Source organism: Dendropsophus ebraccatus, chromosome 7, assembly GCF_027789765.1.
Source record: "Dendropsophus ebraccatus isolate aDenEbr1 chromosome 7, aDenEbr1.pat, whole genome shotgun sequence".
Taxonomy (NCBI): Eukaryota; Metazoa; Chordata; class Amphibia; order Anura; family Hylidae; genus Dendropsophus; species Dendropsophus ebraccatus.
Window position 1 is genome coordinate 32234119 of NC_091460.1, and position 288358 is coordinate 32522476.

The 288358-nt window shown below is 42.9% G+C and overlaps 3 protein-coding genes and 1 gene segment (V, D, J or C); 2 read left to right on the forward strand and 2 right to left on the reverse strand.

The window, feature by feature from the left end:
• Nucleotides 1-16942: 16942 nt before the first annotated feature.
• LOC138797282 (Ig kappa chain V region Mem5-like) lies at nucleotides 16943-30075 on the forward strand. The segment is given in 4 exon segments: nucleotides 16943-17009; nucleotides 17106-17400; nucleotides 23011-23048; nucleotides 29495-30075. Coding segments are annotated over 4 exon segments (708 nt in total).
• A 24324-nt stretch (nucleotides 30076-54399) lies between these two features.
• RPIA (ribose 5-phosphate isomerase A) lies at nucleotides 54400-117717 on the reverse strand. 2 transcript variants are annotated; one of them, XM_069976357.1, is made up of 11 exons: nucleotides 117615-117717; nucleotides 95947-96063; nucleotides 77484-77618; nucleotides 75130-75190; nucleotides 71941-71996; nucleotides 69513-69572; nucleotides 68955-69019; nucleotides 68691-68759; nucleotides 66562-66703; nucleotides 65406-65505; nucleotides 54400-56217 (listed from the first exon to the last, which is right to left on the reverse strand). In XM_069976357.1, exons 3-11 carry the CDS (start codon nucleotides 77574-77576, stop codon nucleotides 56120-56122), a joined length of 744 nt encoding a protein of 247 aa, XP_069832458.1. In that variant the 5' UTR covers nucleotides 77577-77618; nucleotides 95947-96063; nucleotides 117615-117717; the 3' UTR covers nucleotides 54400-56119. The 2 variants fall into 2 exon arrangements, with proteins under 2 accessions (XP_069832458.1, XP_069832457.1); XM_069976356.1 differs by lacking the exons at nucleotides 95947-96063; nucleotides 117615-117717 and adding an exon at nucleotides 83711-83789.
• Nucleotides 117718-118227: 510 nt separating this feature from the next.
• Nucleotides 118228-146871, forward strand: EIF2AK3 (eukaryotic translation initiation factor 2 alpha kinase 3). The gene is made up of 17 exons (XM_069977222.1): nucleotides 118228-118585; nucleotides 124174-124303; nucleotides 130279-130473; nucleotides 130584-130714; nucleotides 130938-131172; nucleotides 131429-131591; nucleotides 132424-132564; nucleotides 132749-132871; nucleotides 133860-134080; nucleotides 136151-136260; nucleotides 136524-136646; nucleotides 137937-138086; nucleotides 139252-140020; nucleotides 142741-142908; nucleotides 142998-143099; nucleotides 143693-143755; nucleotides 144397-146871. Exons 1-17 carry the CDS (start codon nucleotides 118308-118310, stop codon nucleotides 144571-144573), a joined length of 3279 nt encoding a protein of 1092 aa, XP_069833323.1. The 5' UTR covers nucleotides 118228-118307; the 3' UTR covers nucleotides 144574-146871.
• Nucleotides 146872-164577: 17706 nt separating this feature from the next.
• LOC138796715 (histamine H2 receptor-like) lies at nucleotides 164578-203728 on the reverse strand. 2 transcript variants are annotated; one of them, XM_069976358.1, is made up of 4 exons: nucleotides 203643-203728; nucleotides 186731-187018; nucleotides 171271-171447; nucleotides 164578-165544 (listed from the first exon to the last, which is right to left on the reverse strand). In XM_069976358.1, exons 2-4 carry the CDS (start codon nucleotides 187000-187002, stop codon nucleotides 164839-164841), a joined length of 1155 nt encoding a protein of 384 aa, XP_069832459.1. In that variant the 5' UTR covers nucleotides 187003-187018; nucleotides 203643-203728; the 3' UTR covers nucleotides 164578-164838. The 2 variants fall into 2 exon arrangements, with proteins under 2 accessions (XP_069832459.1, XP_069832460.1); XM_069976359.1 differs by lacking the exon at nucleotides 203643-203728 and adding an exon at nucleotides 190199-190252.
• Between the last annotated feature and the right edge of the window lie 84630 nt (nucleotides 203729-288358).

Sequence of the window (288358 nt, forward strand, 5' to 3'; positions counted from 1 at the left end):
GGGATGCAGCAGGTTATTACTGTCAGCAGGGTTATAGCTATCCTCTCACACAGTGATACAGAGCCGTACAAAAACCTCCTTCCTCATTTCCTTGCAGAGAAGAATCATATATGATATTATAGAGAAGAAGCTGAGATGAGACGTCTTCTGTGCTGCAGCCTCTTCTTATGTACCAACCTCTTTCTTCTTATGCATTTCCATCCTCTTTCTTTGGGTCCTATTAGACGGACCAACAATGGTCCGAAAAATTATGTAAATGAGCGCCAATCTGCTAGATTAGCGCTCGTTTACTGAGCCTATTACACAGCTCAATGACTATTTAGCAAGGACATTTAGTCTGTGCAGCCCTTGGCCTAAACTGCTATACATTACATCTCCACGCTCCCGGTCTTCTCCTGCCCTATGTGATACATGACCTCTCCATGCTCCCAGTCTTCTCCTGCCCTCTGCTTTTACTTACAGCACCGCGGCTGCAGCTACAGAGCGGCCTGTCTGAGCTGACAGGCTGCTCAGCCAATCACAGTGCCGTGAGTAAAAGCAGAGGGCAGGAGAAGACTGGGAGCATGGGGAGGTCACGTATCACAGTTTAGTCGGCTGTGCATCACTATTACACGTATTGATACACGGTCGGCAGCCGATGATTTTAGGTCTGGACCCAAAGACACGATCAGCTGATGATTACATGGAGCAGTAATGGGCCGGATTGGCCTGATTACTTTCTTGATAATTACAGATCTGTCAGTAACGGGTTTGTGTGCGTCTTAGTGGGCAAAGCTACTGTGAATGTCATACCTCACACATTCTGCCAAATAGCTCTTGGAAGCAACAGTAACTGGTAGTAATTGCTGCCGTCCTTTCATTCAGTGTCCCTACAACAAGCAGGAGCTGGCACTTGGTGACACTTGTTATTTAACGCAATAAGAGTGACATCTTGTGGATGAATAAGAGATTGCGAGCTAAGTTTTTTGTATTATACTTGTACATGGCAGGTTATTAGAAATGTTATATGATTCATAGTAATTAATACTAATTAGAGATAAGTGACTTTATGGTAATAAGTGCCAGAAGTGTGCCAGGATAATGGTTGGCACCGAGCTGTCAGCTTGTCACATGGTAGATTATTAGAAATGTTATATGATTCATAGTCATTAATACTAGTCTATCTATCTATCTATCTCCTATCTATATCTCCTATCTATCTATCTATCTATCTCCTATCTATCTATTTATCTATCTATCTATCTGTCTGTCTGTCTATCTATCTATCTATCTATCTATCTATCTATCTATCTCCTATCTGTCTGTCTGTCTATCTATCTCCTATCTATCTATCTATCTATCTATCTATCTATCTATCTATCTCCTATCTATCTATCTATCTATCTATCTAAGTCTTTTTAATCTCTGAGCAGCACTACTTAAACATGAAATCCAGGGTGGCCGCAGGTAGTCTTGACCAGGACTCTCAAAATATTCCAAAGGATCGCTCACAGCACTCCAATTCGTGTCTCAAATAACGTGATTTATTGTGATTTTTTGTAACAGCATAACAAGTCAAGTGCGCAACATTTCAACGACCTCCGTCGCCTTTTTCAAGCGTGACTTCCACACAAAGAGAGATTATTTAAATACAGGTGCATAAATTAGTACTCAAACGTGATTGGTGTATACATTTGCATATTTAGGGTTTGCATAATTTAGATCTGTTTAGTAAACAAAGTGTATCTTTCTTATAAATCATACAAGTATTACAATTGCAGTGTTTTAAAATCCAAGCTCGAGTCGGACGGCAGAGAAAATTATAAGTCCATAGTCCACATAATGTGAAACAAATGAATGATTATCTATCTATCAATAATGACAAAAAAATCAACAAGCAATCTCCTATTTGTCCACAAGAGGTCACTCTTGTAGAGTAAAATTGCAAATGTATAGAGCCTCCTGGTTTTATATGAGATCTGCAGATATGAAGAAAATAAAAGCAATACAATATTCACTCAACTTAGAGGGAATAAGGATAGGCCATCAATTTTAGATGCGTAAGGTGTCAATATCCAGTACCCCCACTGATCAACCGTATGTCAGATCTGTGGCCTATGTATACAGAGAGAGAGTGAGACAGAGCAGGAAGCAGACAGCTCTGTACACTGTGTAGTGGCCAAGCTGGGTTACTGCAGCTCAGCCCTCATTCACTTGAGTGTCTGGCTTCTGCTGTGTTTCACTGTGTATGGGTGGGCTCACATTGAGAAATCCGCACAGAGAAGATCTGGCAGATTCTGTCACTTGTCCCCGCTTGCGAGAACACGCATCTCCGCCCGTCCCATAGACTAATTTCTATAGGCGGGCGAATTCTGCCGTCCACAGAAAGAATTGACATGTCATGTCATAAAATTGAGTCTATGAGATGGACGGAGATGCACGTGGCAGCAAGCAGGGAGGAGCAACGGCATCCGCTGAACTTCTCCGCACAGATTCCTCAATGTAAACCCACCCTATGGCAGCATCACAGCTCATCGGGTGTTGACACCCCAATGATCTGAAGCTGATAATGGGATATCAACAAAGTTTCCCTGAAAAAACCTTTAACTATCTGAATGTGTACAGTCTGGAGGATAGAAGGAAAAAAGGGGGACATGATTAAAACCTTTAAATATGTTAAAGGACTAAGTATGGTTCAGAAGGGAAGAAACTGAACCTAAGAACAATAGGACACAGTGAGAGGTTACTGGGGGGGGGGGGGGGGGGGAAGATCAGAAGCAACATGAGAAAATATTATTTTACTGAATAAGAAGTAGTAGATGATTGGAACATCTTTTACTCTTACAATCAGAGGAGTGACAGAGGAGGATGCAGCAGGTTATTACTGTCAGCAGGGTTATAGCACTCCTCTCACACAGTGATACAGAGCCGTACAAAAACCTCCTTCCTCAAGGCCTCTGGCTTTACCAATTATGGTAATGGAATATCTTATCCCTGATTCTGATTTCAAATCATGGGCTGATAAAGGGATAACATCTCTTTCTCTCCTGTATGAAAATGGAAATTTAGTTCCCTTCTCTCACCTTGTCTCCACATACAATATACCCCATAGGGACTTCTATAAATTTTTAGAAGTGCGACACTGTTTGAGGGTATAAACCCACACACCGTATATGCAGCGTATTTACTGCTGCGATACGCAGCAAACTCGCAGCAAAATCGCAGCAGATTAGATCTAAATAACTGAACACAGCATCAAATCTGTACCAACAAATCTGCTGCGTATTTGTTGCATATCTGCTGCATATACGGTGTGTGGGTTTATACCCTGAAAGATATTGATGTGCAGGCCTCACCCCCTATGACTACATATGAAAAATATTTTAATAATCCTAGAAAACCAATTAAGGGCCTCTCTACTGCTTACAAAGCCATGCAAACCCGACTGACCTCTCTACCATTTGTAGTGAAATGGGAACAGGAACTGGGGAGGTCTTTCACTGAGGAGCATTGGTACCATATGTTCACTTTAGCTAATAAGGTATCTCATTGCATAGGCCATTTAGAGGCTTCCAGAAAGCTATTGTATAGATGGTACCTGACACCCTACCGGTTATCCTAAATATACCCAGGTTCTGACCCTATATTTTGGCGTTGTAAAGCAAATGTAGGCACGCTCCTACATATATTGTGGGAGTGCCCAGTGTTAATCCCCTTTTGGCACAAGATTCGTAAGCTTATTGAAAATATACCGATGTTCCCACTTAATTGGGGGCCTAGCATGGCTTTATTAGCATTGGACACGGATGATCTCCACTTCTCGGATGTGACAGTCTTACTTCATATTTTAATGACAACTAGAACTGCCATAGCAAGGAAGTGGAAATCAGTGGAGGTTCCTGCTCTAAAAGAAATTCTAGCTGTGGTAAACTTTAATTACCAAATGGAACTCTCTATTGCTATTAGATCGGACAAGGCCAGTTCAGTTGAAAAACTCTGGCACAAGTGGAGGAGCTATCAGGAGTCTTTGTGAATTAGGATTCTGTATGTGACCAACCGTTACCTACTCAAGAAGAGTGTGCAGGCCCGCTTCTGCCATGAGGCAGACTGAGGCGTCCGCCTCAGGCGGCAGCTCTTGGGGCCCTGCAGGGGGCGGCAGAATCTTCTCTGCCACTGTCATTTTAGTGAAGTGTAACTTCACTGAAATGACAGCAGCCCCGGCCCCCTGCTCCTGAGATTGCGGCACGTGTAGTGTATGCCCCCTCACACAGGACCCGACGCTTCACTTCCCTGCTCTCTTGCCCTGTACTGTAAGCCAGCACTCACAGGATTGAGGCCCCTCCCCCAGCCAGGATCAAACCCCCGCTCTGATCTTTACCTGTCTGCTGTATGGCGCTGTTGTCACTTGGCCTGGGAGAGGGGTCTTAACCCTGCGAGTGCTGGCTTACAGTTCAGGGGAAGAGAGCAGTGGACAGAGGAGTCACGTTGTGTGAGTAGGGGGAGGGGGGGGGGGTGCTTTCTCCTACTGTCACTGTCAGGCCTATGTCTCAGTGTAGCTATGGTGGAGGAGGAGATGAGGTTACCCTGCTGCTGCCACACAGCCTACTAAACTTTGTGCTGGGAAGTCTGTATGTGTGAGGCAGCTGTAGGGTTATCTGCACAGGCCGTGTTTCCCTGTGGTGGAGGACCTGTGACCTCTGCACGGCCTGTGTGCCTCCTCCCTCCTCCTCTTCACCCTCCCTGGGCAGCAGGATCCTCTGTCTCCCTCCATGTCTACCCCTGGCTTTTCAGTAAGAATACTTGTGCTCACTGTCTGTATTAACCCCTTAAGATGCGGAAAAGAAACGAATCCAGCTCCCGGCAAGGTGGAATCAAGTGCGTTGTTTATTGTATCTCCGTCACCGTACACACGTGCGGCATGCCCCCAACTGAAGCCTACGCGTTTCGGCTGCTACACCGCAGCCTTAATCATGGCTATCCTCCACTAAGTTAGATCACAATAAATAGTTGCCAGCCGGCGGGGGGGGGCAGGGCAGTGGACCGCCCACCTCTCTGACTGCATCTGCATCACCGCACAGCTGCGAACTAAATAAGTGTGATCAGCTTGTGGAGACAAAAGACTAGTGATTCATAATAACAAAATGCATCATAAAACACAGATCACACTAGTGTATGTGTAATATATACACCTTTGCCCCAAATGCCATATATGCTCAACATATGAGCACAAGACCATACTTATGCTAGGGGTGAGACAGGAATTCACACTGGTATAGCAGTGCTGAAAGCTAAACTGCTGAGCAGGTAAACAGGAATTCACACTGGTATAGCAGTGCTGAAAGCTAAACTGCTGAGCAGGTAAACAGGAATTCACACTGGTATAGCAGTGCTGAAAGCTAAACAGCTGAGCAGATAGACATGAATTCACATGGGAGTCATCAGGAATCAGTATAGCTACATAGAGGAATATAACCAAGCTACTGGCCGAGAAAAAAAGGGGCAATCACGTATATGTGGTCTCAACTTGTGGAGTATGTATGATGATTCCCAACATATAGAACACAGAAGTAATCAATAGTAAATGAGAAGTTCTCTCTTTAAATTCATGCCCTGGGGGAAACAGGTGTCCAGGCAGAACATCCAAAAAGCTTCCCTATCCTTGAGCAGCTTCTGGGTGTCGCCTCCCCTGATGGTGGTATGTATTTTTTCAATAGCAAATATGCGAAAGGATTTAGTGGATCCGTTATGTATATCTATAAAATGTTTTGAAGCCCCGGATGGTGTTCTATTGCCTGGGTTTTCAATATCGTATAGATGTTCGCAAGCACGGGTTTTCAGCTTACGAGTTGTACAGCCTACATACAAAATATTACAGCTTGTGCATCCATCCACTGCATACGATTAAATCCATTCCAGTAGGTGAACTTCTCCGCATGAAGAGAAATTGCAGCCAGGAGACACTATACATACGTGAAAAACAGATATGCACACAACGTTTATTGGACAGAGGGTACAAAAGGTGGATGATCGACAGAGCATGCAAAAAAGCGGACACTAGGAGTAGAGAAGAGTTATTACAAGACAGAACCACATCTAACTCACAATGCAAACAGAAACCTACACTAGTCACTACATTTAGCCCCCAATTCACACACATAAAGAATATTGTTAACACCTATTTACCCATCTTGAAGGTAGACCCTACAATGAAGACAGTATTGTCAGACGGCATCAATGTTGTATCTAGACGAGCGCGCACATTAGGTGACACACTATCACCATCTATGCCGGGTAACAACAAACATCGCAGGAATAATGCCACTTGGCTCAACACAGTTGGGTTTTACAAATGCGGCCATCACCCCTGCAAAACATGTTCATACAGCATAACACGCAAAGAATTCACCGATACAGGAGGTAACAAAATATACCAAATAAAATCTTTTCTAAACTGTAACAGCTTTAATGTAGTGTATATCATCGAATGCACAAGCTGTAATATTTTGTATGTAGGCTGTACAACTCGTAAGCTGAAAACCCGTGCTTGCGAACATCTATACGATATTGAAAACCCAGGCAATAGAACACCATCCGGGGCTTCAAAACATTTTCTAGATATACATAACGGATCCACTAAATCCTTTCGCATATTTGCTATTGAAAAAATACATACCACCATCAGGGGAGGCGACACCCAGAAGCTGCTCAAGGATAGGGAAGCTTTTTGGATGTTCTGCCTGGACACCTGTTTCCCCCAGGGCATGAATTTAAAGAGAGAACTTCTCATTTATTATTGATTACTTCTGTGTTCTATATGTTGGGAATCATCATACATACTCCACAAGTTGAGACCACATATACGTGATTGCCCCTTTTTTTCTCGGCCAGTAGCTTGGTTATATTCCTCTATGTAGCTATACTGATTCCTGATGACTCCCATGTGAATTCATGTCTATCTGCTCAGCTGTTTAGCTTTCAGCACTGCTATACCAGTGTGAATTCCTGTTTACCTGCTCAGCAGTTTAGCTTTCAGCACTGCTATACCAGTGTGAATTCCTGTCTCACCCCTAGCATAAGTATGGTCTTGTGCTCATATGTTGAGCATATATGGCATTTGGGGCAAAGGTGTATATATTACACATACACTAGTGTGATCTGTGTTTTATGATGCATTTTGTTATTATGAATCACTAGTCTTTTGTCTCTACAAGCTGATCACACTTATTTAGTTCGCAGCTGTGCGGTGATGCAGATGCAGTCAGAGAGGTGGGCGGTCCACTGCCCTGCCCCCCCCCCCCGCCGGCTGGCAACTATTTATTGTGATCTAAATTAGTGGAGGATAGCCATGATTAAGGCTGCGGTGTAGCAGCCGAAACGCATAGGCTTCAGTTGGGGGCATGCCGCACGTGTGTACGGTGACGGAGATACAATAAACAACGCACTTGATTCCACCTTGCCGGGAGCTGGACTCGTTTCTTTTCCGCATCTACTCAGGACACCTGTTGGAGTGTGAGCCCGTGCTGTGAAGCTCGGTGGATGGGGTAAGCTGGCTTTTTTCCGTTCATGACATTAACCCCTTAAAGGAGAAGTCCGGCCAAAATTAATTTTTGATATGTTGTTACTTATGAAAAGTTATACAAATTTCTAATGTACATTAATTATGGGAAATGCACATATAGAGCTATTTCCCTTAATTTAGTAGATCAGGAAGTGTTAGAAATATCTCTGAAGAAGTGACGTCACGACCCAGGGTGTAATTCCTATGGAGTGTCCAGCAGGGGGCGCTCTCTATATAGAAGTCTATGGGACTTTATTGTTTCTATGGGTTTCTATGTAATGTAATGTAATGTAATGTAGTGTACAGTGCTTTATTGAATGAATACATCTATGGAATACTTTGGGGAGCAAGTGTCCTTGCTCCCCAAAGTATTGCATAAATGTATTCATTCAATACATTCAATACACAGTAAGCCCGCCGATCCGCCGCATTTCCGCCGAATTTCCGCCGCATTCCCGCCAATCCGCCACACGCTGATCCGCCGCATTCCCGCCGATCCGGACCATATACATTGAACTACAGCTCCCATCATCTGCTTCTAGTATGAACAGGTGATGGGAGCTGGATATGACATGCCGGGCGCAGGGGGGAGCCGCTCAGTACACAGGAGCGCTCCCCCCTCCTTCTCCTCCTTCCGTGATAACTTCCGCCTATACCAATGCTGAGTCCCTGCCTGGCCGCCGCTCTCCGCTCTCCCCCCCACACATACCGGCTCCCGATGCATCCTGGTGTCCGCGCTGATGCCGGGAGCCGGTATATGTGAGAGCGGCGGCCAGGCAGGGACTCAGCATTGGTATAGGCGGAAGTTATCCCGGAAGGAGGAGGAGGAGGGGGGAGCGCTCCTGTGTACTGAGCGGCTCCCCCCTGCGCCCGGCGGCATGTGATATCCCTTACCCAACTACAGCTCCCATCACCTGTTCATACTAGAAGCAGATGATGGGAGCTGTAGTTCAATGTATATGGTCCGGATCGGCGGGAATGCGGCGGATCAGCGTGTGGCGGATCGGCGGGAATGCGGCGGAAATTCGGCGGATCGGCGGGCTTACTGTGTATTGAATGTATTGAATGAATACATTTATGCAATACTTTGGGGAGCAAGGACACTTGCTCCCCAAAGTATTCCATAGATGTATTCATTCAATAAAGCACACTGTACACTACATTACATTACATTACATAGAAACCCATAGAAACAATAAAGTCCCATAGACTTCTATATAGAGAGCGCCCCCTGCTGCACACTCCATAGGAATGACACCCTGGGTCGTGACGTCACTTCTTCAGAGATATTTCTAACACTTCCTGATCTACTAAATTAAGGGAAATAGCAGTATATGTGCATTTCCCATAATTAATGTACATTAGAAATTTGTATAACTTTTCATAAGTAACAACATATCAAAAATTAATTTTGGCCGGACTTCTCCTTTAAGGACAGAGCCTGAAATGGCCTTAATGACAGAGACAAATTTTATGAATATGACCAGTGTCACTTTATTCATTAATAACTTCGGGATGCTTTTACCTATCCGGCTGATTCTGAGATTGTTTTCTCGTGACATATTGTACTTTACATTTCTGGTAAAGTGGAGTCGATACTCATAACAAATCTTTATGAAAAAAAAACAAATAATGTGAAAAAATGTGAAAAAATGCATTTTTCCAACTTTGAAACTTTTTTGCGTATACAGAAAGTGGTTATACCACATAAATTATATATTAAATAGCATTAGCAACATGTCTACTTTATGTTGGCAGCATTTATTAAACTATCTTTCTTTTTTTTAGACGATAGGAAGCGTAAAACATTAGCAGCAAATTTCCAAATTTTCAGTAAAATTTCAAAATCAGATATTTTTAGGGACCTGTTCAGGTTTAAAGTGTATTTGAGGGGACTGTGTGTTAGAAAGCCCCACGAAGCACCCCATTTCAGAAACTGCACCCCCCAAACTCTGCAAAAGCATATCCAGAAAGTGTTTTAACCCTATAGGGGAGTCACAGAAATAAAAGCTAAGTGTGTAAGGAATTTGAAAATTTTAATTTTCTGTGCAGAGATTTTATTGTAATCCAATATTTTTTATAATTATAAACCTATTACCAGAGAAATGCACCCCAATAATTATTGTCCCGTTTCTGCAGTTTATAGAAATACCCCATATGTGGCCCTATTGCGCTATTTGACGCAACCACAAGCCTCAGATACAAAGGAGCGCCTAGTGAATTTCAACGCCTCCGTTATATTTGGTCATTTCTGACTGTACCACTTCAGGTTGGCAGAGGCTCTGGGGTGCCAAAACCTAAAAAACACCCCTAAAGGGACACCATTTAGAAAACTACACCTCTCAAGGAATGTAACAAGGGGTGCGTTGAGCATCTGGACCCCACAGGTGCTTCACAGATTTTCAGAAACAATATGGCGTGAAAAAAGAAAAATTTATTTTTTACACTAAAACGTTGTTCTAGCCTTCAATTCTTCATTTTCTTAAAGGGATAAGAGGCAAAAAAAGACACAAAATGTGTAGCGCAGTTTCTCCCGAGTACTGAAATACCCCACATGTGGCGATAAAGTGCCAAGCGGGCGCAGGACGAGCCTCCAAAGGGAAGGAGCGCCAATTGGCTTTTGGAAGCTGAATTTCACTGAAAAGGATTTCAAGGGCCATGTCGCATTTACAGAGCCCTCGTGCTGCCAAAACACTGGAAACCCCCCACAAGTGACCCCATTCTGAAAACTACACCCCTTAAGGAATCTAACAAGGGGTGCAGTGAGCATATGGACCCCACTGGTGACGGGCACAAATGTGGAACAATGTGACGTAAAAGTAAAAAATTTCATTTTTTCACTTTCATGGCACAAATGTGCCCATCATCAAGGGGTCCATATCCTCACTGCACCCCTTGTTAGATTCCCTGAGGGGTGCAATTTCCAGAATGGGGTCACTTGTGGGGGGTTTCCAGTGTTTTGGCAGCACGAGGGCTCTGTAAATGCGACATGGCGTTCATCGTCCATTCTAGCCAAATCCAACTTCCAAAATCCAAATGGCGCTCCGTCCCTTCGGAGGCTTGCCCTGCGCCCACATGGCGCTTTATGTCCACATGTGGGGTATTTACGGACTCGGGGGAAATTGCTCTACACATTTTGTTTTTTTTTCCTCTTTTAACCCCTTGTGAAAATGATAAATTCAAGGCTAAACCAACATTATAGTGTAAAAAATCTAATATTTCATTTTCACGCCACATTGTTCCACATTTGTGCCCGTCACCAGTGGGGTCCATATGCTCACTACACCCCTTGTTACATTCCTTGAGGGGTGTAGTTTCCATAATTGGGTTACTTGTGGGGGGTTTCAACTGTCTTGGCAACACAGGGGCCTTTTGAATGCAACATGGCCCCTCGAAATCCATTCCATCCAAATCCAGCCTTCAAAAACCAAATGGCGCTCCTTCCCTTTGGAGGCTTACCCTGCACCCGAATGGCGCTTTATGTACACATGTGGGGTATTTCCATACTCAGGGGAAATTGCTCTACACATTTAGTGTTTTTTTTTATCTTTTAGCCCCTTGTTAAAATGAAAAAATCATGACAAGATTAATGATTTAGAGTAAAAATTTTACAAAAATTACACTAAATGTTGGTCTAGCCTTGATTTTTTTCCATTTCCACAAGGGGTTAAAAAAGAAAATGAACACAAAACGTGTAGGGTAGTTTGCCCTGAGTACGAAAATACCCCACATGTGGGCATAATGTGCCATATGGGCACAGGGCAAGTCACCAAAGGGACAGAGCGCCATTTAGAGGCTGGAATGGAGGATGGAGGCCATGTTGCAATTACAAAGCTCCTGTGCTGCCAGGAGAGTAGAAACCCCCGACAAGTGACCCCATTCTGGAAACTACACCCCATAAGGAATCTAACAAGGGGTGCAGTGAGCATATGGACCCCACTGGTGACGGGCACTTACGTAGAACATGTGCCGAGAAAATAAAAAATACAATTTTTTTCATTTTCACGTCCCAAATGTGGCCGTCACCAGGGGGCCATATCCCCGCTGCCCCCCTTGTTAGATTCCGTATCGGGTGTAGTTTCCAGAATGGGGTCACTTGTGGGGGGTTTCTACTGTCCTGGCCGCACAGAGGCTTTGTAATTGCATCATGGCATCCTCTAATGGGAATGGCGGCCATACCTACTTAGCTGGGGAAAAGGGACAATTCTAATTTATTTGGGGGTATTAGGCCAATTATTAGTTTATAAGGTTGAAAATGACAGGTGTCCATCAAATTCAACCTGTGTTGATCCAGAGGAAGGCAAAAAACCCTTGTGAGGCAGACGACAGTAGCCTCATCACAGGGGAAAAATTCCTTCCCGACTCCATAATGGCGATCAGAATAATCCCTGGATCAACGTGACCCCTGAAATAGGAATAAGGGACAGAATTTAGATAATGTAGAACCCCAATGACGTGTGGTGCGCCTTGGAGCGATCCAGTATGCAGAGGCCGGGGGGATCAGGACAGGTGTCACACGGGAAAATGGTGTCCTTCCTGATCCCCCTGTTACGCCACACTCTGCACTTCTTCTGGGGTCTCCTGTTCTCCAGTGTGGGGGACGTCACCTGGAAAATGTTGTCCTGGTGCGATACGGGGTCCCTCACATCCAGAAGCGCTGGGTCCGCTCCATGGCTGCTAAATATTAGGGCGCTATTACTGCTTCTGATATGTTCGGATCGTGCCGCAAGCTACAGTAGCTCGGGCAGCGGGGACCAGAAGAGGGGGTGCTGGTATAAAAGTTATCCCCGTACAGGTGGTGACCTTTATCCAGCAGTGGGAAGATCAGTTCCCGGACGATCTTCCCACTTGTTCCGAGGATGGGGGGGGAGGGGGCATCTGGGGGCTGGATTCGGGTGTCCCTTCCTACATACACTCTAAGGGTACGTGCACACTGCGGAATCGAGACAGATAACCCTTCGTGCATTCCGCAGTTGGCACCTGCCGGCGGACTGATGCAGGCGCACGTCTCCACACGTGTCATAGACTCCATTCTATGCACGGGCGGATTCCGCTCTCCGTCCAACGTGTTCATTCTTTGGATGGACGACGGATTCCGCCCGTGCATAGAATGGAGTCTATGACATGGGTAGAGACATGCGCCCGCATCAGTCCGCCGGCGGGTGCCAGCTGCGGAATGCACGAAGGGTTATCCTTCGCCATTCCGCAGTGTGTACGTACCCTAAATCTGTAAGTGTACCCTGAGGTACGCTCACAGAGTTTGTAGAATTTCACACCATACCGTCATCTCTTATTGGGACGGTACTGGCGGAAAAGACGTGTCTGGGGGGCAGCGTACGCTATGCTACCCCCCAGACACGTCACTGGATGATGAGGATGAATGGAGGAAAGAAGGATCCCTCCCATTCATCCTTACTGGCTGTTTCGGTGTCGGAGGCAATAACGTATTCCTCTGACGCCGAAAACACCCTGGGGGTCATCTTTATACGGGGGTTGGTATATGGGGTATGTAGTGGTGTAGTGTCAAACTTTATTCAATGTAGTGTGGTGTAATGTAGTGTTTTTTACGTGTTTTTTTACAGTAAGTATAAAAAAAAAACCTACGCCAACAAAGGAGTTGATGATAAATGCCGCACTTACGTGCGGCACTTATCACCAGACCGTGGCAGTAGAATATAGAAAAAAACACCCTACGCCAAAAAGGAGGAGTTGCTGATTAGCAGCGCACTTTCGTGTGCGGAAAATAGAAAAAAAAATTTTTTGAAAAAAAAAAAAAAACTTTTTCTACATTCTGAACATCCCTGTAGCTGCTGATTAGTGTATTACACATATCAGCCACTAGAGGGCAGCAGAGCGCAAAATACGGAAAAAGCCGACGCTGGAGCCGAAAATAGCCGAGAAGCCGAACGTGACGTCACGGAGGAAGCCGAAGACCTAAACGAGAACACGAGGACGCCGCGAACCCGGAAGACGCTGATCAGGAGCCCGGGACAGGTGAGTAATGTACAAATACCTGCTCTGGACCTCTCAGCTACCTAGCTGAGGGGTCCAGGGCAGGTATTTACTATTTTACTGTACTCTGATTGCCGTGCCACCGGCCCGATCGCCGTGAACGGCCAGCCGTTCACGGCGATCGGGCCGGTGGCACGGTGACCACCATTACTTTTTACAGTAATGGCGGTCGGTGCCGTTCTCGGATAGCACCGACCGCCATTTTTTTCCGGGTCATCGGGTCACCGATGACCCGGAAAGGTTCCGATCGCCGCTATTGGCTGATCTGAATTGATCAGCCTATAGCGGCGATCGTAAGCATGGGGGGTGTTAACCACCCCCCGTGCCGTGAAGCTAAGATGGCCTGCTATGATTTATAGCAGGCCATCTTCCCCGATCGCTGTGTGTGAACACGTAGCGATCGGGGAAACATCAGGCGTAAATTTACGCCCTGATGCGCCAAGTACCAGGGCGCGAGGACGTAAGTTTACGCCCAATGTCGTTAAGGGGTTAATATATCTATCACCTCTTTTGTTCTCTGTATCTATCTATCTATCTATCTCCTATCTATCTATCTATCTCCTATCTATCTATCTCCTATCTCTCTCTCTCGCCCCCACTGTACATATATATCCACATGTACTACTATTTACCTCCCCCTCCACTAATATACTACAGTGTATATATGCATCCACATGTGCTGTGATATATACCCTATACAACACTATACTGCCATAAACCACACTATACTGGTAAATAGTGTGGAGTGGCACAGTAGTGAAGTGCACAGCTTGTCTGGATCACATGGGAATAGTTGATAAACAATTGATTCTAGGATTTGGGGTGGGGGGGGGGCGCCATTTTAATTTTCGCCTCAGGCAGCACAAAAGCTAGAAACGGCCCTGAGAGTGTGAGTAATCTATTTCGCACTAAGTGACCTTATTATTACACTATACATAGAGGAACTATTGGATGTTTATTTATGTTGTATTATGTTTTCTTTTATTTCATCACTGTTTGGTTAGTTGTTTGCTGACCCTGTTACATTTTCTTGTAAAATTTAAAAATTTTCAATAAACTATTTGTCTTAAAAAACTCCTTCCTCATTTCCTTGCAGAGAAGAATCATATAATATAAAGAAGAAGCTGAGATGAGACGTCTCCTGTGCTGCAGCCTCTTCCTATGCACCATCCTCTTTCTTCTTATGCATCTCCATCCTCTTTCTTAGGGTCCTATTAGACGGACCAACAATGGTCCGAACAATGATGAAAATGAGCGCCAATCTGCTTCATTGGCGCTCGTTTACTGAGCCTATTACACAGCTCGTTGATCATTTAGCAAGAGCATTTAGTCTGTGCAGCCCTGTAATCACAGTGATTGGCTGAGCAGCCTGTAAGCTCAGACAGGCGGCTCAGAAGCTGCAGCCGCAGAGCACAGAGTGAATGTAGAGGGCAGGAGAAGACCGGGAGCATGGAGAGGTAATGTATAATAGTTTAATCAATCATTAGCTGCCGGTTGATTTTAGATCTGGACCTAAAGACACGATCAGCTGATGATTACATGGAGCAGTAATGGGCCGGATTGGCCTGATTACTTTCTTGATAATTACAGATCTGTCAGTAACGGGTTTGTGTGCGTCTTAGTGGGCAAAGCTCCTGTGAATGTCATAACTCACACATTCTGCCAAATAGCTCTTGGAAGCAACAGTAACTGGTAGTAATTGCTGCTGTTCTTTCATTCAGTATCCCAACAACAAGCAGGAGCTGGCACTTGGTGACACTTGCTATTTAACGCAATAAGAGTGACATCTTGTGGATGAATAAAAGATTGCAAGCTAAGTTTTTTGTATTATACTTGTACATGGCAGGTTATTAGAAATGTTATATGATTCATAGTAATTATTACTAATGAGAGATGAGTGACTTTATGGTAATAAGTGCCAGAAGTGTGCCAGGATGATGGTTGGCACCGAGCTGTCAGCATGTCACATGGCAGATTATTAGAAATGTTATATGATTCATAGTCATTATTACTAGTGTATCCATCTATTTATGTCTATCTATCTAAATATCTATCTATCTATCTATCTATTATCTATCTGTCTGTCTGTCTGTCTATCTGTCTGTCTGTCTGTCTGTCTATCTATCTATCTATCTATCTATCAATAATAAGAAAAAACATCAGCAAGCAATCTCCTATTTGTCCACAGGAGGTCACTCTTGTAGAGTAAAATTGCAAATGTATAGAACCTCCTGGTTCTATATAAAATATACAGATATGAAGAAAATAAAAGCAATACAGGAATCACTCAACCCAGAAAGAGTAAGGATATGCCATCAATTTTAGATGGGTATGGTGTCCCCATAGAGAGATGGTGTGTATAGTACCCCCTCTGATAAACCATATGTCAGATCTGTGGCCTATGTATACAGAGAGAGAGTGAGACAGAGCAGGAAGCAGACAGCTCTGTACACTGTGTAGTGGTCAAGCTGGGTTACTGCAGCTCAGCCCTCATTCACTTGAGAGTCTGGCTTCTGCTGTGTTACACTGTGTATGGGTGGGTTCATTGAGGAAAACGTGCAGAGAAGTTCCAGCGGATTCCGTGTGTCGTCCCCACTCATAGCAGCGCTAATCTCCGCCTGTCTCATAGACTCAATTCTATGGGCAGGCAAATTCCAACATGCACCAAAAGAATTGACATGTCATGGCATAGAATTGAGTCTATGGGACGGACGGAGATGCGCGTGGTCGCAAGCAGGGAGGAGCGACGGAACTAACCATAACCAACCATGCGGATTTCTTAATGTGAACACAACCTATGGCAGCATCACAGCTCAGGGAAAAAACTCATCGGGTGTTGACACCCCAATAATCTGAAACTGAAGATAGAAACTGAAGATAGGTTATCAGTAAGGTTTGCCCGAAAACCCCCTTTAAGGATCTGAATGTGTAAAGTCTGGAGGATAGAAGGAAAAAGGGAGGACATCATTAAAATATGTTAAAGGATTAAATAAGGTTCAGAAGGGAAAACACTGAACACAAGAACATGAGGACACAGTGAGAGGTTACTGGGGGGAAAGATCAGAAGCAACACGAGAAAATATTACTGAAGGAGTAGTAGATGATTGGAACAATCTTCTAGCAGATGTGGTTGGTAAAACTAAATGTAAACCTGCCTGGGATAAACATATATCCGTGCTAAGACAATAGGAAAGGAAATAATATAAGGGTGACTGGATTTTTATGACAACAATCTTCTAGCTTGTCATATAGAGACAATAACTGTGTTAGTGAGAACTAGAATCTGATTTGCATATGATATTTGTGTATCTGCTCTCAGGGGCCTCTCCCCAGGGATTACTGCTGTTATATAGGAAACATTGTACAGGTGACATCTCTATAGTCTGTGCCTGTCACTCCAGAGACATAAAGATGGCTTCTCAGGGGCTTCTGCTGGGGGTCTTACTGATCTCTATTCATGGTGAGAGTTACTGACACAGTGTAATGTCCAGCAGCACAGATGGCATATTACAGCTATGATAGAAATACATTCATGTCTCTTCTTATTTATCCTCAGGATCCTGTGGAGAGATCATCCTGACCCAATCTCCAGAGTATATGGCTGTGTCCCCGGGAGATACACTCACCATGTCCTGTACAGCCAGTACTGGTATAGGTGACTGGTTACACTGGTATCAACAGAAATCAGGAGAACGGCCAAAGCTTCTTATCTATAAAGCAACCAGCAGATATACAGGAGTCCCGGACCGCTTCTCTGGATCTGGATTTGGAACATCTTTCACTCTTACAATCAGAGGAGTGACAGAGGAGGATGCAGCAGGTTATTACTGTCAGCAGAGTAGCAGCTACCCTCTCACACAGTGATACAGAGCCGTACAAAAACATCCTTCCTCATTTCCTTGCAAAGGAGAATCATAAATTATACTATAATGTAGAAGCTGTAATGAGACATCTCTTGTGCTGCAGCCTCATCTCATGCACATCTGCATCCTCTTTCTTAGTGTCCTATTACATAGGCGGATAACGGTCCAAACAATAATATAAATGAGGGCCAATCTGCTAGATTGGCACTCGTTTGCTGAGCCTATTACACAGCTCGATGATCATTTAGCAAGGGCTGCACAGACATAGTTAGTGATGTCTGTGCATCCCTTTGCCTAAACTATTATACATTACCTCTCCATGCTTCAGGTCTTCTCCTGCCCTCTGCTTTTACTCACGGCACGGCGGCTGCAGCTTCAGAACCGCCTGTCTAAGCAGCTTAGACAGGCCACTCTGAAGCTGCAGTCGTGGTGCAGGAAGTGAAAGCAGAGGGCAGGAGAAGACTGGGAGTATGGAGAGGTAATGTATAATAGTTTAGTCAATCATTAGCTGCCGGCTGTGCATCACTATTACATGTATCAATGCGCAGTCGGCGGCCGATGATTTTAGGTCTGGACCCAAAGACACAATCAGCTGATGATTACATGGAGCAGTAATCGGCTGAATTGGCCTGATTCAGCTGATTATCGGTCTGTATAATAGGGTCCTTATACTATAAGTACATATTCACTTTAAAGAACATGTATGTATCTCACTGTCACGTCTTTTTTGATAATTACAGATCTGTCAGTAACAAGTTTGTGTGCGTCTTAGCGGGCAAAGTTCCTGTGAATGTTATAACTCACACATTCTGCCAAATAGCTGTAGAAAACAACAGTAATTGGTAGTAATTGCTGCCGTCCTTTCATTCAGTGTCCCTACAACAAGCAGGAGCTGGCACTTGGTGACACTTCCTATTTAACGCAATAACAGTGACATCTTGTGGATGAATAAGAGATTGCGAGCGAAGTTTTCTGTATTATACTTGTAACATGGCAGGTTATTAGAAATGTTATATGATTCATAGTAATTATTACTAATTAGAGATGAGTGAATTCACAGTAATAATGAAGCAAATTGCCTTGATTTCTGTACCATCCACTCATCAGCCAGTTGCCTTTTAACTCTGTGCCACTCTGCTCCGGGTATGCTGGAAAAGCAGGATCCAATTCTGGGTAAGTGGGAGAAGTTTCCCAGGACTAGATCCAGCTTTTCCAGGCACTTGGAGAAGCACTGAGTTAATAGGCAGTCGGCTTATGAGTGGCTTGCAGAGATAACAAAGCAATTTGCTTTGTTATTACTGTAAATGCGCTCATCTCTAATACTTATGTGTACGTCTGTTTGTGTCTATTCATCTATCTCATATATATGCATCCTTCTTTAATAAGAAAATAAAGCCTCAGCGAGAAATCTCCTATATATTCACAAGAGGTCACTCTTGTAATGTAAAATTGCAAAGATATTTTTTTTTTTAATATGAAGCAGGCTAAAAGGAAGAGAGAGGCGCCATAGGGTAATAACATCAATACTCGGGTGGGAAGGGGGAGCACATATGGTTATGCTCACCTTTTTGTGTTGTACAAAGAGTACAACACCTTGTAGCGCTATCAACGAAGATAGACGGAGTAGCCGCAGCAGCCAGTCCAAGAGTTTGCTGTTGAGGATCCTGAGCCACGAGATCCCGATGCCGGAGAATAGAGATGTGTCACAGCCTCAGAGTTATGCCGGGCTAGAGTAAAAGGACCTTGTTCGGCACTGAACGGTACTTTAGTTCAAACAGGTATATTGAAGAGATGATTTATTGTCTCAGACAATAAATCATCTCTTCAATATACCTGTTTGAACTAAAGTACCGTTCAGCGCCGAACAAGGTCCTTTTACTCTAGCCCGGCATAACTCTGAGGCTGTGACACATCTCTATTTTTTTTTTAATGTCAGCCTCGTGGTTCTATATGAGATATACAGATTTGAAGACAATAAACTCTGGCACCCCCAATAGGGAGCGCCAAAACACCAGGCAGTGCTGCCTACTAGTTACAGAACCTCTCATACCATGTACAATGAGCCATAGTCACTGGCTGACAGCTGGGAGTAAAGGATCATCTAACCTCCATATAACTGGCAACTGCTGACTTTAAAAAAAAATTAGCACTACAAGAGCGCCATCTTGTGTATAAATGAGAAATTGCTACTCAAATTTTTAGGATTATACATATAACATATAGCTGATTTTTAGAAATATGAGAATGATAGTAATTGCTACTTCTATCTATCTATCTATCTATCTACTATCAATCTATCGATCTATCAATCTCCTATCTATCTATCTATCTATCTATCAATCACATTTCTATCTAATACTCTAGACTGATGTCAAAATTTACATTTACAATTTTTATTCTACAAGAGTGACATCTAGTGAATGAATTAGAGATTGCGTAACTCATTTTGTCATTTTGAGTCTTAGTTGGAGACAGTGACTTTAAGGGAAAGCTACCTTGAAGTACACTCAATTCTATGGTCGGGCGGATTCCACTGTCCACCCAAAGAATTGGCATGTAATTTTTTGGGGCAGACAATGAAATCCGCCCAAACATAGAATGGAGTCTATGGAGCCGGCAGAGAGGGAAGCTATCTCCTATCTAGCATCTATCTATTTATCTTATCTAATATCTATTAATATTATATTCTCAAACTCCCATATCCATTTATTGTATATTTGATCGCCGTTCCAGCTAATAAGGCATTTAGATGCAGCTGTCAAAGTTGACAGCTGCATTTAAATGCCTTTTGTCTCCTATCCATGGTAGTCTAGTGGCAGGATTGCCAGCATCCCCAATCCCCCTCCCCCCCCCCAAATGACGTGATCGTGAAGGAGCGGTCCCTGCTTGCTATCTAGCCAGGGGTCTGTGCTGTAATGGCGTTGATCCTGGCTTAGCAATCTATTGTTCTCGGCTTCAGCAGCCCAATCACTGATATACTGCACAGATCTCAATGAGAGATCAATGTAGTTATACTAAAAAAATAATAATATAATAAAAAATCCCCTCCCCAAATAATAGTCTAAATCACTTTTTCTCATTTTATAAATAAAAATAAATAAATAAAAAATTAAACATGTTTGGTATCAACCCAGAAAAATAGTGATAAAAAGTAAACAAAAGTTGCATATATGCAAACAAATTATTGATAGACAGTACAGATTATGGCGCAAAAGATGACACCTCACACAGCCCCATAGACCAACAAATAAAAGCATTATAAGCCTGGGAATAGAGCGATTTTAAGGTTTAAAAGGTTTCAATTTTTTAAAAGCTGTCAAATAAAATAAAAGTTATACAAGTTACATATCGTTGTAATTGTACTGACTTGAGAAACATATATAACATGTCAGTTTTACCCCAGGGCGAACGGCGTAAACACGTTCTCCTGTCTATCTATCTATCTCCTATCTATCTATCTATCTATCTATCTATCTATCTCCTATCTATCTAATCTATCTCCTATCTATCTATCTTCTATCTATCTATCTATCTATCTATCTATCTCCTATCTATCTATCTATCTATCTATCTATCTATCTATCATCTATCTTCTATCTATCTATCTATCTATCTATCTCCTATCTATCTATCTATCTATCTATCTATCTATCTATCTATCTATCTATCTATCGCCTATCTATCTATCTATCTCCTATCTATCTATTATCTATCTATCTCCTATCTATCTATCTATCTATCTACAATACAGGAGAGAAAAGAGCGCTGCACCTCACACCTATGGCTGATACTAGTGCCTCTCGGCTGCATAAAAAACATCAGAATTTTGTGTATGAATTGATCAAGCCACACTGCCCCATGTACCTCGTGCCGGTATCTGATACACATGGGTCCCTACACTAAGTCCATACCGTGCCAGTCAGTGACCACCCTCCCCCGCAGGCGTGCACAGTCAGGGAACGGGGGCCATGGAACGACCCTGCGACCCCCATATCACAGGACCAGACCCAAAAATGCCACACCAGAACCCGGCCAGCACCGCCGGCGGAGAAGGTCGCCCCCAAACAGCACGAGTCTGGATAAGGTATTGCGCTCACCATAGCTACTGCAGATGGAATGGGACAAACAGGAGGGATTAAAAGCATGTGCACTCAGGTGTCTCCTGCTGATTGCGGTCATGTGGGTCTTACCATCTATCTATCTTCTATCTATCTCCTATCTATCTATCTATCTATCTATCTATCTTTTATCTATCTATCTCCTATCTATCAATCTAGCGATCAATCTATTACATTTCTGTCTAATCATCTAGATTGATGTCAAAATTTACATTTACAACTTTTGTACTACAAGAGTGACATCTAGTGGATGAATTAGAGATTGCATTATTAATTTTGTCATTCTGAGTTTCAGTTGGAGACAGTGACTTTAAGGGAGTTTTTTGGTTGCATCAAATCCAGAAAAATAGTGATAAAAAGTGATCAAAAAGTCACATATATGCAAACAAGGTATCGATAGACAGTAAAGATCATGGCGCAAAAGATGACACCTCACACAGCCCCATAGACCAAAAAATAAAAACGTTATAAGCCTGGGAATAGAGCAATTTTAAGGTTTACAAGTTTTTAATTTTTTTTAATGCCGTCAAATAAAATGAAAGTAATAAAAGTTACATATCGTTGTAATCGTACTGATTTGAGAAACATATATAACATGTCAGTTTTACCCTAAGGCGAATGGCGTAAACACGTTTTCCTATCTATCAATCTATCTATAACATGTCAGTTTTAACCTAGGGCGAACAGCGTAAACACAACCCCCCCCCCCCCCCCCCCCAAATAAAAAAAAATCCATTTTATTTTTATTTATTTTTTCTCTAGTTTGGCAGCATATTTTATGCAAAAATTACATCTGCCATTGCAAAGTTCAATTAGTGGCGCAAAAGATAAGGGCTCATATGAGTGGAAAAATACAAGCGCTATGGCCTTTTAAGCACGAGGAGGAAAAAACGAAAGCGCAAAGATGAAAATTGGTCTGGTCTTCTAAGGGTTAACTCAAGGTGCTGGAAGGTGCCGAAGCCTCTCTCATTCTCCCGAAGCTCTCCCAGCAACTGAGCACCTCCGATGAGACGCTCAGCTGCTAGAGAGAGGTTCGGCGATCTCCGTCTCCATTGCAAGTAGTGTACGTCATACTGCCTGTGCCGGGAACGGTAACGGCGGGCGGGAACGGGCCCTAGGTTAGTTAAATGTTGTTTTTTTTTATAGTGGTTGCCCCATACGGTGGGGATGGGGCCATTTTTGAGCCCCCCACCGTATGGGGCGACCATACCTGACGTATAAGACGACCCCCGACTTTAACCCCGATTTTCGGTGTTAAAGAGTCATCTTATACACCGGAAAATACGGTATATCTGTTTCTGTTCCTCGAAAAACGCTTCTCATTAGTAATTCAATGTATTTGGTTTTCGTATCCTCAGGTGACTGATCTTGAAGTATTTTAAGCTCAGCTAAAAATGGAACTAAGACTGCAAAACAAAACACGCTGACTCAACCCCAGAAATGTTTTTGTACAGCCAGGTAATGCGGATTCGTCACTGTGGTGGACTTTCGGGGCTAGAACTAGAGTTGATATAAAACGTAAGTACACCTTTAAATGTAAGCTTTACGTGTTTGATATCTGCTTTGTATGATTGTTTTTTTATCTCTTTATTAAGTTTGTTCTTATTCATAGTTGTTGAGTATTATTCCCCTATTGTAATATTATAGACAGATGACACAGCCGCCCCATTGTTTTTAGGGTTTGTTCTATTTCAACATGTCAAATAATATTGTAACTAGAAATTTTTTTAAAAAAAGCACAATTTTTTTATTTTTTTAAGGTAAGAAGTAGTTACTATTATTTTTTGTACTTTTTAAAAGTAGATTCATATTGGAGCAGATCCTGTAGATAATAGGGTATAATTTTAACATAAAAATAATAAAAGCAGAGGAAAAAGCTACAGAATAGAAGCTGCTTACAAGAGAACATTCACTTGATGCCCTGCAGTATAGGTTTTTGTACGATGAGTATAGGGGAAGTAACTACTGTGGTTCACTTTTGGCAAAAAAACCACCGTAGAGATAAAACGTAAGTGTATCTTATAATGTAAGTTTTATATGTTCTGAATCTGCTTTTTATCATGTATGTTTTTGTCTGTTTATGCTTTGTTTTTTTGGTTGTTTTTTTTTTGGGGGGGGGGGGGGTTGTCATCTTTGTTTAGCAGTATTGACTTCATTGTAATGACATAGACAAATGGAAACATTCAAATTTTAGATCTCTTTCAAAATTCTCTATTCAAACTAACAAAATGTAAGAAAGAAAAAAATGAACACAAACAAAAAATAAAAAAAAAATTGGGGGTAAAACAGTAGATATTTTGATGACTTTATTACGTGGCATTTAAGTAGATGCTGTGGAGGCTAGCGTTTAAACATAAAAAAATAAAAATATCTTATAGAAGGCAAAAAACAGTATGAGAGGAAAGTAACTTGAAGCACTGCAGTGTACGTTTTTGTACGATGAGTATAGGGGATGTATCTACTGTGGTTCACTTTTGGCAAGAAAACCACTGTAGAGATAAAACGTAAGTATATCTTATAGAATATCTTTAAATGTAAGCTTTATATGTTTTGTATCTGATTTATTTGATTGCTTTTTGTCTTTTTATACAGTTTGTTTTGGTCACCTTTGTTACGTATGTTTGCCTTCACTATAATAATAACAATTGATGCAGCCACCGTATTAGTCCCCTTTTAAAATGTCCCATATTGCTCTAACCAAATTTATCTTTTTTTATACGTAGTTTTTGGTCTTTTTATAGAATTTGGTCATCTTTGTTAAGAATGACTTACTTGATTGTAAAGACATAAACAATTTACACAATTACTGTATTAGCAAAGTGTTAATTCTTTTTCCAAGAAGTCCCATAATGTTCCAAAATTAAAAACAAGCATAACCATATATTGAGAATTTTTGTAGTTATTCCTATGACTTTAAGGTTTTATTTTAACTTTTTTGCAAAGTAAATTTGTATTTTAGTTTATCCTGTAGACATTAGAGTAATAAAAATAAAAAAAATAAAAATCTATAAACAATAGAAATAATTGAAAAAAATAGTTACATATTGTAATCTGTTTACAAGAGGAAGTTCACTTAGTCTACTGCAGTATAGATTTTTGTACGACGAGTATAGGGGAAGTATCTACTGTGGTACACTTTTGGCAAAAAAACCACCGTAGAGATAAAACGTAAGTACATCTTTAAATGTAAGCTTTATATGTTTTTTTTTACCTGAGTTTTATTAGTGCTTTTTGTTCCTTTATGTAGTTTGTTCTTAGTTATTTTATTGACCACTGTTAACTACTAGCAAAGTTTTAGTTTCTTTTCAAAATGTTGTAATCACAATTAAAAATTGAGAACCACATGTTGAGGTTTTTTTTATAAATTAGTTATTTTGATTAATTTTTATTTATTTTTTAGAAAAGTATCACTTTTTTACGCAGTAAATTCATATTTTAGTATATCCTATAGATTTTATAAAATCTATATTTATTTTTAATTTAAAAAATTTATATTAAAACAATAGAATTCGAAAAAGTTACATGTAGAGAGAACTTTATGGACACCGGTATAGGTTTTTGTACGATGAGTATAGGGGAAGTATCTACTGTGGTTCACTTTTGGCAAAAAAACCACCATAGAGATAAAACGTAAGTATATCTTTAAATGTAAGCTGTATATGTTTTATGTCTTCTTACCATGATTGCTTTTTGTCTCTTTTGTGTAGTTTGTTTTTGGTCATCTTTATTGTTTATGATCACCTTCATTGTTACATAGACAACTGTTACAACCGCCAAGTTAGTAAAGTGCTTTCAAAATGTCCCATGATTTTGGGGCTAAATAACAGTTATTCTGATGATTTTTTTAAGGAAAGTAAATTTATATTTTTGTTTCACCTGCAGACATTACCATATAAAAGTAATAAAAATAATAATAATAATAATAGTAATAATAATAATAAATACATTTTATATAAAATATATATAATAAAAAATATAAAAAAAATGTTAAGTAAACAGTTTACTGCAGTGTAGGTTTTTGTACGGTGAATATAGGGGAAGTATCTACTGTGGTACACTTTTGGCAAAAAAACCACCGTAGAGATAAAACGTAAGTATACCTTTTAATGTAAGCTTTATCTACTTTTTTATTATATCTTTTTATGTAGTTTGTTTTTTGACATCTTTGTTGAGTATAATAACATAGACCATTGACACGATCAGCCTGTTAGAATAGTTTTAGTTCTAGGCTAAATAAATACTATTTATTAACACTTTAATAATAATAATTTAAACGTATAAGTAATACAAATGTAATAAAGGGGGGAAAACCAGTTACATAAGGATATAGGTTTTTGCACGATGAGTATAGGGAAGTATTTACTGTGGTACACTTTTGGCAAAAAAACCACCGTAGAGATAAAACGTAAGTATGCCTGTAAATATAAGCTGTATATGTTCTTCCTCTGATTTTTATTATTCCTTTTTATCTTTTTACGTTGTTTGTTCTTGGCCATGACAATTGATGTTGAGAATAGTTTAGTTGTCTTTCAATATGTTCCATATTGTAGGGACCAAAATTGAAAAATGGCACAACTATAAATTCAGATTTTGGATCAATTTTTTTTTTTCTTTTTAACATTAGACATTTTTAAAGAAAAATATAATTATAACTTTTTACTAAACCTTAAATAATCAGGGCATCATTTTAACATAAAAAAAAATACTAAAGAAAGCAATGACAGTGGATTAATGGGGAAAACTAATTGAAAAGAGCAGTATAGACTTTTGTAGAGTGGGTATAGGTAACGTGTCTGCTGTGGGACACTTTTGGTGATGGAAACAGAATTGATATAAAACGTAAGTATGCATATGTAAGCTGTATATGTTCTCTATCTGCTTTTTATGATTACTTTATGTATTTGTATGCAGTCTCTTCTTGTCCTTGTTAAGTATTATTTACTTCATTGTAAGAATGTAGACAAACAACACAATCCTCCTGTTGGTAGAATTTAAGCTTTCTATTAAAATGTCCCATAAAATGATATTAACACAACCCATAGGGTTTTATTATGATGTATAAGAGTAGTATTTACTGAGTAGTAGTATAGTATAGTATAAGAGAAGTATCTACTGCGGGTCACTTTTGGGGAAAAAAGTACAGTGGATATGAAGCGTAAGTATATCTTTAAATCTAAGGTTTAATTTTCCAATATTTTTCGTAATTAATATTGATTTTTGTTTTTATATGTGTTTAGTTTTTGCTCAACCTTTTTTTTTTTTTTGCCTTTTATTACATATGTAATAAATGTATATGTTATGTAAAACATAATATAAATAGGTTAAGGGGAGTATATCTACAGGAATCAAGGAATTCACCAATTTTTTGGTCATTGAGTACTAGTAGAAATAAACCAGATGTACATAGCATTGTCATGGTCAAACTCACTTTCTCTTACATTAGATTTTAAGTAGTTTTAGGTAAGTATCTTAAAAGTCATCCAGTAGTCTTAATATTAATCCAGAAGCCAACCGATCAATAATGATGTATAAGGTGTGTTTGTGTGTATACAGTATATATATATATATATATATATATATATATATATATATATATATATATATATATAAATTATGGCTTAAAAAAATACTTAATATAAGATTTAACATTTGATATTGTATTAAAATTTTCTAAAATATTACTGGTATAGAAAATCACCAAAACTTATTTCGTGGTTAAGTATTTGTACAGTGAGGTAACTAGAATGAGTTATAGTGGTTAGTTTGGGATATGACATAAGATGGAGTTAAAAAAAAGTAAGTCATGGCCCATATTTAATTCTAACCTAAGATTTAATCCACAGCACAGTTATCAGATCTCTATATTACTTATAAAAATAATTCAATAATTAGAATTAATAATGGAAATACTACCAACAATTCAATATTTGGTTTGATTTTAGGTAATGTCTTTAAGAATAAGCATAAAAAAATAAATAGATCCATCCATAAAATATCACACATGACTTAAAAATAAAAATCTAGCTCAATAAAATGGTATACATATTTTATTTTTCTTCTTTTAATTTCAACATTTTTGGGTGGACAACATTTTAATTATCATTTTTGTACCCAAAAATATAGAATTTCACTAATTGGTTAATAATACATAAATTATTTTAACATATTTAATGGAGAAAACAGTTAAAAGAGCAAAACAGAAGAGCAGTATGTCAGTAGGATAGATGGCTCATTGATAAATGTAGAGAATGAACATCTGTTCCTGATTCTATCATTGTATGCCCCAAAGATTTCTCACACCTGTGGGTCTTATCACGCTCAGTTAACTGTAAATGTAGACTTACTGAAGTTTATCGGGTTACCAGTCCTGTCCTGAGTATTATGTATTAGTTTTTTTAAACAGTGACAATAGGCAATGTCTAAACTAAAATATACAGTACATAAAGGGATAGATAGAGTGATAGCTTGCTTTGTGACATCTATCTATCTATCTATCCATCTTCTATCTATCTATCTATCTATCTATCTATTTATCTGTCTATCTATCCATCCATCCATCTTCTATCTATCTATCTTTTATCTATCTATCTATCTATCTATCTCCTATCTATCTATTATCTATCTATCTATCTATCTATCTATCTATCTATCTATCTATCTATCTCCTATCTATCTATCTATCTATCTATCTATCTATCTCATATCTATCTACTACCTACCTATCTATCTATCTATCTTCTATCTATCTATCACCTATCTATCCGTCTAGCTTTCTATCTCCTATCTACCTAGCTAGCTATCATGTATATCTATCTATCTATCTATCTATCTCATATCTATCTACTACCTACCTATCTATCTATCTATCTTCTATCTATCTATCACCTATCTATCCGTCTAGCTTTCTATCTCCTATCTACCTAGCTAGCTATCATGTATATCTATCTATCTATCTATCTATCTCCTATCTATCTATCTATCTATCTCCTATCTATCTATCTCCTATCTATCTCCTATCTATCTATCTATCTCCTATCTATCTATCTATCTATCTATCTATCTATCTATCTATCTCCTATATATCTTCTATGATCTTTCTATTATTTATCTATCTATCTCCTATTTACTGTCTATCTATCTCCTATATATCTTCTATGATCTATCTATTATCTATCTATCTATTTCATATCTATCTATCTATCTATCTATTTCATATCTATCATCTATCTATCTATCTATCTCCTCTCTATTTACTATCTATCTATCTCCTATATATCTTCTATGATCTTTCTATTATTTATCTATCTATTTCATATCTATCTACTATCTATCTATTTCATATCTTTCTATCTATCGCCTATCTATCTATCTATCTATCTATCTATCTATCTATCTATCTATCTTCTATGATCTATCCATTATTTATCTATCTACTATCTATCTATCTATCTATCTCATTATCCTATTTATCTATCTGTCTGTCTGTCTGTCTATCTATCTATCTATCATCTATCTATCTATCTATTATCTATCATCTATCTATCTATCTATCATCTATCTATCTATCTATCTATCTATCTATCGCCTATCTATCTATCTATCTATCTATCTATCTTCTATCTATCTATTTATCTATCTATCCTGTATGTATCTATCATCTATCTCCTATCTATCTAGCTATCTCCTAGCAATAGATAGATAGATAGATAGACAGACAGATGATAGATAGATAGATGTACTGTAATATGTAATGTAATATAATGACTGTTGTTAACAGTAACATTTTCATAAAAGTAATAATATAGTTTTAATTTGTATTATTTTATTATTATAATTCACTGTATTTGTTGTTTTAGTTTGATGTTTTTTTACCCCCCGCCTCTATATCCTGTGACCATCCATATCATCTGCATGAAGTACTTATTACTTAATGAAAACTAAACTTTATCCATCCTCTGTTGCAGGAGCTGATGCCATCCCTACATTAAACGTCTTCCCTCCATCAGTTGAGGAGTTAAAAGACAGCAAAGCGACACTTGTCTGTACAGCCGATAAATTCTTCCCACGGGATTACACGTTTTCATGGAAGTGCGACAAAACGGCCACAGACAAAGGCGTTTCAGAGAGTGAAGCAACCAGAAATGCTGACAACACCTATAGTAAGAGCAGTATGCTTCTCTTAAGTAAGGCTGACTATGAAAAGTGCGAGGAGTACACATGTGAAGTGACGCAGAAATCTCTGTCCAAACCATTGGTGGCAAGCTTCAAGAGGTCGGAGTGTTCAGGTTGAAGAAGTCTTTGCAAGTCCCCACCTAAGAGATCCCCCTCCCACTTTTTTTCTATTTAATGCATTCTGTGTCGTACGTCGATTTACAACAATAATACATGTCATATGTGTCATGTGATCAAATTCGGGCAAAACCCAACTTTTTGTATGATTGTAAATCTTCCTATCACGTCATAGAAGGAAATAAGAATAATTGTTTTCCGCTTCTTTTCTTGATATGTCTGAAAAATAAATAAAAAAATATTCTGCTTCATACAAGTGTTTGATGTGTTCATTTGCTGAAGGGGGGGGGGGGCTGGTTTACAGCAAAACTTACTAATAGGGGACTCTGAGGTAACACAGACCCTCATCAATGTCTCTCTGTATGGAGGTAAAGGACATGGGCAGGTCCTTGAATTCAAAGATGACCTGAAACAGGTTGTCTACCATTTTACAGATCAGGAGATAATGGGGTCAGATTGCTCCCATAGAAAATGAATAGAACAGTAGTGAAAAAGTTCCAAAAATGTAGTGAAAAGGTATCGCTCTATTTTTTTAGCAAAACAAGGGCACAGGGCACAATGAGCGAGTGAGTGAATCAGCCCTTTCATTTTAGCTAAGTCAGAGTGACTTAACTAAACTGACAGGGAAGAAGTTGCCATCCCATTAGGAACCTGAGAATCTGCCGCCTGAGGCAAAATGCTCATCTTGCCTCATGGTAGAAAGGGGAAATGCCTTAATGTACTCAGAACTAAACCATAAATCAATGACTTACAATAGGTTTGCAGTGCCTTGGTTAGGCAATAGATGCTGAACTCAGCAATATTTCTAGCATAAACCATGGTGGTCAATCACTAAGAGTTTTACAGCTAGGGGTTTGCTCTGGGATATGTTGCAGGTGAAAAACTCTTGGGGGTTACCCATGTGCAGGGTTGTTTCCCTGTCTATGTTCCAATACTCGCAACCGAGTGGGACTTAAGGGGTTATTTTTCAGGGTGGTGTGGTGCTCTCCCCATCATGGAGGCACCCCGTTGGCAACAGGCTAGAGATATCTGGCTATCCCGTGTTTTGAGACTCGTAACTGAGGCTCCACGGACTCTTGTTTTGCATATTTAAATTTTTGGGGGCATCAGTGGAGACTCTTGATTGAGTACTTCATTGGAATTTTTTTCGCTGTTCTCCTTGAGTTCAGTGATTACTGTGTTTTGTTGGTAGATTTTTCATTGCCCCAACTAGCCAGAATCCTACCCCACACTGACGAGGGGCAAAAACCCCGAAACGGCTGTCTGTGGGTGGAAGCCTGCCTTTGCAAGCCCTTGTCATGATCGCAATACTCGCACCTTGAGTTAGACATTGACAAAAGGGGCCACCCTGTTGTTTCCCTGTCTATGTTCCAATACTCGCAACCGAGTGGGACTTAAGGGGTTATTTTTCAGGGTGGTGTGGTGCTCTCCCCATCATGGAGGCACCCCGTTGGCAACAGGCTAGAGATATCTGGCTATCCCGTGTTTTGAGACTCGTAACTGAGGCTCCACGGACTCTTGTTTTGCATTTTACAGATCAGGAGATAATGGGTTCAGATTGCTCCCATAGAAAATGAATAGAACAGTAGTGAAAAAGTTCCAAAAATGTAGTGAAAAGGTATCGCTCTATTTTTTTAGCAAAACAAGGGCACAGGGCACAATGAGCGAGTGAGTGAATCAGCCCTTTCATTTTAGCTAAGTCAGAGTGACTTAACTAAACTGACAGGGAAGAAGTTGCCATCCCATTAGGAACCTGAGAATCTGCCGCCTGAGGCAAAATGCTCATCTTGCCTCATGGTAGAAAGGGGAAATGCTTTAATGTACTCAGAACTAAACCATAAATCAATGACTTACAATAAATTTGCAGTGCCTTGGTTAGGCAATAGATGCTGAACTCAGCAATATTTCTAGCATAAACCATGGTGGTCAATCACTAAGAGTTTTACAGCTAGGGGTTTGCTCTGGGATATGTTGCAGGTGAAAAACTCTTGGGGGTTACCCATGTGCAGGTAAGAGGCTATATGTGATGTTATGCAGTTCTTAGAACTAGCTCTATTATCTGGTTGATATTACACAACTTCTTTAAGGTCTCTATTGGGTTTAGCTGAACTCAAAGGCTCTGTCTCTCTTTAGTGTGATTGGCTTTCTCCCACTAAGCCCCATTACACGGGCCGATAATGATGAGCAAACTCGCTTGCTCCTCGTTCCCCGCTTGCTGCGGACACAATTACATGCACTGACAGTGATCGAGTAAGAGCGGGTGTGCTTGGGTTCTGCGGGAGGGGCTGCCTTAGCGATCTTTAAATTGTTGGGGGAGGGGGGGCCATAGGAGATAATGGCGGTCTGCTGCCGCCACTCCTATTACATGGAGACCATTGCCAGTGGGATCGTTGTCTTTCAAAATATTGTTCATGTCGGCTGATCGTTGCCTTTTAACATTACCTATTAGACCAAGCGATTATTGGCTGTAACGGCTGCTAATCGGCCGAATATGGCCGATAATCTCCTGGTGTTAAATCTCTGTTGGAAGATGAGTACTGCTTCATCATAAGCAGTTTCAGTGCCATCTTACATGTACCCTTTGGGCTGGCAGAGAGCAACTGGACCTCTAATGCCCTCAAGCTTACCATACAACTACTCCAGCAGTATACTGACTTACAGACCTTTATGGGCCAACGTAGTCCATTATTCAAAAGTAGTGTGGTCTGCTATAAAGTAAACTGCAAGCATAAGATGAAAACCTGATGGGAACATAGCTATATGTCAGCATTGCACCTACCAGCTCTCTACTCCAAACATTAGGCCTAGGTCAAAAACCTGCAAAACCATCAGCATAATACATCCCTAAAACATGTTGTATTAAAGGGGTTATCCAGCGCTACAAAAACATAGCCACTTTTCCCCCTACTGTTGTCTCCAGGTCAGGTGTGGTTTGCAATTAAGCTCCATTTACTTCAATGGAACTGAGTTTCAAAACCCCACCCAATCTGGAGACAACAGTAGGGGGGAAAGTGGCCATGTTTTTGTAGTGCTGAATAACCCCTTTAACACAACTGACCAAATACACTCTGGGGAAGGCCCCTTCTACTCCCTGCAGTAACAGTGATTCGATTAGTAAGCATTACATAAGTTGCCGCCTTGTACTCTCCAAAAATGTTGGTTCCTAAAATAAACCCTGTTATGATTAGATATTAATAATTTGAGGGTAGAATAGTGAGTCATTACATTAAAGTTATAGGATATTTATTATAATAAGGTCATGAAAAATTTGGCCTTAGATAAGCCCATGATTTGTGACGGTCCATACAGTAATTCCTTTACTTATATAGCACTAAGTTATTCCTCAGCGCTTTACATCACACAAATTGGTCCCTGTTCCCTTTAGGGTTCACAATCGAAACGTATTACAGCTGGGTTTTTCTAGGAAATATTCTAAGTCTTTCTTAAAGCCATTACCTGCAACCACTGTGACCAGTTCCTGAGATGGACTGTGCCACTAATTCACAGATCTTATGGTAAAAAAGTGTAACCTCTAGAGCACCAAGCTATGCATTACACTCATCTATTATAAGCAGTTGAATGACTGCTTATAATTAGAGATGAGTGAAGCAAATCTGGCAAATCATGCTGTTAATTTGCTTCATTCTGCAAAACGAATTCCTGACGAATTGTTAAGGAAACTAGAAAAACAAAAACAAAATGGCGGCCACACCTGTGTCACTGGGCAGGAGAAAGGGATTAACCATAATCCCTAGCGCCCGTCCAATCAGCTGAAGGCCCCTCTGTGATGTCAGCACCCCTCCCCCCTCTATATAAGGTGGTTAGGTAACAAGTGGCCAATCGGCTTTATGTGGAGGAGAGAGCAGGATGGCAGCAGGCAATTACAGCAGAGCAGGGAGAGACTAACAGAGAGATATAGGAACTGTCTGAAATTGGATGATTGACTGGCTGATTGATTTTTTTTTTTATTGTATTTTCCAATTTTTGACACTTTTCCAACAACATGCTTTAACCTCTTAAGGATGGAGCCAATTTTCGTTTTTGTGTTTTCGTGTTTTCCTCCTTGTGTTTAAAAGGCCATAGCACTTTAGCATTTAGCATTTTTTCACCTAGAAACCCACATGAGCCCTTATTTCTTGTGTCACTAATTGTACTTTGCAATGGCAGACTTAATTTTTGCATATAATATGCTGTAAAACCAGAAAAAATTATATGCGCGTTGAAATTGAAAAAAAAAACGTAATTCTTTATCTTTAGGGGGTTTTCGTTTTTCCTATGGAAACATACATGTTCCTCAAGTCGGTACAATTAAAACGATATGCAACTTTTATATTATTTGATGGCTTTTAAAAGAAAATAAAACCTTCTACAGAAAAAAAGTTCCTTAAAATTGCTCTATGACCATGCTTATAACGCTTATATCCTTTGGTCTATGGGGCTAATTGAGGTGTAATTTTTTGCGCCATGATGTGTTCTTTCTATCTGTACCTTGATTGCGTATATGCGACTTTTTGATCGCTTTTCATTACAATGGTTTTTTATTTGATGCGACTAAAAGTGCGCATTTTTTGCACTTTGGCGGGTCTTTGCGCTTACGCCGTTTACCAGGCGAGATCAGGAATGTGATAAATTAATAGTTCGCACGATTACGCACGCGGCGATACCAAACATGTTTATTTATTTATTTTTATTTATAAAATGGGAAAAGGGGGGTGATTCAGACTTTTATTAGGGGAGGGTTTTTTTATTAATGAAGACATTTTTTTTTTCACTTATACATTAATTAGAAGCCCCCCTGGGGGACATCTAATACAATTACACTGATCTCTCATAGAGATCAGTGTAGCTGTATAACACAGCACCGATCCATCAGATCGGTGCTCTATTGCTATGGTCTGCTGCAGACCATTGCAATAGAATACCGAGCCAGGATCAGCGTCATTACGTAACGGTAACACCAAGGGATCCCCCCTCCATGATCCCGCCACTAGACACCAGGGATGGGCTGCAAATAACACTGTTAGATGCAGCTGTCATGTTTGACAGCTGCATCTAACGGTGTTAATTAGTGAGAGCTGCAATCAGCCCGCTCCTACTAATAGCCGCTGTCCCGTGCTGCAGATAGAAGTCGGGATCGCGGCAGTTCAGAGCAGGGTCACAGCGTGGCCCCGCTCTGAACTCCTCTTGCGGTACGGCATATGTCCTTAAGAGGACAACTCTGGCCAAAACGTATTTTTTTATGTTATTTTATGTTATTTCATGAGGAAAGTTAGACAAATTCCTAATGTACATTAATTATGGGAAATTAATTTAGTAGATCAGGCAGGCTTCACATTCTCAAAAAAAACCTTGATGTCACGAATCAGGTGTAATTCATATGGAGTGTCCAGCAAGGTGCGCACTGGTCAGGAGCGCTCATATTATAAGCAGTTGATGGTGGAGTGGTACAGTGCTTACAGTGTCCCACACATCGAGCAGGGAGGGAGGGGGGAGGTAGTTAGATGCACAGGCACCTCTCTTCCTCCCTGCTCGGTGCCAGGGAGGGAGTGTCCCTGTGATAGTTTACTGTAACAAATCACTAACACTACATTACATACAGTTCAATATACAATACACTACATAGACTTCTACATATAGTGCGCACCCTGCTGGATACTCCATATGAATTACACCTGATTTGTGACATCACAGTTTTTTAGAGAATCTGAAGCCTGCCTGATCTACTAAATTAAGGGAAATAGCACTATATGTGTGAAGCTCGCGAAAGAATTTCCGGCTCCTTCGCTCATCTCTACTGATAATAGGTCCCATAGGGACTAAATGTTAAAAAATAAAGTTTTAAAGAAATATTTTATAATCCCTCCTGTATTTGGTATGTGTATGCAGAGTTGTCTGGACTATTATATAACATTCCTGATCCCACACAGTCAATGGCCTAAATGCAAATAATAATTAAAAAAAAGGCTAAAATTGATCACTTCACATTGTTTAAAAAATGGATAAAAAAAACAAGAGATTATAGTGTAAAAGATAATCCCTCACACAGCTCCAAAGAGAGATCTAGGGTCAAATCATTGAGATGCACACGTTTTTCTGGGGGGAAAAAATGTTTTTTTGTTTTTTTTTAACTGACCGTATGTTGTAAGTACATTAAAGGACAACTCCGGCCAAAACGTATTTTTTAATATGTTATTACTTATGGAAAGTTAGACAAAATCCTAATGTACATTAATTATGGGAAATGCACATATACTGCTATTTCCATTAATTTAGTAGAACAGGAAGGCTTCAAATTCTCTAAAAAACCGTGACGTCACTAATCAGCTGCCGGGGGTGACATTAGGGAACGAGTCAGCAGGAGCGGCGGTGAGCTCTGCATTCCCCGGCAGGGGATGTTAACTGCAGTGCAGAGGCATCAGTGGTGGCGGCGGTGGCAGCGACATGAGGTGGTGATGATGGGAATAGCCCTGGTACTACTCCCCCATCATCTGCTCATATTATGAGAAGATGATGGGAGGAGTAGTGCAGAGCATATGTGGCGGTGGCGGGGGAAGGGGGGGGTTGGTGATGGGGATGGCCCTGGTACTACTAGCCCATTATCTGCTCATACTATGAGCAGATGATAATGAGGAGTATTACAGTGTATATGTGTCCCACAGCACCGAGCAGGGAGGGAGGGGGTAGGTAGTTAGATGCACAGGCATCTCTCTCCCTCCCTGCACGGTGCCCTCCAAATGTATTAAAGGACATCTGCTCCCCAAAGTATTTCATAAATGTATTCAATCAATAAAGCAAAGTGTACATGCATTACATACACTTCTATAGGCTCAATATAGTGCCATAGACTTCTATATATAGTGCGCCCCCTGCTGGACACTCCATTGGAATTACAACTGATTTGTGACCTCATGGTTTTTTTTAGAGAATTTGAAGCCTTCCTCATGTACTAAATTAAGAGGAATAGCAGTATATGTGCATTTCCCATAATTAATGTACATTAGGAATTTGTCTAACTTTCCATAAGTAATAACATATTAAAAAATACTTTTGGCCGAACTTCTCCTTTCAGGCTTACGGCTTATTGCCCGGTGACTTGTTTGCCCGATGTCTTATTTGGGATTTTTTTGGGGGTAGGTCTTATTTTTTTCAAAGACTAACATTCCCTTACTTGTACTCCAGGGAGTAGCTTTTTCTGAACTTATGTTGTCTGGGGTAAAAATGCCATTACCTATACAGTACAGTATACTAGTTTGAGATTAGGTCCAAGTCTGCAGACTCGGGAGGTGGGAGGCAGGAGGCAAAACTGTGGACTCAAAAGCAGGTGAGCAGATTTTTCCCTGCTGTGGCTGGAGGTAGTGGGGCACTTGTCCAGGACGGTTGGGAGAGTTGTAAGCACTGACTATAACTAGGGCTCATTTTTGAACTAGGGCTTATATTTCAAGCCCACTCCAAAAACCCTAAAAAATCAAGCTAGGGCTTATTTTTGGAGAAACACAGTATGATATATTATATATGCCTGAAAACAAGAATTTGTAGCTAAGCCCTTCACTTGTGTTGGGCTCATCTTGGTCTACAAGGTGTCAAAGCAAAGAAGTAACACAGCATCCATTATAAAGAAGAAACCTTCCACAAAGCCACTTTCTCTTCTACATTCGGTATTTTTCAACCTTTATTTTGTTGTTGCATCTGTGAATAAACATTCCTTTTTTCATTTTCTATACTCTCTTGTACATGTTCTTTTTATTGCATTTCTTGTATTATTTCCTGTGCTAATACACCCCGTCCTACAGATGGCTATGCAAAGTGTTCTTAATATAACATGTTTTCTTTTTGAACATCTATAATTTATGTGTATATTTTATTTTTGACCTTCTTTTTATTAATTTTATACTTTTAATTTTAGCCGATATTTATGTTTATCAGAAGTGATGATCCAATACTGACCAAACATCTGCTCCGGTATACTATAGCTGTGCTAATGATGTGTATAATATCTACATAATAAAAATGCTTGTAAGTTAAATAAAAAAACAAAAAAAAAAAACACCATGTTCTATGGTAGCTACAGGGATATTTGTGACAATGTGATTATATTTTTACCATTTAATGAACCCGGCCATGAGGTTCCATAGAGAACCTGTCACCATGAAAATACTACCTATGTTACAGATCAAGAGAAGCTCAGTGGATTGATATATATCTTTGTGCGAAAAGAATCACTATAACTTGTCAGTTATTAATCGAAATCTCAAATCTTTCCATTCCATGCAACTCTGAGACAACTCTGCGCAGAAACATGATCACCTTCCCTTCTTGCAGCTTTCAAAATGGCGGCCATGTTCTGGACACAGCCTCATAGATAGGCTCTTTCACCCATTACTTAAAGAAGAAGTCTGGTGAAAATTTTTATTAAAGTATTGTATTGCCCCCCAAAAGTTATACAAATCCCCAATATACACTTATTACTGGAAATGCTTATAAAGTGCTTTTTTCCCTGCACTTACTACTGCATCAAGGCTTCACTTCCTGGATAACATGATGATGTCACTTCCTGGATAACGTGGTGATGTCACACCCTGACTCCCAGAGCTGTGCGGGCTGTGGCTGCTGGAGAGGATGATGGCAGAGGGATGATCAGTGTCCCTCCAGTGCCCTGTGTCCCTCAGTGTCCCTCTGCCATCATCCTCTCCAGTAGCCACACCCCACACAGCTCGGGGAGTCGGGTCGTGGCATCACCATGTTATCCAGGAAGTGACATCACCACGTTATCCAGGAGGTGACATCACCATGTTATCCAGGAAGTGACATCACCATGTTATCCAGGAAGTGACATCAACACGTTATCCAGGAGGTGACATCACCATGTTATCCAGGAAGTGACATCACCATGTTATCCAGGAAGTGACATCACCACGTTATCCAGGAAGTGACATCACCATGTTATCCAGGAAGTGAAGCCTTGATGCAGTAGTAAGTGCAGTGAAAAAGCACTTTATAAGCATTTCCCGTAATAAGTGTATATTATGGATTTGTATAACTTTTGGGGGGCATTACAATACTTTAATAAAAATTTTCGGCAGATATCTTCTTTAATGGGATAATTAGATATGTTATTTACCCTTCGGTTTTTTAAATAAAAGGGAGTCCCGAGACTTATGACCAACAAGAATTCATTAGTCGTTTGATAGAATTTGGACCTATTTTTATCGCTTATCCTTTGCAAATCGTTCTCATTTAATAAGACATCGTTTGGTCATTCACAGAAGCGAAGAACGCAATAGCAACAAGAAGACAACCACAAGAACTTTCCGTGTAATTGGGTGAACGATCAGGAAGTTCGCCATAGCGGTCGTTTGAGATCGTTTATCGTTAATCGTCGAAACATCGCTTTGTGTAATAGGACCCTAAGACTCAAATCAAACGTTGTTTCAAATGCATTCATTTATCAAACTTGCCTCTTCCTCCTGATATGCTGCTTCTTCCCTCCCATTGTTGTCTAGGTTACCAACCACCATTCTGCTCTAAATCCAGTGGTCTGAGAGTATATAAAAATATAGTACACACATTTATATAGATTATACAGTATATATACACTGTCATGTAACTTATTGTTTACTAGCTGCTATATACATACTTTGCACTTTCACCCCTTTTACCTCTTGGTCTATTTATTCCGTGGTTAATTGTTAGTGTTACTAGCACGCTTTGCCTCCGCCATTTTTTATTATTGCATGATGCACATGGCACTTTGAAAAATACAAAATTCACCTGGCCAAAGCATGCACTTTACTTTATACATGACACATGTATGATCCATGTGGTCTCTCTTCCCCTATGTTGTGTTGTTTGTTCTGAGCTGTTCTTCTTGTATAATCTTTCTGGCATATGTAGTTAAATCATGTTTCTAAATAAATTGTTCCAAATAAACTTAATTTTTTTTTCCTAAAAATTGAGTTGTGGCTCGGATGTTTTGTTTTTAAAAAACTTTGGAGGTGGTGTGCTTTTGCAAAAAATTCAGGTTGAACTGTCTTGTTATATGTCTACATTATAGCTATATATGCCGTAGCCAGATCACTGCTTTTAGAGCAGAGTGGTGATTGGTAACCTAGACAACAAGCTGTGAACAATGGAAGGGAAAGAGCGAAATATCAGGAGAAAGCGACAAGTTTACAAAACTAATCTTTTTGCAAAAATATTTATTTATAAATATTTTTTGGTGAATCCTACAAGTATGATTATGTTAGTTGAGATGGGAATATCCCTGCACGCACCACTACTTCCTTCTCCCTCTCCATGAATATTTCCAGCTGGTCTGGCTGCTGCTCGCTCTCACCATTATCACTGTGTGCACATGGACCACTGCTGGCAAGGGCCACGCACCTTCTTTACAGTTTGCGCATGAACTGGTGATCTCCCACTGATTGAACTGGTGATCTCCCCGCGATTGGCTGAGCACAGTTATGCTCAGCCAATCGCGGCTGAGCATCGGATGACGCTGCAGAGGGCGGCCGGCATTCGGAACAGTCGGAGCTGTTCGCCGTCCGTCCGAAGAAGACGTCACTGACTGAAGATCGGAGACGGGGGTCGGCACGTGACAGGTATGTATAGCGCACCACACTTCCGGGTACACGGGTGGGGGTGGTGGGACACGGGGAAGGGGGTCATTCACAGACATAACATACATTACAAAGTTGTATAACTTTGTAATGTGTGTTATTCTGTGAATAATTCTTTACCCCCGCACTACCCCTTTAAGGAGACTAAATAAAATCTATTTAGAGACAAATATAATATCATATAAATAGAATAGAATGCTGTCCTATTTATCTATCTATCATCCTATCTATCTCCTATCTATCTATCTATCTATCTATCTATCTATCTATCTATCATCCTATCTATCTCCTATCTATCTATCTATCTATCTATCTATCTATCTATCTCCTATCTATCTATCTATCTATCTATCTATCTATCTATCTATCTCCTATCTATCTATCTATCTATCTATCTATCTATCTATCTATCTCCTATCTATCTATCTATCTATCTATCTATCTCCTATCTATCTATCTATCTATCTATCTATCTATCTATCTATCTCCTATCTATCTATCTATCTATCTATCTATCTCCTATCTATCTATCTATCTATCTATCTATCTATCTATCTATCTATCTATCTATCTCCTATCTATCTATCTATCTATCTATCTATCTATCTATCTATCTATCTCCTATCTATCTATCTATCTGTTATTTTCTTCATATGAATTTCAAATTATTCTTTATCAGACATATATGAGGCGTGCACTGGACACCTTTGTGCTACATTTCCCATTTAGTGTTCAGTAAAACGTTCCATAGTACATACAATAGTACACGTCTCCTTTAGATACAGAGATCTCTATAGCATCTTCAGTTCTCTATTTCAGAGGAACTGAAAACTGACGAGGCGCCGCAGGTGGGTGAAATGGAGCATGAATATAGTTACTCTATGTCATAAACCCATGTTTCATAGGTAGCACACCCTACTGAGATGACTAGATGGCACAAAGGGCAAATAATTCAATCAGTAAGAATTAACTTTCTGGTTATCCATCTGTAGGGTAACCAGCTGACCCTCCAAAAAGTTCAAATAAAGATCTATCTAGATATCTCCTATCTATCTATCTATCTATCTATCTATCTATCTATCTATCTATCTATCTCCTATCTATCTATCTATCTATCTATCTCCTATCTATCTATCTATCTATCTATCTATCTATCTATCTCCTATCTATCTATCTCCTATCTATCTATCTATCTATCTATCTATCTATCTATCTATCTCCTATCTATCTATCTATCTATCTATCTATCTCCTATCTATCTATCTATCTATCTATCTATCTATCTATCTCCTATCTATCTATCTATCTATCTATCTTCTATCTATCTATCTATCTCCTATCTATCTATCTATCTATCTATCTCCTATCTATCTATCTATCTATCTCCTATCTATCTATCTATCTATCTATCTATCTATCTCCTATCTATCTATCTATCTATCTATCTATCTATCTTCTATCTATCTATCTATCTATCTATCTATCTATCTATCTATCTCCTATCTATCTATCTATCTCCTATCTATCTATCTATCTATCTATCTATCTCCTATCTATCTATCTATCTATCTATCTATCTATCTCCTATCTATCTATCTATCTATCTATCTATCTATCTCCTACCTATCTATCTCCTATCTATCTATATCCTATCTATCATCTATCTATCTCCTATCTATCTATCTATCTATCTATCTCCTATCTATCTATCTATCTATCCATCCATCTCCTCTCTATCTATCTATCTATCTCCTATCTATCTATCTATCTATCTATCTATCTATCTCCTATCTATCTATCTATCTATCTATCTATCTATCATCTATCTATCTATCTATCTATCTATCTAGATATCTATCTATCTATCTCCTATCTATCTATCTATCTATCTATCTCCTATCTATCTATCTATCTATCTCCTATCTATCTATCTATCTATCCATCTATCTATCTATCTATCTATCTATCTATCTATCTATCTATCTAGATATCTATCTATCTCCTATCTATCTATCTATCTATCTATCTATCTATCTCCTATCTATCTATCTATGTATCTCTTATTATCTACTATATATCGATCTATCTATTTCTCTATCTAATCATGTTTCCCAGGGTAAAAGTGATATCAGGATTACAAAAAAGTACAGCTCCTTTCTTGTAAAAACAACACCACCCTTGTCCTCAGGTTGTGTGTGGTATTGCAACTAAGCTTCATTTGCTTCAATAGAATTGAGCTGCAAATCCCACACCCTCAAACTGAGGACAGGAGAGGGGCTGTTTCTAAAAAAAAAAGCGGCCATGTTTTTGCAACCTCTTTTACATCCTAAGTAACACCAATCATGGACAATGATAATCATATGGAATAACGGCTGTTACTGATTACAACTGTCCAAAGAATAAACATGCTCAATATATTCACCAATGGATTTTACCAAAAACAGCAGTTTTTTTTACGTTCACTCAAAATTACGACCGTATTTCGATATTGTTTTACTGTGAGTAAACATAAAATAAAAAAAACTGTAAGCATAATCCAAAGCTTATCCACAATTTAATCTGACTTCTACCACATAATTTCTGTGCAGATTCCACATGGATTTTCCTGTCAGTGACAGGAACTGTCCAGAGCAGAAGAGATTTTCTATGGGGATTTCCTACTGCTCTGGACAGTTCCTGACTTGGACAGAGGTGGCAGCAGAGAGCACTGTGTCACACTGGAAAGAAAACACCATTTCCTGCAGGACATACATCAGCTGATAAGTACTGGAAGACTTGAGATTTGTAAGTAGACTTAATTACAAATCTGCATAACTTTCTGACACCAGTTGATTTGAAAAGAAAACATTTTTACTGGAGAACCCCTTTAAATATCTATGGAGCTGCCAAAAGGAAAAAGGTTTTTCTTAAATGTAATAAATGGTTTTATTAAATTAAATTATATACAATTGTTATGTCCCAAAGAAATAATGTTATATAAAGAAATATACCCTGCAAAAACCTCATAAAAAAGGAACACGCGAAAAACAAAAAACACAGCATCAGCTCCATTTTGTAGGCTATGTTTCTCCTCCCCCAAATGGTGGCAAAAAACAAAGCACATTATACTATGGGGATTTTGCAAGTGATGACCACAAGGGGCCATATATATCTTAAGAAATCCGCCTTTCCCTGCTATGTTCCTGAAATGGGAACACAGCCTTAGCATTACTAGATAGGTTGTCAAAATAATGGAAACTACAGTTCAATGTTTCCACATGTAAAGTAATGCACTTGGGGAGGAGGAATCCTCTATCTGAGTATCATATCAGAAGTCCTGTGTTAGTGAAGACTTCAGAGAAGAAGGGTTTAGGGGCAGTTATTTCTGACAGACCTAAAATGAGTCACCAGTGCAGCCAGGCAGTAGGGAAAGCTAATGGCATGCTGGGGTGGTATAACCAGTAGGAAGAGGGAGATTGTGATCCCGCTGTATAGAGTTCTAGTGAGACCACATCTGGAATACTGTGTACAGTTCTGGAGAAATCACCTACAAAAAGATATTGATAAAAGAGAACGGGACCAAAGACGGGCTACAAAAATGGTGGAGGGTGTGAGGCATAAAGCATATCAGGAAAGATCTAAAGAGAATTAAGCACATGGATGTGCATGTATCTGTGCTGCCGCCTGCCTCCTCCGGAATGATTGACAACCGGAGGAAGCGAGTGGAGGCCAGAGGATACAGAACCATGTGATTGCCTTTATAAACCTGAAGAAAATTTATAATTTAGCAAATTGAAGGGGGGAGGGGTATTTTATTTTTTTTACGATGTTCAACATGTGGTCAGACTTGCATGTTATCTTGATTTTTTCAGGTAGGAACATTTGCAACAATACCCGATATGTGTAGTTTTTTTATGATTTCTAGTTTTAAAAAATTATACTGTATATTTTTTAAAGAAATATGCGTAAAATTATTTTTTCAACTAGGTAGCTGTATAGGGGCTCATTTTTTGGGGACAGATATGAAATCAATAATGTAGTGCAGACAATTCCACACATGGCGATACCAAACATGTTTATGTTTTTTATCATTTACTTTTTTTTTTATTTGAAAAATAGGAAAAGGGTGATTTGAATTTTTATTAGGGATTTTTTTTAAACATTTTTAAAATTTTTATTTCTACTGTTTTTTACTCTTCTTTAAGTGACCTTTATAAACAACCGCTTGATTGTTCATAGGGATCGATGTAATACTACAGTGTTACATTGATCCATCAGATCGATACTCTGTAGCAACAGAGCGATCTTGAAAGCCATGGAGCTTTAACACAGACCCCAAGCTGCCGTAACAGCTGATAGGCTCCCCGCAGTCTTGTCACAGAGGCCTCATCTGTCCCACTGTCCTGTGGCTAATTTATCAGTCTACTTTGGCTATAAGATACCTTTAAATTTTAAAATCTGTTTTTAGCAAAAAATAGCAAAACTGTTGTGTATGATGGATAATATATTAGGACTGATTTACTAAAAGTCCAACAATTTTAGGCCCTTATGCTGTTGGTTGTGTCTAATTGTTCATATCAAACTCATTAATGTGGCTCACGCCCTTAGTAAATCTAGAAGGTTTTTCACAGGACAAAACTAAAGCCCAACCATCCCGCCATATTAGAAGTGTCAGGTTTTAGAATAGAAAAAAGAATAGAAAAAAAAATGATGGTTTGCTTAGTAAATCTGTCAGCTGTGACAAGTTTAAAGGACAAACCACAACATGCCCACTTGGAGGGTTGTTGCACACCTTTAGCAAATACGTCGGAACACAAAACAGAGAAAATGGACAAAAACCCGTCAATTCGCTGATGGAAACACGTTAGTATATCAGCCTCATTGTGTTGACCACTACCGCTATAACTCTTTAGTTTATTACCAACACCCCCCCCACCCCCCCACCCCCGAAGCCTCAAGGGTTTAGTTACATTGACGCAGATCCCTTACAGCAGGGGTCCTAAACTGGAGGCCAGCTTTCTGGACCCCTGCTGCAGCTCAGTATACCTGTATATTGAGCTGCGCTGCTTCCCTCTGCACAGTAATTATGAGTGCTTGTAACGAGCGCTCATAGTTACCATGCAGGAGCAGCACTGTCAGAGAGGGAGCCATCGTCTCACTCCCTGTGAATCATTCTTGTGGCAGCAGCGGTCACAAGAGGCCGCTCTGTCCTGTCTCTGGTTTCAGCGTTTGAGTGACGTCACTGGAGTGCCAACGCCAGGACAAGGGGAGAGCAGCCTCTTGTGACCGCTGCAGTTTGGCCACAAGAGGGGAAGAGAAGAGGAGATGCTCGGACCCAGGTGACTATAAGTGTTTTTTTTTTAATGTTATACGCTATATGGAAGGGTGAGCACACATCAGGGGTGCTATATACTACTGGGGGAGCACAGGGGAGCTATATACTACTGGGGAGCACAAAGTGGGGGTCTATATAATACTGGGGGAGCACACAGGGGGGCTATATACTACTGGGGAGCACAAAGAAGGGGTCTATATACTACTGGGGGAGCACAGGGGAGCTATATACAACTGGGGAGCACAAAGTGGGGGTCTATATAATACTGGGGGAGCACACAGGGGGGCTATATACTACTGGGGAGCACAAAGAAGGGGTCTATATACTACTGGGGGAGCAAAAAGCGGGGGGTCTATATACTACTGGAGGTGCAACAGGGTGGCTATATACTACTGGTGGAGCGCAACACGTTTACTAATGATGTTCAGCTTGAACCTTCACCTGACAATAGACCCTGGTAAGTGGCCCCTCACTAAAAGTTGTTGAGTACCCCTGCCCTATAGGGTATAGTAGCTGATTGGAAGGGGGCTGACTGCTTTGATCCCATCAATCCTAAGAACAGGAACATAACTATGTCTGGAAATAATACTGGGGTGTTTGGTGTTTCACGACCTGCACCCCCATAGAGAATGAAAAGAGCATCTGCTACTGTTCAGCTTTTTAATTATTTTGCATTTATTTAATTTTTTAAATCAGAATCCGATAATGTTCGATAATCCATCATTGTGGTAACAATATGGTAATAAAGTTATGTGGTAAATTTATTAAACATTGTACAGATAAGAATGATATAGATACAAAGATACAGTAAAAACCAGTTGATGATTCTGAGATGTCAGAGCACCTGTTCTATTTTTTTTTTCCTTTGCTTCTTCATCCAGTAACATGTGTGACCGAGATTCTGTCACTAGTCAGAAGAATTTGTGGGTTTTTCCCCGGGACATTGATGAAGCAACTTACATACAGTTCTGTACAATGCATTGATATATAAATATATATTTTTTTTATTTATTATATACTATTTTTTAATAATGCATCCAGCCCTGATGATAGTGTTATACTGTTTATGTGATTATGGTTGTTTTGGAAAGAAACATTAAGAAAAAGAAAAATAAAGCTTGTGCCGACTTTATACGGTTATATTTATGTAAAATGTTACTCTTTTTCATCTTTTTTTACTGGCAATCCTTATTTTATTGAAGGGTATGCATGTTTTAGTAATACAGGCTTTTCTTAGCATTATAAAAAGTTATCTAAATTTGTAATACTTAAAATAATTCTTTGAAATTCCCAAGTACACTTTTTGGATATTGAGATATGAGATTGGGGATAGAGAGATAGATAGATAGATAGATAGATAGATAGATAGATAGATAGATAGATAGATAGATAGATAGATAATAGATAGATAGATAGATAGATAATAGATAGATAGATTCCCCCATTCCTACTGACACCCATCCCAGGACACTAGTCATCTCCTGGCTCTGGGAATGGGATCCAACCTCTATGTAATACCAAGGAGGCCACTTCAGGGCCTGGTCCCAGCTGCAGATGCTTTGACCCTATAGTTATGACATTGACTATAGGTGATTTACTGAATTATCTCAGTCATCATCTACCAGGGACAAATCCAGCTCTGTTATATCTGTGGGTATAACAGAGGGTTAACACAAAAGTGTCACCACATTATCCTATTTGGACACAGACAGGTGTAAGACATGCGCAGGTAAAGTGAGATGTAAAAAACATGGTGACTATATTTCTATTAAATTGTGCCCCCATATTGCATGCAGCAAGGCTGTCCCCGCAGGCTGTGCCTCGTCCCAGCTCTGGTACAGAAGTAAGTACTGATATACAAGATGTTCTTGAGTGGCAAGATACATATATGTGTGTGTGTGTATATATATATATATATATATATATATATATATATATATAAAAAATTATTATTTTTTTTATTGTTACTTTAAAACTCTCCACATTTTGCTCTATACAATTTAAAACCAAGCAGAGTGTGGCCCATGTGCGCCCCCTCGGCAGCGTATCTCCTACAGGTCACTGTTCAGTGGAGGGAGAAGGGGTCCTCATGCAGCGATGGTGGGAAGACTGTGCCAGCTGTGCAGTACCGTTTTATCTCCACACCTGGATTATGAGTCATTACTTACATACAGATGTCTCACTGTGTGAGGAGCAATGTATGGGAATGTTATAGGGGGCTCCCTACCTAATGAGGGGGGCTACTGCTTCATACAATCCTGGGGTCAGCAAGCCATTGCTCTATATCTGGACATCATGTCTATCATACCATCTAGTTATCATTGTTCTACTATATTTCTACCTTCCATCTCTATCTATCTCCTATCTATCTATCTATCTCCTATCTATCTATCTATCTATCTATCTATCTATCTATCTCCTATCTATCTATCTATCTATCTATCTATCTCCTATCTATCTATCTACCTTCCATCTCTATCTATCTATCTATCTATCTATCTCCTATCTATCTATCTATCTATCTATCTATTTATGTTCAATGAATTGCCCACAGCACATCCAATGGTGGTTCAAAAACTGAAACACAAATTTATTGCATAAATAGTGCAGCACAGCAAGCTCAAGTACAGGTTCAACATTTCAATGACCTCTCGCCATCATTATCAAGCATCTCCTATCTATTATCTAATCTATCTACCTCTCTCTCTCTCCTAATCACATAAAAAGCTTTATTGGCTGGTCCAAGTTACACATTAGCATTGTCAAAGCATCTCCTATCTGTCTGTCTATCTATCTATCTCCTATCTATCTGGTATCTATCTATCTATCTATCTATCTATCTATTTCCTATCTATCTATCTATCTATCTATTTCCTATCTATCTATTTCCTATCTATCACCTACAGTATCTATGTATTTCCTACCTATCTATATCCTATCCATCTATTTCCTATCTATCTATCTATCTATCTATCTATCTATCTACCATCCATCTATCTATCTATCTCCTATCTATCTATCTATCTATCTATCTATCTCCTATCTGTCTGTCTATCTATCTCCTATCTATCTGGTATCTATCTATCTATCTATTTCCTATCTATCTATCTATCTGCTATCTATCTATCTATCTATCTATCTATCTATCTATCTATCTATCTATCTATCTATCTACCATCCATCTATCTATCTCCTATCTATCTATCTATCTATCTCCTATCTGTCTGTCTATCTATCTATCTATCTATCTCCTATCTATCTGGTATCTATCTATCTATCTATCTATTTCCTATCTATCTATTATTTATCTATCTATTTCCTATCTATCACCTACAGTATCTATGTATTTCCTACCTATCTATATCCTATCCATCTATTTCCTATCTATCTATCTATCTATCTATCTATCTATCTATCTATCTACCATCCATCTATCTCCTATCTATCTATCTATCCATCTATTTCCTATCTATCTATCTATCTATCTATCTATCTATCTATCTATCTCCTATCTATCTATCTATCTATCTATCTCCTATCTATCTCCTATCTATCTACCTATCTATCTCCTATCCATCTATATTCTCTCTCTCTCTCATTATTTATTTATACTATATCATATCTATTCCTATCCATCTATCTTCTCTAACATGGTATATCTACACTTCTGGATATTAATATAAAATCTTTTATCCATAACTATTTATTTGTTATCATTAGTTTTTATCTTTAGCGCGATCATATTTATCTATGTACCAATGACAATGTATGAGGAAGGCAGCACTGTGACCTTTCAACTTATGTCACATGCCATACATCCCCATCTCCCTGTTCCTGATTAGCAGCACTACAGTATATGGTGGCTCTCCTCATAGTTACATAGATACCATGGAGCATTTTATCCATCCATCCATGTGCAATGTTCCAGCCCTGCGAGTCCTCTGTTCTTCTATAGCTGTCTGCAGCTTATTAAATTAATGGTCCTTGACATGTTTCATGTTCTTTATATGTACACAGGTCTTAAAGAGACCCAATTTTCATTGCTTTCATTAGTAAAAGAGTCTTTCACCCAAATATATTTTTTTACATTTAAGTTTAACCTAAAGAAACCCTACTGTGTTGATCCAAAGTAAGGCAAAACCCCCTATGAGGCAGATAACAATTGCCCAATCATATAGATAAAATACCTTCCCGCCTTCAAAATGGCGATCAGAATAACGTAAAGAAAATGTTTTTCTGCCAGAATCCATTAAAGTCATTGTTCCTTCAGATCTGATGTCGGTTTTACAGCTGAGGTCTTTATACCATTCCAAAGGGGGGAGATCCAGAAATTCCTGTAGAGAGCTAATAAAATAAATAAATAAATTGATTGGACGGATTGAAAATTTTGGTCATTGTTCGGAGCAGTCATTGGCATACACTAAACCCAGACCAGGTCACAGATCTATTGACTCTTTAACTCTTGGCATTGAAGTCCAAGCTTCACAGACCACGAATGACCAGCACCAAGTATAGACCTGTTCCATATCGGTAGACCTACAGATTCTATATTCAACAGAACATCATTCCATATTTATCTGGTCTGCAGAGAAGAGTCCAGTAAGAGGTTTTTCTTAATTCTTAAAAAAACTTAATAAAATTAATAATTTCTATAAATTATAGATCTGCACATTTTGTAGGAGATCACACTTGGTTTTTCTGAGAGCAATGGATTTGCATGAGAGAAGTGAAACAGGCAGGTGTGTGTGTCAGCCGCTCCGATGAGCAGGCAACGCTCTCTTGCATCACACAAAAAGAAACTACTGGAATTTTTTTCTTTTTGAGCTTAAAATTATTACAAAAACATTAATTAAAAATAGTTATTAAAGGAAAACAGGTTCTATCTAATGATAAAAGGACGAGGTTGATGCCTGTCCATCAATTATGTCAATATACTAAAAAATAAATAAATAAATAAATAATATAATTATGAGAGTATGTCAGCATTAAAGGGGTCACTGTCTTTGCCATATTCCTAGGAATCAGTGGCGGTCCTAGAGGTCACTACCACCGATCCTAAAACTATCCCCAGAATGAATGGTGTGCACCATGCACCACGCATGCGCAGTCAATACTCCATCTATTAGCTAAACGTGTCCGAGCACTAAAATCTGACCTATCCGTCAGCCCCATAGACAATGGCTGCACATGCACGGCGCAGACCATTAATTCCAGAGACAACTGTGTTCCTGTTCTTGGTAGCACTCCTACCGATCAGTTAACCCTTAATTCTATGGATAGGGGATAGCAAGTTTAGATAGAAGTACCCCTTTAATTGGAAAAAAAAATTGCAATTATGAAGCAAGAAGTTTGCCAGTGATCGTAGAAACTAAAACAAACGAACAAAAAAACACACACAAAACAACAAACTTAAATTTAACCCCACTCAGCTGCCCCCACTAACAGGGACACAGCAGCCAGTGAATCGTTGGCATTATCGGTCACATACTGGTCGGTGATTGGTTGTCATGTGAATAATGTATGTGACATTATACACTTCTGCTATGGGTCATCTGAGTAGTTTTCCAATCCTGGTTCCAGCGTGTAAGTACTGTAATTTCCTGGGGTTCTGGAGGGCCCTCCAGTTGCACCATTTTCTCCTTTCCTTACCTGCTCCGTCCTCTTTCTCCCGCACGCTCACTCAGTTAGAGACGTTATGCCTTGGCATGGGCCCTCTCCGACATTCTCTCTCCCTCCTATACGCCTTGCTGGGATCCCCCCCGGAACAGCCACCTCCCCCATTCCTCACTGCATGGGAGCAAGACTTGGAGGTTTCATTTACAGGCCCACAATTAGACCGAATTTATACTTGTACTCATACCTCTTCCATCTCCTCCCGCATACAGGAGGCGGGCTACAAGATTCTCTCTAGATGGTACCGGGTTCCGGTCCGCCTTCACAGAATCTTTCCTGAAGTATCCCCCCTGTGCTGGAGAAACTGCGACGAGGAGGGGACCCTCCTCCATACCTTTTGGAGCTGCCCCAAACTGGTCCCCTTTTGGAGAGAGGTTTGGCGTATTGCCTCGACCTTTACGGAATCTCCTCTACCTTTTTCTCCGTCACTGTTTCTCCTGCACCTGTCGGACATCCCACTGAGAGGCTACCGCCGCTCACTCCTCCGCCATCTGGTCAACGCTGCCAGGGCCTGTATCCCTGCCCTATGGAGGCAGCAGGCTATTCCTACTGTCTCCATGTGGTTACGGAAGGTGGAAGACCTCAAATATATGGAGGACCTTACCGCACAATTGCATGACCGGAACTCTAAGTTCTTTCAGACCTGGTACTATTGGGAACAGTTTGCTGAATCTGACGAGTACAAGACCCTCATCTCTCAGTGAGGCACTTCGCCCCCCCCCCCCCCCTCTCCCTTGTCCTGTTTTTTTTTTTTTTTTTTTTCCTACGTTCGCGTGTATGTAAGTGTTCTTTGCCCCCTCCCCCCCGTGTGCTCCCCGGTGCTGTAGCTTCCCTCCCTTGCCTTCCCCCCCCCCCCCCTCTCCAGAGGTCATTGCTTCTCACCCCTCACTTTTCCTGAGCGGTTGCTCTCTCCCTTCTCTACATGATGAAAAGTCCCTCAATTTTACAGTTGGCCTCCCCGTTGTGGGAGATACTTCATATAGCCTCTGTTGGTAATGTTGAGCCATGTTGGCTCCTTGTCCATGTTCTATTTTATAGTTTGCGCACCCAACGGTGCTTTGTTCTTACTCCGACATCTACAGCTGATGATTTACATGTATTTCTTTGTAAAAATTTTGAAAATAAATAAAATTTAGAATTAAAAAAAAAAAGTACTGTAATTTCTTAAAACTTTAGGAAAACCTGTTAAAACCTTCTGATGATAATGTGAGGGTCTACCAAACATAACAGAATTATTATGGAATTTTTCTTAGGCCCCCTTAGCCAGGAAACTGGAAGCCTGAGGCTTCCGGTTTCCATGGCTACCATCGGGACTCTGCGATCACTTTGCAGAGCCCTGATGGACAGCGGACAGAGAATTCTCCCTCTGTAGAGGGAGCGTTGCGGTGGGTCTCCGGCTATCACTAATAGCTGGGACCCACCGCGGATGACACAGGTGCAGCTCCTGTGCCTGTGTCATCCTGGATTATAAATTAACGTTGCTGCAGCAACATTAATTTACAGTGCAGTGGTGGGAGGGGGTTATTGTTAAAATAAAAAAGGATTCAATGTATTTTTATTATTTTAGTTATATTACTTTTGATATTTTATTATATGCTATATATTAAATTATTTGAAGATTTCCACCATAATTTAGGTAGGTAGCTAAAATAATGGGCGGATAGCATGGGTGTGCTAAATTAACATATATAGAGACAATATTTGCCTCAGATAGGTGTCATGGGGAATAATGGTCACAAGGTGCTACAATATAGGAGCTAACCCGCCAAGAAAGATATAAACAAAACAGAACTGGCACACCAAAAAGTAAGAGGGATAGATATTTATCAAGATGGGCGAGTACGCCAGTCTTAAAAAAAAAAAAAAAAAAAAGAAAGTCCTGGCCCCTTTTCCCCATCTGAATTTATTAAGGGGCGTACATCTCTTAGTAAAGCCAGCTATCCCTATATAATACAAGGAGAATATATAAATACAAGGAGAATAGTTATTGTGCACCCACTTACCAGGGATAGTGCATATTGCATAGCTATTTGGAGTTACAATATAGAAACCATTCTGTAGTAGCACAAAGATTCAGGATGTATGCTGAGGAGTTTTCCTTGAGCCTTTAACAGACAATTGTCTTAAATTACCATATGTCAGTCCTAAACACAACATATGGAAAATGATTTAGCTTTGCTAGATAAGTGGTCCAAATAATGAAAACAGCAGTTCAATGTTTTCAAATGTAAAATAATGCATTTGGGGAGAAGGAATTTTCTATCCGAGTAAGATATTGGCAGTTCTGTGTTGGCAAAGACTTCAGAAGAGAAGGGTTTAGGGGAAGTGATTTTTAAAATGAGTCACCAGTGCAACCAGGCGGTAGTCAAGCTAGTGGAGTGCTGGGCTGTATAGCTAGACGTATAACCAGGAGGAAGAGAAGATTGTGTTTCCGCTGTATAGAGCTCTAGTGACATCACATCTGGAATACTGTGTCCAGTTCTGGAGACCTCACCTAAACAAGGATATTGATAAAATAGAACGGGCCCAAAGACAGAAGACGAAAATGGTGAAGGGTGTGAGGCATAAAACATACAAGGAAAGACTTAAGAATGTGAATCTGTATAGTCTGGAGGAAAGAAGAGAAAGGGGGGACATGATGGAAACCTTTATATATGTTACAGACCTAAATAAGGTTCAGGAGGGAAGAAACTGAACCCAAGAACAAGAGGACACAGTGAGAGGTTACTGGGGGAAAGATCAGAAGCAACATGAGAAAATATCACTCTACTGAAAGGGTAGTAGATGTGTGGAACAAACCTCCAGCAGATGTGGTTGGTAAATCTACAATGACTGAATGTAAACCTACCTGGTATATACACATACCTATCCTAAGATAATAAGAAAGGAAATAATATAAGAGCGGACTAGATGGACCAGGGGGTCCAACAGTCTTCTATGTTACTATGTTTCTAATATACAAAAATACAGGGGAACATGGTTTTGAGTATTTATTTCTGGAATGACTCTTGCATTACAGCATACATTGCATTGATAGATACAGATTGTGCTCACAGCTTTGTACTCAGTTTTCATTACTGCAACATGTCAAGATTATAGCAGCTCGGTGTGTTACATATATCCGGGGCTACCCTAATCCCTACTGTTGTAACTGCACAGTGACAGAGGATATAGCAGGATAGCAGAGGTGATAACCAGGTCCCATATCCTAATATCTATTACCAGCCTCACACCATTATGAATAGCAGGGATGGAACCTAAAACATGTGCAATTTATTATTTGGGCTCAGTGAGATGTGATCTTAAAGAGGTTTCCATTCATACAAGTTGATGGCCGATTCTTTGCCTGAAAGAGGCTGAGCTGTAGTACCAGGGTGTATAGAGAGATGCTGCCATGTGCGGAAAACCAATGAAGGGACCAATGTAGCCCTCTAAAAAAAACGATAACTCCCATCATACACTGGTTGGGGAACACTATATTTTGGATTTGACCCCTCCAAGGCCTTTCCTATGAATTCCTGACACAGATGGCAAAGAAACTAAACCAGTATAATGCCTCTATATGTTCTCTCACACATTGGGTTCAATCCTTTATGAATCCTATGTGTATAGATGTAACCACGCACAGACTGAAGTGAAGGCTAGGTTTAGAAAAATATGGATGTTTCCTTCTACATTGGTACTGCAGCTCCCCACAACTGAAGTGAATGGCGATCACCTGTAATACCACATGTAACCTGTACACAGACGTGGCACTGTTTTTTGGACAAAGGCAGCTATGTTTGTCTAATTTTGGACAAGCTAAAGGCAGCTGTTTTACAAGAGTCCATCCACTTACTATGAAGCCATTATAGCACTGAGGTCCGAACACACCTGGGATAATCTAGAAAGGCGACTGACCTGAGGGGACTTGTGGATGGGCCATACTAACATATAAGACTTTATTATGCTTCCCTGTACATGTAGAGTTCAGATGTTTTTAGTAATCTAATTTTCTGAACTAAATCATCATAAAATAGAAAAAAGTGACAATTAAGTGGTCGGCTGAAAAAAAGTATATGAAATATAAAATTAATCTATAATAGAAACGAATGCCCAGATGTCTATAACTTAATACCCAGTACAAAAGCAGTAAAACAAAGAATTTGCAACACACCTCAACTAGCCAGGCTGAGTTTTGTTTTGTTTTTTTGAGAAAGCAGAGTTCCCCTTTAAGCATAAGCCAAACTAAACAGCTGTCGGATAACCTAGTGCAGTGCAAAGTCTTATGTTTCAGTATATTTGTACATGGCACTGCATACAACAGTAAGAAGCCCTGTACTAGAGATTAACCCATGGATGGTGTATGTGGCCATCTTACCTATAAAGATGTCGCCCATCATCTCACCAGCAGGCCAGGGCAGAAATATTACAGTACCTGGGTAATGTCACTGGCCTAGGATGCAATGATGGACTGTATAGGTGGCACGTTTAGCCCACAGCATGGCTGCCATCATAGGGCGTTATTCTCATGTACATGGCACAGGTACCACTTGAATCCCTTATGTAAGACATATAGTAAATGTACCACCAAAGTAAAAGGCAAAATGTGACAGGTAATACAGTAGTTCAACTAGAAATAAGACAAAACTGCAAACGGCATAGAATTGGCACGGAAATGATTGGCTGGGGAAAGGCACACGTGGTGTGTTCAGGGGTTAATGCACAGGTTTGTCACGCACAGACACCGTTCCGTCCTCCATGCCAAAGTAGACTCGTTCGGCCATGTTTATGAAGAGCCCAGTGTCCACCACACCTGCAAGAAAGGAATAGGAGGTCAGTAGATACACGCCTGATGCCTGTAAGCAGTAACCGGGCTACATGTGTCTTCTGGATACAAGAAACTAAAGTACTTTCAATCACATCACTGGTTCAGAAGGAGGAAATGTCTCCATATTGACAAATAAATTAAAATTTACAGATTCCATAGAGCACAACAGAGGAATCAATTGTTCTTGTCAAATGAGATTTTTTTCCCCCTAGGAACAGCACCCCCTTGTTCTTGGGCTGGTACTGCAGCTCAGGTAAATGAGGCCGTACTCCCATACCACACACGGCCATAGTGGTGATATTTTGCAGGGTCCGACAAGAAGTTTGGTGTTAGTTTCTAATGATAACCTATACAACAATAAATGCAGCCGAGGGAAATAATCCTGACTAAAATAATTTGTGTGTGGAGACACTGTATCAGCACAGTGCTTGATCAGAGTAGGGTGCAGTTCCCGACTTGAACACTTCCCATCATGCCTGGCTAAAGCTTTGGCTGTCCAGGCATGATGGGAATTGCAGTTTTGCAACAGCTGGAAGGCCGCGAGTTTGACCCCCCCATGTTCTAAGATGTGTGTTAAATTTTGGAAAATGTAGATATATTTTCATGAATAGCCTTGTATAACATTATGACTTTGATAAATAATAATATTAATAATAATAAATATAAATCTATATAATCTATTATATATAATGTATTATGCTACATTGTATTAACTAATCTATGGGTATTTTCAGTTTAGTAATTCAGCTTCGAGTACGGCCCAGGTTACAGTAATATCCTACTGCGTGGCTCTCACTATGGTTTCCATGAGCTGTACTTACAGGAAGGTTTGTGTATTAGTAAGAGAAACTAGAGACAGTTTCAGGAGCCGGGGTGGGGGGGATGCTGCCATGATAGCGAGAGCTGCACCTGCTCCACGTATACCATCCCTGATCACAGCAACGTCTATTACCATGTAGTCAGAAATGGCGCTGAAAAACCAGACCATGGTTTTGTGTAAATCCATACAGAGCTGCAGTGTCGGATATTGGATATACCTTGATAATGTTATAGGTTTTATATGGAGGGTGGTTAATATCCATTAAGATAACTTTGGGGAACTATTGTAAGCATGACGGTCTAGAAGGAGCAAGATCGCTACATTATATGTTTCCTTCATACTATACTGTATGCAGAATGTAATTCACAACCCCTTCTATCGTAGTATATAATGGCTGAGCATTACTGACTACTACCTGTATCAACCTGGGGTGCCTACAAGTAGAATTAAAAGGGGTTATCCAGGCCCCTTACCTCCTGAAACAGCGCCACTCTTGCCCTCAGGTTTGGTGTGGGGTTTGCAGCTCAGTTACATTGAAGTGAATGGTGCTGAACTGTAATACCGCACACAACCTGAGGACAGGGGTGGCGCCTTTTATTCAAGAAAGCAGCTGTTCTTTTCTAATCCTAGATAACCTAAGCCTAAAATTACACACAAATTTGGCTGGGTTCACACTACGTATATTTGAGGCTGTATATTTGAGGCTGTATAGCAACCAAAACAAGGAGTGGATTGAAAACACAGAAAGGATCTGTTCACACAATGTTGAAATTGAGTGGATGGCCGCCATTTAATGGCAAATATTTGCTGTTATTTTAAAACAACGGCTGTTATATTGAAATAATGGCCGTTATTTACCATTATATGACGGCCATCCACTCAGTTTCAACATTGTGTGAACAGATCCTTTCTGTGTTTTCAATCCACTCCTGGTTTTGGTTGCTATGAGGACCTGACATGAGGACCAAATACTGCCTGAAATATACGTAGTGTGAACCCAGCCAATATTGTTTAACCCTATTAGAACTTCGGGATGCAAAAAAAACACCACAAATTTACAATGATTTGTGCAAAACTTGGGCATTGTTGCCATGATTTTGTGCAAGTTGCAGAGACATGTATTGCGACTACTTAGGGGTCCATCTGTTCCGCTGTGGGGCTAAGTACTAAAGTGCTGCACCCTATAAACTACAAGAAAAAAAAAATCTAGTGTAATGCTTCCCCAGCAGAACAGTGGGGGATATAGGAAAGATCTCAAACCCGCACATATCGTATATAACATGCGAGACGAGATCTACACTACATACAGTAATTGAATCTGCTGTATACTGCAGGGGGTACAATGGTGGAGGGTGTACAATCCATACAGTTCAGGTTACCCCCACCCCCTTGCCTATGAACCTATGCACGCAGGGCTCCATAGTGCACACTATCTTCAATGATACATACTGTACATTGGGAGAGGTGAACAACATGTGCTGCCAATTCCCAGATAAGGAACTTGCCCTCAGTTATTCCCAGCCAAATAACTACAGGGATGGGGTCCTGGCATATAAGGCTACATTGTGCAGTATGGCACTATGATAAGCGGCCTTCCTACATTATAGTACATCATAGGGTTAACTAGATTAAAGATGGTGATCTAATACTGTATATGTAGTTACCCAAGCAGCTTTTATACATTACTACAATGTGTCCATAGGTCATACATTGGCATTAACCATTGTACTGGGCTATGGTTTGTGATGTGAGCGGACAGCATTAATGCTGCAGGTCCCCACTATAGAAGCTTTGTCTGTAGTGTTATCACCCTCTTTGTGTCTATTATTGCTCAGCATAGTTGTAGCTCTGTAGAAACAGGGTATTTTTGTGTGTTTCTTTATACCTTTAATATGTCAGCTGTGTTTTTCTTATGATTACAATGTTGCAGGAATCCAGTTGCAGCAGGATTACTCCATATAGGCCCTTGTCACAGTAGGTGCACCTCACAGGGGCTGGAAGTTACTGAATGCCCCTGGTATGTGCTGTACTATGATGGTGCTGGGCCAGGACATATATACCGTCTCTACCATCTCCCCTTTATCAATACTAAATGAATTGCAGGTTGTACCCGATCTCATCTATTCACTGTCCTTGTATAACTGAGCTAAGCTTACATTGCTAAAGATGTCATTCCTAAACCCCAGAAGAGAAGACTGCAGATGCACACAGAAGCTTTCCTTATGTATCCCAAATCCAGGCACTAGAACTGGGGCATTATACCTGTGGCTCTCCCCTTACACTCCAGCACAAGTGGTGACCATACACTGCCTGCCCAAGCAGGAAGGAGGAAGGCTGCTGGACTAGGCAGGAGCTGAGAGCAAGGTGAGTATTGGGAGGTTTTTTCAACACACACACAATATAAATAAATAAATAAATAATATATATATATATATATATATATATATATATATATATATATATATATATATACACATATACACACACACACACACACACACAGTGGTACCTTGGTTTAAGAGTAACTTGGTTTAAGAGCATTTTGGTTTAAGAGCTCACAGTTTTTCAAAATTGTGACTTGGTTTAAGAGCATTGCTTTGGTTTAAGAGCTCCTGTACTGGGTGGGAGGGGGAGTGGGGGAGGGGCATGGTTTTCATAGCGAGGTCTACAGCCCTGTACTCTGACCCAGGAAGTCTCAATCACCTTACATATCATAGCAGATCCACTTCAGGCTGGGGCTTACATCAGGGGACAGGACTGTGGAGGTAATCTCTCCATAGCTGTAACCCCTCTCTCCCTGGACAGAGAGCGCTGCATGTATGTACCCACATCTGTCCTGCTCATTCCTTCATACTCCCTGCAGTCTTTGTCAGCCCTTGTGTTTCCCATCCTCTCCATTCCTGCACAGTAACTTATAATATCACATATTCTGCTGTTGCTGTTTGTTTTATTTGTTTTACATGTTATTCAGAATAATAAATCATTATTTTTGGGGTGTGGAACCAATTGTCTGCATTTCTATGATTTCTTATGGGAAAATTTGCTTTGGTTTAAGAGTGGATTTGGATTACAAGTGCAGTCTCGGAACAAATTATGCTCGTAATCCAAGGCATCACTGTATATATAGGTTAAGGAGGGAGATACGACCTACTACTGGACCACATTTTATCTGTAAGGGTTATACTACCTATGGGGGGGGGGGGGTCTTCCTAAAGGGGTATTCTACCTCCAATGGACCTTCTATATCAGAGATGGGGAACCTGCCGCCCTCCAGCTTTTGCAAAACTACAATTCCCTTCATGCCTTCATTCCCAGGCATGATGGGAATTGTAGTTTTGCAACAGCTGGAGGGCAGCAGGTTCCCCATCCCTGTTCTATATAAAGGTATGTCTGCACTCCCCATCCCCTGGCCTATTAGAATCTAGATCCATCTAATCTGCTGGATTCCCTTTAAGATTCTGTTGCTCACAGACCCACATACACTGGGAGCCGGCCCTACCTATGATGCTGTCAGTTTGCGTTATTAGACCTGTGTACACGGCAGATCTTGGGCCTCTAATACAGATAGACACTCTCACTAAAACGCTAAACCTTCTAAGCAATGATAACCGGACAACAGTTTAGGGTTTAAATCCTGAGAGAAGAAGTCTCCCAGAGTATGAAGCCTGGGAGACATGTTTATTTGGATGCCAGATATGCTCCATGGTCTCCATCAACAAGCCATTTTGCCAGGCCAGCATCTTAAAGGGGTACTCCAGCGGGAAAAAAACTCCTTTCCAATCAACTGGTGTCAGAAAGTGCCAGAGATTTGTAAAAAAAAATTCTCCAGTCTTCCAGTACTCATCAGCTGCTGTATGTCCTGCAGGAAGTGGTGAACTTTCCAGTCTGGCTCTCTGCTGCCATCTCTGTCCATGTGGGGAACCGTCCAGAGCAGTAGTAAATACTCTCCTGCTCTGGACAGTTCCTGACATAAACAGAAGTGGCAGCAGAGAGCAGTGTGTCAGACTTAGAAAAATGCAGCACTTCCTGCAGGACATAAAGCAGCTGATAAGTACTGGAAGATTGGAGATTTTTTTAATAGAAGTAAATTACAAATCTCTGGCACCAGTTCATTGAAAATAATTTTTTTATGCTGGAGTGCCCCTTTAAATACAGTTAGTTAATGGGGTCCCAGGATCAGATATATAATTAAATAATGACACCCAGAAAATCCCTTTATCTATGAAAGAAACCAACCATTGGTGGTCAACTCTTCCCATAACTCCCATATACTATAAAGGCCATCTTGACTATATCAGGGAGACTGGCCTACATCAGCAGACAGAGTCACAGGACTTTGATGACTTGAGATGTGGGAACAGCAACCATCATCCATACTTACAGAAAGGTTTGTGTATTAGTCAGAGAAACTAGATAGTTCTCGATAGTGAGAGCTGCACCTGCTCCACGTACTGATCCCGGATCACAGCAACATCTGTTACCATGTGGTAAATCACACGTGTGAATTAAAAGGGTTATCCAGGATTAGAAAAAACACAGCTATTTATGTAAAAACAGCGCCGCTCCTGTCCTCAGGTTGTATGTGGTATTACACTTCAGCTCAATTCACATCAGTGGATGCATACAAATGGGCTGGCCTGAGCATGCTGTGTCCTCATTGGGAAGAGGGGAGAAGAGCAACTCCTCTGGTGGTGGCAGCTTATGTCTCCGGCTGCTGGAGAAGAGTCAGGAGGCCACAATACAAATCACACTTAAGTTGATGGGTTCAGCTGACACTTGTCTAATGTGCTTGGATTGCTTTTGTCACACCTAAATCATTTCTGACCATACCTAATGCTGCGTTTACACGTAACGATTATCGTGCGAATTTGCGCGATAACGGTCGAATTGGAACGATAATCGTACGTGTAAACGCAGCGAACGATCGAACGACGCACGATAAATCGTACATCGTGATCTTTCATCAGGTCAGCAAATCGTCGTTCATCGTACGCAAAAAATTCGCAAATCGTTCCGTGTGAACAGTCGTTCGCCGATTTAACTAATGTGTGAGATAGGCTTAAACGATCGCAAAACGATCGCAGTGCGAATTTTCGTACGATATATCGTACCGTCTAAACGCTGATCGTTATAAAAAAAAAATCGTAAATCCGACATCGCTAATCGTACGATCGGGCCAATAATCGTTACGTGTAAACGCAGCATAAAATGAATGTGTCATCACATAATTACCTATTGCTTAAATCAAGATTTTATGTGAAACATTTTTAAGAAGTTTTTGGTGAGGTTATTTCTAATTTTCCTATTTACTGTCTATAGTATAAAATAATCGTAAACTCTTGTCAGTTTCTATTCTCACCACTAGGTCTAAAACTAAGCTAGGACTTCCTGTCCTGTCTGTGATGATAAGGAGGAGGCTGCTGTAAAGTGATCTTTAAAACATTACAGCAAAAAGTGACACCAGTAGATTGAGATTTCAATAAATGCTCACTGCTCATGATGTCTCCCCCTCCCTGAAAAGTGCACAAAGTATGCCCAATAATGTTTTCAATTCATGTGAAGGTCTTGTCCATGGGGGTTGGTGAAAAGCAGATCACCAAATGATATTAAAAGGATATTCTCAACTAATATAGTTATACCTGTAGGACTCGTCAAGTCAAATATTTTTACAAAACATGTTAATTTATCAAAGTTGCCTCCATCTGATATGCTGCTCTCTCCCTCCCATTGTCCACCACACTGCTATATTATAATATAATAGTAGAGTGATGGTTGGTGACCCAAACAACAAGCTGTCAACAATGGGAGGGAAAAAGCAGCATATCAGGAGACAGAGGCCAGCTTGATAAATGATTGTATGTGCAAAAGTACATAACTTGACGAGTCCTACAAGTATAAATGTATTAGATGGTATGGGAATATCCCTTTAACAGCTCAGGCAAGATGGGTGACCGCATAATGTACAAAAGGGGAATGAAAGAAAAATTACAAAATCGCATAATACACAGGCAAAAAAAAAATTGAATAAAAAACAAAAACAAACATACATGTATCAGTATTTGGTTGTAATGAGTAAAAAAAAAAAAAAAAAGTTATCTAGGTCATACATGTCCTTTAAAAAGAATCTGTCAGCTGCAATTCAGGCTCCAAGCTGCTGACACTGATGCTGTTAGATCAGGGAGACACATGGTACCTTTTATGTATCTGTCTGTGCTTCCAGAACATAGAGAAAAGCTTTTATTATACAATAAGGGTACTATTACGCAGAACAATAATCATCAATAATTATCGCTCTATGTAATAAATACAATGATCAGCAGATGACAACGATCATCGGCTGATCGTTGATATAGGTTTGAACCTCTAATTGTCGGGCATTAACCGCGCATTGCTACGTGTACTTATCCAGGCTGCAGGGCTCCTCTTGCGGTCTTCTTCTCCCTGGGTCCCGCACGCTCCAGCTTCAGAGTGGCCTGTCTCAGCTGACAGGCCGCTCAGCCAATCACTGGCCGGGACCACTGCGACCAGTGATTAGCTGAGTGCCCTGTCAGCTGAGACAGGCTGCTCTGAAGCTGGAGCGTGTGAGACCCGGGGAGAAGCAGACAGCAGAAGGAACCCTGCAGCCTGGACAGGTAATGTATAAAGTAAAAGCAAGGGCTGCAAGGACATCGGTAACGATGTCCCTGCAGCCCTTGTTAAACGATTATGGGGCCATGTAATAGGCCCAGTAAACGAGCGCCGATCTAGCAGATGGGCACTAGTTTACAGTTATTATCGGGCCCCCATCGGCCTGTGTAATAGTTCCCCAAGTTGAGTCACAGAGGCTTTCCTGAGCTCCTGAAGTGCAGCAAGATGTAACATCTCCTTACTCCCCCTCCCAGCTTCCAGGTGTCAATCAATACATTATAGCTTGCAGCTATTGAGGAGCTTGGGAAAACCTCTGCTACTCCTTATACCAGAGAGTAAAAGAATCTCTCTATATTCTGGAAGCACAGCTGGACATATCCTTCACCTAATTCAAACAGACAGATTCCCTTTAATGCCCATAACACCAGCCCATATAGTGCCAGACTCATATTACAATGACAAAAATACAGTCTGTTGCTCAGTAACTGGGTTATGCCCTCCTCAGCTATTACATTAGTGCAGGACATCAGTGGTAACTCAGGCCATGTACACACCAGGTTTGGTGCATATGCCCAGAACATTCATGTATACACAGAGTGTACCTATAGACTTCTAGAAGCTTGATGTGTGCAAGGATACTTTTTGGGGTCCACATTCAGCCGGTATAAACCAACACACACTGGTGTAAGTGAAACGTGAGCTGAGCCTTAAGGCCCTATTCCACGGAACGATTATCAGCCGTATTCGGCCATTACAGACGATAATAGTCTCAAGGAATAGGGGCAACGATCAGATGACATCGTTCATGTCGACTGATCGTTGAAGTCGTTTGTCTTTCAACATGTTATATATTGCAGTGATCGGCTGCTGGCGCCCCGTGGAATAGAAGCGGCGGGAGCAGACCGCTGCTATATCCTATGGGCTGCCGGATGATCAGCGATCACCCGGGCAGATCCCCCTGGCTCTCCCCCCGGAGTTCTGTAATAACGCTAGGGAGAAGCTGGGATTTCTAGGCCCTGTTTCTACAGAAAACACATATAATAAGAGTCTTGTTCTATATGGTGCGGCAATGCTCTGTGGTGTTAGGTGGGCACATACCGTCCTCTAGAGGAATTTTGGTAATAGTACAAGCAGTAATAAATGGAAAGAAAGGTTCAAGTCTCACACTCCTGTGCTGCCATCTGCTGGCCTGTATTATGTACTGCAGCATTTCAGCATATACAGTACATGCTAATAGTAATGAAATGTATGTGTAAATTAAGCCATTGATTTACTTTGTGTAGCACAAGCAATCATAGTGTCTGTGTTTGCCTACATTTCCTAAGTATATGAGCTAAAAGCATGCTGTATGTCAGAATTTCTTTTTACTGGTGCTATGTAAAATCAGCAAACATCATGTCAGGAAAATTTCACTGGTGTGATGTAACAGCAAAAGGTGAACAGAGCTGAAAAGCCAAAAATTTGGGAAGAAGGGTTTAAAGGGAATCTGTCAGATGTCATCCAGGCTCCAAACTGCTGACACTGTTAGATAGCTGGAGACACATTGTACCTTTCATATATCTGTCTGTGCTTCCAGAATGTACAAAAATGTTTTTATTATCTGGTGCAAAGTATAAAAGAGTAGTTGGAGAGCTACTGAAGTGCTAAGGGCTGCAATGAGTATGAGTGAGCCTCCGAAGGACAACTAATTCCATGTTACCATATTACATACAAACATCTAACTCACCAGGAATCATTTTGATAGCCGTATTTACAGCCGCCCAGTCATGAACCTTGTCAAACTTCCAGTCAAGCAAAAAATTCCCATTGTCTGTCACCACAGGACCCTGTAAGGAGATTTTTTTTTTTTTTTAACTATTTTAACATGCAAGCAATGAAACGAGGCAGTTTCTTGGCTAAATAAATGGGACTGAACCATTTGGATTTGTTTCTATGAAAATCTTATTTTTAGACTTAATGGCGCTTTTTAAAACTTTTGGAGAGTTTCGAATGTGCCGCTGTTTGCAATAAAATAAAGGAGGTTGACAGACTTACCAACCTCAACGCAAAAAAAAAATAAAATAAAAAAAATGTAAATAATTCTGAATTAATAGATCGACATCTCCATTCATATCAAGAGAATAGATGTCCCTGTGCAGGACCCAGCAGGACTCTACATTACAGGCATAGTCTGTTGATTTCATTGAGAATTGTGTAGTACTTCACATGCACTGTAGGGGTGCTACAATAAAGGGAACACCTGTAGCCAGATTTCCGGATGACTGCTATGGGTCTCAGCAAAAGGACAAGAGATCTAGCTAAAAGGGATTGCTTAAAACAGACAAATCTATTAAAAGGAGTACTCCAGTGAAATTTCTTTTCCTTCAAATCAACTGGTGTTAGAATAAGTGTTATATAGATTTGTAATTTACTTCTAGTTAAAAAATCTCCAGTCTTCCAGTGCTTATCAGCTGCTGTATGTTCTGCAGGAAGTGGTGTATTCTTTCCAGTCCAACACAGTGCTCTCTGCTGCCACCTCTGTCCATGTCAGGAACTGTCCAAAGCAGTAGCAAATCCTCATAGAAATCCTCTCCTGTTCTGGACAGTTCCTGACATGGACAAAGGTGGCAGCAGAGAGCACTGTGTTGGACTGGAAAGAACACACCACTTCCTGTAGGACATGCAGAAGCTTATAAGTACTGTAAGAATTGAGATTCTTAAATAGAAGTAATTCACAAATCTATATAACTTTCTGACACCAGTTGATTTGAAAGAAAAAGATATGTGCATATTTTCGCCTTCCGGGCATTTTCCTCTGAGCTTGCAATAATAAAATATGAGATATTGTCCACAAACTCTTGTTCTCCTTCCCCTCCGCAGACTTATCCGTAGGTGTAACTCACAGCTTTACTGACGGCCATCCTCAGTTCGGCCACACCACCAAATCTCTGCTGAATTGTTTTGGTCACTGGAACATAGGCCATGGGGAAAACCTCTATAGGGACGCCCTTCTTCCACTGGTCTCCAAAGTTCTTGGAATCCTTCCTGATACGTAACAGAGAGGATACACAGATTATGAGAAGTGAATGAAAAAAGGTGCCACCTAATACAGGCTTTGTTTTTTTTAATAAATGCATTTGTTAAAGAGGGTTGTCTACTTGGAGCAATATTTTTATTTCTTTTAAGGGTGCGTTCACACGTACAGGATCCGCAGCAGATTTGATGCTGTGTTTAGTCATTTAGTTACAATGATATGCAGCATCAAATCTGCTGGGGATCCTGTATGTGTGAACGCACCCTACAATAATATTGAAGCTGCAGTGAACTTTTGCTTGATCCACCGAGTTTACCCCACCACCCCACCACAGGGACCACAGGACTTTTCTAATGTACAGATGTGGTGTTCCAGCACATGTATATATTGTCTAAGGTTTGATGACGTATCCCCTGACTTTACTGTTCTGTACAGCGTTTGGCCCTACAGAAAGTACAGAAAGAGTTCCTCACTCGTCCTGTGTTACAGATTACGAGGATGTATCTGGGCAGATACTGGTTGGCTGAAAGCCTCCATACTGTACTGTAGTTAAATTGCACCTTTGTATTAGTATTGGCAGATGGTAACCAAAGACTAAACAGATAAACCCACTGACATTCACACGCATTTGTAAGACATCCTGCTTATGGACTTTTGCTTGCTTGATTGCTTGCTTTTTCCTTTAAAACACTCAAATCCACTCAAAAATAACTTTTGCTGCCCATGGTGAGACTAACAATTCCTTCCATAGGGTGACATCCAGTGGTGTAGTTTAGTACTGCAGCCCAGTTTTTAGATTACCTCACTCCCCCTATCCCGAACCTATTTTGTGTGTATTTAACATATAAAAAGTTATGTTTCAGTGGAATACCCCTTTTAACTCTTTCAGTGCCATCCACCATTATAAGGTACTGTGTTTAAAGTGACACTGTCACCTCCTTTTTGCATTATGACTTCGCTACACAGGTGTAAAGGGTAAATTTTGCAGTTTTCATACCTTATTTTATACAAGTTGCATTTAAAAGTGATCTTTTATCATCTGTGGATTGGGCTATGTGGGCAGGGCTTCACAGGTGCAGCGCCACTTCACATAGGCCCCGCCCCCTCAGTGACCACTGGAAGGGACGGCCTAAAGGTCTAGGCCCCACTAGGTTGGCCCACACCAATGGCCACTGAGGAGGCGGGGCCTAAGCCACAATGATGTCACAGAGGAGCAATGGCGTGATGTGTGTGGGGCTAAGTAGCTCTGCGGACGCGAAGCCCCTCCCATGTAGCACAATCCGCAGATGATAAAAGATCTATTTTTACTGGAACAAGCACTATGACGTATGATATAAAATAAGGTATGAAAACTTCTAAATTTACACTTTACACTTGTGTATAAAAGTCATAATGCAAAAAGGGGGTGACAGTGTCACTTTTGGATCTGTGCTTCCTCTACACATAATGACTCCTAACACAGTAGTGCAGGGGGAGGACAGAAGCATCAGCTCACAGCCAATAGACAGATACTATAGGTGGGTTGAGTGAAGGGTTAACTTTTTTTTTAATGTATTTTTAATATATATTCTGGAGAAAGCTGGGATGCAGAGGATTTCTGAGAGGACACTGATCATGTTATCCCAGTCATGCCTCACTCATCCTGGTAACATTAGAGGATTGTGATGTCATCATGGCCTGACCGCAGGGAGGACAATTCCCACATTCAGGCCCCATAGCAAAATACAGCACTTAATTTGTTGTCATTCTGGTAAATGGCGGAGGGCAGAAACATAAATATAAATATCAAGGGGTAAAAGAAAATATATTAGAACACTGCTATTTATAAATTAAACAACTAAAAAAAAAGTGTGAAAAGAGTGTTGAAAATTCTGTCCAATATACAGGCACCATGTTCTCAAGCATTTATTGACAGAAATCTCTGCTTATTCTGGGCTAAATAGTCAAGTGGGTGGTCCTATACAGTGACTGACAGCCATTTGTGTATAATGTCCATACCTGTAATCAGCAATGACAATAAAGGACTTGGCACAGCCAGCTACAATCTTCTCTTGGGCCAAACATCCCCTGAAACATGGAGGAAAAAATATCTTATACAATAAATGCTAAGGTGTTTTTTGGACAAAAGAGTCCGATCAAAAAAGCTACACACTATGAGCTGTATTACACGGCCTCTATTCACACACTTACAGTATTCTATCTGGTCTACAATATTTCCATACAATAATATAGCTTCTGGCAATAAGTAGGAATACACATTACCCTCCTCCTTTGATCAGGTTGAGTTCAGAATCCACTTCATCGGCGCCATCAATTGCCACATCAAGCTGTATTAAAGATACAAGGCATAGAGGTTGGTACAAAAAAGCGATACCAGACAAATTATCGTTTGCTATAAGATATGCATTCTGGAAATAAAAAGGATAAAACATACAAGCTAAAATCTACTAGCTGTAAATCCTTCACAACACAGCCATAGAATTAGATGTCCAAATACTGTCTGCCCACAGCTGCCACTAGGGGGAGCTTGCTGTATACAGATTTATAGATATATTTAAATGCACATGCACATGAGGCTTGGCAAGGATTGTTTCCTGATAGTGGGGGTGGTGGGGACTTCCCGCAGAGCTGGCATACGTATAAGAAGTTAAGACCTTAAGCTTCACGGATGTACAGCATATTAGGTGTATTACTATTACTAGATCTGATAGTTCTGTGTTAGAAATACTTCCCTGGAATTATTATTACATCCTCATAATACATAACCCTCTGTACCAGCAGGGGGCAGCACTTGTACAGAGGGTAAGATTCCAATCTCACCTCTGGGTGTCTCTCCAGGTCAGTCAGGGTTAATCCATTCTGTAGGATCAGCTGCCGAGCCTGTGAAAAAAACAAAAAGCAATGACAGCTTTCCAGAGAATACATGACCGTTCAGAGTATAGAGAATGCAGCAGGAGAGGGGAGGGCTTAAAGGGTTTCTGATCTGTGGGTTAATAGTGTAAGGTAAGAGGGGCAGTGATCACATAAGATCAGTAGGGGGCTCTGGACACAGCATTGTACAGGGGATACCCCTCTCTGATCTGTGGAAGATAAAGATTACAAAGCAGCTATAATCCACACACTGCTATACAGTACACACAGTAGAGCTAGAAAGAGTCCAAATAATATCACTATATACATTTCTTGATCTCTAGGTATAAAATGCTTTTTAAAGACATGGCTCCCCCTGTGGTGGAGACCCCTAAATAACAGAGCCCCAGGGCACCAGACTACTTTGGACCTACTAAAATAATCCAGTGCATACTTTTCCTATCATCTTAGAAATGTGTAGGTACCAATTTATGTGAAAATTATTGAAAGCAGTGTCCCACAATGTGGTTATGTTAGAAGCCTCTATCTGATTGGACAATCCCCTCCCCTTAAACCAGAATATTATTGTACAATGTTACAATTGCATTATGTTTTTTCCTTTATATTGCTAATGCATAGTGAAGCATATATTGTTTCAGCAGTGTTCTACTGACACCTAGTGGTGGTTTTGTAAACTGGCAGACATAATAATTTTAAGATGTTTTACTGATTTACACAACCAACCATAAATGGTTAGTAGATTCTAGATAATAGGAGCCACTGATTCCCCAGCCCAGCTGCAAGAAGGCTATCCTGTCTAGAGAGGAGGAGTCTGGTTCAGTGTGCAGAAGAAGAGGGCGGAGACCAAGTACAGCTCAATGTACAGTGAAGAGAGGAGTCTGCAGAAAACTGAGCCACATCGGTTACAACTTAAGGCCCTATTCCACGGAACTTTTTTGAACGATTATCGTTCATAAAATCATTCAAACGACCGCTCGTTAACGATATTCGTTCTGTGGAATAGCTGTAAACGAGCTAACGACAACAGCAAAAACGTCGTTGAGTCGTTCACTATTTTTTTTCAACATGTCGAAAAAAAATCGTTGGTCTTTCAACAATAATTCGCTAATCTTTTCGTTGAATAAAAAAAATCTTTCAGTTGTTCTTGAAATGTCTACCTACATTTCCCCACGTTTTAAACGACCATGTAACGACCGCAAAAAAATCGTTACACTACAGATATCGTTCACGTTACCACTCGTATTATGTGTTATCGTTCGCTTAAAAAAATCGTTAAGTGCTCGTTGGAGCGAGTCTATGAACGATAATCGTTCCGTGAAATAGGGCTATTAGCGAGGATTGCCAAATCACAGGAATTACCAGTCTAATATGGGGGGTTACTACCTACACTTGATCTTCATGTCTACTAGTCAAGATAACTAATTCAGTTAGTCAGGAAGGATAAATCTTCACTGTAATCCAGGACCTGAGGGCTTCTGGTCAGGCCTGGTCATCTCAAGTGGCTACAACCCTGTCTACACCCTGCAGTTGGGATCTCTGGAGAAATCTGTAGAACTATAAGTAATAAGAAGAAAAAACACGTACTGGGACACTACACTATTTAGCAGATGTTCCAGATTACAATCCGAAAAAAAAATAATAAACAGATTCCATTGTCTTTATATACGGAACAACTCTCCGCACTAGGACATGTCTTTTTTTGTTTGTTTTTTGCGGCACAGATTGGGGATCCATAACACTACGTACAGTACGAATAGCTCAACAGAAATCAATGGGACCTAAATTTGTCCGTAATGGCAGATCTGGAATTATGGAAACAACTACGGAACATGTAAATAAGGCCTGCATCAGCTTTGTACCGGCATACAGACTGCCCTTATGACCCTCACCAAGTGACAACCCCTGATTTGTAAACCTTGTGTCCATACTGGGTATTTCTAATTTATATTCTCTATTGTTTCCTATTGCTATTGGACTGCTCTCAGCATATGATCTATGTCTTTGCTGCCTCCTTCCTTTTTCCTCCTAGAATCATGGGATTACCAACTTGCATAACATGCCGCTGTAGTCATTCATTCCTATGAGATCTCTTTCCTTCTATTGTTATTTTGTTTCTTGAATATGTATATAACAAGTATGTGTTAAAAAACAAAGGCAGCTTGTGAACATGGCTTAAAGAGAAGGGGATCTTGCAGAATACCAGGAAACACAAAAAATACAGTACTGTAACCTTGAAGAAGCAGAAATAATCTCAATGTCCCTAAACAGCTTCCAGTTATCATGCAGTGAATTGGTAACAGATGTCACCAAAGACAAAAGAATCGTGTAAGACAGAGATACGTCAGTACAAGCAAGGTCATATAGGAAGAGTCCTTACCTGGAAGGATGTGGGGACACAGAATACATGGAGGTTTTCATTCTTTACCCGCTCAGCTAATAATGGGGGAGAAAGAAAAAAAAATAAGTTAACAGACACATTGTGAAGAGTAATTGTAGACTAGCACTCTCCATCTCTTGTAAAGCTACAACTCTCATCATGGTGGCAGGGTGATCAGGCATACTAAGGGTTTTTTAGTTGGAGACTTAATAAACCCTTACGATTTGGAGACTTAAGATTGACTTTAAGATTCCCTTAACCCCTTAAGGACCGAGCTAATTTTCATTTTTGAGTTTTCGTTTTTTCCTCCTTGTGTATATAAGGCCATGGCACTTGCATTTTTACACCTACGGACCCAAATGAGCACTTATTTTTTGAGTCACCAATTGTACTTTGCAATGACAGGCTGAATTTTTGCATAAAATATGCTGCAAAACCAGAAAAAAAATTATATACGCAGTGTGTCCTATGGAAAAACTGACATGTTATATCTCCTCAAGTCAGTACGATTAAAACGATATGACACTTGTATAACTTTTATATTAATTAATGGCTCGTAAAAAAATAAAACCTTTTACAGAAAATAAACGTTCCTTAAAAATCGCTCCATTCCCATGCTTATATTGCTTTTATCCTTTGGTCTATGGGGCTGTGTGAGGTGTCATTTTTTGTGCCATGACATGTACTTTCTATCGGTACCTTGATTGCGCATATACAACTTTTTGATCGCTTTTTAATAAAATTTTTCTGGATTTGATGCGACCAAAAATGCGCAATTTTGCACTTTGGAATTTTTTTGCACTTACGCCGTTTACCGTGAGGGATCATGAATTAAATAAATTAATATTTCGGGCGATTACGCACGCAGCGATACCAAACATGTTTGTTTATTTATTTTTATTTATAAAATGGGAAAAGGGGGTGATATGGACTTTTATTAGGGGAGGGCGTTCTTTATTAATAAAAAGACTTTATTTTGTTTTCACATACAGTAATTAGAAGCCCTCAGGGGGACTTCTATATACAGAGCACTGATCTCCCATTGAGATCAATGCTGTGTATATGAAGGAGCCATGTTTTCTTAATCTTAGGAGAAACAGATTGCTGAACTCAGGGAGAACAGCCAAATGACAACACTTCCGGCTGCTAATGAAAGCGCTCAATGCAGTGAAGTCCTAGGTGCATTGCCCCCTGGGAAACATGAGTATGCAAAAGAGGAGTCCGTGGAGCCTCATTGAAGAGTCTCAAAACACAGGACTAGCCAGATATCCCTCCGGGAAGGACCCAGCCAAGTGGCAGCTCCTGTTAGGAAACCACCAAATCCACCATATTAAGTGGCCCTATAAGTCAGTGTAGGGCCACTTAATATGGTGGATTTGGTGGTTTTGGTGGTTTCCTAACAGGAGCTGCCACTTGGCTGGGTCCTTCCCGGAGGGATATCTGGCTAGTCCTGTGTTTTGAGACTCTTCAATGAGGCTCCACGGACTCCTCTTTTGCATTCTTAATCTTAGGGTGCCTTCACACCTACCGTATCGCAGCAGAAAATCCGCTGCGGATCCGCAGCAGATTTAATTAAATGAATGAACACAGCATCAAATACGCACTGTCAAATCCGCTGCGGATCCGCAGCAGATTTTCTGCTGCGATACGGTAGGTGTGAAGGCACCCTTAGAAAACTTCTAAAAATCTTGTAACCCAGACCTCTAGCAGGTCAGTAGTTAATGCGACTCTGTACCCACAATCTGCCCACCCCAAACTGCTTGTACCTTCGGATAGCTGCTTTTAATCCATGATCTGTCCTGGGGTCCGTTCGGGCAGGTGATGCAATTATTGTCCTAAAAAACAACTTTTAAACTTGCAGCCCTTTGTCAAATTGGTGTGGCCTAGAGTGTTTGCGGCACCCTTCCGTCCCTCCTCCCCGCCCTCTTCATCATTAGGAACGCCCCTAGAACAAGGTCTCCTATTCATCACCTTTGTGAACACTGCACATGAGCTGGATCATTAAGGGACCTGTGCAGTGTTCAGCCACGTGACGAATAGGAACAATCCTGCCCGGGGGCGTTATGAGGAGGGACAGAGAGGCGGTGCAAGGTTAGGGCACAGACACTCTAGGCCACGCCAGTTTGACACGGGGCTGCAAGTTTAAAAGTTGTTATTTAGGACAATAACTGCATCACCTGCCGAACGGACCCCAGGACAGATTGGATTAAAAGCCGCTATCCGAAGGTACAAGTGGTTTGGGGAGGGAAGACTGTCGGTACAGAGTCGCTTTAAAGAGTACCTGTTACTAAAAATAACCTTTGACCTGTCTGATCACAGCAAGCGTCTCTCACTGCTAAAATCCACTGGGATCAGGAGATATAGGTGGGGAGTGAGCAGTGAGATCTGGTGGGATCAATAACTTTTGACATGTCTGGTAACATAACTATAAAAGTATCCAACGGCACTCAGACTCTTAGGATATAAGTAAAATGGATGCCCACTGTTTCCTCAGACAAACCCAATGGCCTAAATGGAGAAATGAAGGTGTAGGAGAACCCAACAGCATCCAGAAATTTAGCAAAGCTTTATTATATGTCCAAATAGAGAAGTGACGTTTATCAAACATGCTCGATAGCCACAATGCTGTGGTGAAACGTCCCTGCTGTATATGAACATGCAGTAAAGCTTTGCTGAATTCCTGGAGGCTGTTGGGTTCTCTTACTCCTGCCTGTCTGATGTCATGTCAAGTGTTATTTTTAGTGACAGGTACGCTATTAAGAGGTTTACCAGTTACAGGAATTGATGGCCTATCCTATATAGATCTAGACCAGGGATTGGGAACCTGCGGCCCTCCAGCTGTTGCAAAACAACAATTCCCATCCTGCCTTAACAGCCCAAGCCAAGCTGTGTGTGTCCAGGCATGATGAGTGTACAGCAGGAGGGCTAAACGTTCCCCATCCTTGTAGTAGACAATGAGCATAGTCAAGGACTCCAGCTCCAAGTTCAGTGTAGACCAAGCTGCCTCAGCTATGCCGATCTGCTGATGTCTGCACCCCACCAAACAGATACTGATTACCCATCTAATAGATGGGGATCCAACTACCCCCCTTTAATATGTCCTGTGAATAAGGATTCCATGTTCCAAGGTCAATGTATGTAAACAGGTTAGATCCTTTACAAAGGACACGATGTACTGGCACAACGCACCTAATCGGTTCACAGCGTGGACAATGGTGGAGCCACTTCCAATGCCGAGCACCTGATTATTCTGGAAAGAGAAAGAATAGTAAAGGGTTAACTTCACAATATACTTATATGGTTCCAGTAAAATGTAAATCCTCCATTCATTGTGCCATAGGGCATATAAACCCCTGAAGAGTGCAGATACTGAAGATACGCTTTGGTAGACCCAAAAAGAGGTAATATATAAGAACACTAGTACAAGAGGGGGTAAAAAACACCATGTGAGGACCGTGTACCTGCACTGTTCATAAGATTATCTATACATGAAGCCAATACATGGAATTTATAGAAAGGAAGAAAGAAGTAGACTAACAGGGAAAGCAGGAAGAATAAAGCGTCTACTGGGCGGCACCAGCACATGGTCATAGCATTAGTTCTTATACCTTGTGTATATACACACAGAACAGATGGCTAACCCGCAGCCTTTGTGTTATAGCATAAGCAGTGCCAACATGAAGGCTGCCTGAGGACGCTGGAATGTGACATAATCCCAGGCACGCCCTTGATATACTCCACATCAATGCCCCTCTGTGCATCTCCACCTTTCACTATGTCCTTTTCTGCCAATTCATTCCCTTCTTAAAGAGTCACTGTCATGAAAAATAACTTTTGGCATGTCATGAAGCATGTTCAAAGTTATTGATCACAATGGGTCTTGCTGCTCAGATTGTGATCAGGAGATATAGAAGGGAAGAGAGCATGGCAACAAAATGGCTGCTGGCTATTTTCATCAATGTAGCCTCATAGAAATGATAGGTCTGGGAGTGGATCACTCTACTGCCTCGTCCTCTCCCCGGCTCTATCACCTGATGACAGTGTGCGTCAGCAATGAGACCCGCTGCGATCAAAAACGTAAAGGCCCCGTTCCCACTGAGCAAAGGTAGCGGAATTCCGTGACGGAATTGTCCGCCGCGGAATGCCGTTAGCCTCCCGCTCATAATGGGAGTCTATGGGAGGCGCGCGCTCCTGCTCTGTACGCGCTGAAGAATGAACATGTTCATTGTTCAGCGCGTACAGAGCAGGAGCGTGCCTATCACCACCACTAGAGGGAGCTCATTATATATGGCTTTATTAATTATTTAGTTTAGCAGATAAATGACCCCTCCCCCTGCACCCAGCTCTATGTGTATGCTGCTGCTGCTGCTGCTGCTACTACTATCTCTGTAGATCTGGTTATAAAGTAGTTATACACCTCCCAAGGCTGTGCTCACATATTCCCTTTTTAAAGGGAACCAATCAAGGCGAAAATCCACCTAAAGATAAGGAAACGTGCTGGCACATCACCTAGCACGTTTCCCAAACATCCCACTGTACCCACCGTGCCCCCCCTCCATCAGTCAGTAATCTTACTTAGAAGAACTCCCGCACTGTATGTAAATTTACGCCAAGTAGTCACGGTGGGCGGAATTAGTCACGGTGAGCGGAATCAGTCACCGGTCCTGGGCGTCTGGAATCGCTGTAATCACACCCAGAGGGGCGTGATTGAAAGGTCTGCGTTCAATCCACGTGACACGGCGCCTGCGTTCCACGTCGGCAGCACGTCGGCGTCGTCTCCCGCCGTACTGCGCATGCGCGGACTCTGGGAGACGTTGGCGCGCCGCCGACGTAGAACGCCAGCGCCACGTGGATTGAGCGCAGACCTTTCAATCACGCCCCTCTGGGCGTGCTTACAGCGATTCCAGACGCCCAGGACCGGTGACTGATTCCGCTCACTGTGACTAATTCCGCCCACCGTGACTACTTGGCGTAAATTGACATACAGCGCAGGAGTTCTTCTAAGTAAGATTACTGACTGATGGAGGGGGGCATGGTGGGTACAGGGGGCTGTTTGGGAAACGTGCTGGGTGATATGCCAGCACGTTTCTTTATCTTTAGGTGGATTTTCGCCGTGATTGGTTCCCTTTAAGCCAAGACTTTCTGAAATTACAGCAATGAGACTCTACTCCCCTCTCTCTCCAAAGCCACAAACTTCATGGGAAATGTAGACAGCATTAGAAAATCATACAGGTATAGGAATCAACAGGGCAGACAACCAATACATATCAGCTAGAACAGGTAAGCACATAGACTAGAATCTGTATCCTCTAATAATATCTTATGCTGCACTATATAAGCAGAGCAAATTCATGGAGTGCTTCTTTAATTAGAAGAGTCCCCATGAATGTATCAAGGATTTAGGTTTCTTTTGAAATGCCCTTAACAGGGGACATATATTATTCTCCTTGAGGAGACCACCAGCTGATATGTGGCATCTAGCTGCATGTGTGATTCCAGCCTTACAGACACAATAAGAACCTCAGCCCCGGACGCCTCCATACCTTGACATGATTGTCCACAGCCGCACACCCCGCCAGTCTCTTGGCCTCTTCAGTCATCCTGCAGATTGTAGTGAGCAGCCGGCGCTGGAGCATGCAGAGTCTACACAACACAGATCTGGCCTGGAGGGATCAGACCTGCCCAGGAAATAGAAGAGTATAAGGGGATACGTACAAAATTCCTGCATTACTTCTGCTTTATCAGCCGCCGGTCACACGGCAATCCACATGTCCCATAACAAATGCTCCACATGTCCCATAGATAGATAGCGCACAATGCACCATGCTTCCCATAGAAGAGGCCCTGATGCCTCTACATAAATATCATCATCAGGGATATAAGAGATGAGGCTACCCCCAGCCCCTCTATCCAGTCAAGTATGGTACATATGCATTCACCCTTTGGCCCTCCAGCTGTTACAAAACTACAATACCCATCATGCCTGGACAGCCAAAGCCATCATGCGAGTTGTAGTTTTGCTACAGCTGAAGGGCCGAAGGTTCCCCATCCCTGATCTAAAACTTGGCATCACTTTATGTTGTTTGTAGTGGGAATACCCCTTTAAACACACTCTATCAGTCACTTTGCACATTGTTGTACAAACATGAGGCTTCCTCAGCACACTCTTAGCACATCGTTTCAAAACTTCCTCAAGAATTAGAGTCATGTAGCTGGCAAAGCCTACTTAAAGGGCAACTCCACCCAGAATGCACTATACTAAAGGATGTTAGAAACTAAATTTCACCCATGCTGTGCTGGTAGACTGGGTATGATTGGTACACTGTACACTAAATTCTACTACTATGCTGCACTACAGTGACGTCTGTTTGAGAAGACCACCCACAATTGTACTGTAAGGTGGTCTGTGCCATCAAAGAAAATGGCCAGTGTGTCTATTATATAGTGGACTGAAAATCTGTCAAGGGATATCCAGTCTGGATAAGGGAGAGGTCTTCTTAGAGAGGTGATCCTTCACTAGATAAGTTTTGAGCAGGAGAATCTGACAGGTTGGACACCACTGCTGTAGGGACACATAAGTAAAGCAGACCACATATCTCTCCATTGTCCTGGCTGGGTAGACACAAACAGGAAGAGGGGAAGAGGCCCCTTGCAGATGCCCCTGGTAACCTAATCGAGAATTAAAGGATTGGGCATGCTGGAATCCAATATGCCTGATCCTCACCGCCCTCGACATCTGACATATACATTAGATGGTCGCCAAGTCTCAGCAAAATTGAACAGTTTGAGCAAAAGTTATCTGTCATGCATGGCCAGCTTAAAGACACACTGTATATAGCGGTAGTATGAAGTAGTGACAGAAGCTGAACAGAATGATGTATCACTTACATTGTTCTGTGCAGCTGATCCAGAGATATCCTCCTGAATAACATGGACAATAAGTAGTCCTCTCCATTATGTGCATGAGCCCAGTAGTCCTGGATATTCATGAGAAGCAGTTATCTATGCATGCTGTGTATAGGCAGTCACCTGTCAATTAGTAGCTGGGGGGGGGGGGGGAAGGGGTGTGGCAAGAATCCTACTCTCCTGCAAATTAGGAGAACGGCTGACCAGAATGATGGAAGTAATACACCGATCTGTTCAGCATTTCTGTCACTAGTTTATACTGACCTTATTTAAGGTGGAATAAACCTAGCAACAGATTTTCTTAAGGTGTACCTAGTCACCAAAACCAGTAGAATAGCAGGAAGAGACAGGCACTGCTGCATGTTCCTCTCCCTCGTCTGGACAATCCCATAGACTTAATAATAATAATAATAATAATGTTTTTATTTGTATAGCGCACACAGATTTCGCAGCACTTCACCTATCTGTATGTTTTTGGGTGTGGGAGGAAACCGGAGTACCCGAAGGAAACCCACGCAAACACAGAGAGAACATACAAACCCAGGAGACCAGCTCTGCAAGGCTACAGTGCTAACCACGGAGCCACCATGCTACATTATTATTCCATTCAAGTCACATGTTTTCTGGAAGAAAGCTACTGTATTTTTGTAAGCCTGCATAGTGCATTTGGACATCACAGAAGTGTTCCCCCACTCAGGACGCATCTGAGATCTAGAACAAGAAGCTGCTCTGCCAGATTCTAGTGGCCTCACTATATATTCCTATATCTCCTCTGTGGCAGCTGCTCCAGGGAGAATGCAATGGCCGTGGTTCCCCCTGGCATAATGTGCTGTTTGCCAGTGATGCCAGGAGCCGAACCCTTGGCAATCAGTTCATTTCTGAACGTTGTTGTCTTAGAGGAGACGCAGCCTTTAGTTTTGTATTTCAGGCCAATTCATTTAGATTTTATAAGAAAAACACCATCCTCCGACTTCCAATACACAACACACACACACTTTTTGTGGTCTGTAAATGAATTTTCACAGCCTTTTTTTTTAACAAAATGTTTACCAGGCCATGGTTTTTATGTGTTTTTTTCCAGCATTTTTTAACTCCTCACTGACTGACCTTTGGATGAGTTTCAACATAACAGAGGCCACTCACTGGTCGGACCACAGGTTATTTTCCATGTCTGATCACATTTACTCCTGACGCAGTGGTTTCACTAGACCAGTGCTTCTCAAACTGTGAGGCGGGCGTCACCAGTGAGGCGCCCCTAGTTGTTGGTGAGGCCCAGCTGGGGAGGGAGTTTTCACAAAGTAACTATGATCTGCACAGCCCTTTTGCGGTTTTCAAAAATCTCCATTTTAGCAACATTATTAATGTATTTTGTACTTGTTTTATTAGTATATAGAGCCTGGGAGATGGGTGGGAGGTAGCCCTAGCAATATTCCCAGCTTTTAAATGGACTTTCACCACAGGTAGTGAGTCCCAGGCATCCTCTTGGTCCATCTGGTGAGGCCCGGGCATTGCCTTGGTCTGTTGGGTGAGGCTCCAGGAGAAAAAGTTTGAGAAGCACTGCACTAGAGCATAATACACCAGCTAGACCACTGCTTTTAGAGCAGAGTGGTGGTTGGTAACCTAGACAACAGGATGTCAACAATGGGAGAGAGAAGCATCTCAGGAGGAGGCAAGTTTGCTAAATGAATGTATGGGCAAAAATATTTAATAGAGATGAGCGAACCGGGTTCGGGTTTGAGTCGATCCGAACCCGAACGTTCGGTATTTGATTAGCGGGGGCTGCTGAACTTGGATAAAGCTCTAAGTTTGTTTGGAAAACATGGATACAGCCAATGACTATATCCATGATTTCCACATAGCCTTAGGGCTTTATCCAACTTCAGCAGCCACCGCTAATCAAATGCCGAAAGTTCGGGTTCGGATGGACTCCAGCATGCTCCAGGTTCGCTCATCTCTAATATTTAACTTGGTGAGCCCTACCAGTATAACTATATTAAAGATTGGAATATCCCTTTAAGGTTCCCCTCAGAGCCAACAACCCAACTAGGAACATCAGCTGAGCTGTTGCTCTTGTTTTTGCACAAATCCCTTTTTATTAGAAGCTGATCACATGATGCTTCAATGCTATAACCTCCAGCAAACACCTGTAATCTGTGGGGGAACATAGTACCAGGTATAGAAATGGGTTAGTGTGGGAAAGCTTCATCTCTGACTGATAACTCTCATATTCTGGAGAGAAATACGTGTACAGAGCAGGGATGGGGAACCTTCGGCCCTCCGGCTGTTGCAAAACTACAATTCCCATCATGCCTAGACAGCTAAAGCTAAGGCTGTCCAGGCATGATGGGAACTGTAGTTTTGCAACAGCTGGAGGGCCGAAGGTTCCCCATCCCTGGTATACAGCATAGCGAGAGAACCAGAGGATTATAGATGTGCAATAGTATAACAAACCCCAGCTTGTAATATAAGAAAGAATATGCTCCCGGAAGACATTTTTACAGAGTAATTGCCTATGTAAACATTTTTGTTGTAATTTTTTTAGGAGATTATTTTTTTTACTATGATGTTTTTTAGATGAATCACGAATAAATAAGTGCTTTGTATATGGAATATGCCCATATTTTGGTGTAAGTTGTATTGAAGTGGGTTTCCTGTTTTAATAGCAATAGACCCTGAGTATATGTGGAATAAATTGGGACACAGTGTCCTAGGATTATCTATCGCTTGTTGTTTTACAGTCTACAATCAGTCTATGATAGTGAATGAGCCTGCTGCATTATATATTTTTGCCCATGCGCTGATAAATATTGACAATACAGATCCTGAACACAATGTGAATAGAGACAAATGCTAAATAGCTCCCTCTCCATAAACCCACAATAATCTTTTGGGCTCTGTTTAAAAGGATATTCCAGCACCCAATAACTTATCTCCTATGCACGTGATAGGGGATAAAGTGTCTGACCATGAACAGGGAATGCAGCCACTGGAAACCCCCAAAAATCTGCTGATAAGAGTCCCAAAAGAGGAGCATGCGCAACACAGCTCTATGCAATCCCTTTGGAGAGTCAGTAAAGCACATGGCTAGGTCTAACAGCTCCATGGGGAATGAATGGAGCAGCAGAGCACGTGCTCATCCCACCTCTACTAGCTGGGAGAGTCTGGATCCCATTCAGGAGATCACCCAGCAGTTTGATCACTTGTTATACATCTGTATCTGTCAGCCAGAGGCAGAAACTACTGAGAAAAACTCAACTACAAGGAAGATACAATGTATGTAATAGTGTATAGCAAAGATTCCAAACATTATATGTTACTATAACACAATGCACAAGGGGCTTCTCCCTGTAACTAGATACAATGTATATAATAGTGTATAGCAAAGATTCCAAACATTATATGTTACTATAACACAATGCACAAGGGGCTTCTCCCTGTAACTAGATACAATGTATATAATAGTGTATAGCATTATATGTAACTATAACACAATGCACAAGGGGCTTCTCCCTGTAAGATACAATGTATATAATAGTGTATAGCAAAGATTCCAAACATTATATGTTACTATAACACAATGCACAAGGGGCTTCTCCCTGTAAGATACAATGTATATAATAGTGTATAGCAAAGATTCCAAACATTATATGTAACTATAACACAATGCACAAGGGGCTTCTCCCTGTAACTAGATACAATGTATATAATAGTGTATAGCAAAGATTCCAAACATTATATGTAACTATAACACAATGCACAAGGGGCTTCTCCCTGTAACTAGATACAATGTATATAATAGTGTATAGCAAAGATTCCAAACATTATATGTTACTATAACACAATGCACAAGGGGCTTCTCCCTGTAAGATACAATGTATATAATAGTGTATAGCAAAGATTCCAAACATTATATGTAACTATAACACAATGCACAAGGGGCTTCTCCCTGTAACTAGATACAATGTATATAATAGTGTATAGCAAAGATCCCAAACATTATATGTAACTATAACACAATGCACAAGGGGCTTCTCCCTGTAAGATACAATGTATATAATAGTGTATAGCAAAGATTCCAAACATTATATGTAACTATAACACAATGCACAAGGGGCTTCTCCCTGTAACTAGATACAATGTATATAATAGTGTATAGCAAAGATCCCAAACATTATATGTAACTATAACACAATGCACAAGGGGCTTCTCCCTGTAAGATACAATGTATATAATAGTGTATAGCATTATATGTAACTATAACACAATGCACAAGTGGCTTCTCCCTGTAACTAGATACAATGTATATAATAGTGTATAGCATTATATGTAACTATAACACAATGCACAAGTGGCTTCTCCCTGTAACTAGATACAATGTATATAATAGTGTATAGCAAAGATCCCAAACATTATATGTAACTATAACACAATGCACAAGTGGCTTCTCCCTGTAACTAGATACAATGTATATAATAGTGTATAGCAAAGATCCCAAACATTATATGTAACTATAACACAATGCACAAGTGACTTCTCCCTGTAAGATACAATGTATATAATAGTGTATAGCAAAGATTCCAAACATTATATGTAACTATAACACAATGCACAAGGGGCTTCTCCCTGTAACTAGATACAATGTATATAATAGTGTATAGCAAAGATCCCAAACATTATATGTAACTATAACACAATGCACAAGTGGCTTCTCCCTGTAACTAGATACAATGAATGACAACTATCATAGAATGTTACACTGTATCCGGGTGATGTATACACAGAGCTTCTCCCACAGGGACCTGCAGTCACCAGGACACCTATAGATATCATTAGATGTATATATAGTAAGGGGGATGAGACTTACTGCAGAGCTGTGGTCAGGGCGAGCACACTGCACACAACATGCTCTGCTCCCAGTACTGCACTGGGGCACCGATACGTCACAGCTGAGGGCGGGGTCTGGGCGGGGACTGCATTAACCCCATAATACCCAGAAGCTTTTTGACAACCTTGTCCTGTGCTGCTAGAACAGCTGTATACTGGCTTATGTGTTGTCTGCAGCGCTGTTTATAGAGTTTTGTGTGTGTTTTTTTTTTTATTATTGGAAAACTCTATTGTTATGACTGCATTATTGTAAACAGCTTGAGTTTCCTTTCTATTTCTCAAATATGTATGTAGTTGGTTTATTGCTGCTGGTATTATGCATCACCAGTCAGGATACTGGGGCATGGCATATTTCTTCTGTCACCTGGAAGACATGACTATTGCAGATTACTGCTGTATTATTATTATTATTATTTGTAAAATTACATTTTTAAATCACTGACAGCAGCATCTAGGCAATTATAGGAGCAGCATCAGAGCTAGCCTTCACCATGGCTAGCAGCTACTGAGTATGGATCAGACTCCTTAAAGGGGAACTCCAGGTAGAGGTAAAAAAAAAATGAAACCTCTGCAGCAGCATATAGCATTACTTACCTATCTATCGCAGTTTTGAAACTACCAAAAATTCATTTATTTTGTTCTCTTTTGTGTTTCTGTACTTCCTGGTTTATCAGTTGTACACAGTACTACAGGTTCCAGAATGCAATGCTTCCCCTCAGCTGTTCATCACAGTCCTCCACCCTGCCTATTCCCCGCCCAAATCTGTTGCAGAACATCTAGGCTGTATTCACACATTGCAGTTTCATTGTGTTACTAAATTATTTGCAGTACTTTATCATGTCATTCTAAATATTTAAAGCGCAACTATAAAATATTTTGACCATTCAGTTTTAGTTAGCTTAGGTCATGATAAGACTTTTTGCAATATACATTAATAACCTAAAATGAACAGTTTTTTAAATACATAAGGCTGATTATGCCCTTACAGCTCTGTCTGGCTCTGACTTATTTCTTCATTCCTGCTGGACACGCCCCCTCTCTGCAGATGCTTAGTGTAGGAGGATCAGATAACAGCCCTGACACAGAGAGAAACATAAACAAAACCTCCCCCCCCCCTCCTAGCAGCACGTTCTCCCCCCTCCCCTCACAGAGGTGACTAAGCAGAGCTGAGGGTGTTGTGTGTGAGGAGCAGCGCAGGGGAAGAGATGGATGGAGGGACAAGTACTCAGTGCTTCACCCAGGGGGGATATGCCACCATGACTCCAATGTACTGCATGAGGGAGAGTGGGTGAGTCACTGAGGGGAGGACTACAAGTCCCAGCACAACACAGCTATAGTCCTGCCATAGTACATATAACATTCACTATCAGATGTCTGCAGCAGGTGCCCCCACCTCCATGGCTGACATTATCCTACAGTGTAATGAGAGCAGATGACTGTATCTAATCCCACTGTGTGTGATACCATCTGCTGGGGCTCTGTATCTAATCTTACATTCTGTATGCTGGGGCTGTATCTAATCCTGCTATGTGTGATACATCTGCTAAGGTGCTGGTCAGTGAATGGAGGGACGCAGCCAGGGAGATGAGGGAGAGGCCACGCCCACTTTCATGCAGCCAGAAGAAAAATTCATTTATTCCTCTGAGCCAAACAACTGGGGATATCTCAGCGAGCGCACATGCTATCAACGCAGTTTAGGGCTCTTTTTAAAAGCTAACACGATGGCTTTTTATTTGAGGAATTTCATTTTTTGGCTACTGAAATTATAGTTGCGCTTTAACTTGACGAGCCCTTGCTATGACTGTGGAGATGGGAATACCCCATTTATTTCCATTCTGACACAGTGCTCTCTACTGACATCTCTGGCCGAGACAGGAACTGTCCAGAGCAGGAGAGGTTTTCTATGGGCATACCAAACATGTTTATTTTTTTTTATTTATAAAATGGGGCGGTATTCAAACTTTTATTAGGGGAGGATATTTTGTATTAATTAAAATTTAATTTTTTTACACACATACTAGAAGTTCCCCTGGCGTCAGGGTTATTCCCCCCTGGGGGACTTCTAGTATAACTACACTGATCTCTCATTGAGATCTAGGCAAATAGCGGAAAAAAAGCGTCAAACTCCTAGATGCCAGCGGTGCCTCAGAGGAATCACAGGAACGATGATGGTAATATTTAGAAATACGCACAGAGTATTACGCGTTTCAAAAGCATAAGCTTTCTTCCTCAGATAGTTGTGCATACAGAGTATAGGACAGTGGGAGTTTAAAAGGACTGAGAGGATTGAGAAAAGGGTGCCAATCCCGCCCATTAATGTTGCTAGGCAATAATATAAACAACACAGTAGGTGCACAAACACTAATCGATACAGTTGTATACATAGGGCTGATGTAATGAAAAGGCAAAGGGTATATATTACACTGCAGCTATTGGGAGCTAGAGGCAGATTGCTACAGATAAATGTAAATAGATAGCAGGAAAAAGCTGGTAGTGGAAACTGAGGAGGGGGTTATAGCATAACAGGGGTAATGTTGTAAATATATAAGTTATGTGTATAGATAGGTAAACTATTGGAATAAATTCATGATGATAAATGAATACCTAGATGTATATAAGGATAACATAAGGAGATTAGCGGTAAATACATTCCTCAGGGAGTATATTAACACATAAAATCATTGAATTGGTGATAAAACCATATCAAGGGAATAAAATCATGATGGTGAATAGTCAAAATCAATATAAATAAATAATAGTAGGATAAATTCATGGGGGATAAAAAAAAGAGAATAATGATAATAATTAGTAATCAATAATAATACAAAAATATTAATAAAAAATATATAGTAATCAATAATAATAATAAAAACTAATTAATACATACACATATACATATACATACATATACACACATATATATATATATACACATACATACATAAAATGGAACTTTATATAATGGATATATTCATGGGGGATGATAGATAGATGGAATAATTGGTAATAAATAATCAGAACAATAAGACATAGGAACATGGTGATAAAAAACAAACAAGCAAACCACTATATCTATGATAGTATATCACCATGTTCCTATGTCTTATTGTTCTGATTATTTATTACCAATTATTCCATCTATCTATCATCCCCCATGAATATATCCATTATATAAAGTTCCATTTTATGTATGTATGTGTATATATATATATATATATATATATATATATGTGTGTATATGTATGTATATGTATTATTTTTTTTTATTATTATTATTGATTACTATATATTTTTTATTAATATTTTTGTATTATTATTATTGATTACTAATTATTATCATTATTCTCTTTTTTTATTCCCCATGAATTTATCCTACTATTATTTATTTATTTATATTGATTTAGACTATTCACCATCATGATTTTATTCCCTTGATATGGTTTTATCACCAATTCAATGATTTTATGTGTTAATATACTCCCTGAGGAATGTATTTACCTCTAATCTCCTTATGTTATCCTTATATACATCTAGGTATTCATTTATCATCATGAATTTATTCCAATAGTTTACCTATGTATACACATAACTTGTATATATACAACATTACCCGTTATGCTATAACCCCCTCCTCAGTTTCCACTACCAGCTGCAGTTTACCTGCTTCTATAGCATTCCTCTATTACCTGCCATGCCCATGGGACAGCCGAATATCACTGTGCAGCTCAGCACAGTGATATCAGCCCTTGTACTACGCCACAGTCTGATGGGGATTCCAGTTTTACAACACGATCTGACAGCTCACGATCTGACAGCTTGAGTCTGAAGCAGGCGGCACATTCCTAAGTGCCCTCATTGGTTCCCTCTCACCACACCTCCTCTGTAATTGGACACATCTGCTCACGTGACTTCTTCTCTCGGCACACAGTCTCAGCAGAACAAGTCCTCACTGTTACAATGTATCCAGAGTGATCTAACATGTTTTGTTTTCCTGCTATCTATTTACGTTTATCTGTAGCGATCTGCCTCTAGCTCCCAATAGCTGCAGTGTAATATATACCCTTTGCCTTTTCATTACATCAGCCCTATGTATGCAACTGTATCGGTTAGTGTTTGTGCACCTACTGTGTTATTTATATCAGTGGTTCTCAAACTGTGAGGCGCCCCCTAGTTGTTGGTGAGGCCCATCTGGAGAGCTAGTTTTCAAAAAAGTTACTAGGATCCGCTTAGTCCTTTTGCTGTTTGCAAAGATCTCTATTTTAGCAACATTATTCATTTATTTTGTACTTGCTTTATTAGTATATAGAGTTTGGGAGCCAGGTGAAAGCTAGCCCTAGTATTATTTTCAGATTTTAAATGAACTTTCACCACAGATAGTGAGGCCCAGGCATCCTCTTGGTCCGTCTGGTGAGGCCCGGGCATTGCCTTGGTCTGTTGGGTGAGGCTCCAGTAGAAAAAGTTTGAGAAGCACTGGTTTATATTATTGCCTAGCAACATTAATGGGCGGGATTGGCGCCCTTTTCTCAATCCTCTCAGTCCTTTTAAACTCCTACTGTCCTACACTCTGTATGCACAACTATCTGAGGAAGAAAGCTTATGCTTTTGAAACGCGTAATACTCTGTGCGTATTCTAAATAAACTTTCTAAATATTACCATCATCGTTCCTGTGATTCCTCTGAGGCAGCACTGGCATCTAGGAGTTTGACGCTTTTTTTCCGCTATTTGCCTGCACTTCTACGGGCCCCTTTGGGAGCATCCCAGTCTGTCTCTCCCAGCTAGCTGCCGCCCTGAACACAGACGCCAAGTTGAAACAGGACACAGTACCCCACAAAGGGGTGATATGCAACAAGCCCAAGGGGCTTTAAGGTGAGCCTCCATCTACCTTTCCATTTACCCATTGGTACCTACGGTATCACATGAGGCGCTGCCTCCCGCCTTTCGCTTTTTTTTCCTTTATCCTATCTATCATTGAGATCTATGCAGTATAGATATATTGATTTAGTATAGATATACTGCCCAGATCCATGAGATCAGTGTTCTATTGCTTTCGGCTGCTGCAGCCGAGAGCAATAGAATGTCGAGTCGGGATCAGCGCCGTTACGGCACAGACCCCGGCCTGGTAAAGATGCGGGGATCGCTCCTCCGCGATCATGACGTGGGAGGGGGGAGGGGCGATGCCCCCCCCCCAACTAGGCACCAGGGAAGGGAAAAAGAAGCATTTTAAATGCAGCTGTTAACTTTGACAGATGCATTTAAAAGGCTAATTAGCGGGCACAGCGTTCGGACCGTGCCCGCTAATAGCCGCGGTCCTGGGCTGCAGATAGCACCCGGGATCGCAGTAGGTCACAGCTGGGTTTAGAGCCCCCTCTAAACACCCTTAACAATGCAAGGGCGTATATTTACGCCCTTGGTCGTTAAGGGGCTAATATTGAAATGGACTTGGTCCCTAAGGGGTTAAAATAGCTCCATTACATTTACTGTACATGAACCACTGGGGTTAAAAGGTTCCAGCTGTTATTGACTGTCAAGAAGATCTTAGAGAGGGAGGAACCTCTGGGCGTTCAGGTCACAGGGATATTAGCCCCATGAGAGTCAATATGGCTGACCTTAGAGTGTCAGACAGCTACTTCCTGTCCCAAGAGGACATAATAACTGCACATTTCTAAACAAACTGGAGAGATTAAAAAACATTGGGGGCACACACTGTTACTGTTACTGCAAACAGGACATTCAAATGGAAATGGTGGCTGTGGAGCCGCTCACCTGGGGTGGTCATGCTAGGAGTCCGACACCGCTGATCGTATAATCAAATAACGAGCCTCTTGCAGTCAGTCCGCGGGCTGGGGGGGGGGGGGGATCCCGGAAGGGAATCAAAGGAAGGTTATGCCAGCTGGAGGTACAACTGTGCAAGAAGTGGCGCTAAAGGAATCAGATGGACATCACTCCTTCAATGATGGGAGTAGTAGTACTTGATATAAAGTCAAAGCTTTATTACAAGAATTACACGTTTCAAGGCATAGCCTCTTCATCAGATTCGCATGGTAATGGGATGTACACTATGGACATTTATGCAGTAAAAAAAAGGGAAAACATTGTTTGAATTGCCCGGGAAACATTCTCATAGGTCATTTAAAACATGAATTCCAATGTAAGAAATAATAAAATTATTAAATTACAACATCATTGGGTCTGTGTCATAATTAAAAAGTGACCAGACATACATTATATAGGTCTGAACAGAGAATCAATGCCTTTTTTAAGAGTTCCTGACAATATAATATATTAGGTGAGCTAAATGTTCTGAGCAAATCCCATACCTGGAAAATCTACTGATCTAATGTATGCTAAAATATGGATTTAAACGTAATCTATGGTGCCATTCTTCTAATTTATTACATTTCCAACCAAGAATTTGTTTTCCTACTAAAGCCTTTGACTTATCTGGCCACCTGTAATCTTCAGTTTCACCACTAGAGAGCAGTATAGATTATATAAAAGATAGCCAAAGCTGGAAAGTAGTGGGCTGAATCACTAGAAATGTAGTTTCAGGAACTTCTCCTGTTTCTATTATTGGATCACATGTGGCATGTGTTTGGATACAGATTGCAATCCAAAGGGAGAAATCTATAACAAGCCAAACTACCATCATATTTCGTTATTTTTTATTATCATTATTATTTTCAAAATCATAGACAATGCAATCTCTGTGGTTTCTTGAGATTTCTCAAGATACCCCTCTGGTGTGCCCCATGGAAAAGGAGCAGATTGGCGCCATTCCAGCTATATCCCCCCGCTCGCCTGATGTGCAAGCAAGGGGGGCACAGCATGGTAGGGAGAAGATGTATCCTCCTCCTATGCCAGATATATCATGAGTTACGCCCACTCGCAAGCGTAAACCAGGGAAAAATACTGTGTCCAAGTAAGAGTACAGGTTTTGGGCATAAGGGTATGTTCACATGATGCATATCCCATTCCAAAATCTATCTGAACTCCACCTCCTATGGTTTTCAATCCACTCCGCATATGGAGGGAGATTTATCAAACATGGTGTAAAGTGAAACTGGCCCAGTTGCCCCTAGCAACCAATCAGATTCCACCTTTCATTCCTCACAGACTCTTTGGAAAATGAAAGGTGGAATCTGATTGGTTGCTAGGGGCAACTGAGCCAGTTTCACTTTACACCATGTTTGATAAATCTCCCCCGGGGTGCAGATATGTATTTTACAGTGGATTTAAAGTGGTTATCCAGGCTTTAAAAAAAACATGTCCGCTTTATTCTCCTGTCCTCAGATGGAGTGTAGAGTTTTGCAGCTCAGTTCTATTGAAGTGAATGCAGCTGATTGTAATACCCCGCACAACCTGAGGATAGGGTTGGCGCTGTTATTGCAAGAAAGTAGCTGTGTTTTTTCAAGTCCTGCATAACCCTTTTAAAAAAGCAGCGGTACATGACTTATAAAAGTGTATTCTGCCTATAGCCATATATACTGGGGCTAACCCATGTCTAAATTTGCAACGTACAGTAATCCATGTTATGTCTGTCTCAGGTGTCTCCACCTTATCACCTGCCTCGGTATCAGTAAATTATAGATAGAGAGATCTGGTATTTCCTGTTCCTACTCATATATAAAGAGTGGACGTAGAGGTACTAATAAACCCAGACTCCATAGTCTCTGGATGGCAGGAAGGTCCCATGTGGTGTAATCTTTGTAGTCTGTTTATGTGGTTATTACTACTATATTATCTGCTATAGATTGGAGGGAACAGTATATGACATCACTGCAATGCGTCGCCCTCTAGAGTCCGTCCTCCATGCAGCTCTCGCTGTCCTTGAGACGCTGCGGCCCTACAGCTGGGTAAACAGTTGTTCTCTCGGTGGATAAGAGTGTTTGTTCTAAAGTGGTTAATAAATAGCTGTCAACAAGTAACCTGCGAGGCTCCGATAATGTCAGCGCACCATGTGACGACGTGTCAGGAAGGAAATGGCGAGCACATTCTAGAAGCCTGAAGACCAATGGAGGAAATCTCTTGTACATAATAAATAGATGATCAGGCTGACCTCTTATGCTGCGTTTACACGTAACAATTATCGTGCGAATTTGCGCGATAACAATCGAATTCGAACGATAATCGTACGTGTAAACGCAGTAAACGCAGCAAACGAGCGAGAAATCGTTCATTTTGATCTTTGAACATGTTCTCAAATTGTCGTTGATCGTTCGCAAAAAAAATCGCAGATCGTTCCGTGTCGTTCGCCGATTTAACCAATGTGTGAGATAGGCTTAAGCGATCGCAAAACGAATTTTCCGTACGATATATCGTACCGTCTAAACGCTGATCGTTATGAAAACAAAATCGTTACTCAAACATCGTTAATCGTACAATCGGGCCAATTATCGTTTCGTGTAAAGGCAGCATTAGCGGACTGTGTTAACCCTAGGGGTGTGTGTGATCTGTGTAGTCGCATCAGTCACACCTGCTGAAGAGCACGCCACAGATATTTGTGACCAGCATGCAATATTGACTGTGTGACTGTATTATTATCACATTACATAGCTCTATTATCTGGAAAACGTTACGTATGGAGCTGGGATCACTGTGATATCATTTGAGCAGTATACGGCGGTATTTATTAATTGTACAGCACCGCTACTTAAAGGGGTTCTCTGATTAAACTTACTTGTCCCCTATCCACAGAAGTAAGTAAGAGATTGTGTGTGGGGGGTCTGATCTCTGTACCCCCCGCCAATCTCCAGGGGTGTTTCCAATGTCTTACATTTTTCATTCTGTAGGGGCGGGGGACATAACAAACAACTCACCTTTCCTCCTGCTGCTGCAGCATTGGATTGCTGCACGGCCGAGGTCACGACTGCCCGCTCAACCAAACAGTGTTGGGGTGGGGCACCCCTGCAGTCACTGATTGGCTGAGAGCACAAGCCATCAGCTGGGAAGGCCATACTCCTCCGTGTTATGACATCATCACAACTCTGGCAGGGGCAGGGGGCATTTCACAGGCAGAGGGAGAGGTAAGTAGTGATTCTTTATTATGTGTGAAACCAGCGAAACTTTTTGCAAAAACGCCCCCCCTCCACAAAAAAAGAGATATATATATATATATATATATATATATATATATATATATTAGCTGTGAGTCAATGGCATTTTAGGAAATGCCATTTTCTCTGTGGTGTTTCTCTCTCCCCTCTGGTGTGTTTTTTTGGCTCTGTGGCAGTTGTTTTAAAATGCAGCATGTGAGGGTTTGGTTTTTTTTCCTGCAAACTGTGACGTTTCTCTCCTATAGAGTTCAATGGAATTTCTTCTGTTCCTCTCAGCGCGTGACTGGTCACGGGTGGCTCTTCACCCAAATGACTAGATGCATCCCCTCTCACAAGCCGGTATAAGGGTGGGTTCATACTGAGCAATTCTCGCAGATAATGTCCGCGGAATTCCGCTGTCACTTCTTTTGGCAGATAGCAGAATACACCGGCCCATAGAATGGTGTCTATGAAGCCGGCGGAAAGGCGCGCGGACAGACAGCGGAATTCCGCGGACATTATCCACGAGAATTCCTCAGTATGAACCCACCCTAAAACTACCTTTTTCCCCTTTGTAAAGCTACTGCAGCAACCGAGGCTGGAGTGCTTGGGGAGCTGCAGGAAGCTGAATACTGTGCTGCTGGGAACCATATGAGCACAATCCTACTGATTGGTTCCCTTTAACTCTGAAGGAAGGTGGAGTTCTGTGTCAGGATAATAGAGCTCCTCCGTGCTGCACCATCCTATATATCATTTCTCTAGTTGGACACCAGCCTCATATTCGGCTGCAGTGTCCTTGGCTGGGATCCACCTGTTAATACAGCGATCCCTGACATCCTCCTCTAACATCCTCCTTTGACCCCTATTATCAGTATATTGTTTCTGTCTGCAGGATGCTGCCCCTTCACTGGATGTTGTTCCCCTATACTCAGAATACTCTCCACACCATCACACAAGAAAACCCCACAGGGTTGGCAGTAAGGTCCAGGCCCTGGCTAGGCCTGCTGACCAGTCCTTCTTGGAAATTACCCCGATCTGTGGGTTTTCTGCTCCCCAGGGTAATAGGTCTAATCTAAATACAGAAAGATCCAATTGTAACAGTACAGGGGGCTCTAATAAAGAAGTCATTCAGCGACTATATATGATTTAGATATGTCTATAATAACACTTGTATAAACATCTCATTCTGATGTAACAACCTGATAATTATATAGAGATGAGCGGCACTGTATATAGACACTGCTGATTTATTCCTGCAGAAGAAGCCTGGGACATAACGTGTACAGAAACTTCCTATGTGCCAACAACTGACTGACATATAGTGGTGAGTGCTCTTTAACACTGTAATTGCAGGTTCTTTTTCTATATACAATGGAAGGTGACAGCTGCTGCAGAAGCTCATAATTTGCCTCAGCTGCTGCAGAACCTCATAATACACACCTCAGCTGCTGCAGAACCTTATAATACACACCTCAGCTGCTGCAGAACCTTATACACCTCAGCTGCTGCAGAACCTCAGCTGCTGCAGAACCTCATAATACACCTCAGCTGCTGCAGAACCTTATAATACACCTCAGCTGCTGCAGAACCTCATAATACACACCTCAGCTGCTGCAGAACCTTATAATACACCTCAGCTGCTGCAGAATCTCATAATACACACCTCAGCTGCTGCAGAACCTCATAATACACCTCAGCTGCTGCAGAACCTTATAATACACCTCAGCTGCTGCAGAACCTCATAATACACCTCAGCTGCTACAGAACCCCATAATATACAACTCAGCTGCTGCAGAACCTCATAATACACCTCAGCTGCTGCAGAACCTCATAATACACCTCAGCTGCTGCAGAACATCATAATACACCTCAGCTGCTTGCATAACCATATAATTCACCTCAGCTGCTGGAGAACCTCATAATACACACCTCAGCTGCTGCAGAACCTCATAATACACCTCAGCTGCTGCAGAACCTCATAATACACCTTAGCTGCTGCAGAACATCATAATACACCACAGCTGGCTGCTGCAGAACCTCATAATACACCTCAGCTGCTGCAGAACCTCATAATACACCTCAGCTGCTGCAGAACATCATAATGCACCTCAGCTGCTGCAGAACCTCACACTACACCTCCGCTGCTGCAGAACATCATAACACACCTCAGTGGATGCAAAGCGTCATAATACACCTCAGCTGCTGCAGAACCTCATAATACATTCATAGAATGTACACTTGATAGCAGGGCCCTCACTTCTCATGTTTGACTTGATAGTTACTTATGTAGGTCTGTGATGTCTGATTTAGTAAATGTATGTGCCCCCAGCATGTACAGTGCTGCAGAATATATTTGTGCTGCCCTTTAGCTGCTTGTTCTATGCTGTATTATAACAATCCTATACGCGGCTTTTTCCTGGACCATTAGGGTTTGGCCAGTCCGAAAGGGGTTACTTGACACCCGTGTCATTATTCTCATGCCCCTAAAATAAGCTGAAATGTTTCACTGTGGTCCCTAATACAGTGCCACCCTCATCCATGTGGCTATGTGTGGTACTGCACCTTAACCCTATTTCTTTTCTTATCATAGGCCATCTATAATACATCTCTGACATTATAAAGGAGTAGTCTAGGCAGAGTTTCCCTTCTCAGAGAACCTTACCAGTATGTGTATTATTTGGACAAGACAACAAAGTGTCATTTAATTTCCTGACTAGAAGATACCCCTATCGGTATATACTGTACAAGAGAAAGATTGAATAAATCTAAACTATTTTTGGATTCGCACTCATGTGAAACCCGCCTGGCGGTGAAATTATAGCAGCCATATATTATACCTATGATGTGGCGTTACTAACACAAGAATGATGGGGTTGAGTCACAACAGGGACGGGACTTATATGGTGGTATAATAGAGGGGATAGAGCTAGTAAAATGGTATATTACCTTTTTCATGACAAGTCAATGGAACATTTGATATGGCAGGAGCCCTTTATTTGGCGAGGTCATTGACCAGCTCCATCACCAATTCCATATTACTGAGCGCTTCCTTTCATTCACAGATTTGACAATGAAAATTGATTTTTGTCTTGGAAAGTTTCCCGGTTTGTATCCAAGAAAAGCAAGTAATGTTCGATTAGCATCGGGCTCAGTTCCTTACAAAGCTGAGGTGGAAGCACTTACCGGGTTGTTCACCTCAGGAAATGAATGATCAAGTGATTTGGGTATTGAGCGTCTCTGGGGCTCGTACGAGTCAATGAGTCATCTACACAGAGGATTGGATTACGTATGAATGGATTCCTGGATGTGGGAAAGAACACAAGTAACATTATTTATAGAGCAAATAAGTAAATATTAAGTCATGTTTTTTTCTTAATTCATAAATATATAGATAAAAGCTAAAAAAAAAAACCTCATCTATAGTAGATATAAACACATAGAAAGGACGTTGGGTGATGGTGAGTTGGTCAAGGTCATCATTACCGTATGGAAGGCAGCTATGGCGGTCTGAAGAGGAGTTAGTAGCAACATTCCTGGTGGTCTAGAGCAGTGCTTCCCAACCTTTTCCACCTCGGGGCACACCTTGGAAAAAAAAATTTCCTCGGGGCGCCCCTACTAAATAATGTTCTACAAAATAAGAAAACCGTCATACAGTGACTCACAGGTGACGTCTTCTTTGATCTGAGGCGTCACTTTTCCTTTTCCTCTCCATCCGCCATGATGATTTCTTCCAGCTACTTTTCATCTCTTCAGAACCTGCAAGACAAACAATTTAGGCTCCGCACATTTCTAGCAACTTACTTTCCTTTCTCCCTCCTGTCGGCTCCCAAAGTAACTGCGCTGTTTGGTGTTATGTGCAGTAAAGCGAGTAGGAATGTGGGATGCCCCCTGTATGTAGGATCCCCTGCTGTGCCCCCTGTATGTAGGATCCCTTGCTGTGATGAACTAATAATGCCCCCAGAGGTGGCCCCCATGAACTAATAATGCCCCCAGAGGTGCCCCCATGAACTAATAATGCCCCCAGAGGTACCCCCATGAACTAATAATGCCCCCAGAGGTACCTCCATGAACTAATAATGCCCCCGGAGGTGCCCCCATGAACTAATAATGCCCCCAGAGGTGCCCCCATATACTAATAATGCCCCAGGGGTGGCCTCCATGAGCTAATAATGCCCCCAGAGGTGCCCCCATGAGCTAAAAATGCCCCCAGAGGTGACCCCCATGAGCTAATAATGCCCCAGGGGTGGCCTCCATATACTAATAATGCCCCCAGAGGTGCCCCCATGAGCTAATAATGCCCCCAGAGGTGCCCCCATGAACTAATAATGCCCCCAGAGGTGCCCCCATGAACTATAAATGCCCCCAGAGGTGCCCCCATATACTAATAATGCCCCCAGAGGTGCCCCCATGAGCTAATAATGCCCCCAGAGGTGCCCCCATGAACTAATAATGCCCCCAGAGGTGCCCCCATGAGCTAATAAAGCCCCCAGAGATGCCCCCATATACTAATAATGCCCCCAGAGGTGCCCCCATATACTAATAATGCCCCCAGAGGTGCCCCCATCAACTAATAATGCCCCCAGAGGTGCCCCCATATACTAATAATGCCCCAGGGGTGGCCTCCATATACTAATAATGCCCCCAGAGGTGCCCCCATGAATTAAAAATGCCCCCAGAGGTGCCCCCATGAACTAATAATGCCCCCAGAGGTGCCCCCATGAACTAATAATGCCCCCAGAGGTGCCCCCATGAACTAATAATGCCCCCAGAGGTGCCCCCATGAACTAATAATGCCCCCATATACTAATAATACCCCCATAGGTGCTTCCATATACTAATAATGCCCCCAGAGGTGCCCCCCATGAACTAATAATGCCCCCAGAGGTGCCCCCATAAGCTAATAATGCCCCCAGAGGTGCCCCCATATACTAATAATGCCCCCAGAGGTGCCCCCTGCACTAATAATGCCCCCAGAGGTTCCCCCATATACTAATAATGCCCCCCCGCACTAATAATGCCCCCAGAGGTTCCCCCATATACTAATAATGCCCCCAGAGGTGCCCCCATATACTAATAATGCCCCCACAAGTGCCCCCATATACTAATAATGCCCCCACAGGTGCCCCTTAAAAAAAACAAAACATCATACTCACCTAATCCGCGCTGTGGCTGCAGGCAGCAGCTCTTCCTCCTCTTCTGGCTCCTCTGCGAGCCGCGGGGACGGGACGTCCGGCAGGCGTGATGACGTCACATCATCACGCCTGCCGAAGAGGTCACGTCCCGGCCTCTCATAGGCTGCAGGCATGAAGTGCCGCCGGCCTATGGGAGTGAATATAGGAGAAGGATGCCGACAGTTCCTGCTCCTATATTCTGCTTACTATAATGTTCCGCCCGCTCATAGTGCGGGCGGAACATAAAAGTGATCCGTGCATCCCGAGAAGCTGTGCGGTCGCAGCTTCTCGGGATGCTTAAAGAGACAGCGCACATTTCCCACTGGGATCCCGCGGCACCCCTGGAGGGTTCTCCCGGCACACCAGTGAGCCGCGGCACCCCGGTTGGGAAACGCTGGTCTAGGGCACAGGTGTCAAACTGCGGCCCTCCTGCTTCTGGGCTCTTTACAATATCTTTAGGGGGTCCCCTATGATCATGAGAATGGGTACAAAATTACCCAGCAATGAATGAAGCGCTCACTGTTTCTAAGCAGCGTGCTGGACCTTGGAGTGACTTTGTGTGTGTGTGTGTGTGGGGGGGGGGGGGGGGTTCCTAATAGTAAGATCCTCAGCTTGTATCCCCTATACATATAACACGCTGAGCTGGGAATATCCATATCCCTTTAAAGGGATACTCCAGCGAAAATCTTTTTCTTTCACTGGTTTAAGAAAGTTAGATAAATTTGAAATTTGAAATCCTCCAGTCTTCCAGTACTTAGCAGCTTCTGTATGTCCTGCAGGAAATTGGGTTTTCTTTGCAGTCTGACACAGTGCTCTCTGCTGCCACCTCTGTCCATGTCAGGAACTGTCCAGAGCAGCAGCAAATCCCCACAGAAAACCTCTCCTGCACTGGGCAGTTCCTGACATGGACAAAGGTGGCAGCAGAGAGCACTGTGTCAGACTGGAAAGAAAACACCAACCCCAACCCCAACTACAATTAATGCTTCCATCCACTCACTGTACAATTTGCACTTTCTTAGTGGCTCAGGATCTCTGTGTAGGGAGTCATATTGTCTGTCTAAGGGCCCTATTCCACCGGACGATTATTGTTTGCATAATCGTTAACGATTAACGATCTCAAATGACCGCTATTGCGAAAGACCTGAAAACGTTCACTCATTTCCATGGAACGATAATCGTTACTTATTGCGATCGTTTCTTCTTCGCTATTTATTCACTATTGCATTCGTATCTATTGCGAACGACCGAACGATGTTTTATTCGACCGAACAATGTTTTATTCAATGCAAAGATTTTTGGACGTTTTGCGAACGAGCAACGATAAAAATAGATCCAGGTCTTATAAAGCGATCAACGATTTCTCGTTCGGTCGTTAATCGTTAACTGCATTTCAACCGAACGATTATCGTTTAGATTCGAACAATTTAACGATAATCTGAATGATAATCGTCTGGTGGAATAGGGCCCTAAATCACATGGGAGCCATGAGGGACAGGTAAGGCAGCACTACATACTATGGCTGTCTCTATGCATCATATTTGCATAGTATTTTGGCAAAACCTTGTTAAAACTCATTTAGTAACTCTTGATCTCTGCAGTCATGAGTGTTTCTATCTATCTATCTATCTATCTATCTATCTCCTATCTATCTTCTATCTCTCTATCTATCTATCCATCTCCTATCTATCTATCTATCTATCTATCCATCTCCTATCTATCTATCTTCTATCTCTCTATCTCTCTATCTATCTCCTATCCATCTCCTATCTATCTATCTATCTATCTATCTATCTATCTATCTATCTATCTATCTATCTATCTTCTATCTCTCTATCTATCTATCCATCTCCTATCCTCTATCTATCTATCTATCTATCTATCTATCTATCTATCTATCTATCTATCACATTTCCTGAACAAATCAGCTCTCTTTTTCAATGGCTCTTCGGAGAGATGAGGGAATTAACCTTTTTTTTATTTTGTAGATTTGCATTATTTTTATGATGTCATTAATCTATGAAAGTGATGATATTATATATCTGTCTCGCCGTCAGGGGTCACGCTCTTCTTGGAAATTCAGTACAGAACTTGGAGGAAGCTAATCTCCTTACTTTGGCGCCAACGGCTATTGCTGGGAGGCATTTTCATGAATGAAAACCCTGAGATGACATCAGTGAGAAATGAAAACTATAAAGATGTTTAAAAATGAATCTTCCCCGGGGACGTGTAAGGATGAGATCATCGGATATGTCAGCACGTGACAGGATGGTCTCAATGCATCCTAATGAGGCTGGGCAGACACCGCAGAGACAAGAGAATCCGTAACCCCCCTATATAGTGTGAATAGAGTATGACCTCATCCATAGCTATTCTACGGTGATGCTTCCCCTGCACCATGAAAGACCTGCAATACACAGCAACCTGAGCTCTCATTATCTGCTATCACATTCAAGTACATGACTTCTGCCTTTTATATATCAATGAATTTTACAGATAAAACTTATATATATATATATATATATATATATATATATATATATATATATAGTAGTCCAACACAGTAGGTGGACAGTATGTGTAATAGGGTTATAAAGGGGATGATTTATCAAACATGGTGTAAAGTGAAACTGTCTCAGTTGCCCCTAGCAACCAATCAGATTCCACCTTTCATTCCTCACAGATTCTTTGGAAAATGAAAGGTGGAATCTGATTGGTTGCTAGGGGCAACTGAGCCAGTTTCACTTTACACCGTGTTTGATAAATCTCCCCCTTCATAGCCCTATTACACATACCATCCACCTACTTTTGGACCCCCCTTTGTGTATATATATATATATATATATATATATATATATATATATATATATATACTGAATACTGAATTTACCCCCGTCTGGTAGCACCTCCTTTGGCCGTCACAACTGCGGCAGTTCATCTTAGCATAGATCCCTCTAGACCAGGGATGGGTAACCTTTGGCCCTCCAGCTGTTGCAAAACTACAATTCTCATCATGCCTGGGTAAAGCTTTGGCTGCCCAGGCATGATGGAAATTGTAGTTTTGCAACAGCTGGAAGGCCGAATGTTCCCCATCCCTGATCTAGGTGATTACATTGGCCCGTGTGGACAAGGTCGCCTCTGCGCACATTAGATGGAGGTGCTGACATGCTCTGATCAGCCTGTTCTACCCCATTCCAGAGATATATATATAGGATTAGGGCTGTAATCCCTTGAGGGCAGGATCCTCTCTCTCTATGTAGCAGTCTGTCATGTACTTTATTTACGTCGCTTGTACTTGACTTTCTATGTTAACCCCTTATTATATGTTCAGCACTCTGAGTTTTTATCAGTTGGGGTCTACATGTTCAGACCCTGACCGATCAGCACCGAGCACTTGTCTCCCCACTTTGTCTCTGTGAGGAGAGAGTCCTATAAACCTTCATTATGTGACCGGTCACATGATACAGAGCCGGAGGAGAATGTGCTAAGCACTCACTTTGTGTTCTCATGATCAGTCAGGGTCTGATTTAAAGTGTCACTGTTGTTATAACTTTCAAAATCTAAACCAACAGTAGATGTGATATAAAGAAAGTTTGCAATATACATTATTATTATTTTTTTAGTTATCATGGAGAACACGGCACTTCCTGTTTTCTGACTTTTTTTTATCAAAAAAAACAGGAAACAGTCCAAAAACAGGAAGTCCCATGTTTCCCAGGCCATCTGTGCGCTCACAGAGAGAAGGCAGTCATGTGACTGATGGACACAGTGAGAAGGGACTCTGTACTGGCTGGAATTCCTGTGGTTAGTCTCTTTTTTTTTTCAACCAGAAAATCTGCCTTCAGGAGACTGGACCTGGATTTCTGGTAAGTTCAGCTTTGTTTTACAGCATGATAACAACAAAATAATAAATAATGAATATATATTGCAAACATGCTTTATATCACATCCACTGTTGATTTAGATTTTGAAAGTTATAACGACAGGGACACTTTAATCTATTGATATGTCTCCCTGACATTAAAACAATAGTTATTCTTTAACCCCTCCATGTCACTGCCAATTTTCATTTTTGCACTTAAATTTTTTCCTCCTTATGTATATAAAGCCATAGCACTTTTATTATTTCACCTGCAGCGGAGATGAAATAGAAAAAAGGGTATTTAAAATTTTGTAATTACGCCTCTCGCCATGTGGTAAAACTGACATGTTATTTGTGTTCCTCAAGTCAGTACGGCGGGGGGAGCCATCGGAGCGGCGGGGGTGGCGATCGGAGCGTCGGGGGTGGCGATCGGGGCGGCGCAGGGGGCTACGGTTGGCCGTGGGGCCGGGCTGCGGGCGCGCAATCTTAAAACGATCGCAAAACGATTTTTCCGTACGATATATCGTACCGTCTAAATGCTGATCGTTATGAAAAAAAAATCGTTACTCCGACATCGTTAATCGTACGATCGGGCCAATTATCGTTTCCTGTAAACGCAGCATTACTCAGCAACTTTACCTTAGAATACATTACTAAGAAGCTACCATGTTGCAAATAAAGCCTGCCAGGGACTTGTTTACATCATCTGTCTCAGCAAGGAGGGAGGTGGAGTGGGAGACAGAGAGAAATAAATGCTTCTGTCAGTTATAACAGCTGCATTTCAATGGTTAAAAAGCCGAAACGGAGGATTGCTCCATGCTGGCTATTAGCAGCAGCCCCCCAGCTACTAACTGCAGTCGTGGGCTGTCTGGTATAGAGAGGGGTCACGTCATGAGCCCTCTCTATACCCCTTACCAGCACCACAACGCAACTGTACTTCATCAAGTGGCAATGGGTTAAAAGGGGTTACAAAAACAAGGCCACTTTCTTCTAGAGACAGCACCACTCATGTCTCCAGTTTGTGTGAGGTTTAAAATTATGGTTAATTCACTTCAATGGAACTTATGGTCCTTTTACACGGGACGATTGATCGTTCGTTTTTGCACGATAACGGTCAAATTCGAACGATAATCGTACGTGTAAACGCAGCGAACGATCAAACGCCGAGCAAAAAATCGTTCATTTTGATCTTTCAACATGTTCTCAAATCATTGTTGATCGTTCGCAAAAAATTCGCAGATCGTTCCGTGTAAACATTCTTTCAGCGATTTCACCTATGTGTGAGATAGGCTTAAACGATCACAAAACGATTGCATAGCGAATTTTCCGTACGATGTATCGTTCCGTCTAAACGCTGATCGTTATAAAAAAAACATTGTTCATTCGAAATCGTTAATCGTGTGATGGGGCCAATTATCGCACCATGTAAAAGTAACATTAGTTATTTCAACGAAAATGTGTTTTATTAATTAAATATTAATTAGTACAGGAAGCTCCAGTAAGCCGTTAATTCATATTGCCGGTAATAGAGCATTCTGTACTAATCATCACTTTACTTTAATTAAAACATCAAATGTTTCTTCTAATTATGTTATCACAATAGCATTATTATAAATCAAAAATAACCTATTAAGGGTACACTGGGGAAAACACCAATAAAATCTCAGCTTTTAATAATACAATTAAAATAGAAAACCCCACAAACAATTAATACCACACATGTGGCGAACACAAGTACAGACAATATTCCACAAGGCCACGCACCAACCACGTGGCACTCCTGGACCCAATCCACACCAAGGTCAATGAATGCGGTAATAAAGAATAAAGATACGATCTCATCCATTCAGTTGTCCAACTCGTTCATGGTGTGTTATTTCATGGTCCAGTGTAAAGCAGGAGTATACACTCACATGTAGCAGGCCTTCTTATCTCTCCCTGTATGCCCCTAAGTACACGTGAGTGTATATGTGTTTCTACCCCTGCTCGCACAGGGTCCGTCGGGGCACTCGCCCTAACAAGGGCGACCCCTGCCCCGATCTACCCTTTGAAGTCCAATCCCTATTAAAACCCTATATCTGCCTCCCGACGTGGCCCGTTTCTATTGGATTTGCCAATTATCATCAGGGGAATGACAAACAAAAAAGGGAATAACTTAATCTGGGTATTAAAGTGCGTAAAAAATAGAGTACCTAAATATGATCACAGTGGTGACTACAAAAAGGTGTCCTGTGCAGGTAAACAAATCCCCATGCTAAAGTGCTCAATGCTGTAAACTATACCAGTGGGCAAGCGATAAGCCGATGCACTGTATTAGCTTCGGGGCCTGCCAAGGTGCAGTCTGGTGCAGTGGCTACCTGTAGACTGAACTAGTGACCTGCCTGTCGTTTGGTTTTTAACCCGGCTGGTTATAAAAATAGGGGGGACCCTATGCTGTTTTTTTTAATTATTTATTTATTTTAAAAAAACCCAGCATAGGGTCCCCCCTATTTTTATAACCAGCCGGGTTAAAAACCAAACGACAGCAGCCTGGTAACACCAGGGTAGGAAGAGCCATTTGTTTAGGCCTTCCCCAGCCTAAATCTTACCAGCCTGCTGCCGCCCGATCCAGGAGTGCCAATTTTGATGCTCCGGGACCACTGGCACCCGGCTCTTCCCAGTACCCCTGGTGGCATTGGGTACTGGGGTAATAATGGGGGGTTAGTGTTAGCCATTTTATACCGACTAACACTAGGCCCCAACTTAGTAATGGATTCCGTCTATTAGACGGCTTCCACTACTAAGTCTATAAAGTAAAGAAATAAAGACAAGACACAAGTTAAAAAATTTTTTTATTCAAATAAAAACACCCCCACACCCCTCATTGACCATTTTATTAAAAAAAAAACAACAAACAACCGCTGGTCATCGACGTAGTCCACAGGATACCGATATCTGAAAAACAAAAAGGGAGAAACACACAAAAAACACACAAACAGGAGCACAACACCCTTCATTGTGAGCGGTGTTGTGCTCCTTACAGTATGCAGCATCTTTACAGATCGCTGCTTACAGTCTGGCCCCCAAGGGGTTAAGGGAAGATGTATTGTATCCCCCTTAACCCCTTGGGGGCCAGACTGATGTCAGACTGCACCCATCCCAGCAAGGAAGGGGGTAAATTACCCCCCTTCCTTGCTGGGAGGGGTGCAGTGCTGGGGAGGGGGTGGGGAGAGCTCTATACTCACCCCGATGTGTCCTCTTCGCTGGTCCGCAGCACAATAAAGTCACTGTGCTGCGGACCCGCTAATTATATGTGCGCTGAGCCGATCAGCCAATCAGCTGAGCGCACATATAATTCTAAATGTTTCTTCTAATAATGCTATTGTGATAACATAATTAGAAGAAACATTTGATGTTTTAATTAAAGTAAAGTGATGATTAGTACAGAAAGCTCTATTGCCGGCAATATGAATTAACGGCTTACTGGAGCTTCCTGTACTAATTAATATTTAATTAATAAAACACATTTTCATTGAAATAAAATCAGTTTCGTTGTTCAATAATTCAATTTAAACGAATCCATCATTGTGCAATTAAATATACTGTCAAAAAATAAATATATATATAAATATACATTTATTTATATATATATTTATTTTAACAGTATATTTAATTGCAAAATGATGGAATCGTTTAAATTTAATTATTGAACAATGAAAGGGACTTTATTACAACGAAAATGTGTTTTATTAATTCAATATATTAACCATGAGAGGCATCGGCATTACTGCAGAGGATCGCAAACCCCGGTAATAGCAATTCCTGTAAACTGTATTCCCTGCTTTCCCAGATGCATCCAGAGGTGTTTGCATCACTTTCTAAAGATTTTATTTGTTATTTTTAGTTGAACCAGATTTCCAAGTAAATGACCGTATGTTTTCAGCCGCATGTCTATTTTTTCCCACGGCCGGAGTTTCATCCGCACATTTACAGCCGCATAAAAAATACAGCCGCACACATACATAGTGTGAACCCAGCCTTACTGGGTTCACACTACGTATAGTTCAGTCAGTATTGTGGTCCTCATATTGCAACCAAAACCAGGAGTGGATTAAAAACACAGAAAGGATCTGTTCACACAATGGTGAAATTGAGTGGATGGCCGCCATTTAATGGCAAATATTTGCTGTTATTTTAGAACAACGGCTGTTATATTGAAATAATGGCAGTTATTTTACTGTTATATGGCGGCCATCCACTCAATTTCACCATTATGTGAACAGATCCTTTCTGTGTTTTTAATCCACTCCTGGTTTTGGTTGCAATATGAGGACCACAATACTGACTGAAATATACGTAGTGTGAATCCAGCCTAATTAAGGTGTATATTGGTAAGAAACAATAAGCGAAAATTATTATGTTAATTTGTTTTCCCTAAGACCCATTGGCATCACAACATTGGGGTATTATCGCCCCTGCGAGCCCCTGGGACGAAGGAATATTTAATGAATACTTAACAGTAAACTTTTTTAATCTTTATTACTCCTCCCCCAGGAAGTATAAATAGACTCCACCTCCCCACACACCTCAGTCAATTATAAAGCATATAACATAGGGCGGGTGTCTTGTGATGCCAATGGGTCTTAGGGAAAACAAATTAACATAATAATTTTCGCTTCCCTATCGTCCCATTGGCATCACAACATTGGGGAACTAGCAAGAATGCTTCTCAATGGGTGGGTTCTCGATTATAGCTGCAGACAATATTGATCTTGCAAACGTAGTTCTTGTCGCACAAGACGTGTCCAAGCGATAGTGTTTCACAAAGGTCGAAAGGGAAGACCAGGTTGCTGCCTGACAAATCTCCTCCAAGGGCACAGCGGCACGCTCAGCCCAGCTAGAGGCTACTGCCCTGGTCGAATGAGCCTTAGTGAATTCCGGAGGAGTGAGATCGGCCATCGTGTAACAAAGCGATATGGCATCGCAGATCCACCGAGATATTGTAGGCTTCGATGCTTTTCTTCCTTTATTCTGACCAGAAAAAAGTACAAAAAAATTTTCCTCCTTGCGAAAAGAAGCCACTCTGTCCAAGTAAATTCTTATTGATCTTGATACGTCAAGAAGAGAAAGATCCAGTTCTTCCTGAGCTGATCCGGCCGGCGAAAACACGGGCAGTACCACTGATTGATTAATATTAGTAACAGTGGCTACCTTTGGAAGAAACCCTGGAAGAAATCGCAAAACGACCTTGTCCTGAAAAAACATCACATAAGGCGGAGAGGAACCGAAAGCCTGCAGTTCCCCTACTCTCTTGGCAGATGTAACTGCCAACAAAAACGCAACCTTAAAGGATAGAAATTTATGATCTGTTTCTTCCAGAGGCTCGAATGGTGGAAGACATAGGCGTCTTAGCACCAAGGACAAATCCCAAGGGTCCGCCTGTCTGACTATGTTAGGTCTTAATCTTGTGACAGCCTTGATGAAGTTCTTGATCTCCATGAACTGGAATAGGCGTAAACTTAGATGTGCTGAAAGGGCCGCTATTTGGACTTTGATGGAAGCAGGCTTGAGTCCTCTGTCAAACCCCTCTTGTAGAAATTCTAAAATTTGAGGGGTGGAACTCTTTGTTGGATCAAATCCCTTAACAGCACACCAAGCCTGGAAAATGCTCCATATTCTTAGGTAAGATCTATTTGTGGCTGCGCTGCGTGCATGAGAGAGAGTCTGCAAGACTCTCTCCGATAACCCAGGCTCTAAAATGGCCCCTCCAGCCTCCAAGCCGTGAGGTTGAGGCTGTCCAGGTCCCTGCAAAGATGTTGCCCCTGGACTATTAGGTCTGGATGGCGAGGCAGTTTCCACCATTTCCCTCTGCTCATGATCATGAGCAGGGAAAACCAAGACCTCTTCGGCCAGAAGGGGGCCACCATGATCACTGATGCTTGGTCGATCCTGATCTTCGTCAGTACTCTGGGAATCATGGAGATTGGTGGGAAGATGTAGGCTAGTTGAAAATCCCACGGAATTGTCATAGCATCTACCACCGTTGGGTTGTCCGATGTGTACAGGGAACAAAACCGCGTCAGTTTGGCATTGTTTGCTGACGCCATGAGGTCTATCTGAGGAAGTCCCCAACGATGTGTTAACTGAATGAACACTCTCCTTGAAAGTGACCATTCCCCTGGGACTGTAAGACCTCGACTCAAGCGATCTGCTAGAGTATTGTGTATTCCCCTGATATGCATTGCAAATAACCTGAACACTCTGGTTTCCGCCCATTTGAAGATCTTCTCCACTTCTCTGAGAAGTGAAGGGGATCTGGTACCTCCCTGCTTGTTCAGGTAGGCTACACAGGCTATGTTGTCCGTCCTGATTCTTACCGCTTGGTGAAGAATGGCAGGAGTAAAATGAAGAAGAGCAAGATAAATTGCCCTGAGCTCCCGAATGTTGGAAGGAAGAGCAGATTCCTGCGGGTTCCAGATTCCCGAGACCGTGTTGTGTAAGAGATGAGCACCCCAACCTGTCCCCAAAGCGTCTGTTGTTATTGTCAACCAATGTGGTTTTGATATTGAAGCTCCATGTCTTACTTGCCTCCACCACATCAGGGACTGCCGCGTTGGTGTGGACAGGATATGTGTTGCATCTAAATCCTCCAGCCTTCGATTCCAGACTGCAAGTACCTCTGTCTGGAGGAGTCTCATGTGCCACAGTGCCCACGGAACGGCTTCTGCTGCCGAGGTAAGTAGACCCAGGAACCTCATTAGAGTTCTTATAGACACTTGACGCGGAAGGATCAGAAATTGTGCTCCTGCCTGGATTCGTTGTATTCTGGGAGCGGAAAGAAACAATTTCATTTGAAATGAATCTATTAGGAAACCTAGAAAAACCTTGGTCCTGGATGGGGTAAGATCTGACTTCTCGTGGTTGATAAGCCATCCTAGCTGTTGCAACATGTCCTGTACATAATTCAACTGCTGACTCAGAAGATTCTGAGTCTGAGCCATAATCAACCAGTCGTCTAGGTATGGTATGATCTTTATTCCCTGCAGACGGAACAAGACCATCATTGAAGACACAATTTTTGTAAATACGAAAGGGGCAGAGGTTATCCCGAAGGGGAGAACCCTGAATTGTAAGTGCCTCACCTTTCCTTGAAGTTGTATCGCGATCCTCAGATACTTTCTGTGAGCCTCCAGGATCGGAACATGGAGATATGCATCCTGAAGATCTATGGATGCCATAAAATCCCCTTCTTGGAGGACTGATCTTACCGATTTTATACTCTCCATGCGAAACTTCTTTTTTACTAAGAATCTGTTTAGATAGCGCAGATCTATAATAAGCCTCCACCTTCCGGATGGCTTGGGCACGAGAAATACTGGAGAGTACACTCCCAGACCAATCTCTGCCGGCGGAACGCTCTCTAAAGCCCTTATGGAAAGAAGATGAAGAATCTCTCTTTCTAGAACCGTCTGCCTTTCTGGAGCTAGTTTCCTTGATAGGAGAAACCTTGGGGGAGGAAGAAGAGAAAAAAGAAGAACATAGCCACTGCTTATAATGTTTATTACCCATTGGTCCTGAATCAGTTTTTTCCAGGCTGGGAGGAATAGGGTTAATCGCCCTCCCACTGGAATACTTCTGGCGTCAGAAGTCAGGTTTCTTTGAATCTTTATTCTGCTGCTTGCCAGTTGTTCTCCTAGAGTAGTTTCTTCCTCTCCCTCTATACTGATACCTGCCTCTCCCACGTTGAGGCGACCTTGCCCTCCGAAAGGACTCACGTGGTTTATACGAGAGTGGTAGAGATTTCCCCTTTTTATCAGATAGCTCCTCCATGAGTCTATCTAATTCGGAACCAAACAACCTTCCTGGTTGAAATTCCATGTTGCATAACTGGAATTTGGAATTAGCATCCCCAAACCAGGGTTTTAACCAAAGCGCTCTCCTACCTGCAGTGGAGAGAGCCATAGTTTTTGATGCCAGCCTGGTCCCCTGGGAAGCTGCGTCACAGAGGAAATCTATGCCCATATTTATTTTCTTGAAGGAGCGAAGGACCTTGTCCCTGCTCACTCCTGACTCCAGGTTTTCCTGGACTTTGGCTAGCCACCTTCTGAGGCTTCTAGAAACCTCGAATGAAGAGATTGAAACTGCCCCTTGGGCAGCGCCCGCAGTATAAGATCTTTTAAGGGCAACTTCAACTCTTCTGTCCATAGGGTCCTTTAGATTTGACCCATCCTCCGCCGGCAAGACCGTGCGTTTAGACAGTTTGGCTATTGCCGTATCAACCTTGGGAGGTTCTATCCAATCCTTGCTTTGTTCCTCATTAAGAACATACAAGGTTTTAAACCTTTTGCTCAGGACAGGAGCCTTCTCAGGCTTCTTCCACTCTGTCTGTAGCATAGACATAGAAGTCTCCCCCACATAAAAGGCCCTAGGCTTTTTTGTGGAGGAGGTACCCTCTTCCGCTTCCTCTGGGTGGATCTCCGCCTGCACAGCTTTGCGAAGCTTATATATTCTATCTGCAGTGAAGTATCCCTTAAACAGTTCTTTTTCGTCCTCTGAAGTAGAGGAAGACTCAGAAGAAGAGGAAGATGATCTCTTCTGATTAGCAATCTTCAATTCAGACCCCTAGGGTAGGAATATATATATATATCAGAAAACTAACCCAGAGAACATACTCAGCAATAGGAGACCTACTTACAGGCTGAGAAGTAGAGGGAGAAACACTGCGTTTGCTCTTTTTCTTAACCTGACGGTTCTCATTATTTTCAGCAAGGGTCTTTTGGACATAATCCTTGACCCAGATGACCACGTCCTGAACATCCGGCTCCTCATTAGGTCTATCCACCGGTTTAGGACGACAGGATGTACATCGTACTGCAATAATATTTATGCATAAATACGTTGCTAATAAAAAGAACCAAATCTTATCTGTGTCGTAGATTCCCTACGGTATTCGTATCCGTCCGGGAGAGGAGTCTCACAGTCACCGCAAGTGAAATGCTTTCTTTTTGACGGTCTTTTTATAGAAGGGCTGGTATCCATTTCCGACATCTAAATACAAGAGGTAAGTTAGTTTAATAGACCTAGTCCATAACCTGCAAACTCTACTTTGGCCACAAGGTGGCAGCATAGTACTTACATTGTATTCACACAAGTGAAATGCTTCCTCACAGATGAACTCAGGATCCACTGCTTTGTAGAAATCCACACAGCAGCACAGATCAGATGATCTGCCTGCTGTACCTCTGCAGCCTCCTTATATAGTGAGGCTGCAGCTGAGACGCGGCGCACGCTACGAGGCGCCGCCGGAAACACGGAAAAACCAGGTGGAACGCAATTTGCGTTCCACCTGACATCACTTCCGGAACCCAGGTCCGGAAACCGGAAGTGCCGCGGCCGAGTGGAACGCATGTGCGTTCCACAGCAATCGGCCACAGAAAGAGACACACAGCTCTTCAGCAATGTGCCGGATTCATCCTGAGGCACCTCTATTTACCTCTACCGAGGTCTCCAGCGGGGTACATCATCGAACACCGCCTACAGGTACCTGAAAAGAGAAAAACAGGGGGGGGAGGAGGGATAGTCCCAAAGGGCTACAGAAACGAAGAAAAAAAGACTGAGGTGTGTGGGGAGGTGGAGTCTATTTATACTTCCTGGGGGAGGAGTAATAAAGATTAAAAAAGTTTACTGTTAAGTATTCATTAAATATTCCTTCGTCCCAGGGGCTCGCAGGGGCGATAATACCCCAATGTTGTGATGCCAATGGGACGATAGGGAAAATAAAGTTATTTAACTTTTTAATATAACTTTATTAAAGAATTTTTTTTTTCTAATTAAACATTGACTGGCAGCAGTAAGGGGTGACACCAATGGCTATGTTGGAAACTGCAGGGCTGCACAAGCCCCAATCCTGGCACAGTTACAAATACAGCATTGCTAACACTGAGCCTTCCCTAATGTCAGTTAGCATTAGAATAGGCATTACACTTAGGAAAGCTGCCTGTGTGAGCATCCCTGCAGCTGCACAGCGTAGCAGAACAAGCTGGGATAACTGTCAATCATTGCTCACCCTGCATCGCTGTGCTGCGGCTGCAGGGATAGGTACACAGGCAGCTTCCGTAAATGTAATGTTTATTCTAATGCTAATATCCATTGGAATAGACACCAGATAGGCTCTGTATCACTAACGCTGTATGCAGCAGTACTAGCCATATGTATCTGAGCCAGGACTAGGGCATGAGCAGCCCTGCAGCTCCCGAAACAGCCACTGGTGACAGCAGAGGGGCTGTCACATGTATATGAAATGTGTGTTGGGTAAGAAGAAGGAGGAGGTAGTAGGTATTGTACCTTGTATAGGTCTGGTCATCCAAACTTGTGCTTAGCCTTATATTCCCTAAATAGGGGCATTGGTGCACTTTATTATCTATTTATCTGTGTGTTGTATGTCCCCATGGCTGCTTTTTTACATACTTTGTATACACGAGTGCCCAGTGTGATTTGTTGATGTTCTATGTAGCAATATTTGCACCATCATATTGGATTGTACATGCTACTTCATCCTCCCTAGGGGTTTGATGCGGTGTATCCCCCTGTCATTTGTATATTTTGACATTATTTGAATTTATGGAATAAAGTGTAACTTTCTTTGGATTATGTGTATATACTGTATATCAAACATTTTTTTTTTCTTCTCTTTTCTCAAAAATACCTCTTGGGGGGGGGGGGGAAGGAAAGGTCATTGTTGTGTTCCTGGAAACAATCAAATCTAGTGCATTGTCCTGCTGACAGTCTCCTTCAATATCATGAAAGGGAAAACCTAATAGGCCACAGTGCTTAGATAAACCCTATTGTCCTAATTTCCACCCTCATGTATCAAAGGATCCTGGCCCCGGCTTGTCTAGTCCTTGTTTGAAATCACCCTGATCACTTTATTCACTTCTCATCTAATGTGTATTCCCGGCTAAACCCAGAAAACCGATCACAGGATTCTACACTGCTCCCCTGGGTTATAGGTCTATAAGATCCAATTGGGAAAGTACAACGGGCGCTGAAAAACGGCCATTCTGGGAATATAATGTAATAACACTGTATAAACATCTCATTCTGATAATTATATAGAGATGAGCGGCACTGTATATAGACACTGCTGATTCATTCCTGCAGAAGAAGCCTGGGACATAACGTGTACAGAAACTTCCTTCCTATGTGCCAACAACTGACTGACATATAGTGCGGACTCCTCCTTTACACAGTTTCTTCTGTAATTGCAGGGTTGTTTGTTCTATATATAGTGGAAGGTTGCAGAACATAATACACACCTCAGCTGCTGCAGAACATGATAATACACACCTCAGCTGCTGCAGAATATAATAATACACACCTCAGCTGCTGCAGAACATCATATAACACCTCAGCTGCTGCAGAACATGATAATATACACCTCAGCTACTGCAGAACATCATATTACACCTCAGCTGCTGCAGAAAAATGATAATACACCTCAGCTGCTGCAGAACATTATAATATACACCTTAGCTGCTGCAGAACATGATAATACCCCTCAGCTGCTGCAGAACATGGTAATACACACCTCAGCTGCTGCAGAACATTATAATATACACCTCAGCTGCTGCAGAACATGATAATACACACCTCAGCTGCTGCAGAACATGATAATACACCTCAGCTGCTGCAGAACATCATAATGTACACCTCTGCTGCTGCAGAACATCATAATACACACCTCAGCTGCTGCAGAACATTATAATACACACCTCAGCTGCTGCAGAACATGATAATACACACCTCAGCTGCTGCAGAACATCATATAACACCTCAGCTGCTGCAGAACATGATAATACACCTCAGCTGCTGCAGAACATCATATTACACCTCAGCTGCTGCAGAAAAATGATAATACACCTCAGCTGCTGCAGAACATTATAATATACACCTTAGCTGCTGCAGAACATGATAATACCCCTCAGCTGCTGCAGAACATGGTAATACACACCTCAGCTGCTGCAGAACATTATAATATACACCTCAGCTGCTGCAGAACATGATAATACACACCTCAGCTGCTGCAGAACATGATAATACACCTCAGCTGCTGCAGAACATCATAATGTACACCTCTGCTGCTGCAGAACATCATAATACACACCTCAGCTGCTGCAGAACATTATAATACACACCTCAGCTGCTGCAGAACATGATAATACACACCTCAGCTGCTGCAGAACATCATATAACACCTCAGCTGCTGCAGAACATGATAATATACACCTCAGCTGCTGCAGAACATCATATTACACCTCAGCTGCTGCAGAAAAATGATAATACACCTCAGCTGCTGCAGAACATTAAAATATACACCTTAGCTGCTGCAGAACATGATAATACCCCTCAGCTGCTGCAGAACATGGTAATACACACCTCAGCTGCTGCAGAACATTATAATATACACCTCAGCTGCTGCAGAACATGATAATACACACCTCAGCTGCTGCAGAACATGATAATACACCTCAGCTGCTGCAGAACATCATAATGTACACCTCTGCTGCTGCAGAACATCATAATACAGGGCTCCAGATGGCGACCAAAATGGTCGCCAATGCGACTGACATTTTGCAAATGGCGCCCAGATTTATTAATCTGGGCGCCATTTGCGACTGGCCCCGGCGGCAGCGCGCTGTCTCTTTAAGATGCGCGGCTGATGCGCGGCTGCCGGGGATGTCCCGTCCTATCCCCGGCAGCGCGGCGCATCAGTGAGCTGCCTGGGGCCCTGACTTCCGGCACAGGAAGCGCGCGTCAGAGACGCTTCCTGTGTCAGAAGTCACAGCCCCGGCGTACAGGGAGCTCACTGATGCGCCGCGCTGCCGGGGATAGGACGGGACACCCCCGGCAGCCGCACATCAGCCGGGGACAGCGTCCGAAGAAGAAGAGGATCGCCGGGGGAGCGGGTTGTCAGGTGAGTTTGTGTGTTTGTTTTTTTTAAATATTGCTTAGCATAGAGGAAAGGGGGGGCATCTATAATGGGGGGAGAAGAGGGGCCATATTCAAGGGGGGGAGAGGGGGCTATCTATAAGGGGAGGGGGTATCTATAAGGGGGGGAGAAGAGGGGGCATCTATAATGGGGGGGAGAGGGGGCATCTATAAGGGGAGGGGGTATCTATAAGGGGGGGAGAAGAGGGGGCATCTATAATGGGGGGGGAGAGGGGGCATCTATAAGGGGAGGGGGTATCTATAAGGGGGGGAGAAGAGGGGGCATCTATAATGGGGGGGAGGAGGGGGCATCTATAATGGGGGTAGAGAGGGTCATCTATAAGGGGAGGGGGTATCTATAAGGGGGGGAGAAGAGGGGGCATCTATAATGGGGGGGGAGAGGGGGCATCTATAAGGGGAGGGGGTATCTATAAGGGGGGGAGAAGAGGGGGCATCTATAATGGGGGGGAGGAGGGGGCATCTATAATGGGGGGGAGGAGGGGGCATCTATAAGGGGAGGGGGTATCTATAAGGGGGGGAGAAGAGGGGGCATCTATAATGGGGGGGAGAGGGGGCATCTATAATGGGGGTAGAGAGGGTCATCTATAAGGGGAGGGGGCATCTATAATGGGGGGGAGGTGGGGGCATCTATAATGGGGTGGAGGAGGGGGCATCTATAATGGGGGTAGAGGGGGTCATCTATAAAAGGAGGGGGTCATCTATAAGGGGAGGGGGCCATCTATAAGTGTAGGGCAAACTGGCTGCAGACACTGGGAGATAGATATATGCACAATTATTATCAGGGCCCCTCAGGTGTCTGTATTGTAGGGGGTCACTTGCATTAGTCACTAGGTGAGAGATATATCTATCTATATACACATCTTGTGGGGGGGGTCACTATGGCTGCAGTCATAAGTCTAGCTCAGTATGTATAGACTGTTGCAAGCTTTTAAAGGGAACCTGTCACCCCCGGTGCCGGGGTGACAGGCTCCCAACCCCCCGTTAGAACCCCCTATACTCACCTCATCGCGCCGGGTCCCGCTTCTGAAGATGGTCAGGTCACGGAGATCTCAGCCGCTGCAGCCCGGCGCGCACACTGAGAGATGAGTCCAATGCTCATAGAGAATGATGGAGCGCTGGACTCTCCCGTCATTCTCTATGAGCGTTGGACTCATCTCTCAGTGTGCGCGCCGGGCTGCAGCGGCTGAGATCTCCGTGACCCGACCATCTTCAGAAGCGGGGTGAAGATGAGGTGAGTATAGGGGGTTCTAACGGGGGGTTGGGAGCCTGTCACCCCGGCACGGAGGTCGACAGGTTCCCTTTAAGTTCAAGTTCAGAAGAGTAAGCCTCATTAAAAGGCTAGCCAAGTGAAGCTGAAGTACTGAGTCAGACTGTATATGGTTGTCAAGTTGCAAGTTTCCATGTTGAACGTTTTCAAACTAAGAAAAGAAAGGATCTAAAGGAGGAGGATGCTGCCGTGGCCTCTGCACACAGTAAGTCCCATGTAACATAACATTAATTTTACATGGTTTAAAATGTTGGCGACCAAATATTCTATTTGGCGCCTAAATTTTTCAGGTTAGGAGCCAATGGCTCCTAGGTAAATTTTTTAGTCTGGAGCCCTGTAATACAAACCTCAGCTGCTGCAGAACATTATAATACACACCTCAGCTGCTGCAGAACATGATAATACACACCTCAGCTGCTGCAGAACATGATAATACACCTCAGCTGCTGCAGAACATAATAATGTACACCTCTGCTGCTGCAGAACATCATATTACACCTCAGCTGCTGCAGAACATCATAATACACACCTCAGCTGCTGCAGAACATCATACTACACACCTTAGCTGCTGCAGAACATCATACTACACCTCAGCTGCTGCAGAACATCATACTACACCTCAGCTGCTGCAGAACATCATAATACACACCTCAGCTGCTGCAGAACATCATACTACACACCTTAGCTGCTGCAGAACATCATACTACACCTCAGCTGCTGCAGAACATCATACTACACCTCAGCTGCTGCAGAACATCATAATACACACCTCAGCTGCTGCAGAACATCATACTACACCTCAGCTGCTGCAGAACATCATACTACACCTCAGCTGCTGCAGAACATCATACTACACCTCAGCTGCTGCAGAACATCATAATACACCTCAGCTGCTGCAGAACATACTACACCTCAGCTGCTGCAAACAAATGATAATAGACCTCAGCTGCTGCAGAACATCATATTACACCTCAGCTGCTGCAGAACATCATATTACACCTCAGCTGCTGCAGAACATCATAATACACCTCAGCTGCTGCAGAACATACTACACCTCAGCTGCTGCAAACAAATGATAATACACCTCAGCTGCTGCAGAACATTAAAATATACACCTTAGCTGCTGCAGAACATGATAATACCCCTCAGCTGCTGCAGAACATGGTAATACACACCTCAGCTGCTGCAGAACATTATAATATACACCTCAGCTGCTGCAGAACATAATAATGTACACCTCTGCTGCTGCAGAACATCATATTACACCTCAGCTGCTGCAGAACATCATAATACACACCTCAGCTGCTGCAGAACATTATACTACACACCTCAGCTGCTGCAGAACCTCATACTACACCTCAGCTGCTGCTGAACATCATAATACACCTCAGCTGCTGCAGAACAAGATAATACACCTCAGCTGCTGCAGAACATCATAATACACCTCAGCCGGTGCAGAACATCATACCCTATACTACAGCTACTATTTAATCGGGATTTCCCCTTCATTACAGTGAAAGGCATAATCCCATAGAGAAGAGCCCCCTCTACAATACGTGTCACATACATTTACTTGTCACAACTGGAATATTCTGGAATTCCCCGCTAGGTTTCTGCATCACACTGGTGAAGGAGGGGTTAACAGTGACGTCGTTTATTTTGAGAACTTTGACTCCATGTGACCCGTAGCCCCGCCCCCTGGCGGTCTCCCCACACTGCCATAACTCAATGGCGGCGCTTGAGACACTCAAAACCAGCCACGTATCTATTGCAGCTGTTAGCCAATCACAGCCCTGCCTCCCATCAGCGTCCCGCCTCCTCTCTCTGTTGACGTTATCAATAACCAATCACGAGGGACCCACTCACTAAAACTATTGCCCAATCAGCGTAAGGGGAAATAAGGCAACTCCTTCCATTGGCTGTCGTGATTTGGAAAAAAGTTAGTAAACAGAGGGAAGCAATGGAAGAACGTGATTGGCTGATAGGTCTGGGGACATCCCATGAGGCCTTGCGCGCTCCACCAATAGCGACGGGCTAAGTTTGTTAGTGGGTGGAGGCGCTGAGCAGTGAGTGACAGATTGTAGAAGCAATGGGAGAACGATGTGTCATCTCTGCTGTTGTGATTGGCTGTTGCGCTGTCAGAGGCGGGACCTATGTCTGCACACTCGTCTATAGCTATAAAGGTGTCATGGCGGCGCGGAGGGTGGACGTGTAATGAAGTGGTGACGCTTGGTGCTGCGGGTCAGATGTTCGCTTGGCCATGGCGGGCCGGGGCCTGTGCTGCTGCTGGCTCGGCTTCTCTCTGACTGCGGTGCTGCTGTTTAGAGCGGCGGCTGCCGGGCTGGTGGAGCAGGGCGCTCCGGGGAGAGAAGCGGGATACCCCTGGGAGGAGCAGGACGAGCGCAGCAGCAGCAGCCTCAGTTCTCTGGCGCCGGGACTCGGGGCTGCCGCAGCCTTCCCAGCCGGAGATGTGATCGTGGAGGATGATGAGTCCGGGGCGGAGCAGGAGGAGAGCGGCCGGGAGGAGAGCAGACCCAGGTGACTGCAGCGGCGGGGACTGTCCCCTCCGGCCATCCGTACACTGCCGCTTATATTGGGGGGCGGCATGGCATGGGGATTAGGATTGTCCCCTCCGGCCATCCGTACACTGTGCCGCTTATATTGGGGGGCGGCATGGGGATTAGGATTGTCCCCTCCGGCCATCCGTACACTGTGCCGCTTATATTGGGGGGCGGCATGGCATGGTGATTAGGATTGTCCCCTCCGGCCATCCGTACACTGTGCCGCTTATATTGGGGGGCGGCATGGGGATGAGGATTGTCCCCTCCGGCCATCCGTACACTGTGCCGCTTATATTGGGGGGCGGCATGGCATGGGGATGAGGATTGTCCCCTCCGGCCATCCGTACACTGCCGCTTATATTGGGGGACGGCATGGCATGGGGGTGAATAGTGTTATATAGAGTATAATGCCACACTAATCCCCATCTCAGCAGGATGCTGGGACCTGTAGTTCTCTCCCCTGGTGGGGCTGACATGTTTGACATCCTCAACTACTCAGTAACATGCATGCAAGCCCCCTCATGTGCCCACCTGATGCCAGGTAATATGTATGCAAGCCCCCTCATGTGCCCACCTGATGCCAGGTAATATGTATGCAAGCCCCCTCATGTGCCCACCTGATGCCAGGTAATATGTATGCAAGCCCCCTCATGTGCCCACCTGATGCCAGGTAATATGTATGCAAGCCCCCTCATGTGCCCACCTGATGCCAGGTAATATGTATGCAAGCCCCCTCATGTGCCCACCTGATGCCAGGTAATAGCATAGATGCAAGCCCCCTCCTGTGCCCACCTGATGCCAGGTAATATGTATGCAAGCCCCCTCATGTGCCCACCTGATGTCAGTTAATAGCATAGATGCAAGCCCCCTCCTGTGCCCAGCTGATGCCAGGTAGTAACATGGATGCCTGCCCCCCCTGTGCCCACCTGTTGCCAGGTAATAACATGCCTGCAAGCCCCCTCCTGTGCCCACCTTTGCCAGGTAATAACATGCCTGCAAGCCCCCTCCTGTGCCCACCTTTGCCAGGTAATAACATGCCTACAAGCCCCCTCCTGATGCCAGGTAATAACATGCCTACAAGCCCCCTCCTGTGTCCCCCTGGTGCCAGGTAATAACATGGATGCAAGCACTGTCCTGTGCCCACCTGATGCCAGGTAATAACATGGATGCAAGCACTGTCCTGTGCCCCCCTGGTGCCAGGTAATAACATGGATGCAAGCACTGTCCTGTGCCCACCTGATGCCAGGTAATAACATGCCTACAAGCCCCCTCCTGTGCCCTCCTGATGCCAGGTACCACCGAGCCACCTACAAAGCCCAGTGTCCTAGAGCTTCTTTCCAGTATAGATAGCAGCAGAAGTAGACATTTTCTCTAGACCAGGGCATGCAGGGAGTTGTAGTCTCTTTAAAGCTAAAACAGAGATGCGGAACCTTCTGCACTCCAGTTGTTGCAAAACTACAATTTCCATCATGCCAGGACAGCCAAAGCTTTAGCTTCAGCTGTACAGGCATGATGGGAATTGAAGTTTTGCAACAGCTGTAGGGCCGCAGGTTCCCCATCCCTGAACTAAAGAGTCCTAATATGGATACCAAAGTGCCCGACACTACAAGGGGCAGAAGTATTTCTGTGTCGCCTTCACCTGTACAGTATGGCACGGCAGCAGACAGTTCTGTAGTCTCATGGTCCTTAACTCACACCAACCCATGATCTCCAGTCTGTGGCCGCTAGCTGATCAGTGACAACTCCCAACATGCCTAGACAGCTCCCCCATGATCTCCAGTCTATGGGTCTCTACCTGTTTAGGGACTACTCCTCCCAGCATGCCTAGACAGCTCACCCATCATCTCCTATCGGTGACTCTATAGCTGGTAAGAGACAAGTCCCAACATGTCATGACAGTCCACTCATGGTCTCCAGCCTGTGGCCTTTTAGGTGGCCAGAGACCACAACTCCCAGCAAGTCCCGATAGCTGACTCAGTGTCAGACCTGTGAGGGTATGCTGGGAGTTGTAGTCTCTGAACAGCAAAAGAGCCTCAAGGAACCAAGTAAAGAGAACTCCCATAGATCTCAATAGGAAACAACCCAAAAAGTTACACACCAGCTATAAAGCTCTAGTCATACTGGGATTCTGCCTTCTGTATTGATTACATTGGCAGACATTGTTTTACATAGACCGGGGCATGCTGGGAATTATAGTTGCATCTCAGTGTTCCAGGTACAACAAGGTGCAGACCTATTGTACCTCACCACCCCTAAAGCCCAGGAGATCTATCGTCTCCAGCTGTAGTAGCTGTCAGGGCATGCTGGGAGTTGTACTCTTAGTTGTACTCGGAAGCCACAGGTTCACCTGTGCCCTTGCTGGTCAGAGACTCCGACTCCCATCATCCGTGCTTGGCTTTGTAGTCACTCATTAGCCAGAAGGTTATGATTTGGAGATCCCCTATAGCAGGAGGCAATGACTTCCCCCATAGATAACCCAAAAAGTTAGGTGCCAGCTGAGCTGTTGGCATACATGGAGTGTTGGTAAACCACTGGGTTCAGATCGCTCTTACTGGCTTCCTTTGCAGCCTATGTCTATCAGGGCTTGCTGGGAGTTGTAGTCTCGGTAATCACAGTTTAGGACTCTCATCTGTTATTCCGCCATCTGCTAGTCCAGAATGTATATAGAACCTGAGCTTTGTGTTTTGGGCTGGCATCCTTTCTCTTGTTTCTCTGCGGGTCTCCTCCATATATTTTCCATCTTTCCTGTATTTCCAGCTCCCCGTCACTGCCTCGTCCCCTTACGGTCTGTACACAACTAATATTTGCTCAGGTCACGCGTCTTGGCGCAGCGTTTCCATTGTCTGCGCCTAGAGTACTGTCACCTGTTTTGGGTACATCCTAATCCTCACATCCGTCAGTGCCGGGAGGCAGTCCCATGTAAATCTATGGGATTATATTCCGCACAGTTTATGGTACAACACATATATTTTTCTCTTTTACAATTCCTTGCCATCGCTGCGGCTGCTGCGCTGTGTGATCCTGGCTATTTCTGCTCTCACGTCCGCCCCTGGGGGGCAATTATATGACACGATCTCCGAGGAGGGATGCGGTGGGAATTGTCACCTCGCTGCTGCTTTTACTCTAGCAACCGCTTCAGTACATCATCACTCATGGTGTACAATCCTGCTTTCCTGGAGTCCTGAATGGTGTGTGCTTGTGTGTACAGCAGTATGGGGGGATATATATTGCCCCACTGCAGGAGGTTTAATTATCATAGACAAGCCCTGTAACATGACAGCTGCCGGGGGTCCTGGCTCCTGAGACCCCCAGACAACACATGTAGGTGCAGCGGCCTCTACAGGGTAAGTGTGGTATTGCATACCAGTCTGCCAAAGTAAGTGTCACTGCAAGTGGAGTGGCAGACCCCTGAATAAATAATCCCCAGGCTGTAGGATGTCGTCACATCTGATCTGCTACCAAACCCCATAAACATACAGTGAGATCCCATTAGTTCTGCATTACTCATAGGTTTCCATTGTGGATATGTGAATGTAAATAAAGAGGACGGCCTAGAATCCATATTGCAGGTCACTGTCTGCAGGCTTGTCTAATAACGTCTACATTACAGAGACGTTGCATTCAGTGGTTCTGTAATTTAGGGTAGCTTCACACACGCCGTATCACAGCGGATTTTATGCTGCAGCATATTTGATCTAAATAACTGAACACGCCATCATTTCTGCTGCAGATCCTGTACGTGTGAACGCACCCTTACAGTGGATCTGACCCATGTGACAGGAGCGTGAGGGTCGAGCACCTACAGGAAGTTACTTGGTTACAAAGTTCTGACACTTGTAGATGGTTACATGGCCGTCTTGGGCCGATAAGGAGATGAGGCATCGGTGGGTTAAAGGAATTTTAATGGCACCTAAACCCTTCATATCTATATAATCCCTTTTTTAACAAGCTTGTCACCACTGTAAAATGTAGGTCACTGGCGGCCGTCACTTGCCGCATCATAGCAGCTGTGATCAGCGGTGTGTGGGGGACTACCAATATGTTGATTCTGGTAGTTAACCCCTTGAGTTAAAGATGGTTGCAGCACTGTACAGGTGAGGGACCCCCCTTGTAGTAGTGGTTATCAGAGGCAGCCCTACACATAACTGCATATAAGTGCGTGTTCCTATCTCTGTGAACAAATATGTCATGTTAAAAGGGAGGGGGGGAGTGAAATTAAAATCCATGCGTGAAGCAAAAAAGTAAGAAAAAAAATATTATATAAACAATTTTAATTTAAAATCAACGTATAACATAAGGCCACCCCTGAATATTTGGTGTCCTTGTGTAATCACTTACAGCTAATGTATGCAGGTGCAAAGTGGTTAAAAAAGAAGAAAAAAAAGATTCTCTATTGGACTGGTTATGTAATAGAGACAGTGAATGGAGCTGTGGCCCAGCGTGCATGTTTGACCTCTGTTATAATTGCTCAGGGTCCCAGTGGGGTCAGACCCCCACCGACCAGCTAGTTATCTCCTAACCTGTGGATAGTGGAGGACTTTTGAAGTGGAGTGTCTTTTTGAAAGTCTGTAAGGATGGGAGCCAAAGGGTTAATCCCAGTGACAGGGCTGCACTGTTGAAAGTTGTACTGTGCGCTGTACACATATACTGGCGATGTACTGAGCGCTGTACACGATGTGTCGGCAGTGTACTGAGTACTACGTAGCTGCTGTCTGCAGACAGGGATTTCCAATGTCACTCGTGTATCCATGACAGCTGGTGAAACCAGAAAATGAGAGAAACCTTCAGGCCAGCATGCCATTCTAAGGATTGTTGTCCCTCTGCTTGTAGTGATTTATTGAGTGGGTTTCATCAGCCTGGCTGGGCTTTGTAGTCCCCCCCCCCCCCCCCCCCCCCCTTTCCCATCAGGTGACCGTATCCTCCTTATACAGCTACCTCGCTGCAGGATCACAGTAATCTGTTTACATTGAGACTGGAAACCGCTGCAGCATCCGGAGTGGTAGTGCAGCAGCCCCTGGGGGGATCAGGAGCCGTCAGACCCCCCCCCTCCTGAAGTTATAGAGCCACGTCCTAGTGTGTCCAGCTGATCCAAAGCTGTAGGGCAGCCTCCGAGTGTGTCCAGGATGATCCGTAGCTTTCGTGCCTGAGCGAGTAGTGCAGTCTCAGAGGGTGTACGGGATGAGACAGACCCTCAGTGTTGGCGTCCTATGTCTACCTAGGTTTGATTGTGGCTACTTTAATATTGTGTTGAATTCCTATTCCTATTATTTTTTTTTATTTATTTTTTTTTTTTTACTTATTACAGTTTAATTTTTTTTTTGAAGTTTTGAAGTTTACTCTGAAATATTTTTTTCTATGTATGCATAATATGTATGTGTATATAATATTGCATGAAAAGATTTTCCTCTTTTCTGTAAGATAAAGAAAATAAGTTTTTTTTTTTTTTTTTTTTTTATTTATAGCTTTTTATTTCTCATTTATATTTCCTGCTATTTACTTTAGTAATCTAGTGAAGTATTTGATAGCTGTATAATTCTTACTGTCTTCTCGTCTTTCCGCCTGTAGATCTCTGGTAATAATCAGCACGTTGGACGGGAGAATCGCGGCTCTGGATGCAGAGAACCATGGCAGAAAGCAGTGGGACCTGGACGTGGGCTCGGGGTCTCTTGTGTCCTCCAGTCTTAGTAAACCTGAGGTGTGTACTGAGGGCGGCACAGGGTTTTGGGGTCTCCTATTTTCCTGTTTTATAAGGTCTTCAGTATTTGGTGATTTGCCCTGGTCCTTCCACTATACAGAATATGCGATTATTTATTCTTCATGGTTACAATTGCTTGCACTTTAAATATCTTCTGTGGATTGTAATATAGGAGCCTTCATGGTTGTGTGGCCCAATGACCCATTCTAGGAAGAGTTCTCTGACTTTCTGTGACTTTCGTACAGTTTGCTCTATTAGCCAGTTTTCACACCTTTTTATACATCTAGGCTTGTTCACACAATGTACTATTTTTTAAAAGAACGGCCGTTCTTTTCATACTGCAGTGAAATGCATTGAAGACCGTTGTTTTTACATAATGTATTAAACAATGGCTGTTTAATGTACCATAAGTACCTGACTACTGTGGGCCCCATTTCCGGGACAAGCTGATGCCCTCAGAATGAAGGACTCGCACCAGGTTATCAGAACTCCCATAGTCCAGAATGGAGGAAGCCTCGCATGTATGTCATCACATCTCATAGTGGAGGCCAGGGGGGACCCCTATCCTGGAACTAGGTGGTCCTACCTAATGGCCCTGCACCTATCGGACCTTGATGGAAACATCCCTTGCGATAGCCTGAATGTTACAAATCTCTCTATGTTCATTCACCATTTTTGGTTTGTAGTTTTTATTTATTTTTATTTTTTTTGTGTGTGTGCTGAATGATTAAACACAATGAAAATTATTTTTATTGTAATTTTTCATAACACTTTTTTGTTTTTGTTTTTATAAGTCCTTTCTGATTGTGGTGTGTTTGGGCTCTGGGTTGAATGGCAGGAGCCTGGCTGTGTATATAGGTTGTGTTTACAAGCTGCTCTCCTGCCCCAGACTTTGTGTACGGTGCCGTATACATCTCCTGCACAGTAATACATCCCTGCCTATGATGGTGCTATACTACATAGTGGTAAGGGCTTAGGAATGGGATTTGGTACCCCTGTTCTAGTGATCATACGTTATTGCCTATTCTGTGGACAGGTGATGGCATTTGTAGGATAGCCTCTGTGTAGTAATGTAGAATGGCCATAGACATTCCTGCATCCTACAATTAGTCTTGTATGGGAGATCTCATTGGCTGGCTGGCTGCTCTGCCTCCATCCTCACCAGACGGATTAGCTGTCTCTTTATCCCTATAGGATCAGACTATTGGAGGCAAACCTGCTCCTAGATAATCCTTATGTGACACAATGCTGTGTGCTGGTGACTCACTGCATGAGGTAATGTCCTTACAGAGGAGCTGATGTCACCCGTCAGCTGCAGCGTCCTCCGCTATGCTGTGTCCTTCACCTCCTGCAGTCTCTGGGGCCCCTGGCGGTGGTGGAGGCTCATTCATAAATATTCATGGTGTGTACAGGCACCTGCGCTCCAGCCCTGCATCACCCCATGCACTGCATCCATATGCACCAACTACAGCAATACGGCCTCTGTATACTCCTGTATATATGATTTATATACTATCCAGTCCTGTCTACTTAATCCATATGCATCAGCTACAGAGGCAGTACTGCTGTATACTCCTATATATGAGTATATACTATCCAGTCCTGTCTCCATCCATATGCATCAGCTACAGAGGCAGTACTGCTGTATACTCCTATATATGAGTATATACTATCCAGTCCTGTCTCTTCATCCATATGCATCAGCTACATAGGCAGTACTGCTGTATACTCCTATATATGAGTAGATACTATCCAGTCCTGTCTTCATCCATATGCATCAGCTACAGAGGCAGTACTGCTGTATACTCCTATATATGAGTATATACTATCCAGTCCTGTCTCTTCATCCATATGCATCAGCTACAGAGGCAGTACTGCTGTATACTCCTATATATGAGTATATACTATCCAGTCCTGTCTCTTTATCCATATGCATCAGCTACAGAGGCCGAACTGCTGTTGGCTCCTGTAAATATTAATGGATGCTATTAATTTCATTATTAGAGGGGCCGTCCTCTCCTCATTGGAGATAATGGAGGTAATAGAGATTGGGCACCCCCTATTGTTGGCCATAGTAGAGACCCATGTTCTTGCAGCTTATCATCACATCGGGCCTATAAACTGTAATAACTGTTTGTTACAGGGCGATATATTGCAGCAATCTGTTCTTTCTTATGGTCTTTATATTAAAAGGGTTTTCTGACAAGTTTGAGATTGTGGGGGCTCCAGCCTCCGTGCCCCCTAGGGTTCTCTCTGTTGGCTCCCGGCTCCTTTATCAATCGAGCTGCGGGTCAGTGTGTGACCAAAGAACCGGGTACTGTACTTGGGTGTATCTGCTGGCTCTATAAAGAATTTTTTTTTATAATTGTTGGGTTTTAATTCATGTCTAAAGTAGATACCGTTGGCACATAGCTCAGGGACACTCAGTGTGTTTTTAACCCTTTAGTTTTATAGCTAAATTTTGCTTGAACCTTTAGGGGACACAGCGATGGTGAGATTGGGGGGGGGGGTTGTGTTAAATTGAAAAGATATGCATTTTTGGGAAATTTTACATGATGCAATTTACTTTTAAAACTTACTTTTAAATTATCTTCATTGTTTGGATTGTTATGATTACAACAATATCCAATTTAATCCTTTAAAAAAAACAAAAAACGAATAGGCCTAAATTGCACTATTCCGAGCCTTTTTCCCTTTTATTTTTCCACCTGTGAAGCTGTATGAGGGCTTTTTTTTTTTTTTTTTTTTTTTTTTTTTTTTGCGCCATGGTCTTTACTTCACATCAGTACTACTTTGGTCTGGATTGAACTTTTTGATTGCTATTTTTTTTTTTTTTTTTCCTATAATTCCCAATTTTTGTTATGCTGTTCGCCGCTTACAATCAAAGTTTTATATCTTCATAGTTTGGGCAATTATGCACGTGATGATATAACATATATTTGATTTACATATTTATTTACACTTTAATAATTCTTGGTCTTATAAGAAAGCTATGATCTGTGTTCTCGGCAGACGACTGATAGAAGTTGCAGCGGAAGCCTCTATCAGTCATTGCGCTGCAAAGCCCACACGTAGAAGTTTGAGGCTTGCGGCCTTGGGATCCAAACAAGATCAGGCACAGAGTGGGCATGTACACTGGGGGATCGCCACCAGGTACCGGATTTAGAAACTGTCATGTCTTCAAAACGGGATGTAAGGGGTTAACTCATGTCGAGATGGAGATCAGACCTTGCCTTCATGAAGCGGCAGTTCTCCAGTACTTGTAGTAACATAGGGCAGCCCAGGATAACGGGACACCGCTTCCCGATCTTCTGTTATACCGACTACAGTAACTGTAGATGTACAGTAACTTCTTGGTGCAGCTAAGGGTTAAAGAGGTATTCCTCCACAGGGAAAAAGACTGTTCCATCACTAAAACATTTGTCAGGTGATGGGAAATATAAGCTTTGCATTAGTAAAACTGCATTGTTCTGGGGTTTTGCCCCTTTCTCTCGCTGTCATCTTGACATTGGTTGCCTAGGATTCCGACCACTGCTCTCAGCTATATCTGTGGCCGGGAAGTGACGATACTCAGGTGGTCAGGAGCTAGTAAGTATGTTTTTACTATGTCTTCCTCTGACATAACATGTGTCTCCTGGGCTTGGATTGTCCCTGGAGGTATATGTAATATCAGAGGAAGACTCATTGAGCTCAGCACCACTGCGCCCTGTCCTCGCTCACCAGGCAGTGAGAGCGGGACACGGCAGGGCTGAGCTGAAAGGGAGAGATGAGATTCTGTAGTTCTAACTTGGTGTAACTGTCATATATATAGTTTTTTTTTTTTTTTTTTTTTATTGCAGAAATCAGTAGTATAAGCGATTTTAAGAAACTTTGTAATAGGTTTTATCAGCCAAAAAAGCCTCCTTCTGTACTCCAGAAGCAATCTCCCAGCCTCCCCCCCCCTGACTTCTTATCTGTGCATTATCAGGCAAACACGTCTTCATTACAGAGAAGCCAGGGAAGACGGGCTCTGCTCTCTCCATTCTATCCTTATGGAGGGGGGAGGGGCTGAGGGAGATGAGGGAGCAGGAAGAGGTGACCTGAAGGTCAGCTGTTTGTAGACTCTCTGGGCACCTAAACCGCAGGATTCTGGGGTCAGAAAGGTCAGTGCTTATCTATGAACTTACTGAGAGAAGATTGCAGGGTGTTGTGCTGTGCAGGACTGCTCTGTGCTCAGTCACTCCTAACAGCCCCTCCCCTCTCCATAACCACATAATGGACACAGAAATCCTGCTTCATCTGATGTGAGGGGGGAGGCTGGGAGATTGCGTTTTCAGTCCAGAAGGAAACTCTTTTGGTTTATAAAACCTATTACAGAGTTTTTTTAAATCTCTTGAACTGTTGATATTTAATGTTTACAAAAAAATGGCCCTGAAATGACAGTTACGCTTTAAGCATCTATGGGGACTAAGCATCTAAATTAAACTTCTGGAATCAATGTGGTTTCTGATCCATGCAGATATGGCAGGATTCCTGCTTAGCATATAATATACTCCAAAAACGTACCGCCATGGTGCAAAGGCAGTACCCAAAATACCATTTAGATGCATGGATGTCATAGAGCTTTAACTAGTGAATGACAGAGTTCTAAGAAAAGATGCTGCCATTTACAAGGTGGCCATGCGTCTTATTTGAACACTTTTATTTTTCTTTGGCATTTGTAGGTAAAGTGACTTGTGATATAACCCTCCTACAATTATGACATAGATGGGACTTGTCTTGTTTATTCAGTAGTACCGTGGTTTAAGAGTAATTTGGATTAAAAGCGTTTTGCAAGAAGAGCTCACAGTTTTTCAAAATTGTAACTTGGTTTAAGAGCATTGCTTTGGTTAAAGAGCTCCCTGTACTGGATGGGAGGGAAAGTGGGGGAGGGGCATGGTCTGCATAGCGGGGTCTACAGCCCTGTACTCTGACCCAGGAAGTCTCCCTCACTTTCCAAATCATAGCAGATCCACTTCAGGCTGGGGCTTGCATCAGGGGACAGGGCTGTGGAGGTAATCTCTTCATAGTTGTAACCCCTCTCTCCCTGAACAGAGTTCTGCTATACTCTGCTCACCCTATACCCTGCTATTTCCTTCCTGCAGTCTGTCATTTCTTGTGTTTCCCATTCTCTCCATTCCTGCTATAATGTGCCTGCACTTACACTTAGCTATACACACTGCTGCTATAATGTGCCTCTACTTACACTCCGCCATTCACACTGCTGTATAGAAAAGTTTGTCACTGTCCTCCTGCACAGCTCTATGATTCTCACTTCCTGATCGCTCCATGCTGGGTACACAACCTTCCACATTGCTGTCATGTGACCACACAGACCTCTGACAGCAGCCCTGCTTCTCTATTCTAGCCTGTTGTACTACGCTACTGCATTATGGGGATGTGCACATCCATTCTGTATCTACAAACTGCTGCTTTTTTTTTTTTTTTTTTAAACTAAAACTCCACGTTTGCTATACTCTACAGTAACTTATAATATGACATATCTAAATGTTTGTTTCATTTGGTTTACCTGTTATTCAGAATAAAAAAAACTCATTTTTGGGGGAGTTGTGGAACCAATTGTCTGCATTTAAATTATTTACTACCTTCTATATCAGGGATGGGGAACCTTCGGCTCTCCAGCTTTTGCAAAACTACATTTCCCATCATGCCTTCACAGCCAAAGCTTTAGCTTTGGCTATCCATGCATGATGGAAATAGTAGTTTTGCAACAGCTGGAGGGCTGACCGTTCCCTATACCTGTTCTATAGTATTGATTTCTGGATGTTGCTACACTACAACTCCCAGCTGACCTGCCATGCTGGGAGTTGTAGCCCTGGAACTTTTGGCGAGCCACAGGTTAAAGTTTACTATTATATCCTATAGATGTTTGAGTCATTGCCATCTCTGTTACAGCCATAACATTGACCACCCATTTCTTTGCCTCTCCCCCTTAGGTCTTTGGTAATAAGATGATAATCCCCTCCCTGGACGGAGACCTCTTTCAGTGGGACCGAGACAGAGAGAGCATGGAAGCCGTCCCCTTCACGGTGGAATCTCTCCTGGAGTCGTCATATAAGTTTGGTGATGACGTGGTGTTAGTCGGAGGAAAGTCCCTTACGACGTACGGACTCAGTGCCAGCAGTGGTAAGGTGAGCGTCATCCATAGCTTACTGCGCCCTCCGAAGAATGCAGCCTGCTCATCCCCTGTGGGTAGCGGGTGATAACTCTGCACTTGTCACACAATGTCCGCACCTTACAGGTAAAATACATCTGCTCAGCCATGGGCTGCCGGAGATGGAGTGAAGAGGAGGTGGAGCAGGATGATATTCTCCTATTACATCGGAAGCAGAAAACCGTGCGTGCAGTGGGGCCACGCAGCGGCAGTGAAAAGTAAGTCGACCTGATTTAAAGGGGGTGTTAACGTTTTGGGATAATGGTTAAATTGTTGGACAATAACACTTGCTGTAGTAAATGAAGTCTGGTTTTATTATTCTCTGATGTATGAGATGGACAGAGCACTAGCCCTGCACCACCTCATTTATGGTATTGGATGGGTGGGGGTCAGACCACTGGGACCATGACCATCACCTCTTCTGATCTCCTCCCTCCTCAGGTGGAATTTCAGCGTTGGTCACTTTGAGCTGCGTTACATCCCAGACATTGAGCGGGGGGTGGGTTTTATCGAAGGCCACGTGGAACCCAGCGGTGGATCAGATGATTCTAAGATCATCGCCGATGTGGACGAGCAGGAAGCGGGCACCAAGGACATGCTCATCAAGGTCTCTGTGGCTGACTGGAAGGTGATGGCATTCAACCGCCAGCTGGGCCACCTGGAATGGGAGCACCAGGTATAAAGCGGGATAATCTGTGCACTACTATCCAGAATTTATGTAGATGTCACATGATCCTATACAATGAAAAGTTTAGCAACTTAGTAATATCAGTCATCTTTTATGTGATAAACGTCCCTGTTACATATAGTAGCCGAGATCCAACTGATAGTTATCCCATCTGAGGCTTTACTAGTATCCAGCTTAGATAATCTGTGAGCTGAACAGCATGGACGATTTTATCATTTAACCCTTCTTTTTCTATTCCATCCAGTTCTGCACCCCCATAGCCTCCGCCTGGTTAGTCAGAGATGGGAAAGTGGTTCCCATCAGTCTGTTTGATGACACAAGTTACTCATCAGACGACGATGTCCTGGAGGATGAGGAAGATCTTGTGGAAGCTGCCAGAGGAGCCACAGAGTCCAGCTTCTACCTTGGTATGTATGATACAGATCTGGTGTTATGTACACACTGGCTTCTCCATTATGGTGCTGGGCTAACACACCCCAGAATAGAAGGGTTTGGGGTTTCTCCTTTATGTTCTTTCCATTACCATTCCAACAATAATTCTGGGGATCATAAATCTGTTCCCTACCACCTGGTATTAATGCAAATGGGACCAACCAGGTGTGTTAAAGAAGAAGTCTGGCGAAAATTGTTATTAAAGTATTGTATTGCCCCCCAAAAGTTATACAAATCACCAATATACACTTATTATGGGAAATGCTTATAAAGTTCTTTTTTCCCTGCACTTACTACTGCATCAAGGCTTCACTTCCTGGATAACATGGTGATGTCACTTCCTGGATAATATGGTGATGTCACGCCCCGACTCCAGAGCTGTGCGGGCTGTGGCTGCTGGAGAGGATGATGGCAGAGGGATGCTCAGTGTCCCTCCAGTGCCCTGTGTCCCTCAGTGTCCCCCTGCCATCATCCTCTCCAGCAGCCACAGCACGCACAGCTCTGGGAGTGTGGTCGTGACATCACCATGTTATCCAGGAAGTGACATCGCCATGTTATCCAGGAAGTGAAGCCTTGATGCAGTAGTAAGTGCAGGGAAAAAAAGCACCTAATAAGCATTTCCCTTAATAAGTGTATAGTGGTGATTTGTATAACTTTTGGGGGGCAATACAATACTTTAAAGGAGAAATCCGGCGAAAATTTTTATTAAAGTATTTAAAGGACCTCTTAGCACCTTCACGCTCTGCCTCAATGTCTTGCATTATCCAAGTAGTAATTAAGAAGCTTGTTGTCTTTATAATTCCATAGGAATGTACCGGGGTCAGCTGTATCTTCAGGCATCTGTGCGACCATCCGAGAAATTTCCTGTTAATCCAACAGCGTTGGATACCATAAAAGACAGTAACGCCATAATCTCACTTCCGAGGATCAAGTGGAAGCCTCTCATCCGTAAGCATTTCTACACTCCTCTCTCTAAGTCTTTCCATTCATTCCTTGTATGATACTTAGCTGTAAAATGTACAAAAAGATTCTGCAATCTGCAACTCTCCACTGAGTGGTAGGGAGTGCTGGGATTTGTAGTCCTTTTCAACCTATTGCGTATTTTATTATAGTCTTCTTGTCTCCCCCTCAGACTCTCCTTCCCGGACGCCTGTCTTGGTCGGCTCAGACGAGTTTGATAAATGTCTCAGTAATGACAAGTTCTCTCATGAGGAGTACAGCAATGGGGCTCTGTCTGTGCTTCAGTATCCATACGGTAAGTGTCTGAGAGGAGAGGTTTCTGCACTAAACCATAGTAACCCTAGCATTGTTGCACCACACACTGTTGTATCCTCCTGACCTTATGCCTTGTTTCCAGCCTATAAAAGAGAGTCCCCCAGACTTGAAAAGCAAGAATCTCCTCATCTCAGTGTAGCTGCTGTCCGCCTGGCAGCATTTCCTGTTCAGCTTCCTTCTCCAATTATCGGTACTTACCTGTACTGTGACACCCCTCCATCTCAGACCCCTCATTACTCCAGCCATTGTCCAATCATACTGTTCTGGTTATGTCTTCCATACGGAGCCCGAAGGGAAAGTGACGGCAAATAGGGATGGGCTGGATGTAAGGAGTGTTCACTTTTGCTCCCCCCACTTTTGCTCCCCCCATTGATAACTCCTCCAGCCCAGGGTCCAGCACAGGGTCCTCTCATAATCTGCTGCTCAACAGGTCACACTGCTTAGTGGATATTTCATTAGTGCTTATGTGTGTCTTGGCTATAGTCACTGGGCAGCATAATTTTATACCCATGCATGAAGTCCGCACACCGGTCATTTTGTTCATGGTTTTTCAAAGTTTTTGACTAGTAACATCATAGATCTATTGTAAAACTGTACTGATCCTGGGTTACATCCTGTATTATAACTCAGAGCTGCACTCACTATTCTGCTGGTGGGTTCACTGAGTACATACATACATTACTTATCCTGTACTGATCCTGAGTTACATCCTGTATTATACTCCAGAGCTGCACTCACTATTCTGCTGGTAGGGGCCACTGTGTACATACATTACTTATCATGTATTACACAGCATAGATGAGCTCTAGAATACTCTGGAAGTTTTGTTGTGCTACATTACACCATTGTGTAATACATTAACGCATGCATGAACAATAAAACCCCTTGTGTGCTGCACAGATTATTTTGCTATGAGAATCCTGAGAAGTCCCTTTCCTCTGTTGTGATATACTGTTTCTTCTCTATAGATAATGGTTACTACCTGCCGTACTACAAGAGAGAGCGCAGCAAGCGAGGGACACAGATCACCATAGGGATACTGGAGAACCCAAACTACAAGAATATCCGCAAGAAGGATCCTGTGGTGCTGCTACCCTGGTGGAAGGAGATTATCGGCACCATCCTGCTCTGTATCACCGCCACCACCTACATCGTCCGCAAGCTCTTCCAGCCCACGAATAGCTTCAGGGTGCGTCAAACCATATTGTATTTGTTTCAGAGTTCAGTATTAAAGTGTAGCTGCCATTTCCAACAACTTTGCAGAGATTAATAGTAGTGATTATTATAAACTCTGTAATAGGTTTTATTAGCTAAGAGTTTCCTTCTGTACTCACAAAGCTGTTTTCCAGCATCCCTGCTCAATTATCTGTTGCAGAGAAGCAAAGTAAAGACAGGTTTTCTGTGTCCATTATAACCCATGTAAGGTTGGGTGGCTTAGGGGGATGAGTGAGCAGGTGGAGAAGAGAGCCGGCCCTGTAGTTTGCAGTATAGGAGCCAGCACAGCACAACATCTTGCAGTTCCCAATCCAACACTGAGCAGTCTGACCTGTGAATTTGGCTTTTTCTGTGGCCAGACAGTCTTCAAACTGCACTGGCTGTTTGTCTGCTCTTCCTGCTCACTCATCCCCCCCCCCCTCCATAGGTTTTAATGGACACAGCAAACCCATCTTCACTTTTCTGCTCTGTAGTGTAGACTACAGCCATGTGAGTACAGAAGGAAGCCTGATAAAACCTATTACAGGCTTTATTATATTACTATATATATTTCTGCAAAGTTATTTGAAATGACAGCTACACTTTAGGCCAAGGCTACAACCACAACGTGTCCTCAATATTCCTCTACAGACTGACAAAGAATAGGGTCTGGTCTGCGGATGTTCTGTGTGTGTGTCCGCTTCATTTCCCCACTAATCTCAGGGCAGTGCTGTAACTCATGAACACAAGCACTATGGATATTTCCTATTATGGCATATGGTTATAACTTATAGGGGTTCTATACTAGTTGTCCCTACGCCACCTGCCCATCCTTGTACTACAGTCATGAATCTTAATAGGCGCCTTCTTCTGGCAAAGCCAGCTTTTTGCAGGAGGTGCTGCGATACCAGGGGCAATTGGCAAATGCCAAAGAAAATGTAAGATTTAACTCCTTTGTAAGGCCTCGCGCATGGCGGTAATAGCGTGGAGGCCTTGCGCATGGCGGTAATAGCGTGGAGGCCTTGCGCATGGCGGTAATAGCGTGGAGGCCTTGCGCATGGCGGTAATAGCGTGGAGGCCTTGCGCATGGCGGTAATAGCGTGGAGGCCTTGCGCATGGCGGTAATAGCGTGGAGGCCTTGCGCATGGCGGTAATAGCGCGGAGGCCTTGCGCATGGCGGTAATAGCGCGGAGGCCTTGCGCATGGCGGTAATAGCGCGGAGGCCTTGCGCATGGCGGTAATAGCGCGGAGGCCTTGCGCATGGCGGTAATAGCGCGGAGGCCTTGCGCATGGCGGTAATAGCGCGGAGGCCTTGCGCATGGCGGTAATAGCGCGGAGGCCTTGCGCATGGCGGTAATAGCGCGGAGGCCTTGCGCATGGCGGTAATAGCGCGGAGGCCTTGCGCATGGCGGTAATAGCGCGGAGGCCTTGCGCATGGCGGTAATAGCGCGGAGGCCTTGCGCATGGCGGTAATAGCGCGGAGGCCTTGCGCATGGCGGTAATAGCGCGGAGGCCTTGCGCATGGCGGTAATAGCGCGGAGGCCTTGCGCATGGCGGTAATAGCGCGGAGGCCTTGCGCATGGCGGTAATGGTGTGTGTGATGGCCACATACAGTGCGGTAATGGTGTGTGTGATGGCCACATACAGTGCGATCAGCCCCTGGAGTTGCCACAAGTAATCTAAATTCTAGGTGTTGGCCGCAATTATTGGGATTCTTGAGCATGCTGCTGCAGTTCCCAAGTGCTGGCTGGAATGATTGCAGTGTGTGGCAGCTGCAGATTATTATGGCCGTGTGTAAGAGCAGTCTTTAGCCCATAGATCAGTTATGTCTACTTAGCTGAGAGCAGGATTAGGTGCGTGTCCTAATGCTCTTGGCTCATTGAGCGGCAGCAGCCCCTTATGTGATGCCCCTTTGCACCCCCTATTTCTGGTTGTGTAGTTTATACTAATGACTAGGTGTATTCAGACAGTTCCATATGTGTATAATCCGAACGTGGGACTAATGTTCAGTAATTTTTTTTTTCTTTTTTTTTTTTTTTTTTTTCTTTTGTTTATATACAATCAGAAGAGGAAAGAATCGGAGACGCAATGTCAGACAGACAATAAATATGAGCCTGTGAACGGGGAGCTGATGGACAGCCGGATCGATTACAATGGCAGCGGATATGTGTCACGGTAATGTTCAGCTATCCCTATTGGATACTGTCAATTTGTGACCAAAGCAAGGCAAACAAGTGACTGTCATTGAATGTATTTGCAACAAAATTAATTTGAGCCCTACAAGTGTAGCTATATTGGCTTTGGGATGTTTTCTCCTGGAAATATATAATAGCTTCCAGTACAGTGTAGATGAAGGCTTGTCCCAATGCATCATATTGTGTATGTACTGCAGCATGTGTATGTGATTCTTCTTAGAACACCTTTCCTTCTCATTGTAGGTATCTCACTGACTTTGAACCTATCCGGTGTTTAGGACGTGGTGGCTTCGGAGTGGTATTTGAAGCCAGAAATAAAGTGGATGACTGTAACTATGCCATCAAGAGAATCCGCCTCCCCAATAGGTAACGGGGGACTTTCAGGGTATTTTGGACTGAAGTTTGCATGTAGCTTGGTTGGTGTTTCTAACTCTGTTCTGTGTGTGTTTTTTTTTTTTTTGTTTGTTTGTTTTTTACTTGTACTTATACATTAAGGGGAATACCTATCTAGGACACGTTTCCCATATTTGCAGGATATGCCATAAATGTCCCCTTGTTGCCGGTCCCACCCCTGGCACCTACACCTGTCTTAAAGAGGACTTGTCACCCCCCCGTGCCAGGGTGACAGGCTCCCAACCCCCGCTAGAGCCCCCTATACTTACCTGATCGCGCCGGTCCGGTGACGGAGATTTCAGCGCCCGAAACCCGGCACGCGCGCGCTGCTGGGATGAGTCCGATGCCCACAGAGAATGAATGGTGAGTCCGACGCTCCATTCATTCTCGGAGTGTCGGACTCGTCTCAGGAGCGCGCGCTTCGGGCGCTAAAATCTCCGTATAGGGGGGTCGGGAGCCTGTCGGGGGGGGGGGGGGGGTTGACAGGTTCTTTTTAAGATCGAGGGGTCCCCACGCCCTCTAGTCTTAATTTTTTGTTTATATTGAAAACAGCTGAATCCTGTGGATATGCCCTAAGGGTCTCAGATGGTTATACCTCTTTAAAGGAGACTACAATAAAAGCACTACAAAAGTCTAGCTGGTATACAGTCTACATCATTCCACATAGCTGAGTATATAAAACTACCCTCAGAACAGCTGATTAGTAAGGTGTTGACACCCGGCGTCTCTGCCAGCTATCTGGCACTGCTGTGGTGGCTGCATCTACATGGTGGATCAGGCCAGAAACTCTTGGCTCTTGGAAACTACATAGCTGCCCAGTTACTACAGCTCCGCTCCCGTTCACTTGATCTCACGTTACAGTATATGTTTTCAGTGGTCGTTCCAGAACAAGTTAATATTGTAATTTATGGGTCCTGTCATTGTAGCCTTTATATTAGGAGATGAGCGAACCGGGTTCGGGTTGGAGTTGATCCGGACCCGAACGTTCGGTATTTGATTAGCTGGGGCTGCTGAACTTGGATAAAGCTCTAAGGTTGTCTGGAAAACATGGATACAGCCAATGACTATATACATGTTTTCCTCATAGCCTTAGGGCTTTATCCAACTTCAGCAGCCACCGCTAATCAAATGCCGAAAGTTCGGTTCGCATAGACTCGAGCATGTTCGAGGTTCGCTCATCTCTACTTTTATATGCTTGTCTTATTATTTAGTGTGACTGTTGACTATTGTGTAAACTCTTTTTTGTTCCGCTTTTCCTTCCAGGAAACTGGCCAGAGAGAAGGTGATGAGGGAAGTAAAAGCTCTCGCCAAACTAGAGCATCCTGGGATTGTGCGCTACTTTAATGCTTGGCGTGAAGAGCCACCAGAGTTATGGCAGGAGAAAATGGATGAGCTGTGGATAAAGGATGGCTGGTACGCTGTATTAGGCTGCTCTGACACGTACTTGAAAAAATTGTCAAAGATTTTTTTTTTTCTATTAAAACTGCTATAATTTTTTTGTCCTTCCTTACATAATAAATATTGCTGAGATTAGGATTGGTTGCTCTACTGACAGAAAAGTAAAAAGACATGACTCTTAAAAGGCAGAAACTGATATTGTCTGGTCTTTAAAGGGGAACTCCAATCAAGAAAGATTTAACCTTGTTCAATGCCCACTAGAGATGAGCGAACCTGGAGCATGCTCGAGTCGATCCGAACCCGAACTTTCGGCATTTGATTAGCGGTGGCTGCTGAACTTGGATAAAGCCCTAAGGCTATGTGGAAAACATGGATATAGTCATTGGCTGTATCCATGTTTTCCAGACAACCTTAGAGCTTTATCCAAGTTCAGCAGCCCCCACTAATCAAATACCGAACGTTCGGGTTCGGATGGAACCGGTTTGCTCATCTCTAATCCCCACCTATAGTGTGAACCTTTCTATTATATGAATTGGGCAGTTTTTCTGCAGTACATCCTGGCTCACACCATGAATCTGCAGAAAATCCTCACAACCTGGTCCACTCTCTCTACTCCTCTGTCCTCCCTCTCCATTCTGAGACAGAGGTAACATGATCTGTCTTTTCTGTTGCCAGGTAAGCTGTAACATCTCATCTGTGACCCCTGCCCCCAATTGACATCACACTTGTGACCACCTGGCCTAGGGTGGGGAAACAACCTCTTCTGAGTAGTATAGGGGAAAGGAGACACTGTTGTTTCATCTCTCTAATCTATATATGTAGATGAATAGATTGATGTTGTGGTTACGATGCAAAGCAGGTTGAGCCAGTGGTAGGCCGATGCTACAAAACAGGGGCAGGTACCTGGCAGATCGCTCTTAGGTGCAATACATGCTGGGAGAGGTAGTTTCCTGGCCGCATGCCATGATGTAAAACTGGGATCATTTTTGCAAAAGTTTGTATCTGGGTTTGGGATCAGCGGGAAAGGTGTCAAACAATCAATGGTGGATCAGTGAGTGCACCAACATGCTTTTTGTGCATTTCTGTAGTTCCCCCTTTAAGAGGTTAAACCAAACCAGTATTGGTGGATAATTCTTGTGTTGTCAACAATTAAGTAATGTGACCATTTGTCTTCTTCCAGCACGGAGTGGGCCTTCAGCTCCCCGACTCCTATGGACGCCCTTTCCATCAAGGTTCGGAGCAGTGACCCCTACTCCATGAAGGAGCAGGTAGAGGTCGTCACCCCTTCCTCGGAGGGTGGGAGCACGCCATCTGCAGGTTTTATCGCCATTGATCCGGTACGACGGAGCCGCTCCTTTCCTCGTCACTTCTCCACAGACGACGACTTCCACCATTCACATGACGCTTTTGTGAACCTGCAGGACAGTTTCCTTACAGACTGTGATCTGGAGCACAACACCATGGATGACGAGGACATAGGAGTGGTTTACGAGCCACGGGATTTCGGGTTACAGGAGAGAACCTCCTCATCCATCATCTTCGAAGATTCCGGTTGTGACAATGCGTCCAATAACTTAGACAACAGGACAGACGTATCCGTTGTGGTTACGACCAGTGAGTTTTCTCAGAGAGACTCTGGAACCAAGGACTCCTCCTCCACGGAGAGTAAGCCCACCTCTGCAAGCACTTTGTCTATTTCTCCTCCCAGACCAAAAACCTTGAACTTGGACCTAACCAAAAATACTGCAGAGAAGCTGAACCCCAGCTCTCCTAAGGTGTACCTCTATATACAGATGCAGCTGTGCCGCAAAGAGAACCTCAAGGACTGGATGGAGGCTCGCTGCACGCTGGAGGACCGGCCACGAGCTGAGAGCCTCCATATATTTCTGCAGATTGCAGAAGCGGTTCAGTTTTTGCACAGCAAAGGCCTAATGCACAGGGACCTGAAGGTATGTGCACCCACATCAAGTTTTTCTCCTCTCTTCAGATCCATTCTTGGCTTTGGCTTCAATAATCTGTCAGATAGTGTAAACGCCCCCTTAGTGGGCATTTCAATCACTATTAGTCTGCTGCACATCTCCCTGTGTAAATGGGAATGTGCGGCTGACTAATGTTACTATATAGCAAGCATCTGACTGACCGGCATTAGCTTGTGGTGCTGCAGCAGTCCGTGTAAAAGGACCTACATGCCACGTTCTTTCAGAAACAGCACCACTTTTGTCTGCAGTTTTGCAGCTTGGTTCCAGTGAAGTAATGGGTACTATTAAACCACTTCTATTTAAAAAAAAAAAAAATCTCAAGCCTTTTTAGTACTTATCAGCTGCTGTATGAAGCGGTGTATTCTTTGCGGTCTGACACAGTGCTCTCTGCTGCCTCCTCTGTCCATGTCAGGAACTGTCCAGAGCAGGAGAGGTTTTCTATGGGGATTTGCTGCTGCTTATGACATGGACAGAGGTGGCAGTAGAGAGCACTGTGTCAGACTGGAAAGAATACAACACTTCCTGCAGCACAAACAGCAGCTGATAACTACTGGAAGACTTAGGATTTTTTTTTTTTTTAAACAGAAATAATTTACAAATCTGTATAACTTTCTACCATCAGTTGATTTAAACCCTCTTCAAGAATGAACTACCAAATACAGAATTAACCCTTGTGTATTTTAGTGTTACATGTGGTGGGGGATTGTCTAACAGGCAGCTAGAATTCAAATGAGTTGCAGACACCATTGACCTTTTTAATGTTTTTAAGGAAATTGCATTGAATTGTGTGTGTATGTATGTGTATATAATAAATTATTATATATATATATATATATATATATATATATATATATATATATATATATATATATATATATATATTATATCTCTATCCGGTTGCATATTTTGTGTTTTCCCGAAGGTTTGGACTGTCCAGTCACTAACACATCTGTTTAAGGCACGGAAATATATATCCCTGTTTTACCTGAAAAGAGCCTATATGATGGTAGAGCATTTGTGCTAAAGCTTCACCACTAGGGGCCATACACCTTGAGGCAGGCATCCAGTCAGGACACTCACTCTGAGCTAACAGAAGGGGCCAGAGGAGTATGTAGTGCACAGGTGTCAAACTGCACAACTACAACTCCCAGCATGCCTGGGCAGCTTTGGCTTTTACAACAGCTGGAGGGCTGCAGTTTGACATTACTGATTTTAGAGTTTTTATTTTCTTTTTTCAATCATACAGCCTGTATGACCTTAGTGGTCCTTTTAAAATGTAGGACTGGCCACATCTTCTAGTTGCAAAATAAATTGTTTGCAGAATGTGTCAGGAGCTTATCCCTTGTTTGATACATTCTTAAAGGGGAACTATCAGACAAATATAACCAGCTGATGGCTCCCTATTCTGTACAGGGTGCTGAGGAGTTTGTAGTTATCAGTGGAGTGGGAGAGCTGGATTGGTGCTCTGGGGGTGCTAGCTCAGCCCCCAGTCCCCCAAATAGCCTTACTAGACGCAGCATTAAACTACAAACTGCACGGAAAGGGCTCTGAGAATGAAGGTAAGAGACATGCCTTCATCCTCAGCATCTCCTGTGCAATAGGGGGCTATTGGCAGCTTAAATTTATCTAACCTGCTGATAGTTTCCCTTTTTTAAAGGTGTTGTCTCTAGTAAGACCATCCTTTTTAAGGCCAATCATAAACCAGCAAATATTAAAGTGTATCTGTCAATTGAAATGACTTTTAATCCATGCATGCTTCAGAGTGGTGGTAGTGCTGTTACTGAGTGGTGAGAGGAGGGAAGACTTGATTTTTAGGAATGATGAAGTCCTCTTTAGCAGGAAGGCAGGCCCAGATTTGAGGTATACAGCCCAGGCTCTCTATCTCTTACAGAGAGCACATGCTATGCCCGGTCTTCTTTCTATATGGTGCCCGGATCTAGACAGACTTGGCCTAACAGGCAGATGACCACAGACTGCGGGGAAGTGAGATGCCTAGTGGCCAAGACTTAGAGCTGTTTTTCTGGGGTGTGGAGTAGTTTATGGTATATGAAGTGGTATACAAATATTGAAGGCTTCCTATAGGTTTACACAGAGGGAGGTTTGAAGTGACCGTAATTGGTTAAAGGGGTTGTCCGGCGATAAAAAAATTATTCACAGAATAACACACATTACAAAGTTATACAACTTTGTAATGTATGTTATGTCTGTGAATGGCCCCCTTCCCCGTGTTTCCCCCCACCCACGCTAGACCCGGAAGTGTGGTGCATTATACTCACCGCATCTCGTGTCGTCCACGGTCTCCGATCCTCAGCAGTGACGTCTTCTTCGGGAGGCCGGCGGATCTTCCCGAGTACCGGCCTTCCTCTGCAGCGTCATCCGAAGCTCAGCCGCGATTGGCTGAGCATAACTGTGCTCAGCCAATCGCGGCTGAGCAGCTGATGACGTGGCCGCTGTGATTACTACACAACTAGGAGGGGGACCTGAAAATACATGGGGGGTGGTTACTGACAATACATGGATGGTGGTTACTTTATGTAATAGGGATATGGGAGGCTCCTGCTGTGACTGGTAGGAGAATATGGATATTATAGCTGAGGTTTCCTCCACTCAGGATCCCTGTAAGGACCATGTGATCCCTCCTGGCGCAGTATATAGATCCATTTTTTTTAATTCTTCCTTTTTCTTTGCAGCCCTCCAACATATTTTTTACAATAGACGATGTAGTGAAAGTTGGAGACTTCGGGTTGGTGACAGAGATGGACCAAGAAGATGATGAAGAAACCGTTCTGACACCCATGCCAGCCTATGCCCGACATACCGGGCAAGTGGGGACTAAACTGTATATGAGCCCTGAACAGGTAGGTTGCAGTAATGCTGCTGTCAGCTGGCTGTCTGTACACTGTCCTATCCAGTCCTACTCATATATATGGCTTCTGCTTGTTTTCAGATGTATGGCCAAAGTTACTCTCACAAGGTGGACATCTTCTCCCTGGGCCTGATCCTGTTTGAGCTGCTGTATCCGTTCAGTACCAATATGGAGAGAGTGCAGGTTAGTGCCTGTCCATGAGCGTGAAATGTATTAGAGCAAACATGACCCCAGACAGCACATGTGGGCCGCTTCTCACCATAATCTATGAGCTGCAATAGTCATATCTTGTATTTATTCCCTCTGCCTGCTTAAATATTTGCTTACGGCTTGGAAAAAGTTCTAAGAGTAAGGTTAGAGCCACACTGCGTCTTTGAAGTCCGTTTAATGTATCTGTTTTATGAAGAAAAAAAAATTCATTTGGATCTGTTTTTTCTTCCATTTTTTTTTTTTCCCTCTGTATGCTAAAATGTGGTTGACCGTGTCTTTCTGTATTTTCAAAGTAACCAATTAAAATGAGTTTAGTGCTCCTTGTAGTACTTGTAATACCAGAGTTGCTCCATAGGTGGCACTGTGTCCCCTTTAATCACTATACATGCAGTAGAATAAATAATGTATGGAGACACAGAGGACTGACACAGGCCATGTGCACTCGATGCAGGACTAACACATGACTGCTTACTGCCTGAGAGTGTTGGATCAATACCTTTTAAAGAACAGCTCTTCAACCTACTTGGTTTAATGTTTCCTTTTACATGTATTTTATTTTCTTGTAGATATTAACAGACTTGCGGGACCTGAAGTTTCCAGCCATGTTCACACAGCAGTATCCCCAAGAGGTTAGTGTTTTCTGGCAGTGCTGTGGTGTAGACACAGTAACCTGAGGTCCTCTTTGCCACAAATAGCTTAGTTGAGTGTCTGTAATACAGGTGCAGTTTTGTTCTCTTCCTATATCGGATAATGAAACGGTAAATGGTCTATACTTATAACATTCACCAGAGCAAGATGTCTACAGGCGTGGAATGCTGGGAGATTTTAGCTCTGGGGTATAATGGATGTAAATTGGGATCAGTACAGGATAAGTAATGTACACAGTGACCCCACCAGCAGAATAGTGAGTGCAGCTCTGGGGTTTAATACAGGATCTAACTCTGGACCAGTACAGAGGAAAAAGGTCATAAATGTTGTTCTGTTTTTCCAGCCTTGGACAATTCCTTTAAAGGGTTTAGAAAAACATGGCCACTTACATCCAGAAACGGCACCACTTATGTCCTCAGTTTGCTTGTGGTATTAAATGTAATTCCCTTTATTTCAATGGAACAGAGCTGCAAAACCACAAACAGCCTGAGGACCCGGGGTAGTGTGGTTTTGCAATAAGGTAGCGGTTCTTTCTAATCCCGAATAACCCCTTTAAGTTTCTTAGTCTTTCCTATATACTGATCTGGGCAATATCTGACTACTTGTGTTTTGGCTTGTGCAGCAAACCATGGTCCGGCATATGCTTTCCCGTACCCCAAGCGAAAGACCAGAAGCTGAGGAAATCATAGAGAGCCCTCTGTTTGAGAACGTTGAACTTCCCGGTAAGCTGACCCTCAGACAGAGGTCCCGGACCCTCAGCACCTCCGGCCTGAAGAACCTAAAGCAATCCAGCAAATGACGCCCCTCTCCTGTGTCACAGAAACCAGAAGGACTGTACCTGTTCAGGACCCCTAAACGCCTCCGTTCACAAAGGGATCCGGGCGGGATATGTACTGCCACCATACATGTTTTATACAGATGGAACGGTGGCCCATTTGTTTGGGCATCTCTTGTAATCGACAAAGAGCACAATGTACTTTGCGCCATAATGAAGACAAACAGTTAATGGTTTCCTTCCCATGATCCTGTTAGTGATGGCCGTCCTTCAGGACCAGCCCTTTGATCGGATTTGTCCTTCCATTTAAAGGGCACCACACCTATTAATGTTCACTCTAGACCTGTAGTCTTCTAGAAGATGATCTGTAGGAGTCGGTCTGTTTTTTTGATTGTTTTAATGTATTTTTACATGACATGAAGCACAGATGGGAGAGAACGTTGGAGGGGGGTGGGGTGAATGGTTTATAAGAGAACAAATATTTTTCTATGATACATTATCGGTTTTTATAGCATTGAATGCGAGTTTCTTATAAGAAGAATCCAAATCGAGTGAGGGGGTGAGATCAGTCTGCTTTTTAATTGGTGAAGCTAGTGAAGGCTCGGGTATATGACGACATTGCCAATGACCCAGGTTCTTTGGCCAAATATTGCTTTACTGCATTGCAGCCAATGAAGGTGAATTGGGATATGTTGCCGGCGATGGTTCTCCGGTCGCAGCAGTTTTCAGGTTGCAACAGAACCTCATTTACTTTTATTAACTGTGAAGCAGCAGCGCAACTATCCTTGGCCGTGTGGCCAGTCAGCTGTAGCCTAAAGGGTAATATCCCTCTTGTGTGACCGTATCCTAAAATATCCCTCCCCTACGTCTTGGCTATAGGTGTGTGTTAACATGATCATATTACGGTTGATATGGACTACAATGAAGTTACTTTCCAGCTTTTTTTACTTCTCATCAATTGTCTTACACTCCAGAGCTGCATTCAGAATTCTGGATTTTATCTGTAATCAGTCAACCATTCTACTGACACCTTCCATACTGTTTTGTGTTTTTCCCAGTGGTGTCTATTGTAAACACTACATTTACCAGAATACCATGTATAACAGGTCCCTACTGCATCCATTCAAGAGCCCTGGCCGTTGCACACCGTCCTATTGGTGCATAATATATGTATTGTGCAGAGCCTTTAAGACAGCTAGAATACAATTGGGCGGTTTCATACCTGTATTACAGATTCTATACCCAGACCTCTCACCGGTTAAATCACTAAGTTCTGATGACCCACAGGATGTCCGGATGCTATATTTGTAATATGGGAGTAAAAAAAAAAAAAAAAAAGCAGCCATGCTATGGCCCTTAGAACGTGGCCTTAAAGGTTTTGTCATGATGAGGTGTCTGGATCTGGTATTGCAGTTTAGCCTCATTCACTTGAATGGGTGGGTTTCGAGTTACTGCTCCCGTTCACCTTTGCACCAGTTTATAGTCCATTCTTTAAGTAGCCTTTCTTCACCAGACAATGAACCAGCGGGGGGGGGGGGGGGGGGGTGCTGGCTGATGTGAAGGTGGAGCTAGAATAAAATTGCACCTAGATTACATGTTCTACTTGCGGGGATCAATACAAAACGCGTAAAGCTAAGAGTTGCCAAGTCCTTGGGCATTATCTGTAGATGTAGAAGTATAGATTGATCGTCATAAATGAAGGCCCCATCTACGTTGTTCTTGTCTCTCGGAGATTCAGTATAATGGTTTGTGTATCGGCTGCTGTAATTTAACTGCTTGTACTCCTCAGACTGTTCTGATCAATGTTCCGTCTGTCGACATGTTCTATGACAGGACTTCCAAGTAGACTAGTGACTCTTAGACTTGTACCTCAAGATTTGATGTTGCCGGGATTGGGACCCCTGCCCACTGTCCGGGCACCATCTCTTTGCACAATGAAGTGACCCGTTCCTTGCCTTACCTGCAGTCGGCCTGATCTGCACAATGAACTTCTCAGTTGCACTAGGACGCAGCACCGTTCTCTCTCGATGGCGATTTGTCTCTCGTATGTTTGTGAAGCTGTTGTATGTTTTTTATGTTTTTATTAGTTTTTCTCAATGTCTTACATGCTGCAAGTTATGTGACCACCGCGCACAGGCTTGTGAATCATTTAAGGAGTTAAATTGTGCTTGTTTTCTGTACATACGTTTTATTTATGAAGCACAGTCAATCCATTGGGTTGGTGCGGCACAGAGCACTTATTACGGATCCACAACAGATAAGTGCATTACATTATGTGACTTTTTTCAAGTCTAAGTGATTTAATAAAAAATGTTTTATTTATTGGTCTTGGTTTCATTTGCATCCTGCTGGTTGTAGCGGGGGTGGTACATGGTTGTATGTGCTGCCCGTCACTTAGGCTTGTCACACGTCTCTGTCAGAGGTATGACTGCCATGGATATAATTACATAGGCTCCACTGGAGATCTACTGGCATAGACTGCAAACCTCTATGAAATATGTGCTAGATACATCTCTTCATAGGTCACACAAAGACTTCTCAGGAGGGGTCTAGGTATTTGGAACCCCTCAAAATGCTAAATAGATCTGGGAGAAATGCACAGCACTGCAAGAGATGGGCTCTTATGCAACCAGAGGGGGAGTGAAGCGCTCGGCTGCCATTTTTGCTCAACTCTATCTAGTCATTGGGGGAGGGGGGGGCAGGGTTCACCATTTTTCCCTGTTGGTTTGGTGTTCTGACATAATTACTAAAGGTGTGCAACATCATTTTTCCAAAAACCCATCAGACCCGTCATTTTTGTCCAAAAATCCGCCAAGTGGGCGTTTCATGGGTGTGTCCTTTAACCCCTTCCATCAGAAGGACACACCGTGTGTGTGTGGAGGTTCAGAGAAGGGTTGCACTGACCCCGCTCTGAGCTGCCGCAATCCCGGCTGCTTTCTGCAGCCCAGGACTAGAGATGGAACAGCAGAAAATCTTCAGGTTCTATTGAACTCGAACCTTCCGCATTTGATTCCGATGCCTTCTCGGCCCGTGGGGAAGAGGAGACAGCCCGGGTACCACCTGGAACTCCGGGATTCAGCCTAGGTAATAGGCTGTATCTCGGAATTCCAAGCGGGACCCGGGCTGTCTCCTTCCCCACGGACCGGGAAGGCATCGGGAATCAAATGCGGAAGGTTCCAGTTCGAGAGAACCTAATCTCTTCCGCTGTTCGATAGTCTCCACCCAGGACCGCGGCTATTAGCTGGTGCAGGCGATCGTTGCACCCACTAAATTATGACAGTTAAATGCAGCTGTCATGACAACTGCATTTAAATGCCCATCGGTGCCCCTCCCTGGTGTCTAGTGTAGGGGGGATCCATTGTACTGGCCAGGCCGGGACTCTGCATCGGAATGATGCTGATCCCGGCTGTGTATTCCATGAGGGAGATTTATCAAAGGGTTTAAAATATAGACTGGTGCAACCTGCCCAGAGCAACCAATCACAGCTCAGCTTCCAGCTCTAGTAAAAAAAAAGGAGCTGTGATTGGTTGCTGTGGCCAGTTTGCACCAGTCTAAATTTTACACCCTTAGATAAATCACCCCCCATGTGTCTGGTCTGCTGCAGAGCAGAGTAATAGAGCACTGATCTAATGGATCAGTGCTCTATTATATACACAGCATTCATTTTAATAGGAGATCAGCGCTGTGTATATAGAAGACCCCCAGGGACAATTAATGTATGTCAAACAAATTATTAATAAAAAATCCCCTCCCCTAATAGTTTTTAATTTTTTATTTTTTTTTATAAATAAAAATAAATTTCAAAAATAAACATGTTTTGGTATCGCTGCATGCCTAATCGCCTGAACTATTAAAATATCACATTCCTGATCTTGCATGGTAAATGGCGCAAAAAAAAGAAAAAGTGCAAAATGGCGCATTTTTGCTTGCATCAAATTTAGAAAAATCTTGATAAGTTATCAAAAAGTCGCATATAAGCAAGTAAGGTACTGATAGAAAGTACAGATTCTGGCGCCAAAAATGACACCTCTCACAGACCAACAAATAACAGCGTCCTAAGGATGTAAATAAAGCATCTTTAAGGAACATTTCGACTTTATTAAAAGGTTTAAATTTTTTAAAAGCTATTAAATAAAATAAAAGTTATGCAAGTTACGATTGTTGTAATCGTACCAACTTGACAAAAATTGACAAGTCAGTTTTACCATAGGGCAAATGCAAACCAACCCCCCCCCCCCCCAATAAAAAAACATTGCATTTCAGTTGTTGCAAAGTACAACTAGTGGCGCAAAAAATAGGGACTCGTGTGTGTGTGTGTGTGTGTGTGTGTGTGTGTGTGTGTGTGTAGGTAGGTGAGAGAATGCAAAAATGAAATTAGCCTGGGAGGCAAGGGGTTAAAACCCGCCACAACTGACAGCTTTACTAAGCAAACCGTCTTTTTTTTTTTTTTTTATTTTTTTTTTTATTTTTTTTTTTTTTTTGGACACATATTGAAAACACCAACCACTTCTAGAGTGACGGGAGATGTACACCACATTAATGAATTTGGCGCAAAAAAAAAAAAGACACAACCAACAGCATTGTGTCCAGTTCTGGAGACCTCACCTACAAAAAGATATTCATAAAGTAGAACGGGTCCAAAGATGGGCTACAAAAATGGTGGAGGATATCAGGTGTAAAAAAAAAAATATCAGAAAAGACTGAAGGATTTGAATCTGTATAGTCTGGAGGAAAGGGTGAAATCATCGAATTTAATAAAAATAAAAAAAATAATAATCGGAGTTCGGGTAAAGGTCAGAAAAAAGCGCAATAAAATATGCTACTAAAAGAGTATTAGATGCGATAGGTAAATCTACAAATTTAACCATTAAACATCTATCCTAAGGAAATAAGGGTATGTTCACACTGAGGAATAGGCTAGACATTGAAGAGGAAAAGTTTTCCCCTTGAAATTTCCTCCTCTTCAGCTCTGGTGGAATTTGAGCAGAAATTCTATGACCTCTATGGGATTTTTTTTTCTAGCTGAACCCACCCAAAGAATTGATGTCAGAGCAGATCCTTGACAGAAAATTCTGCTCATAAATTCCGCCATGTGAACAACATATTGGAAATCCCATTGAACACAATGGGACCAGTGGCGTAGCTATAGGGGTCGCAGCGGTCGCCATGGCGACCGGGCCCCTACGCTAGGGGGGCCCGCACGGCCCACCTTGCTACTTGTCTCTGGGCATCCCGAGAAGCTGCGGCCACGCAGCTTCTCGGGATGCAGACATCGCTTTGATGTTCCGCCCGCACAGTGAGCGGGCGGAACATTAAAGCGATCAGAATACAGGAGCAGGACCTGTCAGCGTCCTCCTCCTGTATTCCCTCCCATAGGCTTCCGGCACTTCATACCAGCAGCCTATGGGAGGCCGGGACGTGACCTCTCCGGCAGGTGTGATCATGTGACGTCATCACGCCTGCCGGAAGTCCCGTCCCTGTGGCTCACAAGATGGAGCCCGAAGAGGAGGAAGAGCTGCTGCCTGCAGCCACAGCGCGGATTAGGTGAGTAGGGTGGTTGTTTTTCAAGGGGCACCTCTGGGGGCATTATTAGTATATGGGGGCACCTCTGGGGGTATTATTAGTTCATGGGGGCCACCTCTGGGGGCATTATTAGCTCATGGGGGGGCACCTCTGGGGGCATTATTAGTATATGGGGGCTCCTCTGGGGGCATTATTAGTTCATGGGGGCACCTCTGGGGGCATTATTAGTTCATGGGGGGCATGTCTGGGGCATTATTAGTATATGGGGGCACCTCTGGGGGCATTATTAGTTCATGGGGGGCACCTCTGGGGGCATTATTAGTTCATGGGGGGCATGTCTGGGGGCATTATTAGTATATGGGGGCACCTCTGGGGGCATTATTAGTTCATGGGGGGCACCTCTGGGGGCATTATTAGTTCATGGGGGCCACCTCTGGGGGCATTATTAGTTCATGGGGGCACCTCTGGGGGCATTATTAGTATATGGGGGCTCCTCTGGGGGCATTATTAGTTCATGGGGGCATGTCTGGGGCATTATTAGTTCATGGGGGCACCTCTGGGGGCATTATTAGTATATGGGGGCTCCTCTGGGGGCATTATTAGTTCATGGGGGCATGTCTGGGGCATTATTAGTATATGGGGGCACCTCTGGGGGCATTATTAGTTCATGGGGGGCACCTCTGGGGGCATTATTAGTTCATGGGGGAACCTCTGGGGGCATTATTAGTTCATCGGGGCACCTCTGGGGGCATTATTAGCTCATGGGGGCACCTCTGGGGGCATTATTAGTTCATGGGGGCACCTCTGGGGGCATCATTAGTTCATGGGGGCACCTCTGGGGGCATTATTAGCTCATGGGGGCACAGCAGGGGATCCTGCATACAGGGGGCACAGCAGGGGATCCTACATACAGGGGGCACAGCAGGGGATCCTACATACAGGGGGCATCCCACACAGCGCAGTTACTTTGGGAGCCTACAGGAGGGAGAAAGGAAAGGAAGTTGCTAGAAATGTGCGGAGCCTAAATTGTTTGTCTCGCAGGTTCTGAAAAGATGAAACATATCTGGAAGGAATCATCATGGAGGTCTGGGCCGGATGGAGAGGAAAAGGGAAAGTGACGCTTTAGATCCAAGAAGACGTCACCTGTGAGTCACTGTATGACACTTTTCTTATTTTGTAGAACATCATTTAGTAGGGGCGCCCCGAGGTGACAGCTACTACATTATCTGTACTCAGAGATATCACTGTGTTATCTGTGCTGTTACATAGGACTGCAGGTGACATCTACATTATCTGTACTCAGAGATATCACTGTGTTATCTGTGGTGTTACATAGGACTGCAAGTGAAATCTACTACATTATCTGTACTCAGAGATACCACTGTGTTATGTGGTGTTACATAGGACTGCAGGTGACTACTACATTATCTGTACTCAGAGGGATATCACTGTGTTATCTGTGCTGTTACATAGGACTGCAGGTGACATCTACTACATGATCTGTACTCAGAGATATCACTGTGTTATCTGTGCTGTTACATAGGACTGCAGGTGACATCTACTACATGATCTGTACTCAGAGATATCACTGTGTTATCTGTGCTGTTACATAGGACTGCAGGTGAAATCTACTACATTATCTGTACTCAGAGATATCACTGTGTTATGTGGTGTTACATAGGACTGCGGGTGACTACTACATTATCTGTACTCAGAGGGATATCACTGTGTTATCTGTGGTGTTACATAGGACTGCAGGTGATATCAACCCCCATCATTTCCAACTGGCAGTTCATGATGAGAGTTGTAGTTTTTCAGCTGTAGAGTCAAAGATTGGAATACAATGATTAGACAATGACACAGTACAGTCCATTAATTATAGGGGGCAGTAGTGCAGTACATGAGGTGGAGGCAGTGACAGGGCATTAGAACATGGTGGCACATTAGAGTAATTGGATATAACGTTAGATAGGACTTTGCCTGATCGGGTGAGATGGGGGGGCCCCAAGCTAACATTTTGCACCAGGGCCCATCAGCCTTTAGCTATGCCCCTGAATGGGACATTGCTATCTTAATAATTTACGGGCAGATTTTCAAGCAGAATCCGCAGGAAATTAGGCACAGATTCCGCTTGAAATTCCTTGCCGATTCTTCAGTGTGAACATACCCTTAGAAAGGAAATACTAAAAGGGCAGTGCTCTTTTTCTGCCGACAATCTTTTGTTTCTATTCACTGCACCACTACCATAGTACTGTGTATTATACCTGGAACAACAGGTAGAAACCTATCCAGCCTTTGCTTGAGGTGTGAGCTACTAGGCGCAAATACATGGCATACTTACATTAGGTTCCTGCCACTTTGAAAATCCATCCAGGTCCTGACGATTGTGTAGTTTGGATACCAGTGGGGTGACAGGTGTCCAGAAACCACATAAATGCTACAACTACAATTTGACCATAGCATCCAAGGGGTTAAAGTACATCACTCCGCTTCTAGTGGTTAGAGCAAGCCATGCTATCATGCAAAAGCTATTCCTGCCCTCCAACAAAACAGGTTTTGTGCTCATTAACCCCTTCACGCAGAATCACTGCTTCATCAATTTTTGTGGTGCGTTCCCACATATGGACGTACCGGTATGTCCTCAGATGTGCCATCCGCAGTGGGTCCCGGCTGGCAGTGATCGCTTAGCACCCACTGTCACTACAAGGACCTGAGCAGCACTTGGATCCCAGCAGTTAACCCTATAGATGCTTCAGCCAGTGCGACCACAGTAGTTACAGTGAAGAACAGGGGGAGAATCCTCCCTCTGTTCACCATCGGGGCTGTGCGATCGTGATGGTAGCTATGACAACAGGGAGCCTCAATTGTCATAGCTATGGATGCTGATCAGGCATAATACAATGCAGTGAAGATCAGCATTGCATTGTAATCTGCCTGTGACAGGCAATAAGATAGTGTAGTCCCCATGCAGGGACCGTAAAATAAAGTATAAATGTAAAACACGTAGTGAAAATGGCCTGATCTGCACATGCTGTACAGCAGACAAAGAAATCTACACCTGCTCCTTAGCAGGTGTAGATTTCTGTAATAAAATCAGATGTAGAAAGAAAGACAAACGGTACAACCGTAGGGCTGTGCGTAAAGAAAGTAATTTATTGGCTACTGTTAGTTTGTACAATCACTAGCAGTCAGCAAAGCAAAGTGTATTTAGTCTCCACAAAACAGTTATATACAAATATATACAATGGGACATAGATCTCTCTTAGTCCACTTGGTTTTATGTGTCCTAATCGGCACAACCGCCCACTCGGTCTTTACCTGCGACAACTAGGGTAACTATGATCTATGTGTCATCCAGTCATCATCGTCACAACAACCAGTGACAAATCAATTGTGTCCAGCATCAGTAGTGGTCCGTAGGTCAATCCTGACCTCTGTCGGTCACCAAAGTAGGACCACCGTCGGTCACTACAGCCTCCACACGGCTTAAAGAGTTATAAGTAAAAGTGCTGCCACATACACCCTTACTCGACGCTTTTCAGTCATCTGTGATCATGACATCATCAGGAGTATTTGGGTGGTGAGTATAAACGGCATTTGGTAAGAAACACATCTGTTTATGCAATTAGTGTAAGAAACACATATTTATATAGCATAGATTCACAAGAATGGACACGGGTTCAGACAACAGTACTCACTGTCCCACGAGGACAGAAACAGTTTAGCAGTGGCTAATACCGATCTAGGTCCCCAATTGTCCCCCGATATGTGAGTCTGAGTCTATGGTCCAAAAAGGAGTCCGGTAGTGTGCCGGTTGTGTCCAAGGTTAGGAGACGTCTGCGCTCCGTTCTCCTGCAGTGGCAGATAGAAGACAATCAGGTGTGTAAGGAGGCCATGCCTCCTCTGCCCGCTCATGGGCGAGATCGGCGCTCGTTTGCTGTGCCTTTACATGGCACAAGAAATCTAGTAGCCAGGCTGCACGAACGATTCATATATTATTCATGCAGCCATGGAAACTGACAGCAACTATATACATATATCTGTGCTCTCTGTTTCCATATCCCAGAGCAGTACGTACTTACCGCTTCTGCTGCGATCCGGCATTCTTTTCTCCGGCTCTCAAGTCCAGCTGCTGGGTTTTTTAGGCCCCGCCTGAATGATTGACATCCAGAGGAGGTGGGGCTGGAAGACAGCAACTAGAAGGTTGGAGTATAGGATGCTGGATCGCAGCAGCGGCAGCGGTAAGTATGTACTGCCCTGTGGTATGGAAACTGACAGCATATACTGCATGTTTATGGTCACCTTCCTCAATAAATTTTAAAGCCTGCTCTAAACAGACAATCATCTGAGGTGCGAGTGTTTTCCCCATCTTCAGCTGATCGCTGTCACTTTTACATGGGTCGATTATCAGACAGGAGCCTGGATGATAATCGGTTTGTGTCCTTAAAAGTACCATTAATATACCCCTAAAGTTTGGCCTTCCCTACTATTACCACTGTACTGAGATGTATTCAGTGAAGGCCCAGGGGTTTATCAAGAGATCTGGCAAAACGCCTTAAATTATATGAAGTTCTTCAAATCCAGCTCTGCTTGACCGGAGATGTGAAAAAAATACATTGTAACAACTTGATAGTTATTAAACAATGAGACAAAGTACAAAGCGTAATGACAACCTAAATGAGTGTGGATATTGGCACCAGGTTAAGAGCGGCCATGATTTATCTGCGCTCACTAATCCATGGATTGTGAACGTTGTCGCACCTCGGCCTCCATTACCGGCCGGGCTCCAGAACTCATGAGCTGGAAAATATGTAAATCACAAGAAGTTACAATAGACTTTCTTAGAGAACAATAGGCAGAGATTTATCCTGACCATGGCTGTACCTAGTCCATCACTCATAGGTGCGCAGGAGACATTCATGGGGCGCTCAGAGAGAGCAAAACCGGGACATTGTGGTCAGTCTGACACCAAGTCTTCTTTGGTTATTGCTCCATAACATTATATATAGGTTTCTATGATATCCATAAATCTATTTTTCTCATTCAGGCCGCCTCTGAGTAATGACCACTGATTCGCAATTTAATGGAAGAAGTTTACTGTGTTCAGTGTAAAGTACCAAGTGATAATCTGCCATGTTGTCTCTAGGGAGAAAGGAAAATCTTTGGAAAAATCACAGTAAAACTTAGCTCCTAACAATAGGGGTTAAATGGGGTAATACAGGCTTAGAAAAACATGGCCGCTCTCCTCTGGAAACAGCACCTCCTGTCCTCAGTTTGGTTGTGGATTTTGCAGCTTAGTTCCAATTAAATAAATGGAGCTGAATTGTAATACCACAAACAACCCAGGGACAGGGGTGGTGCTGTTTTTGCAAGAAAGGAGCTGTGTTTTTTCTAATCCTCCCTCCCGTCAATACGATGCAGTCACCTTGTCTTCTATGCAGAAATGCACCCACAGAGTTCCCACCCCAATGCTTCATGGTTGGGACTGTGTTTTTGGTGTTGTACTCATCCTTCTTCTTCCCCTAGGCTGGTTTCACACTTCGTTTTAGCAATCTTTTTTTTTCATCCGTTTTTTGCAAAAAAAAATAGATTAAAAACTGATGAAAAAAAACAAATGCAATTGTATGCATCCGTTTTGATCTGTTTTCCATTGACTTCCATTATTTAAAAAAAACCGGATCAAAACAGATCCGTTTTTTTTTAAATGAGGTTGACTACATTTTTGTGTATGTAAAAAAAAAAATGCATCCGTTTTGATCTTTTTTTTTTAATATAATGAAAGTCAATGGAAAAACAGATCAAAACGGATGCACACAATTGCATCTGTTTTTTTCATCAGTTTTTCATCCGATTTTTTGCAAAAACGGATGAAAAAAAACGATTGCAAAAACGTAGTGTGAACCTATTTTAAACACAGAAAGTGGAGTTGATACGAAAAAGTTTGATTTTGGTCTTATCTGACCTTTCTTTAATGCTTCCTCTGGATCGTCCATATGGTCACTGGCGAACTTCAAACGGGCCTTGACATGTGCTGGTGTGAGCAGGCGGACCCAGTGTGTCCTGCAGGATTTTAATTCATGTTGGCGTAGTGTGTTACTATATTTGAGATATTTGAGACTGTGGTCCCTGCTCTCTTTGGGTCATTGACCAGGTCCTCTTGTGTAGTTCTTTGCTGATTTCTAACCTTTTTCAGAATCATAGTTACTCCACAAGGCAAGATCTTGCATGGATCCCCAGACCAAAGAAGATTGACAGTAATCTTGTCATTATTGTGCCAAAAGTTGCTGCCTTCTCACCAAGCTGCTTGGCTATTGTCCTGTAGCCCATACCAGCCTTGTGGAGGTCTACAATATTGTCTCTGGGGTCCTTAGACAGCTCTTTGGTCTTGGCCATGGTGGAGAGGTTGGAGTGTGACTGAATGTGTGGACATGTATTTATTAAAAGGTAAAAGGTTCTAACAGGTGCAATTAATATAGGTAAGGAATACAGAGTAGGAGGAGCTTCCTAAAAGAAAACTAAACGGTCTGTGAGAGCCAGAATTCTTGCCGGTTGGTCAGTGATTTAATACTTATTTCATGAAATAAAATGCAAATTAATTATTTAAAAATCATACAAGGTTATTTTCTGGAATTTTTTAAATAGACTTTGTCTATATAAACTTGCATTAGAAAAAAAAAAATTATATATATATATATATATATATATATATATATATATATATATATAAAGAAGCGTCTCATGCCTGCTTTTATGTCCAGCTGGATGAGCTCCCAGGACTGAAGCTGACACCAGAGCTGTGATCTCCTCTATTATCAGTTTCTCACATACTGGATGGTAAAAACCAGCAGCCTTATGTAACTGACAGCTAATAGCGAGGTACAAGCTTCTAGGTATCAGACCAACTTATAAAGGAAGAATTAAGCTGTCAAGAGTTTCATGGCCATATCCTGCCATTGTATAGAGAAACAATATAAAGTGGTGGGTTACGTGTCATGTGGACCGGTGGTAATAAATGGTAATGAGTCCTGAGGTGTGAAGAGTCTGTCCATCTCCAGGGTGTGAAGTGATTTATTTTGGGCCAAGAACATAATGTAGATCACATCTATCAGAAGTGGTTGGAAGAAAAGTTTAGTATCTGAGTGTAGTGCTGGAAAGCTTGGACTCTGGGCTGAAAGTAAGTTCTCACATACTGTGTTCAGCAAGTATCCTGTTTCATGAACTCCTGATGAACCACACCAAACTGCAGGGAAACAGGGGAACGGCCGAGGGATGCTCAGTGCCCCTCCAGTGCCCTGTGTCCCTCAGTGTCCCCCTGCCATCATCCTCTCCAGCAGCCACAGCCCGCACAGCTCTGGGAGTTGGGTCGTGACATCACCATGTTATCCAGGAAGTGACATCACCATGTTATCCAGGAAGTGACATCACCATGTTATCCAGGAAGTGACATCACCATGTTATCCAGGAAGTGACATCACCATGTTATCCAGGAAGTGAAGCCTTGATGCAGTAGTAAGTGCAGTGAAAAAAGCACTTTATAAGCATTTCCTATAATAAGTGTATATTGGTGATTTGTATAACTTTTGGGGGGCAATACAATACTTTAATAAAAAATTTTGCCGGACTTCTCCTTTAATATCAAGACAGGTACATTTTATCTCCATAAAAATAGAGTTGTTGACTGGCGTTGCTGTGACATTCTGCTGAGAGAGAGGAAGAGAGAGCTGCTGTATATATAGTATGGACACAGAGCTGCTGATGAAATGATACAATATAAAGCAATGGTAAAATAAGCAGAAATAAGAAGATAATACATATGTAAGATATTCAGTCTCTATATTTAATACTTGATATTATTGTGTCTTTATGGAGTAAATAGCAAGTGCCTATTATTTAATGTCAGACTTTGTATAGAGAAGGATGGAAGGCGTGTGGCTCACAACACCCACCACCATGGTGGAGGCTTGGCTCTATACATCAGCCTTATTAAATGCTCGGCTGGAAGCGGAAGACACAGCAATTGGAAGAAAATTGCAGTAAGGCCTATAATTATACTCAGATCAGCAGCGGAAAATTCATTGCTAGTACAAGGGAGAGAAGCCTGGTGCTCTGTAATCCGGGGCCTGGCTATTGTTGACTTTCCTGTTTTGTTTTTTTATTGTAATCATTGAATTATAACCCGATACAATGCGCACACTAAATCCTGGCAATGTTACAAAGGGACAAATAAAACCATGCTAAATTAATGTGCATGGAAAATAACTCCGGGGATGAAAGAAGCTTTGCAGCTCATTGAATGGGAATGTAATACTTTTGTTTTTTTACTTTCCCTATATAATTATTTGGCAGGTTTCCTGCCTAAGTTTCTACAGAGATCTGCTTTACTGCTGGATGCCTGGAGATACAAAAACTCAGAAAGAATCATATAGGGGAGAGTTGTGTGTGGCGCATAGAGGTCGCTGGGCAGGTTGAAGTAGCTGAGCTCAGGGTGACACCCTTTCAGTGAGTGAGTGGCCTGGCTGGTTATGGATACAAAGGTGGTCAGTATCTGTGGATATCCCACTAAAGGATGAAGTTTTATGGAAAGTTGTGCCACGACTTTTGTTTGGATTGGATTTTGAACCTACACCCAGCGAGTCCCTGGGTGTCTGATGCATCTCCCATAACCGCAGGTTTTCACCAATATACCAGATCCATGATTGTGGTAGAGCGATATTTCTGACTCTTGGAACTTTGCTCAGGCTAGTTTGACATTAAAAATACAGTAACCTATGATACTGTGTGTTGAGATGGTGTCAGAAAGGTATGGATTACCATAGTGCCCAATCTGTTCAAGCATTTCAGAACATATCATTTTATTTTGCGGGACTCAAAAGTGTAGGAGGCCATGCATATAATGATATAATTATATACCAGGTATGATTAACCCTCCCCTGCACTAGGGATGCTGATACTAACCCCTCCCCTGCCCTAGATATGCTGATACTAACCCCTCCCCTGCTCTAGGGATGCCAATGCTAACCCCTCCCCTAGCATAGGAATGCTGAAACTAACCCATTCCCTGCACTAGGGATGCCAATATTAGCCCCTCCCCTGTACTAGCCAATACTAACCTCTCCCCTGCACTAGGGATGGCAATACTTAGGGATGCCCTGCCTTAGGGATGCTGATACTAACCCCTTCTCTGCCTTAGGGATGCTGATACTAACCCCTCCCCTGCCTTAGGGATGCTGATACTAACCCCCCCTGCCTTAGGGATGCTGATACTAACTCCTGCCCTACCATAGGAATGCTACAACTAACCCCTCCCCTGCCTTAGATATGCTGATACTAACCCCCTCCCCTACCTTAACGATGCTGATACTAACCCCTCCCCTGCCTTAGAGATACTGATACTAACCCCTCCCCTGCCTTAGAGATGCTGATACTAACCCCTCCCCTGCCTTAGGGATGCTGATACTAACCCCTCCCCTGCCTTAGGGATGCTGATACTAACCCCTCCCCTGCCTTAGGGATGCTGATACTAACCCCTCCCCTGCCTTAACAATGCTGATACTAACCCCTCCCCTGCCTTAGAGATACTGATACTAACCCCTCCCCTGCCTTAGAGATGCTGATACTAACCCCCCCCCTGCCTTAGGGATACTGATACTAACCCCTCCCCTGCCTTAGAGATGCTGATACTAACCCCTCCCCTGCCTTAGATATGCTGATACTAACCCCCTCCCCTGCCTTAGAGATACTGATACTCACCCCTCCCCTGCCTTAGAGATGCTGATACTAACCCCTCCCCTTCCTTATGGATGCTGATATTAACCCCTGCCCTACCATAGGAATGCTAATACTAACCCCTGCTCTACCATAGGAATGCTGATACTAACCCCTGCCCTACCATAGGAATGCTAATACTAACCCCTGCCCTACCATAGGAATGCTAATACTAACCCCTGCCCTACCATAGGAATGCTGATACTAACCCCTCCCCTACTTTAGAAATGCTGATACTAACCCCTCCCCTGCACTATGGATGCCAATGCTATCCCCTCCCCTGCATTAGGAATGCTGATACTAACCCCTTCCCCCAGGCCTGGGGTTTCTGAAACTAACACCCCCCCCCCCCCCCCATGCCAATACTCCTGCCTGGCCCTAGGGATGTTGAAATAAACCACCCTTAGCATTGATCTATTTAAAACTCTTCTCTAGCAAGGAGATTGTAGTAACCATGTAGTACTTAGACTATGATGGAGGCTGGCATTACCACTTTAATGCTGGGCTCACGCATAGTATTTAGATTTTTAAGGAAAAAAACAGTGGGTCCAAAACACAGGGAATAAAATGTGCACTTATTTCCATTATTTATTTTATGTTGGTTCAGCCCCTGCTTTATGCTAAAAATACTGACTACAATATCACAGGGGAACTAACTAAAACTGTCCACGGTAGTGCGCACACCATAATTTGTGCCTCCAAGGCATGGATACCATGGGAAATCGTCAAATTGACACGCCTAGGTATCCCTCCTGGGATCAACAGGGGCCCCATTCATTCCTATGGCCTGAGCATAGTCAGCTCAGTCATTCATTTTGAGCCCTTCCTTCTTATTTAAAACCAGCTTTACAGGTAACAACACTGAAGCGATGCCCGGCTAACGGGCAGCACATTAACCTCCATAGCTCTACTTTTATGTCAGCCTAGCTATGTGTTTCTGTTTCTATTGCAATCTTCTGATGAAACCCATAGATCAGATGAAATCCATCACAGTCTTTATATAGCACTGTCACTGAACCTTGACTCTATTAACGCCTACAACTATTGAAGAACAATCTCTCTGCAGGGATATAGATCCTATTGCACTCTGCAGCTGATGCATGCGCTCTTATCATATTATATACTATTTTCTATTAACACTAAGTTATTGGCCTTATGTTCATCCGCTACATATCTCTCTGGACGTGTAATTTAATCAGAAACACAGACCTGAAGGTGTTTAACAGCTGTGAAATTATTAATGTAGGAAGCATATATATATCTCTATATATGCAAGCATCTTGCCACATCTGTCATCTGTATGTAGTCATCTTCAGCATGTCTTTTATAGCCCTTTATAGCAGCAATGGAACTAGTATTTAGTCATACAGTCACCCACTGTTTTTTTATTTTTATTTTCATGGTCACTGCACAGAGGAACCTAATACTATATGGGAGCTGCATAGAGGGACCTAATACTATTTGGGAGCTGCACAGAGGGACCTTATACTATGTGGGAGCTGCACAGAGGGACCCAATACTATATGAATTCTGCACAGAGGGACCTAATACTATATGGGAGCTGCACAGAGGGACCTTATACTATGTGGGAGCTGCACAGAGGGACCCAATACTACAGTATATGAATTCTGCACAGAGGGACCTAATACTATATGGGAGCTGCACAGAGGAACCTAATACTATATGGGAGCTGCACAGAGGGACCTTATACTATATGGAAGCTGCACAGTGGGACCTAATACTAAATGAATTCTGCACATAGGTTCCTAATACTACATGGAGGCTGCACACAGGGCCTGATACTATATGAATTGTGAACAGAGTGGGCTATTTACTATATGGGGGCTACACAGAGGGGCATAATACTATATGGGAGTTGCACAGAGAAGCAAATTACTATATACAATCTGCACAGAAAGGCCTAATATTACTTAAGGGCTGCACAGACACAGACAGACCTAATACTATATGGATGATGGAGGGGGCAATATACTGTAGATGGGAATTTTGCAAAGAGCTGAGGATGGCTATATGTATATATGGTGTTATCATGTATGGAATATTGTCTTTTTATATAGATAAAGAGAGAAAGTGAGAGAGAGCCAGGAAACATGGTTGACTGTTTGACATGGATATTTGTTAACCACACAGTTAATGCTTATGTGTCTACAATGCTGTTGCAGAGAATTGTGAGGGTTGGGCCCTAACAATTATTTCTACAGGTGGGTCCAAGATAGTCCAGTCCGACACAAACAAAACAACAGGTGACTTAAACCACATAGAGAAATCTGTAATAACAAATCCTAGTGGAGTTTATAGGCTGCACTACCCATTTAGTGTGTGTGGGGCAGCACTGAGCAGCCGTATCTGTGGGAGCTTAAAAAATTGACGCCACCTCTAATCTGGTGTCAATGTTCACTACAATTTGTTCCCAGTTGCAGGATTAAATGGTAACAAATTTGTCATGGGGGGAGACCTTCTGGGCATGACGCACCACCCCTGATAGCCCAACATAGCAATAACTAGAGACGTTCTAGTTCCTTATTTCATCTTCTTGTAAAAAGGGCCAGGCTTGTCCAACAAGTAAGTGTTAAAAAAACAGATAATGAAGGTAAAAAATACAGAGAGCTAGGAAACGTAGAGGAAACATCCCAATCTGTATGACACATAGATTTGTATATGAGAATGATTCCAGCTGCTTAATTCTGCGCCATCACCGACCCCTCAGCCTGAAGTGTGCGGTAAGAGCTTTGTTTCTAGCGCTCTCCGCTGCTCGTCCTAGTGATTGGTAGTGAAATCATGTCCCCTGTTTAATGGAGCTGAGAAATTGCAGTCCGTAGGACACATTGTTTTCCACATCCTACCCAGCAGAAATCCTATTAGAGCTGGAGAGACGGCGACTTCATTTTTTTCCAGTTTTTCTCCTAATCTGTTACAAGCTGCCAATTGTATATGTGTACAATCTTCTTCCCCAGTTACTACTCATCCAGAACTGCTGTCCCTAACACTGTAGTAGCCTCATGTAGAAAACAAAATCCAATTATGAATTGTACCAGTCAGATTATTTTAACAAAAACACAACAAAAATTCAACACAAAGGACATAACAAGGCAAGACATAAACCCAATACAGATATGAAAATCACCAAAAGCAGCCCCTACCAAATGCTAAAGAAAATCTTCCTAAAAATAATAAGGTTATTAGTATTCCATTTGCAAATAGTGTAAACTATCCCACCACGGTAAGGTGGCCTCATGCCGGGATGGACCCTACATTATACGCTATACTCTAACCTCTCCTTGGCTAATGATAAGCCTATACTCTGGGCATATCTGTATTGAGTTTATGTCTTTCCATTGTGTTTTTGTGTTTCTGCTATTTCAGCCATAGCAATGTGCTCCTGCCTAGTGTGAATGGTGTTGTAGGAGAGCTGACCGAATTTGTCTTTGTTCCAGTTGGAGGGAGTGGCTGCCTCTACGTGGTCGTGCTCTCCACCCACCCCACCTGGCGGTTATTTGTGCCAGTATTTGATGAATCCTGCATGCCCAAAGCATAGGATTATTATATGCCATGGAGACATCTACAGTGTAGGTTCCATCCCTGGCATGAGGCCACCTTATCGTTGGTGGGGTGGTACACAATATTTGCAAATAGTAACCAAGAGCCTCATTATTTTTATGGAGATTTTTTGCAGTTGGGGGGGCTGCCCAACTTTTTCATATCTGTATTGGGTCTGTATCTTGCCATTGCGGTGAGCTGTTGCATTTTTTGTGTTTTTGTGTTTCTACAATTTCAGCCATAGCAACTCGCTCCTGCCTAGTGTGAATAGTGTTGTAGGAGAGCTCACCAAATTTGTCTTTGTCTAGAATATTTTAATGAGCTCATCTTAAAGCAGCCCTGTCAGGGGTGTTAATAAGCTCATGGTTAGATAGGGCTTCTCATACAGATTCTGGACATACCTTTCTAATCTCTATAGTTCTCTCCAGCACAGAGATATAAGACTTTTTGTTCATATGTAAATGAGGTTCAAGTGTCCAGGGGGTGTTTCCCAAAACAGTAAGCGCCCAGGTAGGTCCAGCTTACGTCTTTATCTAGTGGCTATCAGTCAAATAGGGGATGTAGTGATGGACATGAGCCGGACTTACCTGGGCTCTTGCTGTGCTGGGAAACACCTCCTGGACATTTGAGCCTCATTTACATATTAACAAAAAGGCTTTAAAAAAAAAAGGTATGTCCAGAATCCTGATGACTTGTCCTATCTAGCTATCTGCTTGTTTACACCTCTTTTTTTCTGCTGACAGTGCAGTTATAAATGCTAAAAATACTAGAGATTCTACCTGCTGGTTGAATTTAAATGCAGCTCTGAATGTAACTGGTATGAGGGTACATTCACAGAGAGCTTTCTGTACAGTTTTTTCGGGGAAGTTTTAAAGTTTTTTAAGGGTAAAAATCCACATCCAAGTTTGTATATATATACTTCATATAGTACATTTGTCACAGACATGCCTGGAAATGAACATCAGAACCACATTGCTTCCAATAACATGCTGTAAAGGTACAAATGGTAGTAAAAAGTTCCATTACAAATCGTAGAAAAACAAAACAATAGAACACTGTCTATCCCATCAATACATGATCAGATAACATATGATAACTGTGCAGAACAATCTTAAAAAAGAGCGAGAAAATGTTTTAAAGTAAATGAAGAAACTAAAAGATTATACACAATCCAAGTGCTTTAATGTTCCAAGTGGAAGAACATAAGATTACAGGTACAGCCTCAAAAACAAACCTTAAGGCTGTGTCACTTATAAAAGTTTTTTTTGGCGGGGGTGGGGGACTTTAAAAATGTTTTTTTTTTTTACAAATGATTCAGGTCAGTATCAGTTGAATTGTTGTATCTGATAAATGGTTCTCTGATGTAGGCAAAAAAATATAAAGTCCATGAGGTCTTCACTCCAGTCATGGGGACATCAGAAGCCTGAGCATATAATATCCAGGTTAGTAGTGCACTGTAGGTGGGCATTTCATAGCTTGCTTGCTCTTTAACACACAATTAGACATCGGCACCTTAATATTGTATTCTGGATCTTGAGCAGTCTTGGAGAAGGTGACTATGGAGACCATGTCCTCCCCAATGTCCACCTGTGACCTCCAACGTCTACAGATGAGAAGTTTTTTGAGTGCCCTCTGGAAGTCTCGGTTCAGAAAAGCATATAACATGGGGTTTATGGTAGAATTACAGTATCCCAGCCATGTAATGTATTTGAAAGCATTAACTAAGAACGTATTGGCCGAACTTGTACCCTTTGCTGCAATCCAAACATTTAGGACAAAGTAAGGTAGCCAGCACATGACGAACACTGAGATGATGATACTCATGGTCCTGGTGGCTTTATGTTCTAGTTGTAAGTTGTTTTGGCGCTTGCTGTTTGGATGATAATGGAGATCCAGAGTCTGAGAGACTATTCGAGTGGCCTTTAGGCGGGAAGCTCTGTAGATGAAGAAGTACATACTGCACATAATCATAAAGGGGATGTAGAAGGCCAGAGAGGATGCAACAATGGCAAAGGTCCAGTTGGTCACAAAGATGCATTCCTTCCCGTTGTCAAAGTCTATGCCCGGTATTTCATTCCAGCCTTGCATTACCGGTAAGAAGGAGATCAAGGAGGAGTAGACCCATATTGTCACTGTCATCAGGATACACCTATGGAGAAGAAAGAGGTTAACTCAACACCTTGAAGGGAAAACAAGGCAGGAATGGTTCATTTACAGATCTTATCAAAAGATTTTCTAAAAGTCTATAAAAAAAAATCAACAGAAAAAAAAGGAAAAGTGGGAACAGAGGCATAGAAGTACTGCCAATTTTCCTTTTTTTCTGTTGAATGTGTATGTGTGTGTGTGTGTGTGTGGGGGGGGGGGGGGGTGGCTTCCTACTTTTGGCTTGAACTCCACCCATGTCCCAAGGGTGCTATAAAAAGAGATCATTTGGCTCCTATCTGCCCAGTTTTAGGCTTTAGGTTTATATCGTGTGTACATCAGGTATATACGGTAAAAGCTTGCACCTGTGGGTTGCTGTTGCACTTTCTGTATTTTTGTCTAAAAATTCAAGTTAACTCAAAAAAAAACCTTGATGTTGTACCTGAAGAAACTAACAACTTTTCTGTTTTTTTAAGCATCAGCAGTAGAGCATGCTCAAGCCCAATCATTCAGCATTTGATTACCGGTTGAAGAAGTTGGATGCAGCCCTAGGGAGTCCTGGAAAACATGCATACAGCTTATGGTCTATGGCTGTATCCATGTTTTCCGGATCCGTGGGATACAGACACCCAACACGTCCACCACTCAAACTGGGCCTGACATCCTGGGTTACACATCGCCACTGATACAAAGTAAATGAGGCCAACTGTTTCTGGCCCCATACACTGTGTAGTGCAGGTCCTGATTGGTGGGGGTGCCAGTGCTTGCACCCTCCTAATGAATGAGTAATGTCCCATCCTGTGAATAGGCCATCAAGCTGAAATTTAATTTAGGAATCTGGCAACAGGTGTTCAGTTTCCCCTGCATCGCCCCCACAGGAGAATAAAAGTATTACACCAGGAATGCCAAACTATTAAAAAAATACAATCCCTATTATACCTGGACAGCTAAATCTTTAGATTTGGCAGTCTAGACATGAAGGGAATTATAGTTTAGCAACAGCTGGATGGCCGTGAATTTGACATCTGTGCATTACACAGTTCTAAATTGAATTGATTAGATTATATATGTGGCACTCCAGAGACAAGGATGCAGATGGAAAGATGAAGGTCTTGATTTCCCTAGCTTATATTTTCGTAATATGGTAGTTTATTTATAAATCAGTTTTCTATACCAGTACATTATACATCAGTCACTGAGAAAGTCAACAAGGCAGTATAGTGAGTATCAAAGGGTATTATCTACAATGTTACTCTGGTATAAGGCTATAAGTGGTCCTACTACTTTATTATAGTTATACTATTTAGGTTAAAGAGATTGTCCAGGCAAAATTATAGGATAGGATAGGGGACTAAGTAAGAGATTGAGGGGGGTCCGACCTCCGTATCAGGCCCTTGGCCTGTGGGTAAGGGTCAAGTTAATTTTGATTTTAATTTTACATGGGATACACAGTACAATACAGAACCAGGCTACTGAATGAGATTTTAACACATACAATGCACATGATATAATGTAGATGTGCCTGACAAGATTGTTTTGCACTTGCAGGTTTCTGACCTGTGTGAATCTTGCCTTAGAGTCACCTATTTATAGTCCCAATTACATTGTAATTTCAGGCTTCATCCGTGGCCGCAGTGTCACCTGAGTGATTCATGTAAGCGATTTCAATTACGTGTATGTGATAGAAATGAGCAGCTTTTCCATGCCGGCTACTAACTACATCAATCCATGCGGAACATTGGAAGCCTAATGTATGAGGTCTAAGAGCAGACACATGTGATAAGAAGCAGCGTAGCCATACATCAGTATGGTAATACTGGATATGCCGATACTTGACATTTACTGGATTCCATTCTAATAATTATCATAATCCTTATAATAATGGAGCCCAAGTGATGTCTACCGGAATAATAGTTCTAATGTGAGCTGCTTCTAAAATGTCACCTATGTTCTTTATATGTGCACATGTTGTTTTATGCTGGTCTATTGTGGTGTGAATTGTGACATACGGTATATGGTATATACACTCACTGACCAAAAAAATAATAGAAACGTCAGATTGCGGCAAAACTCCTCCTGCAGTTTTGTATCAGGCAGATATGTAATGATTACAGGTGTGGTCTGATAACACGCTGGGTCTTGCCACAAGGTGGGGGGTAAAAGTGCTTCCGGCTCTCAGAGGCTACTTTTGGATAGTCTAAAAGAAAAACAAGGGATAGCGCTCCATGGCACAAATCAGCTGGACTAAGAGGGGTGAAGGGATAGACTATGGTAACTCTCACCTGATAGAGTTGTGCTGAACAGGAGGTAAAACTCTCGGAATAGCATAAAAAGTATAAACCTGCGAACCGCAGCCACTCCCGAACTCCACCAAGGAAATAATAGGAAAATCACCACCAAACTCCAACAACGGGGATCCAGGCGCAGGTCCGACTAATGGTGACCAGATGAATAATGTAAAACTATAAAAGTTTATTAAAAAGTACCAACGCGTTTCGGAACCGTACCGGTTCCTTTTTCAAGAGTCATATAAGATCCCCGTTGTTGGAGTTTGGTGGTGTTTTTCCTCACTTTTGGATAGTGTATCTCTTGGTTAGAGATTATTGACTGCTAGGCATGTCTCTGTGATGCACTTGAAGACATTTGGACATTAGTTTGAGAGAGACAGTATGGTGAGACAGGAGACTGTTGCTATCAGAGATGAGCGAGCTGGGATGAGGTTCACGTTCGTATGAACCCAAACCATCGGCATTTGAATCCCACTGTCTGCCTGTCCAGATGTGTGGACCAAGAAGAAAAGAAGGGCACTGGACTGATCACATAGTAAGAAACCACAGGCCATTGCTGTAGACGAAGCTAACCTGCTGATATGTCCATAATGCACAGGAGATGCCACGGATGAAGGTATCTCTTACCTTCCTCCTCAGCACTATTCCGGTGCAGTTAGTTGCTTAGTCCAAGATCCAGTAGGACCATTGGAGGCATTGGGCAGCTGTTAGGAGCACGGCCCTATCCTTCATAGGGATGATCCGGCCTGCCCCCGGCCGGAAAGTCACATTGATTATCATTAGAAACAGCGGGCCAGCTGGGGGCAGATTGGCAGTCTGGGGGGCGGGGCAGCGCACCTAATGGTCCTACTAGACTGTGGACTAAACAACTGACAATGCGGGAACAGTGCCGAGGATAAAGGTAAAAGACATACTGTACCTTCCTCCTCTGCATCTCCTGCGCAATGAGGACACATCAGCAGGTTAGATTCGTCTAACCTGCTGATAGTTCCCCTTTAAGAGATTGGGTCTCCATTGTGAGAACCATTGCATTGCCTGCAGAAATGGTACTAAAACTAATAGCAGTCTGTCTCATCTTCTGGACCAACCAGCTTTAGACAAGTGCACCTTAATCTCTCAGCCCTCTAGTGCCCCCTGCAGGTCATTACTGGAGGTTCTCCATTAGAAAGAACCTTGTAATGGAAAGGTAATCCTGAAAGCGGGACCTGCCAGAAGTAATTGGGGATTGATATTGGGAAATGTATATGAAATAAATCACAGGAGTGATATAAAGTTATAAAAAGTCAGTTCTCATAGCTCTGGAGCAGCTCCAGTACAGCAGAAGGTGGGATTTCCTGGCGGTGAGTCCAGCCTGGAGATATGGGTAGATTCCAGCTATTCTGTAGACTGCCAGAAGACTTCAGGAGTTATTTTTACTTAGTTTTGTGCTAGATTGTCCTACTTTTTATTGCCCCTTTGCAGTCTTTATTTTTAGTTGTTATTTTTTTACAATTACAATGTCTTATTAAAAGTTTTGTTTGCTCGCTAGAATTGGAGGAACAGGCAGGATTCGTCTTTTCCCTGGAAGGGGGGGGGGGTGCGGAAAAGAAATGTTATAAACAGCAATGGCCTCATTTCTCAATACTTCAAAAATCTGTCGGGAAGCTTATAAATTAGTGATCAGCAACCAGTTCCAGCTTCATTATCAGCGCTGCATGAGTATAGAGTATAATGTTGTTAACCGGTTGTTTGCTGTAGTAAGAGATAATAGGGATGATAATGAGAGTCTATTATATAATGTAACATATCATCCATGTCAACCAGAACACATACAGGGAACCCAGGGAAATTTAATAGGAATCTATAATACTGCCAACCCATTGCAGGCTTTGGTCCTCATGTTGCAGGAGTCCATTGAGGGATCAGGGGTGACTTCAGTAGCTGCTTGGCCATTCATGCCCATAAATACACATCCAGTATATAGGCATCTCTTCTCTAGTATCCTTGCTGCAATATCCTATTACTACTAGCCTGCATTTATAATATAGATTGAGCTGTAACCCTGACCACTGCAATAGTCCAAACGCAATCCTGCAATACTGATTCAGAACCTCAGGGTAGTCTCATGTATAGTCTTACTTTTATATCAGATCTCAATCCCCATTACTCACATTATTTCCATGATCTTATCGAAATAGAATGGTCTTCTACAGCCTTTTTTTTCTTACACTACTCCCGTCACAATCTTTCCATTATACATAAAAAGTGGACAGGTCACTGCCTTCCTCAAGATCAACATACTCCTCTCCTGCTGTTCTCATCTGTCTCTGTATCTGATTCTGCTATATGTCACATGATCACACTGCGCCTGCTACATGGAGTCTTGTCCAATCTGTACACATTGAGATGAATGTATTAGTCACTGCCTCCGATGTCATCATCTTCTTCTTCTGCCGCTGTCTTTATTACTATAACCTTGGCTACAGTATGTCATGTTTCAACCTCCTTCATAAAACTGACCCACAACCTTTCCAGAACATTACATCCTGATAAGTCTCCCTCCAGATCAGCACATTAATCTCCTGCTGCTGCTTTCTCATGATCTGATAGAGGACTGGATACTCTATTCCCACTCACATTCACGCCATGGTACCTGTCAGATCTAGTCTTGTCCTCCGTAATACAATAATATGAGTGCACAGGTCACTGCTATTCACAAGATCAGCACACTCTTCTCCGGCTGCACTGATCTTCCTTGGCATCTACTTGTTAGCAGTATATCTCTCTACCACCTATTTCATGACACTCTCCCTGTGGCATGCAATTATTTCCACAATACCATACTCATATGAATGTTCAGGTCACTGCTTCCATCAACAGCAACATCATACTCCTGTGCTGATAGTCTACTGGATTTTCTTTTCCCAATCATAGCCGCTTCACATACAACTTTGTAGAGATGAGCGACCCTTCAGCACACCCGGGTTGGTCCGAACTCGAGCGTGCTGTATTTGAATACTGGTGGCTGAAGAAGTTGGAAGCAGCCCTAGGGAGTCTGGGAAAACATGGATACAGCCATAGGCTTTAGGGCTGCATCCAGCTTCTGCCACATGCCTGGGGTCGGACGCACCTGGACATGCTCTAGGTTCACTTATCTCTGCTTTTTTTAACCTTTCTAACATAGTCTGAGGTCACTGCCTACCACAAAACCATCTCACTCTGCTGCTAGCACACCTTTCACAGTCAGTTTGTCTTCTTGGTTTTCCCTCCATATCTATTCAGTGTTATTACAGTCTTGTTTTTCCTGGCACATAGTAATAGATGGGTCTCTGCCTCTGACATTATGCTTACACTCTTCTTCTGCTGCCCATAACCATCATCTGTTGTAAGGGTTGGATGAACGACCATTCAGAAAACTTGGAAACTTACAATGAAACAATAAAACTTTCATGTAACTTGCACCCACCTGCGACGTGACATCCTCTTTGAATAGTGATAGGGAGTGACCACCGAACAGTACCTGTCCAGACTGATAAAGCACAGGGTGACGATGGACGCTGTGCAGAACATGACATCGAATGAGATCCACACCTTGCAGAACTGTCTCCCAAACAGCCACATCCCCGTGACTTCATAGATGATGCTAGAAAACAAAACAGGAGCTCCTGTACATCACTCCGATACATCTATGGTACATTGTGGATACACATTGTACTCCTAAAAGGAAATAACAGTCCTCTAGATATAATGTATACTCCAGAAAAAAAAGGTTTGGTGCATTCAATCCAGTCTGACACAGTGCTCTCTGCTGCCACCTCTGTCCAGGACCTGTCCAGAGCAGGAAAGGTTTTCTATGGGGATTTGCTACTACTCTGGACAGTTCCTGACATGGACAGAGGTGGCAGCAGAGAGTGCTGTGTCAGACTGGAAAGAATACGCCACTTCCTGCAGGACATATAGCAGCTGATATGTACTGGAAGACTTTTTTTTTTTTAAATAGAAGTAAATTACAAATCTCTGGAACTTGCTGGGATCAGTTCACCTGTAAGAAAACAGTTTTTTAATGAACTACCCCTGGGTTCACACTCCGTATACTTCAGTCAGTATTGTGGTCCTCATATTGCAACCAAAACCAGGAGTGGATTAAAAACACAGAAAGGATCTGTTCACACAATGGTGAAATTGAGTGGATGGCCGCCATTTAATGGCAAATATTTGCTGTTATTTTAAAACAACGGCTGTTGTATTGAAATAATGGCCGTTATTTACTGTTATATGACGGCCATCCACTCAATTTCACCATTGTGTGAACAGATCCTTTCTGTGTTTTTAATCCACTCCTGGTTTTGGTTGCAATATGAGGACCACAATACTGACTGAAATATACGGAGTGTGAACCCAGCCTTGAATATGTGAGAGAAAGTGTTCAATTCTCCTGCCCCATCCCAAGTGGGGGAATTAAGTATTACATGGTATTCCTCATTTGTATGATAATGAATTCTAAAAAACGCCAACCAGTAACGCTGCAGTGTCAGTCATGTGGTGATTCCAGATAATGCGCTAAAGTTTTTATATCCAGCAAATAGGTATAAACACATTAAACCAAAGGATTACTGTATATAGTCAGGATTAGAAGTCTGCATTTAGTATTTAATTTAGCATTTGGACCAGTTGTCCTAACTTAATGTAGACTTCAACAATGACTCCCTGAATATACGGATATAGGGGGAGATTTATCAAACATGGTGTAAAGTGAAACTGGCTTAGTCGCCCCTAGCAACCAATCAGATTCCATCTTTCATTCCTCACAGACTCTTTGGAAAATGAAAGGTGGAATCTGATTGGTTGCTAGGGGCAACTGAGCCCGTTTCACTATACACCATGTTTGATAGCATACATAATACTTGGAGATATTACAATACCTTTAGCCATGCTTCACAACCAACCCAGCTCTGCTACATCTGTACCGCTGACCTTTTAGAATTGGACAAATAACAGCCCCTATCATGTTGTAAGCTAACAGCTTATGATTGTAAGGAGTCATTTCCAGCAGATTAGTCTATTCTTCCCATTCTCATAAGCCGCAGACACATTAACCTGCTCTGTGAATCTGGTACAAGGAGCAGATCCGTGACAAACGCACAATGATCCGAAGTCTCCCCGCTGTGACAATCTCCGTCTTCACGTAAAAGCTACATGAAATTATTAGAGAAACCAGCGGCTGCACAGTATATCAAAGTACTGTCAGATACTATAAAATATTCAGTGCTCGCAAGTAGGAGGATTTGTTAGACTCCCTGGATTCCTATCAATATAACATGATTGTCTTGTTTATAACTACGGTTCTCCAGGGACCCCTCTATTATAGCATTCTAGAGGGGTATTTGTCCTAGGACTAGGCTGTGATACCCCAGCCAAGCATCCCAGCATCATGATCCCCTTCAGCAGCATTCATTCTGTATCCTCACAGGTGCATCCTATATATCATTCACACTATAAGTGATCGCCTTCTTCTTGCATTTGATTATTTTGCGTACTTGACACAAAGTACAGTACCATGTACAGTGGTACCTTGGTTTAAGAGTAACTTGGATTGAAAGCGTTTTGCAAGAAGAGCTCACAGTTTTTCAACATTGTAACTTGGATTAAGAGCATTGCTTTGGTTTAAGAGTTCCCTGTACTGGGTGGAAGGGGGAGTGGAGGAGGGGCATGGTCTGCATAGCGGGGTCTACAGCACTGTACTCTGCCCAGGAAGTCTCCCTCACCTTCCAAATCATAGCAGATCCACTTCAGGCTGGGGCTTACATCAGGGGACAGGACTGTGGAGGTATTCTCTCCATAGCTGTAACCCCTCTCTCCCCGGACAGAAAGTGCTGCTATACTGTGCTCACATTTGTCCTGCTCATTACTTCATACTCCCTGCAGTCTCTGTCAGCCCTTGGGTTTCTTATCCTCCTCATTTCTGCTATATTGTGCCTGCACTCACACTCAGCTATACACACTGCTGCTATAATGTGCCTGCACTCACACTCAGCTATGCACACTGCTGCTATAATGTGCCTGCACTTACACTCAGCTATACACACTGCTGCTATAATGTGCCTGCACTTACACTGCCATTCACACTGCTGCTATAATGTGCCTGCACTCACACTCAGCTATGCACACTGCTGCTATAATGTGCCTGCACTTACATTCTGCCATTCACACTGCTGTATAGAAAAGTTTCTGTCACTGTCCTCCTGTACAGCTCAGTGATTCTCACTTCCTGATTGGTCCATGCTAAACACACACCCCTTCTCCATTGCTGTCATGTGACCACACAGACCTCTGACAGCAGCCCTGCGTCTCTATTCTAGCCTGTTGTACTACACTACTGCATTATAGGGATCTGCAGCTCCATTCTGTATCTATAAACTGCTGCTGTGTTATCAGGTTTATGCAGTTACTATACATTATACACCACATGCTGATTGCTATACTGTACGGTAACTTATAATATCACATATTCAGCTGTTTCTCATTGTTTGTTTAATTTATTTTACATGTTATTCAGAATTTAAAAAATCATTATTTTTGGGGGTGTGGAACCAATTGTCTACATTTCAATGATTTCTCATAGGAAAATTTGCTGTGGTTTAAGAGTGGATTTGGATTACAAGCACGGTCCTGGAACAAATTATGCTCGTAATCCAAGGCACCACTGAACAGAATCTATCTATCTCCTATCTATCTCATGTCTATCTATCTATCTATCTATCTATCTATCCTCTATCTATCTATCTATCTATCTATCTATCTATCTCCTATCTATCTCCTATCTATCTCGTATCTATCTATCTATGTATCTATCTCCTATCTATCTATCTCCTATCTATCTATCTATCTATCTCCTATCTATCTATCTATGTATCTATCTCCTATCTATCTATCTATCTATCTCCTATCTATCTATCTATCTATCTATCTATCTCCTATCTATCTATCTATCTATCTATCTATCTATCTCCTATCTATCTATCTATCTATCTATCTATCTATCTATCTATGTATCTATCTCCTATCTATCTATCTATCTATCTATCTATCTATCTCCTATCTATCTATCTATCTATCTATCTATCTATCTATCTATCTATCTATCTATCCACCATTTTTGCTCATATATCTGTATTTGTCTATCTGTGAATCTCTCATCCATGTAGCCATAGAATAGTTACTCAATTATGTGAGTGCCCCACTAATGTAGAAATGATGTGCATATCTTACATTACACAAAGGGCTTCTTCCTCAGCTCAGCAGATGGTATATTGATGGGTTGTATTGCTGCCATTATAATTAGATGCATCACATCTAGCACAACCTCTGTAGACAGCACATTGAACCATCTCTGTTAGGTGCCCCAGGTGCTGTAGTCAGTGAGGGCTGCTGTCCATGGTGCTGTGCATATTGGCTGCGTTACTTATAACAAAGCTAGAGGAGGATGGTTCTCTAGTGCCACCTATTGGAAGTATTGAGGAAATGACTATAAGTTTCTTAATCAGTCATTGTCTGTTGTAAGAAAAGGGATCTGCTGGCCTCTCTCTGCTGATTCTTCCAGACCACAAGCCCCATACAATTAAATGTGCTGGTGCAACCTACTTTTGTTCAGCCCTCTTTATTAAAGTGCATGGATTTTTCCAGAAATAACCAATAAATCTTCCTTATTTTAAAGGGAACCTGCCACCAAGACAATGCTATCTAATCTCTCGTCATCATGTTATAGAGCAGGAAGAGCCGAGCAGATTGATATATATCTTTCTGGACAAAGAATCAGTATAACTCGAACACATCGATTCTGTGATAAGTAGTCCAGTGGGCGGTGTCACTCAATAAACTGGACTCTTAGGCATAGAAACATCATAGATTTCAATCAATAATTTAAAAGTTAAACTAAATCTTTTCCCATAAAGATATATATCAAACTACTCAGTTCTTCTTGCCCTATGACATGATGTTGATAGCTTAGATAGCATTTTCATGGTGACAGGTTCCCTTTAAGAAATAAGAGCATGCAAAACAACCTAAAACATATGTGGCGGCACAATAAAATGGTTACAATCCCAATGGCTATAATGAGTAAATATATAATATCTCAATGCACATTAATAATAGTTGTGTACTATATTGGAATGCTTTTTTTAATCCATATAATGAATTGACCACAATTATTGTGATTCTTTCTGCCATGATTTATTTTGACAGCAAAGCTGAAAAGCAATGTGCTCTAGCTCAAGCACTGATTGTACTGACATCTAGTGGCCAATGGGAAAACTGTAATCCTGATTATTTTTCTGTAGACACTACAGTACAGTAGTAGTTATCAATTTCTTTAACAGATTTCTGCACTGAACAAGACAGATACCGAAACGTAGTAAAATAGTAGTAAAACACAAATGTGTCCTCTGTGTCACATATGACACATTATATATAAAGGAGCTGTTAAATAGGAGGTCCATCCAGACTCACCTTTATGTGATGATAATGTGGAGTCTTTTTGAGTGGAAATACGGAGAGAGGAGGAATAATAAAATACTTATAGGAGAGAGTTATAAATCTCCAAATATAGTGGAAGAAACAAAAAATTTAATAAGACAAAAAGATTAAGCAACAAAGCGGAGTGTGGTCATTTTTATGGAGGATTTTAAAGTGGTTATTTAGCACTACAAAAACATGGCCACTTTCTTCCAGAGACAGCACCACGCTTGTCTCCACTAGGCTTGATCGAACATCTGAAAAAGCTAGGTTTGATCGAACTCGAACCTAGCCGGACCTTCCATATTTGATTGCTGATGTCTTCACGGTCCATATGGAAGGAGGAGACATTTTGGGGACCACCTGGAATTCGGGATAGAGCCTATTACCTAAGCTGAATCCCGGAATCTCTCCTCCTTCCGCACGGACCATGAAGACATCAGCAATCAAATGCGGAAGGTCCGGCTAGGTTCGAGTTCGATCGAACCCAGTTTTTTCAGGTGATCGATCAAGCTTAGTCTCTAGTTCAGGGGTGGTTTTCAATTAAGCTCCATTCACTTTAATAGAACGGAGTTACGGAACCCGACCCAAACTAAAACACCCAAATCTTAGAGAACTAAGCCCAGAACCTCTGGGGATGAAGACTTCCTCTAATCCTTCTGAAATATGTTTATATGATGGTTCTGAGGGATCATACCATCACTTCCAAGACTGCTTGCTCTTCTGCACACTGGAGATAGTTCTAAATGGCATTGTCTGGAGTTTGTGAATCATTGTCCTGACACAGAATAATTATATGGTTTTTCACCAGAGACAATAGGGCCTGGTGCTTGTTTCCCCCTTATCCCCTTCCAACCCCAATGAGCCCCCTGGCCTGACCAGTTCTCATCTTCCAGTAGTAATAGTCTTAAGAGGGTTGGAGGGCTCCTTTCTCCACCGGCCTGGTTGACCTCTTTAATATGTATGCTCTTGACTTATCTTCTTTCTATATATTCCCGAAATGCGTTTAACAAATAATATGGTTAACCCCGCGCAGTTTATGGAGCTACTTTATTCAAGGATTTATTACTTCTCATTTAATTTCTTATTCCATATGCAGCCACTCCTCGGTTTATGCCGCTCCCTGTGGAGTTCGCAAACATTAATCAATTATCCTCATCTTCCTTGATGAATATTTCACGTCTTGCAGATCTTCATGCCAGAGAAACATTCATTGCAATATAGAAAAAAAGTGGCCCATCCCCATATGATGAAAGCATCACCCCCACCTAGCAGGGCCGAACACGTCCGTGCAGTGCCAGGCTGATGAGATTCTTGCGACATCTCGGTACAGACTAGAAGATCAGGGGGAGCCACAATGAAGGTATAAATTACTCCCTTTGATTTTTATGTATTCCCTTTGAAGGTGTTGACCTTAAGAAGCTTGCTCAGGCTCAGACTGAATGTTCCAGGTCTTTAAAGCCCATCTGGAACGGGACCAGCTTTAATAAGTAGCATACGGCGGGTTGCTATGTATCGGCAAGGATAACATGTTAGGTGTATAAGATTGTCCATTCGCTTCATTTACGACTAAAAAAGAGAACTATGAGAAATTTTGGGGAGTATTGGTGCAAACATGGCTCCCTTTGCTTCATAGTTCAGAATTTAAAGGGATAGTTTTAAATAATTAATTTTTTATGGTGGATCTACTGTACCAAATGCAAGCTGTCTTACAGTAAGATTCTCTTTACTGCCCACAGCAATCAATCACAGCTCCTATAGCAACCAATCACAGCTCAGCTTCCATTTTACCAGAGCTCTTTTGAAAATGAAACTTTGATGGGTTGCTATGGGACTGACTTGTGATTGGTTGCTATGGGAGCTGTGATTGGTTTCTATGGGCAACAAAGAGAATCTTACTATAAGACAGCACCATTAAACGGCACAGCCCCATGGAAACGGCACAGAGCATAAAGGTAAGCTTGCCTTCAAACATTGAAACTTACCTTCATCCTCAGTGCCCTGTGTGCTGTAGGGACATATCAGAATATATCTCTAACCTGCTGATGGTTTCCATTTAAAATAAAAAAGAAGCTTTACTTACCCACCCTTTCCTCTGCAGCCGCTGTGCCGATGCTCATGGTCTCTGCTTTTTACTGATTCTTCCTGGTTCCTGGTGACGCAATGTCCCTGTAAGAAGTACCCGCTCGGTTGTCACTGACTAAGCAGTTCCTACAGGGAAGATGTATCACCAGGAAGGATCAGTGACGAGTGGAGACTGGGAGAGTTGGCATAGGCACTGTGGGAGTTGGGGGAGGTGAGTATAGTTTCTTTTTTATTTCTGTGCCACCCTGGGATAAATATTGTTATTTACTACCCACATAGTATTATATGGACTGACTGGGTGTGGTCCAGCATGTCATAGCTCATAAAGAAAAGAGGGGGAAACCCCTCTATTTTCTTCTTTATAGACTGGAGACACGAATTAGCTGAACGATCCTAAAGTCTCACTGTGACCTGTCAGTGGGTTCTGATTAGAAAATTACAGAATTATTTAAATCTATTTTTCTAGTTGTTAGTCCTAGGAGATGAAGCCAACAGAGCCGGCCATGAGCTAATACAATGCAGAATAATAACAAAAATCACTGTGGGAAAGAAAAGAAGTCCCAGCGGGATATGAAATAATACACATGGACGGCTGACAGAACAAGAAGCCCCATCCGGCTCTCTGCACCGGCTCTCCGCATGGCTCTATTAGTCAGAGCATCAGGAGAGTATTAAGCAGCACAATGTGAGATGTGTGCAGGACACTGATTGTAGGCTGCCGAGAGGCTCACAAAGCCTGACAAGAGCTGACCGTACAGCCAGCTGACAGCTCACATAAAAGACACCGCTCATCGTCTTCTCATAGCGGTACAATAAGATCTCATATATGTATTACTTCTGCCATAGCAGAAAATACCGTACATAACAGGCACCTGTCTTGAAGAAGAGCCATCAAGAAAGAGTGGATGTTCTTCTAGCTTGAATGGGCACTGTCACGAAAAAAAAATCTGTTCTTTCTTGACTCATAACATAAGTCTATAGGACCATCTAGAGCAGGCATGAGGAATTCTACAGCCCTCCAGCTTTTGCAAAACTACAATTCCCATCATGCTTGGACAGCTGAAGTTGGATTTGAGGAGAGATTAGTGGATCTTTTCGGAATGATCTGGATTAGAGATGAGCAAACCTGGAGCATGCTCGAGTCGATCCGAACCCGAACTTTCGGCATTTGATTAGCGGTGGCTGCTGAACTTGGATAAAGCCCTAAGGCTATGTGGAAAACATGGATATAGTCATTGGCTGTATCCATGTTTTCCAGACAACCTTAGAGCTTTATCAAAGTTCAGCAGCCACCGCTAATCAAATACCAAACGTTCGGGTTCGGATCGACTCGAACCCGAACCCGGTTCGCTAATCTCTAATCTGGATCTGTTAGAAACCTTCATAGCCATAGTTACCACTGCACACTTGTGTTCCGAAAAAAAAAATCACTGAGCATTTCTGAATAGGTTCATACATTTACCAGGGTACTTTTCTGGACATTGCTTGTCTATTTTGTTTTTATTTAAAAGTAAAACCCAAACAGCCTCAATTCATATAGCAAGGCACAGTGATCGGCACTCCCTTTCCTTATCAGAGTATGGGAATCAATACGTGGCCTCTCTCCAACTGGTTTCAGAAAGTTTTATTGATTTGTAAAATAATTCTATTTAAGAAAAATTTCCTGGCTACCAGTCCTTCTTAGCTGCTGTATATCCTGCAGGAAGTGGTGTATTCTCTCTATTTTGACACAGTGCTCTCTGCTGCCACCTCTGTGCATGTCAGGAACTGTCCAGAGCAGGTGTCTGTGTTTTTTCTTTTTTACCGTACCGCCGGAGTTATCCTTTAAGTTTTTCAAAAAAGTAAATTACAAATCTATACAACTCTGAAACCAGTTGATTTGAAAGAAAAAGAACATGGAAGGTCCATCCTTATTTATGACCTTGGTAATGGTTTGGGTTCAGAACACTGCTAAGTTAATTTGACCTATATCAGTATCTTGTCAGTAGGATTAGGTAGTATATATACAAGTATGGCTCTAGCCATGTGGCATGAAGACAGTTACGTCCAGCACCATGGCCAGCGGCATCTGCAATGGACCAAAGTGCTCCCATGCTGCAGTATTTGGTAACAGTAGCCTGGCTATAATTCATTACTAGTAATGGTCATAACTATTCAGTCCATCCATTAAGGCTCCTGTATTGATTGGGAACGTGTATATAATATTAAACATACTCGTGTTTCATATTCTGTTCAGTTTCAGGTTCCACTGGCTGTCAGTAAATGAAAAGAATGATTTTTTTAAAATTATTAATATTACATTCCATCCTGTCTAGAGCTGGCAGCAGACATACTGCAAGACCTTCAGGACCCCCACCAATCTCAACAACACAAACAGACATTTATTTGGCTCCATTCAAGGGTATTCATACTGACACTGAACAACCCCTTTAAGCTGCAAACCAGTTTGTTCTGCGATCTGTGGTTTCTGACAAACAGCATTATGTATTTCATATGAGATACATGGCAGAAAAAAATGCACCTCCCCCCCCCAAAAAAAAAATTGCTGCAAAACTCATCCCGCACTTGTGTCAGGCAGACATGTAAAGGATTACAGCTTGGTCTGGGTCTTGCCACAAGAGGGCGCAAACATGTTTCTACTGCTGCCCTGTAAAAAGGCTCTCACTGGCTTCTTTTGGGCAGTGTACCGGTTGATGAGAGATCGCTGACTATTACACATGCCTCAATGATCCATTTTGCCCATTTGACTGAGAGAGGGAAACATCAATGGACTAAGAGAAGCAGGATTTGTGTCTGGCTGACAGATAGATATCAGAGGGTCCTTGTTAATGGTGCAAATTCCGAGCAGGGTTTGTTCTGGGTCCTGTTCTTTTTTTTATGTTTGTAAATGACATAGGAAAAGGTTTGGTAGGTAAGGATAGTGATATAGGAGAAGGTTTGGTGGGTAAGGATTGTGACATAGGAGAAGGTTTGGTAGGTAAGGTCAGTGATATAGGAGAAGGTTTGGTAGGTAAGGATAGTGACGTAGGAGAAGGTTTGGTAGGTAAGGATAGTGATATAGGAGGTTTGTTGAGTAAGGATAGTGATATAGGAGAAGGTTTGGTAGGTAAGGTCAGTGATATAGGAGAAGGTTTGGTAGGTAAGGATAGTGATATAGGAGGTTTGGTGAGTAAGGATAGTGACATAGGAGAAGGTTTGGTAGGTAAGGATAGTGACATAGGAGAAGGTTTGGTAGGTAAGGATAGTGATATAGGAGAAGGTTTGGTAGGTAAGGATAGTGACGTAGGAGAAGGTTTGGTAGGTACGGATAGTGATATAGGAGGTTTGTTGAGTAAGGATAGTGACATAGGGGAAGGTTTGGTAGGTAATATTAGTGATATAGGAGAAGGTTTGGTGGGTAAGGATTGTGACATAGGAGAAGGTTTGGTAGGTAAGGTCAGTGATATAGGAGAAGGTTTGGTAGGTAAGGATAGTGACGTAGGAGAAGGTTTGGTAGGTACGGATAGTGATATAGGAGGTTTGTTGAGTAAGGATAGTGACATAGGGGAAGGTTTGGTAGGTAAGGTCAGTGATATAGGAGAAGGTTTGGTAGGTAAGGATAGTGACGTAGGAGAAGGTTTGGTAGGTAAGGATAGTGATATAGGAGAAGGTTTGATAGGTAAGGTTAGTGACATAGGAGAAGGTTTGGTAGGTAAGGATAGTGACATAGGAGAAGGTTTGGTAGGTAAGGTTAGTGACATAGGAGAAGGTTTGGTAGGTAAGGATAGTGACATAGGGGAAGGTTTGGTAGGTAAGGTTAGTGACATAGGAGAAGGTTTGGTAGGTAAGGATAGTGACATAGGAGAAGGTTTGGTAGGTAAGGATAGTGACATAGTAGAAGGTTTGGTAGGTAAGGATAGTGACATAGGAGAAGGTTTGGTAGGTAAGGTTAGTGACATAGGAGAAGGTTTGGTAGGTAAGGATAGTGACATAGGAGAAGGTTTGGTAGGTAAGGATAGTGACATAGTAAAAGGTTTGGTAGGTAAGGATAGTGACATAGGAGAAGGTTTGGTAGGTAAGGTTAGTGACATAGGAGAAGGTTTGGTAGGTAAGGATAGTGACATAGTAGAAGGTTTGGTAGGTAAGGATAGTGACGTAGGAGAAGGTTTGGTAGGTAAGGATAGTGACATAGGAGAAGGTTTGGTAGGTAAGGATAGTGATATAGGAGAAGGTTTGGTAGGTAAGGTTAGTGACATAGGAGAAGGTTTGGTAGGTAAGGATAGTGACACAGGAGAAGGTTTGGTAGGTAAAGATAGTGATATAGGAGAAGGGTTGGTAGGTAAGGATAGTGACATAGGAGAAGGTTTGGTAGGTAAGGATAGTGACATAGGAGAAGGTTTGGTAGGTAAGGATAGTGACATAGTAGAAGGTTTGGTAGGTAAGGATAGTGACGTAGGAGAAGGTTTGGTAGGTAAGGATAGTGACATAGGAGAAGGTTTGGTAGGTAAGGATAGTGATATAGGAGAAGGTTTGGTAGGTAAGGTTAGTGACATAGGAGAAGGTTTGGTAGGTAAGGATAGTGACATAGGAGAAGGTTTGGTAGGTAAGGATAGTGATATAGGAGAAGGTTTGGTAGGTAAGGTTAGTGACATAGGAGAAGGTTTGGTAGGTAAGGATAGTGACATAGTAGAAGGTTTGGTAGGTAAGGATAGTGACGTAGGAGAAGGTTTGGTAGGTAAGGATAGTGACATAGGAGAAGGTTTGGTAGGTAAGGATAGTGATATAGGAGAAGGTTTGGTAGGTAAGGTTAGTGACATAGGAGAAGGTTTGGTAGGTAAGGATAGTGACACAGGAGAAGGTTTGGTAGGTAAGGATAGTGACATAGGAGAAGGTTTGGTAGGTAAGGATAGTGACATAGGAGAAGGTTTGGTAGGTAAGGTTAATGACATAGGAGAAGGTTTGGTAGGTAAGGATAGTGACGTAGGAGAAGGTTTGGTAGGTAAGGATAGTGACATAGGAGAAGGTTTGGTAGGTAAGGATAGTGATATAGGAGAAGGTTTGGTAGGTAAGGTTAGTGACATAGGAGAAGGTTTGGTAGGTAAGGATAGTGACACAGGAGAAGGTTTGGTAGGTAAAGATAGTGATATAGGAGAAGGGTTGGTAGGTAAGGATAGTGACATAGGAGAAGGTTTGGTAGGTAAGGATAGTGACATAGGAGAAGGTTTGGTAGGTAAGGTTAGTGACATAGGAGAAGGTTTGGTAGGTAAGGATAGTGACATAGTAGAAGGTTTGGTAGGTAAGGATAGTGACGTAGGAGAAGGTTTGGTAGGTAAGGATAGTGACATAGGAGAAGGTTTGGTAGGTAAGGATAGTGATATAGGAGAAGGTTTGGTAGGTAAGGTTAGTGACATAGGAGAAGGTTTGGTAGGTAAGGATAGTGACACAGGAGAAGGTTTGGTAGGTAAAGATAGTGATATAGGAGAAGGGTTGGTAGGTAAGGATAGTGACATAGGAGAAGGTTTGGTAGGTAAGGATAGTGACATAGTAGAAGGTTTGGTAGGTAAGGATAGTGACGTAGGAGAAGGTTTGGTAGGTAAGGATAGTGACATAGGAGAAGGTTTGGTAGGTAAGGATAGTGACATAGGAGAAGGTTTGGTAGGTAAGGATAGTGACATAGGAGAAGGTTTGGTAGGTAAGGTTAATGACATAGGAGAAGGTTTGGTAGGTAAGGATTGTGAAATAGTGGAAGGTTTGGTAGGTAAGGATAGTGATATAGGAGAAGGTTTGGTAAGTACGGTTTGTTTCTTTGTTGATGACACTGATGAGTTATCTTTACTAGATGATTGGTTCAAACAATGGAAAATGTAGTTTGATGTTTTCAAATATAAAATAATGCTTGTGAAAGAAGGCATCCTCTAACCGATTATCCTATCGGCAGTTCTGTGTTAGACTTCAGCAGAGAAGGATTTAAGGGTAGTGATTTCTTACAGCCTTAATATGAGTCACCAGTTCAACCAGGCAGTGGGGAAAGAAAATTGTATGCTGGGCTATAAAGCTAGAGGTATAACCAGTAGGATGAGGAAGAAAAGACTAGGATCTAAATCTGTATGGTCTGGAGGGAAGAAGGGGAAGGGGCACATGATAGAAACATTCAAGTTTTAACCTCTGTTCTTAATAAAAAAAACTTAACACAAGAACAAGAGGACACAGGGAGAGGTTATGTGGAGGAAAGATCAGAAACCACATGAGAAAATATTACTTTACTGAAAGAGTAGTAGATACTTGGAACAAACTTCCAACTGATGTGGTAGGTAAATCTGCCTGGGATAGACATATATACAGATATCTATCCTAAGTAATTAAGAAAGCAAATAATATAAGAGTGCATCAGATGGACCAAGTAATCTTTTTCTGCCAACAATCTTCTATGTTTATGAACCATATAATCTTTAGTGACAAATTCAGGTTCTCTTTTGAATGCAATAATGGTTGGGATAGAGCAGGAATGGGGAACCTTTGGCCCTCCAAAACTACAATTCCCATCATGCCTGGACAGCCAAAGCTTTGCTGCAGGGCCGATGGTTCCCCATCCTTGGGTTAGAGGATGGATGCCTTGTGGTGAGCGCTTAGATCCTGCATTTTCTCTGGATTGACACACTGTCCCCTGCTGGTATGATGATCTGGGGAGCCATCACACAAGACAGTCAGTCACCTCTAGTGACACTAACAGCTCAGTGATATGTACAGAACATCTTGCGGCCACATGTGTTGACTCTCATGGCTTCCATTTGCAGGATAATGGTCGTGCAAACACAGTAAGGGTTTCCCAGGAATATCTGCACTAGACTGTAAAACATCCTTGCCAGATGCCCAACAGGGTATTATAGCCTCCTTTTAATTCCCCAATAAACTTATAACTACTAGTACTAATATATTTACATATATCATCATTATAATCACACATATCACACATGTCATCTTAATTCCAATATCTCCTTCTTGGTGCATTATTTTTTTTTTGCCAAAGAGTATATAGGGATTAGCAGCTATGAAGCACATCCGTTTCCAGCTTGTTGTGCTCTAAAGTTGCTGTAATTGTATAAAAAACTAAATCTTTGTTTACAGGGATCATAGGTATGATGGTGTGCTGAAATAATGAGTGTATTGTGTATCTAGGATACGTCATACACAAACAAGAACAAAGTAATCATTGTTTCAAGGTTTTTTTGTTGTCGACAATCTTTTATCTGCACTTCTAGTTTTATATGATGAGTCACTTTTCAGGAAACTATACCCCAAGTAATATGACAAAGTAACCAAATGACAATCATAGTCATTGTTCAAGAGCATATGGAGTCACACTAGGGAGGGGGGGTCTCGCCCCTTAGACCCCCTTCTATGAACAAGAAAGGAAACCTGCTTCAATCATGGACAGCCATTGCTCTGAATACTATACACACTTCAGTGGCTGCTGCTTCAGCCAGCAAAACCAGATGTCTGATAGGACCCAGGACAACCAGTAGTAGCATTATTTCATCAATAGGATGCACAGCTTAACTCAGTTTGGGAATAAGGTAGTGTCTTAGGGTCCATTGCCACCGGGGTTTATATTTAAAACACTTAAAGAGTCTGTCCTTGCAGAGTCCCTCAGAGAGAAATCCTGAGCTTGAAGGAGGACCCATCAGCCATGGTTCTTTAAATGTTTCCTCCACAGAGGGTTTTTCTTTTCTTTTGTTGTATGATGACTCAAGAGAAGACAATTGCCATGTTTAGCCTGGAGAAAGGTTACTTTAAACCAACGATGTTAAACCTCAAGGTTGTAGAGTTTACCAATATTCATCCTGTTTACTGAGGTGGAAACAGAAGCATCCGACTGGGGCAGGCATGGTGTTTAAAAGAGTAGTCTACTTTTGACAATCACTACTTGTTAGAAGGTCCCTAGACAATAAGCTGATTACTTGATGTCCCATTGCTACCGTCAGTAATCCAATTTTTATTATTTTTTTTTGTGGTGAAACCTGGCAGTAAGTGTTCAGGTCTAAGTCCTCCCGATGCTCTTTGGAGCCTCTCTCCCTCTGATCTAAAGATCAGGATTCTCACAGCTGATCGCCATCTATTATCTCAACATTCCTATATATTGCATATGAAAATAGTTTTTTTGACAATCCCTTTAAAGTGGACTCTCTCTGTCACAAAGGTAAGCCAGAGAGTAGTACTCCCTTATTGCTGTCTGGCTGGGCGCTGTTTGTTAGAAAGCAAAGAATATCACAGTATTCAAAAATCCTGATATTCCTTATATGAAAGTAAAGAAGTCAATACTACGATAGAGAATAGAAATAAATTCTTACCTAAACGGCATTACTAGACATGCCACCAGGAGGTCCGCCATAGCCAGGGACATAATGAACATATAGGTCACCGTCCTTAGTCTCTTTTCCACTGCAGGGCAAATGAAAACCACTGTATTCCCCAAGAAGGTGACCAGATCAATAACAGTCAGTAACAACCCAACCACCACCTGCTGAGGAGCTATTTCAAACGTCTTATTCCCGTCTCTTCTCAACAACGAGGTGCCAAATGAGAAATTGGAGGTCAGTGACACATTTTTGTCCATCGGCATTTTCAGTTCTTACGTCCTAGAATACAAAGGAGAGAGGAAATTGCATTGGCAGAAAGAAATCAGTTCTGTACTGTTATATCCAATGCTCTTTTATAGCAGCTCAGTACATACTCGAGAGAATGGTTTATGTCTAATCAGAATATAGAAAAGATGAAAATATTACCAAGCAGCATATGTGCCCTAGTTACATAACTCCGAAGAACAGAAGCTCCTGAAAGTGACTGCACCACACATGTCTATCATAACACCATATACCACCAGATGTCCATGTTGCACTTTGGCCCAATCCCCTGGATTCTAAATAAATGCCACTTTCAACTGTGTGTATGTCAAGAGAGTCAAAACTTGTGATAGAGACGCTAAGGCACCAAGCCCCTTCTCTTTCTTTTTTGGAGCATTAAGCTGCTTTAAGCCTATGGTCTAAAAAATGCCCTGACTATGCATGGGGTGTCTGCCTCCCAGCTCAGATGGCACAATGTCATTTGTCCATCACGCCAAACCACTAACCTCAGACCAGACGAGGCCCCAGCTATTCCACTTGTCATGGGGTTGGGGTTTGGTGAATTTAACTATATATATATATATATATATATATATTTTTTTTTTTTTTTTTTTTTTTCACAGAGGTGAAATTTTTTATTGGGTGGTGGCAAATAGTAACGTTTTGGGGAAAACATGGGGTGATTATTACTCTCTGGGGCATGACCTTAGTATTATTAGTATTTAACAGGGCCAAAATGAAGCATTTTACTGGCAAGAAGGGGTTAGCATTACTGTGTTGGGGGAGACAGGGGCAAGAGAACACTATTACTATCTAGGGAATTATTACTTTGTATGAGTCACAATAGTCAGCATAATTTTGTGGGACATCAAAAACGGCACTATTACTGTGTGGGGGCACAAAGGGGGCACTATTGCTGTGTGGGGTCACAAAGGGGACACTATTAATGTGTAGGGGCACAAAGGGGACACTATTATTGTGTGGGGGCACAAAGGGGACACTATTGCTGTGTGAGGGGCACAAAGGGGACACTATTGCTGTGTGGGGGCACAAAGGGGACACTATTACTGTGTGGGGTCACAAAGGGGACACTATTAATGTGTGGGGGCACAAAGGGGACACTATTGCTGTGTGGGGGGCACAAAGGGGACACTATTGCTGTGTGGGGGCACAAAGGGGACACTATTACTGTGTGGGGTCACAAAGGGGACACTATTGCTGTGTGGGGTCACAAAGGGGACACTATTGCTGTGTGGGGGCACAAAGGGGACACTATTACCATTTAGGGGCACAAAGCAGAGCACTACTAATTTTTGAAACCTGGACAGCAGTGGATGTTGGTAAATCAGTGGCGTAATATATTTTTTTTTTGCCAGCACAGCAGTGGATATTGGTAAATGAGCAGTGTAAAATGACACTTTCTCCCAGGACAGCAGTTCACATTGGTTGACCTGTGGCATAAAAAATGCCCTAAATGCCTGTGATGATCCTTCTCTCCTCTGCCCACCCCCAGGAAGGGGTTGAGAGGTATGTGGCTTGAAGCTAATTGGACGGCCGCAAGGCATAATGGATAATCCCTTGCTCCTGTCAAATGGCAGTACTGTAAGTAAACATATGCCCACCATGTTTGCAAATTTTGGAACAAATCGCACTGAATTCACTCTTCAAAACAAAGCAAATTGACAGCATGATTTGCAGTGAATCTGGATTCGCCAGATTCACTTCACTCATCTCTAGTTGGTATATTTCTAGGGCTCGTCAAGTTAAATCATTTTGCACGTACAATCATTTAGCAAACTTGCCTCCTTCTCCTGACATGCTGCTCTCTTTCTTCCCATTGTTGACAGCTTGTTGTCTAGGTTACTGACCACCACTCTACTCTAAAAGCAGTGGTCTGGCTGGTGTATAAATACAATATACATATTTATATACAGTAAATACATATGACTGCTTACAGATTTGTACAGCTCCCATAGAGGCTGACATATACCTGGATCCCTGAGCTTTACTGTGCAGCATAGATATAGTACCCAGTAATTGCCACTCGTCTCGTGTGTTTTGCCTCTCTTATAGTTATGTTTATTCACATGTGAGTATAGATGGTGTTTGCTCTCAGCTTGATCAATGTAATATTCTTCAGGTCGGAAGATTTCCCGGGGCTGCGACTATTCCATCCTCCCTCCTCCGCTATTGTTGTCACACTGCGCCATTCTGGTGTGTACATGACCTGGTTGACGGGACGCTCTATTAACTGTCCTAACAGAGAAGCCTGACCGAGCCGCTATAATGATGTATACCCAGATATTACACACCATGTCCGCTGGAAGCCGCCGACTCTAAACAGCATCATGACTTGTTGCTTTACTGAATTGTTTCATTATGTCTAAATAATCACAAACAATAAAACCCCAGGAAAGCGGATCCAGATAGGCGGCTTCTGATGGAAAACAGTCGGCCATCCAACATGTCTGAGAGGACACTGCCATGTGTTATGTTTCCAGCACTCTGGATACAAACACAAGGGGAGACATTTATTAAGTCCAGCGGTTTTTACGCTGGGCTTACAAATGTCCATGCAGTTCCGGAGCTCAGAGGATTTATGTAGAGGCGCATTGCCTCTACATAAATCCCCAGTGCATGGAGCCCGTCCGCGCGAATAAAATGAAACCTACACCAGCTCAGAGCTAGCGTAAGTTTCACTATCATTTTTCCCCCTGAAAAATGATAAATGCGGTGCACGCAGTAACGCCATACTGTGACTAGTTAAAACCGCCACACCAGACCTGACCAATAACGCCATACTGTGACTGGATAACACTGCCATACCAGACCTGACCAATGCCGCCATACTGTGACTGGATAACACCGCCATACCACACCTGACCAATACTGCCATACTGTGACTGGATAACACCGCCATGCCAGACCTGACCAATACCGCCATACTGTGACTGGATAACACCGCAATACCACACCTGACCAATACCACCACACTGTGACTGGTTAAAACTGCCACACCAGACCTGACCAATACCACCATACTGTGACTGGATAACACTGCCATGCTAGACCTTACCAATACCGCCAATACTGTGACTGGATAACATCACCCTTCACCTCGCCCTCGAAAAGACACCAGACTTACTGGCAAGTCTGAACAGGAGATGGGAAACAAAAAAAAAGTTATTTCTTTACCCTTGCTCCCAGGTGCTGCCCCCCTGCAAGGTACTGCCCTAGGCACCAGACCACGGGTGTCTAGTGGTAAATACGGCCCTGTGTACATGGGGAGTGAGGGGTTATATGGAGGTATACTAGTTATATAATGATGTGTTAGGATATATGGAGGTATACTGGTTATACATGGTGGGTGAGGTTGTAAGGAGGTGTACTGGTTGTATGGGGATGTGTGAGGTTATAAGGAGATACATTGGTTAAAGAGAAATGTGTAATGCTTAATGGAGGTAAAGTGGTGAAATAATGGTGTGGTGTAATGGTGTAATAAGGTGTAAGGTCATATGGAGGTATACAGGCTATATAATGATGTGTGAGGATATATGGAAGTATACAGGTTATATAATGATGTGTGAGGATATATGGAAGTATACAGGTTATATAATGATGTGTGAGGATATATGGAGGTATACAGGTTATATAATGATGTGTGAGGATATATGGAGGTATACAGGCTATATAATGATGTGTGTGGATATATGGCAGTATACTGGGTTAATAATGATGGGTGAGGATATAAAGAGGTCTGCTGATTATAATATAGGCCATGTTTGCACCCATGTGTTGGCCACAGATCCTGTGCTCTGGTGACCGATCTGATGACCTGAACTAACAGTATGACAGATCACTATGATTACAATGGTCAGGTCATTCAACCCACAGTTACTCCATTTTACTCCCATTGTGGGTAATTAGAATATATAGAGGGAGATTTATCAAACATGGTGATAAGTGAAACTGTCTCAGTTGCCGCTAGCAACCAATCAGCAATCAATCAGATACCAATTTTAATCACTCACTGTCAGAGCTGCTGCTGTTGCTCCTCTTCACAGTCCTGTCCCTGGCAGCCATAACCCTGCAGGACCCCTCCAGCCCCTGTCATCACATCCCATCCCTGGCAGCCATAACCCTGCAGGATCCCTCCAGCCCCTGTCATCACATCCCATCCCTGGCAGCCATAACCCTGCAGGACCCCTCCAGCCCCTGTCATCACATCCCATCCCTGGCAGCCATAACCCTGCGGGATCCCTCCAGCCCCTGTCATCACATCCCATCCCTGGCAGCCATAACCCTGCAGGATCCCTCCAGCCCCTGTCATCACATCCCATCCCTGGCAGCCATAACCCTGCAGGATCCCTCCAGCCCCTGTCATCACATCCCATCCCTGGCAGCCATAACCCTGCAGGACCCCTCCAGCCCCTGTCATCACATCCCATCCCTGGCAGCCATAACCCTGCAGGACCCCTCCAGCCCCTGTCATCACATCCCATCCCTGGCAGCCATAACCCTGCAGGATCCCTCCAGCCCCTGTCATCACATCCCATCCCTGGCAGCCATAACCCTGCAGGATCCCTCCAGCCCCTGTCATCACATCCCATCCCTGGCAGCCATAACCCTGCAGGACCCCTCCAGCCCCTGTCATCACATCCCATCCCTGGCAGCCATAACCCTGCAGGATCCCTCCAGCCCCTGTCACCACATGTGCTCTGTCCTCTCCTCCTCACACAAGGTATGCAGGACAGTGGAGTGCAGGAGGGGCTGTCAGCAGCAGCGTGCAGGAGGAGAGAGGAGAACCAGCCCCGACCGGGCACAGCATCCAGTGGGCCCCACAGGTGCAGGGAGCCCGCACTTCCTGGGTGCTGATGCTGCCTGGGAGGCCCACTACAGACATGTGCCATGCTGAGCTGACACTTTAGATTCTGAGCCTGGCGGGCCCCTCCATTGGCCTGGGCCCCTGTGCAGCTGAACAGGCTGCACAAGTGATATGTCCGCCACTGATGTCAGTACATAGTAAATGTCTATCATCCTTTATAGATGAGCATAGAGCAATGTCAGCTATTGCTTTGTATTCCCAGGAGTGTTGGTATGATTATGGATGCAGTCTATCTGCCAGAAGCTGGAGAAGGCCGCTTCTATCTTCAGACACAGCAGGTCGTCCTTATCACATACAACAAAGGGAAAAGACTCTTTCTACTTTGCTTATATGAAAGGCTGTGCTCCTAGCGATACATGGCAGAGTAGATATTACTAAACAGGAACACGGCCTCAGGGACGTCGCCATAGTATGTGACTTCACTTATATATGAAAGAACATCCTAATAAGAACTGTGAGCACATATCGGAGCATTCACCAGTGTGAACAATGTCCTGAGAACTCTCATGGTATGTTATGTTCTTTGTGATATGTTACATTGCTGACGTCCATTAGTTGCAGTACACGTCCTTCTCACAGATGTGGCCAGGAAGATATTTAAATATATAGTCAGCCATGATGGAGGCTACAGAGATCTGCATATAGTCACCCAGGTGCCCGAACTGTATAGGCAGAGAGACACTTCTCCCTTATGTGTTTTCTCCCACTCTCCCTTCACCCTTGTGTCTATCAATTTAATGTATGTTATTCCTATAGTCAGGGAATTAAAGGAGAAAAAAAAAGTGTTTTTAAATAAACTGATGGTGGAAAGTTATTTAGATTTGTAAATTACTTTTATTGAAAAATCTCAAGCCTTCCAGTACTTATTAGCTGCTGTATGTCCTGTAGGAAGTGGTGTATTCTTTCCAGTCTCTCTGTCCACGGTGCTCTCTGCTGCCACCTCTGTCCATGTCAGGAACTGTTTCTTTTTTGTTATAACTGTAGAAGCATTAATTCGGTACATTAAGAATGGTGTACATCTAATCAAGAAAAATTACATGTAGATTGTAACATAAGAAGACAAGTGATGACATAGTAGGAGAGGTTTTCTATGGGGATTTGCTGCTGCTATGAACAGTTCCTGACATGGACAGAGGTGGCAGCAGAGCGCATTGTGTCAGACTAGAAAGAATAAAACACTTCCTGCAGGACATACTGCAGCTGATAAGTAATGGAAGACTTGAGATTTTTAGTTAGAAGTAATTTACAAATCTGTATAACTTTCTGCCACAGGTTAATTTCATTTTTTTTCTCCAGCGTATCCCTCAAAGAGAAAAACACATACAAAGAGGACAACGTTGTAAACTGGGATGCAAAAGAATTGGGTTTTCAGTAAGTCCTAACCAAAATAGTTGCCAAGTTCCTCCTTCTGAGGTTTCGATTCATTTCAATGTGGATCACAACTTGGAAGAGAAGGGAAATGAGACAATGGAAAGAAATTCTATTCTTAGGGTGCGTTCACATCTACAGGATCTGCAGCAGATTTGATGCTGTGTTCAGTTATTTAAATGAAATCTGCTGCAGAAAATCAGCTGCAGATCCTGTAGGTGTGAACGCACCATTAAAGGGATATTCCTTAACTACAGTATGCAGAAGAGCCCAAATCAGTTAAAAGCAGCACTGCACCCCACAATCTTGGCTAGAAAAGGGAATTGAGTGAATGCCTGGATAAAACTCTCGGATATGGACACTTTCAGGGGATAAAAAGCCTGTCTTGGTTTCATGTATTTCCAGTATACAGTACTTAAAGGGGTTATCCCTTCCTCTTTCTTCCAGAGACAGCACAACTCTTGCCTCCAGTTTGGGTTCAGGTTCTGCAGGTTTAATTGAAGTGAATGGAGCTTAATCGCAAACCACACCTGACTTGGAGACAAGAGTGGTGCTGTCTCTGGAAGAAAGTGGACATTTTTTGAGCAAGGGGAAAGTGGTGAACCAGAGATAGGGTCATGGGTGCCCAATGCTCAATCATCCTATAGAAAAGCTACTGTGGAGCAAAGTGCTGAAAAAAGTTGGTGCTGGACACTTTCAGAAGTCTTGTGGAGTCCAGGCCTGATGGGTCGAGGCTGTGTTGGTAACATAAGGGGGACCTATACAATACGGAGAAACCTCCACAAAAGACCACCTCTCTGAGAAGACCCCTTATCCAGATTTAGTGTGTCGGATCTTCAACCAACTATACATTCTGCACAGTAGCCATTGTTGCCTATAGTAGGTCACTGTTCAATGCATTTTGGGTGGTTTCACAGTATTAGGTAAAGTTATGACTGATCAGCGCATATAGCTACCCCCCCCCAAAAAAGTCTCAGTAATAAGCAGATAAATTGGTAACAAACCTCCTACCCCTGAAGCACTAATCTATGTGTCGTACATGACATGAAATTGCCTGCGCCGCTTCCTATACAGGACCCTCGTAATGTAGCACCCCAGGCAATGCTCTACAAGAGATATTAAAGAAATCAAGTTAAACGCCTCCTATGATAAAGTCGCTTACCTGCAGCGATATATACCACCACTAAGATACAGGACGTCAGGCAGATCCCACCAGGGAAGAGATTTATTTCTAATTATATTCCACTTATCCATTGTAACGTGAAGAGCTGTCATGGTATCTGGGCACCGTGTCTAATGGCTGCCATTTATAGGAGGTAATTGTGGAAGTTAATAAGATATTTAATAGATAAGTCATAGACACTACAGGCATAATAGTAGATGTAATAACAACAGAGATCCGTCATGCTAATACTGAGGCTCCTGGGATGTAACATGTGTAGTGTATGTGCCATTTATAAAACCTGGACCCCTTCATGTCTAAGACCCCAGCTGTAGCTTATACCTCTGCACTCCTTTAGCTAAGCCCCAATCCATGTACCTGCCAATCAGGCCAACCTAAGAGACTATGATGCTCTCTACAGGGTGAGTCAAAAGTCTCAGGACTTCCTTTTATTTCAGAAACGAATGGGACATATCTGAACACCCAAGCAAGTAACGGGTAAAGGGGGCTACTCAGTAATGTTTCACATTCATCTTAAAGGGGTACTCCAGAGGAAAAAAGGGATTTTTAAAAAAAAAATCAAATGGTATTAGAAAGTAATACAGATTTGTAAATAATTTCTATTTAAAAATATTCAGTCTTCTAGTACTTATGAGCTGCTGTATGTCCTGCAGGAAGGGGTGTATTCTTTCCAGTCTGACACAGTGCTCTCTGCTGCCACCTCTGTCCATGTCAGAAACTGTCCAGAGCAAGAGAGGTTTAATGTAGGGATTTGCTCTTGCTCTAGACAGCTCCTGATATTGACTGAGGTGGCAGCAGAGAGCACTGTGCTAGACTGGAAAGAATACACCACTTCCTGCAGGACATACAAGATGGTACTGCAAGACTGGAGATTTTTAAATAGAAGTAATTTACAAATCAGCACAACTTTCTAACACCATTTGATTTGACATTTTTTTTTTCTCCAGAGGGGGACCAATTCTGTTTATTGTTGTCTATGTCCATGAGTCTTGCTGTAAAGCATATTACTAAATGCTGCTAAAAACAGCGCAGGCGAGTTGGCAGCTCCCATACCATACAAAAATTAAATCAAAATAGATTACAATCAGAAAAAAAAAATTATTAGAAAAAAGCCCATGTTTCAGTACCGGGGTCTCATTAGTAAAAGAAACACATTCCCTTTGCAGTTAGTTAGTTAGCTATGATTTCTTGGCACATTAGCATAGCATGCCTCCTCTCCAGCTTGTATTGGTGGGCTGCCACAATGAGTATGGTAGCGTTATGTAAGGTGATTATCCACATCGCTGTCGGCTTCCCAGCTTAGCATAATTAGGTTTTTGATAATGTACAGGAATCAGAGGCAGAAAGTGAATTACACGGAGCTGGTGGCATCACGTCATACTGTAAAGGGAGACAGCAAATGTTCCCGAGACATTTACAGTAATAGCCGCAGATGTTACTTCTCACTAGAAAGGGCTTCTCAGAATCGACTTTCAGCTTACTCCCATTGTGTTTAACAGGCAAAAAGAACAGCTACGGTATTGGTCGTGTTCAGTATAATTGCTGTACACTTCTAAAAATAAAAAAAACGGGAAAAAACCCCCCAACATTTTAGGCACTGTAGCTGCAGATTCATAGAGTGGAATCAGCGGTGTAAGCTCAGAATATCCAGGCCTAGTAATGACATCCTGTGTGTTGCTCACTCACCTAACACTAGAGGGCGCCCTCACCAGAAATCAGTATGATAAGGCTCTGTTCTCATTGAACTCACAGATTTTATTGCACAGATACTATAGCAATGCATGTACAAAACCGCTATGAAACCCCCAACCCCTGGTGGTGGCTGCAGGAAGTGCATATGGCTTTGGGAGAAGAAGTCTCAGGTCCCATTGCAATTATGTGCCTATAACTTAAAGGAGAAATCGAGCGAAAATTTTTCTTATAGTATTTTATTGCCCCTCAAAAGTTATACAAATCACCAATATACACTTATTATGGGAAATGCTTATTAGGTGCTTTTTTCCCTGCACTTACTACTGCATCAAGGCTTCACTTCCTGGATAAAATGGTGATGTCACTTCCTGGATAACATGGTGATGTCACTTCCTGGATAACATGATCGACCCGACTCCCAGAGATTTGCGGCTGTGGCTGCTGAAGAGGATGATGGCAGGGGGATGCTCAGTGTCCCTCCAGTGCCCTGTGTCCCTCAGTGTCCCCCTGCCATCATCCTCTCCAGCAGCCACAGCCCGCAAAGCTCCGGGAGTCGGGTCGATCATGTTATCCAGGAAGTGACATCACCATGTTATCCAGGAAGTGACATCACCATTTTATCCAGGAAGTGAAGCCTTGATGCAGTAGTAAGTGCAGGGAAAAAAGCACCTAATAAGCATTTCCCATAATAAGTGTATATTGGTGATTTGTATAACTTTTGAGGGGCAATAAAATACTATGTTATCACCATGTTATCCAGGAAGTGACATCACCATGTTATCCAGGAAGTGACATCACCATGTTATCCAGGAAGTGACATCACCATTTTTATCCAGGAAGTGACATCACCATGTTTTCCAGGAAGTGACATCACCATGTTATCCAGGAAGTAAAGCCTTGATGCAGTAGTAAGTGCAGGGAAAAAAGCACTTTATAGGCATTTCCTGTAATAAGTGTATATTGGTGATTTGATTTGTATAATTTTTTTTTGGGGGGGGGCAATACAATACTCTAACAAAAATTTTCGCCGGACTTCTCCTTTAACGGTGTCACAAAAGGGAGTAGTATGAGATACCAATAAGCAGATCACATAAACTAAGGGAAACTTAGAGTATTGTAGAGAGAGCGCTGTAAAAAGACATAATACTATCTAAAACTCTGGGAGGAATCGGAGCACAGGATGTGAGACACTGAAGTCCTTGAATAATACAATTACAGTGATATTATGAACCATCTTTATGTGATCAGATTAGGCGGCATGTACAATATTCTGCAGCTGTAGGGAGTTCACAATGGACACATAGGTTCTTATATTATATGGCTATTCTTCACATGTCTACTCTATTCAATTGTATGCTAATTTAGAGGAGAATGTCTTTTATATGTCAGTGTGCCGGACCATGAAAAGGGTCTTTGTCTCCTGCTGATTTCATATCTTACATAGAGGAATCCAGGTGTATATACGCTTTAAATAATATTACTATATTAATGTAATATAAATCATGAAATACATAATAACCATTAGGGGAAAGAAGGACACATAGAGGGTACATGGAGTGTACATGGAGGATACATGAAGGGTACATGGAGGGTACATGGTGGGTACATGGAGGATACATGGAGGATACATGGAGGGTACATGGAGGATACATGGAGGGTACAGAAGGATACATGGAGGATACATGGAGGGTACATGGAGGATACATGGAGGATACATGGAGGGTAAATGGAGGATACATGAAAGGTACATGAAGAGTACATGGAGGGTACATGGAGGGTACATGGAGGGTACATGAAGGGTACATGGAGGATACATGGAGGGTACATGGAGGATACATGGAGGGTACATGGAGGGTACATGGAGGGTACATAAAGGGTACATGGATGATACATGGAGGGTACATGGAGGGTACATGAAGGGTACATGGAGGATACATGGAGGGTACATGGAGGATACATGGAGGGTACATGGAGGGTACATGGAGGGTACATAAAGGGTACATGGAGGGTACATGGAGGGTACATGGAGGGTACATGGAGGATACATGGAGGGTACATAGAGGATACATGGAGGGTACATAGAGGATACATGGAGGGTACATGGAGGGTACATGGAGGGTACATGGAGGGTACATGGAGGATACATGAAGGGTACATGGAGGGTACATGGAGGGTACTTGGTGGGTACATGGAGGATACATGGAGGGTCTATGGAGGATACATGGAGAATACATGGAGGATACTGGAGGGTACATGAAGGGTACATGGAGGATACATGAAGGATACATGGAGGATACATGAAGGGTACATGGAGGATACATGAAGGATACATGAAGGATACATGGAGGGGACATGGAGGATACATGGATAGTACATGGATAGTACATGGAGGGCACATGGAGGGCACATGGAGGGTACATGGAGGATACATGAAGGATACATGGAGGATACATGGATAGTACATGGAGGGCACATGGAGGGCACATGGAGGATGCATGGAGGGTACATGGAGGGGACATGGAGGATACATGGATAGTACATGGATAGTACATGAAGGGCACATGGAGGGTACATGGAGGATACATGGAGGATACATGGAGGGGACATGGAGGATACATGGATAGTACATGGATAGTACATGGAGGGCACATGGAGGGCACATGGAGGGTACATGGAGGATACATGAAGGATACATGGAGGATACATGGATAGTACATGGAGGGCACATGGAGGGTACATGAATGGTGAATGGAGGTTTCCAAATCAGCAGTATAGTATCCTGCACTCTAGGTAATTTAGAAGCACTAATTCCCCTGTTCAGCTTCCAGTCTGCAAGGAGAAATGCTCTGCAGTTTTGAATGCTCCAGGCTTCTGACCACACCCAGGTGATGTTCAGCTAGAGACTTCTCCCATTCTACCTGCAGAGGAATGGAGAGAGGTAAGAGCTTGTTCACACTTGTGTTGCTTGGCGTCCACTTTTTCCGCCGGTGGCGCCTGCGGGGTCTGGGGGGGCCCTTTAGGGTCTGGTCCTGTGACAATGGGGTTGCAGGGCCATTCTGTGGCCCCCCTTCTCTGCTTGCGCATGTTTTGCGGGGACTGTGGTCACTGACCGACACAGTGATGTTTTTTGGTTAGGGACTCATGTGTATCAGAAGACCTGCACGTGGTACATGAGGCAATATGGTTTGGCCAAATTATATACTAACTTCTGATGTTGGTTTTAAAGCGTAACTGTCATGTTTTTTTTTATTGCAGAAATCAGTAGTATAAGCGATTTTAAGAGACTCTGTAATAGGTTTTATCAGCCAAAAAAGCCTCCTTCTGTACTCAAGAAGCAATCTCCCAGCCTCCCCCCCTGACTTCTTATCTGTGCATTATCAGGCAAACACGTCTTCATTACAGAGAAGCCAGTGAAGACGGGTTCTGCTCTCTCCATTGTAAGCCTATGAAGGGGGGGAGGGGCTGAGGGAGATGAGGGAGCAGGAAGAGATGACATGAAGGTCAGCTGTTTGTAGACTCTCTGGGCACCTAAAACGCTGGATTCAGGTTTCAGAAAGGTCAGTGCTTATCTATGAACTTACTGAGAGAAGATTGCAGGGTGTTGTGCTGTGCAGGACTGCTCCGTGCTCAGTCACTCCTAACAGCCCCTCCCCTCTCCATAGCCACATAATGGAGACAGAAATCCTGCTGCTTTTGCAGTGAGGGGGGGGGGGAGGCTGGGAGATTGCTTTTTTAGTACAGAAGGAAACTCTTTTAGTACATAAAACCTATTACAGAGTTTCTTAAAATCGCTTGTACTGTTGATATTTAATGTTTTCAGAAAAATGACCCTGAAATGACAGTTACGCTTTAAATGTATCTGAATAAGCTTTCGTGTCAGCCATTAGTGCGATGTGCAGCCATTTCTGTCTTTTTGGCTTGTGCAGAGACTTCTAGAGTGACAGGCGTACAGCCACTCCGGGCAGAGGGTGTGTCACACAGGCCAATAGAAAGGCAGGAGGTTGCATCAATCACCTGCAGGGGCGGGATCTGGGCACTCTATATAAAACTCCCTGGATCGCTCAGCTGTGTCTGTGTATAGCATTGCCGGCTTTTCCAGAATTTCTCCAGCGTTTGCTATTCTGATTTTTGTACCTCGCTCCGGACAGTGTTTGACCTCTGTGACAGTTACAGTATTCTCTTGGATCCTGATTCTGTACTGCAATGTATTTTTTGTTTTTTTGACCATTTGGCGTGTTTGTGACTACTCGCTCGATTCTGTCCTGTGGCTTAAAGGTGTTCTCCAGCGCTACAAAAACATGGCGACTTTTCCCCCTACTGTTGTCTCCAGTTCAGGTGGGGTTTGCAATTAAGCTCAATTTACTTCAATGGAACAGAGTTTTAAAACCCCACCCAAACTGGAGACAACAGTAGGGGGAAAGTGGCCATGTTTTTGTAGCGCTGGATAACCCTTTTAAGTGTTACCGGCTTCCTGATGACTCCAGCACCTAGCAGTATTGGGACTGTCGCCCAGTTGGCTTCTGCTGCTTAGGGCAGTACATCAAGTAGGTCAGGCCAGACGGCCAGGCTCAGATAGGGCTCACTTTTCCTCTCTTGATGTGACACAATTATTACATTAAAACTAAAAAACACTTATTAAGCTATTAAAAAGGTCTTGGTGCAGTGTACTTGCCACCTCTTCATACTGTATATAACTATAGACTTTCCTCTGAGGTCATTATCAGAAATTCCCATATAGATTATGACCTGTGGAGTTTCTCGGTGTGGAGATCAAGCTGTGCATGGAGTCATAAGCTCCGAAAAATACTCTGTGCATGGACAGTGTTCTGTGGACTGGACTTCACAGCTACCAGCATCAGTATTCATTATGATGCAGAGAGCTCCGAATCACTTTAAATCTTCGCGCTACTGTACTGACAATGCTTCATGGGGAAAAGATATGCAAATGAGCTCCCCTCCAACTGTCTTCCTAGTGCCACCTATAGGTAGCTACCCTGAATGTCAGCATGAAACCCATATAAGCTTTGAAACAAGACTAATAGAATTTTATAAAAATGGAAAAACTTTATAGATCCCAACCCCTGGCACTGATTGCTGCCATGTTGTCTGAATAAACTCTGGACTTACATTACTGAAAGACTTGTAGTGAGGCTGTTTGGTGGCTGAACTGTGACCCATCTTAACCATTGGCTATTAATTCTACATAACGCTACTTCAAGGTAATAAGAGGATGTGTGCCGACCATATTATTTAATTACAGAGTAAGTAGGTCACTCACTTCAAGAAGATGGGTTTACAGAGTCAGTCAGTGTCTAATAACCTTGCACTATAGAAATACTATGTGGATAAAGGTACAATATACAATGCAGAGAATGATGACCACTGCCTTCCCTTTTATCTAGATATCTGGATCACATCCATTGAGGTATACAATGCACAGATGGCTGCTGACTTGTTTTATATATATATATATATATATATATATATATATATATATATATATATATATATATATGTGAGATGGCTGCTATATTGTTCTCTGTATAAATGCATTTTTAGGTGCAAGTAAACAATACAAATATAATTGGGGGCTCAGAGAAACCCCAACAGAGATCAACACCGGAGAACTTTCTTTTCTGCATGAAATTCCAATTGATATAATACAAATATCAATAGAAGAAGCATTGATCAAGCATTTTACATGGCTCCAGTCCTTATGTGGGCTTTTACGTTTAACCCTATCCATGCCACCTTACAAACTCGCAACATGCATCATTGTAGACACCTGCCCAATGTGAGTCCAAGTATACAATGCAGAGATGATTGCTGGCTCACATGCAGTGACACTCTTCTTATGAATGCAGAGATGGCTGTTATTTACAATTCTATCTAACTTATAGAACATTACACAGATACAAGTATATAATGCAGAGCTGGCTTACAGCCTATGTGCTTCTTTTCTTTTACATTTTTTGCATGGACACATACATACAATGTGGATGCCAACCATTAATATATATATAGGTGTGTGTATGACTTGTATTTTATATAACTGTTATTATTACAAAGGCAAAGGTATACAATGTGAAGCTGACTGGTAGCTGTCATTCCATACTACATGTATACAATGCAAAGGCAGCTGTGAGTTTTTATTCTAAACAACTGCCTACTGTATATTACATAGCTCCAAGTATACAATAGACAGATGATTGCTGGCTGCCATTCTATATTCCAGCTATTACTATACACATACAAGTATACAATAGAGTCCATTTCATATGATGACCTTTATTTTGCTAATACAGACAAAGAATGAAGACATGAAGTCATAGCTAGGACTTTGTGGTGTACTTTGTGTATAGCAATACAAGTATACTATGTAGAGATGAATGCTGGACTAGAATGCTGGCATGTGCAGATTATTCTGTATACTCCACTATACTGCTGATGTCCAGTCTATATCAGTTCCAAACTATAATACATGGGTGCAAAGTGGAGATGCTTCATGTCTTTTATCCTTTGTTGCTGCTTTTATTACACTACGACATGTATACAATAGAGAGCTTGATGCTAGGCTGTATATCAGAGTGTTCTATATACTATATGATTGCTTATGTCTAGTCTATATCACTTTACTATACATATATGCAATGTAGAGGTAGTTGCTGTCTTTTATTTATATATATATATATATATATATATATATATATATATATATATATATAATTTCTGAAGTCTATATAACGTTATTATATAATATCCAAAGTAGAGATACTTTCTCTTTTGTTCTATGTAACTGCCTCTGTAACACTACTACAAGTATACAATGTATACATGCTACTGTATACTATGTGCTTTATTACTCAATCCCACTTTTGCAAATCAGCTATGTTTACTGTCTTATATTCCATCTATATACCTGCTTTTACTACACTACCACCTTATAAAATGCTGAGTTTACAGTTTGTATCATACATGATTGGAGATATAACAATTATACACAACATGTAAAAGTTCTTAGGTTCTATCCCATGTACCAATATTTCTTACACATTCAGTATATGTGACTAATGGATGTAACATTGTATCATATTAAGTATATTCACCAGTACATCCACTTGCTGGGGGAACAGGGTCTGGATACCCCCATATACAAATATTATAATATATATAAAATAGTATAATATAAATGTAAACTTCAACTATTCCAAAATAAAAGTGTTCATTGTATCAATATTTGTAATGCACAATATAACACTATAGTCATCCTGATAATATAGTGTATAGCTGCCATCCCTGCAAAAGTATATATCCAAGCTAGGTATAGAAGTAATAACAGATTATATATCATTAAAGTCTAACACACACTAATATAGCAGAGGTGATGCAGCTATATGGTTTAATCTGTGCTTTTACATAGGACTGCAGGTAAACCTAGCCAGGTCCTGTAGCTGGCACTGCTACCATGAGAGGCACTTGAAGGGCATATACAGATAACATCTGGTACTTACATGACATGACAGCTTGGAAGTAAAGAGGGTGAAGCAGTGGCAGAGCTTGCATCATTTACCTGCAGCCTTCTCCAGGAATACTCTCATCAGGTCACCCATTCATAATGTCAGGGACAGGGACACCAACTCCAGACAGGCTGCCATGGTGACTGCTCCACACATGGAACTGTGCCAGCTGGAGCTCATCATCTTCCAGTCCATTGATAGAAATGTGCAGAGGAAGAAGCAGCAGCAGCAGCAGCACTGAGCACTGGGCACTGGATGTGAGGCTGGAGTAAGGGGGGATACCACCCTGCAGGCTGGTGAGTATAAAACAGGTAGGAAACTATACAGCACAATCCTGCACTAACATCATAAGAGCAGAGCTACAGAATCTTATTCCAGGAAGACACAGAGCTGCAATACCACACATTGCCACCAGAGGCAGAATCTGCACATTACATAATATTACACCACATTATTCTTAGAGAGCAAGCAGGCACTGGTGTCATTCATAGGGAGGAGAGGACGTAGAGAGTATTCCATTGCTGTGGCCATTATTTATGCTTCTATATACAGGAAGTACAGCTCCTGGGTACAAGAGCAATGAATATACATGTGCTAAATGCCTTGTTATCCTGTCCCCCTGCTTAGAAGTTACAGTAAGTCAGCCCCATTGAGCAGCATTGGAGTATACTCCTCCACACCTGCACATATCTGGATAAATAGGATATTCTCTGCTGTGATATTAATAGTTTATGAGAATGCACTGGGATGATGTCTATTCTTTCTATGTAAATCCTTTCTTGCTATATACAATAGAATGTAAACCAGCATGGTGTACTACTTGTAATTTATCTATGTGCAAGTGTAATACTAAGCAGCCGCCTCTCTCGTGAATAGTAGCTGTGAGACCCCCTTTGTGTAGCATTGGGACTTGTGTGCATCCTGCTAAGAAGCGCTGCTTTAACCTTGTCTCGGTAGCTGTGACCTTTTTCTGTGATTTTCTGCATTCAAAGCAAAAATGGAGTCCCGCAGAGGTACAGAAAGGAGACTCAGAGATTTCAGGAGTGCCGTGCTATGTTCCATTGCTATGTATAAGGATATAAAGAAAAGTAAAATGTCTCAATTTACAGCACTGAGCTAGAAGACGGACCTGGCTAAACAGTGCCAGCAAAGTGTTCTCATGTGCCAAATAGAGGGGACACTACAATGTACCTTATAAACAATGTAAACCCAATAAGCAATACCACCAGAAATCAATAGTACAGGCGATTTTAAGAAACTTTGTAATTGGGTTTATTAGACGAAAAATGCATTTTTATCATGAAAAAGCAGTTTGAAGCTCTCCCCCCTGTCTTCATTGCTCTTTATGGAGAGAGGGAGATGAGACACCAAAACCGGACAACAAAGAGTTAATTTACAGCTACATCACCAGGCTATCTCCTTTGAAGTCAGAACTGACCTCTCTGACCTCTGAATACAGGCTTTCACACAGCTCTCACTGTGTAATCCTTTGTTCTCTGCTCTCTGCTGGCGACCAATCTTCCCCCTCCCCTCTCCATAGAACAGACAGGGTCCGACTGATGTAAAAGAGTCGGGATTTCCCGATAATGAGCAGTGAATATGAGAGAGGAGGGGGGGGGGGGGCTGGGGAAATGCTTTTTAAATGCAGATAATGGCATATTTGCCTAATAAACACAATCACACAGTTTCTTAAAATCACCTGTGCTATTGATTTCTGCAAAAAAACAAAAAAAAAATGACTGATGCTTTAATGATAAAATTCTGCCTGCCTGCTACCACCACTAGAGGGAGCTCTATACATAATATTATAACAGCTTGTATCAAAATCAATGGCAGTGATATATAATGAACATATATGTGAAGCTTGCGTCACCTAGTGTCAGCATTTGCAGAAGACTTGCTCATAGAAGTTTAGAGGATCTCACCTATTTCTGTATGGGGTGCATCTATAACTGATATGGAAACTATAAGAAAGGGGTTAAGTTCAATCCAACCATACCTCCTCTTCATGTAGGATTCTGTACAGGGATTCCCTTTACAAAACAAGGCCATTAAGAAAGAGAATAGCAATAGGGTCATTATGCCCGTCTATGTGGAGTAGGAAAGTGCTTGGATGGAAGCAATAATCTGAGTTGTCATGTCCTAGGACTGTGGGTGTAATGGCATGAAATGTACAGTATACTGAGATTTATTTAGGGCTCCTTAAAAGGGGTTGTCCAACAAAAATCTTTTTCTTTCAAATAAACTGGTTTCATAAAGTTATATAGATTTGTAATTTAAAAATCTCCAGTCTTCACATACTTATCAGCTGCTGTATGCCCTGCAGGAAGTGGTGTTTTCCTTTCAGTCTGACACAGTGCTCATAGCTGCCACCTTTCTCCATGTCAGGAACTGTCCAGAGCAGCAGAGGTTTTCTATGGGGATTTGCTACTGCTCTTGACAGCTCCTGACATTTACAGAGGTGGCAGCAGAGAGCACTGTGTCAGACTGAAGAGAAAATACCATTTCCTGCAGGGCATACAACAGCTGATAAGTACTGGAAGACTTGAGATTTTTAATAGAAGTCAATTACAAATGTATGTAACTTTCTGAAACCAGTTAATTTAAAAGAAAGATATATCCGTGGGGGTACCCCTTTAAACTTGTGTAAAGTTTACATATGGCTGTATGGGCCTCAGTGGCCCTTTGTACACTGTTTTATTATAATATTTAGGAGAGTATAAGGATAAGCAGAACTTGGCATAGATCAGTAAGACACATTATCTGTAGTAGATCAGTCATTCCTGGTGTTCTGGAGTACTTATACTTATACAGATAGTGATAATGAGGAGCGGGGAAGGAGGTGACAGTTTTGGATGATGAGGGTGACAGTAGTTATTGTGCCGCTCTGACACACAGAGGGTGCACACAACAACAAAGCTGCCTGTACTTCAGTGATATTGAGTCACTGTACAGCTCAAGCACAGATGGTCTATGATAACATGGAACTGTAGCAATGTGGTATCAGAGTAGTGAACAGATGTAGCAGAGCTGGACTTGTCATCTGTTGATGATAGAGTACCATAAAAATAGATGGCTATAATATAAGAAAAGCACAGTAGTGATGCACAGCAATCCAAAGGGGATGCCAATGGTCAAGAAACTCGATCCTGGTCCTTACTTTAAACAGGCAAACAGAGACTCCACAGCACTGCAAGTAGTAGTGAAAACCAAAGTGTTTGAGATAGACTCCGGTCACATATTTCTATTTACCTTTATGGAATAAAATACACACTTTGATTTTCACTACTACTTGGAGTGCTGCAGAGTCTCTGTTTGCCTTGTCCATGGGGCTGATGACAGGATATAGACAGGTGACACTGCTGTCCATGGTGCTGATGACAGGATATAGACAGTTGACACTGCTGTCCATGGTGCTGATGACAGGATATAGACAGATGACACTGCTGTCCATGGTGCTGATGTAAGTTTATAGACAGATGATGCTGCTGTCCATGGTGCTGATGACAGGCTATAGACAGATGACACTGCTGTCCATGGTGCTGATGACAGGCTATAGACAGGTGAAGCTGCTGTCCATGGTGCTGATGACAGGTTACAGACAGGTGACACTGCTGTCCATGGTGCTGATGACAGGCTATAGACAGGTGAAGCTGCGGTCCATGGTGCTGATGACAGGATATAGACAGGTGACACTGCTGTCCATGGTGCTGATGACAGGCTATAGGCAGGTGAAGCTGCTGTCCATGGTGCTGATGACAGGTTACAGACAGGTGACACTGCTGTCCATGGTGCTGATGTAAGGTTATAGACAGATGACACTGCTGTCCATGGTGCTTATGTAAGTTTATAGACAGATGATGCTGCAGTCCGTGGTGCTGATGACAGGTTATAGACAGATGACACTGCTGTCCATGGTGCTGATGACAGGTTATAGAGAGATGACACTGCTGTCCATGTTGCTGATGACAGGTTATAGACAGGTGAAGCTGCGGTCCATGGTGCTGATGACAGGATATAGACAGGTGACACTACTGTCCATGGTGCTGATGACAGGCTATAGACAGGTGAAGTTGCTGTCCATGGTGCTGATGACAGGTTACAGACAGGTGACACTGCTGTCCATGGTGCTGATGACAGGTTACAGACAGGTGACACTGCTGTCCATGGTGCTGATGACAGGCTATAGAGAGATGATGCTGCTGTCCATGGTGCTGATTACAGGTTACAGACAGTTGACACTGCTGTCCATGGTGCTGATGACAGGCTATAGACAGATGACACTGCTGTCCATGGTGCTTAGGTAAGTTTATAGACAGATGATGCTGCAGTCCGTGGTGCTGATGACAGGTTATAGACAGATGACACTGCTGTCCATGGTGCTGATGTCAGGCTATAGACAGGTGAAGCTGCTGTCCATGGTGCTGATGACAGGTTACAGACAGGTGACACTGCTGTCCATGGTGCTGATGACAGGCTATAGACAGGTGAAGCTGCTGTCCATGGTGCTGATGACAGGTTACAGACAGGTGACACTGCTGTCCATGGTGCTGATGTAAGGTTATAGACAGATGACACTGCTGTCCATGGTGCTTATGTAAGTTTATAGACAGATGATGCTGCTGTCCATGGGGCTGATGACAGGTTATAGACAGATGACACTACTGTCCATGGTGCTGATGACAGGTTACAGACAGGTGACACTGCTGTCCATGGTGCTGATGACAGGTTACAGACAGGTGACACTGCTGTCCATGGTGCTGATGACAGGCTATAGAGAGATGATGCTGCTGTCCATGGTGCTGATGACAGGATATAGACAGGTGACACTACTGTCCATGGTGCTGATGACAGGTTACAGACAGGTGACACTGCTGTCCATGGTGCTGATGACAGGTTACAGACAGGTGACACTGCTGTCCATGGTGCTGATGACAGGCTATAGAGAGATGATGCTGCTGTCCATGGTGCTGATTACAGGTTACAGACAGTTGACACTGCTGTCCATGGTGCTGATGACAGGCTATAGACAGATGACACTGCTGTCCATGGTGCTTAGGTAAGTTTATAGACAGATGATGCTGCTGTCCGTGGTGCTGATGACAGGTTATAGACAGATGACACTGCTGTCCATGGTGCTGATGTCAGGCTGTAGACAGGTGAAGCTGCTGTCCATGGTGCTGATGACAGGTTACAGACAGGTGACACTGCTGTCCATGGTGCTGATGACAGGCTATAGACAGGTGAAGCTGCTGTCCATGGTGCTGATGACAGGTTACAGACAGGTGACACTGCTGTCCATGGTGCTGATGTAAGGTTATAGACAGATGACACTGCTGTCCATGGTGCTTATGTAAGTTTATAGACAGATGATGCTGCTGTCCGTGGTGCTGATGACAGGTTATAGACAGATGACACTGCTGTCCATGGTGCTGATGTAAGGTTATAGACAGATGACACTGCTGTCCATGGTGCTGATGACAAGTTATAGCCTGGTGGGGCTGCTGTCCATGGTGCTGATGACAGGTTATAGCCTTGGGGTGCTGTTGTCTATGGTGCTGATGACAATAGACAGACCAGACAGCTGTTGTCCATGGTTTTAATTAGAGGTTTTGGTGAAGCTAGTCAATGAAGCTGATGACAGGTTATAGACAGGTGAAGCTGCTGCCCATGGTGATAATAATAAGATTGTGAAGCTATTATCCATGGCACTAATGACAGGGTATAGAATAGTGAAGTTGTTTAATGTTTATGGCAGCTCTAAAGCTAAAGTATTTATTTTAGGTGCTTTCGGCAGCAAACAGGCTTAGCACCGGGGCTCTGCTCAGTCTTTGACTACTAATCCCAATACACAGCAAGCTGCAATGCATTGTGTAATATGACATTTGTTTATTACAGACAACATTAAAAGGAATGGACATGATAAGCTAAACATGTCCACTGTTTTCTGAATGTAGCACCATACCTTTTCATCTGCTGCACCTGCTGTTTTAGCTCCACTTCATTAAAGTGAATAGGTGGGAACTGCAGAATCTCATATACATTGTGGTCATTTCTAAAAAAAAAAAATGCAGCCATGTTTTTCTAATCTCGTGCAATTTTTTAGTAGCTCTTGTGTCCTAAGAAGTTTTGACCTGTGTCCTAGGTGTTCTGCTATTGTAGCCTTCACATTTTATAGACATCAATGATTTTTATAAGGAAAGGCAAGAAGTGGTGCCTCGTGTGATACCGCAGAAGGTAGGGTAGGCAGTAGATTCAGATTCTAGGCTCACCTTGATGCTACTTGGGCTTTGTGCGTATCCCCCCGACTTGAGGGGTTGCAGATGTGACTGGTGCTATGTCCGGAGTCTACGGTGGTGCCTGCAAGCTGGCTGGAGTACTAAAAATAAGATGCTCCCATAAGGGGCCCGTGGGTGCAAGGTGTAAAATAAAAACAGAAAAAATTTGTGCCAGCTCTGGGTGCCAGCTCTACCCCAATAGAGTGGTCTCAAAACAGGCTTAGAAATAAATCAAAGCAATTTATTGAATGCACATATGTACATATGATATGGGCATTCAATTAATCGCTTTTATTTATTTCTAAGTCTGTTTTGAGACCGCTTAAAGTTTCCAGTTCATAGATAGATCTTCTTTAGTAGGTATTAACTAATACATACTGGGATACCTCCACAAAACCAGAAGATCCCGTGACCCTGTCATTACCATCAGAATATGTATCTCCATATTACTTGGATCCTTATTCTTGTCCATTTCCCCACTTTCAACTCATCAACCTCAAGAACTGACAGGTCACTTTCCGTCACATCTCATCACCTGACAGTCTCCATTTGTTCAGGACAATCAGTGTTATTTACTTCACTTTTCATTGGCTTCAATGTTATGGCTAATCTATGTCTAACTGTGACATACATACGCTCAGAGATGAATCTGCTTCAATCTTCATTGAATTTCCTTCTTATCGGGCTTCGCTGCCTCTCAGGAGAGTCTTTTTCTGGATGCTTTTTTTTACATAAGTGTCATTTGATATCAACATTAATATTCCCAGACATGACTGAGCTGAGGGGCTGCTGAAATGTTCACTTTATTCCTTTACCTTGTAGATATGGGGGAATGGGATATTGTTAGTGCTTTCGATGTATGGAGCATTACATGGGTCATTTAGGGTGTTAATTGAAGCTGTTATTTGCTTTGCTGGACTGTCGCGTTGTAATTTACATCTCAGAGGTAAACCTTATAAATCCTGTTATTCTATAGAGTGTAGAGTGCAGGGAACAATTTTATGCATGGAAGATAATTCTTATTGATTCAGTATAACCAAAATTGCAACAGTGACAATTGATATAATTTATATTCAGCTTAAAGGGGTATTCTTATTTAACAAAGTTTTCCCTTGTCCATTGAAATGGTGGGATTCTAACTGCTGGGACTCCTGTTGATCCCATGCAGGAAAAGTATGGAGCCCAGCACTCCATTCATTCTCTATGGGGTAAATATTGCTAAACACCAAAGCTCTATAGACAATACATGGAGCAGTAGCTATGTACAACCAATTGGATCCAATCATACCAGCCCATTAGATGGAAGATGACTAGTGGAGAGGTAGGCTCTGACCACTTTGACGTCTGCCGATTCCAAGAATGCAGAAACATTGTGACCTGGAATGAATGAAATCCTCTGCAAATGCATGGCAGGGCTCAATTCAATCTCTATGGGTTTTCTAAACACTATCAATGCTTATAACACTATCAAAGTCAATGCTCCATAAAAATGGAGTATTGACTATGCCTACACAGTGCACTCTGTTCCTTCAAGACCACAATTATCCTGCATCCTTGAATCGATGAGGGTCCCAGCTGTTGGACACCCTCCAATACTCTAGTTACCCCCTGCCTTGTAGATAGTGGATACCTCTGTGAAACAAGAAAACCCCTTTTTGTCATCAAAAATAAGAGGGAGATACCAATACATACATAAAATGTGGAAACCAGGAGTAAAGTTATGAGTTTGCAAGACAGCCGGCACCTGAGACTTGTAACTACCATCAATTGTAATATTGACTGTATAGCAGTACTGCACAGACCCTGTATAGACCTGTTATTAGATCATTTTATATATATATATATATATATATATATATATATATATATATATAGAGCTGGTATATAGCCACTGTATGTTGGTTTTCTCTAAATACTATAGTGTAGTAATGACATTGTGACACTGCTACATACACACTGGGCAGTATACTGGTATAGTGGTATGGACAGTGTTGACAATATTGCTTACCCAGCTATAGGGGATCACTGTTTGTTCAAGATATAGAAAGATAAAGGGGAACATGTATCAAGCATCGAAATGTGGATTTTCGGCGGAAAGTGACGATTTGCAAATGAATTTAGGTGCAAATGGGCGATTTGCGAATAAAATATTCGCAAATTGGCACTTTCCACCGGGTACGCCGGGGGGCGGGGTGGGGGTGTGGAGGGGGTGGAACAGGGGGGGCGCGGATTCATAGTCCGCGCGATTCATCACTGTTTCCGCCTAAAGATACGCAGAAAACCTACTCCAGGTCTCAGCTGGCGTATAGGTTTTCTGCGATGCGCACCGACGTGCACAGGATTTATGTAGCGGCAGTCCGCCTTTACATAAATCTCCATACCGGCGGAGCTGCGGGGACATTTTTAAGTCCGGCGCAGAAAAAGGCTCTATACTGCCTTCCCCTGCTCTTTTTTGCTTCCTCCCTTAGATATAGTTCAGAAAGGGGAATGAGATACCGATTCTTACTGAAGAGACCAGAAGTATGGAGACTTATTTCCAGGCAATGCTCCATAGGAAATGCCTACAAACTATCCCTCCAGAAGAAGTAAAACTGTCCCATACCAGCCAACCCAGAGTCACTTTTAAAAGGAGGGCCCCCCATTTCCAGACATCTGTTTTGGGGGTACTTACAGAGCAGGGTACTAGTTGACTTTATAATGAGCGTCAGTACCCCCCCCCCCCCCAGCTGTCTCCGAGGCATCTTTGTAGCCAACCAGTATCCTACTATGTACGGCTCAGGAGAAGGTACCCTAAAAATTGCTAGTATATGAGATAGTTGTCTTCTTTATGGATATACATATTTTCCTTTTACACCATAAAGGATGCATATCATGTCTATCTGTATTCATACCGTGGTGGTAAAAGAATACGTCTGTGTCTCCTGACTTGGTTTCTGTATAACATATACGTCTCAATGTAGATCTGAGAGTCAGTGTTATTCTATTACAGTCAGAGGTGTTAGCCTCCGAGCCCAACTCGTCTCCCATAGGGCACAGAGCTCTCTATACCTCCCTGTTAATATGGGGGTTCTTCTCACCACTGGGACTTGCACACTTTACCTGTGATGTGCTGAGATTGTTTCTAGACAAATCCTGGGGACTGGAGTGTCTGCCATTGACAGCCTCACACCCGCAGAATCCTAATGCAACGTCTATTGTTCAGATGCTTTACTTTGTAATTCTCAGGAAATGTGCAGTAAATCCCGGTGTAAGAGGCTTATCCTGCCTGTCTCCTTACCTCCATATACAATTACTGCCACTGGGTCTCCCAAACGCTTTCATTGCTTTTTATTGTGCAGTATGAGAGATTTTCTACTATAGAGCATTTATTGGTATTTATAGAAACTGTAACTGAACGCAACACTTGCCTAGGTTTAAGTTTTAAGGGGTTATCTGGTTAAGTAAACCCATTTACAAATCCCATATGAAGTGATTCTGAGTTACAGAACAGGGTCTTCCATTCAAAACCCTGAACTATTAGCTAGGGACGCTCTACAAGCACCCCTTACAATGGGGGACTGGGACACTCAATCATTACAACGACAATGGTTTAAGCATTTATTTATTATAATAAATACATAGAAAAACAGCCAGGTTAAAGAAAACCTTACAATTTACACTCCTACACTCAACACATCAATATATTCTCCACCAATGTATCCAACTGTAAGGAAAGGTGAGAGGTTTTGGCTAGTAAGCCAAGGAGTCAAGAACCTGGAAACTAAGCATGCCCCTCTAAGCTGGACAATACAGACCACAGCATTCAGGTCTACCAAGATGGAAATAATTGATAGCTCCCGTAGTCTAGACAGTGATTGGATGAGTGACAGGTGGTCTAGGTCAAGGCATAGATTAGTGACAGTGTTCCTGGTGGTCTAGGCCAAGAAATTGATTAGTGACAGCATCCCTGGTGGTCTAGGTCAAGGCATGGATTAGTGACAGTGTCCCTGGTGATCTAGGCCAAGGCATGGATTAGTGACAGCATCCCTGGTGGTCTAAGTCAAAGAATGGATTAGTGACAGTGTCCCTGGTGGTCTAGGTCAAGGAATGGATTAGTCACAGTGTCCATGGTGGTCTAGGCCAAGGAATGGATTAGTCACAGTATCTCTGGCGGGTCTATAACAAGGAATGGATTAGTGAAAGTATCCCTGGTGATCTAGGTTAAGGAATGAATTAGTGACAGCGTCCCTGGAAGTCTAGGCCAAGGAATTGATTAGTGCCGGTGTTCCAGGTGGTCTAGGCCAAGGAATGGATTATTGACAGTATCCCTGGGAGTCTGGGCCAAGGAAATGATTATTGACAGTATCCCTGGGTGTGTAGGCAAAGTAATGGATTATTGACAGTATCAGTGGGGGTCTAAGCTCTAAGGCAGTTAAAATGACCATGCAAATATAAGCACTTCTCCCCTATGGACACATATGTGGTTGGTTGGGGTCTGACTGCTAGGGCCCCCACAATCACAAAAATGGGGTTCTCTTCTTCCTCCATGTGAATAAAGTAGTAGTCAAGCATGCATGCTCTTACTCCATACAACAAATATCCATTCCTGTAATTGTAGGCTTCCTAGCAGTCAGATCCTCACCAATCAGCAAGTTATCCTAACAATTTTTAATCCTGACAAGGTTGGGGTCACAGTGTGTATAATGAAGCAAAGAAATGACTGTAAAATAGCGGAGCTCCCTTTCTGATACTGCTGTGAAAATAGAGATTTCTGCGTCATTAGCAGAAGTGCAGGGTGCATCCGTCTGCTCCTGAGCCCCATACACAGTAAGATTTGCCAAACTGTTTGAACACATGTCTGGTAGCCCCCGGACTCATTATGACGATGAGCTGATGTACTTCAGTGTATGAGTACATCGCACAGTTTCGTAGCTGGCATTCACCTCTCACATCAATGGCACGGAGGTCTCTGCAGTTTTCATAACCCCTATTCACAATGGTGCCATTTGTCCACTCACCATATACTTGTATCACATCAGCACCAGGACTCTTCACAAACTGCACAGCTTCAGAAATGCCTCCACCCCGTGCCCAGAAGCCAAGAATCCCTTACTGAAACCAAGCCGATCAAAACACCTGACATTGTCAATATCAAAAGTAGTATAAAAATTTGCAAATATCTAACAATGCGTAACCCGATGCCAACTTTTCCATAAATTTTATTGGAATACATCATCACATTTAAGAAGCTGCAGGTTTTTATACCTGTTTTACTGCGTGTGAATCCAGCCTTCACCCCCCAAAAATTTTTTCTTTCAAATCAACTGGTCCCAGCAATTGTAATTTACTTCCAGTACTTATCAGCTGCTGTATGTCCTACAAGAAGTGGTTTATTTTTTCCAGTCTGACACAGTGCTCTCTGATGCCACCTCTGTCCATGTCAGGAACTGTCCAGAGCGGAAGCAAATCCACATAGAAAAACCTCTCTTGCTCTCCAGACTGGAAAGAATACACCCCTTCCTGCAGAACAAACAGCAGCTGATAAGTACTGGAAGACTTGATATTTTTTAATAGGAGAAAATTAAAAATCTCTGGCACTTGCTGGGACCAGTTCATGTGAAAGAAAAATTTTTGGGGTGAACTACCCCTTTAAATTCAGAATTCCTGGTAATCTAGGGCAGTGAGTGGGTTAATGCCAATACACCTTGCATAATTGCCCATTATGCCATCCCATAAGATTGACCTTGGTTTTAAGATATTGTAACAATATACACGAGTCAGTCTAAAGATTTCTCTATGGATGGGCTGTAAAGTGATGCTGGGATTTCATGTCAGTGTTTCCTAGAATTGTGTATTATGAGCGGAGGGGCGCTGAGCAGCAATTTAAAAGTGCTGTAAAATATCCTGCAGGACGGTGTGGCGGTATATAGCGGGGCGGTGCAGGCAATGAATGTGCTGCCATATGCACAGGTCAGGAATTAGGCTGCACCCCCAGGGAGGGCAGGGAGGACTATGCTTATGGTTTTACAGACACTCTCTGTAGAGGGGAATGATATGTAAGCATCTCATGTTTGATAATGAATATCAACAAATATCTATAAATATCATCTAATATGTTCAGAGTCATCGTAATATTATCTAAGGAATAGACAGAATGTACAAAAAGTGAAATTGAGGTGAACTGCTACCTTCATATAGGGATGAATAAGATGGCAGAATGGTGAGTGCACCGAACCATCCCCTGCTGTCATTCTAATCTTCAAAATGGCAATGAGCCTGGCCTACTGCAATGACCCTCACATCCCAGGGGATGCACCCACAATTATTGTATCCCTAGATCCTCACATATTGCAACCACAATGTCCCTTTTAGGCCTTAAAAGGGTTATTTATAAAGAGTCCCTGTGGTAAGGGCGGCACAGTCAGCAGCTACTATCCAGAGTGACCACCATGTGCAGCATGGACAGTAGCTAGATGGACCAGGATTGACCCAATAAGGTCCTGGTAGGTATCACAGGTATCTGGAGCCATGGTGACTGCAGTCTCACAGGTGTAGTCTTTGGAAGTCTTGGTCATGCTCTTCCTTCCAATGTCGGCCATTTTTAGCCTTGTTGGAAATTCCCGTCCACCCTAGGAAAAGCAATTAACATGGATGTATGTGGTCTGCAAGGATGGATTCATACCCAGATTGGTGGTGAGTGTTTTCCATATGGATGAGTGGCCCAGAGAACATGCTGCCCCCACCAGCTTGTGTTTCACCACCGACAGTTGCAGAGTGTTTGTTTCTCTGATATTTCTCACTTGACAGAGATGGATGGATCCATCAATTTGATAAAAATGTGACTGATGGGAGAAGGCAATTGAAGGCCGATGATGGGTTGTAAGATGAAGATGGTCCCTCCTTACTTCTAAGTGAGGGAAAGGGAAAATCTATTACAAATATAGACAGTATTTTAGGAAACAATCATTTATCATGGCAAATGCTTGTCCTCAACATTACTACTCATGGGAAGCCCATATTCTAATGATTTCAATTATTATTAAAGATGGTGGTACAAATATATAATATAGATATCATATAGATATATATAATATAGATAACATTTAATCTATCTAGGCCCCTATGATGAGAGGTGTCCACACGTGTGATATCACATGATAGTTTACTCATCCACTGCCCATCTGACCTAAATACAGAGGATCCATCCATTCAGATCAGCAATGGACCAACCAGACGTATATCATCAGGATTACCCTGCCAGCCAAATGTATCTCAAAACAGATAGATGTCCGCCTGACCACCCTGCATAGATGTTACAATTCTTCCATGATATCGGTGCTACCACACGATGCCAAGATGCCTCATCGTTAATCGTTCGCTGTAATTCCACGTTCGTTCGCTCAAGTTCCGCGTTATTTCACTAATCGTTCAGTGTAATTGCACATTGTTCATTGTTTTTCTGGGATCAGAAGGAATAAACGATCATAGTAACGATCGCAATAACGACCAGAGTAACTATTGTAACTAACGATTATCGCTCTGTGTAATATGGTGAACGATTTCAGGTTAACGATAAACAATCTCGTTTGCGGTCGTTTAAAAATCGCTCAGTGTAAAAGGACCCTTAACAGGAGAGAACATAGCCACCCAGCGTAAGTAGAGGTGGTCCCTTCAGTCCTTATTAACCTCAGTCTCCTCATTATGCCTCTAGACAAACATGGCCAAGATGAGGTTGCTGTGAGAGAAATAATACACTCCTTAGTTTGGGGTCTTTAGCTGGGGAGCCATGATAGCAGCTCCCTCACAGAAATCCTCTCAGAACTCCATCTCCTCAGGGAATGAACTCTTGTTGATGGGTTAACCCTTTCCTTGAGCTGTGAATACATTAAATACAGTGACACCTAGTGGCATAAAATAAGTAGTACAGGCAGAAATTGGTATTAATAGACAATACAGGCAGAGTGCAGATGCCACTCACCCAGAGTGTCCTATACAAAAATACCTGACTATAGGTGGGCAAGAAACACAGTAGCGACACCTACTCTGGGACACTGCAGCTGGAGAGCCATGGTTCCTTACACCTGGTATGTAGGATGTCAGCAGTCTCTTCTCTCAGGGGCCTATCTGCATCTAAATATTCTCAGTCTCTCTGCTGTCTCTATAGACTCCCCTCCTGGGGATCTCTGCTCAATACACAGAGCCTCAGGAGTTGTAGTCTCTGAACTCAGTATTTCTATGGTCTCTAGAGCCTTTTCTTTCTGGGACCTCTCTGCAGTCTCTAGTCTGGTGAATTTCTTTGCAGTCTCTTCTCTCTTTGGTCTCCCTGTAGTCTCTAGAGTCTCAGGAGTCTTTGTAGACTTTTTCCCAGGGGTCTCTCTGTCTTGTGTCTCCTTTCATCTCCTCCCTGTACACTCTCTCCCATCCCCCATGCTGGACTATCATGCTGTGCTCAGTCTTTTACATTAATTTTTCAGTAACATATCGCTACCACTATATATATATATATATATATATATATATATATAACCAAACAGATAGATAACAGTGATATGAAACTACATCTACAGTGTAAACATAGTATATATGATAAGAAGCTGCAATCATATACCCGGCCATGTTTACCCTTCCTGTGATGTACATAGATGATATAGAAAGGATCAGATCTGTCTCTCTAATATTACTAGATTCTCATCCAGCATTGAATGGTTTGGTGTTTGCGTTTGCCATGACCCTTGGCCCCACTCCCATTGTTGCTGACCATGCGTTTCCTCTAGAGAGGCAACTCCTGCAAATGTTTTTCACTCAAAATGTAAGTAAGGATGACCTCAAACTAGACTGGGTCCACTCTCTGCAAGGTCACATTGTCTCTTTTTTATAGTAAATGCAGTAACCTGGGGTTGCTAGGTGCTGTTAGCAGTGGGCTAGGTGTACCGACTAGGCACTTGTCATGGTGGCCAGGAGTGGCATTCCACTCAAGCCAATCACCAGTCAATAAGAAGCAGAACATAGAACACTGTTAACCCTTTCAATACATTCAGCTGTGCAAGAGAATAGTGGAGAAGAGTGAGACACCAAGTGGTGAAGTTGTAAACAGCAGCCGTCAGCCAGGAGTGTGGCACTTGACAGAAATACCTTAAGACAGGTGGCTTTAGGACATAGTGGCACCCCTGTTCTGGGACACTACATATACTGTATACAACCTTCAGTGCCCCTTTTTGTCACTGCCAACAATTAACAGAGGGGAACAATGCAAAACTGCAATGGCTTGTTCTTGGTGAGCCTTGTTGTTGGTGACCGAGTGAGATAGTGTGCTTGGTGATCTAGTAGTGTTCTGGTCTTAGTGGCCTACTGACTTAAAGGGAATCTGTAAATAGGTTTATGTTGCCTTAAAGAGGGGAGCATAAACTAGTGACAGAAATGCTGAACAGATCGGTGTATTACTTACTGTACATCATTCTGTTCAGCTGCTCTTCTAATATGCAGGAGAATAGGATTCCTACTTCACCCCTCCCACCGCCCTCCAGCTGCTGATTAACAGTTGACTGACTATACACAGCATGGATAGATAACTGCCAACCAGCAGCCGGTGGGCAGAGTCTGCTGTTGCTCATGAATGTCCAAAACTGCTGAGGACTACTTATTGTCCAGGTTATTCAGGAGGATATCTCTTGATCGGCTGCACAGAACAATGTGAATGATACATCATTCTGCTCAGCTTCTCTCTTACTAGTTTATGCTACCCTTAGATAGGACAGCCTAGACCTGCTGACAGAGTCTCTTCATTGCTAGTAATATAATCAGCTTCCATAGATGACTGAAATCTCTGACTATTGGAATCTCTGAGATCAGCAGACTAATGGGATCTCTGTGATCTGGAGATTACTTCACTCTCAGGGTCAAATAGAATATTGAGGTTTAAGGAAAAAAATACTAAAATTCCAGGGATCGATAAATTACTGAGATATTTATGACTTTTAGATTACTGGTATGTGTGGGATCAATAGGTTACTGGAATCTGTGGGATCAGTAGGTTACTGGAATCTGTGGGATCAGTAGATTACTGGTATGTGTGGGATCAATGGATTACTGGTATGTGTGGGATCAGTAGATTACTGGTATGTGTGGGATCACTAGAGTACTGGTATGTGTGGGATTAATAAATTGATGAGGTCTTTGGAATACATATACTACATGGGTCCATGATAAATACATGACCGGGATCTCAAAAACCTATGGATCTTTTAAATCTCTGGGAATATTAGTTTTTATGGGAGGATTGAGATTCGCAGATTTCTGGGCTCTCTGTTATAGCACTGTATGTTTTATGTAGAAGCAATAATACTATTAATAGAAGTTACAGGCTCCTAATGATGCCTTATTGTTTGCCTGTGAATCGGAGGATGACGGAAACCCTCAATGTTTTCCCCATGTATATTTATAAGGTTAGGAATCAGGCTGTTCTGCATAGAGGAAAAGCTTTCTGCTCTTCTATATGGAGGCGGCACATTATTTGTCACCTACTTATAATTAGAAGCTAAATGGAAGGTTGGGAACAGCATTATTAATATAGCGGCTTCACGTTACATATATGTGATAATGGGGATAACACGGCAGAATCAATGGGAGACGGACTTTGTTGTCCTGTCCATGCGACACATTATTCAATATAAAAATAGGAGAAGTAGAGACAGCACTTAGGTGAAAAACTGTGGCTGGTGCTTGGTGGATGTGTCACAGTGTACAGGGCAGCTGTGTCTAGTGGTGGTGTTACAGTGTACAGGACAGGTGTGTCTAGTGGTGGATGTGTCATAGTGTACAGGGTAGGTGTGTCTAGTGGTGGGGGTGTTACAGTACACAGGGCAGGTGTGTCTGGTGTTGGTGGTGTTACAGTGTGGGCAGGTGTGTCTAGTGGTGGGGTGTTACATTGTATTCGCAGGTGTGTCTAGTGGTGGTGTTACAGTGTACAGGGAAGGTGTGTCTAGTGGTGGTGGTGTTACATTGTATACGCAGGTGTGTCTGGTGTTGGTGGTGTTACAGTGTACAGGGTAGGTGTGTCTAGTGGTGGGGGTGTTACAGTACACAGGGCAGGTGTGTCTGGTGTTGGTGGTGTTACAGTGTACAGGGCAGATGTGTCTAGTGGTGGTGGTGTTACATTGTATACGCAGGTGTGTAGTGGTGGTGTTACAGTGTACAGGACAGGTGTGTCTAGTGGTGGATGTGTCATAGTGTACAGGGTAGGTGTGTCTAGTGGTGGGGGGGTTACAGTACACAGGGCAGGTGTGTCTGGTGTTGGTGGTGTTACAGTGTACAGGGCAGGTGTGTCTAGTGGTGGGGTGTTACATTGTATTCGCAGGTGTGTCTAGTGGTGGTGTTACAGTGTACAGGGCAGGTGTGTCTAGTGGTGGTGGTGTTACATTGTATACGCAGGTGTGTCTGGTGTTGGTGGTGTTACAGTGTACAGGGTAGGTGTGTCTAGTGGTGGGGGTGTTACAGTACACAGGGCAGGTGTGTCTGGTGTTGGTGGTGTTACAGTGTACAGGGCAGGTGTGTCTAGTGGTGGGGTGTTGCATTGTATTCGCAGGTGTGTCTAGTGGTGGTGTTACAGTGTATAGGGCAGGTGTGTCTAGTGGTGGTGTTACATTGTATACACAGGTGTGTCTGGTGTTGGTGGTGTTACAGTGTACAGGGCAGGTGTGTCTAGTGGTGGGGGTGTTACAGTGTACAGGGCAGGTGTGTCTAGTGGTGGTGGTGTTACAGTGTACAGGGCAGGTGTGTCTAGTGGTGGTGGTGTTACAGTACACAGGGCAGGTGTGTCTGGTGTTGGTGGTGTTACAGTGTACAGGGCAGGTGTGTCTAGTGGTGGTGGTGTTACATTGTATACGCAGGTGTGTCTAGTGGTGGTGTTACAGTGTACAGGGCAGGTGTGTCTAGTGGTGGTGGTGTTACAGTGTACAGGGCAGGTGTGTCTAGTGGTGGTGGTGTTACAGTGTACAGAGCAGGTGTGTCTAGTGGTGGTGGTGTTACAGAGTACAGGGCAGGTGTGTCTAGTGGTGGTGGTGTTACAGTGTACAGGGCAGGTGTGTCTAGTGGTGGTGGTGTTACATTGTATACGCAGGTGTGTCTGGTGTTGGTGGTGTTACAGTGTACAGGGTAGGTGTGTCTAGTGGTGGGGGTGTTACAGTACACAGGGCAGGTGTGTCTGGTGTTGGTGGTGTTACAGTGTACAGGGCAGATGTGTCTAGTGGTGGTGGTGTTACATTGTATACGCAGGTGTGTCTAGTGGTGGTGTTACAGTGTACAGGACAGGTGTGTCTAGTGGTGGATGTGTCATAGTGTACAGGGTAGGTGTGTCTAGTGGTGGGGGTGTTACAGTACACAGGGCAGGTGTGTCTGGTGTTGGTGGTGTTACAGTGTACAGGGCAGGTGTGTCTAGTGGTGGGGTGTTACATTGTATTCGCAGGTGTGTCTAGTGGTGGTGTTACAGTGTATAGGGCAGGTGTGTCTAGTGGTGGTGTTACATTGTATACACAGGTGTGTCTGGTGTTGGTGGTGTTACAGTGTACAGGGCATGTGTGTCTAGTGGTGGGGGTGTTACAGTACACAGGGCAGGTGTGTCTGGTGTTGGTGGTGTTACAGTGTACAGGGCAGGTGTGTCTAGTGGTGGTGGTGTTACATTGTATACGCAGGTGTGTCTAGTGGTGGTGTTACAGTGTACAGGGCAGGTGTGTCTAGTGGTGGTGGTGTTACAGTGTACAGGGCAGGTGTGTCTAGTGGTGGTGGTGTTACAGTGTACAGAGCAGGTGTGTCTAGTGGTGGTGGTGTTACAGAGTACAGGGCAGGTGTGTCTAGTGGTGGTGGTGTTACAGTGTACAGGGCAGGTGTGTCTAGTGGTGGTGGTGTTACATTGTATACGCAGGTGTGTCTAGTGGTGGTGTTACAGTGTATAGGGCAGGTGTGTCTAGTGGTGGTGGTGTTACAGTATACAGGGCAGATGTGTCTAGTGGTGGTGGTGTTACAGTGTTCAGGGCAGGTGTGTCTAGTGGTGGTGGTGTTACAGTGTACAGGGCAGGTGTGTCTAGTGGTGGTGGTGTTACAGTGTACAGGGCAGGTGTGTCTAGTGGTGGTGGTGTTACAGTGTACAGGGCAGGTTTGTCTAGTGGTGGTGGTGTTACAGTATACAGGGCAGATGTGTCTAGTGGTGGTGGTGTTACAGTGTACAGGGCAGGTGTGTCTAGTGGTGGTGGTGTTACAGAGTACAGGGCAGGTGTGTCTAGTGGTGGTGGTGTTACAGTGTACAGGGCAGGTGTGTCTAGTGGTGGTGTAACAGTGTACAGTGCAGGTGTGTCTAGTGTTGATGATACAATGTGCACAGGTGTGTTTAGTGGTGGTATTACAGTGTACAGGGCAGGTGTGTCTAGTGGTGGTGGTGTTACAGTGTACAGGGCAGGTGTGTCTAGTGGTGGTTGTGTTACAGTGTACAGGGCAGGTGTGTCTAGTGGTGGTGTTACAGTGAACAGGACAGGTGTGTCTAGTGGTGGTGGTGTAACAGTGTACAGGTCAGGTGTGTCTAGTGGTGGGGGTGTAACAGTGTACAGTGCAGGTGTGTCTAGTGTTGATGGTACAATGTGCACAGGTGTGTCTAGTGGTGGTATTACAGTGTACAGGGCAGGTGTGTCTAGTGGTGGTGGTGTAACAGTGTATAGGGCAGGTGTATCTAATTGTGGTGGTGTTACAGAGAACCGGGCAGATGTGCCTAGTCTACACAAAGATGCCCTACACTGTGTGAATGGTACAGTGACAGAGACATACTACATGTATAACATCAGTAATCCAGTCATTGTGCCTCTGCATGAGCAGCACAGTTGCCTAATATCTTCATGGAGGACAATGTTCCAACTTCTCTACCAACTAGCCTAAAGCAAGGTTTCCCCCCGAAAATAAGGCACCCCCTGATCTAAACTAGGGCACCCCCCGAAAGTAAGGCACCCCCTGAAGATAAGATTGCCCACTGCCACCCCCCGCTTCCACCCAGAACTTACCTCATCCCCTTGTGGACCTTCACAGCTGGTACAGCAGGCATGAACCCCCACATCCTCCGCACATCACATGCACTGCTGCTGATGCCCTCTTGTGAGTATTCCGGGGAGGTCCGGGCGGATGTCTTCAGGGAAACACTAAATATAAATATATATATATATATATATATATATATATATATATATATATATATATACTCTTATGCTCTTCATATATACATATATATATATGTTCTTCAGAATGTAGAACACAGTGATCCCTGGATTAGTAGAGATAAATCACAGAGTAACCATAATAAATCTCCACAGGACTTTGTAATGTTTAAGTGTTTCCACTGCTCAGCAATAAATTGGGCTATTTGTTGTTCTTTTCCTTTAGGGATTTGTGGGTTTTATTACTTTTAAATGTTTAATAGACCTGAACAGAACAAGTTAGTATAAAGTGAAATATGTATCAGTAATTTTACATGCAACGATGAGTAATACCTTTATACATAAAAAAGCCCCTAAAATTAAAAATAAAAAATTAAGAAAAATTTGAAAACCTTTTAAATTGTGAATTGCAACAGCTGGAGGGATGAGGGTTCCCCATCTCTGGTTTAGCCCATAGAATAGATAAATCTAAAAGTATATCAGTCCTGTACTCCATGTTATTATTAGATAAAAGCTCTGCTACATAGACAGTGATGTATAATGTCCAGTCTATAATCCAACAATGATACAACAATAATTGGGTCATTGTATAACAAAATCTAATGGCAACCATTCCGATAAATGGCTGACTAACAGCTGACTAATGCTCACTACCTTCAATAATCCATTCCTGCAGGGATGTCAGAGTTAATATACAGCAGCCCACCCTCTGCGGCTGTCTCGCTGTGTGTTTATACACCTGTTTTCCCTACTTATTCTGTATGACTGCAGGCAGTGACGGCTTCACTAGATATACTCTCTGACAGACTACCATATGTCATATCACACAATAGTTAAAAATTAACAGAATTCACATGAAGGAATCGGGATAGCACATTTTTCATATTTATCTTCACTGTAAGAAGAAAATTAAATCATCATAAATTACATTTTCTGTCAGCCCGACCATAAACTGTGAGCCGTTCTTTCCCCATTGTTGGAGGAGAAGGCAGGAAAGATAATCTATTTCCACTTTCTATAGTATACCATGTATTGTTCATAGTAAAAAAAAAAATTCCAGACATGACTTACAGTTGTGTCTGTAAAGCAAATCTGTATCCACCGGAACCCCCCCTTCAATGCCGGTACCATTCTCTAGCCTTCCTCCATGCATGCCTGGTCCTGGGGTCCATTTCTCTTCTCTTCTGGTTTTATTTTATTCCAGCAGCGCTGTGTCATAGCTTTGGGGCTTTCTGTACCCTAGGCCTGCAGCACCTCTCATCATCTTCCATTCTTCATTGTAGGTACACCCTGGGCTGGATCTTCATTAGTGATGAGCGAATAGTGAAATATTCGAATATTCGATATTCATATGAATATCTCCCAAATATTCGATCCCATTAAAGTCTATGGGAACAAGTATTCGATTATTGAAAAACATCTATTCGACCACTTAGAGGTAAAAAACAGAAGCTGGGGGATTTGAACGCTTATCGAATATTTATCGAATATTCTGCAAACTATTCGATAGATCGAATACCTTACTATTCGATCGAATAGTATTTGCTCATCACTAATCTTCATCTTTGGCAGGCCTAGGTCATGGATGCTCTAGGTTCCACCACTTTGACACCACCCTACCAGAATAAAACATGTGTTTTTCCCCCGAATACTGGCACCAGGAGAGAAGAGAACCCCGGGACCAGGCATGCATTGAGAGAAGATACAGAATGGTACCGGCGGTCTGGGGTCGGGGCTGCCCGGTGGATACAGATTCGCTCTAATTGTAGTCCACAACCATGGCCAAGTCCAAGGTACCAGAGCTGTATTTAAAACTTGCTTTTATTTTAATCCACTTTTAATAGAGGAAGGCAATGCTTCGGCTATATGTGGTCTTTGTCAAGTTAAAAAAGACTTGATTGCGAACAAGGAGCTGATACTTCCTAACCACCCATCACGCCCATAATCTAAACAAAATAAAAAAAATATAAGTTAAATTAGGATAAAAATGTTATACCTTATGTTAAATGTGTACATCTATCACCTCCATCCAAAGTGTACACCGTAATGTTGTGACCTCTGGCAGGTCCTACAGGTCTAATGCCCACCCAGGGAAGTAAGAAAGAGCCATTCGATGTGTATTGGTTTGGTAACACATGGTTTCGGGCAATTATTGAATGAGAATACTTTGATCTCGGTCTGCATTTCCATCCTGACATTTTCATTATTTATTCTCTGGAATTTTTTCATGTAAATTTAACGTCAAAAAATAACATACGGGAAATAGAAAGATAAACATACATGAAAACATAATACAGAGATGCGATGTAGATTTATCATTCCAAATGTCAGGGTATATTCTTCGTCTGGTCACAGAGATTTTCATCCTACCTTATAAATCTTTCTGTATGTAAGTGTGGTATATAAAATGCTTCCACACACATACAATTTAAGGAGACTCTGTCAGTAGGTTTATGCTGTCCTATCTAAGGGTAGAATAAACTAGTGACGGAGAAGCTGAACAGAATGATGTATCACTTACATTGTTCTGTGCAGCTGATCCAGAGATATCCTCCTGAATAACACGGACAATAAGTAGTCCTCTCCATTATGTGCGTGAGCTCAGTAGTCCTGGATATTCATGAGAAGCAGAAAACTCTGCCTACCAGCTGCTGATTGGCAGTTATCTGTCCATGCTGTATATAGGCAGTCAATCAGCAGCTGGAGGGCGGGGGGAGGGGTGTGGCAAGAATCCTATTCTTCTGCATATTAGGAGAACGGCTAAACAGAATGATGTAAGTAATACCCCGATCTGTTCAGCATTTCTCTTACTAGTTTTGCTGCCCTCATTTAAGGCGGAATAAACCTAGTGACAAATTCCCTTTCATTGATTTGATTTAACATATAGCCATGGCTTGCTAGCTTGTCCCGTCTCGTAGAATCTCGTAAGTCTGTACTACAGAACCTGAATGACCTGCCATGCCCAAACAGACAATAAGGCGACTTGTAACAGCATAAAACATTGCTGTCAAGCCATAAATGATGCTCAGGGCCATGTGACAAGTTATACAGACAGTGATATTCTTTGTCTCAATAAGGAAATCACCATTGCTGCTTCTACTTAAACTCCCCATGATATATTATCACTGGAGCGGCAATTTTTTACGTTTTACATAAATTTTACCGGCAAAGCAAATATCCCTATTAGGATTGGGCACAGCAGGACAGGACTGCTCCATTCAGCAGCATGTTTGAATGCTGAAGCTATGAATCTCTCTCCCTCCCTGTCCTCTGATAACCGACTGCTGTATTCAGCATGTAATGCTCCTCATTCAGTAACCAATAGAAGAAACATTACATGCAGGCTATCTACAAATACAAGAGGCCCAAGGAGATCAACAGGGAGTAAGGACCCAAAGTGGGGGAAGAGGGGAACTCAGGCGAAAATCTTTTTCTTTCAAATCAACTGGTTTCAAAAATTATATAGATTTGTAATTTACTTCTATTTAAAAATCTCTTGTCTTTCCATACTTATCAGCTGCTGTATGTCCTGCAGGAAGTGGTGTGTTCTTTCCGGTCTGACACAGAGCTCTCTGCTGCCACCTCTGTCCATGTCAGGAACTGTCCAGAGCAGGAGAGGTTTTCTATGGGGATTTGCTGCTGCTCTGGACAGTGCCTGACATGGACAGAGGTGGTAGTAAAGTGGACTGTGTAAGACTGGAAAGAATACACCACTTTCTGCAAGGCATGCAGCAGCTGTTAAGTATGGGAAGACTTGAGATTTTTTAAATAGAAGCAAATTACAAATCTATATAACTTTCTGATTTGAAAGAAAAAGATGTCGCCAGAGTGCCCCTTTAAACACCATAATACCCCCCCCCCCCCCCGCCTTGTGTTTGGGCCTGTGTATTATATAGGAAACAGCTATTTTGCTATAACAAAAAAAAAAAATATTGGATAGAACTCTAAACCCCCTGAAGGGGTTTTCTCTGCATGACATCCCCCCAATAAGCTGGTGTGCGTCCTTCTAGCCAGTGGTCTTTGGCTGCTGTCCTAATGTTTGATGTGCTAGGCGTCCATTCATCTTAAAGGGCGACAACATAATACACCGTCGTATTGAGCCTGACACAACGGCAGCTGCTGATTCTTTAAGACTCTAGTGAGTCCTGTGCGGGGGGACACATCCCTGTCCTCTGTATATGACATTTACAGACCATAAAAGTGGATATTGGCAGTGGCTATCTTATTCATTCAACCCCTTTATTATAACTTCACTTATGTTATATGGAGATTTCCATATCAGAGAGCTGCATGCCGGCCTATACTAGACTGCAGCTTCCTCTTAGGACTCGAGTGACAATGAGAAGTCTTTGTACAGTATGACTTATCTTCAGGCTTTGTATATACAATTACTAAGAGGGACAGATCTGTCATCCTGCTGAGACAAGGACACATAGCAGCACAGTGCTTTCATGTCATACCAATGTGATATTCCGCCTAATAATAAACCATTATATCTCCTCCACAATGAGACACAACTTTGGGCTCCTCCTCTGCACTTTACATTAAACCTATATACCACATAAGCCAAGCTGCAGATTGGCTATGGTATGCATATTGCACATTTTTCATTGTCCCCATACAGGTCCAGATAAGATAGCGCCCTATACAATTCAGTTTTTTCCCTCTTTCCAGTATGGAGAGCAGGAGAAGTTTTCTATGGGGATTTGCTGCTGCTCTGGACAGTTCCTGACATGGACAGAGGTGGCAGCAGAGAGCACTGTGTCAGACTGCAAAGAATACACCACTTCCTGCAGGACATACAGCAGTTGATAAGTACTGGAAGACTTGAGATTTGTGAATAGAAGTAAAATACACATTTCCAGAACTTTCTGGCACCAGTTGATTTGAAAGAATTTTTTTTATGAACTACCCCTTTTAAGGGAAAGTGTTGACTAGATTTTTTCCTGATTTTATTATTATTATTTTTTAATTGTATTTGTAGTACATTACTATAGGGGGCCATCTCGCCTAAGCCATAGACATAACAAACATTTCCAGACCCTATTCTTTGTATAGGAAACATCTGTGAGCATGCTCTGTGGGATCTGAGCAACAGCTATTGTGTGTACCTCTGTTATCTATATACTGTCTCTGAACTCCTATCTGTGATGATAAGGAGGACACTGCTACTAACCAGTGAGACCTTGCTAAATGAGTCACTAGGCCGGGCCTACTTCACGGATCCTAGAAATGTTCAAGGGTCTGTTGAGAAATTAAATTACCCTCAAACTTTAAAATCAGGAGATGAGACCAAGTTACTCCCCATTCCCAACAAGATGGCCTCCAGTCCTTCCTCTCAGTTCTTTCCTCCTCCTCTCCTTTCAGAGTCAGTCTCCCTACCTCCCTCCTTGCCCGGCCTCCACCTGACTTCCAGCTGTGCTCCAGTCTGGTGTTCCTCTCCTCACAGCTCCCTGCATAGCTGAGACATCCCCTTCAGGTTGGATATCTCTTTACAGTAACATTGTTGTATTTGTAATCACTTTATAAGTCACCTTCATAAGTCCTATTCTGGAGCATCTAGCATGACCCGTATAATGCCACAGCCCTACATCCCGTACCATGCTTGCTGGTAAGTATTGGATATGTCTATGTATGGGCGCCTTCAAAATTGTGGTGTATTAAAAAAACCCACCATTTTCATGTTAAAAGCCACTTTTATTTTTTACTTTAAACTCTGTATGGTTAAAGTGGTTGAGATTTCCAGCACATCGCAGTAACAAAGGGAAATGAATTAAAAGCAGAATAATCGTGCTCCGCCGTGTGTTCCGCTCAGTATGTACTTACCTTCTTGCCTCGTCGGTCGCCTCCACAAATTACATAAATCCTAAGTACAGACTTTCTTCTGAAATAATCAAGTCCTTGGTTACTTCTCTCAACAAATGCATCAGACAGAGGAAGAATAATTACTTCAGACCGCCGGCGCATTAAATTCTTGTTTTTCGCAATTAGCCGAGCTGGGCTTTAATTTAGAACATTATCAAGGTTACAGAATGTAACTCACGTGTCTAAAGTACACAAGACATAGTCTATTAAGAGGGTACTCCACCAGCTGAGACCTCATAGACGGAAAATTAACCCCTTCACTGCCACAGATATATTTAATACTTCATGGCTAACCCCTTCTCACTCCATGATTTCCATCATGGGAACCTATATATTTTCAACAAATTGATGTAAATGTACGGTATAATGATGGCGTGTGCATAGGATCAGGTATTAAACAACTATTATCCCACATTAATGGCCAGGATTGGAGATAACTTTGATCCTGGCCATTAGGCCACTTAGATGCCACAGTCAATGTTGGCATCTAAGTAGTTAGACAGAGGGAGGAGGCTTCACCTGTCACCACATTACATGGTCACCCACTGCACATGATTCTGGGGTGCTGATGGGTTCCCATGGCAGCTATGGACCTAATAAAGGCCCCCAGATCTGCCATCTTTGCAAATATATTAGCTCCTAGTGGCAGGGTCTAATAGGAAGCCTGTCAGAGGTACAATACAGAAGTATTTCATTGTATTATATAAGCTGGATTGCATGGTCTAGGCCCCAAGTAGGACTTAAAATAAAATAAGAAAATATTAAAATTAAAATATTAAAAGATGATACATATGGAGAATGCAGTAAAATCTCTAAATTCTCCTCTTTATAGCTGCTAAAAATTCTGCTCAGCAAAACAAATACATTTTTTAGAACCTTGACGGAAGAGAAAAAAATTAAAAATTTATGTGTAGGACTTCAGATATAAATTTTTATAGATTTTTTTTTAACATTCTTTGACTCCTGAAGCTTACAGATCCCCCCCCCCAGTAACCCATATGCCCATGATGGGTGACATTCTTGATATTCATGATAGCCAAATATAAAAAGATGAGGACCTTTGTCTTGGCCGGCTTCAGCTTCTACAGTAGGGATCCAAAAGCTTCATAGCAATTCATAACCTGTCAGCTATAAGTGCAAAGAAATGAAAAAATGTAGAATTCTCATAAATGATACATTATTAGCAATAGAATCTGGCGTTCTAGCGGCACACATGAGCAATGGACAGAATATATTATCCTGAACATCACAATGTCTAGCTCAGGGATGGGGCATCCAAAATAGTGAAAGCTGCACGGTCCACTTATTCCTCCTACATTTACCGTCTATCACTGGTGTCAATGTGTTGTCCCGGAGGGCGCAGACACCGAATACATTATGGACAGGGCAGCGTGAGAATCTTTTATAGACGTTATGGCCAAATGGTTTATCGTCACTCAAAGTATCGTGCAGGAAGCTGATAAAGAGAGAACGGAATGAAAAAAAGTTTATCTAGTTTTTCTTTTCAGAAAATATAAACTAAAAAGCTTCATGATGTAAAGTCTTATGTTTCCATGCAAAAAGAAAGCAATATAAATCGGTTGTGGGGAGCGTTGTATGGGGGATGGGTGGGACACTGAAAGTAAGAGATTCTATGTGGGGTCAAAGGGGGCACAAGTAAACAGAGAGGTAGTCCTTGTACCTGAGACCCTCTTCAGTATCTGCTTTACAGGCCGTCCTGATTGTTGAAAAGGCAGGCACTGCTGCACACGTCTGGGGGTAGACTGTCAGGATCACAATGTGCTCTGCTCCTAAGTGCTGGGTCACATGTCCTTATGGCCCTATTCCACGGAACGATTATCGTTCGTTTTCGGACGATATCGACCGCTACGGACGATAATCGTTCCGTGGAATAGAGTGCAACGATCAGCCGACATCGTTCATGTCGGCTGATCGTTGCAGTCGCTTGTTTTTCAACATGTTGAAAAACAAGCGACTGATATAGCAGCGATCTGCTGCCGTCGCTCCGTTGAATAGGAGCATCGGCAGCAGACGCTGCTATATCCTATGGGCTGCCCGGACGATCAGCGATCCTCCGAGCAGCCCCCCCGCAGCTCCCCGCCGCCCCTCCCGCACTCACCCGCTCGCTGCAGCCGCGTTGAATAGCGGCGGCAGCGAGCGGCGAACGAGGAGCAAACGAGCGCTAATAGCGCTCGTTTGCTCCTCTAAAACGACCCGTGGAATAGGGCCATTAGCTTGATTGTAAGGGCCCTATTACATGGAGCGAATATTGGCTGAATCAGGCTGATTCAGCCCATTATCGTTTTGTGTTAAAGAGAGAACGATCAGCCGATGAAACGATCATTGGCTCATCATTTCTATAGGTCCTGACCTAAAATTATTGGACGTCGGCGCATCATTATATGTTATAGTGATGCGTGGCTGACGGCTTATGATTGTAGTATAAAATAATAAAGTAATAACTTACCTTACCACATTCCCTGCTGTCCTTGGGCCTTCTCCCTTGTCCTTGGAGGCCTTCCCGGTATCTGCAGCTCTGCGCATGCTATCACGCATGCTATCACGTGACACGACACGCTATCATGTGATCCCGGATGTGCGGCTCTTATAGCACGCACGGCCGCTCTAGCTCACACTCCACCAGACTCCAGACGTACTCACTACTGCGGTAAGTTTGACACACATAGCAGCGTCCTCCAGTCCCATGCCTCCCGGTCTCCATAGCGCTCTTTAGAACCACCCCTACTGTTACTTCTATGTCTCCTGATCCCCTTAGCGCTCTCTGGATCCTGCCCGGCATATCTGGTCATCTTTCTCTACCCTCCTCTTTTTCTACCCTCCATTTTCTACGTATTTTCTGTTATTTTGTTATTTTCTTTTTACCTTTTGTTCTTCAGTTCTACATGTCCTATTCAAACTGTGATCTGTGTCATCCCCCTCAATTCTGCCCAGTTATGTTTATGTTATTTCTCCCTATGTACTCACTGCCTTCCATGCATGTGCCAGTTACCATCCTCCGTTCCTCCACCCTCCAGTTATATCTCATATCCCATCCCTCCATATCTATCCTATGTTTGCCTCAGCTTATATACCTACTATTTAAGTGGATCTCCTGCCCAGGTGCGATGTGTTAACTGCCTTATACCTCCTCCTCTGTATCCAGTTGTATATTTGTGTACATATGTTTTGTGTCTTATATTTTGTTAGATCTCCTACTTAGTATCTATTTTATTTCATTTATTTTTGCTCTCTTTATATACTCCCAGTATCATGTATATCCTGTACTTATACCTTATCCATTCCTTACAGAGATCCATTAGCCTGAAGGAGGTCCGGGAAGGGCCGAAAGCTTGCTTTATATTTATGGTCTCTACTTCATAGTGTTTCATATTGGTCGGAGTATACATTTTTTTGTCTATCACTGTAAAATAAACTATCACTTTTGCATAATATTGAGTGCCGTGGACTTTACTACTTCTTGGTATGCATGGTTGAAGAACCACAACCCACTGAGCACCAACCAGCAAGAGGTGTGCAGCACTGATCTACTCTATATAGCTCAGCCAATCACAGGCAGAGACAGGTCGCTGGCCGCTCAGCCAATCTAGCAGATCAGTGCTCGTTTACAGTTTAAGATCGAGCCTTCTAATAGGGTTCTTAGGAGAGGACAAGAGGAAAGGGAGGAGGGAGAAGCCAGGAGAAAAGAATAGAGAGCATGGACCTGTTGCTCGGTGGTGTGTTGCTGTGTGAGGCACTATCCGCTTAGTTGGAGTCTGATTTATAGCAACAGACAGAGATTGCAGAGGAGGGGTATTGTTCCCCCAAAGTGATTTAATGACCAGCATTGGATTTTACATATAAATCAGGTATTCGCAATGGGGGGAATACATCCTGACCTTTTACAGATGAATGGTACAACACTGAGCTAAAGGAAAAGATGTTCTAGAATTATAGTTTCATGGAAAATACAATATAACACTGTAGCCCCACAGAGGCAGATAGAAGACCTGCAAATCTGCAGTATGGAAACACAGGGAACAAGGCTCTTTCATATGGTCTACATCTTTGCTCTGTGTGGTCTGGATGTCAGAGGGCTGGTCCAATCACTCCCTGGACCGGGATGTTGACATCTCCTAAGAAGTTCACTTGTGCTCTGGGATCTTGCTCTTGTAGCCAGTGCTGGCGTTCATATTGGATTTGATTGCTTGGGTTTCTGACCTCTCTGACTATTCTTCTAACCACTGTCTTTGCCTGTTGTCTTTGTACTGTTTTGCTATCTCTGGTTTGACCCGTATCTGCCTATTCTTTATTGTTTTCATGCCTCTTATCTCATTTTTTTGTTTCACTTGCCCAATGTAGGGACCAACGGCCAGTTGTCCCTTGTGGCCTAGAGCAAGATCGGCAAGTTGGCAGGGGCAGTAATGGGGAGGGGCTCACACTGACTTTGTTCCTGTCTTCCATCAGGTCCCAGGGTCCCTTAAAGGGATTGGATGGATAATCTTGATATAAATGAGAAGATGCAAGTTTTCATAAGGTGCAAAAATTCCTACAGATTTACAAATACACTATGGACAACAACTTTTTTTTATCTTTATATCAATTGTTTTTTTGTTTACTGTTTGCGGCTAATGAGAAGACATGGACATGTATGTCTGTGCAGGATATTTGAATCTTTGTATCAGAAACACAAAGCTAAAACATTTATTTAGTAATGATTTATTAAGTAGTTAATTGGCGTAAAATATTAGCCTTAAAAATAACTTGGTGTCAGAAGTGGGAGTTTCATTGAAGGGTGAATTTTCCCATTAAGTTGCTCATAGTTGAAAAAAAATTACTGAGTTTTTTGGGGAATATTAGTTGAAGAGAGACTATAAAATAGGACTCATCTATGCAGTCTGATCTGCGCTAATATATTAATGTCTGGAAAGCAGTATGCAGGAAAATTGAGATTAAACTCCCCTAAGAAGTGTGACTTATTTATCCATTCACTCAGTATTCCACCTAATACAAAGTTATTATTCTCTCGTCAGAGTTTGAGATAAGTTATTTTTGCCGCTGCCTTCTCTACTGAATCATGTTATAATATATCATTTATGACAGGAGATAGCTGAGGGAACTTCTGTTATAAATGGGGAATTTCCAGTGCTTTTATGAACTGTACAGATAGCGGAGCCGCTTCACACTCATTGCCGAGCTGAATTTTCTTTTCTTTCTACTTTTCTACTCTTAATTGCTCTTCTTTGACACAATATACTGCAATCAATGGGAATGCTCTGCATTAAAAATTCTGTGGAATTTACATAAGTACTGGGATGTAGGCGTCAATGATGCTGATGTCGGGGTAACTATTTAACCTCTCAACGATCTACTGATATAAATAGCAAATGTTTTGTAATCAAAAATGTAAATGACGATTAGAAAACTGGAATTAAGAGGTTGAGGCTATCTGTAGCTGTATACGTCAGCTAACTACAGCACTCCACAAGGTGCCTTGGATTTACAGTGGTGTTTGGTGGAATGTAGTTGTAGAACCAGCATTACAAATCTCTATAATATATTAAGTATAAAGTCTCCTTGAGTTTTGTAAATCTTACCATAATATCAGGAGTATTGGTGAGTAGTGTTGGCTGGAATTTGCCAAACTGCTGGATGCCACCCTAGGGCTGCCAGGAAAACATGGATACAGCCTATAGCATGGACATGTTTTCTAGGACCCCGTAGGGCAGCAACCAACGTCTCCAGCTGCCATAGGTTAAATGCCAAGCATTAAGGTTGAGAAAACGTTGTCGAACCCAAACAGTTTGACAAAACTATTGGTGAGTCCAAGAAGAGCCAGAATGGCAAGACAGGACGAGACAAGACAGTTATTGGTTCCTCTGCAATCCAGTAGACCATTTCTGACTCCTTGGGCAATACTTGACATCAATATTGGGGCAAAGGGTACATGATCAAGAAGCTTTAAAGGGGTCCCTTAGGAAACGTAGACCTGATGAAGCCCTCTTGACTTGTGAAGGGTCACGCTTAGTAGAGAACCTTCCATATGGTTTAGGTCCTGCTTTCTTAAATGCAAACCTAAAAGGTTTGTCCAGGGAGCAGAAGATTAATGGAGTCAACATTGGTGACATTATTCAACTATTGGACATTGCGTACAGGCATGGTTTTATCCGTATCTGATGTTTGGGTTATCTGCCTGCTTTGTGTCTTGGAAGGCCTACTTCCGAGATGTGGATTCACTGGAAGTGGAAACAGATGGCTTTAGATGTACTTTGCTCCCTGGACAACCATTTAGGTTTACATTTGAGAAAGCAGGGAACAATTGGTACTCAAGAACCTTATGGAAGATCCTTTACCAATCGTGATCTACTGGAAATCAAAGTTCCCCAGGATATTTCTATCGGATAGCACGTGCTTCAGGATGTAAAGTCTGTACCCTCTCAGTCTGTTAATTGCTACAGATCAAGAGGGTACATACTCTGATCTCTCTCCAATCTTTCATCTCAGGAGCTGTGAGAAGAGATGAGCAATGGGTGGGGAACTGAAAGAGGTTGCAAAGGGAACTATTATTTTAGTTTTTCCTTTCAACAGTAAACCCCATGTATTTTTGTGTATATATATATATATATATATATATATACACAATTTTTTACACAATTCAATAGAGATGCATACAGTATGCATAAGCACCTGGATCCTGGAAAGAGAGAGACCCTCTGAAACGTCAGTCAAGAAGGATTTCACCAAAGAAGACTTCATTCCTAATCTGTAGAATCCTAACTACATATCATGTAGCTACATTGTTAATTCCAGACTGAAAATCTACTCTGGCAATGACCTCTTTGTTTCCTGTACCGATATGTCTGACAGATATAATGTAAAGCTTTTTTGATCTCCTCTCTCCTTTATTAGTCAGTGGGATATCCTGTCACAATTCATTTGATAAGCTCTCAGCCCAGGCCATTCTGCCAGCCAAAAACCCAGGAGGGTCAATTTAACTGGAGTTCATCGTTCTGGAAACATCTCAGAAGCAGCTGCTGATTTATCACTGCCAAAGAATATTGAGCAAGATTCTGAGTGAGTCTTGATGTTTCCCTCGGTTATCTTCCCAATGGGTAGCAGTTCCTTCTTTAGCCCATTTCGCCTCCTCCCAGGCTGGTTTTATTTATGGGCTTCATTAAGTCCGTCTTCTGCTGCTTCTGCAGGTTACATACTGGAAATGTACTGGGGAACAAGCCGCAGGAGCGCCATGGGTTTAGAATTTTACAGTAAGAAAGTAAGTACATTATATTCAATATACAGGGTCTATGGGATGTGAAAAACTATATAAAGTTAGGAAAAAGAACAATAACAGACCAGCCATAAAGCAAAAAGGTTGATGGAAGCTTTTACGGTTATATCCCTCCCATGTTCTTTCAGTGTACACATTACTGCGCTGACCACCATGCTGGCCTGAATACTAGAGATGAGCAAACTGAGCATCTTCCCTCAGTTACAATGCTTGGGATGCCTGCGATCCGGGGAGCGTAGTTGCGCTCCCAGGAATCTGCGGGCAGGATCTTCCAGGGAATTCAAGATACATTCCCTGGATTTCCAGGGAATGTATCTTGAATTCCCTGGAAGATCCTTCCCGCAGATTCCCGGGAGCTCAACTATGCTCCCAGGATCGCAGGCATCACACTGGGGTGAGCGGCTTTTGGACTGAAAGTCCGAAAGTTCCGCTCATCTCTACTTAATACATATGGCTGTCTCCCAATCGCAGAAAAAGATTTCACGAGTCAAGGAAAACAGAAAAAGGAGCATTGATTTTTAGAAAACCTCCTCGAAGTGGCCGTTCAGCAGCTTTTTTCTGACTAAAGTAAAGGCAGTATATACAATAGAACTTCTTACCTTGATATAACTCTTATTTTAATCTGTCGCTCCAGCGCTGAGAAAAAAGCTTTAGAGGTTTCATACAAATTGGACAATAAAGCCCACAGGGTGTTCATCTTGGCTGCAAAAGCCCAGGAATATTTTAGGGTATGATGGGAGTTGTAGTTGTGCAACAGCTGGAGAGCTATGGGATTGGGAATACTGCTGTAGTGTAATGGATAAACCCCAAAGAGGGCTGAACTAAGACTTTAATATTGTTCACAATATCAATTGTATCTGTATAACATTGTATCAATCAGTATGTAGCCTCCATTCTGCGAGGGTGAGGAAAGAGATGTGAAAAAGGCCCCATGAGCAGGCATGAAAAAGATATAAAGACCATTTGATAGATACCGTACACAATTTCTGGATTCACAGCATGTATTACTCCCCTATAGCCGACTAAGGAAGGAATTGTGATATTTTCTGTTACTGATAATGTTATTATCTCGTTAGCTCTTTAACTCTTTACATGTCCTCCTGCCACATATAATGTGCTTTCCTTCAATTTATTCCCCCCCAGTGCCTATGGGATTTCCAGAGAAATAGGAGTAAAACACTGGAGCCTAGCCAGACATCGATTCTAAGAGTGTAATTATAGGATAATGCCGAGCATGTCCTTCAGCGCTCCTTCCTGAGAACCTACTTGAGAATATCTTTTTTTTAGATGCTGTGACTGAGTTAAAAATACAATTAGCTTCTAATTGAAGAAGGTACAGAAGGGAAAAGTCTTTAGATACTTCCCAGGACAGGAGCACCAGAAGGAACTGATGGGTACAGTCGGGTGAAAGCATCTGGGTTTGGGGGATTCATAGAACGCAGTTGTCAGACATACCATACCCTTAAGATACTTAAAGGTGTTTTCCAGGGCATTTTTATTGTTGGCCCCTCCTCAGAATAGACTAATAATGTCTGATCAGTGGAGTCCAACACTCAGCAAGGGAGAGGGATGGAGGGGGGGAGAGGGTGTTCCAACTGGCTGTCAATCATATAGGGAGAGGAATGGAGGGGGAGAGGGCTGAGGAGGTCATGTTCATCTTCACTCAAATCTGCGATCCGCAGAGGTAATATAAAGTCTAGCCAGGGGTTGGAGAATTTGCATCTTGTCTATTGGGCCTCCCTGCTCTCCCCAACTGCTGTTTCTGGCTAATGCTAAGGACAGCTCCTACCAGCTGGCATGCTGGTTCCAAGTGCTCGTGGATGTACCTAAACATTGTTTAATCACAGCAAGGTCAGATTTTTTTTATGTGAGTACTGGTTACTCTCTACAAGTAACTGCAGCAAAGCCAAAGTTTTCAAGACCCTCTACAGCAAAGTAAGTAAGCAATAGCCATTCTAGGTAATCTGCCCTCTTCACCCCCTAAGCTTCTTACTAAGTGATCAAAGTCAAAACTCACTTCCCTGCTCTTCTCTATAGTCAAAGAGAGAGATTTATGAAGGATACGACCGAAGTATACGCCAGGGAGAAGGTGTGGCCTCTTCCCGCGCCTCATTTATCATGATTTACGCCTGCTCGCAATCATGTGGGGCCTTATTTAAGACCGGCGTACGAGAACACCAGTCTTGATAAATCCCCCCCTCCCCCCCCCAAGTCTTAGTCTACCTGCGTTCAGCAGAAGTGTTCTCTTAAAGGGGAACTCCCAAGTATTAAACAAGGACTGTAAACTGTCAACTTCAAACTGAGAGCTGCCGTACAGACTGTCATCTTATAAAGCAATTCAGAGAACTTTTCAAGCAAAGCAAAGGTTGGTTTAATTTCCCTTTGACTCATTGTCCTTGATTTCACCCGCCAGCACCTGGTAAGCCCACAGGAGATAGTGGCGGTCTTTTATCACCGCACCTATTACACAGAGCGACAGCCAGCAGACTGTCGTTAAAGATTTTTTCAACATGTTGATCAGTCGACATTGTGCATGTTTGCTGATAGTTGCCTTTTAACACTAGCTATTACACAAAGCAATTATTGGCCACAACGGCCGATAATCACTTGGTGTAATAGGGCCTTTAGTGTACCACTCAGGCCCTGTGATAAGTACCACTAAAGTACCACACCACCTACTAGCCCCTGCACTACACCACCTTCCAGACCCCTGTCACCACATTATATTAAATACAGAATTTAAATAATAAGTATGTTTCCTAATGAATCATTCCCTTTGATCAGGCAGACACCAGGACCTAGGAGACATCCGCAGAGGGAGTTGTAATGATGATTTTGGTGGTAATACAGTAAGCATGTAAATAACATCTAGTATGTGTTTATGTTAGGGAAACCATAAGGAGAGGCATCAAGAGCAGAACTGAAAATTGCATTAATTTCCTGACACTTGCAGATTTTTCACTTTACAGTGATGCAATTAACATAGATTTTTTTTCTTCCCAGCCAGCAGGTAGTAAGCGTGAACTGGAAAGCCGTCCTGCGGATTATACTGCACTCACTCTGCCGCTTTATTATAGGATCCCGGCAATGAATACAAATGAGACAATATGAGCTGCTGAACTCTGCACAATGTATATTTAGATCTTCCGTTTCATCATGTTGACCTTTTAGCAATGTTATTGTTATTACCGCTATTTTATGTCATGAAGAATAATTATAATGCATAGATGTGCTATGCAAACTATGGAAAGCTGTAATAGAAAGGATGAAACATTGCATTTAAAACAGGGATAGGGAAGCTTCCGCCCTCCAGCTGTTGCAAAACTACAATTCTCATCATGCCTGCTCCAGACATGATGGGTCTTGTAGTTGTGCAGCAGCTGGAGGGCTGAGCGTTCCCTGTCCCTGATTTAGAACAATAGTCTTTCTTTTTGCAAAACATTGAAAAGACCGATGAGCTACAACTTATGGCTTTCTAGCTATTGCAAAACTACAGCTATACAGAAGGGGACTGGTAAATTGGCAACTAAAGGGTACCTGTCAATTGTAAATATGCAGTGCCCTACAATGTGGGTTTTCCTGTGTCTGACGAGAGGTGAGGAGGCCGCTGTTCCTTACTTCAACCACTAGATGTCACCCTCACACAGCACAGCTGCAGCTAACACTAGTCATAGCTACACAAACACTTCCATTTATAATAACTACTTCCCTTTAGTTGTTAGTTAGTTAGTGCCTGGCTACATGCCAGGCAGGATGTGTATATAGTTGTTCCTGCCACTAGCTACCCAACCATTATGGGTTGCTAGACAAGACCCCCTACGGAAAATGGAGACAAGGGAATCTCACCCCTTGCCTACGCCGTGGATTTTACTTACTGAAACAGGACAGTTGAACACCTCAGAGAAAGGGACGGATAACTCAAGACTGGACTTGCAGAAGAGCACAGTGCCAGCAAGCTGCTCTCTACTGATAAGACACTCAGCTTTGTAGGAAGGACACTACAAGCCAGCTCCACCCAGAGCCCTGGGACTTGTTCTACCCTATTAGGATGGAAACCCAACACTGTGGGGCAGAAGGCAGTTAGGTGAGATAACTAAGACTGATCCATGCATGAAAACGAGGATTCTTCAAATACTCTAAAGACACTTCACCACATCCCGGCAGAGTACATAGTACACTAGGTAATGGCCCTCTTATCCAGTCCCTGACACCTTTTACCTTACTGTTTCTTCTATCAACTCACCTTTCTACCTGTTGGATCAGTATTATAACTGATTATTTTTGCACTAAGTACCTGAGCACTGTTTGTGTCTATTTTTGACCTTTGATAAGTAAAGTTTGAAGGTTAATGAAAGTGGGACTCTGTCATCTCTGCTGCCGCATTGGCACCTACACCTTGCACCTCACCTCTGTCCTAACCAAGGTCCAGTTGCCGTGTGTTCGGGGGTGGGTGCTACCACTCCTGGCCACTGTGACAAGTAGCCTCCAAAATACCAGAACTTACCAACAGGCCCATCATCAGTTCCAGCAACCCAGGCCACTGCAAGTGTGGCTACAAAAGATTAACCAAGCACACCTGAGGGGACCCCCTCATGCATGTGACAAAACCATGATAAGGCTATGGAACCAAAATACCCAGACTGCCCACAGGAGTCTTTGTTTACCACAGTGCCTGTTGCAAGTGTCACCCCTCCTGGCCTGTCGGTTGGATCCTGCCTTATGACCTGTTGCAAATACTGTTTAATTTTCTGAAATTATGTTATAAGGACCGGAGGAGCCAAGTAGATTGATATATAATTCTGAGGTAAATATTCAGTAAAACTTTTATTTATTGATTGAAATTCCTGCTTATTCTGGGCCTAGGAGTCCAGTGGGTGATCCTAATTAGATTGATTACATTCCTTATATGGAAATGCATATACATAGGACATTGATAAGGACCGCCCATTGGACTCTAAAATCCATTCAATACAAAATTCAAGCTATACTAAATGTTTTTCCCAAAAATATATATCAACCTGCTCAGCTCCTTTAGCTCTATAACATGTTGTTTGATGAATGTGGCCGTCTCCCTTTAAGTTCATTATGTGACCGATGCCTGAGATGTACAGTGTACTACTTATAGTAGATCCATAGAAAGATTATAAATTTCTATAAAATTATAATTGTAGCCATTAACTGTGAAACGCTCCTAAAGAATCTAAGGAAATATAAGATTTAGAATCTTCTACCATGAGGATTCAGCTGCTGTTATATAACAACTTAGAATAAGGAAAAAATAGATGTGACAATAAGACTCAAACACCGTTTTCCTACATCGAGAACAAATTCCTTTAAGAGCCCCCAAAGGAAGACATTGATGGACATTATAAAAGAGGCCGATGAATGGCTCCATCGATTTCTGGCAAACACAGATATAATGGTGTTATAATTGAAATGTTTCCCTGATAAGTGCTTACATCCAAGCCGTCGCCTCCCGGTGCCAATTACCAGATGGCACGAAATGAATAAACTACCATTTATAATGGGAAGAATGGTTTTTCATCGAATGGAAGTGCATCTAAGGAGAGGGAAATCTTCTTGCAATCTTCATTTGCCGGAGGTATCTATATAAGGGGTCATAGGTAAACCGCATGGAGTTTGTTTTGTTCAGTCCACTATAGATGTACTGGGGGACTGAATAAAAGTGAGTGTGCCAGAATTTATTTTTTTTTGCTAAATCTGTTGTTTGATGGATTTTTAGACAAATTAGACAAAAAGAATGGAGCTGAGCCTACTGACTACACAGAAAGTGGCAACTGGCTGATCACATAAAAAGAATTATGGCGGCCATACACCTTGAATAATTGACGGACAAACTATTGTTCTGCCATCAGTTATCTCTTGCGTCCAGCTGTTTGGCACAGCTAAGTGGTCCGGTGTTCTCTATGAAGAGGGAAGGGGGTAAGCAACTACGAGACAGCTCTGACTACAGCTTATCTCTCTGAGAACAAAGAGGTTGAGCAGTAATTTTTTTATCACATCCCACCCCCTATCTCTATAATCATTATCTAGCTACACGGAAGATCCTACTGGCTACAAAGGGGGTCCTATATGGCTATAAGGGGGCACATCTGGCTATAAGGGGGCACATCTGGCTATAAAGGTGTCCTGGTTCAGGAGGGAGAAACTGAACTAAAGAACAAGGGGGTGCAGTATGAGGTTAGTTGGGGGGATAGATTAGACACAACACAATATTACTTCACTGAAAGAGTAGTAGATGCTTGGAACAAACTTCAAGCAGAAGTGGTTGATAAATCTACAGTAAGTAAATGTAAACCTGCCTGGGATAAACATATATCTATCCTAAGATAATAATACAGGAAATAATATAAGGGGGGACTAGATGAACCAGATTCTATGCTTCAAATACCATGTTAATCTTGACATTTTTTTATTTTATTTTGCTCAATTATAATGTAGTGGCCTATATCTACTTGACAGTAAATTAGCTAGTTTACATATAGTACAAGAGTATGTCTCCTGGCCCCCCTACCAATAACCTGACTGGATGGGCGCTTTCATTGGTTATTAGTCACAGCACCATGCATTTGATAGTGGCCTTGCCTGGTACTGCAGCTGCTGGGGATGGGACTGAGCTTTACAACCAGACAAGTGGATGGTGCTGTTCTTGGTAAGCAAGAAAAGGGTTCCTTTAGTCAGGTGTAATAGTGTCAGAAAGAATCCTAGTCGTTTCTCTATGAAGTCATGACAATCTGTAATCGTCCTAGGATATTAGTGCGTAAAAATATATCAGTGTGCGACTGTTCTGCAACCCCCTACTGTGAGTGAACTTCGACCCCACAGTATAGCAGGCAATTCTTCAGGGACCCTTGTCTTCGGTTGTGCTAGGTGGTTCCACGTCCCATTGTACTACACCTATTATATTACTGATAAATAGCTTTGTGGTGTTACGGAGGAGAAGACAAAGTGCTGCCACTTAAAGGGATGTGCTGCCATGACATCACTATATTAACTCTCTTCATTCCTGTATTACTACGTCTAGGTGCAGGGTGGGGGGCATTTACCTATGTACAGAAACAGATTGTATAAACAAGAACACTCGCCCCCTGATAGCTCTTATTACTGACATACACTTGACCTTCACACCTCTCCTATTTGTACGCTGACATTTCACCCAATCACCGACACTCGCAGAACCTGACTCAAAGGTCACTCTTGTTTATCAGGTCTGTAAATCTGTGTTTGTGCGGTTCCTGCATAAAGCGAGATTAGCGCTGAACCTGACAGCTCCAGGTGACACATATGAAGAAGACAGCAGAAACGGCTGATAAGATGCTGAGGCGTCTCTTAAGTGGCGCCCACATCTTATTAGGCTCTTTGTTGACAGAGAATCCTGTGCACTGCCCGTAAAGCAAGGGAAATGGCTGGATTTATCTTTAATTTTCGTTTAAAAAGGTAAAAGAATGGAAGGGGAACAGAATGTAAAAGAAAAAAGTAAAGAAGGTGGAAAGATGGGAAAAAGAGAGGAAAAGGAGAGGAGAGAGTAGAAGAGAAGGAGAGGAGAGAAGAGGTGAGAAAATAGGGGAGAAGAGGTAGGAGGATAGGGAGAAGAGGAGAGAAAAGGGGGGAAAAGAGTGGGAGGAGAAAATAGGAGGGAAGAAGAGAGGAGAGAGGAGAAGAGGAGGAGAGGAGAGAAGAGAAGGGGAGAACAGGAGAGAAAAGAGGGGAGGACAAAATAGAGAAGAGGAAAGAAGAGTTAGGGTACTATTACACTAAACGATAACCATCAGAATTGGCCCTATCCGGCCGATTATCGTTTCGTGTAATAAACACAACGATCAGCCAATGACAACAATCATCGGCTGATCGTTGATATAGGTTTGGACCTATAATTGACCGTCGTGGCCAGTGATTGGGTGAGCGGTCTGTCAGCTCAGACAGGCCACTCCGAAGCTGCTGCTGTTGCACACGGGATCGGGAGGAAGAAGGAGCGCAGAAGACCTGCAATATGGTTAGGTAAAGTATGGTGTTTAACCTCTTAGCGACCCATGACGTATCTGATACGTCATGGTGCCGCGGGGGGTGCTCAGAGCGGGGTCCCGCCGGGACATGTGCATCCGGGCAGTGCCTCTATTAGTCGGCGTGGGTCCCGTTGCCGCACCAGCTAATTAAGCCTCTAAGTGCAGCTGTCAAACCTGACAGCTGCACTTAGATGCTGTGCTCTCCCTGTCCCTGGTGTCTAGTGAAACGGATCTCCCCCCCCGCGATGCGATTGCAAGGGGGAGATCCGTTCTTCTGCCTGTGCCGGGCCTCAGCGTCGGAATGACGCTGATCCCGGCTCGGCAATAGATTGCTATGGCCTGCAGCAGGCCATAGCAATCTATCACCGATCTGATCGATCTTTGCTGTGTATATACACAGCATTGATCTCTATGAGAGATCATTGATGTTTATATACATGTCCCCCAGGGGGACTTCTAGTTAAAGTAAAAATAAAAGTAAAAATGTTTTTTTATTAATAAAAAATCCCTTCCCCCATTAAAAGTCCAAATCACCCCCCTTTTCCCATTTTATAAATATAAATAAATAAACATATTTAGTATCGCCGCGTGCGTAATCGCCCGAACTATTAATTAATCACATTCCTGATCTCGCACAATAAACGGCGTCAGCGCAAAAAAATTGCAAAAGTGCAAAATTGCGCATTTTTGGTCGCATCAAATCCAGAAAAAATGTAATAAAAAGTGATCAAAAAGTCGCATATGCGCAATCAAGGTACCGATAGAAAGAACACATCATGGCGCAAAAACTGACACCTCACACAGCCCCATAGAACAAAGGATAAAAGCGTTATAAGCCTGGGAATAGAGCAATTTTAAGGAACATATATTTGTTAACAATGGTTTGAATTTTTTACAGGCCATCCGATACAATATAAGTTATACATGTTATATATCGGTGTAATCGTAATGACTTGAGGAACATGCATAACAAGTCAGTTTTACCATAGGGCGAACGGCGTAAATGCAAAACTCCCTGAAATCAAAACAAGTTCCTTTTTTTTTCAATTTGACCGCAAATGATTTTTTTCCAGTTTTGCAGCATACGTTATGGAAAAATAATGCCTGTAATTGCAAAGTACAATTGGTTTTGCAAAAAATAAGGGCTCATGTGGGTCTCTAGGTGAAAAAATGCAACCGCTATGGCCTTTTAAACATAAAGTGGAAAAAGCTAAAGTGCAAAAATGAAAATTGGCTTTGACCTTAAGGGGTTAAACAAGGGCTGCAAAGACATCGGTAACAATGTCCCTGCAGCCCTCGCTAAACGATTATCGGGCCGTGTATTAGGCCCATTAAACAAGTGCCGATCTAGCAGATCAGCGCTCGTTTACATTATTGATCGGGCCCCCAGAGGCCCATTGAATAGGACCCTTACAGAAAAAAGGAGAAGAAGGGAGAAGAGTGGGAGAAGAAAAGATGAGGGAAGAGAGAAGAGGAGAGAAAAGAAGAGAATAGCTGAGAAAAAAGGGGGAGGAGAAAAGAGGAGAGAAGAGGGAAGAGGAGAGAAAAGAGGGGAGAACAGTGGTAGGAGAAAATAGGAGAGACGAGGGAAGAGGAGGGGAGAAGAGAGGAAAAAGGAGAAGAGGGGAGAAGAGTGGGAGGAGATATGAGGGATAAGGAGGAGAGAAGAGGGAAGAGGAGGGGAGAAGAGGAGAGAAAAAAGGAGAAGAGGGGAGAAGAGTGGGAGGAGATATGAGGGATAAGGAGGAGGGGACAAGAGCAGAGAAGAGGGGGGATGAGGGAAGAAGAGAGGAGGAGAGAAGAGGGGAGAGGAGAGGAGGAAAAGAGGTAGAGAAGAGAAGGAAGGATAAAAAGAATAAAACAATGAAAGTTGTGTACAAAGGAAATGCACAACAATGGAAAGAAGGTGCATCCTAGCGGCACTGGGTCATCGGCTATTATTAATAAATCTGCCCTATAATCTCTTCACTATCTACTTTTGCGTTTGCTTTGTACTCCCTGGTGCATCACTGATATCATAGTGCAGGACTCACTTCTGAGCACTCGGGCCAGACCCTTTATACAGAATAGTGATAACTAGTCCCCACCCCCACCCTGTACACCCCCAGCTGTATTGGCTGTATACAGATTACAGAACAGTTAAATATCCATTCAGATGTGGCAGATGGAGGGCTGTTACTGTGACACAGGCCGACTATAATATAAGACTATAAATAATACTTATTTAGATCCGTGGTCCCATCCTGTCAGCACATATCCCTGACAATTACAATGAAGCGGGACATTGATGTGAACAACGCAGGATCTATTGTTGTCTGGTATCAAGAAGGATATAGCCAACTATGTGGCATCTATACAACAAACAGTATATTATGCTGTTCAGCAACATGTAGGAATGGCAAGATCCCATTGATAGACTTGACAACCTAACAATGCAGGGACATCTGCAGCTTTCTTCCTGATGGATTTCTAAACACAGTTATTCTACACATATCATGACACCCATGCCGTCTATGGGGGAATTGAAATATAAAAGGGCAAATGTGGAGACTAGTTATTGCTATGTACATCCCTTCCCCGGACAGGACAATATTAACCATCTCCTGTCCCATGCCTTATAGCTTGTCTTCCAAAAACAGCACCTCAATTGTCTGATTATATGTGGAATTGCAGCATTCACTACAATGGACAAAGCTGCAATACTGGATGCGGCCCATAGACAAGTGTGGCACTGTTTTGGAATGAATATATAATATAATACCCAGCTGGATGTTACCTGTAAGGGGCGTAAGCTTTTTTTTTTCTACAAATGTATAGATATATAGAAATGAGGAATATCACACACACTGTCCTCCCAGCAGGCAGAAATAGAACTTGCTCTGTGGGATTGATAGTGGCCGATCAGAGATCACATGACCAAAATGCAGTAATAAATCCAAAGCTGCAATGTTATGAAACAGAGGACACAGCAGGAATAGCGGTGGTGAGTGTGTATTCTATGTGCAAAAGAAAAAAAATGTGTTTCTGCTCAGTGATTTACTATGGACATCGGACTCATTTCTACTGTTAGCATAATGAGAGTGAAGACGAGCAGCAGGGATTTCTCGCCAACGCGGCCGGAGCCTCACCAGGAGGAGAGGGTAAGTAAAAGCTTTATTAAGGAGAAGGGTGGGTCCTGTCCTGGTCTCCTGTGTGACAGGTTCCCTTTAAGTTTGTCTTTAGAGGGGTACAGGGCTCCAAAAACTCGGCTTTAGTTTCTACAGTAATGGACAGCAGTGTATATTGGTGAGTTGGCAGGCTATGGGCCCCCTTTAATTTTCCAGAACATGAGACAATGTCATATTACCCAAACCAGCTCTGCTTCCAAACTCTTATTATTTGCTATGCCCAAAAAGTTGACAATATATATATATATATATATATATTTTATTTTTTTTTTTTCCCGAGACCCATAGACATAGTAATAGGCTTCATGATGAGATGGCGGTCGCAATGCAGCAATTACACTGATTTATGTTTTTTTCAGTTGTGTGAAGACGACAATAAAGAATAATGTGGTGTTCCCGGGAATCTTTCAGACATGGAGGAGGCCAATCAATGTCACGTAAGTTGTGTGATTGTCAAGGAGGATGTGTGCTTAAGAAATCAATACCTGGGAGATTTGTGGAACTTGATGAGTAATTAAAGGAGAAGGCTGCTCCTGGTGCTGTAATCAGATGCCATGGAAATCTTGGGGAAGTGGCGTTGATGCGTCAACATTTTTATTGTTGTTGTTGTTTAGTTAAGTTATGCAATCCTTACCCAGATATACTCATTTTAAATCTGACAAAAACTTTTTACATGACTTTTACATTTTTAAGACACTTTTTAGATACTTTCCCACAAGGTCTGGCAAAAGTGGAGTGGCCATAGTAAAGAAGCGGTGTGGTAGCCCATGGGTGCTAGGTGTTTGCAAGGGCAGGTGTTGTGGTACTGCTGCAGCACTTGTCATGGGGCTCGGAGTGGTATATGACCTCCCTGGTCCCAGTACGCATCCTTTAAAGGATAATTTGAAAAAAATGACACCAACTTGTCTCTCTCCATGCCACCAGGCTCCAAGATCTCCACCAAAGCCAATGTCATGACCGAGTTGATTGACTGGTCGCTCTAGTCACTGATTGGCTGGGCAGGCTGTCCATCAGCCAGGATGCCCATTTTTCCCAAAGGTTGCCTATTTTCTCCCCTACCGCCTGTCAGATTTTTGACAGGGACGAGGTTCTCCTTTAAAGGTGTAGGTGTAGTCCCTTTTGTCCCCTGTAGTGTAATACAGAGTTAGCACAGAGTACAGATTACTTAGTTAACAGCTTTCCTGGCAGAAGTCTTAAAGCATGGGTCTCCAAACTGCGGCCCTCCAGCTGTTGTGAAAACACAACTCTCATCATGCCTGGACAGCTAAAGCTTTGGATTTGTCTGTCCTTGCATGATGGAAAATGTAGTTTTGCAACAGCTGGAGGGCTGACATTTGGAGATCCATGTCTTAAAGGAACTGTATAGTGCAGGTTCAACTTTTTGCCTCTGAGAATTATTTATCAGTGTTTTCCCCTTGAAATACTATTGATAGGTTTAAAATAGGTTATACTTGACTTGGACAGTCTTTGAGGTAGTTTTTAGTTGAAGACTTGTAGTGAGATTAGGAGACTACCCTGTCTAGGTAGTACAGTACTCTGTCAGGGTGACTCTTGTGTTACTTATAGAAGTAAGATAACCTGTACTCACAGTATTGGAGAGACCACCTAATGCTGAAAGAGATCACAGAATGCCAGAAATACGGGCCCTGGGTGAGTTCTTCAAGGCTGAGCTAATCCTTAAGATTACCCAAAAAGTTCTGGCAAGGTCAGCTGGGTACCTCGGCAAAATAGGCAAATTTCTTCGCCACTGGGGATAGTCCTGATCAGCTGAAGAACCTTCTGAAGAGAACAACTGAGTTGAACAGTCCCCCTTGTTGTAGACAGGTTTGGGTCCCCCTTTAGTGGTAGTTGCCTTGTTTAGCAGGTTGCCCGGTTTAGCAGGCCATAACAGCAGACTTTAGGCCCTCTGGCCACTGGCCACTGGCCACAGGTGCTGGGCCCTGGAAGGAACTCTCTCTGGAACAGTAGTAGTGTAGACTTATCAGGAACAACTGAACTACTCCCCTCTCCTGACTGACTCCACCTGATACTTAAAACTGTTAAAAACTGAGCTAGTTTCCTATTGGCACAGGACAGCTTGTGGTACCTCGACATCCCATAGGGTAGAACCTTCTGGAACAGGCTGAGAGAGTAGGAGGCTACTGGCAATCATATAATATAACAACAGATGCATAACATTAACCCCTATTGCCTTTAATGTGCTGGCCTATATAGAAGGAAAAATACTCGTCAATAAACAGGACTTTAGCCGCTCATAGGGAAGCATTCGAGAAACCAACACAGTATACCTCAGTGCCGGCTGACATGATGAAACATCTAGCAGTGGCACATAGGTTTCAGGACACTGCAGTATGGCTTAAAATGGATGAGGTCTAAATGAAACAAATAAAATGTGCCAAAATTTTGGCGCCTGATTCTGGTTTGGATTAGCCAGCTAACAGTTTATGTTAGACCATGTGTGGGGAACCCATGGTCCTCCAGCTGTTACAAAACAGCTAAAGCTTTGGCTGTCCAGGTGCAGTAACAAGGGGGTTGCCAGGTGGTATTAAGCTGGGCAAGATGGTATGGAGTGGGATGTGCCCAACCTGGATGTAAAAGAAGAGCCTGTGGAGCCTCATTCAAGAGTCTCAAAATACAGGACTAGTCAGATATCCCTCCAGGAAGGACCCAGGCAAGGGATGGCTCCTGTAAGGAAACCACCAAAACCAACATATTAAGTGGCTCTATAAGTCAATGTAATGACAAACCAAGGCCAGGTATCCATCCACAGACAGCTGTTTCGGGGTGTTGTCCCTCGTCAATGTAGACCAGGATTCTGGCTAGGTGGGAGCAATGCCTAGTAAAGCCATGAGAGAAACAGATCGCTGATCTCAGGGAGACCAGCCAAAGATAACACTGCCGGCTGCTGGTTAAAGTGCTCAATGCTGTGAAATCCTAGGGAAATCATGTTTCCCAGGGAGCAATGCACATAGGATTTCACTGCATTGAGCGCTTTAACCAGCAAACGAGATCAGCAACCTGTTTCTCTTTTGGTTTTACTAGGCATTTTTGATAAGCTTTGGTTTAATCAGTGGTGGTTACAGTGGACTGCCAGTGAGAGGTCAGAGGCCCTATCCAGACCCTGGCGTACTCAGCTGGAGGTGCTTAGAAAAAGAGTAGCTACATCCACGGGAATGAACATCCACCTATGCTATCTTGTGGACACAGAGTGACACATGATCAGAACTGTAGGCCCACCTAGTGAGAGAAGGTAGCTGTCAGGGAAACCCCTAAAGAATCCTAGGAGCTTGCAGGGGACTAAATCCAGCATGGACAGGGTTTTGTTCCATTTCGCCTACCGCAGCCTCACTGCAAGGTTCTCTAGCCAGACATAGCTAGAACGTTAGATTTGCTGCAAAATGTAAAGTTCTGCATGCACACTCTGATTCAGTGTAGCAACCCACAGATGGGGCCAGGCCCTGGAAGAATCTCTTAAGCAGGCTGTCTGTAATATAGTCTTGCTCACTCAATACTTTGTCTGGAACACAGCACCAATGGATTCCAACCCCAACAAATATGCCTTCAGGGGGGATCTAATTGAAGGATAGGCTAATATCCCACTGAGGATCCTAGCTCAGGGATTGGTGGGTCTCAGGAACTCATACAGTGGCATAAGCAATAGAGCAATACAATAAAATCAGTACAGCACACAGTTAACCCTTTCACAGTTTATCCTTCAGCTGTGCAACATAGGATACAAGGTACAGTGACACAAAGTGGTGGGAGCAGCATACTACAGACTCCACTCTCCATATACATATACGGTACCGACCTATAACTGCTGAAATAAAGCAGTGGACACTCGCTCTGGGACATTGCACAGGCATGATGGGAATTGAAGTTTTGCAACAGCTGGAGGGTCAAAGGTTTCTTATCCCTGTCCCAGACAGCCCATTGTGTGACACAGGAGATTTTGGTTTCCTTTGAGTCTCAGTCACAGCCTAGCCGGAATGTTCCTTTAAACTGCAAAGCAGGTAAAACAAAAAATTATTCAGGTTGTTACAAATGAAAGGAGTTTTAATCAAAGACGTAAAACAATTTATTATCTGTCGTCTGTGTGTAGAAGTGAAGACTAATCCTTGTGCTCAATTAGACTTATCACCGCCAACTTTAAATCAACGTCTGGCTTTTCTACAGAGACTCAATTATCGGAATTAATTACTGAGCGGCGTCCGGCGGTGACAGATATGACGGAGAGTAAATATGATGAAGCTAATGAATATTTACAATTAATCCCATCATGATAATTTGTTGTCACAGGCACAGCATAACCCGTCACCCATCAGACAATCATCATTACATCAGATCCCTTCCTCATATATATATATATATATATATATATATATATATATATATATATATATAATATATATAAAGCTTTTACGCTAGATAGAACTTACTACATTGGTCCCATCAATATCATATACTAGGTGACATTACTAATATCCCCATATTTCCTTACATGTTGAATGATATATAATTCTACATTGCCATGCAGCGTTACCTTCTCCACCTTAAAGGGTTACTCCATTGAAAATGTTTTTCTTTTAAATCAATAGGTGTCAGAAAATTATATTGATCTGTAATTTACATCTTTTAAAAAAATCCCAAGTTATCCAGTACTTATCAGCTGCTGTACGTCCTGCAGGAAGTGGTGTATTCTTTCCAGCCTGACACAGTGCTCTCTGCTGCCACCCCTGTCCATGTCAGGAACTGTCAAGAGCAGTAGCAAATCCCCATAGAAAACCGCCCCTGCTCTGGACAGTTCCTGACATGGACAGGTGGTAGCAGAAAGCGCTGTGTCAGACTGGAAAGAAAACACCACTTACTGCAGGACATACAGTGGCCAGGGCCGTATTACCAGCTGCTGCTGCCCTAGGCACTAAACCTGCAGACCCCCCCATCTTCACTCACCAATTAGCATCATGGTTTTCTAGTTTCTGAACATCATATTGATATCTGAATAGTCTTAGGCATTTACTGTCCGTCACCACATGCAGCAGATGCCAGACCCTCATGTCGTAACCAATAGGTGGATGGCCAATAATCCTGGTAACAGCACATGACTACTGGGGAAGAAATGGGAGCATGGTTTCGGCCACATGCATTTCTCTACATGTAGAAACATTGACTGAATCACATTTTTCATGGTTTTTAACGGCTTAAAACATAAACATATCTCCACATTGATCAATGATTAGACCCATCTACATATTGTCTGAGGGAATTCTCAACACAGGATTGGTAGGTAATAGCCCCAGGCGTCACATTTACCACTGCCACACCAGACCTGACCAATACCGCCATACTATGACTGGATAACACTGCCATACCAGACCTGACCAATACCGCCACACTGTGACTGGATAACACCGCCATACCAGACCTGACCAATACCACCATACTGTGACTGGATAACACCACCATACCAGACCTGACCAATACCGCCATACTGTGACTGGATAACACTGCCATACCAGACCTGAAACCACCATACTGTGACTGGATAACACTACCAGACCTGACCAATACCGCCATACTGTGACTGGATAACACCGCCATACCAGACCTGATACTACCATACTGTGACTGGATAACACCTACAGACCTGACCAATACCGCCATACTGTGACTGGATAACACCACCATACCAGACCTAAACAATACCGCCATACTGTGACTGGATAACACCACCATACCAGACCTGACCAATACCGTCATACTATGACTGGATAACACTGCCATACCAGACCTGACCAATACCGCCACACTGTGACTGGATAACACCGCCATACCAGACCTGATACTACCATACTGTGACTGGATAACACCACCATACCAGACCTGACCAATACCGCCATACTGTGACTGGATAACACCGCCATACCAGACCTGATACTACCATACTGTGACTGGATAACACCTACAGACCTGACCAATTCCGCCATACTGTGACTGGATAACACCACCATACCAGACCTGACCAATACCGCCATACTGTGACTGGATAACTCTGCCATACCAGACCTGAACAATACCGCCATACTGTGACTGGATAACACCACCACACCAGACCTGACCAATACCGCCATACTGTGACTGGATAACACCACCTTATCAGAGCTGACCAATACCACCATACTGTGACTGGGTAACACCGCCATACCAGACCTGATACCACCATACTGTGACTGGATAACACCACCATACCAGACCTGACCAATACCACCATACTGTGACTGGATAACACCGCCATACCAGACCTGATACTACCATACTGTGATTGGATAACACCTACAGACCTGACCAATACTGCCATACTGTGACTGGATAACACCGCCATACCAGACCTGATCAATACCACCATACTGTGACTGGATAACACCGCCATACCAGACCTGATACTACCATACTGTGATTGGATAACACCTACAGACCTGACCAATACTGCCATACTGTGACTGGATAACACCGCCATACCAGACCTGATACTACCATACTGTGACTGGATAACACCTACAGACCTGACCAATACCGCCATAATGTGACTGGATAACACCACCATACCAGACCTAAACAATACCGCCATACTGTGACTGGATAACACCACCATACCAGACCTCAACAATACCGCCATACTATGACTGGATAACACCACCACACGAGACCAGACCAACACGCCATACTGTGACTGGATAACACCACCTTATCAGACCTGACCAATACCACCATACTGTGATTGGGTAACACCGCCATACCAGACCTGACCAATACCGCCATACTGTGACTGGATAACACTGTCATACCAGACCTGACCAGTACCACCATACCCCCCCACCACCACCTTCCTCGAAAAGACACCACATTTACTGGCAAGTCTGAACAGGAAGTGGGAGACTACGGGTGCCTAGTAAATACACCCCTGACAGTGGCTGATAAGTATGGGAAGACTTGAGATTGTTAACTAGAAGTAAATTACAAATCTATATAACTTTCTGACACCGGCTGATTTGAAAGAATTCTGTTCTGCCGGAGTGCCCCTTTAACCCCTTTATTCTACTGTTCTGCTTCTGTGTCTCCATTGACATTCTGCCATTCTATTCATGAGCCAGGAAGATCAGTGTGAATAATGTTTTAGGTTTCAACCAAAAGAAGCAAAAGAAGCCAATTTTTGTCTCCCAGTCTCACAGACATCTATTATACATGTTTTTTTGTATCAGTCTCCACCAGCAGAAATTCTACTTCATGAATGTTCACCTTACCTTTCCCTGAGTTATTGTTAAGGATACAAAATTAAAGGGTTTATCCAGACTTACAAAAACATGGCCTCTGTCTTCCAGAAACAGCACCCCTCCTGTCCTCAGTTTGGCTGGGGTTTTGTAGCTTAGTTCCATTAACCCCTTAAGGACAGAGGCTGAAATGGACTTAAGGACCTGGTCAATTTTGCATTTCCGTTTTTTCCACCTACCCCCAAAATATCATGTATGGGGTAAACTTGGGTCAAAGAATGCGATTCCACAAATTTATTTTTTTGGGGCTCCATGTTTTTTACAGTAAGACTGCCATTTTTCCTTTATTCTATAGGTCGGTCTGAACACAGTGATATGCATGTTTACTTGGTTTTCTAACGTTTTACTATTTTTATTAGCAGTAAAACATTTTTTTTTTTTTGCAAATAGGCATATTTAAAATGGCCCTATTGTAACTCATATAGCGCATTTATTTTTGGGGTCTCATTTTTTGCGTCATGATCTCTAGTTTTTATTAGTAACATTTTTTTCTACATTTTTTAATACAAAAATGGCATTAAAAAAAACAATCTGTGTTTTTTTACCGCTTTTTGTTCACGCCGTTCACCGTGCAGGAATAGTATTGTTTTATTTTAGTAGATTGGACGATTATGCACGCTACGGTATATTATATGTTAATTAACTTTATTTCTTTCTATTAGAGATGAGCGAACCTGGAGCATGCTCGATCGATCCGAACTTTCGGCATTTGATTAGCGGTGGCTGCTGAAGTTGGATAAAGCCCTAAGGCTATGTGGAAATCATGGATATAGTCATTGGCTGTATCCATGTTTTCCAGACAACCTTAGAGCTTTATCCAAGTTCAGCAGCCGCCACTAATCAAATACCGAACGTTCGGGTTCGGATCGACTCGATCTGGTTCGCTCCTCTCTACTTTCTATGTGTTTTATATATGAAATGGAAAGGGGGGGGGGGTGATTTTAACTTTTATTGGGGGAGGGGCTTTGGGGCATTTTGTAAAATATTTATTGATTTATTTTTTTACACTTTTATAGTTCCCTTAGGGAACTATCACTTACATATATTGGATCAGTAACACTGATCCCTGCTATGCCATAGCTTTGCAGGGATCAGTGTTATCTGTGATCTTCTGATTCAGCCTGCCTGTGGCAGACTAAATCAGATGACCGATCTGAGGACTGCACGGACAGACACACTGCGGGGGTCCTGATCGCTAAGTGACCGGAGATGCTCCGGTCACTTATACTTAAACACTGCAGTCGTGGCGCCATGCTACATGCTATTGCCATGCTACAAAAAGTAAAAATGAATGTTAAACAGCACACACACACACATTGTTCACCTAGGTTACACTTTGCTGCCATCTAGTGGTAGTGTTAAATAAAAAGTTCCAGAACATTACATTCGTTTCTAGAAATAAGGAGGAATTAGGCTAATAGACTTGAATCACAAGGACCAGCATACTGTGAACATGACATCCTATGATTCCACCGACCTCATGCAGTCCTCTGGGTCCGAGCGGTCACATACAGAATAAACAACTGGGGGCAGTTTTGCATTTTTTTTTTTATTTTTTTTAGTGCCGGTCAGAACAATAGCCAAATCTGCTGCTTCGGGCTACAGTAATGCTAGCTGTACATTGTTGTAGACGCTTCCCAGAAAAGACTATAGAGGGCTGTCAGATTACCCCATGTATCTCTGCCACTACTTACAAGCTCCTGAGGTCTCATTCTTCACAGTAATAGTCAATCTTTCACTGGTTCTTTCTGTATATGAGTAATAGATTTCCTTCTACACAGGTGGATGTAAGGAGAACAATGTATAACATGAATCAGGGAATCAAGTCATGTTATTCCACAGCATTGTGTTCTGGAAGATAATAATCGTCCGGAGTAACCTTCATTCACGGCAGCGGCTGCGTCACAAAGAGATGTAAATCTGCATATATATATTATATAGCTATCATACATGACAGGAATGCATTATACTGTATGGTGAAATACTGTATGGCAATACGTGTAATCTGAATAACAGACACAGATCAGAATCCACAGAGAGTCAGCAGACAGAAACCTTCACTTGGATTACAAAAAATTCAACAATGCTCAGGCAAGGAGGGGCAGGAGGAGCTAGTTTAAATAGGTGCAGGTGGCAGTAGCAGGTGGAGATAAGTTGCCTCTATACAGGGCCGCCATCAGGAATTTCGGGGCCCCATACAACCAAAGTGTCTGGGCCCCCCACATTAATTAAAAAAAAAAATTGTGTGTTCGACCCACGCCTTGCTGGGAGGTATAATTTGGTTCAGATCAATTCTAGAGAACTGGCTCATATCCCCCATTTTCCCCAGTGGCTTAAAATGTAACCTCTGTTATACAGTTATAAAATCGTAGAAACTAAATGTGAACAAGGTGCAATTCAAATAGACACTTACTTGTATAGCTGCCTCTTGTGCTCTGTATGCAGTGCATTATACTCACCCTTGCAACGTACAATTTATAGCGTGTCTACAAGCCCAGCGGGGCTCATTATGATGGAGACTAAAACTTATACAAGAGTGGGGTAGGGGTTCCCCTGTATTCAGAATGCTGTTGAGTACTAGGCAATGCCCGGTTTGGGGTTATTGAATTTCGAGGGTCTGGGGGGCTGTGTGATTTGTATATGTTCACCAATATCCCCCCCCCCCCCCCCGGTATGCTCACTAACATAGAATATGTTGATAAGGCTAATATAATGAGGCTGTTCCATGTTAGTGAGCATATACAAATCACCCCCCCCCCCAGGCAGACTAGTTTAGCTCACCCAAGACAGTGATAGCGAATACATGGCGGTGAGAACGCTTTCTAGGAGATCCTGTTTGTGCAGCAGAGGTGTCTTTATCCTGCTCTGCATAGACCCTCGAAATTCAATAATCCCAAACGGGGCATTGCCTAGTACTCAACAGCATTCTGAATACAGGGGAACCCCGACCCCACTCTTGTATAAGTTTTAGTCTCCATCATAATGAGCCCCGCTGGGCTTGTAGACACGCTATAAATTGTACGTTGCAAGGGTGAATATAATGCACTGCATACAGAGCACAAGAGACAGCTATACAAGTAAGTGTCTATTTGAATTGCACCTTGTTCACATTTAGGTTCTTCAATTTTATAACTGTATAACAGAGGTTACATTTTAAGCCACTGGGGAAAATGGGGTATATGAGCCAGTTCTCTAGAATTGATCTCACACACAGACACCAGCACACATGTATACAGGCACCAGCACACATGTATACAGACATACAGACACCAGCACACATGTATACAGACACCAGCACACATGTATACAGACATACAGACACCAGCACACCAGGGCACGATGAAGTTTGAACTTCTGCAACCTGGAGAAATCACCTGATATCACCTGCAGTCCTATGTAACACCACATAACACAGTGGTATCTCTGAGTACAGATAATGTAGTAGATTTCACCTGCAGTCCTATGTAACAGCACAGATAACACAGTGATATCTCTGAGTATAGATCATGTAGTAGATGTCACCTGCAGTCCTATGTAACAGCACAGATAACACAGTGATATCCCTCTGAGTACAGATAATGTAGATGTCACCTACAGTCCTATGTAACACCACAGATAACACAGTGATATCTCTGAGTACAGATAATGTAGTAGTCACCTGCAGTCCTATGTAACACCACAGATAACACAGTGATATCTCTGAGTACAGATAATGTAGTAGCTGTCACCTGCAGTCCTATGTAACACCACAGATAACACAGTGATATCTCTGAGTACAGATAATGTAGTAGTCACCTGCAGTCCTATGTAACACCACAGATAACACAGTGATATCTCTGAGTACAGATAATGTAGTAGCTGTCACCTCGGGGCGCCCCTACTAAATGATGTTCTACAAAATAAGAAAAGTGTCATACAGGGACTCACAGGTGACGTCTTCTTTGATCTGAGGCATCACTTTCCCTTTTCCTCTCCATCCGGCCCAGACCTCCATGATGATTCCTTCCAGATATGTTTCATCTTTTCAGAACCTGCGAGACAAACAATTTAGGCTCCGCACATTTCTAGCAACTTCCTTCCCTTTCTCCCTCCTGTAGGTTCCCATAGTAACTGCGCTGTTTGGGATGCCCCCTGTATGTAGGATCCCCTGCTGTGCCCCCTGTATGTAGGATTCCCAGCTGTGCCCCCATGAGCTAATAATGCCCCTAGAGGTGGCCCCCATGAACTAATAATGCCCCCAGAGGTACCCCCATGAGTTAATAATGCCCCCAGAGGTGCCCCCATGAACTAATAATGCCCCCAGAGGTGCCCCCATATACTAATAATGCCCCCAGAGGTGCCCCCATATACTAATAATGCCCCCAGAGGTGCCCCCATGAGCTAATAATGCCCCCAGAGGTGCCCCCATATACTAATAATGCCCCCAGAGGTGCCCCCATATACTAATAATGCCCCCAGAGGTGCCCCCATACACTAATAATGCCCCCAGAGGTGCCTTCATGAACTAATAATGCCCCCATATACTAATAATGCCCCCAGAGGTGCCCCCATGAACTAATAATGCCCCCAGAGGTGCCCCCATGAACTAATAATGCCCCCAGAGGTGCCCCCATACACTAATAATGCCCCCAGAGGTGCCCCCATATACTAATAATGCCCCCAGAGGTGCCCCCATATACTAATAATGCCCCCAGATGTGCCCCCATACACTAATAATGCCCCCAGAGGTGCCCCCATATACTAATAATGCCCCCAGAGGTGCCCCCATATACTAATAATGCCCCCAGAGGTGCCCCCATATACTAATAATGCCCCCAGAGGTGCCCCCATATACTAATAATGCCCCCAGAGGTGCCCCCATATACTAATAATGCCCCCAGAGGTGCCCCCATACACCAATAATGCCCCCAGAGGTGCCCCCATACACCAATAATGCCCCCAGAGGTGCCCCCATACACCAATAATGCCCCCAGAGGTGCCCCCATACACTAATAATGCCCCCAGAGGTGCCCCCATACACCAATAATGCCCCCAGAGGTGCCCCCATACACTAATAATGCCCCCAGAGGTGCCCCCATGAGCTAATAATGCCCCCAGAGGTGCCCCATATACTAATAATGCCCCCAGAGGTGCCCCCATACACTAATAATGCCCCCAGAGGTGCCCCCATGAGCTAATAATGCCCCCAGAGGTGTCCCCATACACTAATAATGCCCCCAAAGGTGCCCCCATACACTAATAACGCCCCCAGAGGTGCCCCTAAAAAAAAAAAACATCCTACTCACCTAATCCGCGCTGTGCAGGCAGCAACTCTTCCTCCTCCTCTTCGGGCTCCATCTTGCGAGCCGCAGGGACGGGACTTCCGGCAGACGTGATGACACATCATCACGCCTGCCGGAGGGGCACATGATCACGGCCCGGCCTCCCATAGGCTGCTGGTATGAAGTGCCGGCAGCCTATGGGAGAGAATACAGGAGGAGGACGCTGACAGGTCCTTCTCCTGTATTCTGATCGCTTTAATGTTCCGCCCACTGTGCGGGCGGAACATTAAAGCGATCAGTGCATCCCGAGAAGCTGCGTGGCCGCAGCTTCTCGGGATGCTCAAAAACAGGTGGCAAGGGGGGCCGTGCGGGCCCCCCTAGCGTGTCTATTAGGGTCCGGGCCCCATACGGCAGTACCAGTTGTACTGCCCTATCGGCGGCCCTGCCTCTATAAATTCAAAGCAGTTGGCCACCAGCGCATCCTAGTGGCCAGAGATGTCATTGCAGCAGAAGGAGGACGCGGACTCCAGAAGAGGATGGAGCACAGCAGAGGAGCAAATAGGATGCTGCTGCCACTGGTGAGTTTTGTCTGGCAGCATTACAAAAAAATATATAGTGTTCCCTATCTATACATTGCCTATTGATCAAAATTCCCAAAAATCTCCAAAATTGAGACATTTAAAACCTGATCAGAAGAACACATCCAACTTTTGAGTGGAATTTGTCTAAATGTTGTTACTGTTTTGTTTTTTTTTTGGAATATTTTATTGAAAAAAAAATGAGGCTGTATACAAAGATAATAGCAGCTCAGCCTCCCCCTCCCAGTATGATGACCTTTAGATGGGTCAGAAGTGTCACAGAGCATGCTTACAAATGTGTCCTATATAAAGAATAGGATCTGGAGATGTGTGTTAATGTCCATGAGGCTTGCCATAAAGCATGTCACTAAAAGTGGTTAAAAATAACTCCGGCACAATGGCAGCCCCCATAATAATGTATTAAGAAGTATTACAAAAAAAATTAAATCAGAAAATAAACAGATTTTTAATGTCTTTTTTAATGTCATTTTTACATGTCTAGGCGATTCCCATTGCTGCACTGTGCGGTGAGGCATGTTACATATATTACTATATGTGTGGTCCCTCAATAGAAGTAGTCAGGGACTGTACTCTTGTAAGTGGAGAGTCACTGGATAACAGAAAAGTGAGTGTGGCATGCTATGCCAATGTTGTATACTACCAACAAAGGTGGCGGCATCTCCATTTATATATGAACAGAACCTAATTTTAGTAAATATTATTATACAGATTGACAAGAGGAAAATCTACACAAAGAAAAGGGATCTCAGAACATCAGTGCATTTACTGATTACAGCCCATATAGATCAGAGGTGGGGGTGCTGTTGCATTGATGTTTAGGTAAAATTCTATCCTGACAGCTGTGGTAGAACGATGGTACTGTAGTTAAAGAGGATGTTAAAGAGGATTAAGAAAAACAAAAACAACAAAAAGAGCTGCTTTCTTCCAAAAACAGTGCCACACCTCAGGTTTTGTGAAGGATTGCAACTGGACTCCATTCACTTCAGTAGAAATAAGCTGCAATACCACACACAAACTGAGGACAAGAATGGCGCTGTTTTTGGAAGAAATTAGCTATATCTTTCTTTTGCTGTGAATTACATTTCCATTAGAAGCAATACTTATCAGGATAATAAGGGAGCAGCAGTACGCAGCTTGTTGTATGTGACATCATTTTCCACACAAGCTGCCATGTCTCCTTTAAGCCTCTCATTCTCCTACTGTTTTGCATTCAGTCACTTTAGAATAAACAGACTGTATTGATTTGTTTTGATGGAGTCTATTATGTGGGAAGTGGAGGCGCTAGGGACCCAGCCTCATTGATTGTGAGAGCCGAATAACACCATCAACTATATGCTTATTATCATTGTCCTGAACCATCAATTGAATGTGGTTTCTATATAGAGAGATATGAAGAAAATAACTGGTCGGTGCTAGGAACGACTACTATACAATACTATACAATAGTTACAAATAAGACCATGGAAGACGAGTAGGGAACAGAGAAGGTCTTCATCCTACTGGTCCTGCTATCTTTAGATGAGAACGTGACCTGTGGGTGGGCCATGAGGAGTGGAAATGAGAAGCACTGGTAATGCTGATAAGGCTAGGCTTAACTAATAAGGTAGGGTATAGCTAATAATGCTGGGCTTAACTAATAAGGTAGGGTATAGCTGATAGCTATTAGAGTAGGGTAACGCTGATAAGGCTGGGCTTAACTAATGAGGTAGGGTATAGCTGATAAGGCGGAGCATAGCTTATAAGGTAGGGTATAGCTGATATTGCTGGGCTTAGCTAATAAGGCATAGTATAGCGGATAATGCTGAGCTTAGCTACTAAAACAGGGTATAGCTGATAGGGCGGGTAGGGTATAGCTGAAAGCCTGGGCTTAGATAATAAGGTATGGTGTAGCTCAGTGCTTCTCAATTCCAGTCCTCATGACCCAACAATAGGTCACGTTTTTGGGATATCCCATACAAATAACACCTGTAATAATACCTGATGCACTGAGTATAATTATATCACCAGTGTAATACTAAGGAAATCTTCAAAATGTTATCTGTGGGTGGGCCATGAAGAGTGGAATTGAAAAGCACTGATATAGCTGATCAAGCTGGGCTTAGCTAATAAGGCAGGGTATAGCTGATAAGGCTTGGCTTAGCTAATAAGGCTGGGTATAGCTGATATATCTGGGGTTATCTAATAAGGCAGGGTATAGCTCTGGTATAGCTGATCAAGCTGGGCTTAGCTAATAAGGCAGGGTATAGCTGATAAGGCTTGGCTTAGCTAATTAGGCCGGGTATAGCTGATAATGCTGGACTTAGCTAATAAGGTAGGGTATAGCTGATAATGCTGGGCTTAGCTAATAAGGCAGGGTATAGCTAATAATGCTGGGCTTAGCTAATAAGGCAGGGTATAGCTGATAATGCTGGGCTTAGCTAATAAGGCAGGGTATAGCTGATAAGGCTGGGCTTAGGTAATAAGATAGGTTATAGCTGATAAAGCTGGGCTTAGCTAATAAGGTAGGTTATAGCTGATAAAGCTGGGCTTAGCTAATAAGGTAGGGTATAGCTGATAATGCTGGGCTTAGCTGATAAGGCAGGGTATAGCTGATAAGGCTGGGGTTAGCTAATAAGGCAGGGTATAGCTGATAATGCTGGGCTTAGGTAATAAGATAGGTTATAGCTGATAAAGCTGGGCTTAGCTAATAAGGTAGGGTATAGATGATAATGCTGGACCTAGCGAATAAGGTAGGGTATAGCTGATAAGATATGGCTTAGCTAATAAGACCGGGTATAGCTGATAAGGATGGGCTTAGGTAATAAGATAGGGTATAGCTGATAAGAGTGGGCTTAGGTACTAAGATAGGGTATAGCTGATAAGGGTGGGCTTAGCTAATAAGGTAGGATATAGCTGATAATCCTGGGCTTAGCTAATAAGGTAGGGTATAGCTGTTAATCCTGGACTTAGCTAATAAGGTAGGGTATAGCTGATAATGCTGGACTTAGCTAATAAGGTAGGGTATATCTGATAATCCTGGGTTTAGCTAATAAGGTACGGTATAGTTGTTAATCCTGGACTTAGCTAATAAGGTAGGGTATAGCTGATAATCCTGGACTTAGCTAATAAGGTAGGGTATAGCTGATAATGCTGGACTTAGCAAATAAGGTAGGGTATAGCTGATAAGGCTGGGCTTAGCAAATAAGGTAGGGTATAGCTGATAATGCTGGACTGAGCTTATAAGGTAGGGTATAGCTGATAAAGCTGGACTTAGCTAATAAGGTAGGGTATAGCTGATAAAGCTGAACTTAGCTGCTGGAGACAGAATTCCCATAACAACAGACAGTGAACAGCAGGGAAATGGACCCCTACTGTCTAAGACTTTATGACTTATTTTCTGGGGCATTTTGGTCAATTGTGGGTGCTAAATCACATAGACTTGGAAATAGTGAAGTGAAGGGAAATAGTTTAAAACTATGGTGCCCATTTAGGTTAATGTCTATCCTTCAGAATGGTTTTTATGACAAACTGCATATCCATTGAACTTAATAATAACAACAACACAATATGCAATAAGCCAGAATTTAATCATTTAAGCCACTGACTATGTTGGTGTCATGATCGCGCCTGAAAAGGCATCAGTGCCACCCTCTGCTGCGAAGATTAGACCTCTGCGCCAAAGACTGCGATTTTGGCCATAATCTTCCATTTATTCTGTGTTTAGTTTGCCTTGTTTTTGCCCTGTCTGAACTGTGTCTTATTCCTTCTGGTCTGCTAATTGTTTTCCCTGCCCCACCCGTGTCTGTGCTGCTAGTTTCTTCTGGTCTTGCAACAGTTAACCTGCCTTTGCCTCAGTGATTGACAGCTGGTCCCTCCTATCACTTTCTGGACATGGTTCCTGGTGTCCTATTTAAGATTGCAGCTTCTGCCTGTGCCTTGCCGGTTATTGACTTGTCTCTGCCTGCTTGTGTGTTCTGTTTTCTGGTTTCTCCTGACTCCTGCTTAGTATTTTTGACCTCCCTTGTTTGCCGCCTGCCCCTGACCTCATTGCCTGTTTTCTGACTACGCTTTTGGATCCGATTTTGTACTTTTGCTGCCAGATTGTTGTGACCCGGACTGTCGACCATTCTTTATTGTGTTTTGTCTGTCTGTCTTGTCTTTTTGTCCCACCAAGCCAGTACAGGGACCGCCGCCCAGTTGCTGCCCTAGGGTTTAGCCTAGGGGGGCAAGTAGGTAGAGTCAGTGGGCGGGGCTGAGCTCAGGGCTCACTGTCTCTGTGTGTCTGGTGTCACCGGTTCCTGACATAATAACCGGCCATACAATATTTTTTAACTCCTTACCTGTGGCCAGTAATGGACTCAGCACAGGAGTTATCTGTCCGTTTTGAGGGTCTTGCTAACCTTGTTTTTGAGCTGGCCAAACAGGTCCAGCTATTGGTCCAGCAGCTACCAGCTACCACTCCTGCCACCCCAGTGGTCACACTCAAGGAGCCTGACAAGTGTTCTGGGGACCTGAACACATATGTGACGTTCAGAGATGCTTGGGTCAGTCACCCCACCCCTAGCTCCCTTGAAGAGGCCATTTCCCTGGCGATTACCATTGATCGCACGCTAAGTCCACGCCTAGACCACCCCTGTGTCATTAATGTTCCTACTTCTGTCCCCTCCAAACCTCTGCCTACTATGTCTCGTCCTCTGGTCACCATGGAGGAACCTCCGGAACTGGGCAAAATTAAAAGATCTCTGGCCCGTAAGGAACTCAGAAGAAGGAATGGACTCTGTTTTTACTGCGGAGAAAGTGGACATTTCATCAGCTATTGTACCAAGCGTCCCCCGAAGCCAGATCATCAGCGTCCAGATGACAACCAGGATAGTCATCGTGGCGCCCAGGTACTTGTGGGTGGTCTTGATGTGCATTATCCTGTTGATGAACCTACCAATGCTATATCTGTGACGTCATGTAATGTGGAAGTTGGCTCTGTGGGTCCCGCCGAGGATACCATGTCTAATTCGTGTAATGTGGAAATAGGCTCTATATATCCTGGTGATTTTTCCACGTCGGTATCTTCATGTAATGCTGAATTTGGATCTGTGTCTGGTACCGATATGAGTGGTTATGGGAGATCTGTCAGGAGACCGATTACCTATTTCTTGGAGTCGGATTCTGATGAGTGGGAGACGGACGATGAGATCTCTAGCGATGTTGAGACCTGTATTGTAAGAGGTCCTTTCCCTCCTAGGTCTGGTTCATCTTGTGAGGGTCCGGAGGCCCCTCATAAAAGGGGGGGTAATGTCATGATCGCGCCTGAAAAGGCATCAGTGCCACCCTCTGCTGCGAAGATTAGACCTCTGCGCCAAAGACTGCGATTTTGGCCATAATCTTCCATTTATTCTGTGTTTAGTTTGCCTTGTTTTTGCCCTGTCTGAACTGTGTCTTATTCCTTCTGGTCTGCTAATTGTTTTCCCTGCCCCACCCGTGTCTGTGCTGCTAGTTTCTTCTGGTCTTGTAACAGTTAACCTGCCTTTGCCTCAGTGATTGACAGCTGGTCCCTCCTATCACTTTCTGGACATGGTTCCTGGTGTCCTATTTAAGATTGCAGCTTCTGCCTGTGCCTTGCCGGTTATTGACTTGTCTCTGCCTGCTTGTGTGTTCTGTTTTCTGGTTTCTCCTGACTCCTGCTTAGTATTTTTGACCTCCCTTGTTTGCCGCCTGCCCCTGACCTCATTGCCTGTTTTCTGACTACGCTTTTGGATCCGATTTTGTACTTTTGCTGCCAGATTGTTGTGACCCGGACTGTCGACCATTCTTTATTGTGTTTTGTCTGTCTGTCTTGTCTTTTTGTCCCACCAAGCCAGTACAGGGACCGCCGCCCAGTTGCTGCCCTAGGGTTTAGCCTAGGGGGGCAAGTAGGTAGAGTCAGTGGGCGGGGCTGAGCTCAGGGCTCACTGTCTCTGTGTGTCTGGTGTCACCGGTTCCTGACAGTTGGGGATTAGGAGCTGTGTATAAAAGAAAAAAAGTAACTCCGACCTTTCTAGAGATGCCATACATTAAGCTTTTTCTTTTTATACTGCTAAATAATGTATCTAGTGTATCTGTATGTGTGGTACTGGGCTTCTAGATAACCTGCTGTAAGTCTTGTGTCACTCCACTGCCCCTGGAGATGGGTTTTACTCCTCGCTGCTACACTACTTTCCCTTAGCTTCCTAGATTCTACTGGAATTTTATTTCTGTAAGAAACAATTTAGGTCAACTTGATGGATGGCTGGTAAGAACAACTAGATGAAGGAAATTGTATAGAAATCAATTGTAAATATTATATTTCTCCTTTATAATAGAAACCGAGCTCAGAGCCACAAACTAGAAAGATTATATAGCTTTTCCCTGCAGGCAGGATGGGAATATAATTTCTCTATCTAGCTCTATCTATCTATCTATCTATCTATCTATCTATCTATCTATCTATCTATCTATCTCCTATCTGTATCCTATCTATCTATCTCCTATCTATCTATCTATCTCCTATCTATCTATCTATCTCCTATCTATCTATCTCCTATCTATCTAGTATCTATCTCCTATCTATCTATCTATCTCCTATCTATCTATCTATCTATCTATCTATCCACCCATTCATCCATCCATCCATCCATCCATTAAAGAGCTCATCAGAACACTTGTCAGGGCCCCTGGGAACACAGAGACACAGGACAAGTGGGCCCTATGGCTAAGACCCCCCACACTGTCCCTACCTGCTTGCAGAGCAGGCCCTAAATGACCGTCCGCAACTGGGCGGCGTTCCCTACGCTGCAGTAAGTGCAAACACTAAACAGAACAAGACAAACTAACACAATAAAGAATAGTCGGCGGGCAAGGTTGGCAACAAACGGGCAGCAGAAGTACAGAGTCAGAATCCACAAGCAAAGTCGAGGTCATGAAATCCAGGTCAGAAACACTAATAAACACGGAACAGAGATACAAGGAAAGGTACAAGGAACTAAACGCAATAACAGACAGTAAACAAGGTACAGGGAGAAACAGAAACCAGAGACAATAACCAGGTAACCAGAGGACAAGGCAAGGAACAAGCAAAGGGATCAGGAAAACAGACAATAAGGCAAGAGGCTGGATCTAGCAGAAACAGACAAGCTGGACAAAGCTATCAAGAGCCCTGAGAGAAGGGAGGGAGAAGCTTATAAGGGAACAGAAGTCCCGGACTCCAAGCGGATAGGTGGAGCAGGAGAAACACACAAGAAATCCAGAGGTGAAGAGACCTGTCAATCACACCACAGCAGACACAATTAGTGAACAGACCACAAGGAAAGTGCATGGAAAACTGAGAAAACATGGACTGGATAACAAAAGACAAGCAGAGAACATAACAAAACCAGGCACGGACTTAATGCCATAAGCGCAATCTTTGGCGCAGCGGTCGGATCTTCACCGCAGAGGGTGGCACTGATGCCTTTTCAGGCATGATCATGACAACACTTTTCCCTTTTCCCTATAGAGTGAAAGTATAAAAAGTCAATCTCTTTGTCAGTCTCACACTTCCACTATAAATGTCACCTACTTTTACGTCATGACAATACCAGCATGTTTCATTATTATCCATTATTGCATTAAATAGCCGTCATTATTACATTGCGAGTCCTCCGTATATCTGTGCATTGACCATTGTGCGTTCCTTCCCTAAAAATGTGACTGTAATGATTGGTTATTATCTATCTCACACAACAACTCAATACAACGCCACGCACATAGGAAGAAAATATGGAATTATGTTACTTGTTGGTAATTGAATTTTAAGCCATTATCATGTCGATTCCCACAGAATAATTGCTGTTCTTTTCCATCCTCCTTATAGCGCCAACAGGGGGTTTCAATTTGCTTTTCATTTAAGCAGATAATAAGGATTTCATTAGAAAGTGCTGGACGGCTCTCGATGTGATGAGATGATATTATGTTGTCAGTGCGGCTCGGATGATCATAAGTGACTTATCCTTACACTTGGCCGCTCGTGTCCTTATTTTCACTATCATTGTAATAAATAGAACTGGTTTATCAAAGGAATCAGAGAGCTCTGCCAGGAGATAAGAGGCACGTTGTAGTGTTCTAGATGACGGCGCTATTATATCCTGATGAGGCGGAATGCTTCCTTAAAGAGGACGTTCTAGGATGGGATGTTCTATGATCCCAGTTAGAGATTAGCAAAGAAGCAAAAAATTTGTTTTGCGAGCTTCACAAATTTTGGGTCAAATTTGTTAATATTCGCAAATTAAATCTTAACGAATTTCAATAAAACAGTCAAAACTATAGTAGCTACAATACTAGGACTATTACGGAAGGGCAAATTTGTTAACCCATGTTCTTGTAAGAGTGTAAAAAATTGTGCGAGCACTGATTATGTAAGGCGCACACTCCTTTGGCTGATCCCAGTAACTTGGTATAACTCAATAGGAGTTCACAGAGCCCAGTGAGTGAATAATATGGACTGTGTCTTCACTGGTCCCAGTGAATTTCTATAGACACCCAATTACTTGGTAAACTGGACACTTGGTTGGCAGCTACTACAAACAATCATCCACAATCAGCCCTTCTATCCTCTCCTCTCTGTTGCTATATCCCTCTGTTAGTCTCTCCCTGCTCTGCTGTAACTGCCTTCTGCCATCCTGCTCTCTCCTCTACACACAGCCGACTGACCGCCTCCGTTACCGAACTGCCTTATATAGAGGGGGAGGTGCCGACATCACAGAGGGGCCTGCAGCTGATTGGATGAGCATAGACCAAATGTAGTCACTAGTGGGACCACTGTGAGTATGTCATGGTATATGTCAACACATTGTAACTGTAGAGAGGGGGAAAAATGTTTTTGTAGCGCTGGCTAACCCCTTCAAGATGTTTATATTTTCATACAAATGATGTTTCTACGCTTTCTGCTGCTTTGTTGATTGTTGGCTCGGTTATTTTGGCCTCTAACACCTGTTTCTTTAAGTCACAGCTGGCGGTTTTGGTGGTTATCTTGAAAGTAACGAGAGCCTGGAAGGTCGAGGTGCCCGCTGGGAGTCAGCCACATCCAGCCTGGATCTGATGCCTCTATGTTGGAGATGAGTTTTTGAGTGCCTTTAGTTGTACGAGCAATAAAAGCTGTGGCTGACCACCGTCCAGCGAAAGTTATGTCTTGTGTCTTTATTCAAGGTGGGTTTTGAGCTAGCTGATCACTGGGGATCTGACCTACCTATCATGGGTGGATGATCAGCTACTTCTCCATTAACAGTCTATAGGAATTTCAAACGTACAGTTTTTTAATTAAACACTCAGCACTGTTCTGTTTGAGTATGGCTGGTTTGTCATCTTATGCCAGTATGGAGAGTTTAGGACTTCCCTAGATACTTTATGCAGAGCTCTAGTTTTTGAGGCCAAAGCCAACAACGAATCATAAATGGAGGATATTTTGTCTCTTTTGGTTTTGGCTTCGAAAACTGCAAAAAAAAAACCCGTAAACACGTGAACACATCCTTCACCCATATGAATAGGGGGCACTCATCACGCCTCCGCTCTAGGCCCATTGATGTGTAACACTCTAACAGGCTGTATGAGGGAGATTTATCAAACATGGAGTAAAGTTAAACTGTCTCAGTTGCCCCCAGCAACCAATCAGATTCCACCTTTCATTCCTCACAGACTATTTGTAAAATGAAAGGTGGAATCTGATTGGTTGCTAGGAGTAACTGAACCAGTTTCACTTTACACCATGTTTGATAAATCTCCCCCTATGTGTTCTATTAAAATAGGTTATTTTACATTTACAGCCATGAACATTTCTGCTATCTGCTTTCCCTCATACATTCATGAGGTTTCTGTTTTTATATTCAAAGGAAACTGTTGTGCCAGTGCTGGGAAGATAGACCTGGCATGGCCACACATTACAGGGACTAGGAAAGAACATGATGTTGCTAAGTATCAATTTGTCCTCCTTCACGTTTCCAGGCTGCCCCCACACAGGTTTTCCTTCATGTGATGCCAGGATACCAGTCCTCAGAATGGCACAGCATTCAGATTGAAATTCATAACTTGTATTTTCATGTACATTTCATATAATAAAAGTATTCGCCCCCTTTCCAGATGTCCACTGTTTTTGTATGTATACAGTATATGTAGTCATTAGAATGGTTTCTGGTGTTAAAAAAATACAACTACTATAATACTGCCCCCTATGTACAAGAATATACCTACTATAATACTGCTCCCTATACAAGAATATAACTACTATAATACTGCCCCTATATACAAGAATATAACTACTATAATACTGCTCCTATATACAAGAATATAACTACTATAATACTGCTCCTATATACAAGAATATAACTACTATAATGCGGCTCAAGGAAGAAAAAGAGTGCTGCACCTCACACCTATGGCTGATACTAGTGCCGCTAGGCTAAATAAAAAACACATCAGAATTTTGTGTATGAATTGATCAAGCCATACTGCCCCATGTACCTCGTGCCGGTATCTGATACACATGGGTCCCTACACTAAGTCCACACCGTGCCAGTCAGTGGCCACCAACCCCGCAGGCACGCACAGTCAAGGAACGAGGGCCATGGGACGGCCCTGCGACCCCCATGCCACAGGACCAGACCCAAAAACACCACACCAGAACCCGGCCAGCACCGCCGGCGGAGAAGGTCGCCCCCAAGCAGCACAAGTCTGGATGAGGTATTGCACTCACCATAGCTGCTGCAGACAGAATGGGAAAAAACAGGAGGGATTAAAACCATGTGCACTCAGGTGCCTCCTGGTGAGACCCACATGACCGCAATTGGCAGGAGACACCTGAGTGCACATGGTTTTAATCCCTCCTGTTTTTTCCCATTCTGTCTATAGCAGCTATGGTGAGTGCAATACCTAATCCAGACTTGTGCTGTTTGGGGGCGACCCTCTCCGCCGGCGGTGCTGGCCGGGTTCTGGTGTGGTGTTTTTGGGTCTGGTCCTTTGGCATGGGAGTCGCAGGGCCGTCCCATGGCCCCCGTTCCCTGACTGTGCACGCCTGCGGGGTTGGTGGCCACTGACTGGCACGGTGTGGACTTAGTGTAGGGACCCATGTGTATCAGATACCGGCACGAGGTACATGGGGCAGTATGGCTTGATCAATTCATACACAAAATTCTGATGTGTTTTTTATTTAGCCTAGCGGCACTAGTATCAGCCATAGGTGTGAGGTGCAGCACTCTGTTTCTTCCCTGAACCATAACTACTATAATACTGCTCCTATATACAGGAATATAACTACTATAATACTGCTCCTATAAACAGGAATATAACTACTATAATACTCTTCCTATATACAAGAATATAACTACTATAATACTGCTCCTATATACAAGAATATAACTATATAATACTGCTCCTATATACAAGAATATAACTACTATAATACTGCTCCTATATACAGGAATATAACTACTATAATACTGCTCCTATATACAGGAATATAACTACTATAATACTGCTCCTATGTACAAGAATATAACTACTATAATACTGCTCCTATGTACAAGAATATAACTACTATAATACTGCTCCCTATATACAAGAATATAACTACTATAATACTGCTCCTATGTACAAGAATATAACTACTATAATACTGCTCCTATATACAAGAATATAACTACTATAATACTGCTCCTATGTACAAGAATATAACTACTATAATACTGCTCCCTATATACAAGAATATAACTACTATAATACTGCCCCCTATATACAAGAATATAACTACTATAATACTGCTCCTATATACAAGAATATAACTTCTATGATACTTCTCCTATGTACAAGAATATAACTACTATAATACTGCCTCCTATGTACAATAATATACTGTGGCATGGTGGGGCTGTAAGAGGCAGTTCTATGCCTCTGGAGTGGGAATTGGAGTTCAGGTGGAGCTCCTGGTCCAGATACTCCACTTCAAGAGCTGATGAGGCTCTGAAACCCACCTGGTAGAGCTCTATTAGAGACTCCAGAGCTTCCCAGGTGAACACTCCCAGGGTGGGAGAACACAGGCAGCGCTAGGCCTGTGGGAGCTGCAGCCAAGAAGTCTTGGTGAGACCAGTTGAACTGAAAGTATTGAGCAGTAGGCTCAGAAAGTCAGCTAGGGAAGCTGTGTTCTGTTAGTAAGTGGCTTACAGCACTGACTGGACTACAGTTTGTGATGTGCGTGGTGCAGTGAGAATGCATGTGATGCGGAAACATAGTGAAAATGTGTTGTGTATTCTCACACCTAAACTGCGTCCTTCCAGTGAACGAGGCAAGACGTTCTGCTATAATAAGGTTTTCCATCACCGCTGTCCAACAAGTATCACAGAAAGAAAAGAAGGGTAAAAAGTGACCAGTGTGAACATGGTTGTAGACAGAAATTTTGCATGAAGATAGCCAGGTGTGCTTGGCCTGGTAGGAAGCCGTATGCACATGGTTTGTCTGAGAGCGCCCCCTATGTCTATGACAGTAAGCCTGGTGTGGGTGACTGTGTTACACTGCAGAGCAAGATAGACCTGAGTGATGCATCCAGTGGGGTTAGTGGTGGTCACACACAGTGGCGTAGCGACCGTGGTCGCAGCGGTCGCTGCTGCGACCCGGCCCGCCACGGAGAGGGGCCCGCGGCCCCTCTCCCTGTATCCTCTGCGCCCGCCGCTCCGCTCTCCAGGACGGCCCCCGGCTGACGCTGGCTCCCTTCTTTCATCCCCTGTGCCCGCCGCTCTGCAACCCGGCCGATGCTTCACTACCTGGCGGTGTCCCCGGGATTCCCCTGCAGCACACGCATCAGGGAGCTGTGTACGCCGGGGCTGTTACTTCCGGGTCAGGGAGCGCTTCCTGACCCGGAAGTAAAAGCCCCCGCGCACACTGACCTTCCTGGTGCATGTGCTGCAGGGGAATCCCGGGGACACCGCCAGGTAGTGGAGCATCGGCCGGGAGTTCGGGAGTGCGGAGCGGCGGGCACAGGGGATGAAAGGAGGGAGCCAGCGTCAGCCGGGGGCCGTCCAACACCGCAGATGAGAAGGGAGCTGCGACGGGGGAACGAGGTTAAAGGTGAGTTGTTGTTTCCCCCCCCCCTTTTGTTTTTATCTACTTGACAAGGGGGCATATGCAGTGGGGGCATATACATGGGGGCAACATGGTGGGAGCATCTACATGGGGGGATGTATACGAAGACAACACAGTGGGGGCATATGCATGGGGGGGCAACATAGTGGGGGCATATACATGGGGGGGTAACATGGGGGGGGATGTATAAGAAGACAACACAGTGGGGGCATATACATGGGGGTAACATAGGGGGGGTATTTATAAGAAGACAACACAGTGGGGGCATATACATGGGGGTAACATAGGGGGGGTATTTATAAGAAGACAACACAGTGGGGGCATATACATGGGGGGAATGTATAAGAAGACAACACAGTGGGGGCATATACATGGGGGGAATGTATAAGAAGACAACACAGTGGGGGCATATACATGGGGGGAATGTATAAGAAGACAACACAGTGGGGGCATATACATGGGGGGAATGTATAAGAAGATAACACAGTGGGGGCATATACATGGGGGGAATGTATAAGAAGACAACACAGTGGGGGCATATACATGGGGGGAATGTATAAGAAGACAACACAGTGGGGGCATATACATGGGGGGAATGTATAAGAAGACAACACAGTGGGGGCATATACATGGGGGTAACATAGGGCAGGTATGTATAAGAAGACAACACAGTGGGGGCATATACATGGGGGGGTAACATAGGGGGGGTATTTATAAGAAGACAACACAGTGGGGGCATATACATGGGGGGATGTATAAGAAGACAACACAGTGGGGGCATATACATGGGGGGTATGTATAAGAAGACAACACAGTGGGGGCATATACATGGGGGGTAACATTGGGGGGGGTATTTATAAGAAGACAACACAGTGGGGGCATATACATGGGGGGTAGCATAGGGGGCTATTTATAAGAAGACAACACAGTGGGGGCATATACATGGGGGGATGTATAAGAAGACAACACAGTGGGGGCATATACATGGGGGGATGTATAAGAAGACAACACAGTGGGGGCATATACATGGGGGGATGTATAAGAAGACAGCACAGTGGGGGCATATACATGGGGGGTATGTATAAGAAGACAACACAGTGGGGGCATATACATGGGGGATGTATAAGAAGACAACATAGGGGGGTATGTGTAAGAAGACAACACAGTGGGGGCATATACATGGGGGGTAACATAGGGGGGAATGTATAAGAAGACAACACAGTGGGGGCATATACATGAGGGGGAAAGTATAGGAAGGCAACACAGTGGGGGCATCTACAAGGGGGGGAAACATAAGGAAGGCATCTATATGGGGGAAAAGATAAGGGGGACAACACAGAGGGGACCATCTAAAAGAGGGGACTACACTAAGAGGGGCTGTCAAGGAGATGCACATGGGGGCCATATATATGGAAGACTGAACAAGGGGCCATCTCTACACAGAGGGGGGCATATACTATAAGGGGGGGGGTAACAGAGTCAGCCTACCCACTAACTGAGGGTGTAAAGGGGCCAATACAGATGTGCAGTTTGTATAGAGATGAGGATGGTGACAGAGTGAGGAGCCTAATATGTCTATCTGGCAGATTCTGTGGATTCGTGGCTCGAAGAAGTTCTCATAATGGCCTAGATGGAGAAGATGATGAAAAGGGAAGAACTCCGATCAAAGAAGACGTCCCCTGTGAGTCAACTGATGTAACTGCACTGTAATGTATATGGTGTACAGAACCTGTGTAGAGCTGAGTCTGCCTCTTCTGGATGAGGTGATAGTGATCTGTTTACAGTGGATGTTATTCAGTACCAGCTGTGGTACTAGTCAGTATGTGTTGGTGTTAGTCAGTAGCAGCAGTGGTGGTAGTATGTGGTGGTATTAGTCAGTATTGGTCTCAGTATACTGGATTTGGTCAGTAACAATATGGTGGTGATGGTGGTGGTTGTGGTGTGGCGGTAATATTTGCGCCTTGGTAATATTGGTCTCAGTATACAGGATTTGGTCAGTAACAGCATGGCAGTAATATGTATGGTGATTATATTTCCATCCTATATACTGGTATTATTGGTAATATCAGTCTTTATCTATCTATCTATCTATCTATCTATCTATCTATCTATCTATCTATGTATCGCATAGCTTGGTCAAGGAAGGGAGGGGGGCCCAAGTTGAACTCTTGCACCAGGGCCCAAGGGACATTAGCTACGCCCCTGGTCACACAGTAGTAGCATCCAGTGGGGTTAGTGAGGGTCACACAGTAGTAGCATCCAGTAGGGTTAGTGGTGGTCACACAGTAGTAGCATCCTGTGAAGTTAGTGGTGGTCACACAGTAGTAGAACAGCTACCAGAAGCTGTTCTTGTGGCTAATGTGAACATGCCTCAAGTAGCAGGTGATGAGATGGTGGCCAGAGAAGGTCAGGTTGAAGAGCTAGTGCCTCTTACAGGGAGTCTTGAAGTTGCTGAGGCTGATATAAAGGGTGAAGTAAATTTGGGGGAACTGAGTCCTCAGTACACAGATGTGCATGAAGGAGCTGATGGGAAGACTTTTCCTTTGGACACTGAAAGTGGCTGCGGTCTGTATGTTGCCCTGTCTGGAGTGAGAGGTAGGGAGACCTATCAGGCAATGTCTGAGCCGAGTGTCACTCATACAGTCCCATCCAATGTAGCTGGAAGTGAGAGGTTTCATGTGGCCAAGGGGAACAACCTGGATGTTACCAATAAGGGAAACCAAAGTGCTTATGAGAATGGGGACTGTGTGCCTGCTAAGAGTGGGGACTGTGTGCCTGCTGAGAATGGGGACTGTGTGCCTGCTGAGAATGGTTCTCAGTACAGAGTCGTCCAATGTATGTCTCCTCTAATGGACGTCGGCATGAAAGAAATGAACGACAAAGGGAGAAAGTGGACCATGGTGTTCCTGTGTTAAAGGGGTTGTCCGGCGATAAAAAATTATTCACAGAATAACACACATTACAAAGTTATACAACTTTGTAATGTATGTTATGTCTGTGAATGGCCCCCTTCCCCGTGTCCCACCACCCCCACCCGTGTACCCGGAAGTGTGGTGCGCTATACATTACCTGTTACGTGCCGACCACGGTCTCCGATCCTCAGCAGTGACGTCTTCTTCGGGAGGCCAGCGGATCTTCCCGAGTGCCGGCCGCCCTCTGCAGCGTCATCCGAAGCTCAGCCGCGATTGGCTGAGCATAACTGTGCTCAGCCAATCGCGGCTGAGCAGCTGATGACGTGGCCGCGTCATCAGCCGCTCAGCCGCGATTGGCTGAGCACAGTTATGCTCAGCCAATCGCGGCTGAGCTTCGGATGACGCTGCAGAGGGCGGCCGGCACTCGGGAAGATCCGCTGGCCTCCCGAAGAAGACGTCACTGCTGACGATCGGAGACCGTGGACGACACGAGATGCGGTGAGTATAATGCACCACACTTCCGGGTCTAGCGTGGGTGGGGGGAAACACGGGGAAGGGGGCCATTCACAGACATAACATACATTACAAAGTTGTATAACTTTGTAATGTGTGTTATTCTGTGAATAATTTTTTATCGCCGGACAACCCCTTTAAGGAAAGTGTAGGGGAAACAAAAATCTCATGAAAAGTGTGTGGTGTGTCCCCAGAAAAAGAAAATAAGTCATGAATGGTGTCACATCTTACCCCAATGTAGGACCTTTGACCCAGGAGGGGGGTGTTATTAAAGTGACAAGTCCTACGGCCTTTGTCAGGGGGGGGAGGATATGTGGCATGGTGGGGCTGTAAGAGGCAGTTCTGTGCCTCTGGAGTGGGAATTGGAGTTCAGGTGGAGCTCCTGCTCCAGATACTCCACTCCAGCCCTAGAGCTAACGAGGCTCTGAAACCACCTGGTGGAGCTCTATTAGACTTAGAGCTTCCCAGGTGATGGCTCCCAGGGTGGGAGAACACAGGCAGCGCTAGGCCTGTGGGAGCTGCCGCCATGGAGTCTTGGTGAGACCAGTTGAACTGAAAGTATTGAGCAGTAGGCTCAGAAAGTCAGCTAGGGAAGCTGTGTTCTGTTAGTCAGTGGCTAGATGGCCGAGGTTTTATGTTATTTGCAGTGTTGCTTATATCTTTTGTTTTTCCTTGAATGGATAAATAAAGCTGACTGTGGTCAGTATAAAGCATACAGCACTGACTGGACTGTAATTTGTGATGTGCCAACCGTCTCAGAAGATGGGGGATCCCAGCAAGTGAGTAACCCCAGATTGTCACAATACCTATTATAATACTGCTTCTATGTACAAGAATATAACTAGTGTAGTAAATATATATATTTATATGGATTTATTTCTATAGTTTTTCTATTTCTATAGAATATAAATGAATAGTATAATTTATAATGTAGCCAACACATTTTACTGTGATTTCTCAGAATTTGATGATACATGTTCTGCATTATAATCTCCGCAGATGTCAATTATTAATATCCAGCCCCAGGGTCCCCGTGTTACCAGCTTCTCAACAACAAGAGGACGTTTGACTTCATTATACAAACATTTATTCTATCTCCTCTGAATAAACAAAACCTGCGCGGAAGATGTGAACTGCTGAATGGAGAGAAAGTGCGATCGATAGCAACTCCGGGATAAGTGACACACTCATCATCATCACTTATAGGAGGGTCACTCACCTTTATACTTTGTAGGAAATACATGAATAATAGCATAACATAATACACTTAATAGCTGGATATTTTGGCTTCATGATAAAGTAGAGAGAAAATGATGGAATAAATAAAAAAAATTTTTTTTTAAATCCCAACTTTGTTATTTCTCCATTGATTTTATGACTCGTGAATTCCCCCGAACCCTCACATTCTGTGATTCTTCTCTCTAATTCCCTTTTTTTTCTTCTTTTATTTCTGATTTTCTTTTGGTTTTTCTATATTTCAATCCCATTTCGATGAGCCAATTCCAGGCCATACAGCAAAATCTGTTCCCCATTGACTTACATTATAGAAATATACACATCCCAACCTATGTAGTTTTTACATGTACAGTATATTTTAAGGGGTTGTTCAGATAGCAGAAGACGGCTCTATGGAACATTCTTCCAGCGATTAAACATAAGGTTTCCAATAATAAACAGTAGCAGTTTGGCGCTCGTTTGCTAAGCTATTACACGGGCCGATTATCGGACAGCAAGGGCCGCACGGGACATCGTTAAGGTGCGTTTACACGTAACGATTATCGTGCGAATTTGCGCAATAATGATCGAATTCGAATGATAATCGTACGTGTAAATGCAGCGAACGATCAAACGACGAACGAGAAATCGTTCATTTTGATCTTTCAACATGTTATGAAATCGGCGTTCGTCGTTTGGAAAAAATTCGCCGATCGTTCAGTGTAAACAGTCGTCGCGCGAAAGTCCGGCCCCCCGCTCGCAGCCCGGCCCCCCGCTCATCCACAGCCCCCTGCGCCGGCTCGATCGCCACCCCCGCCGCCACCGCTCTGATCTCCACCCCCGCCGCCCCGATCGCCACCCCCGCCGCCGCTCCGATCGCCACCCCCCCCCCCGCCGCCGCCGCTCCGATCGCCCCCGCCGCCCCGGCCGCGAGCATACGTTACCTGCTCCACGTAGCAGGTCTTCGAAATTCCCGACTCCCCTCTTCAGTGCATTGATTGGCTTAAGAGTGGAGCCAGGAATTTCAAACGGCTCCTCTTCAGCCAATCAGTGCTTCTCTTCAGCACTGATTGGCTGAAGAGGAGCCATTTGAAATTCGTGGCTCCCCTCTTCAGCCAATCAAAGCACGGCAGCACTGATTGGCTGAAGAGGAGCCGTTTGAAATTTGCGGCTCCCCTCTTCAGCCAATCAAAGCACGGCAGCACTGATTGGCTGAAGAGGAGCCGTTTGAAATTCCCGACTCACCTCTTCAGCCAATCAATGCACTGAAGAGGGGAGTCGGGGATTTCGAAGACCTGCTACGCGGAGAAGGTAACGTATGCTCGCGGACGGGTCGGCGGGGGCGAACGGAGCGGCGGGAGCAGCGGGGGAGGGGGGCCATCGGAGCGGCAGCGGGGGTGGCGATCGGGGCGGCGGGGGTGGCGATCAGAGCGGCGGCGGGGGTGGTGATCGGGGCGGCGCAGGGGGCTGCGGTTGACCGTGGGGCCGGGCTGCGGATGAGCGGGGGGCCGGGCTGCGAGCGGGGGGGCAGGCTGCGGTCAGGCCGGCCTGCGGGCGCTCGATCGTAAAACAATCGCAAAACGATTTTTCCATACGATATATCGTACCGTCTAAACACTGATCGTTATGATCCACGCTGTGTGCAGCTCTGACTCCGGTCTTGGCAGTGACATTCCGCAGCCAGTGATTGACTGAGCGGCCGGTCTCAGCCGTTGATTGGCAGAAGCAGAATTGCACACAGCCTGGAAGGCCTCCGAGGACACCCAGGAATGTGGTAAGGGGAGTTAATATTTATTATTTTACATTAAATACAAGGGCTGCATAGACATTGCTAACGATGTCCGTGCTGCCCTTGCTGTCCGATAATCGGCCCATGTAATAGCTCAGTAAACAAACGCCAAACTGCTACTGTTTATAATCAGGCTATGTAATAGGAATTTTACTTACAAGAACCTATTACATGTATCAATGTTTGATCGGCACCTGATGATTTTAGGTCTGAACCTAAAGAAACGATCGGCTGATCATCGTTTTATCGGCTGATCGTTCTCTTTATTACACCGAGTGATAATCGCCAAATTGGCCTTTAATAGGGCCTTAGGGCCCTATTCCACCAGACGATTATCGTTTGCATAATCGTTAACGATTAACGATCTCAAACGACCGCTATTGCGAAAGACCTGAAAACGTTCACTCATTTCCTTGGAACGATAATCGTTACTTATGATCGTAATTGCGATCGTTTTTCTTTGCTATTTATTTGCTATTGCATTTGTATCTATTGCGAACGACCGAACGATTTGTTATTCAATGCGAACGATTTGCGAACGAGCAACGATAAAAATAGGTCCAGGTCTTATAAAGCGATCAACGATTTCTCGTTCGGTCGTTAATCGTTAACTGCATTTCAACCGAACGTTTATCGTTTAGATCCGAACGATTTAACGATAATCTGAACGATAATCGTCCGGTGGAATAGGGCCCTAAGCCTTCAGAGACATGGAGGGGGTAGGCATGTATCCAATCATTGTGTGTGGACACGGTCACATGCAGTCACCAATAGCTGCACAGTATGTCTGGTAGTGTAATGTTCTGGCTGTTTAGGAGCTCATAATGATTTATGAAGCAGCAAGTCCAGTTATAGATAACGATAGATAACGATATATGGTCTGTGTTATGCTGCCAGCACACGGGCTGTATATCAGCCATGGATGTGGGAAAGGAGCCTAAGATCAGATCTGTCTGTATAGCAACTGACTGAAGCAGGAGCTCTCCCCCACTAATTTGCCTGCAATAGGGGAGGAGCCATACTAAGCCACACCTTATTGATAACGCCTCACACTCATCTGCTGTCTAACTAAGGGTCCTATTAGACAAAGCTAATTTTTGTTTTCTCCAATTATCAATAATTGATTGCAAGCGACCTGAAATGATTCACCTGAATACACGGAATGTTAGTTACAATCACAATTATGATCATCTGCACGCTCTAGCAATCAAATGATCGTAAGAACGAATGAACCGAAAGATTTGCGAACGTTAAGCAACTATTTTATGGGCAGCTCAAAAGATGCCATCAACGATATATGGCCGAATTTTCGTTAGTTATTTGATCGTTGCCAGAATACACACGGAAAGACTTTCACTTAAAGTGGTTGTCCAGCTAAACTCTTTTTCTTTCAAATTAACTGGTTTCAGAAAGTTGTATAGATTTGTAATTTACTTCAATTTAAAAATCTTCATTCTTCAAGGACTTATCAGCTGCTGTCTGCCCTGCAGGAAGTGGTGTATTCTTTCTAGTCTGACACAGTGCTCTCTGCTGCCACCTCTGTCCATGTCAGGAACTGTCCAGAGCAGGAGAGGTTTTCTATGGGGATTTGCTCCTGCTCTGGACAGTTCCTGACATGGACAGAGGTGGCAGCAGAGAGCACTGTGTCAGACTGGAAACAATACACCACTTCCTGCAGGACATACAGCGGCTGATAAGTACTGTAACACTTGAGATTCTTAAATAGAAGTTAATTACAAATCTGTATAACTTTCTAACACCAGTTGATGTGAAAGAAAAATATTTTCGCTGGAGTACCCCTTTAAATGCAAACTATATAACGATTTTTTACACTGTAATTATTCCACATAATAGGGCCAAAACAAAACCAGCCATGTGTGCTCTGAAAGGTTTTGACCTATTTTAGAAGCTGGAGGATATATTACAAACTATCGCTGTGGCCAGATGTTCTTCTTCTCTTTCTTCTTCCTATTATTACTGTGTGTGAACTATCATCAAATATAACCGAAGTCCCTTCACATAGAAATTACCATTATATTATATTAGCATAATAGAAACAGAATATTAGCCCGCTGCGGTTCCATTAACCTTGGGCAAACCATTTTATATCCACTCCCTCAGGCCAGACGTATTACCGTCAGCATTTCTCCCTTCCCATGGCGCCCGTGTTTGATAGTAAATGCTGTAGGGCATTGTATTACTAGAGAGCATGTACTATGTGATCACTGTATTACTAACTGGCAAACTATATTATGTACACCATCTCTGGGACTCTCTAAGCATAATGTGCTTTGCCTTTTAAAGGGGTTGTCCAGCAAAAATCTTTTTCTTTCAAATCAACTGATATCAGAAAGTTATATAGATTTGTAATTTACTTCTATTAAAATATCTTCCCATACTTATCAGCTGCTGTATGTCCTGCAGGAAGTGTTGTTTTATTTTCAGTGCTCTCTGCTGACATCTCTGGCCGAGACAGGAACTCTGTCTCAGTTTTCTATGAATCCCTATTGAAAACCTCTCCTACTCTGGACAGTTCCTGTCTCGGCCAGAGGTGGCAGCAGAGAGCTCTGTGTCAGACTGAAAATAAAACACTTCCTGCAGGACATACAGCAGCTGATAAATATGGAAAGACTTGAGATTTTTTAATAGAAGTAAATTACAAATCTATATAACTTTCTGATATCAGTTCAAAGATTCTCGCTGAACAACCCCCTGGGGGCTATGTTCACACTACGTAAGTTTCCGGACGTAGCGCGTTCTGTGAATAAGCGGCCGGAGATTTACGTAGTTTGCGTACAATGGAAAGTATACGATCTACGGCTGCACAGTTCACACTACGTAAGAACTTACGGCCGGATCGTACGCGTCGCCGTAAAAAATGAACCAGACCATTGTTTGAGGATGAAAATGCCGTAACTTACGCCCGTAGCGTAACATGCGGTCCCGTACGTAGTGGTGATTTCTTCATTTTTGCACTTTTCTTTGCCGATCCAAAAGGTTCTGTGGGGTGTCCGGGGCTAGCCGAAGATTTCCAAGTAAAAGACCGCTGTCAGATCGCTACGTAGGGCGCTCGGGAAGCGTAAGTAGACTACGGGCGTAAGTTCGCGGACCGTACGTAGCCAGCCGCAACTTCCGTAAAACCCCGGCCGGAGTTTAACACGTATATGTCCGGCCGCAAAAATATGCGGCTGGACATATACGTAGTGTGAACATAGCCTCATGCTGTATCTGTGACCAGTCTATGATGGAACTACTGCGGTCAGAAATGCGGTTTATGGCATGTTAGTGACAACTCCAAGATTCATATCATACTGCAAACTATTGATCAAACACATGTGAATGAGAAGCTTATCCCAGTGGATATGTATCACCTACCTGCACTTTTTCCTCTCTTAAAAGGGATGTCACCAGGACTGGGATTAGACTGCGACTAAACAGATTCAGGTGTATATAAGGAAGAAATATTATCCGTAGAGATGAGTGAAGCCGAGCGTGCAGCATTCGATTACTGCAGGCTGATGCTGTTGGATTCAGCCACTGGTAATCGTATGCCACACACTTGGATTTGGAGGAAACCGAGCGTGCACAAGGTTCGCTCTAATCTGTCTAATTATCACCGTACATATAATCATTGTCCCTCTCGCTGAACAAATCCAGTATACTAAGACCAATATTACCAATAATACCAGTATACATTCCATGACCACTACTATTACCTCTGTAATTACTGACCAAATCCAGTAAAACCAATAATACCAACAATACCTGTTTACAAAATGTTACCACCACTTTCTGACTAATGACCCACTCTGCTACTGAATAAAATCCACTGTACAAAGGCCAATATCCCCTCATACAGTGACTAGATAGAGGTAGATACCAGCTCTACACAGCTTCTGCAGACCATATAAGGGACTACAGTGCAGTTACATCCAGTGACTCACAGGAGATGTGTTCTCTGATCTCTGATGACTCACACCACAACACCACCGATGCTTGCTCTTCTCTCATCTCCATTCTGAAGCCATCAGTGTATTAATGAGACTCTACTTTCACTGGAAGTCTCTGTCACCCTGTCAACACCTCTCCACCAATTGTCAATTGAGGGGTGTCTTGGATACCCAGCAGGACGACTTAGCAGAAAACCTGCTCAGCCTTTGGGGCACACCAGAGGATCCTCCTGTCCTCCAATGGGTTTGCCAAATGCTGTTGGAGTGATGATACACTTCTGCACCATCTTCCTATGATACACACACATAATATACACAGGAACATTTAGAGGAACAGCATAAGAAGTCAGCCCAGCGATGAGCCATTACCACTCTATCACAACAATTTCTATCCTTTGTAGTTTGGAGTGGACCTCGGAGGTCAGGCGGTCTTTATGTCTTTAAGCCTTTGATCCATGTCCTTGTTGTCTGTGTCCAGAGCCGACTCTAGGGGCATACCGGACAGAAGACGTAACTGATGTGGCTGCCGGAAAAACATCAATGACTTTCTCTTGTTGTTTCTAGATGTGTAATAGTCAGAAACAAGGAATCTCTCTCGTGTTTCTTTCATGTTTGTGTCTGCATTGGGACCTGGCGACAATTGTACTGGCCAGAAAAACATGTCTGGTTGTAACTGCCAAAGGCTAGAGAAGAATGGCGGTATGAAAGCATAATAGATACAAGGTGATTCTAATACAGGAACATACATAGAAGGGACAGGGCCCTTGGGTGTAAATGCTAGGCTCAGGGGATCATGAGCCTGAGTTGTGTCCCCTGAGCCTCATATTCACACCCCGCAGCCTCATACTTACATCCCCCAGCCTCATATTCACACCCCGCAGCCTCATACTTACATCCCCCAGCCTCATATTCACACCCCGCAGCCTCATACTTACACCCCCAGTCTCATATTCACATCCCCCAGCATCCTATTCACACCACCAGTCTCATAATCACATCCCCCCAGCATCCTATTCACACCCCCAGTCTCATAATCACATCCCCCCAGCATCCTATTCACACACCCCCAGTGCCTCATACTTACATTAACCAGTCTCATATTCACACACTCCAAGCCTAGTATTCACAACCCCTAAGCCTCATACTTACATCCCCTCAGCCTCATAGTCATACCTCCTTAACCTAACATTCACTCCCCTTTTTTAAATAAGTTCCCACCCATGTCACTATTTAAGAGAAATTGCAGATAGTCAAAGAAATAGTAAACCCTCTATATCTCTGGAATGGGGGTGGGGGTATAAACAGCATTGGATTTAGGGCACCCAAGACTACAAAATGGAATTTAAAAAAATTTCTTTTTAAAAATCATTTTTGTACTGACCACCAACCCATCTAGATATTATTTAATATATTTGATTTAGCGTTTGCTGCTCAGCTCTGGATCTCTGTCTCCTAGAACATTCTAATTGTTTCCACTTGGAGATTGCATAAAGAAATTGCATGGACAGTGCGGATTGGTAGGCTCTGATTTTAGCTTAGAGTTTAGGGGAAGATCTGGGGACGATTAGGGATAGTTAGAGTCCATGTTCTTGTTCCTGTTTGATTTCGGCTACATTTCTGCCTGCCATCATTGTCCTCCATTTGCCCCATCATTATCTCCAGTCCTATTGCAAGGGCATATGGACATATCATAGAGGGAAACCATATGGCTAGCATGGGACCCAGTTGGTCCCATTCCTTTTTATATTGGTGAAACACTGTGCATAACTCTTCTCTCCAGTAATTTGCATTGTCAGCAATGTAATGGATGGAGAAATTAACCAATGGGTCAGGGAAAGCAGGGGGGGGGGGGAGCAGACCTCTCGGTCGCCCATTTTGACATTTTCTATGCCCCCTCTCCCTCTATTTTGTGCATGCCACTGCAGTACTGATATGTTTTTTCTATGTTTTCCTTGTAAATGCCTGTTTGTTATACTATTGGGTTGTACTGTACCTCGTGGAGATATCTGAGTACTGGAACCCACAGTTAGAACCCAAGAAAGGCAACTGCTGTAGGTGAAGCACACTTCTGCCACCTAGTGATCAGTCACCGTAGTTACACAGGGTTAAGAAAGCTCAAATTCCAGAGGATCCCTGGATAATTAATTAGAGGAAAAGAGGAAAAAGGGTTTTAAATTATGGGATTAGCATGAAAACAAGAAAAATTTATTGATAACATTGAGCCCCATAAAGCGAATATGATGTCTCTACCTAATCATGAGGTAGTGAGGAGAGGCTGGCATGTCATGGGGGCATATCCAGAGCCTCATTTACAAGGCATTACACTTCATTTCCTGCATTCTGGATCTTTTCACAATGACATGAGTAAAATGTATGGTCAGAGGTGAGCGGTAAATAATTGGCTCATTATAATAAAACCACAGCGTGCAGATTAAATTACATTCGCAATTGAACATTTTGCGGAGCGCTGTATAATTTATTATATTTAATTACTTTTTTCCTTTGCGCTTGTAGACATAATTTGATATGGTTCAGCTTAGCAGAGAACTGGCGACTCAGCAATTTGGTTAGACGGCCTTATTCTTTGGATACACACATGGGTATAGTGTTGCTCCATGAGGTCTGGGAGAAGAGGGAAGTGGGATAGGTGGAGCGTCCAGGATGCCATTGGGGTGGGGGTGAGTTTCCGTAAATTTTCTGTGAAGCTTTACAGTATTGTAGAACAGTACTAGTGATAAGCGAACATCCCAAAGTTCGGTTTAGATCCTAAACACGAACATAAAAAAAAAAATTGATCGTGATCGCTTTGTGTTCATTTACAAACAAATAACGAACATACAGTAGAAGCGTACATTTCGGTGCATACAGCTTATTAGGTGCAAAGCGTATGTATATACGCAATGACCTGCACACATGCATCACACAATACGCACAAGGAATGCTAAGGGCCCTATTCCACCGGACGATTATCGTTCAGATTATCGTTAAATCGTTCAAATCTAAACGATAATCGTTCGGTTGAAATGCAGTAAACGATTAACGACCGAATGAGAAATCGTTGATCACTTTATAAGACCTGGACCTATTTTTATCGTTGCTCGTTCGCAAAAAGTTTGCAAATCGTTCGCATTCAATAAGACATCGTTCGGTCGTTCGCAATAGATATGAACGCAAAGAAATAGCGAAGAAAAACGATCGCAATTACGATCATAAGTAACGATTATCGTTCCATGGAAATGAGTGAACGTTTTCAGATCTTTCGCA

Bases quoted from the DNA above. Each gene is read 5' to 3' on its own strand.
- RPIA (XM_069976357.1), bottom strand. From the start codon at position 77,576: ATGCTCCAGCGCCGGCTGCTCACTACAATCTGCAGGATGACTGAAGAG. The intron at 69,573-71,940 runs GTAAGGACTCTT...TTTTTTTCACAG, and splicing joins GTGTCCCCACATCCTTCCAG to GCTCGGCAGCTGATCCTACA. The intron at 66,704-68,690 runs GTATGGACATTA...GTTACGTATCAG, and splicing joins ATTGTCATTGCTGATTACAG to GAAGGATTCCAAGAACTTTG.
- EIF2AK3 (XM_069977222.1), top strand. From the start codon at position 118,308: ATGGCGGGCCGGGGCCTGTGCTGCTGCTGGCTCGGCTTCTCTCTGACT. The intron at 131,173-131,428 runs GTATAAAGCGGG...TATTCCATCCAG, and splicing joins ACCTGGAATGGGAGCACCAG to TTCTGCACCCCCATAGCCTC. The intron at 132,872-133,859 runs GTAAGTGTCTGA...TCTTCTCTATAG, and splicing joins TGTGCTTCAGTATCCATACG to ATAATGGTTACTACCTGCCG.
- LOC138796715 (XM_069976358.1), bottom strand. From the start codon at position 187,002: ATGCCGATGGACAAAAATGTGTCACTGACCTCCAATTTCTCATTTGGC. The intron at 171,448-186,730 runs GTAAGAATTTAT...TTTGTTTTCTAG, and splicing joins TGTCTAGTAATGCCGTTTAG to CATCATCTATGAAGTCACGG. The intron at 165,545-171,270 runs GTGGGTGCAAGT...TCTTCTCCATAG, and splicing joins AAGAGGATGTCACGTCGCAG to GTGTATCCTGATGACAGTGA.